We start from the raw sequence: 283456 nt of genomic DNA on the forward strand, positions 1-283456 counted from the left end.
TTTGTTTTTATTAGGGTGAAAACTACATACAGAAATATACTTATCACTTAGTTCTAGTACTTTGCCCTTGAAAAGTATGCAGTTTTCTTGTACTTAATTATTACAAAATTGCATCTCAAATACTGGGAAAAATTGGTTTAGTTCGCTATCGATAGCTTCATAAGTAGCCTTAGCTTCATAAATAGCCTTATCATAGAGTCAAATTGTTTTCTTATAGGTTTCACATACTAGTGGGGCAAAGTTAAAAGTGGCATGAACAACCTTGTGATCGCTTATTTCCCTTAAGTATGTTATAGATGTCATACAGTCGGGCTGGTTGGTTAATATCAAGTCTTGTATGTCTGAAGAGCTCTGTGTGACTGACACCTGTTCGTTCAGTTATCAACTGCGAGAGGTTGAAGTTGAGACACACATCGACAGTTAGTTGCTTTAGGGCTACTTGTTAAAGTTGTATGGTTATGCCAGTCAATGTGAGGGTAATTGAAATCGTCGAACAGCACGATGTTTGCGTTTGGGTGGACTCTTGTAAGAGTGTGGAATTTTGTTCACTTTGTGCGGGTAATCGGGGTTGCTTTGGAGCGGCCTATAGCAGACACCTAGAAGTACGGTTCGCCGTACTGTGCAGCCGATGACCCGTAATATTTCAATGTCTGAATTGATGTGCAATGCTGAAGATGGTAGTTGCTGATCTACCGCTACAAGGACTCCTCCATCCCACCTCCCCGTCCATCTTTGTGATAGAGATTAAAGTTGGGCAGGTCGACAAGAACTTCAGCGTCACTGATGTTGCTATGTAGCCATGTTTCAGTTAGTATGAGTACATTGCTGGTAGACGATAAGACAACGTTTGACCCAAGTTTTTCGCTTTGGCAAGAAGCTGCTAATATTGGTAAAGATTACAAAAATGTAAGGTTAGCTTGAAAAACATTGCTATGATGCATTTTTTTTCCATTACAAGCTGTTGATTGCTATTGTAATTCTTTGATTGTTTGTGAGACTTAATCATAAATATATTCTTTTGAACAGATAGAAAGTGTCTCGTAAGACAAAAAAAAGTGAGCAGATTTAGCATTGGCAAAAGCCACCAAATGCTTACGGGCGCTTCTGACAGAGGACGAAGTCCTGTGCAATACTATAATTAGTTTCCTTTAGTTTTCAAGCATTAGAAAGTACAGCTTTTTTCATCTTGTAAAAGGAAATTTTATGGATAATAGGGCGACCACGCTCGATAGAGTGACGGCCTAGGCGATGAACCCTTTCGATTTCTGTAATTTAGTGCAAGGCCAAGGTGGTCACGACAATGCTGTATGACCAGTCCTTGATTTTGGATATAAGTTTCAGATTTACTAGGCTCGGGCAGGCCATGAGATACGAAGTTATTTCGCCGTGATCCATTTTCGGCATCGTCAAAATATTCAAGTTTCAATATTTGACGGCCTGTCTGGTCAGTATTGGACTTAATGTTGTCTATTTCTGTGCAAAGAAATATTCCGCTGGCTCAAGTGGGCGATAGTTTCAGGTTACTCACTTCTGAAATTAGTTTTGACTGACCAGGTGATATATTATTTTTCGAGTTTAGTGGCTGAGTTGGGGCCTGGATATGAGTCAACGTTGCCAGATCGCAACAGCAAGGAGTGAATGTCGTCAATACACTCGACAGCAATCAAATAGCAGCACTGTGGGCTCGACAGCTGCAGCAAAAAATAGTTACTTGATTTCTTCGAGAACAGACCATATTGTTTACTAAACTGCATGGCAAATGTAAGCGAGTTACTTTTTTGCACTGTGGCACTGCTGTCGAGCCCACAAGGCGCCACAGTTGATCGCAGCTCTTTTGTAGGCGACGTGAAAGTTGATGTTTCAGGTAATGCGGCCTCCCACGGTGAAGTGAGGACCGACATTTTCAGAGTCGGTACCATCTGGTAGGTTAAGGTGCTGGCTTCCGATTGGGTAAGGGGTGTTGATCGGCAGAAGGCTTGAGTTTTCCAGCCACTTCTTTGGTAGTGGCATGTCGACGGTGTCGGTGGTGGCGAAGAATAAGGCAGGCAACAGCATGTGCGAGAAAACAAGCCAAACACCTTTCGGAAGTTAATTAAAGCTCGTGCTACCAATCAACTGGAATCAATGACTTTCTTAATAATGTGAGCAAATTTTAAAATTCCTGTTGAACATTTTTTTGTGAAGCTTGGCTGGCGAGGTTGAATTCGTCCAAGTAACTTGTTATTCTAAGGCAAATAATTTTTCTTGGACTCTACCGAAAAGCACCAAGACTGGTCTATAGTTTCCCAACCTCTCTCTTGCTTTTGTTTCTACAAAGGAGTAATTTTAGCACCTTTCATCTTATTGGGTATACACCAGTTATAAATACGGTATTTATCGTATGTGGTTAGCACTAGTGAAGTACTGTTTTTAACAAGTTTGGCATATTAGGCAGATTTATTATCCATAACACAAGCGGTTTCGTGTAATGCAGAGATAACCGAAGCTACTTTCATTTCATATACAGGATGTATAAAAAATGAGGACTCGGAACAAAAAATGTATGACGCACCAAAGCTTGTTTCTGTTGATTTCAAGTGTGAATAAGATTACTAAATGCTTCGCTGATATCGTTTAGTGAGCTATACAAAACATTAAAAATTCAAGTCATCTTTTGATCTCCAAGGCTACGTTTTCAGAAAATTGCTTAGATAAATTCTTTTATTAGAAAAAGGAAGCCCAGTCTTAGGGGCATGCTACTTTAAAGCGTTGTAATAAATTACACAGCTTACGCAAAGAGCTCAAATCGATTTGTAGATTACCCTTAGGACTCTGTATACCTGTCCAATGCGGTTGTACAAAATTGTCGGAACCATTTCAGGGTTCACCAGTGGAGGTTTAACAACACGCCAAAAGGTGCGCAGAAAAATCTTCTTTAAATTTTTTGCACGTTCCTAGTGAAGTCATTTATGCATCTACTAGTAAGCGACACACCACCATGTGCAAAAGATGGTCTGTTTGACTTGGTAGGCATTTTTAAAGTGCCCACGATTTGGCAGCACAGTTGCACCAGCTCGTTAGATGCAGAAAACACGACATATTCAGCATACTTGCTGCTTTGCTTATCAGTTTTAAGGGGCTATGAAAGTTGTTTATGTACCTTGTTTATGTTTGCAGTACATGTTACTTGTGCCCTTGACTGGAATGTTATTGAAATCTCTTTATTTGTGGATCATGCTCAGTGTAACCATATGTAACATACACATGGCCCTATATGGTGCTTTAAGCTCATTATTTGGCATGGGGAGTTTCTGTTTAATTAAACGTTCTTTTCCTATGTTTCTACTTTCTTTTTTTTTTGCTTTTGAACTACAATTTCACTGTTGCCTTAGTAAACGATAAACATTCTGGTTGTGATTCTTGTTTGCAATTTTTTATGCTTGCTGTGTATCTCTTGCACTGTATATATATATATATTTCTTTTTCCCACCTCTCGATGTAGTACCCTCCTTGTGAGGGCCTTTATGGGGTTTCTTGAAATCAGTAAATTTTGGCTTTGAGCATTCATTTCTCTCATTACCTTTTGTCTCAAGTGATGCTTAAAGCACATTTAGTGTGTCAAGTTCAGTACGTTGTTTCGTCATATATTCATGGTGGTTTCGCCTTGTTGGCATCAGCAGGTGGCTTTCTAAGCATGGATCAATGTCTAGAGACTATCCACATTGAGTTTGATTTTCTATACATGTGTATAAAGTGGGATATCATATGACAAATGTGTGTGGTAGTGTAAGTGTTTTTGCTGAATAGCTCACTTTGTATTCGGTGGTAAATTAGGATATCATTGAAGCAGCATGGCGACATTAATGGGAAATGTATAAACAGAGATAGTACAAGTAGAGAACCAATTTTCTGTGCGATCCACATAAATGTGCCATCAGTTAAACACCAAAAACTGTGATGCCAGTCGGTTCCTTGCAAATGAATTTCTTTTTCAAATTTTAGTTTTTTCTATATTGACTTGTTTCACTTATATTGTGCTTGTTATGCTTCATGTATTGAAATATAAACTGATTTTGTTGCTGTTCAGGAATATGCAAAAATAAGTACAATAAATACTTTAACATCATCATCATCATGATCAGCCTGACTACGTCCACTGCAGGACAAAGGCCTGTCCCATGTTCCACCAGTCAACTCGATCCTGTGCTTGCTGCGGCCAATTTATACCCGCAAACTTCTTAATCTAATTTGCCCATCTAACCTTCTGTCTCCCCCCAACCCACTTGCCTTCTCTGAGAATCCAGTCAGTTACCCTTAATGAACAGCGGTTATCTTGTCTACGCGCTACATGCCCGGCTCATGTCCATTTCCTCTTCTTGATTTCAACTAAGATATCCTCAACTCTGGCTTGTTCCCTGATCCACTCGGCTCATTTCTTGTCTCTTAAGGTTACACCGACCATTTTTCTTTCCATTGCTTGCTGCGTCGTCCTCAATTTAAGCTGAACCCTCTTTGTAAGTCACCAGGTTTCTGCTCCGTAGCTAAGTTCCGGCAAGATGCAGGTGTTATATACCTTTCTTTTAAGAGATAGTGGCAATCTACCAGTGATGATTTGAGGGTGCTTGCCGTATATGCTCGCCCCCATTCTTAATCTTCTAGTACTTCAATCTCGTGGTTCGGCTCTGCAGTTATTACCTGTCCTAAGTAGACATCGTCTTTTACAACTTCAAGTGCACTATTACCTATCTCAAAGCTCTGCCTCGTCCAAGGTGTTTATACATTACTTTTGTTTTCTGCAGATTATTTTATGAGCTACCTTCCTGCTCTCCTTGTGCTATTCAGTAATCGTGAGTTGCAATTCGTCCCATGAGTTACTCAGCAATGCAATGTCATCGGCGAAGTGCAGGTTACTAAAGTACTGTCCATTAACTTTTATCCCTAACTTTTTCTATTCTAGGCCTTTGAAAACCTCCTATAAGCATGCGGTAAGCAGCATTTTGTATATTTTATCCCCCTGTCTTATACCCTTCCTGATTGGTATTTTTTCGCTTTCTCCATCGAGCACTATGGTGGCTGTTGATCTTCTGTAGATTTCCTCCAGGATGTTTATATATGCTTCGTCGATGCCCTGATTTCGCAGTGTCTGCATGACAGCTGATATTTCTATTAAAATCAAATGTCTTCTCCTAATAAGTGAAGGCTATGCACAGTGGTTGACTGTATTCTGAGCCTTTCTCTATTATCTGATTGATAGTAAGAATGTGCCCCGCCGCGGTGGTCTAGTGGCTAAGGTACTCGGCTGCTGACCCGCAGGGCGCGGGTTCGAATCCCGGCTGCGGCGGCTGCATTTCCGATGGAAGCGGAAATGTTGTAGGCCCATGTGCTCAGATTTGGGTGCACGTTAAAGAACCCCAGGTGGTCTAAATTTCCGGAGCCCTCCACTACGGCGTCTCTCATAATCATATAGTGGTTTTGGGACGTTAAACCCCACATATCAATCAAATCCATCATATTAAGAATGTGATCGATTGTTGAGTAGCCTGTTCGAAATCCTGCTTGTTCTTTTGGTTGATTGAATTCTAATGTCTTAATTTTCTGAGTAATTACCTTTGTAAATATTTTATATACGATGAAGAGAAAACTGACTGGCTTGTAATTCTTAAAGTCATTGTCATCATCTTTCTTGTGTATTAAGATGATGTTAACATTCTTCCAAGATTCTGGTACTCTTTCCGCCAGGAGACACTTCGTAAACAGGGTGAAAGTTTTTTTAATCCTTCGTCATGCGGCAGATCTCATGTTACCTGATCCTCACCAGCAGCTTTGCCTCTTCGCCTTTCCTACAAGGCTTTTTTGACTTTTTCTATCTTTACTGGTGGGATGCAATCTGAAATACTGCTAGTTATTATAGCAAGGCCGTGGTTGTTCCGGCTACTGTACAGATCTCTGTAAAACTCCTTTGCTATTTTAACTCTTATCCATATTGGTAATTACTTTGTCTTCCTTATCCCTTAGTGCATACACCTAGTTTTTGCCTATCCCCAGTTTCCTCTTCACTGCTTTGAAGCTTTCTCCGTTCTTTAGAGCATGTTCAATTTTCTCCATGTTATACCTTCTTACATTGGTTACCTTACGCTGATTAATCAACTTCAAGAGCTCTGGGAATTCTATTTTGTCTATTGTATTCGAGGCTTTCATGCTTTGATGCTTTATAATAAAGTTTTGGTCTCCTGGGACAGCTTTCCAGTGTCCTGTATAGCTACAGTACCTTCAATTCCCACTGCACACTCTATAATGATACTCGTCAGATTATCATTAATTGCGTCAACGCTAAGGCTTGTTTTCTCGATAAGAGCTGTGTGACTGTTTTGAAGCAAGACTCTGAATTCCTGTATTTTCGCTCTCAGTGCTAGCTCATTGATTGGCTTCTTGCGAACCAGTTTATGTTGTTCCTTCTTCAAGTCTAGGTGAATTCCAGACTGTACCATTCTATGGTCACTGCATTGTACCTTGCCAAGCACTTCCACATCCTGCACAATGCTTGTGTGTGCACTCAGTATAAAGTCTATTTCCTTCTTACTTTCACCATTAAGGCTCCTTCATGTCCACTTACAGTTTCCTCGATTTTGGTAAAAGGTATCCAAGATCCGTAAATTATTTCATTCTGCAAATTTTACTGTGTTCTCTATGTGTCAGATGCGACGCACGGACAACACAGGGCACGGCGCTGAAGCGCCGGCTGACAAGAAGTACGCAGCAGCCGGTAGCTAAGAAAGAACTCATGTATATATACAAGCATCATGATATATACGTATGTACATAGTCCCCTTGGGGCCAGCCTACGGGTTCCAAAATCAGAACCGAAACCCCGATACCACATCATCCCCCCCTTTCGAAGTGAATGACATGCGGGATCTTAACATGTAACGAAGGCAATCTAAGAATGAAAATGTATCGTATACACAGAAAATTGCACAGCATACCAGCGTCAATAAATATAAGCAAAGTCAAGGGTCAAGGCACACGCCACACACCACACTATCATTCTTTCCACGAGAGAGGATGTCTGCATAGTGACTTTCTCGCTTAAGTCTACAGCGTCGACGCCTGTAGTGGTGCCATTTCCACGACGGGCACTGTGGCTGTGTACAGCAGTCTGGTGGTATGTAAGAATCGGCCCATTTGCTGTCCTTCCATTGTACTTCTGGCACAGTAGAGGCCAAAGCAAGCATAAAACGACGGTTTGATGGGACACGGCTTGACGTCACCAATGCAAGCGCCGTGCACAGAACAGGAACGAGCATGACCGGCGCAGACACGACCAGCGGAAGCACCGCTGTTGCGTGCTGAATCGGAACTGACTCTGGAATCTCGGCTGTCACACTCGGCAGGTGCACCTCCGGTGGACGGCAAACAGAAACAGTATCCTGGAGATCATCCTGAGTCGGAAGAAGTAGAGCCAGAGTGGAAGTAGCAGGCACAAGCGAAGTATGGACAGATGAGATGGAAGTGGGTAAAGTATGGTCAGCAGTAGAGGGCCCGACCGGAACAACCATCCTTGCAGTAGAAGTACTCCCAGTCGAAGCATGTATAGTCCGGATATGCCCAAGTGCAGGCAACACGGCAGGAGCAGGCACGTCAAGGACATGATCAGCTGGGACGCCAACAGTTGCAGCCCCAGTAAGCACACTCTCAGTCTGTGCCGGAATCGTCGTAGCCACTTGCAGGACAGTAACTGTACTGGTCACCGTCGATGTGCCTTGATGACTGGTCGACTCAGTAGTAGTGCGGCAGACCTGCACACAGTGTCCACGACGTCCGCACCGCAAACACGTCCGGCTCCTGGCAGTGCGTGTTTGGCCCAATGCCGTGTTCAGCTGGTAACAGGCACCCGCGCGAGCTGGCGGCGAAGCTGGAGAGGAGGTGTTCGCAGCAGCGGAGGGCAAGGAGGTGCACACAGGAGAAGTCTCACTGGCGCCATCTTTCACCGAAGCTTGGGGAGGACGGCTGCCATTTGACCTGGCATCTTGAATAATTCGGTGAGCTGAGCCGCCATCTTGAACCAGACGCTACGACACGGCGTCGACCAGTACTCTTGATAACTGTGTGATGACGTTTATTGAACCAGAGAAGTCGCAACGATGTCGCAACGAAAAATGGTCGTACGACAAGTCTGGCAAAGGCGGCCCAGGTTCTCGTGCAATCAGAGCACGGGGTTTTTCGTTCTCTTTGGAAGGCACATATGCGTTAGTGCGTATGCTCCACTACAATACCCCCCGGGGTGAAGAGTAGCCATCCTGGCGACTCAGGGAGTAGGCATGAGGGGGTCGTAGTAGGGCTTGAGACGGTCGACGTGTACGGTCTCGCATCCTCGACGGCGCAAATCTGGCGATTGTGTTAGCGGCTCGATGATGTAATTCACCGGCCAGGTTGCGTCAATGACACGGTATAGACCATGGTACCGGGCCAGAAGTTTAGAAGACAGGCCAGGAACGTGCGGGGGCATCCAAAGCCACACAACGGAGCCAGTACGAAACGTAGGCGCTATGTGATGACCGTCGTCATGTTGGGTTTTTTGTAGGTCTTGAGCCTCGCTTGTCATAGACCGAGCCAACTGACGGCAGTATTCAGCGTATCTGGCGACTTCTGAAAGCGGGGAGCATTCCGATGCATCAGGGCGGTACGGGAGTATAGTGTTGAGTGGGTGGGATGGTTCGCGGCCGTACAACAGAAAGAACCGGGAAAAACCGGTAGTCGCTTGCGTCGCGGTGTAGTAAGCGAAGGCAACAAAAGGTAATACAGCGTCCCAGTTAGTGTGGTCGGAGGAGGTGTACATCCTCAGCATGTCGCCAAGTGTGCAGTTGAACCGTTCCGTGAGACCATTCGTCTGTGGATGGTATGCGGTAGATTTCCGGTGGATGATGTTGCATTCAGCGAAAATAACTTGGATGACCTCCGACAGGAACACTCAACCCCTATCACTGAGTAATTCCCGTGGAGCCCCGTGGCGGAGAATGAACCTGCGCAGAATGAAGAGTGCAACTTCGTGGGCGGTCGCTGCCGGTAGAGCTGCAGTCTCAGTGTAGCGTGTCAGATGATCGACGCCGACAATAATCCACCGGTTTACTGAGCGACTATATGGGAGGGGGCCATAGAGATAGATACCCACGCGGTCGAATGGGCGAGCCGGGCATGGGAGTGGCTGTAACATGCCAGTAACGTGCCGCGGAGGTGTCTTGTTCTGTTGGCAAGTGGTGGAAGAGTGAACGTATTTCTGCAAAAAAAGCGATACATTCCTCGCCAGTAATATTGTTGGCGCAGCCTTTCGTAGGTTTTCAGGACACCTGCGTGAGCACTTTGGGGGTCTGCATGGAAATTCATGCATATGTCAGAGCGCATATGAGTTGGGACAGCAAGGAGCCACTTCCGACCACCACGCATGTAGCTGCCGCGGTACAGAATGCTGTCTCACAAGGAAAAGTGGGCTGTTTTTCGGCGTAGCGCTCTCGTGGAAGGGACAGCAGACGGATCGGTAAAGTAGTCGAGTAACAATGCAAAGTATAGATCTTTACGCTGCTCTGAAAGCATGTCAGTAGTGTCTATTGGTGACAAGGTGGTAAAAAGGGGTGACAGAGAAGCCACTTTTGGTGTTAATGGCGATCGCGAAAGTGCATCGACGTCCGCATGCTTGCGACCGGAACGCTAAACTACACGGATGTCGTATTCTTGCAATCGAAGTGCCCAACGTCCCAGGCGTCCGGATGGGTCTTTCAATGTGGACAGCCAGGCTGCGGCGGCTGCATTTCCGATGGAGGCGGAAGTGCTGTAGGCCCATGTACTCAGATTTGGGTGCATGTTAAAGAACCCCAGGTGGTCGAAATTTCCGGAGCCCTCCACTACGGCGTCTCTCATAATCATATGGTGGTTTTGGGACGTTAAACCCCACAAATCAAATCAATCAAATCAATGTGGACAGCCAACATAGAGCGTGGTGGTCTGTGACCACGCCGAAAGGACGGCCGTAAAGGTACGGGCGAAACTTCAAGGCCCAGATTATGGCCAAACACTCCTTCTCTGTCACGGAGCAATTCAATTCAGCCGTCTTGAGAGCGCAACTTGCATAGGCGACTACGTATTCGGCTTGGGTGCCTTTCCGTTGTGCCAAAACTGCACCAAGACCGATGCCTCTTGCATCGGTGTGAATTACTGTGGCAGCAGCGGAGTCGTAGTGATGAAGAATAGGTGGTGAGGTCAGCAGGCGGCGCAGCTGGCGAAATGCGTCGTCACATGCAGGTGACCATACAGATATACCTTTGCTGTTGGAAAGCAGACTCGTGAGAGGTGCGATGATGGACGCGAAGTTGCGCACGAAGCGACGAAAGTAGGAGCAGAGACCGACGAAACTTCTTAGGGCTTTCAGTGATGTGGGCAACGGGAAGTCAGCGACAGCTCGAAGCTTATTGGAATCCGGAAGAACACCGTCCCTTGTGATGACATGTCCCAAGATGGTTAGTTTCTGTGCTGCGAAGGGGCACTTCTTGGAGTTAAGTTGTAGGCCTGCAGAAGTTAGACATGTCAGGATCTCATGGAGGCGAACAAGATGTGTCGGGAAATCAGATGAAAAGACTACAATGTCGTCCAGGTAACACAAGCAAGTTTTCCACTTATGGGCACGCAAGATGGTATCGATCATGCGCTCAAATGTGGCAGATGTGTTTCAGAGCCCAAATGGCATGACTTTAAACTCGTATAGGCCATCCGGCGTTACAAAGGCTGTTTTAGGGCGATCACATTCAGCCATTGGCACCTGTCAATACCCAGAACGCAGATGCAAGGATGCAAAGTACTCGGCGCCTTGTAAACAGTCAAGAGCATCGTCTATTTGTGGTAGCGGGTAGACATATTTCTTCCTAATCTTGTTTAAGCGGCGATAGTCCACGCAAAATCGAACGGTACCATCTTTTTTTCTTACCAGAACCACAGGTGATGACCAAGCGCTTTGAGAAGGCTGTATGACTGCACGTTTAAGCATGTCGTCTACTTGCGCCGTAATGACGCGGTGCTCTTCAGTGGAAACGCGGTAAGGACGCTGTCGCAGAGGGGAATGCGAGCCGGTGTCAATAGTACGATTGATAGTCGTGGTGCGGCCCAATGCAGATTCTTGAAAGTCGAAAGAAGAGCGAAACTTCTTAAGGAGAGCAACAAGTTGGCGGCGGTGCGAAAGGGGAAGGTCTGCGTCTGCATTGTCAAAGGCTGACGAACTTGATGGCTCAGACGCATGATTGATTGTGGCAATGTGACATGGCGTTTCGTCGGGAAGAATAATATCATCGATATGGTCGACAGGTTGCACATATCCTAACGTTTCACCACGAAGTAAGCCAATGGGGTAGTTGCAGTGGTTGGTAACCAGCATCACGGTTAAACCAGACGCTATTGCAAGAACGGCAAATGGGAGAACGATGCCCTTGCGTTCAGTAAAAACCGGAGATGGCGTAAACACCACCGTGGCGTCAGGTTGCGCCACACATGAAAGGCTTATAGAGACCGAAGCTTCCGGAGGCAAGGTGATGTCGTCAGCGATGAGTTTGCAGAGACGAGGAGACCGGTCGGGTGGTGGAAATTCACATGTTGGCACAAGGGACATTTCGGCACGGGAACAATCGATGATAGCTTCATGACATGATAAGAAATCTCAACGGAGGATAAGGTAATGAGAGCAAGATAGCAGAACAAAAAACTGTACGACGTACAAAACGTCTTGGATGACGACGCGCGCCGTACACACAGCCGAGGGATGAATGCGTTGCGCGCTAGTCGTGGACAGCACCATGCCACAGAGAGATGTGGTCACTTTCTTCAGTTTCCGACAAAATTTGGCGTTCATCACAGAAACGGCGGCCCGGGTATCAATTAACGCTAATGTGGCGACTCCCTCAACATTGACATCAACAACATTTTGCGGCGAAAACGGAGGCCTTGGGGATTGCGCACAAGTTGCAGTTCTTGCCTCTGGAACTGCACTGATTATTTTCCCTCCTCAGGAGGTGGTCGACGACGCATAGGCGATGGCGATTGGCGACGAGGGGATGGGAAACGAGCAGTTGATAGGCGGCGATCCGAGTCTGAGTGCATCTGTTCATATGCAGACGTCGTGGCCTGCTGTGGCGCGTAGGTAGGAGTTCCGAAGTATGCGTTTGTAGGTGTGGGGCGACGGCGGCAGAAGCGTGTAATGTGGCCAGCGATGCCACATGCGAAGCAGATAGGACGATTATCTTGGGTGTGCCACTCATTAGATCGACGGAAAAAGCGAGGTGGGGGCCTGTAAACTGGAGGCGAGGCCGGAGGAGGTGGAGCCGATAAGGCGACTGGATGCGGTGGGGGCCGCGCGACCACAGCTACGTAGCTGAGAGGTGAAGGTGGTGCAGGTGGTGCGTAGCCGACAGCTGAGAGATTACGTGCTACTGAAGTGCATGGGTAAGGGGCCTGCACTGTAGGGAGGACATCGCAAATTTCAGTGCGTATGGCCTGCTGCAGTGTCGAAGGCAGGCTTTCGGTGGGCGCGTTGCAATGCGGCAGCAGGGAGAGCTGTCGGGCGACTTCCTCTCTGATGAAGTCTTTGATCTGGTGTGACAGACTTTCTTGGCGAACGTTGGCATTTGCGAGTGCGACGGCCGAGATCGAATCCGGCGATGAGACACTCTGCCGGGCGATGGAACGCTGATGGTGCAATTAATCAAAGCTCTGGCAGGAGCTTACGAGAATTGCCACCGTGGTCAGGCTTTTCGCTAGCAACATCTGGAATGCGCCATCCTCGATGCCCTTGAGAATCTGCCGAATTTTCTCTTATTCAGGCATAGATGGATTCACATGCCTGCAGAGGTCGAGCACGTCCTCTATGTAACTAGTAAACGTCTCGCCAGGCTGCTGGGCTCGGTGGCGCAGGCGCTGGTCAGCGCGGAGCTTGCGGACCTCTGGTCGGCCAAACGCTTCAGTAACGAGGGTCTTAAAGGAGGACCAGTTGGTGATGGCGGTTTCGCGGTTGGTAAACCAAAGCTTATCTACGTCTGCCAAGTAAAAGATAACGTAGGCGAGCTTAGAGTCGTTGTCCCACTTGTTGCTGGCGCTTACGCGTTCGTACAAGGAGAGCCAGTCTTCGACGTTTTGCTCACCACTGCCGCTGAAGGTTGGTGCGTCCCGTTGGTGAGTAGCGCCGGGGCAGGTAGACGGGACAGCAGATGGTGCTGGCTGGGCTGGGATGGGCTAGTTAGCGACTGCGTCAGTCATGTTTCGCGGTGGTCTCTCGGGCAACTTGCGAGAGCGGAGCTCCAGGTCTGCTTGGGGATTTCAGCAGCCTCCACCAAATGTGATGACATTTATTGAACCAGAGAAGTCGCAACGATGTCGTAACGAAAAATGGGAAAAATGGCCGTACGACAAGTCTGGCAAAGACGGCCCAGGTTCTCGTGCAATCAGAGCACGGGGTTTTTCGTTCTCTTTGGAAGGCGCATACACATTAGTGCGTATGCTCCAATACAACTGTAGCAACGCGCGGTCAACGCACTCCTCCTCTCTCACTACGTCGAGCGCCTTCTCTACAGTGAAGTCCTTGCTCATCTTGAAAAAGTTTTTTGGAGGTGTGGCGACGCGATGCCAGGGACAATATGGTCGAAGGCGAGGATATCGCCCGCCGGGCCCAATTCGCAAAGCTTGGCGAAGCTTGGCTACTCGGCGTACTTCCTGAATAAATTCTACCACTGACAGGTCTGGGCCCTGACGCAGGGCTTTGAAGTAGGTACGCAGACGCGCCACGTCCGGTTGAGGGTCAAAGAGTTCATTAAGCAGCGCAAGGGCTGCATCGAACACATCCAGGGTCGTCTCCTGAGTTGGCCGGTTTGCTTTCGGCTGCTGTTCATCCTCGGTGGCATGCAGGTAGGTGTTGAGGCCCGCAATGCCCAAGGCATTCAGGAGCAGTGCCTTCTTGTGGCGTCCCTGGCAGCGGCGTCAATGTTGACTTGTAACACAGGATGCCACTGCCTCCATGGAATAGGTGGCACACCGAGGCACTGAAGAAATGAAGGCAGAGCCATAGCCGCGTTCATGCTTGCCAAGGAGAGCGTTGAGAAGGCAGTTCAAGGAGGCGTGCACGTTGGTAGGCCTCATGACCGAACTGGCATGAAAAGTGTAGAAAAGTAGAATTGGATGCAGGAAATACAGTACCGGCGGGACAGCTTGCACGGGTGCCGAGTCGTCAGCACAAGAAAGAAGCCTGGATGCCACCTTATCGTCTGATGCTCGTGGATTGCAGATCCTCATCGCCAAAATGTAATATCGTGCGTCGGACGCGATGCAGAGAGAACACAGGGCACGGGGCTGAAGTTCCAACCGACAAGAAGTACGCAGCAGCCGGTAGCCAAGCAGGAACTCTTTTGTATACACAAGCATCACGATGGATGGATGAATTGATACCGCTCTACCCTTTAAATAGGGCGGTGGCTAACGACACCTAGCCGTAATGCCTAGCACATTTATGATATATACATATGTACAGTGCCTCCAAGGGGCCAGCCTACCGGTTCCAATACCAGAATCGAAACACCGATACCACACTTGGCATTCAAGTTGCCCATCAGTATAGTATACTGTGTTTTTACTTTACTCATTGCCGATTCCACGTTTTCATAGAAGCTTTCAACTAGCGTGCCATCATGGCTGGATGTAGGCGCGTAAGCCTTTACCGCCTTCATCTTGTCTCTCCTATTGAGTTTAATTGTGATACCTACCACCCTTTCAATAGTGCTGTAGTATTCCTCTATGTTACCACCTATATTTATGTGGATAAGGAACCCCATGCCCAGTTCTCTTCTGTCAGCAAGCCACAATAGCAAAAGATGTGCCCATTTTTGACACTGTGTAGGCCTCATCTGTCCTCTTAACCTCACTGAGATCTATCACATCTCATTTAACACCCTCTAGCTCCTCAAATAGTACAGCTAGACTTGCCTCACTAGGTAAGTTTCTAACATTAAACATTCCCAGGTTCTGGTTCCAATGGCGGCCTGTTCGGACCCATAGATTCTTAGCACCCTCTACTGCGTTGCAGATCTGACCACAGCCGTGGTCAGTTCTTTGCAGCCACTGGGCACTGAGGGCCGTGAGTCAATTGACGTATGCATGTGGGAAGTAGTGGCCAGGTACTGCACCAGTGTGGCCAATCCTTCTATGGTGAGGGAGTGCGTTACCAGCGGTGATTACCGGTGAGGCCGCACTCCAGGTCTCTTATTGCAATGCCATCACCACGCAGATTTTTTAAAATCTGGTTGGAAACAGTGCGGCACTGAGATTTGAACCATGGAACCACACACACACACACACACACACACACACACACACACACACACACACACACACACACACACACACACACACACACACACACACACACACACACACACACACACACACACACACACACACACACACACACACACACACACACACACACACACACACACACACACACACACACACACACACACACACACACACACACACACACACACACACACACACACACACACACACACACACACACACACACACACACACACACACACACACACACACACACACACACACACACACACACACACACACACACACACACACACACACACACACACACACACACACACACACACACACACACACACACACACACACACACATTATATATATATATATATATATATATATATATATATATATATATATATATATATATATAAGGGAAAGAAGTGTATACCTAAGGGCTCGTTTTTCCGTGTTTTTAACACAATAATAATGAGATATAACAGACAGTAATGCCAAAGAATGTACAGGGGAAGTTATTAACATTAATGGAATGTAAATAAGAAGAAAGGAAAGTGGATGAAAAAATTACCAACTGTAAGCAGGAATCGAACCCACGACCTTCGAATTACGCGTTCGATGCTCTCGCGTTCGAGCATCGAACGCGTAATTCGAAGGTCGTGGGTTCGATTCCTGCTTACAGTTGGTAATTTTTTCATCCACTTTCCTTTCTTCTTATTTACATTCCATTAATGTTAATAACTTCCCCTGTACATTCTTTGGCATTACTGTCTGTTATATCTCATTATATATATATATATATATATATATATATATATATATATATATTTATATATAATATTGTAAAGGGGTTTATTTGCAGTGCAGAACGCAGAAGGCAAAGCAGTCAGCAGCGTCCGGCCAAGCACAGCAAGCACGAGCTTATGCTGATGGCGATGCCCCTGAGGCACCGAGAAATGCCGCTGAGGCTTCTTTTCTTCACTACAATCACCCTCCGCAGAAAAAGGCACCATCTTGGCGGATTAGGGAGAAGAAACGACTAATGGGTCATAATAGGGCTTGAGGCGAGAGACATGGACAGTGTCGCGGCCGCGGTAGCGTAGGTCTGTGGATGGGATGATGGGCTCCACGATATAGTTGACGAGTGACGTTTGCTCTACAGCATGGTATGGCCCGATGTATTTGGGAAAAAGTTTTGTGGAGCGGCCAGGTGCGGTAGCAGGTGTTCGAAGCCACACCAATGAACCAGGTGGAAAGTTTGGAGCTGCATTCTTCAGCATGTCGAGCAGCTTCGGACAGAGTTGTACTTTCGGACTCATAAGGTTTATATGAAAGAATAGTGTCTAATGTATTTGAAGGTTCTCGTCTGTACAGAAGAAAGTATGGCGAAAACCCAGTATTAGCTTGTACGGCAGTATTATATGCGTAGGTGACGAACGGGAGAACTTTGTTCCAATTTGAATGATCAGAGGCGACGTACATCGACAGCATACTGCCAAGAGTACGGTTGAAGCGCTCCGTCATGCCATTCATTTGAGGGTGGTACGCTGTACTTGTGCGGTGCACGATTCGGCATTCGTTGAGTAATGCCTTCAAGGCGTCAAAAAGGAAGGCACGGCCTCTGTCACGTAAGAGCTCGCGAGGGGCACCATGACGCAGAATGAAACGTTGCAACAGAAACGTTCCAACGTCACGGGCTGTGGCAGTCGGCAGCACGCCTGTTTCGGCATAGCGTGTCAGATGGTCTATCGCAACAATAATCCAGCAATTACCAGCTAGAGTTGATGGTAGTGGTCCGTAAATGTCAATGCCGACATGATCAAAAAGACGACTAGGACAAGGAAGAGGTTGTGACGGGTAGACTTGCCCGGGAGGTAACTTTTGTCGTTGGCACTGAGCACACGAGCGAATGAATTTCCGCACGTAATTATACATGCCACGCCAATAAAATCTGAGTCGAAGCCTAGCGTATGTCTTGAAGAGGCCTGCGTGGGCGCACTGTGGGTCTGCGTGAAAAGCTTTGCAGATGGCGGGGTATCACAAGGAGACACTTGTGACCGTCAGAAAGGTAGTTGCGTCGATAAAGAAGATCATTCCTTAGGCAAAAGTTGCTAGCCTGGCCGCGGAGAGTGCGAAACGGCGAAGGAGTGAGAGGATTAGAAAGAATGCTTATGAGGCCACTGATCCAGGGATCCTTTCGTTGTTCCACCGTCATGTTGTGCAAGGCGGATGACGCAAGTGCATGCTCGAGGGAAGAGAGGCCAACACCTTCATCCGGTATGGGTGAGCAAGAAAGGGCACCACGTACGTGTGCTTACGACCGGAACTGTAAATAACGCGGATGTCATATTCCTGAAGTTCAAGCTCCCAGCGAGCAAGTCGTCCGGAAGGATCTTCAAGTGTGGATAGCCAACAAAGGGCGTGGTGTTCAGTGTCGACGTCGAATGCGTGACTATACAGGTAGGGGCGAAATTTTCCAAGGGCCCAAATAATAGCTAAACACTCTTTCTCGGTCACGGAGTAGTTAGCCTCGGCTTTCGTCAAAGTTCGGCTTGCGTAGGCGACGACATATTCATCAAACCCTGCCTTTCGTTGCGCGAGCACAGCGCCAAGTCCAACACCGCTGGCATCAGTATGAACCTCCGTGGGAGCGGCAGGATCGTAGTGGCGGAGGATAGGTGGTGAAGTTAGCAGGCGGCGTAATTTGGTGAACGCATCGTCGCATGCTGGTGACCTTATGGAAAGGTCCTTGCCGCCGCTAAGAAGGTCCCTAAGGGGCGCACATACGGAAGCAAAATTTCTAATGAAGCGTCGGAAGTATGACGACAAGCCGACAAAACTTCTAAGTTCCTTTAAGTTCTTTGGCTTCAGAAAATCTGCAATTGCTCGAAGCTTGGCGGGGTCGGGAAATATGCGGTCCCGCGATACGACGTGGCCAAGAATGATGAGCTGCCGGGCACCAAAACGACACTTCTTGAGGTTGAGTTGAAGGCCGGCATCAGTGAGGTGTGTGAGGACGTGATCGAGACGATTTCAATGGGTGTCGAAATCGGTGGAAAAGACAACTACGTCATCGAGGTAGCATAAACGTGTGTTCCACTTGAGGCCTCGTAAAATGGTGTCCATCATTCTTTCAAAAGTGGCTGTAGCGTTACAAAGGCCGAGAGGCATAACGGTAAATTCGTATAATCCATTAGGTGTGACAAATTTTGTTTTCGGTCGGTCAGATGCTTTCATAAGAACTTGCCAGTATCCAGACCGTAAATCCAGCGAAGAGAAGTATTTTGCTCCCTGCAAATAGTCAAGGGCGTCGTCTGTTCGCGATAACGGGTAAACGTCCTTACAGGTGATCTTGTTTAAACGTCGATAGTCCACACAGAACCGAATGGAGCCGTCCTTCTACTTAACAAAAATGACCGGTGACGCCCAGGGACTGTTAGAATGCTGTACAATACCCGCTGGAGCATGTCGGTAACCTGGTCGTCAATAACACGGCGCTCCGACGCTGAGACTCAGTAGGGGCGCTGCCGTAGAGGCGTATGGCTTCCTGTGTCAATCTGGCGAGATATGTTCGATGTGCGACTGAGGCAAGAAGCGTGGCTGTCAAAAGAAGTACGAAACTTTTGCAGCAGGTTCACCAACTGACTTCGTTCTGAAGAAGACGTTGCGACATCGATGGAGCAGTAGAAAGCGTCAAGGAGTGACTGGTCAACAACAGAGTCGGAAATTAGTGCGCTGAGGTCCGTAAAAAGTAAACTAGATGGAGCATCAAAAAATGTGATGGGCGTCGATCGGATGCACGTGACCAAGACATTCACCACAGAATAAAGGTAAAGGCCCTTCTAGAGTATTGTACACGAGCGTCTTCGTGACGCCATGGTAGAGAGTAAGAAGAGCAACGGGCAGTGGAGAACATTTGCGTTGAATGAACAGGGCAGAGGGCATAAATAGAACATCACGGTCGGAAATAGCGTCACACGACACAGTCACCAGCAGAGAAGAACGCGGTGGTACGGTGGTGTCATCGGAAACAGTTTATAATACGGCAGGGAGGCTTCGGCAGCGTCAACATCAAAAAGCGCAGATAACTCAAGTTCAGCGCGACAGCAGTCAATGACTGCATTATTATTCGCAAGGAAGTCCCAGCCGAGTGTAATGTCATGGGAACACGAGGGCAGCACTACGAATTCGACGAAATACACAATCCCTTCGATGACAACTCGTGTAGTACAGGCTGCGAGAGGTGTTACACTTTGTGCGTTAACCGTTCTAAGAGAGAGGCCAAATAATGGCATCAGAACTTAGCGGAATTTGCGGCCCAGGTTGATGGAAACGACGGATAGAGCGGCTCCGGTGTTGACAAGCGCCATGACGACGATACCGTCGACTGACACTTCTATGACGTTAGCTGGACAGGGGCAAGGACTTGTGCATGGCGACGGGGACGCAGTTCGTGTCCAATGTGTGTGTATATATATATATATATATATATATATATATATATATATATATATATATATATATATATATATATATATATATAATTCAAAAAAGAAGTTCTGTGGGTCCGGTGCAAATGTTAAGAAATAAAGGAGCACACTTACGAAAATTTGATAGTTGTTTACTCTACGTTTTGGCCGTGCCACGGCCAAAACGTAGAGTAAACAACTATCAAATTTTTGTAAGTGTGCTCCTTTATTTCTTAACTATATATATATATATATATATATATATATATATATACTGCACTTGTGTGCGCCTTTGCTGTCCGATATGTATTCCGAACTGTAAAAAACAATTCAAGTTGAGTGTATACCAACTAGCTCTTTGAACTGCCGGCAAACCAACTAAGCCTCCATAGTGCTAGAGCTAGAGTCCACTGCTTTATTCGTGGCCACTTAACAAGCTGTCCCCATGGCTCCAAGTCATCATAAGCAAGGCTGATCAAGTTTATCAGAGACTAAAGTGGAAACAATCAAAAACGATTTGTCACACTCATAGACTCGCAACAGCTTTGACAGAGCGGCGGTGATGCTATCTCCTTTTCCAAGAAAGAAAATATTGTTCTGGGAGCAGCAAATGCTTTGACCGGTTCATAAAAAGTTTGCTCATACCCTTCCGTAACTGCATCAACAAGTCACAGCAGAATAAAAGCATGAACAAGTGACACAATGTTGTAGCCTCTGTTCAGCGTTCGCCTGCTCCGCGATGCTACAGCACAAGGTGCGAAAGTGTCAAATAGATGACCTGCACTGCAAAGCGCCTACAAGAGAAATCTGTACAGGGCAATCGTTGGTGAAATTTCTCTACGTTGTGACATTTACTCATAACATTTTCATTCTCCCGTAAGAATATAATTGAGTGCTTACTCTCGTGATGAACAACTTTGCCCTAGTAGTCGGTTCCCCTAGCTTGCCACCAAAAGTGACCACTGTTGAAAGTGGGGGGGCTCAGCCCCCTCACTTTTCCCAGTGGGAGGGCGAGCCCATCTTGCCCCCCTGGCTGATACATCTATATTGCTGCTTAATGTCTTGGCATGTGATAAGTACTTTTGGCTGTTCAGGCATAGTATTGGAGAAACAACTAAATCGGGCTCTCTGCATTTGCAGGATTTGGCATGTTTTAAGTGGAGCATTTGTTTGCAGATAGATGGGAACTGTTGTAAAACGTGTGGTGTCATCACACGATTACTACTGCACTAACATACAGTTTGGTAGGCAAAGATAATCATGTATTTTGTTTACAAAGGGAGTAACGTTTCTTCATTATTTGATGCTGTAGTCCAGTTGCAGACAAATCTCTTTGCATGTTCACTGGTGCAGCTTTCTTTCAGGAATACCATTCACTCAGAACGTGGGATGCATTCCTGTCGCCTGTATACCTATGCGACCAACAGCAAGACAAACATGAAAAGACACTTTCACAAACACACAGGCAAGCGGCCCTTCCAGTGCCACTTGTGTCCAGCTGCAATCTCTCAAAGCAGTCACCTTCGTACGCACATGCGTACCCACACAGGAAACCGCCCCTTTTCCTGTGACTAGTGCAGTGCATCGTTTTCTCAGAAAACACACCTCACGAACCATATGATCTTCCACACAAGAGAGCACCCCTTTTCATGATACCTCTGTAATGCATCTTGTCTGCAGAAACAGCACCTCATGGACCACATGCGCACCCACGAGGACTTTTCACGTGACCACTGCAATACATCTTTTTCACTGAAACGCTTCCTCACGGACCACGTGTCTCGTCATGAAAACAAGAAGCCATGAAATGTGAGTGGTTTGCTGGCCTTCTGTGAGGGCGAAGACATATCAGGGTGAAGAGAGCTCGTTGATTAGAAGTCACAGTGAAAGAGCAGTTTGAGGTTTGGAAGTTATCTTAGTTTGGCAAGTGATAGCGGCATGCATTCATGGGACGAAGGACGAGGGGTAAAAAAAAGTGCAAAGAAGAGGCCACCTTCTTGAAAAGCGAGTATCCAGACTGCCGTGCACCTCTTTTAGGTAACAATTTCTTCATGAGAAAAACTAATAAGCAGCCACAGGCACTGGCTTTCGAACTTTGTGCCTTCGGAAAGGTGTGGACAAATAAATTTTCCCCACCCGTGAAACTAAAAGCTGTGATGATTTACTTGTGTGTCCGATAATCTACATATTCAGCTATGGTGGCAGTTCTTTTGCTTTTTTTTCACCTAGATTTGTTTGCCTTGATGTATTAATGCTACATAATAACTATAAAATACAAGTAAGGAATTATGAGGCACTTTGTTTGTAAGCCTTCTCCCACATTTGTCTTGTCAATCTTTTGAATGTCTCATAGCTTGAATTAGCTCGAGAACTAGAATAAAATGCTAAGTACTTTTATTCACTTATTTTAGACATACCGCAAAGCTCATTTAACTTTTTTTGGAAACAGCGAGACAATAATTTTAATTAAGTAAATATTGTCACAATGCAGAAACAGCAGCAGTCGAATACAGGAAACTCACTTTAATTGTACCAGAACACTGGCAAACTGAACGGAAGAGAACCTCGTCTTCTTCTCTCGCTGCTCGTGTTTTTCGTTGTTCTCTTGGTGCTGCATATTCAATGTGGCATTTGCCCCCCTCCAGAGAGCAGCGTCCGGATGCTCTTCTACAAAAGACGGTGTAGTATATGTATGGTGTAAATCAGTCCGAAAAGTAGGGCTTCATTTGCACAACGTGCACGATTTCTGGTTTTTGCTGGCGAGTTGTCGAGGGGCTGTCAGGAACGACCACATAATTAACGTCGCTCAGGCGTTCTAAAACCGTGTAGGGGCCAAAATACTTCTTCAGCAATTTTTCAGATAGTCCCCGGTGGCGGATAGGACTCCATACCCAGACTTTGTCGCCGGCCCGATAGAAGACATGTCGGTATTGGAGATTATAACGTTGGGCGTCGTAATTTTGCTGCTGGGTGATTCGGACGCGGGCAAGCTGCCTCGCTTCTTCTGCTCGTTGGGTAAAAGATACAGCGTCCAAATCGATGTCATTGCAGTCGTGCAGTAACATGGCGTCAAGCATCGTCGTCACTTCACGGCCATGAAGGAGACAGAACGGCGTTCTTCGTGTAGTTTCTTGCTGCGCTGTATTATAGGCGAACGTGATGTACGGTAGAATGTCGTCCGAGTTCTTGTGATCCACGCCAACGTACATACTCAACATGTCAGCAATAGTCTTGTTGAGGCGTTCTGTTAAGCCGTTGGTTTGTGGGTGATAGGAAGTGGTTTTCCGATAGGCTGTTCTACTGAGCTCAAGCACTGTCTTCAGGAGCGCGGCCGTGAAAGCGGCACCTCGATCCGTTATTATGATTGTCGGAGCACCGTGCCTTAGGACGATATTTTCTACGAAGAATCGTGCGGTTTCAACGGCAGTCCCACTTGACAAAGCCTTTATTTCCGTGTAGCGCGTAAGATAATCAGTGGCGACTATTACCCACTTGTTGCCAGCATGGGAAGTGGATATGGTCCAAGGAGATCCATTCCAATTTGGGCAAAAGGTACCGTGGGCACTTGAATTGGTTGTAATAGTCCAGCTGGTTTTAACGGTGGCGATTTTCATCGTTGGCAATCGAGGCACATGCGCACGTAATGCTTCACAACAGCTGGAAGTCTTGGCCAGTAGTATTTCTATTGGATTCTGGCCAATGTGCGTGTGTATCCAAGATGACCAGACGTTGGCTCATCATGGCAAGCACAAAGTATCTCCTCACGGAGTGACGTCGGAACGACAAGTAGGTGGGTGCTTTCTCTGGGAGAAAAGTTCTTCTTATAGAGAACACCACTACGTAAGCAGAATGACGGCAGGCTCCTTGCAAATCTTCTAGGGGCGGTTGTTGTCCGGTCATTCAAATATTCAATAAGGGAAAGCAACTCACTGTCTTCTTTCTGCTTGCACAAAATCGTAGTGGTGTCGACGACTCCTACAAACGCCATGCTGTCATCCTCTGTGTCATCGTCGCGCTTTATCGGTGACCTTGATAAGCAATCGGCGTCAGCGTGCTGCCGTCCGGACTTATACACGACCGTCATATCAAACTCTTGAAGGCATAAGCTCCACCGTGCGAGCCGACCAGACGAGTCTTTCAAGTTGGTTAGCCACCAGAGGGAATGATGGTCGCTGACTACGTCGAAGGAACGACCATAGAGGTACGGACGAAACTTCATAACCGCCCATACGACAGCAAGACACTTTTTTTCCGTTGTGGAGTAGCTGGACTCGGCGCGGGAAAGCGTCCTACTAGCATATGCGATCACGCGCTCGGCTGAGTCTTGCCACTGGACGAGCACAGCGCCTAAACCCACGTTGCTGGCATCTGTGTGGACCATGGTAGGAGCATCCTCATAAAAGTGAGCAAGCACAGGCGGAGTCTGCAGGCGTTGTCGGAGATCGTCAAATGCCACCTGTTGATCGTCGCCCCACGTGAACGAAACGTCTTTTCTTGTGAGTCGTGTTAACGGTGAGGCTATGTGGGAGAAATTGGCAATAAGCCTTCGGTAGTATGCGCATAGGCCAAGAAAACGCCTGACTGCTTTCTTGTCTTTTGGCACCGGAAATTTTCTGACGGCCGCAATCTTATCGGGATCAAGTCGAACACCTTCATGGCTCACTACATGGCCTAAAGATTGGAGCTCCTTGACACTGAAATGACACTTCTTGGGTTTCAGTGTCAGGCCGGCAGACCTTATTGCCCTGAATACCGATAGCAGCCTGCTCAGGTGTTCCTCATATGTTTTTGAAAAAACAATGACGTCGTCCAGATAGACCAGACATGTCTGCCACTTAAGGCCTGACAGAACGGTATCCCTCAGTCTCTGAAATGTTGCGGGGGCTGAGCACAATTCGAATGGCAAGACTTTAAATTCATAAAGCCCGTCAGGCATTACAAAAGCCGTTTTTTCTCTATCTCGCTCGTCGACCTCAATTTGCCAATACCCACTCTTGAGGTCCATTGACGAAAAGTAGCGTGCATATCTCAGCCTGTCGAGTGAATCATCGATGCGCGGTAATGGGTATACGTCTTTCTTTGTCACATGGTTCAGCTTGCGGTAGTCGACACAAAATCGCAAGCTTCCGTCTTTCTTTTTAACCAGCACTACCGGCGATGCCCAAGGACTTCTTGACGGCTGGATGACATCATCATCGAGCATTTTCTTCACTTGTTCCTGGATTGCTTCACGCTCTTTCAGTGCTACGCGGTATGGGTTCTGTCGTATTGGCCTTGCCGTCTCCTCCGTTATTATTCGACGCTTCGTCAGTGGCGTTTGACTGACCCTCGAGGTCGATGAAAAACAGTCTTTGAACTGGTGAAGAAGATCTACTAGATGCTGTCTCTGCGCTGGTGACAAATCCGTGCTTACGTCAATAGGTGGTGGGGCTGACATGGCTTGCGGCTCGTCCTGTTGTACTACACAGCAATCGCGGATTTCGGTCATCTCGTCGAAGTAGGCAACTGTAGTGCCTTGGGTAATGTGTCGTCGCTCGTTGGTAAAACTCAACAGAACCTCTGCTTCACCGCACACAACATTGACGATACTTCTGGCAATTGCAACACCGCGAGAAAGTAGAAGCCTCAGTACTTGTTCAGCGATTCCTTCTCTAGTACTCTGCTCGCTGCACGTGACTGAAACAAGGCGGCACGATAACGGAGGTACGGTCACATTGTCAATGACTCGCAGGGATTTTCGGTGTAGCACTGCACTTTGATCCGCTGAAAAGGTCAGTACACCGTCCGGAATATTGATGATGGCACCATATTCATGCAAGAAATCTATCCCCAAGATTGCCTGTTTGCAACACTCAGAAAGAATAACAAAAGTGGCGACGAAGGATGCATCCCCTATCTTCATTCTTGCGGTGCACTTTCCGGTAGGTGTGAGTAGCTGCCCTCCAGCTCCTCTAATCTGCGGTCCTGTTCATTCCATTCTAACCTTCCTGAGCGTGTCTGCCAGACTCTCACTCATTATTGAGAAGTCCGCACCAGTGTCGACCAATGCCATGACGTCATGTCCGTCAATCGTAATTGCAACATCGGCAGTAACAACCCCACCTTTCGTCGATTCATTGAAAATGTGTCTGTCTTCGCTCGGCAGTATTGGGGGATTTTCACCACTTCGACGATTCGCAACCTTCCCCCCTAAGGTCGCTGCTTTTAGTTTTCCCGACATGGACTAGGAGATCTCCCTCTTGGCATGTCAGTGGTGCTTCGTCTAGAGGATGGAGAATAACGCCCAGGAGAGGGTGAGCGCGACCGAAACCCAGCAGAAACATCCCGCGGGGTCATGACACTCGTGTCGACGTCAGGTGTTCCATTGAAATGGCGCTGAGGAACAGTGGAAGGAAACCCTTAGTAGCCTGCGACGCGATACGGGCAATACCGAACCATGTGGCCTGCTTCCCCAAAATGAAAGCACAGGGGCCTATGGTCAGGGGTACGCCAGATGGCAGTTTTGCGAAGTGGTGGCCGCCTTGGCGTCGAAGTTTCTCAGTAGTACCAAGGTGCTGTCGGCGGATGTTGCTGGAGGTACTGATGTGGTGTCAGCATGTTCGCTGGCTGTCGGCGGACTACGTCTGCATAGCTTGCCTTGGGAGTGCTCGTGTTCGGCTCGGGAAGCGAGAGCGCTTGCCTGATCTCCTGGCGTACAACTTCAGTTACTGAGGCGATCGCGCAGTCATTCGGTTTGGCGATGAGCTTCTTGACCTCTTCTTGTATGATTTCTCGTATTAGTTGGCGCAAAGAACCTTTGTCGGGTGTTGTTGCTGTGGTCGTGGCTGCCACGCTGATCGTCACCCGAGAGGTACTGGGATCGATACCCAGCACCTCCACCAGCGTCACAATGCAGAAACAGCAGCAGTTGAATACAGGAAACTCACTTTAATTGTACCAGAACACTGGCAAACTGAACGGAAGAGAACCTCGTCTTCTTCTCTCGCTGCGCGTGTTCTTCGTTGTTCTCTTGGTGCTGCATATTCAATGTGGCATTATTACATAAAGAACTTGTGCAGGTACTAGTAGACACCTTTTGAGTAGGAGTCTGAGGGTAAAAATTTACATTCATACATGTGAAACATCTATCCATAAGTGTGAACACTTAAGCATGCATGTACATTCATACAATCATATCATATGAAGAGCTATATTAGCCTCGGGGATGACCACTGGAGAGGTCAGCACTGCTGTCGCTGTGACAAAGTAAATGGCATCATGTGACTTGCCTTTGCCATCTTCAGTGCAGTGCACTTGTTTTTAACTCCGATACAGTTCATTGTCTAGCCTACATGTTTGGTGACCACTAGGTGCCACAGTGCCAGACACATTCGAGCGAGCCTAACATGAACTAGCCCTTCAAAAATATTGCGGAACTTGACTGATAAAAGTGAAATTGGCAAAGCAACTCAGCGTTCATTCTCAGCTGTGCAGCTCACTTGGCTACTTCTCTTTTCTCTCCCTCCCTTATTTTTCGAGCGTTCATGCATTCACAAAGATTTTGTGTCTGGAATCAAAGTTAAAATGGTAAGTAAGTACGACGGTGTTCTTTACGGATATACGTGCATAGGAATTTATTATCTTTATTTGCACCATGCCAAAAAGAACAATTCTCAAAGCTTGGGAATGCAGCAACCGTTCTGTTTGACCATTGTATAGTTACAGGAACGCATGATGCAGTCTCTACTTCTTGCCATGGTGCGAGTATCCATGCATACCTCGAAATGAAAAAAAAACCATCGGTATGCATGTTTAATGAAGCCAAAAATGGCGAAACAATCCAGCATTCATTATAGCTAATGCGTCAACTACTTTCCTGAAAAATATTTCATGTGCCGCGTTGAACCTAAATTTTCAGTAAGTACGATGGGGGACTGTCGGGAATGTACCCAGTAATTTGCTATGTTTGTACACGCCAGGCCGGTTGGCTTTTTTCTAGTGGTCTGCAGCACAAGGGCGGTGAGAAGGATTTTGTCTTGATGCCATTTTTTCACGTTGCATAATGAGACGTCTCTCCTGTTAGCAGCCTTGATGTGCTGAGCTGCTGGTACACAGATTGGTTTATGCCAGGGATTGGCAAAGTCACTGAATACAAGGTACGGTAGTTATAAATACTAATAGTCAAGCCAGCGATGCGTGCAGGTACATCATATCACTTCCGTTAATATACATTGGGCAGACGAGCACGTGTAGTGAAAGCAAATGTTAAGGAGACAAAAAATATATGCGGGTGAAGTTCCACTTATTTAAATATATTTATTATAAATAATCATCCCGTAATAAATCTGGTGAAAGTAGCATGCGGCACAAACCATGGTTGTTGTGAGCAGTATTGTTATTGCGGTAAGAGAGCCCATGGTTGCCCTTATGAAAGGTCACGCAAACTTTATAACCATTGTCAAAGCATCGTTCGCCTTTGGCCACTTGATACCGCTATGAGAATGGGGGCGAAATGTTGCCGTGAATCTTGCAGGGCAGTCCACGCAGATTGAAACGTTACCTCTCGGCCGTGCACTTTCCACTCAAAAACTAGAGAGAGGTGCACGTCATCACGCTTGCCTCAATAAACATAAATGTACACAGAGTGTCAGGACACTTCGATTTCCACATTACTAGATGAATTCCATAACTCACCTTTTTGCCAGAGCGCTTCTTTACATTGGGCGGCCCCGGGGCCATGTGCACGTTCTTCATCGAGTGTGCATGACGCAGCGAAGATGGCAAGTTGGCTCGCTAAACGTTTGTTGATAAACATTTTGAGTTGTTTCACAGCTAATGCAACACAAACAACCCTTGCAAAGTGAGAAAAGCCGAGGCTAAACAGCCTAAATTAGTGGCGTTGTAGAACACTTTGCACAGTTGGTATCACCGCATGATGCCATTTTACCTGTCTCAGAAAGATTCTGGCAGATGGCGCCATGATATGTCCTCGCCGCCAATAATTATACTATCATACTCGCACAAACATATTCAGGAGTTCTCAAAGAAGAATTTACTCATTCTAATAGTATTTTGTGAAACATGTATAGATGTTTTTCTTGCTGTACATGTCAGAAAACTCTAATGGCCTTCCTGGCCACATTGCTATGTTAACAAAGGTTATCCAATATAAGGCAGCCTCTGCATTTTTCCATTCAAGTTGGTAATCTGGAAGGATAGTTTGATAACCTCGTTGAAACCTTGATGTGCAAATATATGTTAAAACACACTCAAAAATACTAATATCCAATATCTTAGCTCTAAAGTCTAATCAGACACATATTTAATTTATTCATGCGCCAACCTGCCCAGCAATGTGTTGTATTTAATAGTCCAATGTATGATATTTCTCTCAAAAATTTAAAATAGTTGATTACATTATAAGGTATGTGGCCACCTTTTTGGAAATGTTATTAGATTTTGATCCTAAACTGATTGTTTAGTGTTTGCCTTAAAGAAGGCTGTTTAAAGAGACACTTCAAGTATGTTAGACTAGAAAAGTGCAACTAATCACAATTTAAGTGTGTATATCACCCAAAGTATGTCAATATAACTGTACATTAATACTGTGCAGTGAACTAGAATATTTGTGCTGTCGTTGATATTAAACATACTGTGGCCAACAACCAAAACTTTTGTGTTTTCAGACCACTGCCTTTCAGTTGCAATCTTATAACATCAAAAGTTATCAGTGGTTTTCAATTATTCTTGTTCATTGCGTAGATTGCTGTTTCAGAAACAAGCATGGGAAGTTTTATTTGAAAATATTGAATCATTTAAAAGAATAAAAAAACTACTGAAACTGAAGTTGTGGGAGAAACAAGAATTTAGTTTTCCAAACGTGTTTTATACACTATTGGAAGGTTGCGGGATGCTAAAAGCAGCCACTGTCATAGTTGGGTCCTTCCTTAGCTGTCTTTAGTTCCCCATTTCTAACTAATAACAATGCAGGGCATAAAAACTGAGATACAGAACATGGAAAGGGGCAAAGAGGAGTGCTCCTCTCTGTCCCTGCCCTTGTCCTGTGTCTCAGTTTTTATGTATTACCTTATTATTTGTTAAGTATTAGCAACACGCTTAACTATATACCCTTGCCCCGTTTCTAGTTTTTTTTTTTTTTTTGAAGCTCCTAGTTTTTCTGAAGCTTGTTTTTCGTCAGCTGTTGACTGGCAGCTGTCATTCTTCAAGTGAGTTTAGTTCATGCTGACATGAGCTACTGTGCTGCAGTAGCCAGGATATCGACAACACACAGCCTGCCTCAAGATGTTCATTGGGCGACTATTTTTACTGCTGAACTGATGTATACAATCCTACAGACAAAAAATATTCTCTAGATAGTATGCACATATCTATAAACACGCTACCAAAGCGTACCATTGAAACACTCATTCGCATTTTGGGTTTTCCTGTGAACATGCTTCTTCAAAACATGCTCTCTAAACAGAACTTTAGTCCAAAGCTTTGGCTCTTTACAGGCACAACAATTTTCACACTGTGTTTTGACTTTTGCTTTACTCGGAACTGCTGGTATACACTACTGATATGCCACAATGTCATTAATTCCTTGAAAAAATTGACAAAGAATGCACCATCAGGAAAAACATCCAATATAAATTGTCTGAAATATTATGAAATTTTACTTGATAACGATATTGTGAATATTGGCACTGTGAAGGCATAACAAACTAAGATGGGTCATTTGGGTATTTCTATACTCATACTTTATAATCCTCCTAAATTCTCTTTTATATATATTATAGTTTCTTTCGTACTATGTTCTTCAGACTCATTTTGTATCATATGCTTCATAGATTCAAATATCAAGTAATTCTTTTGCCGTACTGCTTTGTATTGATACTGTAAACACTTTACAATTAGCTCAGGATAGCATTTGTGAAAAGCTATGCTATCATGGGGCTAAACAAGGTGCTGCGCAAAGCTCACTTCTTCGTTCACTTTTGCGTCCGTGTTTCCTTTGCACAGCATCTTTTTTAATAATTATTTCAGCTCAGTTGTCATTTTCTTTACCTTGTGCACTACCTACCGCTTGTCACACCCATACATCTCCAAACCTACTGATGCTTTCTTCATGTCACCCATGTTGCTCTACCTCCAAGGTTGTCCCACCTGACTCAGTATTTATCTTAATAAAGAGTGTATTAATTACAGAATTCATATACAGATAGATAGAAACTTGCGTGAGACTCATACCGGGTCATTGAATTGTAAACACTTTTATATGGCACTTCAGTTTACTCAAAGTAATTGTGCACTTCATAAAATTGCAGGAATTTATGTGCATTGCCTGATGCTGAAGTCGGATTCCTTGTAGTGACAGTTTTCATTTCTTCTTGTTCTACTTTTTGCTTTGCAGGTACCTTGTCTACAAAAAAACAATGTTGAAATGGACGAAAAAATAAAATATTTGAAAATGTCTTACTATTTACAAATAAACAATGTTCTCGAGTATATTACTGGAGTCTAGTGTTAAAGACATTGTTGTACGTACCCCATCGCAGCCTTTGAATACTGGTGCAATATTTGCCATTTTTCAAGCATGTAGAATTTTTTTTTTTGCAGTGATGCACAATAGAGAACTAAATATACACAAAAGTGGGCCCGCATTTTTTACCATCACAACTTGTGATGCTCATGGAAGCCTTGGAAATGTTTTTCTTTCTTCTGTCTTCCAGTTTTCTTTTCAATTCAACTTCTTTCAATCACATTTTCTTTCATAACTTCATGTATTCAAGTGTCACACGATGCTTGCTATGTGCATCACCGATTGGGAACTTATGTGCAGCAAAAGTGTGATAATTAGCCTTATAGTCAGGTGCCTAATTTGTTGTCACTAATGAAGATAATTGTGTTTGGTTATGTATCATCTGTCTGAATTGCATCTTAGTCAGGCCTTTGTGTATTGGCAGCAGGCTTTTGCATGTAAGCATAGTATTAATGTAGCAAACAATAGGAATTCGTGTAAGACGTTTTGTGGATGAGCACACTGTTCTGGGTGCTATACTAACGTGAGGATACACTGAGGTTAGTTTTTACTTAAGTTAACTTTGCAGCAGTTCCTGATTGTTTTGTTTTTGTGGAGTCTGGTTTTATGCATAGAGCACAACACGTGGTTTACATGCCTCTCTATTTTTTTGTCTTGGTTGGTTCCCCATTCTTGGCATCATTAGAGCAGCATCGGTCAATCATGTTTGTACAAGGGGGGCTGCATTCCTGCCAGCAGTACAGATATGCTTGCAAGTACAAGACATGTGAAATCGCAGCGTTATTTCCTACCAGGCATGCGTCCCTTTGAGTGCCACCTGTGTCCCGCTGCAATCGATCAGCTCTGTGGTCTTATCAACCTCTTTTGCACCCTCACAGGGGAGCGTCCCTTTCCCTGTGTCTACTGCACTGCATCTCTTTTGTGCAAACAGAGCCTGAAGACACATTTGTGCCTGCACGGGAAGTTCCGCATTCCATAATATCCGCATTTTGTGCGCCTAGTGAGTATTCATAGACCAAATGTGCTTGAGAAGATAAACACACAAGTAAAAGGGGGGGGGGGGGGAGGGAAGGGAACTTTTGAGGGCTCGTTTCTATTTGTTTGACCCAACCCTAATGAAAACCAGCAGATAACGTTCAAATTGGCGACACTAGATTGCAATAAAATGTGGAAAGCTGCAAGTTTCGGTTCAATTGTATGTTTTGTTACCACCCCATTCAGTTTGAAAAGGTAATGTTATTGAAATTATTTCAAGACGCCTGCAGGCATGGTGAACGTGTTTCTGTGTTTCTTTATTGCCAAAGATGTCAGTAAAATGTACGCAAAGCAGGCTTCTCCACGATATGATGAAATGTGAGGAAAAGCCGAGCCGAACCATACAAATCTGTTATATGCGGGCTGGGATTATTCTGCTAGCTTATAAAAAGGTCTCATAAGTCATTACACCAGCACACAAAAATAAAAAAAGTGGTTCACATGTCATAATTCCCAGTGGTATTGACGAACACTCCTAGTTTTAAATGCACATATATACCAAATAATGTGGATAGGGGGATAATCACCAGAGTAGTTCGGGTGGTGGAGCAGTGGACGTATTATTAGAAGGTGGCAGGTTTAGTTCCTGCCAGCGGTAAGTTACAAGTTACCTTTTCCTCCACATTACTTTCTTGACATTTACATCATAATTAGTACTTTCTTGTTTGTTATAATTATTGTCAAGCCTAGCTTGAAAGACGAGCCCTTAGCAATCCCCTTCATTCGTTTATTGTGTATCTCAGCAGCCAGCAAGGTGAACATCTGAAAGATTTTTTCTGCACAGAAGGAACTTTAGAGCCTCGGAGCAATTAAGCTACAAATTTCCCACCTTTAAAGTGCAGTTTGTGATGCTCGGTGGTTTAATTGTTGACGTCGTATGTTGACATGCTCCCGATTGGTCGACATACAAAAAGTATCGGCCGTGAATCGTCTCCTACACCACTTTGCCATGCAGACACATGCCCTGTCCTGCCCTGTTTCTCATGACTATAGGGTGCAATCATGTGGCTTCACTCCAGCAGAGTGACTTGTTGGACGAGTTGGTTCATTTTTAACCTAACTTTTTGCGTGAAATAAACACGAAAGATGGACAAGCGCAAACTATCAACTGAATTCATTCAAAAAAGCACACACACATATATATATACATGTCAACAAAGTCAAGTCATGTTAGCAGAAAAATAAATTCTATTAGTGGCAAGCACTCAAATAATCTATCTCGGTGGCATGCAACATGACGGAGGGCTTCGCTACGCATGTCTTGTCCAATCTATCAGTAAATCTGTTATTTGAGTGCTTGCCACTAATAGGATTTATTTTTCTGCTAATATGACTTGTGAGCCCCGCCACAGTGGTCTATTGGCTAAGGTACTCGGCTGCTGACCCGCAGGTCGCCGGTTCGAATCCCGGCTGCGGCGGCTGCATTGCCTATGGAGGCGGAAATGTTGTAGGCTCGTGTGCTCAGGTTTGTGCGTGTATACATCTCTGGGAGCTCACACTTGCTGAGAGAAAGAGGAACAGAGAGAAATGAGTAGCGCTGCCCGTGTGTACTTCTTTGCTGTCCGAGATTTATTTTGAGCTGTAATAGACATTTCAAGTTCAGTGAAATCTAATTAGCCCGACTTGTATCTAAGCCTCCATAGTGCTAAAAACCACGGTCTTTCACCTTCTCCCTGGTCCGGTGGGTCAAGTTGTGGGGCAAGCTTAAAAGCTGAGCTTCCTACTGAGCTCCAGTCCACTGCTTTGTTCGTGGCCACTTTGCAAGCTACCACTATGGGTCCAAACTATCATAAGCAAGGCGGATCAGGTTTATCAGAGACTAAAGCGGAAGCAATTTTCGGCGTTTTAGTATGCAAAAACTTCATCAAAAACAATTCGTCACACTCATCGGCTCGGAACAGCTTGGTCGGAACAGCGGTGATGATATATCCTTTTCGAAGAAAACTATTTTCTAGAAGCAGCAAATGCTTTGACCAGTCTTCATAAGTTTGGTCGTTCCAATGCATAACTGCATCAACAAGTCACAGCAGAATGAAAGCATGCACAATTAATGTAATATTATAGGGCCCCTGTTCAGCGCTTGCCTGCTCAGCAATACTACAACACAAGACGCGAAATCGTCGCATAGGCGACCCGCACTTCAAAGAGCCTAGAAGGAAAATCATCACAGTGGAAATGTTGGCAAAATTTTACTATGTTGTAACATAGCCTCGTAACATTTTCATTATCTTGTAAGAACATAATTGTAACGAAAAACTTCGTCTTACTTGTTGGTTTCCCCAGCATGCAGACAAGAGTGACCACTGTCGAAAGTGGGCGGGGGGGGGGGGGGGAAGGATTAGCTCTTCCAACTTTTCTCAATGGGGGAGCTTGCACCCCCCTTACCCTCCCCACCACCTGATACATCTATGCACGCTCTCGTCTTCGAACACAGAGTAATTTAGGGGCCCTTTAAGTCTAAATATGTGGCAGGCATCGTACACCCCAACATCCACCTCCCCAAATCTTTGAGCACACACCTTTGGTCAAAGATATATAAAAATTAAGGACTATTTGCAGGGAAAAGAGGAGCACCGAATTGTTGTCATTTGAGATATTGCATAATTTGTTAAAATATGATAACGCTATATACTGCAGTTTAATGTTTCTTAAATGTAACTTTCATGAAAGCTTCGTTAATGAGCTTCTTCAGGCTGCATTGTCCACTAGCTGAAAACCTTCAATAAAGACGCTTTCATAAAAGTTATAATTATCTCTTCCTTGCAATTAATAAATTGGATTAAGCTTGAATGAAGTTCAACCAATCATCTACATACACATAGGGCACGTTTTTTTTTGTTGTTGTTGTAGGCGATACATATTATTACATAAAAATTCTCACAGTCTGGTCCCTGTCATCTTTATGGATGAACACTACGCCGAGGCGAAAAAACTTTGCCGGGCCTAAAGTTACAACCAGAGAGTTTCATACAACAAACTATATAAATATATAAACTTTAATCACTTTTGATTTTGGGTAGTTATCTGTATTGAAAAGCTTTAAGGCTTCATAGTTTGATACACCCAGATTTTCAAAATCTCTGAAAATGCACCTTATTAGAGAAAACAATCACCAAAGTTAATGGCCCCAATCGAGGAAAAACAGAAGCTGTGCACATTGAGCACGCAGAAAATTTGTCAGCCCTGTGGCGTCAGCTTATTTACATGACGCCGTAATTTCATTGGACTTCTTTCGAATTGAACCAAAAAAAAAAACTAAAAAAAACGGGTGACAACCACACAATAAGCACAAAAAAATAATCAGCGGTAACACTCGCAAGCATACGGAACCTTGAAAGCCTTACAAAAACAAAAAATAAACTGTCTGAAGCAGTATTGTTATTGTTTTTTTGACATATGCCACTCACAACGCGCGTTGCCCTTGTCGAACATCATGTTTAGGAAAAAATACGAGAACACTCTTCGCGGGACGTTCAGTGCTCAAAACGAAATAGAAAAAAAATGTTCAAAGAAATGACAACTAATTTGTGTCACACAATATTCTGCCTCAAAACGTATGCAACCACTCGCTTGCCGTATACATGCAATCAGTAAACACCTCTCTTGATTTATGACAAGAGAAATACACCAAAAAATTGTCCATGCGTCTAACTCGAATTCGAAACCGAACCTAATTGTGCTGCGAACAGCCTGCCACAAGACGGCGCCGAATGCGCGTTTTTTTTATTACTTTTTGACCGCGACTTCATGTGGTCATGGAGAAAAAACACGCATGTGGTGGTGGACGGACCCGCCACTTTCATTTTGTTGACTCGTCTGAGAACTTTCGTGCGCCGTTAATGAAGCGCCAATGTGGCTTTAACATTGCGGAGATTCGCCGAGTTCGCCGAACCACGGCAGCGGCCGTGGCTGAAGACACTCGCGATGGTGTCATCTGAGGCGTCAGTGACGAGAGGATTCGTCAATGGTGCGCGGAACGTCAAATGCACAGAGTGGACGGCACGAAGGAATGTGTGTGATTACCGTCAAGCAGCTAACATTCGCAGGTGACGTACTGCCGTTTACTTTTTTTTTTTTCATGATACCAAACAAAGTGATGCATGTTACTTGTTCCTTTCCTCTACAAAGTCAGCGGTTTTTTGGAGTGTGGTTTAATAGTTTCGTGTTTCGGGCCCCAAGAAACGTACGTGGGTAATTATCAAAAACGCTGGTATGTCATTGCAATTGGAAAGTATGTAATGCATTATTGCAGCACTAACTTATGACGCTCAACTTGGCCACAGCGGAAAGTGTTTTGAACACCCACTGTAGGGCCTAGAATGCACTAGGTCAAAATAATTAGCCCCGTATCTGCATGTTTCACTGCAAATGTCGCCGAAAGACGATATTGTTGCGTGTAGAAAGAGTGAACAAAACGTTTATATGATGTTCTGCGCGAGAAAGTTGGTGAATTGTATTCTGGAAGCGCTGCGCTAGAGAGTCTCGATGCGTCCAGCGAAGGCGAACGAGCGCATCGAGGATGGATGGATGAATTGGATGGATGGGTGGACGTGGCTGTACCCTTTAGATCGGGCGGCGGCTAGCGCCACCTAGCCGTAATACTTAGTAAACTAATCATTAGATTTATCTTTTTTTCCTTTAAATAATGAGGTTGAGGATTCGTACTTCGCAGTGAAGGGTTTAATTTTCACTCGTGCCTTGACTTTAGCCACCAATCAGATAACCTCCTTCTAGTTAAGTCTACCCGTTTAATGTCTATTTTGCCCTCCCTGTCCCTAAACCCCAGTGCTTTGAAAAACTCTGCGCCATCATCCTGAACTATAGGGTGAAGCCCTTTACAGATCACTATCAAGTGTTCGGCAGTTTCTTCTTCCTCTCCACACGCACTGCATACTGTGCCTACCCCTTCGTATTTGGCCCGATATGTCTTGGTTCGCAATACTCCCGTCCTGACCTCAAACAGTAGAGAACTACCCCGAGTATTCTCATAGATCCTTTCCTTGGCAATTTCTTCCTTAAAAGTTCGATAGATCTCTAGTGCAGACTTCTTAATCATGCCAATTCTCCACATGTCAGTCTCCGTTTTCTTCACTTTCTTCTTAACCGATAGTTCTTTTTGGTTTGGCCACCTGTTTTCTAAGTATTTACCAGTCAATTTCCTGGTTCGCTTCCTCCATTTTTGTATCGACATTCTTCATGTACAAGTAGCTGGATACCTTCCTAGCCCAACGCTACTCCCCCATTTCTCTCAATCGCTTCTCAAATTTTATCTTGCTGCTAGCTTCCCTGCCCTCAAATGATGTCCATCCCATATCACCTTGTACTCCCTGATTTGGTGTATTCCCGTGAGCTCCTAAAACAAGCCTACCTATTTCACGTTGCTTAATTTCTAATCTTGCTTGAACTTGTGATCTCATGCACAAGACCGCATTGCCGAACGTCAGCCCAGGAACCACGACCCCTTTCCATATTCCTCTCACAACATCACACCTATTGTAATTCCACAGTGCCCTCTTTTTCATCACAGCTGCATTCCTGTTACCTTTAGTCGTCACGTATATTTTGTGTTCCCTTAGGTACTCGGTCCCATTGCTTATCCATACGGCCAGATATTTGTATTTATCTGTTATCTATAGCGTGACCTCCTGTATTCTAAGCTCACTACCTTCGTTATCATTAAAAATCATGACTGCTGTTTTTTTCTTACTGAATCTAAAATCTCCCTCATTACCGCAGATGTCCATCAATCTCCAAAATCTTCCTTGTTGTCGGCCATTAGCACTATATGATCTGCGTACATTAATGCTGGTAGTGCCTGATCTATGAGTTTTCCTTGTTTGACTAAAGAGAGGTTGAAGCCAAGTCCACTTCCCTTTAATTTGGCCTCTAATCCTTGTAGGTACATCATGAATAACAAGGGTGACAGTGGACACCCCTGCCTAAGTCTCCGTTTCCACCTCTGTGGGCTTGGATACCTGTTTTTCCCACTTTATAACTACCTTGTTACTTTTTAGATTTGCTTTAAAAGATAGTGACTCCATCTTCCACACCCAGTGTGTCTAGTATTACCCACAGGTCCTCTTGAACCATGCTATCATACGCTCCCTTGATATCCAAAAATGCTAGCCACAGGAGCCTGAGTTCCTTTTCTGCTATTTCGATGCACGGCGTCAGTGAGAACAGATTGTCTTCCAACCTCCTGTGTTTCCGAAACCCATTCTGCAGTTCGCCCAGCACTCCCTCATCCTCTATCCATGCCTGCAGTCTTTCCTTTATAATCTGCATCGCCAGCCTGTAGACCACTGATGTCGCTGTTATTGGACAGTAGTTGTTTATGTCATCTTTGTCCCCCTTTCCTTTACAGATCATGCTTATCCTGCTAAGTTTCTATCCATCGGGAACTTCACCATCAATTATTATTTTGCTCACTGCCTCTCTCAAAGCCTGCTTAGACTTCGGACCTAATGTCTTTATCAGCATAATTGGAATGCCATCAGGGCCTGTTGATGTACTACTTAGAGCCCTCTTCTCAGCTTTTTACCACTATTGTTGTGAAATTGGAGCCATTGTACCACTTGATCCATCCCTGTCTATTGTGGTGCATAGGGCGCTTCTTTGTTGAAATTTTTATGTCACCCTTGTTCTTATATATTCAAAAGCTTCGTACCCTTCTAGCCTAGCACCTTGAGCTGTAGTTATAAACCTCCGCTCTAGGTTTGTTTCATTTCTTAGGGAGTTTAGATGGTTCCAGACTTTCGCAGCTGCCTTTCTGTCCTTTTTATGTACTTCTGCCAGCCACTGAGCACTCTTTCTTCTAATCTTTTCATTGATCAGGAGAGATTCTTCTCTTCTAGAGCTTAGAAAGATTTCCCATTTTCGTTCAATATCATCTGTCGGTTCACCCCGTTGCTTAGCATGTGTTCTCTAGAGGCTTCTTGACGTTTTGCTATGGCTCTCTTGACTTTCTCATCCCACCAACTCTTGGGCTTGTGTCTTCTTTTCCGGGGTGACTTTTCACGTGCCTTAGCAAGTTCTAGCCCAAACAGTCTAATTAGATTTGTGTATGTCCACACACTTTTATTATCCTCAGTGATTACTTTGTCAATTCGTTCAGTAGCAATTTATATTTGCCTTTCTGAATGAAAATTTTCCTGTAGTTGCTCATCTTCTCTCCTTCCCACTTTCGCTGCTCTTCCAAAACTTAGCTTGATACATTTCTGATCACAACCCAGTCTTCTGGAGCCACCTTCATCTATGTCCATTCCCCTGAGCTTATCATACATGCTATGTGACATCAGTGCGTAATCTATCGTTGACTGCAGCTTTCCGACCTCCCATGTTATTTGCCCTTCACACTTCTTGGTACTGTTGCAAATGATCAAATCATGCCTTTCACACATATCCATGATAATTTTGCCTGTTGAGTCAATATACCCATCTATATCTTCTATGTGCGCATTCATATCTCCTAGTATAATTATCTCGCACTCTCCTCCTAATTCCTCAATGTCCTTTGATATACACTCCACCGTTGCCTGGTTTTTCTCTCTGGCCTTTGCTCCCGTCCACAAGTACACTAAACCAATAAGTGTCATCTGTCCAGCTACTTTCCCTCTTAACCATAAATATTCCATGCATCTCTGCTTGACTCTTTGCCAACCCATGGTCTTATGTTAAATGCACCAATTCCACCCCCCTTTTTGCTGCCTTCTGTTCTATTGCGATATTCTCATACGTAGTCCGGATTGCAGGGTGGTTGCTCCATGTTCCGAAGATGTGTCTCCACAATCCGATATACCATCAGCTCTTCCTGCCTCAACTGCTCTTCTATCTCTTCACACTTTAACCTATTCCTGCCACCCTGCATGTTAATATAGCCTACATCTGACTTAGCTCGGCCCTTGTGCTTACGTCGATTTCTTCTCCCACGGACTTCGTGTGGCTTGGATAATTGTGCCCCTTTAGGTCCGTCTTTGGCTACACTGTTGGCCTCAGGGCTCTGGGTCCTCCTAAAAAAGCTATGGCTTGGCGACCCATTCTGTTACCGACCTTCCTGCTCGTCGCACCACTGTAGTGAATGCCATCCTGTGCAAAGGGGCGAGCTCCGGGATCGTACACGTCTTGGTTAACTGCCATTGCGCTGTATCGGAGTTGCCGGCTCAAACCCTTGATCACACAATTGGCCTCCACTACCCTCCTTTCAATCCTACGAGGCTGCCCCCAGACCTCTGGGACTATTCATATGGTCACATGCACACTCCCAGAGGCTTCTCTGAGCTTACGCATCCCATCCTCTAACTTTCTCTGAAGGTTCTGATGCTTGCCCTTCAACACATCATTGAGCCCAGCATGAATAATGACTAGATTTTTGCCTTCCATGCTGTTTTCTACAATCTCCTGAGCTTTGGCCAGTGCATCCACCATGCTCTTCCCTGACTGTGCCTCCACCCTGACTCTCCCATCTTCCTTCACTGTCTTGAAGACGCCATCCCTAACACTAGCCACGTTAGAGTCCCCCACCACTACGATCCTTCTACGCTCCGATCGCTGGCTTCCTGTTTGCTTCACCTGTTTCTCTCTCTGCCATCTGTCCTGTGTTTCTGCCCTGCTTGAAGACCGTTGCGCCACCGAGCTTTCTCTCTCTCTGCCGTCTGTCCTGTGTTTCTGCCCTGCTTGAAGACTGCTGCGCCACCGAGCTGTATGTTCTCGGAGCCTCCGTGCTGTGGCCAGACACTGCAGCCCCCTGACCTCCCTTCTCGCCTGTTCCTTCCCGCCTGTCGCCTTCTCCGCTACCCACGCCTTCTGTCTCACACCGCTCAGGGCCGGGGCAAAGCGCCATTAGCTCCTTTACCCGCTGCTCTAGCTCGGTTCGCCCTTCTTGTTCTTTTCGAAGTTCGCCCTTCATTTGCTCTAATAGGCTGGCGGTAGCCTCCTCCCGCTCACGCGACGCTTCGAGCTGTTTTTGGAGTTCTATCCTCTGCTCCCGTTTCGCCCTAAGCTCCCCCTGAAGCCCCTTGATGCTAGCCTCCATGTGCTGCACGGCCGCCTTCAGTGCCTCTCACAGCCCGCACAAGAAACCCGCCTTCTGCGCGTCAGCCAAACTCGTGAATGCTGTCTCATCTAAGTAGCACCAGCTCACTCTCGCTCGTGGTTTTCCTAGTCTCCTTAGCCATCGCCCGCCCGACCATCAGAGCGAGTGCCCGACAGGCCTATGTTCAACCCTAATCCCGCTATCCAGCCGCCTCCGTTAACTTTCCTACCTCAACAACTGTTTGAAGCTGCCGCCTACACCGCACGCATACGTGTTCAAGTTCGCTAGTAGCCTCTCACTAGGTCCCTTTCGTGTTCGTCTCTAGCTCTTTAACAACTAACTGAACGCCCCGACCTTCTTCAAAACAGCTGCCTAGCCTGTTCACGTGGTCAACGTCACTACAACGTTGCCCGTGTCCCACACCTACAGTACATGCAACGCTAATTATTGATTAGGAAAGAAAAAATTAATAATGGTATTCACAAACACAAGGAAATGAAGAGAAACTTCTCTCTCGTTGCACGCTGTTTCTGCACCAACTGACCTTGCACAACCTTGTACGACCTTGAATCCGCCGAACAGGCGGAGCGCGAAAACATGACCGCACAGCTCGGAAGCAGCTTGGAAACATAAATTGATATGGCTGTACCAGCGCCTCCTCTATTTTTATATGCCTGCTGCGTCGCCCACTCTCCCATTGTCCTTGCTTCGCCGCGACCGCTTCCCGGGTCCACCACAAGGCGGCGCGAGATTCTGACACTACCTGTTCAGTCAGGGTACTCCTTCGTGGCAGAGTAAAAAGCGCGGAAAGCCCGTACTTGCCAGCTTTCTTTTTAAAATTGTATCTGCGAGGTCACCTGCATAACTAAAGTTCATTGTCGGCTTGAAAATGCATAAAGTGGAGGATCCGAGAATGCAACAAACAAAAACATCAGGATGTAGGCAGAAAAGAGCCAGTATGATGAATTTATTTAATTCATTTCTTTATAAGTACTGGAATCTTCTACAAGATTTTGGAAGCATGGTACTATACATACATATAAGTGCATAAAACAGAAAAACAAGGGAAAAGAATCAATGTGTTTGCATATGAGTTTAAAAGATCAAAACAAACAAGCAAGCGACGTTATTTTAACATCCTTCATATTAGGCAGACAATGACTTAGCATCAATAAAAAAGGGATAAAATAAGAAATGCACGAAAAACATATCAGCTAGGCAAGAAAATGCTTCCTACTGAAAGACACGGTCTTGTATGAAGACATGGTCTTGAGTGGGCACGGTGGAGGCACGATGGACGCACATTTTTGTTCATTGTACAGACCGTGCTTGCCATCACCTTGATCCCCTCATCAGGCGACACGCGTGTCAACCGCGCTGGGCTAAATGCGACGGAACGTATCTTCGACTGGCACATCGATACACAGAGGGATAACGTAGCTGACCTGGACAAGCGCATCTGTACTGCACCATTAGGAAGACTACTGGTGCCACTCTCGTTGACGTCATCCTGTGCATCTGGTATAAGAACAGTCGCCGTAGCTGACTGGGCCAGTGGGCACGGTGTAGGCACGATAGACGCACATTCATCAAACCCCTTTTTGTTCTTTGCACAGACCGTGCTTGCCATCACCTTGATCCCCTCGTCAGGCGACACACGTGCCAACCGCACTGGGCTGGATGCGACGGAACGTATCTTCGACTGGCACATCGATACACAGAGGGATATCGCAGCTGACCTGGACATGCACATCTGTACTGCACCATTCGGAAGACTACTGGCTCCACTCTCGTCGACGCCATCGTGTGCATCTGGTATAAGAACAGTCGCCGTAGCTGACTAGGCCAGTGGGCACGGTGGAAGCACGATGGACGCACATTCATCAAACCCTTTTTTGTTCTTTGTACAGGGGAGAGACAACCGTTTAGTTTCCTGCTACAAAAGCAATAACGTGTGACTTTTGCTTCTACCGTGCCCACGGTCACTGCTTTCAAATATGCTTGCCGTATATCATTGTTTCGTTGAATTGTTGACCTGTTGTAGTAACGTAGAGGGAAAACCCGGGTCCTAACACGGAAGAAATGCTCAGGTCGTTAATGAAGGATATGAAGGAAATTAAAGCGACCATCAGTACTAGTAGCCTGAAGTTGAACGAAACAATGCAAAAGCTGACATCAATTGAAACGAAACTGGACGGCCTTTCGTCCTCTGTGTGTGATTACACATCTAGAGTTGACGACCTGCAGAAGACGGTTGATCAACTAATTTTGAAGGTAGACGATTTATAGAATAGAAGTAGAAGGAACAACCTTATTATATATGGTATTACGGAGCCTCGGGGAGAACAACTCAAGTTGTTGGAAGAAGTTACTCAAAAAATACTTCGTGATACCTTGAGTGTTCATGACGTGATACCTTGAGTGTTCATGACGTTAAAATTGAACGTATCCACCGACTGGGGAAGCCGAATCCGAGCAAGAACCGTCCGGTAATTTTCAAGTTAGTGGACGGGAGAGACAAGCCGAGAATACTGAAAAATTGCAGGAAACTTAAAGGTACCAACTATAGTATTTCCGAGGATTTTTCCCTTCGTATTAAGGCAATCCGAAAAAAAAAAAAACTATGGGAAGTTACGAAGGAAAATAGAGAGAGAGGTAAAAAGGTTGCTCTTTTGTTTGATAAAGTAAAAATCAACGCAAAACTGTTCAGATGGGATGAAGGAAGCAACATGATGGTTCCATTACACTCGGAATGACACGATTCTTCCCTGCGTAATGATCGGGCATCTAAAAAAAACGACACAACGCCACTGCCACCATGCGCCACCCAGAATACGTTTTCTATTATGAATATTAATGCAAGAAGCATTTTACCTAAGACTGCTGATTTGGAGGGCCTTCTTCTAGCGTATAACCCAGACATGACGGTAATAACTGAGACGTGGCTTCACGATAACGTTTCTGATGAGGACATCGTGCCAAGGTCGCATGAGATTATTCGCCACGACCGGGGGGCAAGGGGCGGTGGCGCCGCAGTTGTGCTGAAAAAAAAAAAAAAAACATTGAGTACACAGTGATATCTCACAATACCAACGTAGAAATGTTATGGATTCATGTTCGCCCGTGCCAACACAGTGTTTTCGTTGCTGCAATTCACAGACCGCCGGATGCAGATCTTTCAATTCTAGAAAAACTGCATGATTTCATGTATGAGCACTGTAAAAGCAATGCTAATGTCATCTTGTGCGGTGATCTCAACCTTCCAAAAATTAACTGGGACCTACTGTGTGTTCCGTCATCATGTCAGCATTCCGAGTTGATGCTTGATATTGCTTTCTCGTTTCGTCTGAAGCTGCTTGTGGATCAGCTTACGCGTGTATCAGCTACTTCTAGCACAGTTCTTGGTCTTTTTTTTCGTTTCGGAAAATATTAGTGCTGTAGGCTATGACATGTCGTATTTGCCGGGGCTGTCCGATTGCGACATTGTCCTTTTTGCTGGTCGTATGCAAGTCTCAAGGATAAAGGGCGAAAACGTCACTAAAAAATTCCCTGATTTTAACTGTGCTCAAGATGAGTGTACTAGACCTTCTGAAAGAAGATTTTGATATTTTTCAGCATATTTATGCTACTGGAAATTCTACTGTCCAAGATTTGTGGATTCATTTCAAGTCTGTTGTTAATAAATGCATTAGCAATTATGTCCCTACGAGGCAAAAAAAGCGTAGTCGGCGGAATCCCTGGGTCACTCGCGAAATATTACAGTTAAAACGCCGTGTCAAGCGATTACATCGCTCGGCTGGGAACAGAGGGGCAGTGTCCCTACAGTTACTCCGATATGAATTGCGCACAAAGATAAAGCTATCCAAGTTCCATTTCTTCAACGTCAAAGTGCATCATTTTTTGGCAAATGACCCAAGAAAGCTCTGGTTGCACCTAACGAATAAGAATGAGGCTATTAGCAAAATGAAACTTGATGACACTATCACCGATGACAATAACTGTATAGCCAATACATTTAATGACTACTTTTCGTCTGTGTTTTCTCGTGCCATCGTTCAGCCCTCGTCATATCCGAAAACTAGTTATGCTATCCCGGATATAGAAATCAACGAAAGTGGCATTTTTTCGGCACTACTCGAATTAGACACTAAAAAATCTATCAGCCCGGATGGTATACCAAATATGTTCTTGCGCAGATACGCCGAATGGTGCGCGAAGTATCCGAACATAATCTTTAAAGAAAGTATACGGACAGCGGAAATACCTTTAGAATGGAAAACTGGAAAGGTGGTGCCTATTTATAGGACTGGTGACAAACTTAAAGTAATCAACTACAGACCAGTTTTGCTACTGTGCACCTGTAGAAAGGTTTTGGAACATTTCATATTTAAGCATATCTGTTCTTTCTTAGAGGACAATTATTTTTTAAGTAGTCAGCATGGTTTTCGGCGCGGTTTGTCCACTACAACACAACTTATTCACACTGTAAGTGATCTAATTATAATGCTTGACAAGGGCGGACAGATTGACATGGTTTTTCTTGATTTTGAAAAAGCCTTCGACCGTGTGTCACACCGACATTTAATGTTAAAGATCCGATGCCTTTTTGACAATCCTCGGATAGTACAGTGGCTTGACTCGTATCCTACACAACGTAGGCAGTTTGTTCACATAGGCAATTCGGACTCAGGCTTCGCATCTGTTCTTTCAGGCGTTCTTCAGGGTTCGGTGCTCGGCCCGTTACTCTTTTTAATCTATATTAATGATTTACAGATTACGTCACCAGTATGTTGCCGTTTATTTGCAGACGACTGCATTGCATACATGCACATTCAGTCAGTGAAAGATCAACAAATACTAAACAACTTCTTAGCAGCTGTTAGCAACTGGTGCTCAACATGGTAGATGCACCTAAACATTTCCAAGTGTGTTCAGATGAGTGTTACACGCAAGAAGGAGCCGCTGGTTTGCACCTATAGCATCAATAATGTTCCATTAGCTTCAGTAGACCAACTTAAATACTTGGGTTTGCATATCAGTTCTACGCTAAGCTGGAGTGGTCATGTGCAATTCATTGTTTCCAAGGCTTTGAGAAAACTTTACATGCTAAGAAATCGCATGATGCATTGCACTCCTAAAACTAAGCTTGTGGCCTACACGACATTAGTTAGACCGCTATTAGAATATGCAGACGTAGTTTGGGACCCGCACACCAAATGTGACATCGATTGCATTGAACGCGTTTAAAAAAAGTGCTAAGATTCATCTTCAACTCTTACGGCAGGCACGTGTCCATTACTAACCTTAGACATTTAAGCAAACTTCCAACGCTAGAATCAAGCAGGAAACTGCATCGACTGCAAATGCTCTACAATATTGTAAACGGTAACATTAGAATGGGTTTTACTGCTTACATGCAGTATTACAGCGCAAGGCCAACAAGATGGAAGCACAGTAAGATGATTGTAAGGCCACGAGTTAAAACGAAGGTGTACCGATTTTCGTTTTTTCCTCGAACAATAGCAGAATGGAACGAGCTTCCATGTGACATAGTCGGCTTATCATCAGTTCATGCGTTCACAAATGCCGTGCAAGATTATCTGTGATGTTATGCGCAGTTCTTGTCATTCTTTCTCTTTTACAGCTTGAAATGTATGCGGGTAACCATTTATTTCGCGGTATTCTTCTGTTGACTTAAGCTGTCCTTCGGTTCACATGCTTATTTGTTTTGTTGGCCGTTTCACTCATGTTCTGAAATGTTGTATGCGTCTTTCGGGTGTTCAATCACTCGATCCTGTACGTGTTATTGCTCCTGTGTTCTACCTCAGTGTATTATTGCAGATGCTGTTGGGCTTGTTTTTTATGTTCGCGTCTTGAGTTCACATTCGGCCGCATGTGTTGTTATCATTAGACATATGTGCATTTGTTCTGTTTTTCTTTCTTTTTTTTATTTCGGTTGTCGACTGAAACGATGCAATATGTAACATTGTAATGTGATGTACCCGCTCCTGCCATGGCTCCCAAAAGGCAGCCGGCAGTATCTGATAAATAAATAAAATAATAAATAAATAAAAAATTAAACTCCACTCATAAAAAAAGTTAAAAAAGCAGAAGCACCACTTTCATACAATGAGCACTGAGCATAAAACAAACATAACAGCTTGTAGGGAAGGCAGTGTTGATGAAGCACATATGCACACATAAAAAAAAGCAAAGAGAAACCAGATGCATCACTCCATACAAACGATTCAAAGTTAAGCACTTGGCACAACAGTGGCTTTTTTTGATATAACGTGGCCACTGCATTTCGATCAGTGATGTCCAATGCGTAGTTAGAAAGCAATGGTTTCATAAATTTTTTGCATATCGATTCCACAAAACTTCTCCTGTGGCTTTCATCACATTGATCACATCACAACACAGGTAAATTTGTCACAATTTTGATGCTGTGCTTCATGCACTCCTCAAGAGGCTTTCGCAAAAATTTGTGGTCAGACAGCATAATGTCTACATACCGCTTAAGAGCATGCAATACTCTGATAACCTGCTGTGTAGGATAGAACAGGCCACCTCTGTCTTGGTGTGCGATCAGCCCATCCATACCTAAGTCCCCTTTCGTCTTGGACTAGAGATATGCAACTGTCACACACAGTTTTTTCGCTCGCTACACGAGATATGTACCGTATACACTCGCATAATGATCACACTTTTTTTTTTTTTTTCAGAAATATTGACTCCAACTTCGGGATGCGATCATTACGCGGGGTAAATTTTCCGTGAAAAAATATTCTGAGCACCGGAAATGCAAAAAATGTCGCTAATCAGAATTCTTACGATAGCTATCATGAACATAACCAAAAATTAAAGTAAATTAAGGCTTACCTTTGTGATAAAATGCAAGCATTACACAGGAGCTACCTGCATGGCACACTGCCCTTTTATTTTTTACCTCTCTGACCCCCTAACGTTCATTCAGACTCCGGAGCATCACTGGCGTCAGTGTTGTCGCCGCACGATTCCCTGTCAGAACCGGCAGTGTCTTCACTGTCCCACAGAGGGTCATCTTTCGTTCCGTCGAGTACGTTGGAAAAGCCAATGACGGTCCATTCCGTCGCATGAAGCGTGTCATCCAGCCGGAACTGGCGCGGAAGTCCTTTGTGGCAATTCCCAGCCTCCGGGAAACTGTGCACGTTTGCGTCCGTATCATGTCTAAAGACACTGCATAACCGTCCTTGCGCATGTCCTTCACGCATTTCAGGACTGCCTTTTCAGTGTCAGGGAACTTGCCAGATTTGGGTCCACGGAAAGCCCATCGCGTGCGGAAAGCCCATCGCATCCCCTATCCATGCCTGCAGTTTTTCCTTTATAATCTGCATTGCCAGCCTGTAGACCACTGATGTCACTGTTATAGGACGGTAGTTGTTTGTGTTAGGTTTGTCTTCCTTTCCTTTATAGATTATGCTCATCCTGCTAAGTTTCCATCCATCGGGGACTTCACCATCAATTATTGTTTTGCTCACTGTCTCTCTCAAAGTCTGCTTAGACTTCGGACCCAATGTCGTTATCAGCGTAATTGGAATGCCATCTGGGCCTGTTAATGTACTACTAGGAACTCTCTTCTCAGCCCTTTTTGACTCTCGTTAGGAAAATGGAGCCATTGCACCACTTGACCCATTCTTGTCTATTGTGGTGCATAAGGCACTTCTTTGTTGTTTTTCTGTCATCCTTGTTCTTATATATTCGATAGCTTCGTCCCCTTCTAGCCTAGCACCTTGAGCTGTAGTTATAAACCTCTGCTCTAGGCTTGTCTCATTTCTTAGGGAGTTTAGATGATTCAAAAATTTCGCAGCTGCCTTTCTATCCTTTTTATGTACTTCTGCCAGCCACTGAGCTCCCTTTCTTATAATCTTTTCATTGATCAGAAGGGTTGCTTCTCTTCTACAGCGTAGAAAGATGTCTCATTTTCTTTCAACATCATCTGTCGGTTCACCCCGCTGCTTAGCATGTCTGTGTTCCCTAGAGGCTTCCTGACCTTTTGCTATGGCTCTCTTAACTTCCTCATCCCAACAACTCTTGGCATGTTAGACACTAGCGCCATCTGGCAATTATCTTCGAAAACGATGGAAGGCCTGCGCCCGTGGAGAAAGATACGTGCCTGTCTCGGAGGCGATAGGTGTAGACATAGAGTTTCTCACAAATACTTATAGGGAAGTGTGGCCCCACCGTCTATGCGTATTTCTTAAAGGGCGATTCTGGAGCGCCGGAAATGACGGTATACGCGTCTCCGAGGCTTGTGTTGGCTGGTGTTGAGCGAGGCTTTGTCTCAGAAGCGAGTACGATTGTGTAAGTAAAGCTTCTCTAAAACAAAACATCTATAACCGGCTCTTATTCCCACGTATTATATTCTAAAATAAAAGTCCACTCACTTTGACGACACAGCCGAACGGCTTAGGAAAGATACAGACGGCATAAAAGTTCCGGAAACAACGCTCGCTTTGTTGTCTGCCTGCCAAGCTTAGCGGCCGTTAGTTACTTCTTACGCTTCGTAAAATAGTACATCGACGCAGAAGGTTCCAGTGTTAAACACAACACATTTTCGTTCAATGACAAAAATGAATAGCTTATTACGTGCTCTTTTAGTAAGAAATCGGTCATTTTAACGTGAAGCCAGATGCGTCTTTGAGCTATACAAACCCGAGTTAAGTTCGAAGCTCACATATCCCGTCATTCCCTTGCATCCAGCAGCTCACCAGCGCCAGATTTTCCTCTCGGTATGATTGTGAGAAACTCTATGGCTGTAGAACGCAAAGCGACGGGCAGATGCCACCACCATGTCGTCTTAGCTAAAGCCCCTAGAACTTCGTAAAGTAGCGACACTCTTCTCTTCCACTCTCGTTTGTCCTCGGTCTCCTCTCCTTCGCACTCTCGTTTCGAAAGTGGCATCACCTGCATTGCTCCTGCGTAGCAGAGGCCCTTTCGGGACAAGAGCGCTTGCTCATCAGGCAGCGCACTGAGGGCCCGCGACAGCTCTGTTTAGTGCCATGCACTACGGGTACATGTGATCACGCTTTGATAGAGTCACTTGGTGTTGCCGTGACCAGATTTTATCTTTGTGCACATTACCCATTAGTATCTATGTTTTTAATTGTAAAATTGTGATCGTTAGTGAGAACCACCGTTTTTCTCGGCCCATCGTTTAGGGCGTCTCCAAATAAGTTTTACTCTGTAAATAACATTGCTCAAACGTTCATGCGCGGCTGCTGTCACTTACCTTTCTGTTAGCTGGCGTGATAGCACCCGATGAGACAGTGCGACTTTCTTTCCTTACTCAGTGCATGGCTGGTGCAAGCTTCGCCGTATATAGGGTACACAATATGTGTACAGAACATTCAGTGACTGTCATGTAGTGAAAGCAACAACTCGCGTTGATGCTGTTAATGCGGGACAGCGATGTCGCCGACAGCCAATTTTAGTGTTTGGTGAGGCATCTAAGGCCTTAATAATGTGTCAGAAGGCTCACAATTGATAAACTCGAACAGCTGTTGTTGATTTTGAAGTGGAAGACGCACCATTCATATTTCATAAGTGCGCCTTGTGGACGTATCTCACATGGGAACTATATCGCTGAAAGAGTGAGCTAGCATATGAATGAACTAGCATGCAACCATATGCGATTACTGTGCGAGAGCTCCACTTGCGGATATAAACCTTCACACGAAACAGCAAATGAACTATTACGCAAAACGACACGTATGTATGAAATTCCTAAACGATGCACCCGATGACTTGAAAGCATGCACGCTTTGCATAGCTGCATGCCCTTGCATAGCCATTCCCCCGGCTGATCGGACAACGTAAAAGAGCCACAAAGAGCAATTGGTCCTGAAACATAAGAGCGCACAGCACAATCTAATGGAGAGTACCAGTCTTAATGTGAGTTGCTGCACTCCAGTTTTGTTTATTCCAAACAGCAACGCAAAATCTCTAAGTTTTGCAACCACAATTTCGAGAGTCTTTTCGCGTACATTCAAAGCGCACAAACCAGTATCGCGAACTCAAACTAGTCGGCATATAGCGACAAGCAGAACACGTAACCATGTATTGTTGACAAAAAAAAACAAACAAAAAACAGCCCTCGTGAAGAAAACCTGAGTGAAAGATTGCGATGTCCTGACTGTGACTTGTCTACAGCATTAGAGCAGGCATTGAAGCCGGCCTTCGCTACACTGACACAACCAGTTGCAATTGCTGGATACATGATAACACATTCCACAAGACACTACACTTTATACAGATAACCGGCCTAACGGCACACATTCAACAAACATACTCGCAAAAATATTATGCCCTAAAGGCAACTTTTTCTCGCAATAAAAAAAAAAAAGCTAACATGGAACCGTACTCATAATAAGAAGTGCGCAACTTACTTCGTAAAGTGGGCTAAAAAATGTCAGCCTGATTTTCTCATTTCCAATTCTACGTAACAATGTCTTTCATTGCAGCTCGTTGCGCTTAACAAGCGGTATCATAAAGAGCTTTCGCCCATCACTAGACTCGTTCTGGTAGCAGAAGGCGCAACAACCACTCACAGCAACGAACAGCGACGTCACTCTTGGATGAAAAGTATTTCACAGCCCAGCGGGCATGGAGGACAAGTTCGTATCCGTCAAAACAGATACGCTGCGCCCCAAGAAGTCCACGCCTCCAGAGCAAAGATGGCAGTCGCGAGCGATTGTAAACAAACGAACACGGTGAGCGATCCCACGGGACGGCATCTGGCCGATACCGACGTGGTGCCGGCCTCGGATAGGTCGGAGGAGGTGTGTGAATAACCACGTACATCGCTACTTCACGAAGTTTTAAGGGCTTTAGTCTTAGCAAAGCATTGAAGACACTTGCCTTTTTGAGCATCGTGTTGCACTATTAGCACAGTGTGATAAACGCTAAGGTCCTTAGAATTACTTGTGTGTGCTTTAGCTAGACACACATACAAAACATTGACGTGTTGTTATCCTGCCTCATATATGCCTAATAATTGCTTTTTAATTGACAATCACGCAATCATGAACGCTGAAACTTGAGCAATATTGGTGGGCGCTGCGGATGGGGTTGGCCGTTTGAGGTATCGTTTAAGGCTGTTTGGGGTATCGTTGCCGCAGACAAACAGATAAATGTACAGACAGAACAAAATTTTGGCGTCGAAGGTCCCCAAGAAAGTCTATTGTCTTTTTAACCAGGGAAACACCTCCATAGCAAGTGTCGCCGTGTGCCTTAGTGCTACATCCAGCATTTGCTGCTCTTATAGGCTATAAAAGGGAGTTACGATTACTTTTGGGTGTGTTTGTGATCCCGGTTGAACCGCTGCGTGTGTGTCTCCTTGTTTAATTTTACCGCAGGTCATCATAGTGTGTGACCAATACCCAAGGCATGCATGCTAGTAAGTGCCATTGCCAATCTTGCGTTGAATAATTACAATACGAGAATCATAGCGCCACAATGTGCCATAGAGTGCAATAAAAACTGTGGTAACATGTGAAAATAATGTACTCCGCATTGCCATTCCTCAAACAGTTCAGTGAGTACTTGATTTAAGAACTGATTTCTCGTCAAAGCTAATGTTTCAGCATAGCTGCTTTACATTTAAAAATTTCTCAGCTCTGGTGCTTCCAACAATGACTGTGTTATTTGAACATGCCCTTTGGCCGACTCAGTGACAACAATCATATTACATATTGAGTGATTGCTTAAGAGGATATATTTTTTGCAACTTTGTAGATTTTTTGTTGCTTGCCTGCTAAGCTAACACCACTTATGCAGTCTATGTGAATACCTGGAACTTCTTTGACAATTTTTTATGGAGACATTGCAGCATTTGTGCAAGTCGTCCAGATCACTAGCAGATTTAGTGCTGTGCGCAGTGTTTAGATTGTTATGAGGCTATAATCATGCACATAACTACCGGACACAGTGTATCGTTACAGCGTATTCTGCAGTGCAAGCTTTATCACATATATTTTTTTTTTGATCTCCACAGACCTAGCATTCAACACTTCGCATGTGCAACTGATAAGGTTAGATGTGGGATATGCGAATGCATGCAGGGATCGACAAAATGGGGGAGCATGCCAGCCACAGTTTATGGTTTGTTGGCTGATAATCGCAGAATATGCGGGTTAGCCTTGACCGCTCATCCGCGATGGTACTCATTAATTTTTAGTTACAGAAAGCTACCTTCATACAGAGGTGCTATCCTCAACTTTTTGTTCGAATTAGCTTCACTGATTTCAGCCGAGCCACTCAGTGACGTCTTTAAAAATGTTTTAGGATCATTTTAGACATTTTTATTTGATTTTTGTATAGGGACAATTTAAATTTCGTACCATTAACACAGGTGGCTTATGTACAGAGATATTCCTTCACTGTCTTTGACGTCTGCGTTTTGACTTTCCTGCAAAAAGAGTTTGCAAGGGCCAGAGGTGGCGGAAGTTAAGCACTAAGCTACATTTAAGGCAAATGAGTGCTGTGGAGACCCGCAAGGTGGCGGAAAAGTTAAAAAAGGTGAAATAGACTACCACCTGCTTGTGGCATGAAGCCACAAGAAAATTCATACGGATTTCACAGAAAGAAAAGCTTCTTAGTGGCTAAAAAATTCGTCCTCATTTGGGGATCGAAACCGGGACCTTTATGGGGCGGTCGCTCTACCAATTGAACTAATGAAGAAGCTGGAATTGTGAGGGCGAATTCATCGACAACTCAAAGCACATGTACCAAACTAATTAATACAAATTAGTTCTGCAAAACCCCACAAGGTGGCAAAAGGGTGAATAAAGGGAGCACAAAATGTTGTGCAGCTTCAGGCACCATGACAGACATTAGTGAATGGAGCCTTCCATTACGACGTCCCTTATAATCATATTGTGGTTTTCGGAAGTAAAACTCCGCATATTATTTTAATATTAATTCTAGCCCCATAGAGCATGGCATGTGGTGAGGATTTACCTGCACGGCTCTGACACTACATGGGAGGCAACTCGATAGCGTAGCAGTAAGTCAGTGACAGCGAAAGGGTTCCTGCAACGTGTTTTTGAGTTGTAATGAAATAGTGCATGTTGCTACAATTAGAGCATGCTTCTTTACGAATTGTATGTAGCAAAAGTTTTCTAATCCAGAAAATGTGAGGGAGGTCGTGGGGATTTCTCACATGTTTCAAGCGCATTCTCTCTCCTCTTGTAGTAGCGAGTGCACTGAAGAAGATGCGTCTCTTCATCAGCACTTTTTTTTTCCTTTGAAAATGTTGCTTACTTTCAGTTTGATTGTGTGCTTGGGCACGTTGCTGTATCTCGCCGCTGCTTGGTAATTGGCTGTAGAGATGGGTATGTGGATTTATTTGTAGAAAGAAGAGGGAGGGATTATTAGGAAAATTCTAAAATGAATTGTAGATTCCAGGCTGCACACAGCGCTACAGTATTTCGTTCAAGTCTTTTCTGGAGCCTCTACCATTGATTGGCAGCATTTTCTGACCGTGTTCAAAAAGAGTCCTTGCGAGTACCTCGTTGGTACCTGCAATGCCTATGTGTTGTTGAATAGAGAGGAGTGTTCGCTTGAAGTCTGTTGTCTTCATTTCTAATCCAACTCTGGGGGAAAAGCAGTGTACCTGGGATAGTCTCCCAGTTCATCATTTGGCACAATGAGAGTTTCTTGTTAAGTATAACTTCGGAGTTGCCTTAGTGAACACATATTTTTATTTAGGCATCTTCCCAAACTTTTCGTGGCCACATTCATAGGTCTGCAAACCCACTTATTGGCCAACTTATTCAGACTGGCTCAGGCTCTGATTGAGCTCTCAGTTTCAGTGAGCCTAGGTGAATGATACCTTGGTGAGATTGAGTGCGAGCGAGTCCTTTACTCAAAATATAATTCATGAGTTAGTTTGTGCGAGCTCCACATTTTAGTGCAGACCTCTGGTGATATGTGCTCAGGTTTATCTGTAGTATTAGTTTTATGTCGGCTGGCGTTAATAATGATGTCTACTCACGCATACTTCAATGCACGGGCAATCATACTCAAGGTGGATATTCATGGATCACAAGCATGAGTTACGGATGGCCGAGGTACGTTGGTCTCCTTCCCACAATCTCCTTCGCAGGATGTTCTTAATGCGGCTGTTTCGCTACTGCTATCTTGCCAATAGTTCAAAAGAAGACACCAGACGACTCATCATGTTGGCAAAAATGGAACAAATTGGGCGCGCAAGTACGGCTAGTGTGGCCTCGTGTGCCTCTTGCATGTAGCGCGAGTCGACAGACATCAGCTGATTAAAAGCCGGGAGCAAGAATGTGGATGGTGTCCTTCATCATTGATCAGCCAACGGTTGGCGTCGTTTTAACGGCACCATGAAAGATGCCCCGGTGATAGCTGGCGGACTGAAAGTGGCGTCGTTTCACTCAAGTGTAAACAGAGGCATACACACATACGCACACTCTCTCTCTCTTGCTCACTCACGTCCATGAAATAATGATTGAACATAACATCAGTCAAACGCTTTGAAGTCCTTGAGTACACTGGCATGGCCGCCAACCTTCATCTTGATGTAGAGGCTGTAGCGCTGGCTTGATATAGCGTCATGCGAGCACTTTTTTTTTCAGGGCATGAGGGTAATGCAGCGTATGACACATGATTTGCATTACCCTCATGCTATCCTTGTTGCTTTGCAGGTATTTGGCATTCCATCTGCAGTGCTATTCACTCGTGTCCATACCAGATGGACTGCATTCTTGCTGGCAGTGTACTTACAGGATCGAGGATAGGAGAACCATGAAAACGCACCTTTGCATTCACCTCGCCGAGCACCCATCCCAGTTTTGCGTGTGTCCAGTGGCATTTACTTGGAGCAACAGTCTCGAAGTGCATTCATATTCATACTGGAGTTTGCTACTTTTCCTGTATTCAGTGCACGTTTGAGACTAAGCATAGCAAAAACATGATTTGGCCTAGTACTAAAGTGTGCCCTATTTCATACTCTCCTGCAAGTTGTGATTTATTTCGCTAATCGACATGTGATGTTCTCATATCCCGACTTTTTGTAGTCTCTAAGAGAGCCATGTGGTCATGGTATAAGATGAAAACACCCGGCCTGCGCAGTAGGTGCAGCACAGTCACGGCGAAAGCTAGGAGAGCGGCCTTTTAGAGCCTTTTCAAAACACTCATTGGGCAACTACTGGAAGCAAACTTGCTTGGTACCCACTAGGGCAATAATAACAAACTTTTGGGTAGTAGGCTGGCATTTGCTATGCTATTTTTCTTCTTTCTTCTGAGAAGCGTGGTACCCACTAAACACTTGCAAGGAATTTTGTGCCGATTGCCCATTCAGTGGCTGACAACGATGAGGAATTAAGGCTGAAGTGCGTATGCGCCACAGTTAAGAGGGGAACAAGAACAAGCTTTTGTAATGGGTTGGAGCATTGGACGGCCCACTCGTTACGCTATTCCCATTGTGCGACGACTGGTTGTTCTTTCGCTATTGTAAAACGCCTTATAAGTCGTATTAAGGCGATTGCTTTCCCGACATCTAGCCGGCCTGAGGCAAGTTTGACAACAAGTCACAAGCACCGGTGTAGCTCAGTGGTAGAGTATTGGGCTGGCACCCAGCAGACCCAGATTGAAGCCCACTGTGTCATTGGTGCAAGGTATTTTTTTTTGCTAATTTCGCGCGATGTTGTTACGGACACCGGCAGCAGCGGTGGCAGCGGATAACATGCAACTGCGCGTGACTTACAAGTGATCTCGTAACAGCTTTCGCTGCAAAAGCTCGTGAGACCCATAGTTCGCAGGTTCGATCCCGTCCGTGGCGGTCACATTTCAGTGGAGGTGAAATGTTAAAGGCTGTGTACTGCGATATGTTGGTGCACGTTAATGAACACCAGGTGGTTGAAATTTCCGCAGCCTTCTACTACAGCGTCTCTCAATCATATCATGCTTTCGCGACATAAAACCCCCAGATATTGTCATTGTCTTTGAAAAAGAGAGGGGGAGAAATCCAAGAAAAAAAGTTCTCGTAAGGAGGGATTTGAACCAACATACATGTATTGCTGAGTTCTATTGGAAAGCTGATGGCTTTTTTTGTGAATATGTATATTTCATGTAATGATTTCTCAAAATTCTTTCTGTATGCAATGTTCTTTTATGTTGTGAATGTCTATTTAGCACTACCGCTGTTACACCCAGCACGAACAAGACCGTGTCGGGAGGCAAATCACTTTCTTTTGTCCTGACTGGGGGCAATGCAATTGTATTCTAAAAAAAATGAGATAAAAATACCACCATGGGCGAGTGGCTAAGTGAGCACAAATAGCAAGCTAGTTGGGGGAGTTAGAAAGCGGAGTAGGGAGGCTATGATAGAAGAGGAGGAAAAGGACGAGAGTGTAGAACATACTGTGGAAATGAATAGGAAGAGTGGTAACGCATTAAAGGCAAAAAGAAAAAAAAGAAATATGTAGAGAGAGAATCACAAAAAAAGAGTTAAAAATACAGAGCAAGATAAAGAAATAAAAAGTGATAGCGAGATGCAGAGATGGAAAGAGAGATAGGAAAAAAGATGTGGAAAGAGAGAGAAAGAAATAGAGGATGAAATTATGGAGGCATAGAAATCGACCAGCCCCTCCACTGCTACTAGAGTGGAGGTAGCAGTGGATTAGTGCGTCAGTGATGCAGAGCTGCGCTCTGCTGGTCCCCACCCCACCCCCCTTTTTTCTGATGTTCAAAAGTCAACACTCGTGGCAGGTGTACAAGAACAGATGTTGTACCATTACGACTACTTTTAAGCAAAAGAATTAGTCTTTTTTGGATGACGTACTTCTGCTTTTTCAGACAATTTATTTAATTCTAGTGCAGCAGCGTTTAGCATGCATAAAAAACTCCTGAATGGACTCTTTCATGCAGGTGCAGCCAAAGTATTTGCGCAGCTTTAATTGCCCTCTGAACAGTTTGGCCGCTTCAAACACTGCATGGACGTTCCCACAAGCCTTCTGCTCTCTCTCCGATCAGTTTTTATTTATTTATTTATTTATTTATTTATTTGCAATACTGTCGACTCCAATGTTGGAGTCATTACAGAGGGCACATTGCAGGTAGTATACATTCATGAAGAACAAACAATAACATTCCAACTGACATACATAGGCCTCACCCAGTACCTTCTGGCCTGCTACAGTGCGCCGTGCAAAAAGAAAAAGAAAAGAGGAAAATAGCAAAGGTATGTGAAGCATTGAAGCACTACTGTAGCTTACGCATGGTTTCTAACACTGCGGTGAATGTGGATAGTGTGTCGGCATTAGTAGCATTTGCATTCAGTTTATTCCATTCGCGTATTGTTAGTGGGAAAAACGATTTTCCAAAGACGTCACTGTTTGAGGAATATTCTTGCAGACTGTATTTGTGCTTATGACGAGTAGGGCGTGACTGTGAAAATGTGACGGACTTAGACACATCTACCTTGTAGTGGCCATGTAACAACTGGTACAAGAACCTCAGGCGTGCCTCTTTTGCCCTCGTAGCTAGTTTTTCAATGCCAGAAGAAGCCAGAAGGTTAGTGGGAGAATCTGTACGTTTGAACTTGTTGTGTACAAACCGTATGGCTTTGCGTTGTACTGCCTCTAATTTACTAATACCACTTAGCGTATAAGGAAACCAAACTACGTTGGCATATTCTAATACTGGTCTTACGAACATGTTATAAGAGAGTTTTGCGGGCGCTGGTGCAATTCTAAGTCGTCTTTTTAGGTAGAAAAGTTTACGCAGTGCGGCCGCAGTGACGTTAGCTATGTGTGTATCCCATCTCAGGTCAGACGTTAATGTAATGCCTAAGTACTTATGCTGCACAACATTAGTCAGTGGTGAACCATGAATGGTGTAAATGAATTGCGATGGATTCTGCTTACGTGTTACCGTCATAGCTGCGGATTTTTTCACATTGATTGATTCACATTTTTTAATGAAAGCTCCAGTCAAGGCTATAGCTATAGCTGTGTCCAGAAATCCTACAGCTTGCATGGCATATCCTGCCTTGCAAGCACCCTGCAAGACATAACTCGCTACCAAGACAGACATTTCTATGAAAGTGTACCCTACAAGCAGCAGCCCCAGCAACAGCCATGTGCACTCGTGGTCTCCAACTTCAGTCTTGGCAGCATCTTCAGTCTTGGCAGTCTGGATTGTGGTTTGTAATAGAGAGCTTAACAATGGGAAATTGAAGGGGAGCATGCAATATTTCCTCTTTAAATTGCATCGAAAAATCTGTTATGCATCACCAGCACTGTATATGAACAGCTTTAAATATTAGAATCTCTGCCACGATTCAGGTAAGGCTAGTCAGCTTGACAACATGGGCATGTTTGTCGTGGATGAATTCATGTGGAACTTAGCAGACCCATCAGACTTTCTGTATTCTATATTTATTTATTTGTCTTCTTCCAGTGCTTATCAGTTATGCTTGTCAGTCATCAGTCTTACATTTGCTTCATTTTGCTATGTGCTATACACAATATTAATGAGAACTAACACAGAGTGATGCCGAGCTAAGTACAGGGGTGGTTTGTGTAGTAATTGTAATGTAAAGGAAGAGAGGTGGATGAAAAGATTACTTTCTGCCGGCAGAGACCTTTGAATAACACTTCAAATGCTCTACAGCTGGGGTCGTCCGCCCATCATCTTAATATGGTATATATGTGCATTTAAACGTAAGAGTGTCAGCTTTTACTGTACCTTCTTTGTGATTGCAGTGCATATATTGGTTGTTTCTAGGACTGGAATGTTAACTCCTAATCGTTCCTTCATTTTTGATGGAACCACAGGTGACAGACCCACTGTCCTGAACACTCTTCTACCTCAAGATTAGGTGGAATCAACATCAAACACTGCGTTTAGAGTGCATCGTCGGGTCAGTTTTCTTGGATTTGTGAATAACACTTCAAAACGAGGCGCGCTCTGGGCGCCCGTCTCTGAGGCGATAAGTTGTAGATCGCAAGGCGACGCGTAGGTGCCACCACTGCATCATCTTAGCAAAGCGTTGGAAACACTTGCCGTCTTGTGCAAGCGTTGCATGGCCAGTGCAGCGTTATAAAGGCTACGATCCTCAGAATTACTTATGTGTGCCTTTTCTAGTAAAAAATACGCTTACATAATATTGACGTGTTGTTATGGTATCTCAGGTATGGGCAATAATTGCTTTTTATTTGACAGTCGCACAAGTATGAATGCTGAACCTTGAGCAATATCATTTTTTTTAAACCTGAACACACAAGCATGGACACCCTAGTTGATAAACGCCGCATAACGAAGCACAACGTCACAATGAGCTAGAAGTATGTGCATGCGCGTCGCAATGAACAGTAATGTGCAGCTTTCTTATCGTGCCATTCCAGAAGCCAGACACCGGGATGGCAGTAGGTTGTGCTTACTGACTCAGCAGTTGACACTCGTGCGTTTTGGTTTGAAAAATAGGTAGCCACACATACCGTCTTTCATCATGGTTGCTCTCAATCTACAATTTCAGAAGTGCCTTATTGAAAGACAAGTTTTTTTGTTGGGACTCACCAATAATGCATAAGGTAGATATGTCACTTATTTAAATATGTGCACCTTTTCCACATGAAATACTATTCATAGAGTAGAGTTTTTTTTTTTTTTTTTTTAAGTGCAGAGCACTTGAGGGGCGCAGGCTGTCGTCTACTGCTGTCGCAGCTTGGTGTAACGCAGGCAAAAACCACATGTAGCATAGCCAGCTGTTGCACATTGAGTGTGTGCACACACCAAAGATAAGTCATTTGTCTCTTGTTCTGTTGAGTGCTTCTTCTGTTGAGCGCTTCTTCTACACTGTACTGCACCTTTTGCACTCACTCATTTTGCACTCGTTTGCTATTTTTCTGTAGCTTTAGGCTCAGTGGCTAAAAGCCATTTTTTTTTAATATTTAGAAAGACAGTATCTATTTTAGTAATGTGAAGAAGAAAGAGCGTCGTTGGCAAGCAACATCACCACCGCTTGGGTACTGGGTGCTGGGCTTCGCTCGCTCGGCTCGTGCTGATCATCGCCGGCTTCTGCTTGACCGTTGCTCTCGCACGATCGTGTTTCTTCGTAGGACCACCGTCGCAACAGTCGTCAATAAACCCTTTTTCAGTAAGTACAATTTATGTAGGAATCATCTAGAGCAATGTTATGAATGTCTTGATTTTTACACCATGCTTGGGGGAAGCATTGCTTTATTTTTAAGTCTGTTACTACATTTAAGTAGTATCTCAAGTGGCTTTTCTAGTTTTGGTTTCACAGCATGCACCTAATGTACTGTCCTTTAATTCATCTTCGTGAGCTTAAGGGTTACAGGTTACCAGTGGATGATATCATAATTACGGAAATTCTGAGCACTCGCCTTTTTACGCGATTGTAGAGTACACTAGGTAGCTGCACCTGCAACATTCTGTGCTTCTTCACAAAGACTTGGCACCCACACTATTACTTTAACTGAAAAGGCATATGCAATTCTAAGGAGAGATGCTAGTCAAAAAGCACTATTAACGCGATAGTGCTAAAGAGCTCGTTTCGCAGAAATTTCTGTGTCTGTATTGGTGTCGTTGGTTGTGAGCAAAAAAGGATCTGAGTGACCAAAAGAAAACGAGAACAATGCAATTAAAGTAAATAATAAAAAATACTGGTCCAGAGTGGGGATCTCACCCAGTTAGTTTGGGTCCGAGTGGGGATTGAAACCGGGCGATCTGCGTGACATGCGGATGTTCTAACACACAACCCAGGGGTGCAACAGCTGCGCCGATTGCGACAATTTGATACAATTCCCCAATTTGCGCTCAGCTGCGCCAAAATGCCCGACTAGCCTCAAAACTTTTTAATTTATGCTGATTTGAGCGAGAAACGGAGGCCACATTGTCTATCTGCAATTTGAGTCATAAACCAATCCAAGCGTGCAGACCCTTAGCGTTAAACCAGGGTAGCCTAACCCCGCTAACCTTAATCCCATCAGGTCAAGGCACTCGCGGGACGTGATCGACCAGATAAAGTAACCAAGTTGTGCGCCCATCGGTCCACTCATCTCAACAGATACCTACCGGTGGGATGACGCAACTTCAAGACAAAAAATGCGTTGCCGTAGCCACAAATGCTTCGCGGGAAGCATGAACTTTCTAGTCGGCAAAAGCGGTTATGGAATGTTAGTAACTAGACTTGGAAGCGCATACTTCGCTTTCCGTACACGAACAGAGTCAACATGTTGCGAACGCTGGCATTGCCAGCGGCCACGTTGATCGCCTCAGCAACGGCACATAAAACATCTGTTCTGTCTTGAAGTTGCATTAGTTAAGTCGTCCAGGCGATATATATCCGATGCGGTCGCCGGACCAAAGGGCGTGCGCCGCTGTTACTTCATCTGGTAGAACACGCCTTGCAAGTGAGCCAAAATGTGTCCTAAACCTTACCCCTCATTGTAAAGAAAAAAAAAGAACACAAGGAGGGGGAGGAGGCGTAGCGGTGTTTGAAAATTTCTTGGCCTTGTTCTAACCCATGCAGAGCGCTGCTTAAAGGGAACTATCAATCAAAGGCAACTATTAGGCCGATGCTGATTGTTGAAATAGTTGTCCAGAAACCTCGTAGTGTTACTTTTGTGCCAAAGAAGGGCCTATTTAGAAATAAAATACATTTTAGTGGTTCACATCGTGTTAGCGCAACTCAAATTACCCGCCTCAAAAGCAGACCGACCGGACCGACTCCTGTCGGTATTGCCCGGCTTTACTGCGTTAGTTGCAGCAGACCGAAAGCAACAGGAGCCACAGCAGCAAAAACGGCCATTGATCGATTTCCTACCTTTGGGTTAGAGATTGCAGACGTTTTTTTATTCAACTGCGCCCCGCTAGATAGCACCACCTGTCCAATGTAACTACGCGGAAATTGAATTTTTAAATCAGTCGCGCCATTCCCCATAGTAATGTCCGTCGGTTCTTTTTTCCATGAATCAAACAGAAACGAACTGGCAGCATTTTATGGCATCTCTTGACGCACGGAATGTCCTTTATTTAGCACAGCTAGATCAATTACTAGTGATTTAATTGTAGGCGGTTCGTCTCATATCATCGGGATCATTTTGAGAATGTCCTACTGCGATGCATGTGTTCTTGTGCATTTACCTTATTTTCTCAGTAAGTAGGGCACTGTTGTTGATAATATTGTCGTTTTAGAAGTTGTCATACATTAAGCTTTCACTGTGACATAAATTGTTATTTGACTTTAGTGTCCTTTTAAACCACCTTTGCCGCAATACAATGGTGCCTTGCAGAAAAGTGCATTATGATTTGAAAGGGGCTGTTAGCACTACTCACGGGACAGCAAATTTTGTTCAATTACTCAAGCGTGTTTACTACCACATAATTGTGAGTACTAGTATGATCGCCGACATCTGAAAAAAGTTACTGGATATAAGTTGCAGTGTATGATCAACGCCTCCTAGAAAAACTATTTCAGGAACGTCGCTCTCTTTTCAATTGGCGGCTTCCTGCCCGCACAAAATCTTCGAGGCCATGCCTCCTGCCAAAACAAAATTCAGAAAAAAGACTCCGGCGCACGGAATCGAACGTAGGACCTCCGCGTCGTGAATGCGAGGCATTAACTACTGAGCTACTGAGGGGTACCTCCTTCAACGTTCAAACGGCAAGCTATCTATATCTACTACTTACTTTTGCTGGTGGGCATCTCGGAGGGGAGCTATCATGTTTTCAGCACTATCAGCAAGATGGCGCAATGCACGCGCGGTGGCTCTCATCTTTTATGCGTACATTGGCTCGTGGAGAAGAGGTGATTGGATGATCTCTCACGCACCCTAAGTTCCCGGTGGGGAGGATCATACATCTTGGCTGGCGTTCGCCTTGCACTGGAAGGATTCTGTTGTAGTTACAGGACGCACAGAGGTCACTGTAATCATTGCACAGCCTCTGTTTGCAAAAAGGGCACGCTTTTCAGACAGAGCAAAGTAACAACTGAGACGCTTATGCGCGTGCATCTGTACCTGTGAGTACGTTTCGTGTGTCATTTGCGCGTGAGATCCACTTGCCATTCTGTGTGTGATCTTCTAATTTGTTGCTATTGCGTTCATTGCGTCGCCTTTGTGGCAAAGCTGTGACTTTTTACTTCTTGTGTACTGTATCATCACTCATGATGGCATCTGTGTTACTACCAAATGAAGACAAGATTGATTTTTACACTAATATATCAAATAATTTTTGTCAGGGAGTTAAAGGGACACTAAAGCCAACTATTAAGTCGACGTTTATTGTTGAACTGGCGGTTTAGAAACCTCGTATGTTACTTTGTTTTGTAACATGACATTCTGTAAAATAACAATTTTTGATTAGACTTTTTTTACAACCAAGCTTTTTAGTTATAAGTAATGGCTCGTATTGCTATTCATAAGCTGTGGAATGCAAATAATTAATCAAGAAAGTTGTAGATTTTACACTTTCTTGCTGCTTTGCAGGCAATGTAGCTTTTACGCCAGTAAACCTTGCTACATGCTGAGAATAAAAACCTGTGGAATGTAGTGGATTGCCTTTGCAGCTTTTGTTGCCAAATCTTTGCATTTGAGCATTGAAAACTGTCTGGCGTGTCTCTCTCTGAATCCTTTGCAACCCTGCCTGTCTTGTTGCATGATCTTTTGCCTGACAGAAAAATGGATATACATGCAAATAAAAAATTCGGCAGATCCCACATATCTTGTAAGTCAACGTTATGCAAAGCATGCAGAGGAAAGGTGACCATGTTATAATTTTTAATGAGCAACATGTCGTGAAATTACGCTTACTATTTGTGTGAATGTTTCGCACACAGGCATATGTTGAAGAGTTGCAGATGTTTACATAACCAGTTGTTTGCTCTTGCGCTATGAGTTCGTCGTGGTAGTCTAGTGGCTAAGGCACGCAGCTGCTGACCCACAGGTCGAGAGATCTAGTCTCCGGCTACGGTGGCTGCATTTTCGATTAAGGCAAAAATGCTGTAGGCCTGTGTGCTCAGATTCAGGGGCACATTAAGGAATCCCAGGTGGTCGTAATTTCCGGAGCCCTCCACTATGGCGTCTTCATAATCATATCACAGTTTTGGGATGTTAAACACCTCATGTTATTGTTATCACTTGCCGAATGATACTAATGGGAACATCATTATTAGCAAATGCAGGAGTGATGAGCTGATATGGAGCGCCGGTGCCCACGAGGATAGCTCTGGACATTGCTACATGAATCAACTTCAGCGCATGGAACCTAACTACAATTGACGTTAATCCGACGTGATGGTTGTAGCATAGGAGCACAAATGTAATATTTATAAAATTGAATAGCCAGCCCTGCAACCACAATATATGTTTCACGATCGCTAAGGTCTATATGTATAGTAGTTTCGAGACTTGACATGGCTTTGAGGTAGAATACTTGATTACCCCACAGAATGCTAGGGTTTGTTTCCTGCTGGGACCTTGACATCTTATTCTTTGCATTTGTGTGGTCAACGCTGCCGATGTCAGCTTTTTCTTGATGCTCACGCATTAAAATTGCTCAAGTGGGTTCTCGCCATTACTTGGTAGATATTGTGTCAATCACCTGTGCCACATACCCGTGGGTATGTGCCACCATCTGGCGGGAAATGTTCAAAGGTGTGCAATGAGATGGCGACATTATTCATGTCTTGACCAGTGTGTCATATTTGTCAAACCATCCTACCCTTCTATCTAATATGAGCTTTGCTGCTTTTTCTGCACTGCCTGCAAACTTTCAATCTTACACTGCTTATGCGTGTTCTAGATAACGAACGTGTAGTCACTACAGAACGAATTAGCGATTGATATAAGAGGAGGTTTGTGTCTTTTGGGGATTTGGACAGAGTGCGGCATAGGTAGCAGAGTTTTTTTAATGCTTTGTTTCAATAATAGTCAATGTGCTTGGCCTATGAAAAGGACACGGAGATACTTATATTCGGAAACCCTACTGACAGGACTGTTATCAAAAGGGTAGTAAAAAATGGAGGGTGATTTATTACAAGGAGACACAAGCATGATTTTCTTAAAGTTAATATTCATTTGCTAAGTTTTGTACCAATTGCAATATCCAGCAGATGACTCCTGCAAACGGTAGTGGTCGCGGTGTGTTTTAATAATTTTCTATAAAGTGCAATCACTGACATAAAAATGAACGGGAGAGGAGGCATGAGCAGGCAAGTTGTTCCCGCAAAAAGTAAAGGCCCAACATCAGACTCTTGTGGCACACCCGATGTTACATTAATAACAGTAGAGTTAGTTAATAACAGCAGAGAAACAAACTGAGAGTGAGATGCCAAAGAGCTAGATGTACACTTATCGAATTGAGCATTGTTCAATATCACATGTTTAGCAAGGAGTTTAGAATGTAAAACTGTGTCAAAGAATGAATATACCATCAACATGGTCGCCATGATCAAGGCTAAGCAAAATATCATGCGTGAATTCAACTAATTGTGTTGTTGCGCTGAAACCATGTCTAAAACCATTTTGTCTCTGAGATAGTAATCTGTTTGATTCCCAAGAAAGCGTAATCTAGTAATCTGTTTGATTCCCAAGAAAGCGTAATCTGTTTATGAGTGATATGTTGTAACATTTTACATGATTGAGAAGTAAATGATATTATTCTGTAATTTAATAGAAACTGCTTATCACCAGATTTAAAGAGAGAGAGCCATTTTTCATGAAGAAAGAACAGTGCCAGAAAATAAAGATTTATTTAATATGATTGTTAAATATTTGGATGACCATAGCGAGTAGCGAACTAAGAATGCATTGTGCAACTCATCCGGGTTGATGCATTTCTTTGCTTCTAGTTTTAAGGTTAAGTATACATTCATTTGTTATTTCAATATCACTGATTTGTTCAGAACGAGGAATACCTCACTAAGAATAGTGTTGTTAGAAAAAAATGCAGACTGGAAATAGTTATTGAAAGTGTTATTACATGTGTAATTTAGGTATGTGTACCTGTGTAGCGGGGAACATGGTGGTGGCAGAAGAAGAGGACGTTCGGTTGGTGGCAAGAGCTCGCTGGTGCGCGTTCACTGCTGTATACCTTCGAGTCGACCGTTAAGTCGGCTCTGAATAAACCCCTCTCGTAGACGTAACAGAAAGCAATTAATTTAGCTGGTGGGTCTGTTATGATGTCATTATCTAATTCGAAAGAAGGAGGTGACGCAGCATGAGGCAAAATAGAACAACAGAGTTTGCGTGTATTAGTCTTCAACAGATCATGCAGCAGAATGCGATAAAATGAATCCTTCGCTGTTTTCATCATTGAGTTGAGTTGATAACTTGGCACTCTGAAACCTGTTTAGGGCAATGGGATAATTAGATCTTTGGGAGTGCCTAAGTCGACAGGCATGACAAGATAAATGCTAGAGATCACGAGTAATTCAAGTAATCCAAGGAATATCACCACTGCTTTTCTTTGTCTTAATTGGCACAAATCATTGGATGCACGACTTTACAAGATCTTCGAAGTAATTAACAAGACAAGATATATGTCATGACTGTCAGAAATCACAGAACATGTATCAAACTGGGGAGCTAAAATATCAGTTGTGGAAGTGTTGTCAGCACGAGTGAAATCGGGGAAGCTGGTGAATGTATAAGGTGATTCGGACATGGGATAGCAAAGTGTTGACAAGATAACTTTATCATCCGAGAATCCCTCAACTATTTTGCAAGAGAAGTTGCTGTCAGCTAGATCTGTACTTAAGGAAACTAGGTCTAGGATAGAATTGAGCCTAGTTGGACATGAGAAGACTTCAGTAAGCCTGAAGGATGGAGAAATATTTATTAATTCATGGCATATTGCAGCATCATGACCCGTTAGAGTCAGAGAAGGCCAATGGATGTCAGGAGTGTTAAAATTGTCCATAAAGATAAGTCTTGTTGAAGCAATATTTACATTGCACGTAAAATTGGCAAGGACATGAAGAACCTTAAGGGATGATCTGAGTGGGCGATACACAATGCTAACTACAGTACATCGATTATTTAGGTAGACCTTGCATCAAAAGGATTCTGTTTCAGCAGGCAAGGGCAGCACTGAGAACAGGATATCTGACCGGATAAGTTGTGCAATGCCGCCTCCAATGCCTTGTGTCCTGTCCTTAAGTACGGCAATGAAACGGGGTGGAGTGAACTCAAAATCGTAAATGTTACAATGAAGCCATCACTCTGTGATGCCAATGATATGAGGGGAGTAAGTTGCGACAAGAGACAATAGATCTGGAAGCTTTTTAGCAATACTACAAGCATGGACTTTCAGGACCGCGACGTTTTCATGAAGGCTATATTGAGATCATGCAGTGGATGAGGCAGGATTCGAAGATGCGGGTACTCAAAATCGAGAGCCAGGTGCCGAATCTGAGACTTTCACTAAAGTGTTCGAGGTGTCGTCTCAATTATAACTTATGTTGTCAGTGAACGCATGATCGTATCTTAACGTCACCTCAGAGCCGTTATTTCAAAAATAAAGTCAAGCTTCTCAAATTTTCATCTGTATGTGTCTAACATGTGCAAAAATATTTTCTGTAATAAACACGTTTGAGCCTTTCAGTTCTAAATGCATTTTTAAAAACAAGGGCTTTCTCCCCCGTAGTAGAAACCTTTAAAATGACAGGTCGTGTATAGTCACTACATACTTTTTCAAGCCTGTGGACACATTCGATTTTTGGGCAGGTAATTTTCAATGTATAGTTAAAACACAGAAGTTAATGCTGCACTACAGCTTACTAGCGTTTTCAACGTGATCTTCTAAAATGCTGTGTATGACCGTTAAGCGAACTGGGAGTGCGGGAGAATACACACAAGAAGCAACGAGGCACACAGCACGAGCGCTCATGCTGTGTGCCTTTTTGCTTGTTGTGTGTGTTCCCTTGAGCTCACAGTTCATGGAACGACAAAGTAACAGGTTGCCGTGAACACTGACTTGTGGTAGCTCGAAGGGTGATGCGCAGGTGTCGTCCCACATTGAAGTGATATGGCATGCCCATGGCAGACAGTTCATGACGTTCACATGTCGAGCCAGGAATGACTTGCCAGAACCATGTGCATCAGATACAGAGCATGTGACATCCCAGAAGTTCAGATTCGCCAAGTTGGCAAGGAACTGCAGAAATTGCAAGCAACGAGTAAACATTGGGCTGGTGCTGCTGCGACCTAGCTCACTTGAGACCATTTAGCGGGTGCACAGCAAGTTTGAACGTCCCGCAAGGTATAAAAGATACTGTCTACACATTTGATTGCCTGCCATCAACAGTTCATGCACTAATCTTTATTTAGCTAAAGGGCTTCTGTTTAATATAATCTACCGACATATTTTGTGCTATAATGAGGGAACACACACATAGCTCATTGGTTCGGTTCACAAAGCATTTGTTTCTTTCGTTTCGTATATGCTGCTACAATTCACTGCCTCAGTGTTCAATTTCTTATTATATTTTCTTCCAAATTCAAGTGCTCTAATTCAAGTGCCCTCTGTATAGAGGTTGTCTTTCCAAAAAATAAGTAGGCACCAAGTAGGTAATGAAAAGGTTTCACTCAATCTCAATTACAATAAAAAGAAAAGAAGGTTTGATGAAGCCCAGCTAATGCTGAGTGTACTGCGTTGTTTGTGCTTCTTTTAACAGTTGTTTGTGTACTTTTGCAGATGTGTCCATGTCTTTGTGAAGAAGCAAACAAGACTCATGCTTTGGATACTGCCAGAAAGGCATGGCTCCAGTGTCCTCTTGGAAATAATTCATTATTTCATGATAACATTGCTGCTTAATATTTTGTGAACGTGGGATTGCGGTGGGGATGTGGTCCATGTCCGTGGACTGCTCCATTAAATAGGCTTCATTGAAATAAGTGAAATTGACTATTGAATTTGGGCTCTCTCAATCGAAATTCGGAGGAAGTATATAATGAATTTCTTTGTGATGGTTATGTTTCATCAGTGTGAAGAAGTATTGCCTGTTTTGTAAATCGCTAGTTGATGTGAAGCTTTTATTGATGCACCTTTTTACACATCCGCATGTGCTGAAAAAGAAAAAAAAATTGTATCTAAGCAACGGCAACACTCGGTAGTGACTCTTTGATTTTACACTGTTGAATGTAAGCGTTTAGTAGTGGCAACCTGATGTTACCTTATTTGCATTGTGCCCTCTGAAACATTGGTGCATGTGTTCATGTGTGTTGTGCTTTCTTGTCAACAAAGTTTTTGATATGGACAAATAAACTGATTGTTTTGCAGTTCCACTTACTTAGCAATGACCATTGAAATTTGCCTAAATCTTTCTCATTTTATTCTATCATAAAAAATTGTACCATTCTTGATGCAATCATTCATATTTGCTTTTGCCTTTTTTCTCAGTGATGCTTAAAGTGCAAGTAGGGCATTGAATGGATTGCACTGTTTTGTAATGTATGAAAGTTTGTTTTCCCATTCTGGTATATGAGGACAGTCTTAGAAATGCAATAGTCATTGTCTGTATTCACTGTATAGTAATAGCTTGATAAATCGAACATGTTTAGTGCACGCCAGAATCTGCATTGCTTAATGGCGTGAAGCTCTGGTAATTTGGTCATATTTCGCCTGAACCTAAGTAACTCGTACAGTCATTGGAGAGTGCTGAGCACGAAATTCCAGCCATACAACGTTTGGAAAAATCGTGTGCCCGTAGAACTGGTTATGACAGTAGCTGTAGGTGAGGGTGCGGTGCAGAACACCTTTCAGGCTTATTAAAGATGGGAGTGTCTTGTAGCTTCGCCGCTTTGTGGACCAAGTTTCAGGAGGATCAGCAACGTAGCTTTCTGGGTGAGTTGATTCATAGTAATAGGGAAAAGGAACCATCGCAAAATCACTCGATGACAGCAAAGAACAACCACAGCAGGACAAGCACTGGACTTGCAACTGAATGTTCATTGAAGAATTGCTTACACCTCCACACATGAAACAATCAAGCATGTGTAAAAAAGGACCATCTGAGCCATGCCGACCTTAGGCACCTAACTGCCATGTCATAAAACGTGTGAAGCGATGATAAAATTTAACCCATGGCTTACCCACTATCTATAAATGCCAACTCTTTCTCTTTGAGGAAAACTGAGGGTTCGCTCACACATGAGAATTTGCCCCGATATCTGATTGCGAAGGCCTCACAGATCTCGCGTTCAATTTTTTTTCTACCTTGCCAATTATGATCGCCGATTTTGACAATTACGATCTGCACCGTGTAAGCTCTTCAGACTGCAATTGCATAGCAATGCAGAAAAATAGTTTTAGCAGCATTAGCGGAAAGCAAGCTAACGTCTTCACGAAATGGGCTGTTTCGGTAGTATACCTAATTCTCTTGTCATGCAACTGTGTCTATATCAGCCAGACGGGCTGATGTCTGAATGACAGGCTGCGTGAACACCGCTATCTCCTTCCCCCCCCCCCCTCCCCCCCATGGCGCTTGTGGAAACTTGCCTTTGCATTTCAAAAGCTGCGGCTACGTCCCAGATTTCAAATCAGCGATCGTAATTGGCGAAGGTAAAAACAAGATTGATCGTGACATCTGTGAGGCCTTTGAAATGAGGAACCGGGGCGAATCGTCATGTATGAGTGAGCCCTCGGTTTTGCACGCAGAGAAAGAGTTTGGGTTTTAGATAGCTGGTAAGCCAAGCCTTGAAGGGACTATAAAGTCAAATAACAATTTACCTCAGAGTGAAAGCTCAATATATGACATCTAAAACGACAATGTTATGAACAACAGTGCCCTACTTACAGAAAAATTAAGGTAAATGCACAAGAAGACTTACGCCTCAGTAGGACATTCTCAAAATTATCCCGATGACATCAGACGAACTGCCTACATTTAATCAATAGTAATCGATCTAGCCACACCAAATAAAAAAACCTTCCGTACATCAAGAGACGCAATAAATTGCCGCTTGATCGTTTGTTTGAATAATTGATTGATATGGGGGGTTTAACATCCCAAAACCACCATGTGATTATAGGAGACACCGTAGTGGAGGGCTCCGTAAATTTCGACCACCTGGGGTTCTTTAACGTGCACCCAAATCTGAGCACACAGGCCTACATTTCCGCGTCCATCGGAAATGCAGCCGCCACAGCCGAGATTCGATCCAGCGACCTGTGGGTCAGCAGCCGAGTACTTAAAACACTAGACCACCGCGGCGGGGTTTCTGTTTGAGTAATAAAAAAAAGAACCGCCGGACGTTACTAATAAGGAATGGCACAAGTGGTTCAAAAATTTAATTTCTGCTTGGTCAAGCTGGACAGGTCATGCCATCTAATGAGGCCCAGTTGTACAAATAAGTCTGTAATCTCTAAGCCAATGGTGGGAAATTGATCAATGGCTGTTGTTGCTGCTGTGGCTCCTGTTGCTTTCGGTCTGCTGCTACTAGAGCACTAAAGCCGGGCAACATTGTGCATGGCAATAGTGATGCGAGTCGTTCCAGCCGGTCCTCTCCTTGAGGCGGGTAATTTGAAGTGAGCTAACCCGATGCGGAACACCAAAACGTGATTTTATTCCAAAATAGGCCCTTCCTTGGCACAAAAGTACACTACGAGGTTTCTGGACCGCTATTTCAACAATCAGCATAGACTTATTAGTTGCCTTTAGTGTCCCTTTAAATTTTATCATTGCTTCACACGTTTCATGATATGGACAGTTAGGTGCCCAAGGTTGATATGACTCAGATGGTCCTTGTTTACGCATGCGTTCTTGTTTCATGTCTGGGTGTGTGCCCGATTCTCCATTAATCAATCAGTTGCAAGTCTAGGGCTTGTCCTGTGTAGTTGTTCTTTTTCGCTGTCTTTGTGAGGTTTTTCACTGGCTCTTTTTCTTTATTGCAGGATGATGAAAGTTTCGACTTTTAACTCCTCATATGCAAAATAAGTGGAGTATTTACTAATTGATAAAGAAAAAATTAATGTTTTGATATGATAAATATTAGCTTTTTAATATTTTCGGTAGTTTGGTAATTGGTCGATTCAGATATTTTGTCCAGTCTCTTGAAATCCGAGCTAACAAGCTTTTAACATAGTTATGGGAAAAAGTAGAATTTGTGCTTATATGTTTATTCGAGTATGTGCCAAGAACATTATATAATGCATAGCTTACTTATGTTCTATTCAATCATTATGCTCTCACTGAAGTAGTTTACAAACAATATTGGGAAATGTGTAAAAAGTGCGAGTATGCATAATTCATTTCTTTGGCATTTCTCATAAGTGTGCCAGCATTTCTAACCACCAAACTGTGAGATTTTTATCCTTTCTCAATGATTTGTTTCCCTTTTCATATTTTTTGGAGTTTGTTTCATATTAACCTTGCAAACTCATATTTTATGTCTTATGCTGCATCCGTTGAATGACGATTTTTTTTTTGGTTGCAGTGTAGTATTTTATAGGTGTTTATATGGGGGAAAAAAGTGCAATAAATGTTCTACTGGGCTGGTGCCTTATCAAGTAGCATATTATGAATAAATGTCATTTAGATATAGTACCAGAATTACATCGATATTGTATTGTACTTGTGCACATTTACTGGAGGTCTTTTCATGTGTTAGACATAGTATGTACAAAAAGAGAGGGAAACTGTTTGTAACCATGTTGTTGTGGCACGGTTATTGCTCCAGTAACATGTGGCTTGCTTATGCGAAGGTGATTATGTATTTCATCTACAAGTGCAGTAATCTTTCTTCATTGCCTAGTGCTCTTGTGTAGTTGCACACAATGCATGTAAGGTTTTCATTGCCTCTATTTTGTCTCTGTGGTTTTGCAGGTTCCTTGTCTTCGGCCTCCCGTGAGGCGTATCATTCACTTGTGTCCGTACGGGGCGGACTGCATTCGTGTCGTCAGTGCAGCTATGCGATCAAAAACAAGGCCCTCATGCAAAGACACCTCTGCAAACACACGGGCGAGCGCCCCTTCCAGTGCCACCTGTGCCCAGCTGCATTTTCTGTGAAAACGAACCTCAAAAGACACCTTCGTACGCACACAGGAGAACGTCCCTTCTCCTGTGAACACTGTAACAAATCTTTTTCACAAAGACACCACCTTGAAAAGCACGTGTATCGTTGTCATACAAGAAAGTCAACATAAAAAGTGAGTTGTGTGCGGGTACTTTCTTCATCGAAGATGGAGCTCAAGGTTTTTTTTAATCCACAGTACAGTTCTATGAAACTTTAACTATTTGCATAACTTCTTATGCTGATTTTAAATATGTAATCAGTTTTTTAGTGATTTCCATAGCTTTGTTTTGTACCATGACATTGTGTAAAATAACCATTTTTGATCGAACTTTTTCTGTAACGAAGCATTTTTATAATAAGTCAATAATGGCTCGTATTGCTCCGCATAAACTGTGGAATGCAAATAACTAATCAAGAAAGTTTGTGTAGATTTTGTATTATGTAACAAGAAAGTTTTGAAATGTGAGAAATATTAAAATTGTCAGTCTCTACTAATTGCTTCTTTTAACTTAATAATTAAGTAATTGATACATTTAAAAGAATATATTTGTATTCTGCACATGTTAAGGAATATGTGGGAAGGATTTCATCATTATCTGGCCATCAGTAGTACCAAAAGCATCATGTCCACAATCTCAAAAAGTTGCCTAAAATTGCATCATGAGAAAAATGCATTTTAAATATAGAAATGAAAGCTGATTTGTGTGATCTGTGTGATTTTTAGAATGATTTCTTTCATTATGAGAGCTTGGTAATTATTAATGATATCTGACAGGCAGTCATGCCAAGAGATATTCTGTCAGATCTCATTAATAATGTGTCTAACAATGAAAATGAGCCTTTGGTGTTGAAATGGTATTAATATTATCTTTGTTTTTTTGTGCAAACATTCTTGGTATATTCATGCTCATAGAACCGGATTATGATAGGACATGGATTGCTAATGTGCAAGAAAGACAGATATCAAACCTTTTATGTCAATATTGTAAATTTATTATTTTTATTTGTGTACGTTTTAGATGCAGCATCGTGTGCCCCTTTAGAACGACATTATATTTAGCTGCAGTGATTGATCGCGATTGTGCATATAGATTTTACACTTTCTTGCTGCTTTGCAGGCAGTGTAGCCTTTATGTCATTAAATTGCATTAAATGCTAAAAACAAAAACCAGTGGCATGTAGTGGATTGCCTTTGCCTTTGCAATTTTTATTGCCCCACCTTTGTATTTGAGCACCGAAAACTGTCTGGCATCTCTCTCTCTGAATCCTTTGCAACCCTGTTGGTCCTGTTAATTTTTAATGCGAAAAAGTTTTACAGTGATGTGAAAGCTGTGACAAACTGTGCCGAAAGACCGATCCTGCTGCATCCTGATACATTTTCACTATTCTGTGCTGAAGATACGCCAAACATTAGGTTTTCATATTCCGAAAACGAAACCACAATCTTTCAAGGTTGAAGCCCCTATCATGCGTCTATCCTCACGTGAACACTCCTGCACAATCCTCTGCAGCCCTGCTAGTCTTGTTTATTTTGACGCGATAGCGTTAAAGAGTTGTGTCACAGAAATTGTGGTGTCGGCATCATTGATTGTGAGCGAAAAATTGTCATCTTGTGCGTGACCGAAAAAATCTAGAATGATGCAAACGAAAAATTCGGCATATCCCACATTCCTTGTAAATCGACATTGTGCGAAGCATGTGGAGAAAAGGTGACCATGTTGTAAGTTTTTTATTGAGCGACATGTTGCTGAATAACACTAAATATATATATAAACGTTGCTCGCACACAGACATATGTTGAAAAGTTGTAGATGTTTACATAATCGGTTGTTTGATCTTGCACAACGAGCCCTGTTGTGGTAGTCTAGTGGCTAAGGCACACGGCTGCTGACCCACAGGTCGCGGGATCGAATCCCCAGCTGTGGTGACTGCAGTTTCGATGGAGGCAAAAATGCTCGGATTTGGGTGCAAGTTAAGGAACCCTAGGTGGTCGTGATTTTTGGAGCCCTCTACTACGGCATATTTCATAATCATATCGTGCTTATGGAGTGACAAACACGACATGTTATTATTATTACTTGCACAAGGATGACAACAGGAATATAAGCATTAGCAACACCAGAAGCGATAAGCTGATATGGAGTGCAGGTGCTCGTGAGGATGGCCCTGGACACTGCCACATCAATCAACTTGAGTGCATGAAACCTAACTACAACTGACGTTAACCTTACCGGATTGAAAGTTAACCTTACCGGATTGAAGGCAGGCACCAAAAGTGCTTGCAGTACACAAAAATTCTTTGCATTAAATAACCAAAAATTTTGGGTCAGCAAGGGAATCGAACCTAAGTCATTTGCGTGACAAGCGGTTGTTCTACTACGTAGCTATGTGTCTACTTGTGAATATAGTGAGAGTAACTTTCTCTGCTGGAAAATACCGTTAAAGTACCTTTTGTGGTTTAAAAATGCAAGCGTCCTGTATACTTGCTTCACAAGACAAGATGAAACATGAAATATACATGGCCATTGGGCATCAGAACATGTGCTTATCGTTACAACTTGATGGATTAAAGCCAGCCACTCACTAAAAAAGGCATGCAGATTACTGTGCCTATTTTCTTTATTTTATCTATTTATTTACACACTGTAGCACTAGGTGCACCATGGCAGGAGTGGTTATGCAAGGATACAAAGAAATATAAGTAAAGACAATGAGAAAAACACTAACAGGTAACATAATATTGTCGTGTCAACATAGAAGGTTGAAGTAATACAAAATATTGGGAACATGAAAAAAAAAATAGAACAAGGAAGTACCACTTGTATATATATACATCGGTGTATTTTACATACATGCGTTGTGGATTTCGGCTGCAAAACATTGCGGTGGGCATGAAAGAACAGAACCAGGTAACGAATTCCAGTCTTCGATGGAACGGTGGAAAAGACTGAACTTGAACATGTTAGTTCAAGCATAATAAGGCCTCAATTTTAGGTTGTGAGAGCTTCTCGTCGTTGACTGTAGAGCAAAGTTTATGCGGTTCTTGTTGTGTGACAGTTTAACTGTCGAGAGAACGATACTTTGCAAGAACTGCTATTCTATTCGGCGAATGGAATGGAGGTAATTGCATTGAAGGTAGAGTTAATGAGGGTGGGAAATCGCGGTCGAAACGATGACACTGGTTATGCGGGTTCCAGGCAACGGACGTGTAGTCACTACAGGACGAATTAGCGATTGATATAAAAGCAGGTTTGTGTCATTTGGGAATTTGGACGAAGTGCGACATAGATAGCAGAGTTTTTTAATGCTTTGTTTCAATAATAATCATTCTGCTTGGCCCATGCCATGTCCTGTGTGAAAAGGACACGAAGATACTTATATTTGGAAACCCTACTGACAGGACTGTTATCATAGAGTAGTAAAAAAACGGTGGGTGGTTTATTACAAAAGGACGCAAGCATGATTTTCTAGAGTTAATATTCGTTTGCTAAGTTTTGTACTAATTGCAAAACCCAGCAGATGACTCCTGCAAGCGGTAGTGGTCGCAGTGTGTTTTAATAATTTCATATAAAGTGCAATCATCGACATAAAAATGAACGGGAAATGAGGGGTGAGCAAGAAAATCGTTCACGTAAATGAAAAAAGAAAGGCCCAAGAACCGACCCTTGTGGCACACTCGAGGTTACATTAATAACAGCACATATGGTTCACCTGTAAGAAACAAACTGAGAGCGAGATGCCAAAGAGCTAGATGAGCTCTTAAAATTGAGCATTGTTTAGTATCACGTTGTGTTTAGCTAGGAGTTTAGAATGTAAAAATGTATAAAAGGATGAGTATACCTCAACATGGTTGCCATGATCAAGGCTAAGCAAAATATTGTGCGTGAATTCAACTAATTGTGTTCTTTTATTGAAACCACGTCAAAAAACCATTTTGTCTGTGAGATAGCAATCTGTTTGATTCCAAGAAAAGCGTAATCTGCTTATGAGTGATATGTTGTAGCATTTTACATGATTGAGAAGTAAATGATATTGGTCTATAATTTAATAGAGACTCCTTATCACCAGATTTAAAGAGACAGAGCCTTTTTCCATGAAGAGAGAACAGTGCTAAAAATAAGGATTTATTCAATATGATTGTTAAATATTTGGATGACCATAGAGTAGCGAACTAAGAATGCATTGTGCATCTCGTCCGGGCCGATGCATTTCTTTACTTCCAGTTTTAAGATAAAGCTAAGAATATGTTCATTTGTTATTTCAATATCACTGATTTGTTCAGAATGAGAAATACCTCACAAAGAATGGTGTTGTTGTTAGAAAGAAATGCAGAGTGGAAATAGTTATTGAAAGCATTAAATATAGCTGGTGGGTTTGTTATTATGTCATCATCTAATTTGAAAGAAGGAGGTGATGCAGCATGAGGCAAAATAGAACAACAGAGTTTGCGTGGATTAGTCTTTAACAGATCATGCAGCAGAATGCGATAAAATGAATCTTTCGCTGTTTTCATCATTGAGTTGAGTTGATAACTTGGCACACTGAAACCTGTTTAGGGCAATGGGATAATTAGATCTTTGGGAGTGCCTAAGTCGACAGGCTTGACAAGATAAATGCAAGAGGTCACGAGACATTGAAGTAATCCAAGGAAAATCAACATTGTTTTTATTTGTCCTAATTGGCAAAAATCATTAGATACACGTCTTTACAAGATCTTCAAAGTAATTAACAATACAATATATATGTCTTGACTGTCAGAAAGCACAGAACATGTATCAAACTGGGGAGCTAAATCAGCAGTTGTGAAAGTGTTGTCGGCACGAGTGAAATCGGGGAAGCTGGTGAATGTATAAGATGATTTGGACATGGGATAGCAAAGTGTTAACAAGATGACCTTATCATCCGAGAATCCCGCAAGTATTTTGCAAGAGAAGTTGCTGTCAGCTAGATCTGTTCTTAAGAAAACTAGATCTAGGATGGAATTGAGCCTAATTGGACATGAGACGAGATGAGTAAGCCTAAAAGATAGAAAAATATTTATTAATTCATGGCATATTGCGGTATCCTGATCCGTTACGGTCAAAGAAGGCCAATGGATGTCAGTAGCGTTAAAATCGCCCGTACAGATAAGTCTTGTTGAAGCAACATTTACATTGCACTTAAAATTGGCAAGGACATGTAGAACTTCAAGGGATGATCAATTGGCAAGGGCATGAAGAACTTCAAGGGATGATCTGGGTGGGCGATATATAATGCTAACTTCTGTACACCGATTATTTAGATCGACTGTACATTAAAGGAATGTAGTTTCAGTAGGCATGGGCAGCACTGAGAACAGGATATCTGACCGGATAAGTGATGCAACTCCACCGCCAATGCCTTGTGTCCTGTCCTTAAGTATGGCAATGAAACAGGGTGGAGTGAACTCAATATCGTAAATGTTACAATGAAGCCATGACTCTGTGATGCCAAGGATATGAGGGCAGAAAGTTGGAACAAGAGGCAATAGTTCTGGAAGCTTTTTAGCAATACTACAAGCAGTGACTTTCAGGACCACTATGTTTTCATGAAGGCTATATTGAAATTATGGAGTGGACGAGGTGGGGTTCGAAGATGTGGAGATGGAAAATATAGAGCCAGGTGCTCAATCTGAGACTTCACTAAGGATTTCGAGTTGTCTCAATTATAGCGTACGGTGTGAATGAGTGCATGATCGTATCTAAACTTCACCACAAAGCCACTGTTGTGAAAATTAAGTTAGGCCTCTCAAATTTTTTTTCTGTATGTGTCTAATACGTGCGAAAATGTGTTCTGTAATAAACACGGTTGAGCCTTTTAGTTTAAATGCATTTTTGAGAACAGGGGCTTCCTCCCTTGAGGTTGTCGTAAATAGCCACTAAGTACAAAATTTTCCAAACCTGTGGGCACGTTTGATTTGAGGGCAGGTAATTTTCAATGTATTGTTAAACAGGGAAGTTAACCCTGCATAACAGCGTACTAGCGTTATCTACGGGATCTTCTAAAATACTGTGTATGATCAGATTGTTTCTCCTTGAACAATTTTCGAGGTCATAATTTTTCAAGCCCAGTTCATTCATTTTAGAAGTTACACAATTAATTTTTTCATGTAAATTACTGGCATAACTGTGTTCATTAGAGCCAAGAAAACGTTCCAGTGCACAAATACGCGATTCTAAAACATCAAAACGACAGGCAACTGTTTGTTAAAATGACTTGACGTCAGCAATATTATTAGCTAACTTAGTTTGCCCATCCAAAAGTTAAAGAACATTTCAAAGACACATGAAGGAATACTAGTTTGCCCATCCAAAAGTTAAAGAACATTTCAAAGACACATGAAGGAATACTGTCGGCAAGCGCGTAATCGGAGTGTGCATAAGTACCCTCGTTGAGAGCATTAGAACCAACTGTGTTGCGGGTTGTCGGCCTATTATTGGAAGAAGTGGTTTTACTGGTATTGGCTGACTTAATCGGAAGCTCCGGATTTAGTTCCACATCACCGCTGAGAACGATGTGACTTTTGTAGTATAACACGTGTAAGCAGAAAAACGCAAACCTACGTGGTCAAGGAAGCAGCAGCAGAAAGCGATCATCAGAATGAATGCATTCAGCACTGTAAAGGTAACATACCTGCATAAATAGCAAGTAACGAGTCAACATCGTGCTGATGCTGCTGCGACCTAGCCCACTTAAGACCATGTAGTGGTCCATAGCAAGTTTGAAAAGATTTCATACACTAAGTGTACGCACTAGAAACAGGATATTGTTGTCGTGTTCATATCTCAAAGGCGAAGCTTCAGATACCCCAATTTTTTCACTGCCCTTTGTTTTTATAGATTCATTCTGATCATTTCTTCATTGAGCTGGGAAACCGCAATAATGACACAGAAAATTCATTCCATGTGTCATGGTAGAGAGACACACTGCTGTTCAAGGGAATAGAACATGCAGTTGTACTTACTCGCTGGCTCAAGTCTCGCGTGTGTGTTGTTTTTCATTATTGCTACGACTCAAGAAAGTCATATTCTAAACATCCCGCAATGTCTAAAAGAGAATGTGTACACATTCGATTGCCTGGCATCAACAGTTCATGCACCCATCTTTATTTAGCTACAGGGCCTGTGTTTAATTTAATCTACAGGCATATTTTGTGCTAAAATGAGGGAACACACACTTAGCTCGTTTCGGTTCACAAAGCATTTGTTTCTTTCATATCTAATATGCTGCTACAATTCACTGCTTCAATGTTCATTTTAAATTATATTTTGTTCCAAATTCAAGTGCCCTCTGTATAAAGGTTGCCTTTTCAAAAAATAAGTAGGCACCAACTAGGTAATGAAAAGGGTTTACTCAAATACAATAAAAAGAAAAAAAAAAGGTTTGATGAAGCTCAGCTAATGTGGAGTGTACTGCATTGTTTGTGCTTGTTTTAGCAGTTGTTTGTGTACTTTTGCAGATGTGTCCATGTCTATATAAAGAAATGAACAAGTCTCGTGCCTTAGATATTGCCAGAAAGGCATGGCTCCAGTGTCCTCTTGGAAATAATTACTTATTTCACAATACCATTGCGGCTTATTATTTTGTGAATGTGGGATTGTTCTGGTGATGTGGCCCATGTCCGTGAACTGCTCCATAGAATAGGCTTGATTGAAATAAGTGAAATTCACTATTCAGTTTTGACTCTGTTTGTCAATTGAAATTGGGAGAAAGTGTATGATGATTTTTTTTGTGATGGTTATGTTTCATCAGTGTGAAGAAGTATTGCCTGTTTTGTAAATCACTGGTTGATGTTAAGCATTTATTCATGCACTTCTTTACACATCCGCATGTGCCGAAAAGAAATAATTTGTATCTAAGCAACGGCAACACTCGGTGGTGACTTTGATTTTACGCTGTTGAATGTAAGCGTTTCGTAGTGGCAACCTGATGTTACTTTATTATGCATTTTGCCTCTTGCATGTGTTTGTGTGTGTTGTGCTTTTTTGTCAACTAAATTTTGGATATGGACAAAGAAACTTATTGTCTTGCAGTTCCACTTACTTAGCAACTACCATTTAAACTTGCCTAAATCTTTCTCAATTTCTTCTTTCATAAAATGTATTGCCATTTTTGATTCGATCATTCATATTTGTCTTTGCCTTTTCTTTCGGTGATGCTTAAAATGCAATTAGGGCATTGAGTTGATCTGACTGTTTTGTAATATATGCAAGGTTGTTTTACCGTTCTGGTGTATGAGGACAGTCTTAGACATGTAATTGTCATTGTCTGCATTCCCTGAACAGTAACAACTTGATAAATTGAACAGGTTTGTTGGTCGAGGCCGGAATCTGTATTGTGTAATGGCATGAAGCTCTTGTAATTTGGTCATGTTTGGCCTGAACCCGAATAACTCGTTGAGTCGTAGATTGCTGAGCACAAAGTGCCAGCCACCAGCCATTTTACTTGCGGAAAACACATGAGCACATAGTGCAGGTAATGGTTGTGGCTGTAGGTAAGGGTGTGGCGCAGAACATCTATCAGGCTTATTTAAATGGGTGTCTTGGAGATTGGCCGCTTTGTGAACCAAGTTGCAGGTTGATGAAAGTTGCGACTTTTTTGCTTCTATTATGCAAAAAAGGTAGACTATTTACAAATTGATGAACACAATGAAAATGTTTTCATCTTAGAAATATTATTTTTTTATGTTCTTGGTTAACTTGGCATTTGGTCGATTGAGATGTTTTGTCCAATCCCATGAAATTTGAGCTAACGAGATTTTAGCATAGTTATGCGATAAAGTAGAATTCGTGCTCGCTGACTGTTCGAGTAAGTGTCTGTAGCATTATATGGTGCATAGCTTACTTTTGTTTTATTCAATCATTATGCTGTCTCTGAAGTAGTTTAGAGACAATAATGGGAATCATGTAAACTGTGCAAGTACGCTAAAGAACTTATACTTTTTCCAGTCTGCATAATTGTGCGAGCATTTCTCTCCACCAAAAGTGTGATATAATTTCTATCTCTTCTTTATGATTTGTATTCCTTTTTTATATTTTGTAGTTCTTTTCATATTGACCTTGTCCACTCATATTTCATTTCTTATGTTTCGTGCATTGAATTGGTAAAGTGTTTGGTTACTGTGCAGCATTTTATGGATTGTCATACGGGAGAAAAAAGTGCAATAAATGTTTTACTGGGGTATGGCCTAATTTAATGGTGTATGTGAAATAAGCTTTGTCATTTAGGTATAGTACCAGCATTACATCAATATTGTACTCGTGCACATTCACTGGAGGTTTTTCTATGTGTTGGACATAGCATTTACAAGCAGAGAAAGAAACTCTAACCATGTCATCATGGCATGGTTATTGCTCAAGTAACATGTGGCTTGCTTATGCGAAGGTGATTATGTATTTCATCTACAAGTGCAGTAATCTTTCTTCATTGCCTAGTGCTTTTGTGTAGTTGAACACAATGCATGCAAGGTTTTCATTGCCTCTATTTTGTCTCTGTGGTTTTGCAGGTTCCTTGACTTCGGCACCCCATGAAGAATACCATTCACTTGTGTCCGTACGAGGCGGACTGCATTCGTGCCGTCAGTGCAGCTATGCAACTAAGAGAAAAGAGCTCATGCAAAGACACCTCTGCAAACACACGGGCGAGCGCCCCTTCCAGTGCCACCTGTGCCCTGCTGATTTTTGTCACAAAACGAACCTCACAAAGCACCTTCGTACGCACACAGGGGAGCGTCCCTATCTTTGTGACTGCTGTGGCGCGTCGTTCTCAGTGAGCAATACGCTGGTGGATCACATGCGCACACACACAGGAGATCGTCCGTTTTCCTGTGACCAGTGTAGTGCGTCATTTTCACAGAAGGCGACCCTCAATGCCCACATGCGCACCCACACAGGGGAGCGTCCCTTTTCCTGTGAGTGCTGCGGTGCATCGTTCTCACTGAGCAATACCCTCAGGGATCACATGCGCACACACACAGGAGATCGTCCGTTTTTTTGTGACCAGTGCAGTGTGTCATTTTCACAGAGGGGGATCCTCATTAGGCACATGCGCACCCACACAGGAGAACGTCCATTCACCTGTTGCCACTGCAATGCATCTTTTTCACGGAAACACCATCTTGTAAAACACGTGTACTGTCAGCATACAAGAAAGTCAACATAAAAAGTGAGTTGTCTGCATGCATTTTCTTTATGGAAGATGCAACTGAAGGTTTTTTTATCTGTAGAACAGTTCTACAAAATGTTAGTTATTTGCATAAGTTTTGATGGCTGATTTCAAATATCACATGCGCACACACTTTACGTTTTGCCGTTTGCTCCTTTACGTTTTGCCGTTTGCTTCCTTTACGTTTTGCCGTTTGCTTCCTTTACGTTTTGCCGTTTGCTGTATTATTTTGTATTGCCACTCCCCTCTGTAATGCCTTCGGGCCCTGAGGGTACCATAAATAAATAAATAAATAAATAAATAAATAAATAAATAAATAAATAAATAAAAATAAAAAAAATATGTAATCAATTTTATAGCGACTTGCACAGCTTTGTTTTGTACCATGACTGTGTAAAATATTGTTACAGTGGGTTCACTAGATTGAATCAACAGCAAACATCGACTGAAAGGGGGAATACAAGAAGGACGCGCAGTTACGGCACGTACTTGTCGTCCATTCCCTGTGAATAAACCTCTTTTCAACCTTGTTTACAAGTCACGTAACAGAATAGTCGAGGTGCCGGGTACCCCAAGTCTCTAACCACGAGTTTCCATCCCTTCACGCTCATCGGAGTCCTCGCTTTGCGAGACTGCCACCAACATCAACAGGAGAGATGCCTCTGAAACCGATTTCCCGAGGACGCTGGCTTCTTTCCATTCTTACAAGGAGCCGCCAAGATTTGGTTGGACTGGTGAGTAAGACGTGGACGGGTGGTTGAAGCAGTGCAAGCGGGTGAGTGAACTTAACAGCTGAGACTCCGTCGCTCAGCTATCGTATGTAGTGCTCTTTGTCACCAACACTGCCCTCCTGTTGTACAACAACCACGAGGATATGCTCAACACGTGGGATATGTTTGTCGACGCATTGAAGGAGTGCTTTGGAGACAACACAACGAGTAAGAAGCAGGCTGAAGACACCATCTCTCAAAGGGATTAACGGCCTGGTTCAACTTGCACCACTTACATCGAGGAGATTCTGAAGCTTTGTAAACTTGTTAACCTCGGTATGTCTGAAGAAGACAAAGTTGGCCATCTTCTTAATGGCATAGCACAGGATGTGTACCAGTTCTTGATCACCTAAGAGAACCTGTCATCTGTGGCCGACATTATAAAGCACTGCGATACCTTTGAAGCACTGAAGATGCGTCGTATAGCACCAAAATCGGGCCGATTGGCTAACGTGCCAACAGTAGCTAGCGTCGACGCCAACCCTCCATCTGACCTGTCATCGACAAAACGACAGATATTCCGGGAAGAGCTTCTCCGGTGCCGTGAAATAAGCCATTACAGCAGTGATGACTGCTACCGAGGCAACCAGCCTGGACTACCTCCTGCCTCATTCTCACCATCTATCAACGCAGCGAACATGGACAACTACCGAGCTGTGCTTCGGTCCGCACCGGCAAACCGACCTCCCTTCGCCAACAAGCAGCAGCCACGAAACACCTATGCCCTGCAGTGGTTCCACACTACTTACTCAGCTACAACGGGAGATAAGTATAGGCCACTATATCAAGCAGAGTCGCTGCCTGGCGGCAACTGTCCGAAGGGTGAAGTGAGGATTGCTCCTTGCGTAGTTTTCTTGCCAAGTCGTGTTTCTATGTGCGCGTATGTGATGTACGTTCTCAAAGTGTGGTTTGTCCGGTCAGTCAACGCTAGTGTAACTGTATGTACGTGTGCCTGAAACGACGTACGAAAGCATTCGGTCTTTCTTGGCTGCTAATGCATTGTAATAAGATCGGTGAGAGAAACTTTCCAGAGTGCTGTTTACATGTGTCATACCTGCCATTCAGAGTAGATGCCACTTTTTCTTTCAAGCACATCGCAAAATGCTCTTGGCATCCTCCAGTATATGAGCACTTATATTAAATGCTGTGTGAATGCAGCCTTTTATAGTGACTTGGTTGTAAAAAAATAAGCAGGCTTTAGGTCATGCACTTGCGCGCTGTTGGTAGGTGTACAACTACGGCACTGTAGTTTATCGATCATGTGACGATCCGTAGTTGTGTTTATATGACCGTGATAGCACTACATAGATATATTACTAATGTCATGACTGGGGACTAGCAGTGCAAGAGACTCCCATCAGCTCCTCAAGCGGTGCTCGTCGACAAGAACGCCGTCTGCATCCCACAAGAGCGCGGGAACACTCCCAAGCGCACTGCAAGGAACGCACACCGGTGTGCCAGTGACATGCAGTCCGCGTCGCACACGAACGTTGTGACACGCAGTCGGCGTTTCAGGAGAAGCGCGTGCACGAACCGAGAGGTGTAAAAAGCGCATCGCATGTGCGCAGGGGTGTTCTGTCTCGGTAGTTTCATTTACGGCCAGTCGTGTCTCATGTAAAGGTGCTTCTAGGCGCCTAGTGTTCTTCACACCTGTAAATATGTAATTAAATTGTGTGTTCGTGCTCTGAAGAAGCCTCGCAAGGGTTCTTAATTTCCCGGCATTTGAGTGGCTGCCTGTAGCCCAACTTCTCGGTCACATCACTGTCACATAAACTGTGAGACTTCGGTACTTTTACTTACACTGTACTCAAAACAGAGCTACCGTGCGTAACGATGTGCTCAGATTTAAGAACGCTTTAAGAAGCTAGACATCGAAAATTAATTCAGATGACATGCCTTATATATAATGTCGTATAATTTCACTGAAAATTTCATCACTTTTACATTGTTTTCAGTGTTTGTTTGTGTGGCATTGTTAGTGACCGACAGAAAGCATGCAGTGGTAATTTTTTGTCTGAAAAAAAAAAATTTGCTTGTCCTAATAACCAGGTCTTTGTTGTAGCACGGTCATGCATGTAATCCATCGCTGAAAGCTTTCTGCTGAACTCTTACATAAGATTTTTACTGTTGCAAGAACATGTGCGTACACGTGGTACTTGCAGTGTAGCGCAAAGTGCCCTCAGCCACTAAGCTTTCCGGGCTAGACTTATTCACTGTCCAACATTTCATTGTGAACGGAATGATAGAAAAGAAATTATATGCATATAAGGTGCGAACGGTGGTTCTGAAGGAATTGCACATTTATGCGGGCTTTCTACGATCTTTCTTTCTATTTTTTGTAGTATGCAGATGGCAAAGATGTAAATAAGTAGTTGAGTCACGTTACAGCAGTGCATAGCAGACGGAACACAAGCTAATCACGTACAAACAACACAGCAAAGGCGGGATTTAGTGCGTAAGTGTGAAGAGAGTCACCCAGGGCGAGCATCAGTATGAAAAGCAGAATGCGCTTTACCCGCAGCTAATGTTAACATTGCATAAGGGGCGTGCATGGATTCAGTGAAGAAGAGCATAGATATAAACAGTAAACATTAGTCAACACATTTTATCTGCCGACAATCGGTTCAGACCGCACGCAACGAAGCTCCGCAGCGTGTATTTGTATACCCGCTGCCAACCACCTATCCACACTTGTGCGGAGACGGTGCTGCCACGTATAGCCCAATCTCGCCAGGAATTGCAATGATCGGGGCAGATATCCCATGCCAACTAACGGAAATGAGGGGTTTGAGCAGCACCGTGCATTTCTGCCATCTCCTGTGTGCTATAGCTCCGGCGTCCTAGGCCAGGACTCAAGATTTTGTGACCGTCGACAGCAATTCCCAGGAGCGCCTTCACGAGCTTTCTACAGTTATAGCAATCGACCCTTTCCATCGTCATCGACCCTTTTCAACACCCAACTTCCAGTTGTCAATTTCGCCAAGGCAACTTCCGGAACTCGTCCCCAGCCTCTGATTACAACTTAACGCCATTGCCTGCTCCACGTGCTCCCCGGTCGTTATCGCCACGGCGTCGCTTCCCGTCACCACCACCAAAAAACTAGGCAGTGCCGGTGAGAGGGGTGAGGTTGCTGGATACTGTGCGCTGTCAATCATACCTCCGTCAGCCTTCATGCTGAAAAACAAAGTTCATGTGTGTGTCGACAATGTCCCTATGATAGATATTGTAGATACTGGGGCAACAATTACAGTGATGAGCCTTACTCTTAAAACTCTTCTGGGACAAAAAGTTATGTTTTTGTGGAACAAAGTTGTGGTTTTGTAGTGTAAGCGGTGACACATTGTGCCCGGTCGGCATTTGTACAGCAGATGTTTGTTCGTGTGGCAAAGTATTTACCACTTAATTCGCCGGGATTCCTTGATCTACGCTGGACGTTATTTTAGGCCTAGATTTCTTACGGGAGTGTGGCGCTACTGTTGACTGTTGAAGTAGAGAGCTTTCAGTACACCACGAGCTTATGACCGAACTCCTAGAGAACTCGCCGTGTCAAGAAAGTGCCTTCTGTGTTGCCGAGGATGTAGCGATTCCTGCGCTGTGTAGGGTGTGCATTCCGTTAACCTGCTCTGGTGCAGCTCCTACTACATTTGACGGCACAACAGAACCTCTACACTCAGCTTATGTGAAGAAGAACGTGTTGGTGCCACATTGCTTGCTATCGGTATTTGAAGGACGATCTCGATTATGGACGATGACTTACGTGGCCCAGCCCATACTTCTACCTTCTGGTATGAAGCTCGCACTTTTCAGGGAGGGAGCACAGACTTTAGTTGCTGTACTTCATGCCGATGCGAATGAATTCTTGCTCTCGAGCCTTTCGAATTTGAAGCTTCTACTGAGAGTGAGCTAGTCCCTCAGCACGAGTGAGCCCCACACGTTACTATCGGTTTGACTTTTTGCAAAACAATAAGACATCCTCGATTCCAGCCTCTTGAGTACGCTATCGTATAAACACCGTATCAGTGCACCCTGTACGACAAAAGCTGTACTGAGTGTCACCGAGAGAGTGTAAAGCAATTAGTGAGCAAGTTGAAGAAATGTTGCAAAAATGAGTCATTCAGGAGTCTGCAAGTACTTGGGCTCCACCTGTCATTCTCGTTCAAAAGAAGGACAGCAGTTGGAGATCTTGTGTTGATTACTGCCAGCTTAATAGCATTACAAAGAAAGATGTATAACCGCTTCCGCGCATAGACGATGCATTGAATTGTCTTCATTCAGCTTCCTACTTTTCTTTTGTTGACTTCTATTGGCAAATATCGGCTATAGCGAATATCGATGCACACTGATGATAAAAAAAGATGGCGTTCATAGCACCCGATGGACTTATTGAATTTAACATTATACTCATAAAAGACACATTCGAAATGTCCTGGAATGTGTAAAAAAGACTGTCTACACACTTGATTGCCTAGAATCAACAGTTGATGCACCCATCCCTATTTAGTCACAGGGCATCTGTTTATTATAGTTTACCCATATATTTCGTGCTAAAATTACGAAATGGACCCTTAGCTGATTGGTGTCGTTTAGAAAGCATTTATATATTTCATGTCTTATATGCTAATACAACATAGCACCACTAATGTTCAATTTCATATTTCCCTCCGAATTCAAGTGCTTAACTTCATATTGCCCTATGTAGTGAGCTTGTCTTTAAAAAGAAATAAGTCGGTACATCAAATAAGTTGTGAAAAAGTGCTCACTCAATTAATATACTAAAAAACCTTTGGTGAAGCCCAGGCAATCTTGTGTGTACTGTGTTGTTTGTGCTGGCTTTAACAGTTGTCTGTGTGCTTTTGCTGATGTGTCCATCCCTTTATGGAGAAACAAAGAAGTCTCATGCTTCGAATATTGTCAGAAAAGCATTGCTCCAGTATCTTCCTGGAAGTCATTCATCATTTCATGAAAAGGTTGCTGCTTAATATTTTGTGAGCATGAGATTGTGGTGGTGATGTGACCATGTTTGTGGACTGCTGCAAAGAATAGGTTTCATTAAACGAGTGAGATTGACTATTCAACTTCTGCCCCGTTTGCATACTGAAATCGGAAAGAATGTGATGGATTGCCTTGTGATTTTTATGTATCGTGAGCTTAAAGCAGTATTGCTTACAAAGCACTAAATAATGTTAGGTTAGGGTGGAGAGAGCTCGTTGATTACAGGTTACATTGAAAGAGTAGTTTGAGGATCGGAAGTTATGTTAGTTTGGTAGCTCACAATTCATAATGACATCAATTCTTGGGAGGAAAGGTGAATGGTAGAAGATAGTGCAAAGGAAGAGGCCGTCTTCTCAAGATAGTATCCACACTACCGTGCACTACTTTTGGGTAAGACTTCCTCCATGAGAAAATCTGTTGAGCGGGCACATGCTTTCAAACTGTGTGCCTCCCGATGGGAGCAGGAAAAAAAAAAAATCTTCTCACCTGTAAAACTATAAACCGCAATTTTCTACTTGCATGTCTGGTGATCTACATATTGAGGTATGGTGGCAGTGCTTTTACTTTTGCTCCCCTTAATTTGTTTGCCTTGACATCATAATACTGCATATTAATAAGAAAGCATCAGTAATGAATTATGGAGCATTTTTTTCGTCAGCCTTCTCCCACATTCATCCTGCAAATCATTCATATGTGTCGTAGATTCAAAGAACCTGAGGACAAGACTGTGTAGGTATTTTTATTTATTTATTTTAGACAGACTGCAATGCTCATATTGAAGTTTTGTCAGGAGGAAGAAACAATAAGTATATTAAGGTCAGTAATAAATAAACATACTAGAAGTAATTCAAAATACTAGTACAGGCTTTCCTAGTTGAAGTGTGAAAATTGTAAAGATCAACATTCATAAGTTAGAACATCTAAATATACATCACTTACACAGTCACTCATACAGTCATATCATACTTAGAGGTATAAGGATACAATCATATTCATACATATTCAAGAGTTACCAAAACAAAAGGTTACACATTCTAGTGCGATTTTGTGAAACCTATGCAGATTTTTTTTCTTTCTCAACGTGGCAGGAAACTGTCATGACCCTCTTGATGACATTTCTATGTTGAAGATGCCATAATATGACAGCCATTGTTAAGCACCATTTAATTCTGGAAGGAAAGATTCCATTGTCAAGCTCTTTGGTAATTTTGTTGAAAAAAACCTTGGTATATCGATTTATTGAAATACTCTCTCTGAATTCAGATATCTAATAAGATAGTTTTGAAATTCGATTTATATTTAATTTATCCATGCACCAATTAATCCATGCAACAACACACTTACACATTGGTTTGCACAAAGGTCTGCCAAAACGAGCAAGTTCAAAATTGATTCTGAAAATTCACTGGCTGGACTAGCAACTGGAAAGTGCTGGGTGCACGAGAAACAAATTTAATATGCCAAAATCGACCATCCAAAAGCGTCGATCACTGCTGATTGATTTGAATAGGTTTGGTAACAAAGGAGTTAAACTGCGAGTCCGAGTGAATGATACCTTGATAAGCTTGAGGCTGGATGAGATTTTAGTGAGTAGGAGTCCGAGGGAGGGCTAAGCGCAAATTATAACTCGTGACTGAGTTTGTGAGTTCCGCATTTCACTGTTGGCCTCTGGTGATAAGCACTCAGGTTTATCTGTAGTATGAGCCTTATGTCGGCTAGCATTTATAATTACGCCGACTCGCACATACTTGAGTGCACTAGCATTCATGCACCAGCTCAGTATTCATTGACCAGAAGCGTGAGTTACGGATGGCCGACGTACCTTGACCTTTCTCCCGCAATCTCCTTGGCAGGATGGTATTATCGTTGAGTGTAAATCATATTATTTAATGTATATGTCGTTACTGGATTGTAACCATAGACAACTTGTTTCTAAAGTTACAAGACCAAATCTGTCGTGTAAAATACCGATTATGCGAGGTAATCTTAAAGAGAATTGTCTCAGTTGAAAAACTTGTGTAAATTAATGAACTCACAAGTCGACACACTCATACTGAGCCGTGAGTCTGGGGTAGTATTGTTATGGTGAGCTTGATTCCGAGTGAGTTCGGTTGAAATGAAGAAGTTTTAAAATTTTGTGAGCCTGAGTCTGAAGGAGTCCTCAGGAGGAAAATTTTGGTGTGTCTGAGTGCAAATAAGACTTTAAAGCAAAATTTTAGAGGCTGATTTTGAGTCAGCTTTGCAGTTTTTGCCGATCTATGGCCACATTATCTAAATTTTTCAAAAGAGTTAGTGTGCAAGAATATCTTTCACTTACAATAGTCATAGCATAGAGGGTACTTTCCTTGTTCCTTAGAGTATGATAAGTTGCTTAAAGTAGCTGATGTGATGTAGTATTTATGGAGATGTTGATACTGTCTGGCATTGATGTTCAACCATACGTGCACCTCTTCTCCACCAAGTTTTTGACACAGTGTGTCTAGCCAACGAGACCTGTTCTTTCTCTTCCCTTCTGCTCGTGCCACAAGGGCTAGTGCAGGGAAGTATAAAGTGTGAAACCGTCCTTCTTCCAGTGCTGGCGGTTTAACGCTTTCGACGCTGCTTTGTCGTCTCTTCGTAGGTGTTCGGACACTTCATCACAGCTGACATATTTGAGTATCAGGAAAAAAGAAGTTGTGTTGGTATGGTCCAATGCACTGCAGCTTCTTGGTTTCATTTAACATCACATTCATTCCACTGACGGTTGGGCACTGTGTAATAATACATTTTTTTGCATTATGTGTTTCAGAGAAGACGCAATCATTCTAGAGGGGGCTGAGCTCTGCTGAAGAACTGCCTTTATTTGTATCTAAAGGAAGACTTTCGTTATCTGGCTTCACGTGTATTCCGTCTTTTCCATTCTATGTTACTTTACCTTTTCTGACTTCATTCTTCGAACTCTACATGTTTTTACGGAGCAGGTCTCTTGTAGATGTTCACCACTATTGCTGTAGTAGTTGGCAGAGTGCCTGGAAGTCCTTTTTTAAGTCTGGATTTACAAACCTACCTTGTCCTCACTTCTTGTTGTCCTTATTATTTCCGTGTTTGCCAGAGTGGTGTAGCAGTTAGGGTGCTCGGCTGCTGAGCCGAAGGTGGTTGGTTCGATCCCGGCCGTGGTGGTCGCATTTCAATGGAGGCTCAAGTCTAGAAGCCTGTATGCTATATGTTTAAGAGCACGAGATGGTTGAAATTTCTGGAGTCCTCCACTACGGCATCTCTCGTAATCATAATGTAGATTTGGGACATTAAACCGAAGGTATTATTATTATTATTAGTAGTAGTAGTAGTAGTATTATTATTATTACTACTTTTGTGCCCCTCGCATATTTCAAGAACAAATATGAAGCTAGTATTAAGAAATCATTCTCAGTTATCTATTCCCCTTCTTGTTTTTATTTTTTATGCACTGTAGCTTGAAAGTTGGTGCAGTGGGTGCGTTTGCAGCTTCTCAAACCTCTAGCAGTTTGTCTATTTCAATGCGAGAGAATTGCCGCAAAGCTGTCCCGCGGTTCAGTTTGAATGAAAGCTGCAGTCAAATATGAGCCAAGGTCACATCAAGAGTTTCTTAAGCCTGCATGGCACATCCTCCCATGAAAGCTTGCCCCTACGGACATTACTGCCACTCTGTACCTATAAGCAGTTTCTCCACAAGAAATATAAGATTCTCCAAGAAAAAAAAAAGAAAGAAAAAAAAAATCGTCAGGCCTGCGCAGCACAGTCACCAGTCACAGCCGCATGTCCAGAGCCTGTTTGTTTGTTTGTATCCTCTAATCCATGGCTCATACCCACTCTGGGGGATTGGCCAAGAGAACATATAGTCTCATATGGACGATAACTGCATTATTGCTTACAACGAAAAAAAAAAGGGGGGGGGGGGGGTTGGAGGAGTTGTATAGTGAAGACAGTATGTTAAAAAAAAAATAAACCAAAAATTTAGATAGTGAGAAAAAAGAATCAACAACAAAGTAGACACTAATAGCTACAACTTGATTTTAGGAGCCGACCAGACAGCTGGTTTTGCCAAACCAGATTAATTTGGCATGTCACGCATTTATCCAGAATTGAAAATTACTTTTCGACTCGTTTTTTTTTGGGGGGGGGGGGGTATCTGTTAACGTGGGCTTTATGTTGAAAAACGTTTAGAGTCTTGAATAAAATTACACACCGCATCGAATGCATCTCTGTGGCAATTTCTCAAAACAGAGGCACCAAAACTTAGAACATTTTCTGTGGTTAAATTTAAACCTAGCTTTGCAAATGGAATATCTAAAAGTCGTTTCCTAATTAATGCATAGTTACGACATGAGCCAAAATAATGTTCAATAGTTTCTGATTCTTCGCAGAACGGACAAAGGGGGGAAAGTGTCAGACCAGCTCTGTGTAAATAAATATTTAACGGGTGGACACGGCACCAGAATCTGGAGATTATAATTTCAAGTTTTTTTTGATGGACTCCACTGGGCTTTCCATGGAAATTTGAGGTGCTGATAATCTGTTCATTGTGTGATATTTTCTAAACTATCTGTAAAAATAGCGAATTTCCTATATCTAACCCCTGATAAGTATTCTAACTATGGAAGTACTGAAATTACTGGTCCATCGAGTGATGCTCGTGCCAAAGCATCTGCCAATTCATTTAATTTTAATCCGCAGTGACCTGGGACCCACACTAATTTGAGGAGTTTTAAATGCGGCGGTGCTAATGTGTGGAACGCTGCTAGGGCAGAATATTGTTCAGAGGTTGTCAGAGCTGCACACACCGAAAGTGAGTCGGTTAGGATGATAGCACTGGTCTCGGTCGTAGGAATTTTACGAAGAGCTAAAATAATAGCTACTAGCTCGGCTTCAAATATAGGAGTGAAATCTGGAAGCCTTACTGAAAAAGACCAGCCGAGGAAATCAGACGCAATTCCGACGCCTGCCTTTTCATTGTCGACAGAAGCATCTGTAGCTATTACATTTTTTGTTTCTGCATGTACCAAGTAATCGTTTAATGTAGTGGTCAAAAATCTAAGAGATTGCAACTTGGCTTGTGGGGGGAAGATTTCATCGTACTCTATTCTAATATTGATGGTTGAGGAATTAGTTTCAATTACTGTGCTAATGTCTACATTTATGCAATCCAGTTTCTGTTTAATGAAAATTATCTGAGGGGTATGAAATCCAGGCCAATGTGCAAGAAAGAAAGAGTCAGGGTCACTGATGAATGCGTACTCTGATCTTCGCGCCGGTAAACTGTAGAACTTTAAAAAGGTTTGAACCGTTAGAATGCGGAATCGACAGAGGAGCTGACGATGGTAGATCTCGAATGACTTTTGATGCTTCAGACAGCGTTACGTTTTTGAAGTCAGTGCTTATGCTAGACTTTTGCCAGTTGAAAGCCATAATCGAAGAAAATCTAATTTCTAGACCTCTGCCAATTAACTCTAAAGAGTTCTTCGTTTCTTCCTATGATAGTTTTTCATAATCAGTATTTAATGTAGACGGCAGGATTTTGCGAGATCGCATATATTGAAATAAAGCTTTCTTATTTTTGGATTTCGAGAGAAAATCGAAATGTCTTTTATCATAATCTTCTTTAGCTTGGGCCACCGTGTGTTTAAATACAGCGGCAAGAAATTTATAATCTGACCAGTTCTTAGGGGACTGATTATGTATTAGCTTCTTCCAAGCTGCCTGTCTTCGTCTGTGATCTCGTGAACAGTTGGAATTCCACCAGGGGCTATAGGATATTCTCTTCGCCGATTTAACAATAAATTCAGCATTTTTGTATGCCCTTTTAATTACTGCACTTATTTTCATAGCTTTAGTGTCATCTCCATCCTGAGAAGGAGCGTCTAAAGCAGTTTTTAGGTCGTGTTGAAATTTTGCATAATTTATATAGGCTCGGGCATGGAAGCATGATGGTTTGACGGGGCAAGCGATCTCGAACATTATTGGAAAGTGGTCACTGTTGGAGGCGCAATCAAGGGCTGTCCACGATGTACTAGCAATGGCCGAGCTTACAAAGCTTAAATCTAAGGCGGAGCGTGAATGACCTCGAAAAAATGTGGCAGCTCTAGTGTTAAGGCACAATAAGTTGTTGTCTACCGACCAGTCCCACAGCCGTTGTCCACACTGATCTGTTCTAAAACCCCAGCAGGTATGGTGAGAGTTGAAGTCACCAACTATATTTTTTTCTTTACAGCCTGAATTAGCAGCCATATCTAACAGTCTCGTGTCTTGATTGCCTACAGGAAAGTAGACGTTTATTAGCGAGAAAGGCAAGTATCCTGGCAAGGTAATATCTAACGCGAAAATTTCGCAGTCAGAAGACATACATTTGTATAAGTTTTTGACTTTTAAACTAATTTTATTGTTTATAACCTCCACCTTTGGATGGACGATCTAGACGAAAGGTTTGGAAGTTGGGTAGGTGAAATACATGATGTGTGGATAGCCAAGTTTTTTGTAATGCAATAATAGCTGGATCGAACTTGGAAGACAGGTATAACAGATCTGTTATGGCTGAGTGAAGAGATCGGCAATTCCAATGTATAATTTTAAAAGACCCTATGATTTCGTTAAAATGGTTTCGGCAATCACCTTATCTAAAATACTTTCTTTTAGAAAATCGGTTTTGGAAAGGTTGTCTTTCTGGTATTTCTTGCTTTTTACATGTTTCGGCGAGCTAGGTTTTTTCGATGCAGGGGATCTAGAAGGCTTTAGGCATTTCAGATCTATGTCCATATCTTGTGTGTCCTGAGAAGCTTCCTGTTCACCCTCGCTTTGCCTCTGAACGCCTTCTCCGGAGGGCTCTGCAGACTGTGCATCTGGTGGAGTTATCTCAGATTCTGCCTCACTTGTCGGGTGTGCAGACTCAGCATTTTTTACAGCCGTACTTATATCTATCTGTGCTCCATAGACTTGTGCGATTTGGTTATTCACAATGTGCGACAGCGACTCACATAGGGTGGTAGCAAGGCGTTGCATAGCCTTATCCACAGCTTTCTCGATCATGTCCGCAATTGATAGGGAAAAGGATGCTTCCACTGCTATGTTATGGCGGGCAGCTGTTCCGGCATATCCTTGAGTTCGGGCTTGGATTTCAGCAATGGCATCCTTTCGGGAGCATCGCCTTCTGTCTACAATTTCAAGTATTTGGATTTTACGTGCCTTGGCTGAGCAGTTTGGGTTATCAGTGCAGTGTGCTTCATGGCAAAGACGGCACTTTTCTTCATTAATTTTACAGTCGTTTGAGTTGTGCGTCTCACAACAAATTCTGCATCTAGGTACTGACCTGCACCCTTTCACTGTGTGCCCATAATGCCAACACTTAATACACTGTAGGGGACGAGGTGATAGTGGCTCCACTCTGTATATTAAAGACCACACTTTAATTTCGGTTGGGCGATTCGACCCGGCAAATGTAGCAATCACGAACTCCGTTGGGAGCTTGTTCTTGTCCACAACTCGACTACATCTATAGATAGCTATCACACCTGCTTCTGAAAACATATCTAATATCTCAGTTGGGGTCAAGTTGACATCGACACCCCGAACGAGGCCTTTGACACAAGCTAGGTGAGGGGGAATGAATGCGCTCACCGGGTTGGTAGCGAATACCGAGCATTTTAGTAGGTCTCGAACAAAGAGCTGGTCAGACGAGAAGCAAAGACTGCCACCCTTGCCGAACTGCCTGACCTCTCTGATGCTTTGGTAGTGAGTTGTAGCAGCTCTCAACTCCGTCTGAATCATTTTTGGATTCTTCATCCGTATGATACCATCGTTGCTTGGGACCAATGCCACAGGAACGGATGAGATGCCATTGCGTAAAAACAAGTCCACTGGCAATTCCTGCGAAGGAAGAGAAGCAGACCAGAGGAAAGCCCCTGGTCCAGGTAAGGAAAACGGCATCTGCCTGGTCGTACTATCTGAAAATACACTCGCTAATCAATAAGGACACTATAAAAACGCTAACGAAAAAAAAGAATAAATAAAATCAATCACAACTATTGAATTCTTGGCCAAACCCTCAGAGCAGGCAAACGTCAGTCGCTGTTGTCAGAGCCTGTTGTAGACTTTTCTTCTTCTTCTTCCCCTCTTTTCATGGCTCTTACTCAATGCCGCGGATTAGCCGAGTGTTAGGTGAATTTTTTTTTTCAGTGTTTCTTCAAAATACTTCTTGTTTAATTTGGAATAGTTAATAGAACAAACTTAGTTATAGCATGTTAGTTTCTTGGGGCAACTAATACAGGTACAAATGCAGGGCACCCACTATGCCAACGTTAGGGTCAGGAGGTAGGTAAGCACCCAATGTACCACAAGTTGCTATTATGAGGTTTAGCCAGGTACCCATTACACAAATGTAAGGCATAATGCATATTGGAACGCGACAGCAAACTTTTGTATACTTTTCTTGTGCTGTGGCTTACGACGGTGAAGAATTAGTGCCTAGTCTTTCATTATGGGTGCAAAGTGTTCAGTGTCTCACCCGGTGCGAAATTCGTGTTGTGTGATGCCTGGTTGCCATTTTCCTCTTTGAAAATGTTATATTACATAGGTTAAGGGGAAATGAGAGGCGGAAAACTGAAGTTTTTTCCAAAGTCACATATTTCTGTTATTTGCTTTCTTGAATTTAGCTTCTCTACTTTCTATACAAAAATAACTCAAAATTATAATTAAGCTCAAAGTAGGTTGAAATCATTTTGAAAGAGCCCAAGGGGGATTCTAGAAAACTAAGAAAGGCTCATTGTCTACAGTACCTGAAAGTTGTTACCTAGCTGTTTGCCATTACATTTGGATGAGGAGTTAACTAAAGCTGCATGCTCAAAATAACAATGATTGCCAAGCCCTCATGATGTAAAGCATCCTATTAAAATAATATTTTTCCCACATAGATGACCTTTCACTTACACCTTCAAAATGAATTTTTCTCAAACCTATTTTTGGACATTTACTTGAGTTTCGAAATCATGTTTCTGGCACTTCTGACAGCCCGACTAGGATGAAACTTGGCCTACGTATTTTGTAACATGTGAAGGACACAAGTACCTGCTTTAAAACTTCATATTGCCTGCAGAATTATTACAAACATTCATGGTGAGCGTATCATTCTCGCAGACTGGGTGCCTTCTGGTAGTATATGAGGGATTATTGGTCAGCTGCCATCTCGTATCAAGTTCGTGTGCGACGTGATGCCGAACAGGCTGATGAACAGTGTGCCACACTCGCCGCCGTGATTACTAACAGCGAGTGTGGCACATTTAATGGGCACATTTAATGGGCACATTTAATTCACATATATACCAAATGAAGTGAATGGGGGGATGGCCGCCGTTGTAGCTCATTTGGTAGAGCATCGGACACTTCATTTTGAAGGCGGCAGGTTTGGTTCCTTTCCACGGCAAGTTTCCTTTTCGTACACCTCTTTTTCTCACACCTATATTACGATTATTTCATATAATATTTCCTCCACTCTTCCTGGCATGATTGTCTGTTAGATCTGCTTAATATTGTATATAACAAAAAAATAAAAGGAACCTTTAATTGTATACTTCTTTTCTTCGAACCTTAAGTAATTTAGAATGAACTGAGGATTCTACCAATTCTCACATTACAATTTTTTTGTTCAGTAAAATTTTTATACGCATTTTCTTGATAATTATTTGAATTCTACAGCTAAGGTAAAGCAATATGAGCCATTAATGGCTCATAACCATAAAAGTTTATTAGCAGAAAATGTGTGTTCAAAAAAAGCTGAAATTTACACATTGTCATGGCTTAAAATAAATATTGTGAAACATATTGTACAACTTCTTACGTATCTTTAATTGGCATAAAAGTCTGTGTATACCGCAAAAATTTCATTGCCCTAGGCTACAAATTAATGCAATTTTTTTGTTCGAATCTTATCTACTCTTAACACAGGTTTCGTGCCCAATATGACACCTGTATAGTGTTGTGAAAAGTTTTAAGGACCGGCGTGTCTGGCATGTTCTGATTGAATGTATACAAATATAGATACAGTGTAAACCCCCACTTTGCCAATAGTTATAGAAGACACATCCCACTTCATCTATCACTTTTTATGTTATCTGACAGCTTCCTGTTTCATGGGGCCATTCTTAAGCAGCAGCCACTTTAGTGCCTGTTCTTGAGACACTAGTGTCAGCCTTACCCTTGTAGCTGAGGATAAGTAACGCTTGTATTTTCATGCTATCAACTTTTTAGTACCTAAAACCACGAGGCCACTTAATGAGTAGCCACATCGTTCTTTAGTAGCCCATGTTTTACTGTGGTTCTATATGCCTTCCTTCTTTTTAATTATGTATTCTACCATCACTGCTGATCACATGCCCACTGCCATTACATGAAAGCTTAGTTGATAGTAAGCATTAAGATAGCAAATAATTTCTATCAAGGTGTTCAAATGATCACTGTTTTTTATGAAAAACATTCTTGGTATCTGTGCTCATAGTAAATGTATCTTGATAGGACATGTTTGCCGTTCATGTTCACACAGGGATCAAGAATGGGCAAGAAAGACAGACATTGCACCATTTATTGCATCAATGCGATTTTATTATTTTTAGGTGTGCAGGTTTTACAGTCAGGATTTTACGCCCTTTTAAAGTCACATTACGTTTGGCCATAGTCATTGATCACACCAATGCATATACATTTTACTCTATCTTTGTGCTCTATTCACTTTGTTGCCTTTACTGAATACTAAGAAAAACCAGTGGAATGTCATAGATTGCCTTTATATTTTTTGTCGCTCAGCCTTTATATTTCAGCACTCAACACTATCTGACCTGTCTCTCTTTGGATCCTCTGCAACCCTGCTTGTCTTTTAAACTTCACTGATATTTGTTTTTCAACATTTCGGCTGATCATTCCTTCTTTCAGCGTGCAAACACCAGTAACGACACTGAATACTCATTTCATGTTTCTGTAGTAAAGAGGCACAGTGTTGTACGAAAATATAGTGCATGAAATTGCATTTACTCACTGGCTGAAGTCTCACATGTGTGTTTTTTTCAAAGTGCAGCACTTCATTATCACTACGACTCTAGTAAGACACATTCTAAATGCCCCACAATGTTTAAAAGTAACTCTCTACACGTTTGATTTTCTGGCATCAACATATAATGCACTGATCATTATTTAACCACAAACAAGGCCTCTGTTTATTATATTCTACCCACAATTTGTGCTATGATAAGGCAATGGACTCATAGCTCATTGGTTTGGTTTGCAGCACATTTAAATCTTCCATATTTTGTATGCACCTGCAACGCACCGCAGCTCTAGTTCAATATGACATTTACCTTCCAATTCAAGTGCTCAAATTTGTATTGCACTATGTATAGAGGTTGTCTTTTCAAAAAATAGGTAGCTAATCAAATAAGTACTGAAGAAGTAGTCACCAAATTACAATACTAAAAAAGTTTCATGAAGCCTAGCTGATATTGAATGTATTGTGTTGTTTGTGCTGGCTTTAACAGTTGTCTGTGTGCTTTTGCAGATGTGTCCATTCATTTATGAAGAAACGAAGTTTCATGCTTTGGATATTGCCAGCAAGGCATCGCATCAGTGTCCTCCTGGAAGTCATTTACCATTTCGCGATTGTGCTGCTGCTTAATATTCTGTGAACATGAGATTGTGGTATTGACGTGGCAATGTCTGTGGACTGCTCCAAAGAAGGATTTATTGAAACAAATGAAACCGACTATTGAGTTCCTTGCATTGTTTTGTCAGTTGATATTTAAAGAAGTGTATGACTGATTTTATTGCAGTGTTTATGTATCGTGAGCGTAAAGCAGTATTGCCTGTCTTTGAAAGCACTGGTTGATGTTAGGCATTTATTCATGCACTTATTTACACATCCACATGTGCCGAGAGAAAGAAATTTGCATCTTAATAAGGGCAACACTTAATAGTGACACTTTGATTTTACACTGTTGAATGTAAGCATACAGTGGGAACTAGGTGTTACATTATAATGCATTTTTCTCTCTCAAACATTTATGCATGTGTTTGTGTGTATTGTGTTTTCCTGTCAACAAAATGTTTGATATGGACACATAAACTAATTTTTTTACAGTTTCACTCACTGAGCTACAATCATTTATAATTGCTTAAACCTTTCTCATTCTCATCTATCATCAAACATTGCACCATTCCTGATTTGATCATTCATATGTTTCTTTGCCTTTTCTCTCAGCGATGCTTTAAATAGAAGCAGTGAACTGAGTTGATTGCACTGTTTTCTAACATATCCAAGGAAGTGTGACCATCCTGATATATAAGGACAGTCATAATTATAAGTGTAATAGTCATTGTCTGCATTCAGTGTACAGTAAAAGCTTGATAATTCGAACATGTTAGTTGTTCAAGGCCTGAATCTGTGTTGTTCTAAGGCACGAAGCTCTTGTAATTTGGTCATATTTGGTCTCAAGTCGGATAACTTTTTTGGTAATTGTAGAGTGCTGAACGCGAAGTGCCAGCCATTTTACCTCCAGAAAAGACGTGTGCACTTGGTATAAGTAATGACAGTGGCTGTAGGTATGGGTATGGTGCAGAACACCTTTCAGGCTTATTAAAGATGGGGGGTCGTTGAGCTTGGCCACATTGTGAACAAAGTTACAGGATTAAAAAACTTGCGACTCTTTCTCCTATTTTTTGCGAAATAAGTAGAGGGTCTACAAATTTATGAAGAAAAAGAATGTGTATATGTTAGAAGTATTAGGCTTTTTTTTTCATATTATTGGGAGTTTGCATTTGGTCAGCACAGATGTTTTGTCGGAGATAACGGAATTTTTACACGGTTGACTGATAAACAAGAATTTGTGCTGATATGTCTCTTCGGTTAAGTGTCTGAAACATTGCATAGCTTGCTTATGTCATATACAATCATTATGCGGTCACTAATGTACTAGTTTAGAGACAGTTATGGGAAATATGTAAACTGTTCGAGTATGCAGAACCTATTTATTGTGCATTCCACATAAATGTGCCAGCAGCATTTCTAACAACCAAAACTGTGATGCCATTTCTATCCCTTCTGAATGATTTGTTTTCCCTTCTTTCATATTTTTTGAAGTTTGTTTCATATAAACCTTGTACACTCATATTTTATTTCTTATGTTTGATGCATTTAATTATGAAGTTCTTTGATTGCTGTGCAGTATTTTATGGATATTTTTATGGGAAAAGAAAAGAAAATACAATAAATGTTTACTGGGCTGGGTGCATAATCTATTAGCATATTACAAATAAACTTTGTCATTGGGGTATAGTATCAAAATAAGATTGAAATTGCATTCCTGTGCATTCACTGGAGGTTTTTGCATGTATTAGACATATTATTTATATAGAGACAGAAAGTGCTTGTAACCATGTCATTGTAGCACGGTTATTGCTCCAGTCGCATGTAGCTCGCATATGCAAAGATGATTGTCTACTTCATCTACAAGTGCAAAAATCTTTCTTCATTTCCTCATGCCGTAGTGCAGTTGCAGAGAATGCTTGTCCATGGTTTTCATTGCCTTCCTCTTGTCTCTGTGCTTTTGCAGGTTCCTTGTCTTCAGCGTCCCGTGAGGCGTACCATTCATTCGTGTCCATACATGGCAGACTGCATTCATGTCGTCAGTGCAGCTATGTGACTAAGGACAAAGGAAACATGAAAAAGCACATTCACAGACACACAGGCGAGCGCCCCTTCCAGTGCCACCTGTGCCCAGCTGCATTTTTTCGGGACAGTGACCTCACAAGGCACCTTCGCACGCACACTGGAGAGCGTCCCTTTTCCTGTAACCAATGCGGTGCATCGTTCTCACAGCAAGGTGGCCTCAGGGGTCACATGCTCACACACACTGGGGAGCGTCCATTTTCCTGTGACCACTGCAGTGCGTCGTTTTCAAAGAAGGCGAACCTCATTAGGCACAAGCGTTGCCACACAGGAGAGCGTCCATTCCCCTGTGGTCACTGCAATGCATCCTTTTCGCAAAGAGACCACCTTGTAAACCACGTGCACCGTTATCATACAAGAAAGTTGACATAAAAAGTGAGTTGTCTACAGGCGCTTTCCTTCAAGGGGAGATTCAACTCACTATCTTTTTTAATCTGTTGAACAGTCCAATGAAATTTTCGCTCATTACATAATTTTTTATGCTGATTTCAAATATTTATTTGGTTTATAGTAATTTGCATAGCCTTGTTTTGTACCACGACTATGTTTAAGATACAAACATTGTAGTGCATACATATCCCGAAGGATTACGGCCAATAGCGTTGGTCCAGTCTTAGCCAGCCGCAGGGCACGCGTTAACCGTCGTCGTGGTGGAGAACACGATACTGCTCAAGGTTTCAACACTTTGTTGTCTGCGGCAACACCAAAACGCAGTACAGAGCCCATTGCAAATTTAGAAGTGTGGCAGCTTGGGCTGGTTGTTATGGCATGATGATAGTTATAGCGCGAGAACAAAACGTCGACACCGAGACAAGAAGGACACGAAGGACATGACCGTTTTGTTCTCGCGCTATAACTATCGTCATCCCATTGCAAAGGCGCGGCGGGAAAGCAAATAGGCTTATCCATGCCACGGGCGAGAAGTACTACACAGGGGTGCAACAAGCACGTCTCCGTTGTAAAAGTTATTCTTGGAGACACCGGGACAAAGGCTTGGTTGCTTGAGCAAGGGCAAAGGCGCTCGCGTTGGCTTCAGAGAGATACGGGTCGGCGCAACCTGGCCACGCACTGTGATACCGCACTGCTCTTCGGCCTAGCGTTCGGAAAGGGTGACAAAAGACAAGCGTTTACTGCGGGTGCAAGGTGCCGTTAGCGAAGTCGGAACGAGCCCCAAACAAAGGGAGCCTACAGACGGCAAAGAAATGCGTGCTTACACTCAGTCGTCCCGGAGAGATCTCTCTCTGAAAAAATTTGTGCACGACTCCACAGTCGACATCCGCTACCGGGTGAGAGCGGTTAAACGCCACTCCTAGCTCTCCCAGCGTAGCAGACCTGGGAGGAGGGGAGAGTCATGTCAGGACATGAGAACAGAGAAAGAGGTTGAAAAGTTTGTGCAAAGGCGGCAGGCTGGCCTCAATTCTCACATCCTCCTCTCCTAAATTTCCGCTTTACCTGTCTGCAAAGGCAGCCCGATGTCACCTATGCAGTCAAAATGATACTGCTATGAGCAACAGCTAACTTCAGTCCAGCCCTTAAACTGTTTTGTAAAAAATGATGATAAGGAAGAAAAATTAATAACAAAGTAAACACATGACACTATAAAAATATTTGTAAAAGGGAGCACAAGGACATAAGGCTAGTGTACGTCGTGCTAAGGCAGGATAGCGTCTACCGCACGAGGGGCGGAAGAGCGTGGTACTATTCGCTGGATGCGTTGCTCGAGTGCGAGGTCAGAGGAACAGAAGGGGGCTTTCTGATAGCTCGTGGCTGCTCTTGGTGATTAATAAGCGTGTCCTACAAATGCCGCTTCAGTGGTGATTCGGAGGCCCCGAAGTTTTCAACGAAGACAGGGGAACCTCGCTGGGAGGCCGGGCCTCTCCAGGGAGCAGGGAGGCTGAACCGAAATTGGCTGCGAGGCGCCCTGGCATTGGCCGGCAGCATATAGCTGCTGTCTGCTGGCCTCGCGCAGTAGCCATGGTGGAAAAGGCAGCATGGCTTCTCGGCGATGACTGAAAGCAGAGCACAGCTGGACTGTGTGACGTCAGCAGGTCAGGGCCCCAAGCACCTCTAGTGTGTACGCCAATGGGATGAAGCCACGACGCGCACTTTCCTGGGCACGCACCTACACACGCACAGAAGCATGCACGCATACACACACCAACGACGGCTGCGCGAGCAAAGGGGTAAAGCGTCTTTTGTCCCTCTCTCCACGCATACCGTAATTACTCGAATCTAACGCGCACCTTTTTTCCGGTTAAGCGAGTTTATAAATTGCATGCACGTTAGAATCGAGTACGAACAAAAAAATTACGGTCAATCTATTGCCATCGGCAAATACAAAATGGCCGCCCCCTACGTGCGTCGGCATGGCGCGTCGGCCATTTCTGCCTATGTGTTTCCCATGTGCGGCACTTCGTACGTGTGCTGAGGAGTTGAAGTCATTAAGGCAGTTGAGAAGCCAACTCAGCAGTCTTCTAGAATGGTCACTGTGCAGAAGCCTAATGGTGTGATGAGTAGTGGACTTTATGGACACCACATTTGAACTAGAGTGATGTGTTCCTTATGTCAGTGAAACTCATGAAACTTAAACCACATCAAGTTTATCCGAATGGGAAAAAAAGGAAGACCAGTTAAAGAAAATGTGTCGGATATGGCAAAGCAAGGAGAAAGAGAAAGAAGAAGGGGCTTGTTCTTGGAACTACCAAGGGAAGACGTACGTGCCGAGCTGCTTGGGGCAGTCTCAAGGCTGTTGGGGTTCCGAACCTGAGCCCGTAGACCTGGTGAGGACCTCGTCATCCCACAAGGACGACACCTGTTGTGCCACGTTGCTGTGGCAGTGGTTTCCAGTGTGCACTTGGCGAGTGACACCGCGACCCTGTCTCCTACAAGCGCCTGCCCTCCTCAAGGTCTTTGCCGATCTATCGATCTCGACATCACTGATGCTTTACCGCAGCATGACATCATAACCTCTGCCAAATTGGGAGGGGAACTTTTCTTTGTAGTTTTCCGTATGCCGACTCACTTAGCTTAATTAATCTGGACTCTTGGACAATCTGTTTGTGCAGTGATCGTTTTTCTTTTCTTTCTTGTCTGCTACTTTCTTATTTCATTTACTTTTCATAATGCATAATAACAAAGGATTATTTTTGCACCACACGGTTTCATTTATTCTACCACTGAAACAATTTCTCAGTGGCAGTGTTTAAGATCAAGAACCTAACACCTGACAAATGAAGGTGTGCGTATATACGTGGATCTGACAGAGCTAGACAAGTATGTAAGGCGGGAGTTGAAGCCTCTGTCTGTGAGTGAGCATGGGCTAGCGCAACTTGTCGGAGCTCATTAGTTTTCCAATTTCGACACCAATTGAGGATTCTGCCAGTTTGAGTTGCCGAAGGAGTATCAAATGTTTACCCCGTTCGTAATGCCAATTGGCAGGTACCTGTTAAAAGGACTATCTTTTGGAATCACTTCTGTGCCTGAGTTCTTCCCAAGGAAGATGCCACAGTTTCTGGGTACTTGGAAAGGCATTGTGTGTGATATAGATGACATCCTGATCTGTGGCGGGACACAAGCAGAGTTCAGGGCCCGTCTCGGAAACACTACAGTAACATGGTGTCACATTGAACTGCGATAAGTGTGAATTCAACGTACAAAAGGTGAAGTTCTTGGGACACAGCGTTGATAATAAACGAATTTAGGTTGGCCCTTCAAAAGTGCAGGCTATTATTGACATCAGACCCCGTTCAAACAATCGGGAGCTGAGAAGGTTTATGGGAATGGCAAATTACAAGATGAAGTTTGTCCCGAACATGCCGAAAATAGCCCATCCCCTGAACACTCTTCTAAAGGGAGAACACGAGTGAGTATGAACCTCAATCAAACAGAAACGTTTTAAGCAATTATAAAATCGCAGTTCTGTCAGAGTGCGAGCCGGAGAATCCAGTGATAGTTTCTGTGGATGGTCTCATCGTTTGGCTTCGGTGCTGTTCTGGGACAGTGGCAGAAAGATGAGGTCTCCAGATCTGTTGCGTGTGCCTCCCGTAGTCTGTCAGAAATGTAAAGGAAGTACACACAAATTGAGAAAGGTCTTGCAGAGACCTGGGCATGTGATAAGTTTCAGGAGTCTGCCACAAACTTAGTTACCAGAATCCACAGTAAACAAAGTTTAACCAATAGGACCAATAAGTAGGTTGGCATTATGCCACCAATCGGTATGTAGTAACCGAATGTCTGTTGTAAGCGGATCCATTGTAACAAGGTTTTACTGTAACCATTCTGCATTACCTGTTGTTAAAATCTGATTCCGTGTGGTGACAGTTTCCATTGGTTCCTGTTCTACTTGTTTCTTTGCAGGTTCCTTGTCTTAAGCCACCTTGGAGAAGTACAAGTCACTTGCATCTGTGCATGGCCAACAGCAATCTTGCCGCCAGTTCTTCGCGTGACCAAGACCAGTTCTTAGTGTGCCCAAGGTCAAGATGAAAATTCAGATACCTTTACATCATACAGGAGAGCACCCGTTCAACTGCCACTTGTGTACATCAGCATTCACTTATAAATTAAAGCTCGTTGCTTATGTGCGCAGCCACAACTGGAGAGCGTCTCTTTGCCTGTGTGTACTGTGACACATCTTTCGCACACGAAAGAGTACCTCATGTGTCACAGGCTCGTTCACACTGCAGTGTGTCCTTTTTCCTGTGTTCACTACTACGTATCCTTTTCTGGGAAAGACAACATGAATATCGATGTGTCTCGTAGTCATTGAGACTCTAAAGAGACCCCTAAAAATATAAACCCCTGACCATAAAGGCCCTTAAAGGACTAAAAAAAAAATACCCTTAATTGCCAGAGCATTTGTAGTTGCAGAAAAAGAGGGAGGGTTTTTGTTTACTTTTTTGTGATTCAAGTGATATCCGAGGTTCATGAAGCGGTTTTTACATGATTTAGCAGTTGAATTTTTTACAGCGTATAGCTTAATACTAACTCTGATTTTAATTAAAAGTTTTAAGTGCTTTTGCGTGATTTTACAGCTGTACCATGGAGACAGAGGTTTGACTTGTCTTAAATGTAGGTTACCTGAAAATGCATTCCTCCCATGCACCTGCGTGTGGTTGCACCTTACATACAGGATTAACAAGAAAATCAGACAGATGTGAAATTGAGGTCAGGCCTCTTCGGGATGTGCCACATTGTCTTTCCAGCAAGTTTATCACTTGATGCTGTGGTTTATTGTACATTTGATATGTTCTGTTAGGTATGTTTAAAGCAAGCTTTGTTGTAATCATATTTTCAATATAACAAATTGTTATTTTATGGCAATGTCTAGCGAGCATATTTTGACCTTCGCGAAAGGCAGCATGTTTTTTATTCGCTAGTTCAATAAAACAGTCCCTCTGCTTCCACAAAGGGCAATTGAAGCAGTAATATGAAGCTTGCTAATGCCAGTTCTCAAATGGTTGCCTGCCTTTCTTTCAGCTGACACATCTTTGATAATATTGTGTGCAGCATGACAGCGAGGAGCCATGGACGAAACGTCTTTCTTTACCTCTGTAAAGAATGACGTTTTTTCTGTGCTTCACAAGTTTATTCTAAAATCAGCTTAATCTTCGATGCAAGGTTCCCTCCAAATTCATTGATGCATTTTTGAAATTTCGTCAAAGTGTAGCTACTTGGAATTCTTGACAGCAATGTTATCAACGTGACAAGAATATGGTGCCAAGGTATTTGACATGATCAGTAGTTAATAATAAATTTGATTTCAGGACATGCACACTCCCTGTTGAATTTTTATTGTTGGTAAACTTAACATTGAAACACTCCTACGTTTAAGTTGATGTGCAGGTTATCGCTAACTGTCTCAAGGTTGGTCTGTATACAGCAGTGAAATAAACACATTTCAAGAGATGATGTAATACACAGCTATCAGGATAGAGGGTTGTAGTAGATGTAGGGGCATATGAACAATCACTTAAAAAAGTAAACATGGTAACGGACCAACCACAGAGCCCTCGGAAACAGCATATTGCACATGTCCAGATGACGAGGCCGTATCATTTATGATGACACATAGCTGGTGGTCCGTCAGATAGTTCTTCAGCCATTGTAGTAGTCTAAACCTCCCAGGAATAATAAGTTGAAAATAATAAAATTATGCAACACTACACCAAATGCCTTCCTAAAAAAATGGCATTAACTTTTACATTGTCAAAACATGTAGCTCTGTCATGTATGCACTTGGTTGGGTCGTACATAAAAACCCTGCATGAGAACCATGTTGAAATGGATGAAAAAAATTATGGGAAAATGCGTTACAATGCATGAATAAATGATGTGCTGAAGTATGTTACTGGAGAGTGATGTTAAATATATTGCTGCATGTACCCTATCACCGTCTTTGTGTACTGGTGCAGTATTTGCTATTGTTTAACAATGTGGAACATTTCTTTATTGTAGTGAGGCACAATAGAGAACTCAAGATACACAAAAGTGGTTCTGTATTTTTTTCCCATCATAATTGGTGAAGCTAATAAAAGCCCTATAAATGTGTTGCCCTCACAAGAGAGCATTTCTTTTCCTGTGTCCACTTCAATGTATCTTATTTTGTGCAAAGGGAGCCTGAAAACACATTTGCGCCTGCACAGGAAAATTCTGCTTTTTTATTTGATATCCATATTTTATGCGCCATGTGAGTATCATTGACTGCATGTGCTTGGGTAGATAAGCACTCAAGTAGAACAAGGGGAAAGAAGGGAACCTTTGGGGGCTAGTTTCTTTTTCTTTGACGCAACCTTATCCAAAACCTGTAGATAATCGCCAAAATGGTGGCAAAAAAATGCAGCAAAATGTTGAACGATGCAAGTTTCTTTTGTTCTGTAGGTTTTGTTACCACCTCGATAAATTTAAAAAGATGTTTTAGAAAAGATTTTTCAAAATGCCTGCAACAATGATGAACTTGTTTCTGTGTTTCTTATTTGCTGATGTTGCTGTAAAATGTACGTAAAGAAGGCTTCGGCACGATATGATAAATTGTGAGAAGAAGCCGACCTGAACTCTACAAATGTGTATATGCGTGCTGGGATTATTTATCAGCTGCCAGCTCATAAAAAGGGCTCATATGTCGTGATGCTAACATGCACAAAAAACCAGTGGCGCTGAACAACACTTCTTTTTGGGACGTTAAACCCCACATATCAATCCATCTGAACAACACCTCTATAGTCGGTTACAGCCTAAAAATAAATATGCGCTCCGCTTCCAGTACTGCAGCACGCTTGTCATTCATCTGTGCAACAGAGCAATGAGTGGCGTTTTTTGCTCTAACCGTAAGCACATTTTTGCTGGTAATTAAAGTACTATGCATATCATAAATGTTCGTCGTTTTTCGTTAGAACGTTACGTTTCGCAGAGTAGTGAATTCTAAACTTTTGATGAAATCTGCAGAAAAGTAAAAATTTTTCTACCGTAAGCTGATGAAAGAAACACGAGCCTGTATGGGAGAGTGATTTGACTGAAATCTGTGAAATCTGCCTGACGTCGCGAACATAAACGATTGCAATTTGGTAAGACATAGTATGTGTAAACTCTGCTTGAATGGGACGGTGACCACTGTGGGTGGAGCTTACATTTATTCTTATGCTGTAACTGACTATTGTTGCTTTAAAAGGGCCTATATACCCCATAATGTGGTTGGTGGGAACACCGCTGGAGTAGCTCAGGTGGTGGAGTACCGGACGTGTTATTAGTAGGTTTCAGGTTCAGTGCCTGCCTGCAATAAGTTCTTTTCAGCCACATTACTTTCTTTACATTTACATCATAATTAGTATTTTCTTGGCTGTAGTAAATAATGTCAAGCCTAACAATGAAAGACAATCGAGCCCTTAGGAATCTCCTTTTTTCGTTCATTGTGTATTTCAGCAGCCAGCAAAGTGAACATTCGGGAAGTTTTATTCTGCACAGAAAGAACTTTGGAAGCTTTGTAAAGCAATTAACCTACGAATTTCTCATCTTTTAAGCGCAATTTTTCACACCAGTGCTTTGTTGGCGTGACATGTTGACAGAAGCTCTCGATTGGTTACATTAGAAGAAAAATCGGCCGTAAATTGCTTTGCTATGCAGAAGCATGCCTGTACTATCATGTCTCACATGACTATTGGGTGCAATCATCCGGTTTCACTTGATTTGTGTGCTTTTGACTGGGTGAGCGGGGATGACAGCATGTATAGCAGATAAGCTTGAAATACAGATCGGCCTGACCCTTCGTGCTGACATATTGCTCATGTGCTTTAAGAAATAAGTTGCGAGGGTGAGGTAGTGCCTGTAGGAATAGAATTTCTTTTCAATGTTTATGCATAGTGAGCGTAAAGTGGTATTGCCTGTCTTACAAAGCACTGGTGGATGTGAGCCATTTATTTATGCACTTCTTTACACATCCACATGTGCCAAGACACAAATTTGCATCTAAGTAAGGGCAACACTTCGTAGTCTCATTTTGATTTTACACTGAAGAATGTAAGCGTATATCAGCAACCTGTAGTTACTTCATTATACATTTTTCCCTCTAAAACTTTTGTGCGTGTGTGTATTGCGTGTTCTAGTCAACAAAATGTTTGATATAAACAAATAAACTTTTTGTTTCGCAGTTCCGCTTACTGAGCAACAACCATTTAAACTCGCTTAAATTTTTCTCATTCTCTTCTATTATCAAACATTGCACCATTCCTGATTTGATAATTCATTTTTTTTTTCCTTTCTCTCAGTGATGCTTAAAATGCAAGTACTGCATTGAGTTGATTGCACTGTTTTGTAATATATGCAAGGCTGTTTTACCGCTTTCTTATAAGTGTACTAGTCATTGTCTTCATTCAGTGTGGAGTAAACGCTTCCTTATTCGAACATGTTTGTTGGTTGAGGCCAGAATCTGTGTCATTGCATTGCAGGAATATCTGGTTAATTCTGTCACAATTGGCCTCAACCCAGTTAACTCCTGCGGTGATTGGGGAGTGCTGAGCACGAAAGGCCAGCCATTTCGCCTGAGAAAAAAACTGTGCACGTAGTGCAGGTAATGGCAGTGGCTGTAGGTAAAAGTTTAGTGCAGAACACCTTCCAGGCCTATTAACTCTTTCGTTACCATGCCTATTCAAATTCATCACCGGTGATCGACGCCTTTGGATAATCTATTTTGGCATGTTAAATTTGTTTCTCCTGCACCCAGCACTTTCTAGTAGTTAGTTCAGGCACTCAACTTTCATAATCAATTTCAATTTGCCCGTTTCGGCAACATAGTGGTTTTCGACCGATCTTTGCGCAAGCCAATGTGTGTGTATCGTTTACAAAATACATTAGGCCGGCAAACTTGACAGAAGTGCATGCCCCTCGTAATTATGGTGCAGTAAAATCGAAGCTCTGTAATGAAAAGAACCTTTAAAAGCCGAATACAAAATGAAAGTGTCAGCTTTGCAATTTGACAATATTGAACTGTAATAATTGCCATAATAATATGCCAGATATACAATAGAGAGCTCTTTCTAGGAGTCGGAGAAAACATGTTGTACAAGAAATATTTGCAAAGGTCCGCTGCATGTTTAATGTGTCGAAGTGGCCTTCTATGACCGTTTACAGCAACTTTAGTTTTGCTTGCTTTGTTATATCAGACACACTGCAGGGTTGCATCTAGTGTCACTAGTCACTGCTATGACGCCGTCGTCACGACCTCATGGGAGCGCACCAGGACTGCAGAACTCATGCACTTGTCAAAACTTTCTTGTTACCCCCCCTGAATTGAGTGAGGACGAGCTTAGAGTTCGAAGATGACAGCAACTCAGCTTCGAGTTTTCTGGCGATGATGTGTTGCCGCAGACATCCGCAGCTGTTCATGGGTTTCTTTTGTATACATCCTCAAGTTGCCTCCCCCACCACAACTGCGTATAGCTTCTGACCTTTGTGCACAATCTCATAGCTACTCTGGTTACGTGCGTGGTCCACACTTCGCTGAAGCGCAGGGTGCTGGTGCTAACTGCAGAGCTTCTTCTAACTACAAGAAGGCTCCCGGAGCACATCTTGGGTCTGACTACAGAGGAGTGCGAAACCTTTTAGAACTGAACGCGATAATATCCTTTTTTTTATTACGATATGTGCAAAAATGAAAAGAAAATATGCTTTGATGCATATATGTGAACGCCAACCTATGCAGAGTGAGGTGGCCCACGAAAAGAGGTGACACTAGATGAAATGGAGAAGTTCATTGAACACTTCAGTTATAGAGGAATTATTCACACCACGGGTAGCCATCTATAATAGAACACCTGAAGACTCTTATCACAAGACAACAAAAATTTACTCAGAAAAGAGTGTGAGTACACTTGTGTCTCGCGAAACACTATGCAATGCTTCACTGCATGACATAAGCAATGGAGCAGCACCTCGGTTTTGATTTTCTTCATCTATGTGAAAAGTAACATTTTGTACAACATTCATTATTTTTTACACTATTCCTGGGTCATTTATCTACAAAATGTATATTCTAAATTTTCTTTGTCTTAAAAATTTTTGCATTTGCTATAGTGTTTTTTATTGCACTGTTTATTGTCTGGTAACCATAAATTCCACTCTTCACATTTTTATTCATTCAAAAATATTTTTTTTACTCTACACCATATATTTTTTGGAAAGAGTATTTCATTGTGCAAAGCCTGGTGTGCTGGAGTGCTTTTCAAACTGGCAAAAACGGTTCTTCCGGAGACATATGAAAAACAACCATTTTTGTGTGGTAACGAAAGATGGGGGTCTTGTAGCTTGGCCGCATTGTGAACAAAGTTGCAGGATTATGAAACTTGTGACTTTTTCTCTTATCTTTTGTGAAATAAGTAGAAGATTTGCAGATTCATAAACACATTTATACAAACACATAAAATGTGTTTATGTTAGAAGTATTAGGGGTTTTTTCTTATTATGTTTAACAATTGGTCAATACAGATGTTTCGTCCAGTCACGTAAAATCCGAGCTAACAAGATTTTTACACAGTTATGCGATAATGCAGAATTTGTGCTCATATGTCTCTTCGAGTGAGTGTCTGAAACATTGCATAGGTTACTTGTGTTGTATTCAATCATTATGCGATCACTGAAGTACTAGCTTAGAGCTAATAATGGGAAATGTGTAAACAGTGCAAGTACGCAGAATGTATTTTCGGGCATTTCTCATAAATGTGCCAGTATTTCTAACTACCAAACTGTGATATCATTTTTATCCTTACCGAATGATTTGTTTCCGTTGTTTTAAATATATTTTTAGAGTATGTTTCGTATTAACCTTTTACACATACGGTATTTTATTTCTTAGGCTGTATGCGTTCAAATATGAAGTTCTTCAGTTGCTGTGCAGTATTTTATGGATATTTTTATGGGAAAAAAGTGTAATAAATGTCTCACTGGGCCTAATCTATTAGGCATTACGAATAAACTTTGTCATTTAGGTATAGTGCCACATTTACATTGATATTCTATTCGTGCACATTCATGGGAGGTCTTTTTATGAGTAAAGAAATAGTATTTACAAACAGAGAGAGAAACTGTTTGTAACTATGTGTAGCATGGTTATTGCTCTAGTAACATGGCGCTCGCCTATGCCAAGGTGATTGTGTATTTCATTGACAAGTAATCTTTCTTCTTTGCCTAGTGCTCTTGTGTAGTTGCAGACAATGGGTGTAAGGTCTTCATTGCCTTCCCCTTATCTCTGTTGTTTTGCAGATTCCTTGTCTTTGGCGTCCCGTGAGGTGTACCATTCATTCGTGTCCATACATGGCAGACTGCATTTGTGTCGTCTGTGCAGATATGTGACCAGGAAGAAGACCAGCATGAAAAGACACCTTTGTAGACACACGGGCGAGCGCCTTTTTCAGTGCCACCTGTGCCCAGCTGCGTTTTTTCGGGACATTGACCTCACAAGGCACCTTCGCACACATACAGGAGAGCGTCCCTTTTCCTGTGACCAATGCGGTGCATCGTTCTCACAGCAAGGTACCCTCATTGGCCACATGCTCACACACACTGGAAAGCGTCCATTTTCCTGTGACCACTGCAGTGCATCGTTTTCAAAGAAGACGAATCTCATTAGGCACATACGCACCCACACGGGAGAGCGTCCATTCTCCTGTGGCCATGCAATGCATCTTTTTCGCAAAAATACCACCTTGTAAACCACGTGCACCGTCTTCATACAAGAACGTTGACATAAAAAGTGAGTTGTCTACCGGCACTTTCTTTCCAGGGGAGATTCAACTCAAGCTTTTTTTATCTGTAGAAAAGTCCAATGAAATTTTGTGCTCCTTTTATAACTTTTTGTGCTGATTTCAAATATGTAACCACTTAATAACAATTTGCATAGCTTTCTATTGTACCATGACTGTGTTTAAGCTATAACAATCTCTGAACAAACTTTTCCTGCCACTAAGCTTTTTAATTATGAGCCAATAATGGCTCATATTGCTCTACAATAGTTGTACAATGCAAATAAGTACCAAGAAAGTTTGCATAGAACATTCAGAAGAGCAAAAAAAGTTGTAGTAATGTGAGAAGACACAAATTGTTCAGTCCATATTAATTGTTTTCTTTAAGTTGGAAACAATTATGTAAATTACATACTTTAAAGAAGAGAATTTCTTTCTTGACATGTCAGGGAAATGGAAAACTTTTTTTCATAATCTGGCCCTCAGAAGTATAAAAAAAATTTCCAATTTCAAGAAGTTGCCCAAAATATCATCTTGAGGAAAATGCATTTTAAATGTAAAAATCAAAGTTCAACCTTTTGGTAAAAAGGTGCTTTTTAAAATGATTTTTTTTTTTATTATGAAATCTTGAGAATTGTGTCTGTTTTGGGCATGGGGCTTTTGTAAACTCCAAATGCAAAATGCGATGCCTAATAGACTGTTGACCTGGGTACTCAAGACAATGAGCTGTTTTTGTATCTTTATAGCCTCCTTGTACTCCCTAAAGATGATTTTTTTATTACTTCTAGTTTAACTAGAACCTTGACTTTTTAGTCATGAACGCATCTCCTGTCAAGGGAAACTAGCAAAAACTAGGCATTGTGAAACGCCTTGATCAAGTCTTCTGTCAGAAAAACGAAGATGTCTACCCTGAGGGTGAGTTTCTGGAACTCTTTACCGGTCTTGGTAAAATCAAGCTCAAACACAAGATCAAGCTTAGGAAAGATGTCACCGGTAGCGTTGACCACTCCTAGAAAGTTTCTTATACCGGTAATGTTGAAAGCCAAGGTAAAACTAAAACAGATAGTGAAGCTTAGAGCCTTTGAGGCAATTGAGCCCACACAGCGGTGTTCTAGAATGGTCATTGTGCAGAAGCCTAATAGTGTAATGAGTAGTGGACATTATTGACTCAACTGTTGGACAAGAGTGAAGTGTTTCCTAGGTCAGTGAAACATTTGAAAGCAAAACCACATGAAGTTCATCAGAACAGGAAAAAAAAATATCAGGTACAAAAATGCGCCGGACGTAGCAAGGCAAGGAGGAAGACGAAGGGGCTTGTTCTTGGAACTCCCGAAGGAAGACGTGCATGCCAGGCTGCTTGTGGCAGTGTCAAGGCTGTTGGGTTCCAGACCCAAGTGAGTAGACCTCGTGATGGCCTCATCATCCCGCAAGGATGACACCTGTTGTGTCACGTTGCTGTGGCAGTGGTTTCCAGTGTGCACTTGGCGAGTGACACAGTGACCCTGTCTCCTGCGAAAGCCTGCCCTCCTCAAGGTCTTTACCGATCTATCGAACCCGACATCACCGACGCTTCATCGCATAATGACATCATGACCTCTGTCAAACTGTGAGGGGAACTTTTCTTTGTAGTTTTTCGTACGCCAACTTACTTAGCTTAATTAATCTGGACTCTTGGACAATCTGTTTGTGCAGTGACCCTTTTTCTTTTCCTTCTTGTATGCAACTTTCTTTTTTCATTTACTTTTCATAATTCATAATAACAAAGGATTTTTTTTTTACTCCACGCAGTTTCATTTATTCTACCACTGAAACGATTTCTCAGTGGCAGTATTTAAGATCAAGAACCTAACACATGAGAAATGAAGGTGTGCTTATACGCGTGGATCTGACAGAGCTAGACAAGTATGTAGGGCGAGAGTTGAAGCCTCTGCCTGTGAGTGAGCTTGGGCTAGCGCAGCTTGTCGGAGCTCATTAGTTTTCTAATTTCGACACCAATTGAGGATTCTGCCAGCTTGATTTGCCGAAGGAGTATCAAATTTTTACCCCGTTTTTAATGCCAATTGGCAGGTACCTGTTAAAAGAACTATCTTTTGGAATCACTTCTATGCCTGAGTTCTTCCAAAGGAAGATGCCACAGTTTCTGGGTACTTGGAAAGGCGTTGTGTGTAATATGGATGACATCCTGATCTGTGGCGGGACGCAAGCAGAGTTCAGGGCCCGTCTCGGAAACACTACAGTAACATGGTGTCACATTGAACTGCGATAAGTGTGAATTCAACGTACAAAAGGTGAAGTTCTTGGGACACAGCGTTGATAATAAACGAATTCAGGTTGGCCCTTCAAAAGTGCAGGCTATTATTGACATGAGACCCCCTTCAAACAATCAGGAGCTGAGAAGGTTTATGGGAATGGCAAATGACAAGATGAAGTTTGTCCCGAACATGCGGGAAATAGCCCATGCCATGAACACTCTTCTAAATGGGGAACGTGGGTGAGTATGGACCTCAATCAAACAGAAAGGTTTTGAACAATTATGAAAGCTCAGTTCTGTCAGAGTGCGATCCGGAGAATCCAGTGATAGTTTCTGTGGATGGTCTCATTGTTTGGCTTCGGTGCTATTCTGGGACAGTGGCAGAAAGATAGAGTCCACAGATCTGTTGCGTACGCCTGCCTTAGTCTGTCAGAAACGTAAAGGAAGTACAGACAAATTGAGAAAGGTCTTGCATCCTGCAGAGACCTGGGCATGTGATAAGTTTCAGCAGTATGCCACAAGCTTACAGTTACCAGAATCCATAGTAAGCAAAGTTCAACCAATAGAACAAGTAAGGAGGTCGGCATTATGCCACCAATGGGTATGTAGTAACTGAATGTCTGTTGTAACCGTTCTGCATTGCCTGGTGCTGAAATCTGATTCTGTGTTTTGACTGTTTTCATCGGTTCCTGTTCTAACTGTTTTTTTGCAGGTTTCTTGTCTTAAGCCACCTTGGAAAAGTACAAGTCACTTGCGTCTGTACATGGCCAACAGCAGACTTGCCCGTAGTTTTGTGTGAACAAGGTCAAGATGTAAATGCAAACACCTTTATACAGTGGCATACCAACTCTTTCTCTCTCTCTCTCTCACACACACACATACGTGCACACACACACACACACACACACACACACACACACACACACACACACACACGTATCAGGAAAGAGAACTTTATCGACGTGCTCACACTTCAATATAAATTTGCATACAAAGATATGACACAATGCATTCTTAGATACCATGAAGTTCAATCACATTTTAACAGGCTGAGGAATGGCTCCCTTTGCCCAATTTCCCCGACAAATATGCGACGCTCATATTGCTATCATGCCTCGTTAGCAGATAATGCTTTGGCAGTGAACATCTACAGCTACCACAAATATTTAATACATTTAGCATGAATATTAGTCTTTGGCATGGAGATGTACCAAGCGTCAACGAGGATACACCTGCATTGAATGGGGCTATAGCTGCCGAGCACCGAAACATACATTAGGCAAACCCTCCTTTATCAATGTACAGTAAACATTTGATTATCCCTGTAAAGGAGCGTTTTACTTTAGTGTTATATGTCGATTCCTGTGATGGAGGAATCAACCATGTTTTTTTCAAGGAATGATTACTGTTATGTTTTTTTATAAGTATTACACTTTCTTACAGATATTCAGGCATGCGTGTATTATAATTTGACTCATTTGCTGTTAGTCTGATTAGTATACCTGGAATGTGCAATTATTCATAATATTGCTATTGTAATATTACTGTTATTAACCTATTATCAACTTCTGAACCATTTTCTTTAAAAATGTATCATTTGTGGTGTTAGGGACGTAGTACATTGTTTACATTCATTATATTTGTATCAAAAATTTTTTATCGGGCTTCCAGGCACCTTCGTAAATACACCAACACAAATGATGTAGACAAAAGTTTTTTGAAAGAACAGAATGTGGGCAAATATACTGTTATGCTAATCTTCAATTCTTCCTTTCAAAATGGTTGTTAGCTGTATATTGAGTTCAATCGAGTTTATTGCGCAACAAAATATGGTGGAGACCAGGCAAAAAGCTGCACTGAGCTTGAGGGGAACCTTGAGGGAATATTGGTGTAAATGGTCTTTGTCATGCACACTGCACCAGCTTGTTATGCGAGCCAATAAATGACGTGAAAATGACCCATCGCTTAATCACCAGCCCTGCACGACCATGTAAAATATAAGAGAATAAATTATTTTCGATACGGCATACTGTTTTACAATGGTTCTTCTGCATTTAACATTTTTCGTGTGCCACAAAATTGTCTGCTTGTTATATGGCGTCACGAAGCCGGAAAGCATCTCCTTGAATATGTAATTGAGTAGGCTAGCTGCCAATCGCATAAACAGCGGCCACATATAGCAGCTGGCGAGATGAATTATAAGTTCAATAAAATATTTTCACATGCGGCTTAACGGTGTTCAGTAGTTTTTGCACGTATACATCTCTGTGAGCTCATACTTGGTGAGAGAAAGAGAAATAGGGAGAAATGAGCAGCGCTGCACGTGTGTGCTTCTTTGCCGTCTGAGATGTATTTTGATTTATGAAGGACAATTCAGGTTGATTGAAAACCAACTAGCCCGATTCCTAACTAAGCTTCCATAGGCTTAGTTAGAAAAACGCCAAGCCTGCGCGGAAGGTGCAGCACAGTCACAGCTAATGCTAGGCGAGCAGTCCTTCAGAGCTTTTTCTAAACACTCATTGGGTAGCTGCTGCAAGCACACTTGCTTGATATCCACTACGTATATTACTACGGCATTAATAATAAAAATTTTTGGATAGCACGCCAGCATTCGCTATGCTATTTATGCCTGAAATGGGTAGGCCCCACAGTTATTATGTGAACAAGAAAAAGCTTTTCTAATGGGTTAGAGCATCGAACAACCCACTCATTACACTGTTCGCATTGTGCGACGACTGGTTGTTCTTTCGCTGTTTTAAAACGCTTTATAAGTTGTATTAACGCAATTGCTTTCCCGACATCAAGACTGCCTAAGGCAAGATTGCCAACAAGTCCCAAGAACTGGCGTGGCTCAGTGGTAGCATATTGGGTGTGACTCAAGTTTTGATCTCGTAACAGCTTTTGCTGTAAAACCGCGGCACTTAACCTTCTCCCTGGTCCAGTGGGTCAAGTTGTGGGGTAAGCTTAAAGGCTGAACTTCCTACTGAGCTCGAGTTCACTACTTTATTCGTAGCCACTTTACAAGCTGTCGGCAATGCTCCAAGTTACCATAAGCACGGCTGATCAGGCTTATCATAGACTAAAGCAGAAAAAAATTTTAGCCTTTCAGTACAGAAAAATTTAAACTTTAAAAACAATTCATCACACTCATTGGCTCGCAAAAGCTTCAACAGAGGAGCAGTGGTGGTATATTCTTTTCGAAAAAAATTATTTTCGGGAAGCAGCAAATGCTTTGACCGGTTCATAAACAGCTTGCTCGCTCCCATTGGCAACTGCATCAACAAGTCACAGCAGAATAAAAGCATGAACAAGTGATGTAATAATATAGGGCCCCTGTTCAGCGCTTGCCTGCTCTGCAATACTACACAAAAAGACATGAAAGCTTCGCAAATTCGACTCGCACCGCATAGAGCCTACAAGGACAATCATCACAGTGGAAATGTTGGCCGAGTTTCCCTCTGTTGTAACGTTGCCTCGTAACATTTTCATTCTTCCGTAAGAACAAAATTGAGTGGTTACTGTTGTGATGGAAAACTTCGCCTTACTTGTTAGCTTCCTTTGCGTGCAGCCAAGAGTGACCATTCATGGTGCACTGTCGAAAGTTGGGGGGCTCAGCCCCCCAACCTTACTCGGTTGGGCGGCTGGCGCCCCCTTTGTCACCCCAGCTGATACTCCTATGCCTTTACATCATACTGGAGAGCACCCCTTCAACTGCCACTTTTGTACAGCAGCATTCACTCATAAATTGAAGCCACACTGGAGAGCATCTTTTTGCCTGTGTGCACTGTGACACATCCTTCGCCCACGAAAGAGTACCTCATGTGTCACAGGCTCATTTACACTGCAGTGCACGTGTCCTTGTTCCTGTGTTCACTGCTACGCATCCTTTTCTGGGAAAGACAACATGAGTATCGATGTGTCTCGTAGTCATTCAGACTCTAAAAAGACTCCTAAAAACATAAACACCTGACCATAAAGGCCCTTAAATAACTAAAAAAAAAGAAACCCTTAAGTGCCAAAGCATTCGTAGTTGCAGAAGCACAGGGACGGTTTTTTTTTTTTCACATTTTTGTGATTGAAGTTCAATCCGAGGTGCATGAAACAGTTTTTATGTGATTTAGCGGTTGAGTTTTTTACAGCGTGTGGCTTAAAACCAACTCTGATTGTTAATAAAAAGTTTTTAAGTGCTTTTACGTGATCTTACAGCTGTACCATGGGGTCAGAGGTTTGACTTGTGATAAATGTAGATTACCTGAAAATGCACTCCTTCCATGCACCTGCACGTGGTAGCACCTTACATACGGGATTAATAATAAAATCAGACAGGTGTGAAATTGAGGTCAGGCCTCTGAGAAATGTGCCACTACGTCTTTCCTGGAAGTTTATAACTTGACGCAGTGGTTTATTGTACATTTGATATGTTCTGTTAGGTCTGTTTAAAGCAAGCTTTGTTGCAATGATATCTTCAATATAACGAATTGTTGTTTTATGGCAATGTCTAGCGAGCATATTTTGACCTTCGTGAAAGGAAGCATGTTTTTTATTCGCTAATTCAATAAAACAATCCCTCTGCTTCCACAAAGGGCAACTGAAGCAGTAATATGAAGCTTGCTAAAGCCAGTTTTCAAATGGTTGCCTGCCTTTTTTTCAGCTGACACATCTTTGATAATATTGTGTGCAGCATGACAGCGAGGAGCCATGAACAAAACGTCTTTCTTTGCCTCTGCAAAGAAAGACGTTTTTAGGGGCGAAACTCCTTAAAATGGCACCCTTTCATCCCTCGTCGTAGTGCGTAACCAGTCTTACGTTTCGACCTGCAAGGTGGTGCTAGTGGGAGATTTCTCCTGTGCGTTGTTGAACAATGAAAAATTCACAGCGTGATCGTTAACTAAAAGCTGAATTCTACTGTCTCTCATTTCCCATTAGAAGCCATTGGCATGTACATTGAGCACTGTCTGACAAGAAAGGGCTGCTAGGTTATACTCACTGGGCGTAACCTCCTTAGTTTTAAATAGGTTTAGCGAGCGTTGGGCCGCAGTGCCATGAATACAGGGAACTAGTATATACCATGATCTCGAGGTGGTTAAAGGTGAGAAGTAGACACGAAGTGCAAGCTGTGAAAAGTTTGCGTGCCAACTCTCGTTTAGTCCTTGGAATGTCCGCGAGATGGCGGTGCTTCTATATGCGGAATATATGATGAAAAGATGCGAGATGGTGGTACATGGAGTGTTGACTAGATGGACGAACGGACACAGAGACAGATGCATGGACGGACGCGCGGATAGGTGCAGGAACGGATGGACGCATGCACGGACGCAGGTGTGGATGCATGGACGAACGCAGGGACGGACGCACGAATGGACGTTTGAACGCATGAACAGATGCACGCACGGCCGGGCGGATGGACGCATGGACAGTCACACAGACGGACGCATGGACGGATGGAAGCAAGAACAAATGCACGGACGGATGCTTCGCCCCACTCTCCATAATTCACCCCGTGGATATGCTGCCATTTTTTTTTCTCTGCTTCACAAGTTTATTCTAAAATTAGCTTAATGTTCGATGCAAAGTTCTTTCCAAATTCATTCACGCATTTTTGAAATTTCGTCAAAGTGTAGCTACTTGGAAGTCTTGACAGCAATGTTATCAATGTGACAAAAATATAGTGTCAAGGTATTTCACATGATTAGTATAAGTAATAATTTTGATCTCAGGACATGCAACACTCTCTGTTGAATTTTTATTGTTGGCAAACTTAACATTGAAACACTCCTACGTTTAAGTTGATGTGCAGGTTATCGCACGTGAACGAAGCTTTCTCATGGTCGGCCTGTATAATACAGCAGCGAAATAAACACATTTCAAGAGGTGATGTTATACACAGCTATCAGCACAGAGAGTTGTAGTAGATGTAGGGGCATGTGAACAATCACTTAAAAAAGTAAATATGGCAACAAACTAACAACGGAGCCCTCGAGAACAGAAGATTGCACATGTCCAGATGACGAGGCCGTATCATTTATGATGACACATGGTGGTCCGTCAGATTGTTCTTCAGCCATTCTAGGAGTCTAAAACTCCGAGGAAGAATAACTTGAAAACAATTAGATTATGCGGCCCCACACCAAATGCCTTCCTAAAAAAATGTCATTAACTGCTGTATTGTCAAAACATGTAGCTTTGTCATGTACGCACTCGGTTGGGTCGTACATGAAAACCCTGAAAGAAAATCATGTTGAGATTTATGAAAAAAAAAATTATGGGAAAATGTTTTAAAATGCAGGAATAAATCATATGCTCAATAACTTTACCGGAGACTGATGTTAAAAACATTCTTACGTCAACCCTATCGCCGTCTTTGTGTACTGGTGCAATATTTTCCATTTTTCAATCAAGTTGGCCCTTTTTTTTTTGCAGTTATGCATAATAGAGAAAAAGGTACACTAAAGTTGTCCTGTATTTTTGCCATCTCAACTTGTGATGCTAATCAAAGTCTTGTAAATGTTATTTTTTCATCCGGTCCTCTCTTCCGATCAACTTTCTTCGCTTTTCACTCACAATTTCTTTCATAAGCTTCATGTATTCAAGTGTCACGTGATGCTCGCTATATGCATCACCATATAGGTACTTGATATGCGTAATAAAAGTGCAATATTTAGCCTAATAGTCAGGTGCCAAGTTTGTTGTCACATATGAAGATAAATTTGGGTGATTATGTATCGCCTGTCTGAATTGTTCCCAGGAGGATGTGCTTCTAGGCGTGACCAGGCTCGGAGAGCGCTTTTAACTTTCTTAACGAAACAGACTTGGCGTCATGATTCCAGACATTTTTCATGTGACTATTTATTTTTCGTGTGTGTGTGTGTGTGTGTTTGTGTTTTCCTTTTTCTTTTTAACTTTCCTTTTCTCTCTCCTTCTTTCTTCCCGTATTTCCTCTATGCCTCCCCTTCACGAAGGAGCAGACAGGCTTGGTGCCCCTATAGGTGGCAGTTCTCTGCCTGTTCCCTCCCTATTTCTTCTGTCTTTGTGTTTTTATGTACACAAACTAAATAATAATAATAAATAATCATTGTATCTTAGTCAAGCCTTTGTGTATTGGCAGCAGGCTTCTAGTGAAGTATTGATGGGGAGAGCAATGAGAACTCGCGTAAGACGTAGTGGATCAGCACACTGCATTGCCACTGCCACAACGTGAGGATAGACCGAGGTTAGCTTGTACCTAAGTGACCAGTGCAGCAGCTCTAGATTGGTTTGTGCTGGTGAATTCTCATTTTATGCATAGATCACAACACGTGGTGTGCATGCCTGTCTGTATTTCTTTGTCTCTGCTGGTTCATCATTCAATTGGCATCATTTGAGAAACATCGGTCTCTCATGTCCGTACAACGAGGGCTGCATTCCTGCCAGCAGTGAACATATGTTAGCAAGTAGAAGATTTGTGAAATTTCAGCTTTATTTCCCACTGGGTGTGTGTCCCTTTGAGTGCCACCTGTGTCCTGCTGCATTCACTCAGACCCTTTCAAAGGAGAGTGTCCCTTTCCCTGTGTCCACTGCAATGCATCTTTTTTTGTGCAAAGGGAGCGTGAAAACACGTTTGTGCCTACACAAGGAAATTCCCTTTTTCCTAGATATCCATATTTTGTAGGCCAAGTAAGCCTTATAGACCACATGTGCTTGGGAATATAAGCACATAAGTAAAAATGAGGGAAAGAAGGGAACTTTTGAGGGCTCGTTTCTTTTGTTTGACACAACCTTATCCAAAAGGATTAGATAATGCCCGAAATGGCGACAAAAAATGCAGTAAAGTGTTGAACGATGCAAGTTTCTGTTGTTTTGTAAGTTTTGTTACCACCTCAATAAATTTAAATAGATAATGTTTTAGAAATGACTTTTCAAGATGCCTGAAACCATGATGAACGTGTTTCTGTGTTTTTTATTCGCTAGAAATGCCTGTAAAATGTATGTAAAGCAGCCCTCTTCACGATATGATAAAATGTGAGAAGCCAACCTGAACTCTACAATTGTGTATATGCGTGCTGGGATTATTTATAAGTTGCCAGTTCATAAAAAGGGCTCATAAGTCGTGACGCTAACACGCACAAAAAAAGTTGTTCCACATCTCATAACTACCAGTGGCACTGACCAACACTCCTGATTGATTTGATTGATATGTGGGGTTTAACGTCCTAAAACCACTATATGATTATGAGAGACGCCGTAGTGGAGGGCTCCGGAAATTTAGACCACCTGGGGTTCTTTAACGTGCACCCAAATCTGAGTACACGGGCCTACAACATTTCCGCCTCCATCGGAAATGCTGACCAACACTCCTAGTTTTAAAAGGTTAAGGATAAGGATCTTGTAGGTAGCCGGTGGATCTAGCCTTGCATAATTTACAGGCAATTGCCCCGCCCAGTTTCCTCTTTGCTAATTGTAGCTAATGTCCTTTGTTTGTTTTTTAACGAAGCACGAGCAGGCTCTTAAAATAAAAATCGTGCATAGCGCGACCTAAGCCTGCATAAGACGGCTGCCTCTGTGCTATTCCACATGCAGTATTGTGCAGGTACTCTAGCTCACTGCACTATACCTCAAACATAATTGTCACTTATCACCAGTCACGTGCGAGATCTGTAGCATTCAAGAATTTCAAGAGAAGCCGGGACACCTGTTTCCTGAAGATCGAGAAACACACTCCTAGTTTTAAATGTAGATATATACCTCATAATGTACTCGGATGGTGAGAAGCTGAAGTAGCTCATGTGGTAGAGTACCGGGCGGGTTATTAGTCGGTTGCAGGTTCTATCTCTGCCTTCCATAAGTTCTTTTCGTCCACATTACTTTCTTCACATTTACATCATAATTAGTATTTTCTTGTCTGTACTAAATAATGTCGAGTGAAACAATGAAAGACAAGCCCTTGGAAATCTCCTTTCTTCGTTCTTTGTGAATCTCAGAAGCTATCAAGACGAACATCCGGGAAGCCTTTCTTCTCATAAAAAACTTTTGAAGCTTTGTAAAGCAATTAAGTTACAAATTCCCTATCTTTTAAGCGCTATTTGTGACCCCAGCAGTTTGTTGATGTTACATGTTGACGTATAAGCTCTCCATTGGTTGACATACAAGAAATATCAGGCATGAACTACTTTGTCATGCAAACACCCATCTGTCCTGCCATGTCTCGCATGACTATTGGGTGCAGTCATCCAGTTTTGCTTGATTTGTATGCTTTTCACTGTGCGAGCGAACATGAGAGCATGTATAGCCAATAAGTTCGAAATGCAGATGGTTTTAACCCTTCATGCTGACATTGTTCACGTGCTTTGAAAAACAATTAGGTAGCAAGGGTGAGGTAGCACTTGTACGAATGGTGGTGAAGGTGAGAAACTAACTACCCTGTTGTCTTGGAATTCGGAGTAATTTAGGGGCTTTTTAGGTCAAACTATGTGCAGACATTGCAAAACCCTCCTCCCACCCTGCTGCTCCTTAATTATTTAGCACACACCTTTGGTATAAAAAAAATGTTCAGGGCATTTCACAGAAAAGTGAGGAGTACTGAGTTAATTTCACCATTTGAGATATTGCATATAAGTTTTATTAAATATGATAGCACAGCTGTCATTTAGTGTCTTAAAAAGTTTTGTTTGTAAATGTGTTGCAGGTAACCGAGATAGAAGGGCCAGAGCAGGGTTGTACATAGTTGATACATGTGACGCACTGTATGAATACTAAAAAAATGAAAATGACAGAAATAATTCACACACATTCGTGACACGCTGTTTTGAACATAAAATATGTGTGAATTATTTCTGTCATTCTTGACTTCTTAGTATTCAAACAGTGCATCACAATTGTCAACTATGCTACAAACTATGCTACAAAAGCCTTATTTGCTGTGCGAAAAGGTTTTAGCTTCTCCAGTAGCTGTACCAGAGTGGTCTTGGTAAAACACGACAAGCACTCATATATCATCATCATCAGCACCATGACTACGTCCACTGCAGGACAAAGGCCTCTCCAATGTTCTGCCAGTTAACTCGGTCCTGTGCTTGCTGCTGCCAATTTATACCCGCAAACATCTTAATCTCATCTGCCCACCTAACTTTCTGTCTACCCCTAATCTGCTTGCCTTCTCTGGAAATCGAGTTGAGTAATCATCAGCACCATGACTACGTCCACTGCAGGACAAAGGCCTCTCCAATGTTCTGCCAGTTAACTCGGTCCTGTGCTTGCTGCTGCCAATTTATACCCGCAAACATCTTAATCTCATCTGCCCACCTAACTTTCTGTCCACCCCTAATCTGCTTGCCTTCTCTGGAAATCGAGTTAGTTACTCTTAATGAGCAGTGATTGTCCTGTTTACGGCAACATGCCCGGCCCAAGTCCATTTTCTCTTCTTGATTTCAACTATTATATCCTTAATCCCCGTTTGTGCCCCAATCCACTCTGCTCTCTTCTTGTCTCTTAAGGTTACACCTACCATTTTTTTTTTACATTGCTCGCTTTTTCGTCCTCAATTTAAGCTGAACCCTTTTTGTAAGTCTCCATGTTTCTGCTCTGTAGCTAAGTACTGACAGGATACAGCTGTTATATACCTTCTTCTTGAGGGATAGTGGCAATTTACCTGTCATAATACGAGAGTGCTTGCCAAATGTGCTCCACCCCATTCTTATTCTTCTAGTTACTTCAATCCCGTGGTTCGGCTCTGCGGTTATTACTACCCTAAGTAGATATAGTCTATTACAATTCAAGTGGACTATTACCTATCTCAAAGCGCTGCTCTCTTCCGAGGTTGTTGTACATTACTTTCATTTTCTGCAGATTAATTTTAAGACCCACCTTTCTGCTCTCTTTGTCTAACTCCGTAATCATGAGTTGCGATTCGTCCTCTGAGTTACTCAGCAATGCAATGTCATCGGCGAAGCGCAGGTTACTAAGGTACTCTCCATTGACTCTTATCCCTAACTGTTTCCAGTCTAAGCATCTGAAAACCTCCTGTAAGCACGCAGTAAATAGCATAGGGGAGATTGTGTCCCCCTGCCTTACACCCTTCTTGATTGGTGTTCTGTTGCTTTCTTTATGAAGCACTATGGTAGCAGTTGATCCTCTGTAGATTTCATCCAGGATGTTTATATGTGCTTCATCGACGCCCTGATTCCGTAGTGTCTGCATGACGTCTGGTATTTCTACTGAATCAAACACCTTGTAATCTATGAAGGCTATGTATAGTGGTTGGCTATATTCTGAGCATTTCTCTATTACCTGATTGATAGTATTAATCTGGTCAGTTGTTGAGTAGCCTGTTCGAAATCCTGCTTGTTTTTTTGGTTGATTGAATTCTAATGTTTTCTTAACTCTGTTAGCAATTACCTTTGTAAATAGCTTGTATTCTACAGAGAGCAAGCTGATCGGTCTGTAATTCTTCAAGTCCTTGTCATCTCCTTTCTTATGTATTAAGATGATGTTAGCTGTCTTCTAAGACCCTGGTACTCTTCCCGTCAGGAGACACCTCGTAAACAGGATGGCTAGTTTTTCTAACACAATCTGTCCTCCATCTTTCAGCAGATCTGATGTTACCTGATCCTCACCAGCAGCTTTGCCTTCTTTGTCCCTTAGTGCATATATATATATATATATATATATATATATATATATATATATATATATATATATATAATTTGCATGGAAGGGACGATGACACATTCATGAAAGCTCCTTTACTAAATATTTTCAGGATGCGCTGTCCACTAGCTGACAACGTTCAATAAGAACAACTTTATGAAGGTTTTGTTGTCCCATCGGGTTCAGCTTGAATGAAGTTCGACCATTGCCACACGCACATGCACACAAACAGGAACTGTTTGTTTACTTTGTTGTAGACTATACAGATGATTTCTTAAAACTTCTATGACAGTGAGGTCGCTGTTGTCCTCGCAAATGAATTACACCGAGGCGGAAAAACTTTGGCGCGCCCTAGGAGGATATATATATATTTTTTATATATATCCTCCTAGGGCGCGCCTAAGTCTGCGTTCTATTGAGCTATAAACAAAATCCCTTTCATAACTTTGATTACTTGTCGTTATCTGTATTGAAAATCTTGTAGGACGCCATATTTTGATCCACCCACATTTTAACAATCTCGGAAAACTCACTTTATTCGAGAAGATAATCGCCGAGGTTCATTGCCCCAATCGAGGTGAAACCGAAACCAGCAACGTCGATCACGCTGGAAGACTCGTTGCGCCGTAAAGTTTGCTGAATATTTAGGAAACTCTATGTATTTCACTTTCGATCTGAGCGAGAAAATAACGGGTCAGAAATTCACACTAAACGCAAAGAGTAATTAGCGGCAACTCTCGCAAACGTACGGAAGCCACCGACGCTTACGAAAACGAAGCAAAACCTGGCAAATCAGTTCGAAGCAGTATTTTTTTATTAACATGCTCCACTATAGACGTGTTGCGCTCATCAGAATGCGTGCTTAGTTCAGGCAGAATTACGTGAGCACTCTTCGCGGAACGTTTAGTGCTCAAAACGAAAAAGATAAATTTTCAAAGAAATGACATTTAATTCATAGCAAGCAATTTTGCCACATAACGTATACTACCAGTAGCTTGTCGTATACGTCCAATAAATAAAGAGGTCTATTGGTTTTTGAAAAAAAAAATGCATCAGAAAATTGCGTTCGTCTAACTTGAATTTGAAGCCGAACCTAATTGTGCTGCGAACAGTCCGCCACGAGACGGCGCCACAGAACACCTACCAGTGACGGCGCGCAATATGCGTTTTTTTTATTTAGTGTTTGCCATTCCATGTGGTGCCTGTGGTAGACGGACGCGGCACATTCATTCTGTAGACTCGTCTGAAAAGTTTTGTTCGCCTTTTTTTGTAGCGCCAACGTGGCTTTGACGTTGCGGAGATTCGTCCAGTTCGCCAAACATACTAGAAAACGGGGTCATCTGTGGTGTCAGTGACGAGTGGATTCGTGGTATCGACTGTACCAATGCAGAACGCCAAACGCACACAATGGACAGCACACGCACGACAAAATGTGTGTAATGCATTACCGTCAAGCAGCTGACATTCGCAGGTGATGTACTGACATCTATTTTATTAATTTTTGTCATGATTCCAAGCAAACTGATGTATGTTGCCTAATTCGGCAAACAGAATCTTGCCCTTATTGCTTTCTTTAACAAACGCAGCGGTTCTTCGGAGTGTAGTTGAATAGTTTCGAGCCCGAAAAATGTGAGCGGAAAATGTATATCATTGCGATATAGGAAAATTTGTGTTTGAAGCTCTTAACTTGTCTCTCTTGGAAACAGTGGAACGTGTTTTGAATACCGACTGCAGAGCTAAGAAGGCACTAGGTCACAATAACCAGAGACACACCTTAGTAAGAGTCGCCGTGTGCCTTAGATCTACATCCAGTCGTTGCTACTTTCGTTGACTTTATTCTGGGATTGCGATTATTTTTGTGTGTATTCGTGATCCCGGTTGGACGGCAGCGTTTGTCTCCTTGGTTATTTTTATGTGGGTCGTCTTAACTTTGTGACAAGTATCTAAGCCATGCATTGCCAGTGGACCCCATTGTCAGTCTTGCCTAGAATAACTATAACTCGAGAGTCATAACGCTACGATATGCCGTGTAATGCATTAAAAATGTTGCTAACATGTGCAAGTTAAGCATGGGCCATTTGCATTCCTCGAACAGTTCAGTCAGTACGCGATTTAATAAATCAACGATTTTTTTATCAAGGCTGATGTAGCAGCAAAGTTTGTTTACGTTTTTTTTTATATATCAGTACTGGTACTTTCAACAGTGATGGTGCAATTTTAATGCGTGTATTTGCTGACACAGAGTAAACAATCATTGAGTGATCGTTTAATGTGAAAAAAAAAATTTTTTTGCTGTTTTGTAGACTTGTTGCTTGCCTGCTAAGGTAACCTCCTGTGCAGGTCGTATAAACACCTGAAACTGTTTTGACAATTCTTTACCTCCGCCTTACCTCCACGATTCTTTACAAAGGCATTGTGGCATTTGTTCGAGTCGTTCTGATCACTAACAGATTAAATGCTCTGCACAGCGGGTAGATTGTTATAATGTATTAAACATGCGTATTACTACCGAACACGGCGTACCATTTTACACTTTTTTGCTGTGTAAGCGTTGGCGCATTTTTTAACTCCTCAGACTTAGCACTCAGCACGTCACATGTGCAACTAGTCAGGTTTGACTTTATTGGTGCGGTGTGTGGTGGCATGCACAGATTGACAATGTGGTGGAGCATGGCTTCCTTAGTTTATGGTTACATGGCTGAGGACCACGGAATACGTGGGTGAGCCCAGAGCGCTCATTCACGAAATGACTCTCTAGTTTCTAATCACAAGTGACTACTTTTACATATAGATGCTTTTCTTACCTTTTTGTTCAAATAAGCTTCATTGATTTCAGTCAAGCCACTCAGGGTTAAGCACAAAGCTACATTTAATGCAAATAAGTTCTGTGGAGACCCGCTTGTGGCATCAAGCCACAAGGAAATTGATACGGATTTCACAGGAAGAAAAGCCTCTTAGTGGCCGAAAAATTCATCCTGGTTCCAGGATCGAACCCGGTACCAACGCCTTACCGGGTCTGTTGCTCTACCAATTGAGCTATCCGGGAAGCTAGCAGTTGGCAGCGCAAGGGCGAATTCATCGACAACTCAAAGCGCATGCACACAAGTAATGCAGATGAGTTCTGCAAAGACGGGGAGGTGGCAAAATGGTTAAGAAGGGAGCACGAAATGCTATGCAGCTTCATGCACCATGACACTCCTCATATTCACATTGTGGTTTTGCAGTGTAAAACTGCATATTACTCTAATACTAATTCTAGCTCCGTATAGTGCAGCATGTGGGTACGGCTCTGACACTACGTAGGAGGAAATACGATAGCGTAGCAGTACGTCAATGACTGCGAAAGGTTTAGAGGAGTCCTGCAACACGTTTTGGAGTTATGATGAAATACTCCTATTATTTGCACATGCTGCTTTGGGAATCACATGTAGCAAGAATTGTTTAATCCGGCAAGCGTGAGAGGGGTTACGGGGATTTTTTGTTTGCTTCAATCGTTTTCTCTCTCCTCTTGTACTACAAGTGCGTTGAAAGGTACACCAAGAAAGAGGATGGTACGAGGGCATCAAGATGCATCCCTCCATCAGCACGCATCTTGACCTTGAGCACTTTTTTTCCTTTGAACATGTTGCTTACTTTCAGTGCGATTGTGTGCTTGGGCACGTTGCAGGATCCCGCGGTGACCCAGTAATTGGCCGCAGTGTTGGGTATGTGGAATCATTTCTAGAAAGAAGAGTGAGGGATTATTAGCAAAATTTTAGAATGAATTGTGAATGCCAGGCCACACAAAGTGCTGCAGTATTTTGGCTGACGGCAGCATTTTCTGACCGTGCTCAAAAAGTGTAGCAGTGCCCCTTTGAAATATATATATCTGCACCTTGTTGGTACCTGCAATGCCTATTTGTTGTTGAAGTGACTTGAATGCTTACTTGAACTTTGTCTTCACTGCTAATGCGACTCCGGGTGAAAAACAGTGTACCTGAGACAGCCTCCTAGCTTATCATTTGGCATAATGATAGTTCCTTGTTAATTATAACTTTGGAGTTACCTTAGCGAAGACAGATATTTTCGTTTTATGGTTTACAAGCAGCAAATGGCACTTCACAGACAAGTTCAGTCACCTAAATGCTGGCATGCTTTGGTTCTAACGAATGCTTACCAGTACTAGGCATCTTTCCAAAATTTTGGTGGCCTCATTCATAGGTCGGCAAACTCCCCTATGGGCCAACTTATTCAGACTGAGCCAGACTCTGAGCTGCGCGTCTGAGTTTGAGTGAGTCTAGGTGAATGATACCTCGCCGAGCTTGAGTCCAAGTGAGTTCGAGCGAGTTTTAAGCACGAAATAAAATTCATGAGTGAGTTTGTGTGAGCTCCACATTTTAGTGCCAATGTCTGGTGATATGTTCCCATGTTTATCAGTAATATGAGTCTTATGTTGACTAGCATTTATGATTGTCTACTCGCACATACTTCAACGCACAAGCATTCATACTCCAGCTCAATATTCATTGATAAGAAAAGTGAGTTACGGATAACCAAGGTGTCTTGGCTTCCCTCTCGCAATCTCCTTCACATGATATTCTTAATAAGAATATCTCTGAGTTATCCTATTGCTGCGACAGGTTGGCCACGTTCAAGTAGCCCGCCGCAATCATCGTGGCACGAGCACCAGCAAGACCCAGCTGGCATGCGCCATGCGTTTGTGCGCTTGGGCTACGAAGAAGAGGAAGATAGTTGAATCTGTGCAACTCGGCTACTTGGACTCGACGACCATAGTCATTAGACTCGTGGGCACAAGTTTGCCCTAATAAAGAGACTTGTTTTTTAGCCTGTCTGTCTCAGCATCGCTACATTTCTGCTGGAGGCGGTGGGTAATGTGTTGAAGCCCCGCGAGTTCATGACAGCGTATCCCCGACGACCAACGTCTCAACCCCGTGGAAGTGACTTTTGTACACCAGAGGGCAAGTTGCCGTCTTCTAGGTGACTCACCTGAGTTCAGTCCTCTTTACTTCACACCAAGGGGAATTCAAACAATGGACACCACCGCTATGACTAGCCAGGTAACACCGGCACAAGTGTTCATCAGCCAACCGCACCAGCCACCGGTATTCCACGGCGGCTCGTACGAGGACGTGGAAGATTGGTGTGACCTGTTCGAGAGACTGGCGAGCTTGAATGGATGGGACGAAAGAGAGAAGCTCTGTCACGTATACTTCGCCCTGGAAGACTTAGCAAGGACATGGTTTGAGAACCATGAAACCTCGTTGTCTACCTGGGAGGTATTTCGACGACAAGCGGTGGCTACGTTCGCGAACACAGACCAGAAAGAAAAGGCCGAAGCTGCTCTTCAATCGAGGAACCATCTCACAAACGAGAGTGCTGCCATGTACATTGAGGACATGGTCCGTCTGTTCAAACGTGCGGATTACAAAATGGCTGAGGATAAGAAGGTGCGCCATCTAATACGTGGAGTGAAGCAAGAGCTGTTTGCCGCTCTCGCCCACAACCCTCCAAGCACAGTTGCTGAGTTTTATTTGGAAGCGACGGCCATCGAAAAAACACTGGAACAGCGGGTTTGGCAGTACAACCGGAATCTTAACTGCGCATCTGCACAGGTATTTCTGGAGGCGTGCGAAACGACGTTGAAGCCCTGCAAGAGCTCATTAGATCAGTTATTAGAGAAGTACTAAGCAGACTGCAAATGCCCCAGACTTAATCTGCACTATCTGTTACAGACACTCGTGACGAACATAGGCAAGTCATACGAGAGCGTGAGCTGCTGCTGGTTCCACTTATCCTCGACAACATCGACAGCCCACGGTACACAGCAGTACAGCAGTTGTGATGGCCGCGACTCCTCTCTCGCCTGCAGCATGCAGCGCACCTCGTCCACGGGAACCATCAGCTACCTATCTGCCCCCAGGAGCACGTAGCACACATTGCTATGTGGAGCATAGGCTCAGGAAAAGTGACGTCTGGCGTGATCACAAGCGCAGGCCTCTGTGTTTTCATTGTGGCGAAGCGGGTCATCTGTACACATTCTGCCCTTACCGACAGGCTGGATTAAGAGGCTTCCCGTCGTGTGCACCGTGCCCCTGAAATGGCAAACGGCCAGCAGAGATTGAGGAGTACTTGTCCATGCACCAGAACTCGCCACCTCTACGCCAACATCGATCACGGTCACCACCGCCTATGCGCTACCGGTCGTTCAGCCCACGTGCACCTTCAAGCCTGGTCATCGCTCTTCAAGTCCACTCCCAGAAATCTGAAGCAAGCGACCTGTGGAGGTGTGGCCGCTGGTAACATCAGTTACGAAAATCCTCCAGTATTGTTTGAGGGCAACGACAGTGTATTTCCGATAAATGGGTGCAGCAACGAAAGCGTTACTTCAGATTTGCTGTTGAGAATGGAAGGATGGGAGCTGAATGCCTTAGTCGACACTGGTGCTGATTATTCAGTGATAAGTCACAAGATAGTGAAAAAGCTAAACAAAGTTGTAACACAGTGGAGTGGATCGCAGATACGCACGACAGGCAGTCACATTATTACGCCCTTTGGCAGATGCACTGCAAGACTTGAAATACGAGACTTTATTTACGTTGCCGATTTCATTGTGCTACCAGAATGTTCAAGGTAACTCATTATAGGAATGGATTTTTCACGAGCTAATTGCACAGTGATTAACCTGCGTAGGTCCAGCGTGTCGTTTTTGACTGAACGAGCTATACCTGTAGAGGAATGGAGGAACGACGCCTAACTGCTCTACGCGTTGTTCATGATGACGTAACTGTGCCGGCACGCTGCAGTATTTATTTTATTTTTATTTTACTTTGTTCATACTGTTAGCATACATGCCAAAACAGGAGTTGCTCATCTGGGCACACAAATTTCAAAAGTCAATGCAAAACTAGAACATCTCACAATTTGACACAAAGAAAGCAAAAGTAATGCAAAAAATTAAATAGAAAATCCAACATTCAATGTGCACCCTGCAGCATAACACGGCAGAACACAGGTGAGCAAGTGAGTGCCTTATTACAGCTCAGTTCAACATTTGAAACGCACATTCAAAATCTTTAACATTGTTACACAGTACAACGTCATTCCGTAACTTATTCCATGTGTCAATAGCGGATGCAATAAAAGAATTCTTGAACGATTTTGTGTTATGCTTTAGAGGTTTAATGTGTTTGGTGTGCTTTGTCCGCAAATGCGACGTGTCTAGAGTGAAAATTTTTGTTATCTCTGTTTTGTAGATACCGTGGAATATCTGAAAAAAGAATTTCATGCTGTTGATATTCATTCTTTCGTGCAATGTAACAATACGAGCCCTAGTTCTTGGACTTGTTACGGACTGCGTTCTACGGTAGGAATTAAAAATAAATCTCAAGGCTCTATTTTGAACCTGTTCACATTTAGCGATATTATTTTGCGTATATGGCTTCCATATCGGGCATGCATATTCCAGCAACGGAAGTACTGTGGTTTTATATGCTATAAGTTTTACTTCAGGTGTCGCGTCACCAAGCCTCCGACGAAGCATCCAAAGCTTTTTTTGCGTTTATCACAGATATAATCTATATGGCGGTTCCAGTTCAAGCTATCTGTGACTTAAACACCCAGGTATTTATATTCTGACACACGGCAGGGTGGTTCGTCATTTATGACGTAACTAAATAAGAGAGGCTTAGTTTTTCTAGTAATCGCCATAAAAACTGTTTTGCTTGGGTTCAACACCATTTGCCATTTTTTGCACCAAGAGCCTACCATGCCCAGATCTTCATTAAGCGTTTCCTGGTTGTAGTTCGATTCTACCTTTGAATAGATGACTGTGACATCAGCATAGTGCTTAATGGAAACATCGGGCGAGAAGCCGCTGTTCAAATCATTAATATATAGTAAGAGCAGCAGTGGCCCTATGACAGAGCCTTGCGGAACTTCTGAACCTACCGACTGCCTCGTGCTGTTTGTGCCCCTAATGCAAACCACTTGCTCATTGTTTATCAAATAAGCCGCTATCCAATTTATGAGCTCATCATTCTGCAGGATCGTGCCAAGTTTATGCAGCAATTTTGGATGTTGTATTTTGTCGAATGCTTTTCTGAAATCAAGAAAAATAATGTCAACTTGCCCTCTGTCATCTAAGATTTGACTAATGAAATGTGAAACCTCGGTGAGAATTGTCACTGTCGAGAAACCTCGCCTGAAACCATGTTGTTGTTCTGCCATTAGTTTGTGCTTTTCGAGAAATTCCGTTAAGTGCTTAGTAAGTACATGCTCCAGTGTTTTACAGCATGTGCTTGTCAAAGACACAGGCCTGTAGTTGTTTACACAGTCTTTAGCACCTCCTTTATGAATCGGTATTACCTTAGCACATTTCCAGTTATTAGGAACCTGTCCGTCACGCAAAGATTTGTTAAATATATCAGTGAGATAATAAGAGCACCATTCAGCATACCTTTTTAAAAAGACATTTGGAATGCCATCTAAGCCAGTTGATTTCTTTTCATCAAGGTTCAGAAGAAGGTTACAAATGCCTTCCTGTGTAACGACAATATCAGGGATTGGCGAGGCAGGACAACCTAGGCTGAATTCCGGCAGTATACCGTCATCGTCCGTAAAACTGATTTGAAATAATCATTAAAAGTACAGGCTAACTGAAAACTATCGGTAACAGTGCCGGTTTCTTTATTCAAATACACATTATTCGATTTTTCTTTCAATAAATATCACCAAAATTTCTGCGGTGCTGTTTTAATAAACTGCGTTAGAGATTCATTCATGTATCGCTTCTTTGCGTCAGCCGGCTCAGCTCTGAACGGCAAAGAGAGCGTTGTGACGTCAGCCGATCTGAGACTTTGTTTACTACTTTTTCGTTTTGCCTGCATGCGCCTTAGTTGTCGTTTCATGTGAATAATTTTTTGCGAAACCCATGGATTCATTCTTTGAACCATCTTTTTTTTCGGTCAGGTATGTAACGTTTTATTAGTGTGTGTACAGTTTCTTTAAAGCTTTTCCACGCATCATCAACCGTTGAACTATCACATACAGCAATGCGCTTAAAATCTTCATAATCAATGTCAAAAAAGTCCAAAATTGAAACATCATCAGCTCTAGAGTAATTGGGCACCAGTACAGACTTTGTGGCTTGCGTTTCGTGACGCATGCCCAATAGCTGAAGAATCACCATACTGTGATCTGAAATACCGTCTATCACTTCACAAGTGTACTTTTGTTCAGCCAGTGATGGACTCAAAAATACAAGATCAAGTAAAGAGCCACCCTTTTCGTGTACTCGTGTGCACTCCTGTACAACTTGAACCATACTGAGCGAGAACACCCCATCTAGGAGAGCTCTGCATGGTAATACTACATCAACCTGACCCGCTTTATACTCCACCCAGTTAATATGCGGAAGATGAAAATCACCGGCCATTACAACTTTTCTTTTTGAATTCTGAAATTCACTATGTAAGAAGTCATTGAAAGCTAGCATGTAGTCTTCCAAAGAATCAGGAGGACGATACACTGCAATGAATGTGAACGAACTGCCGTATAATGTCATGTCACATGCAATACATTCAATTTCAGGCGGTGAAGAACGTTCTGTGCACTCAGTTGATCTTTTACAGATAATCGCAACACCACCACCCCTAGATCCGCAATCTCTACGATAAGCTATATAGTTTGAAGGAAGAAACTCGCAGTTTTCTATGCATTCATTCAACCAAGCCTCAGTAACGATGAGTACATCTGGTTCATGCTCGAGCAAAACACTTTCAATGGCTGAAATTTTATTCAAGACGCTGCGCGCGTTCAGATTTATAACCGTCACTGCATCAGGAGTAGTGCCCACGTTCCTGGATTTTCATGTGGTTTGAAGATTATCAGCAACTAAGCATGGCTTTCGTGAAACGGTGTTTTCGTCCCAGAAATGTGCATCCTTGTTCATGTAAAGTTTGTCATGAACAAGGCGCACCCGCGCACCGCTTCGTTTTTCTTCTTTTGCACTCTCCCAAAGGCGCTTGCTACAATAAAGTACGCGCTTTGAAAAGTCTTCACGCACCGAAACACCTGTTCCTTTCGATTTTGAACACTTCATCAAGATATCACTCTTTTTTTTTGGAGTTGTATAAGCGAAATATTACAGGCCTGGAATGGTCTCGCATTTTTCCAAGTCGATGTATGCGTTCTACACTACACGGGCTTACACCTATTACAGAAAAAAGCTTTTGGTTTACAGTTTCAAACAGTTCATCGGCTGATTCATTTGGTCTCTCAGGAAGACCATAGACGATCAAATTATTTCTTCGTTGCCGATTTTCCAAATCGTCGACCCTCCGGGAAAGCACAGCCACTTGCTCAGTTAAAGTAGAAACCGCTTCTTTAGTTTCGATCAATTTTGGAAGGGATGACTCAATCATAGACAGTCGTTCTTCAAATTTTTTTATGACGCTGCCATTATCTTTTACTTCCTTCTGAAGCGCACGTTGATCACGTTTTATATCGGCAAGTGTCTTTGTCTGTTCTTTTAATGTTTGCAAAATTTGTTCAAATTTTTCTTCAAGTACAGCGGGACCGGGGTTTGTCTCAATATCACCGCTCCTAGCCAACTTCAGCAACACAGACCAGCAATCACAAGATAGAGACAACAGTGTGTTGGGGTATGGCACGACTATAAGAAATAGTTCATCGCTTCGAAAACATGAAAAGCACCTGTAAACAAGCAAAGACGAGCGTATTTGAGGTCATGCTTTGGTGAGTGCCGTGCCCGCTACTGAGTCCGTGTGGATCCGAGGTGTTCCTTAAGTACGGTTGAGGGGCGTGCACATCCATCTTTGATTGGGCCACGTAGTCACAGCATGGCTCATCGATGCCGTAGGGTGCTGGCTCCAGGTGAACCTAATGAATGCGTCCACTTGTTGAAAGATGTTCGACGGAGTAAAACACACTTGGCAAAGTCGTGCTGCTTGCAGAAGTGATAATCGGAATCTGTAAACAAGCCAAGACGAGCAATTTTGAGGTCATGCTTTGGTGAATGCCGTGCCCGCATGAAAAGGCCCTGCAGCACTAATCCAAGTAATTTTTCGTACAGCTTTATTGAAGAAATGTGTTGCATCAGAGAAGTTCATTGGGAAAGTTGTGCTTCCATCTAGAACTAATAAAGGCGTGACAGAAAGCGGGCACGCAAAGAGGATTGTTGCACTTTTATTTGTTCAATAAAGAAGCTTATTATTGCCTGTAGAATCTACTGCTTGCGCGAAATGAGGCTAGCCCGCCGCTTTTGTGCGGGCTTTGCCGCCTTTTCTGCTGTTCTCATGTCCCAACCTGGCTCCCCTCCTCCGCTGTCTGTCGCGCTGGGAGAGCGAGGAGTGACGTTTAACCCCGTTCACCCGGTAGCAGATGTCGACTGTGGCGTGGATAAGCTCATTTGCCTTCCCACCGCATCTTTGCAATGGGCCCTGTACTGCGTTTTTGGTGTTGCCGCTGGCAATAAAGTGTTGCGATTTTGAGCAGTACTGTGTTCTCGCCATGGCGACAGTTAATGCGTGCCCTGCGGCTCGCTAAGACCGGACCCACTCTAGTGGCCGTACTCCTTAAGGATACTAGCACACTACATGCTTTAAACATTCTCAGAATCCTTCAAATACGAGCAAAGTTGCAGGGATTTGTAGCATGCTGTAAGGATGATTTTTCTTCTCTCATCCTGATGAACCTTATTTGAAGCTAAGCAGGGGCAAATCACTCCGAGATTACAAGTTACTTCGCGTGCACACTTTGGCCTTGAGCACTTTTGAATGCAAAAACATTAAAAAATTTGTTTCTCAGTATTTCTGGTGTCGGTACCATTGCTTGCGAGAAAAAATTGATTATATTTATTTATTTGAAATACTGCAAGCCAACATTCTGGCTCAAGCAGGATGGGCTTCACATACACAGCGAAATTTAATATACAAACAATGCAATGGGCGAACACAAGAAACGAAAGATAGAACAATCATTGAAAGGTAGGTCAATCAAAACATGTGGTGGGAACAAAGAAAGTAGAAGCGATAAAAACGAAGAGTGCTAGACCTTCAAAACATCTTTCATAAGTATTACTGTCAAAGTCATCGAAGCTGAATATACTATTTGGCAACGAATTCCAATTCACGACTGTACAAGGGAAGATACTGTATTTAAATGCTTTTGTGCGAGCGAAGCTTGGTGCCAACAAATATTTGTGATAGCACCGCATGGTTCTTGTACTAAGACGCTTAGCAGATGATGGGAGTGTTAAATTGATTGTACCTGCAAACCAGCCGTGAAGGAATGAAAGGTGTTTAACTTTTCTCCAATCTTCCAGCGTGGTAATGTTAATGAGCTTCATTAAATTTGTAGGGGAATCCAGGCTTCTGTATATGCCAAATGTAAATTTCATGGCTTTAACGGAACATTTTCTAGTTGCAAAATATCTTTTTGATAATACAGATCCCACACAATTGATGCGTACTCCAATTTAGACCTCACACAGGCATTGCAAGATATACGTTTTACGCCACTGGGTGCTTTCCGAAGTTTTCTTTTAAGAAGCCACAGTTTCTGGAGACACGCTGCACAAATATCGGATTGTCCGTGACTGAAAAATAGAGAAGGATGCAAAGAAATAAGTGATAAAACACTTTGGCTTGATCGAGAATGGAACCCAGGCTACCTGCATGGCAAGCAGGCGTTCTACCACAGAGCCGTGCTTGCAACTTCGTGGGGGAAAACACTGTGTGAATGGAACGTAGTGGGAAGAGTCTTCTTGACGCGTGTAATGTTAGTTGGCAGAAGCATGGGGTCGCTCTCTGGTTCAGAAAGTGAAAAAGAATGGGTGTTTACAAAGACCACTTATTAAAAAGCATTCAGTCTAATTTAATCATCAGCTGTAAAAGTATCAACATAAGGATAAACTGCGTTGGTTCGCACGTTGCCTTACAAATGTGTAGTGTGCACTTATCTGATTTGCAAAGTGAATAATTGTGGCGTATCGGGCACTTGGCTGTACTTGCAGTATGCATTCGAAGATAGTTTGAAACGGCCAATTTTGTGTGCACAGTTGTTCGTTTTCTTGCAGCATGGTTGAGGCATGCACCAAGAAGCGTAGCCAGGGTAACAGTGGGGAAGGAATTGATTATAGGGTCCAATCACATTACTGCATTTTATTCTTGCAGGCGAAGCTCAAGTGTTTTTTTTTTTCTTTTTTTTTTGTTCGAACATGGGGTTTACAATCAGTGAAATTACAAGCGAGTGCATGGGTAGCCTCTTGCAGCAGCTGTTGTAACTATTTAGCTCGTAATACTCAAGTCATGCAATGGTCGAGGGATCTGGGCTTATGGCATTATTTGTTGAGAGAAGAGCGAGTGATTGCTGGCAGGCCTCCAGATGTAATTGTAAATTCCAGGTCACATGCTGCGCTCTAATGTCTGGTTGACATGTGTTTAGGAGCCTCAACTGTCGATCGACAGATAAGGCCAAGTAAATTATACGACATAATTTGTAATAATTGTGATATAAATGTAGAGAAAGTAAAGTGGGCAAAAAGATTACTTGCCAGCAGGAAGCAGACCTTCAACTTTCAGATTTAGCGTCACAAGTCCTACGAATTGAGCTTGAGTGCAGCAATCACCCCGCACTCGTCATCGCGCATATCCGTGCATTTATCCTTGGGAGTGTAACCGCACTTACCATTACAGCCATAATGGTAAGTGCGGAACACACTTTTTCTGCTTCCTAGTGCTTTATAGCATATGATCCTTTTTATGAGCTGGCAGCTGACCAATAATTCTGAAGGCATGCTACCTGAAGGCATCAAATCTGCCAAAACGAGACCCTTGCTTTGAAATTAAGAAATGAGGGAAATTTTAAGGCTTTGTTTTTTTTTTTGTTAGATATAGTATGATTGAGAACAGACAATAATTGCCAGTTCTCATTAATACTGGCAAAAAAAAAACAAGCCCCTGAAATTCTCATTGTTTTCTTCATTCACTGTAAAAAAAGGCATTTCAGTTTCAATGCATAACTTTTGTAAACTATTCAGAACAATCGCATAAATAATTTTCGGAGAAATAAAAGAATTTCTTGTATAGTACAATTTGAAACCCCAGACAATGTTCTTTGACTTTCCTTCTGTGTACATAGTGTGCACGTGCGCCACGCAATGCCCATTCGTCACTTCCGAAATGAGCCACCGACATGCCCGGGCACCTGCCAACTCCGTCGCCTACCGCTACCGTGTTGTCTCCTCAAGCTTGTGCCTATTTAGTTTTGCCTCACGATGCAAGTTTGAGGGCTGCTAGTGAGGCAAGTTAATTTAGTAGTCCCCGAAGAGAGAGCAGATCTTCGGTGTGTTTCTTCGCCGAAAGTTATGAGTCAAAGTTGAGAACGCACTTTGCGATTTTCCGAAAAGTATCGGCGTGTTTGGCTGGCGCGGATTAACAAAAAAACTACTTGACGAAACTCGGTGATATTTGCGTCTTCAGGTGTAACTTCATTCCTGGTAAGTGCCATAGCCAAGCACTTACCTGCAAACAGAAATAGCTTACCAAGATACTGTACATACAAACTTGTCTGCGACCACTGCGTGCACAATCAGCGTGTCAGGGAGGCGGTCAAAATCGTGATGGTGATCACGGAAGTTCGGGTATTGCTTGGAAATAAACTGTGAAAATGGATGCGAAATAATATTAGTTCATATTGAAGTATAGCCAACTGGTTCGAGTTGGGGGGTCAGGATTTTCAAAATTTGGTCAATTAATTTTCTAACACGGTCTCCATCATTTTCAGGGTCTCCACTGTACATTGGCGTACAAAAAAAAAAAGTGAAATACAAGGTGAAAAAGGTGTCAAAACATACGCGAAAAAAAAAGTGATGACCGGCATTACCGTGGCATGCACCACGCAAAGTCTCTATCTGCCTCGCATAATGTTTTCCTTGGCTGTTTCCACAAATTTCAATCAAACAGGCTCAACATAAGCCCTGTATAAAACAATTAGGGGAGGCGGGGGATGTTGCTGCTTTGGTGGCGTAGGCCGCAGCAATATATTAATATTATATCTCTTGTAAGCTTGCCTAGCTTTGCAGGACTCATTTTTGATAAGAGCTGCTGCGCTTCGCTCATCCGCTCTTAAAAGTGTGGCTCAAGAGACTTTGGGCTTTCACTTGTTCTTGGGCCACGCAATTTGTGGTGTTTGTAGTGAAAGCGAGATAATGGGTCCTCGTAGGTCGTGCCGGGCAGCCGGTGTATGCGGTGGCTGGTATACGTGTCGCACATCTTGATTTTCTGATCTTGTATCGAGTGAACAAACGAGGCTTTCCTGATCCGATGAGCTCGTTAAAGTACGACAACAAAAAAAACCACAATGCTTCCTTTCAACATTGTACACAGCAACAGATAACGAGCCCCCCACAAAATGCGCTGCAGCACGTGAACTGCCATAGGTACCCGGCTTGGCGGGAGAGGGCGACAACGGCGTAAGTGACATCACATGAACACTATGTATTCTTAAAGTCACAGCACATGCTGATTTCTCTCAAGACTTCATGTGTATCCAAGTCTCAAATGAAACTGAACCTGCAATAGTGTCAGTGTCAATAGTTGGCAGTCATCTGACAAAGCATAAGCCACATGACCTTTTTTTTTTGTTTCTTCACGTCGATGCACTACAATCAGTTTTTTAACACATTAAAGAGAACCGTTTTAGGCTGAAGCCGGGCAACATCATTCAAACAGGTTATAGATTTGCGTGCTTCGCCGGAATAGCTGCGAAGGATTCTTTAAAGAGTGGGCCACTATTAAAGCTGTGATAGTTTAAAAAATCAAATTAATATTGATTACTTTTGATTATAAACACAAACCATAATTGCTTACTTTTGGGTCATAATAATTATACAGGGGATATCAAGTTTTAAAGAAAAGTCTTGCACCCTTCACATGTTGAGGAATATGTAGGTGGCAAATTTTCATTCCGATTGGGCTACCAGAAAAACTAAAAATATTATGTCCAAATTAAAGAAGTTGGCCTAAAATGGATGGTGAGAAAAACACATTTTAAAGGTGTAAGTGGAAACTGATCTATGTGGAAAAGGTATGCTTTTTAAGGTGATTTGTTCTATCATGAGAGCTTGTCAATTATGGTTATTTTGAGCATGTGGTTTCAGTGAACTCCTTATGCAAAAACGCACTGGCAAGCAGCCAGGTGACAATATTCAGGGCGCTCGAGACAACGAGCTCTTTTTTGTTTCAATAGTAACCTTGTACTATTTGAAAGTGACTTTAACCTACTTCTATTTTAGTGATAATCTCCAGTTTTTTTTTTTTGTCATGAAAGTAGAGAAACTAAACTTTTCAAAGAAAGTTATTAAAAATGAAAAATATGTAATTTTGATATGAAAAAAAACTTGCATTTAAGGTCTTGGGCCATTTTTTCATAAGCTGGTGTGGGCATTGTTTAGTTCGATATTGAAAGAGTTTCAATTATTCAAAGATGCCAAGCGGGCTTTCTAAATGTTCCCTCAATGTGTAGCCGTTGTATTTGTTCAGTATAACCAGTTATGGAAGCCGATAATGTGTCATGTGTACATGTGTGGCGTCATGTAGGCTGCTGAAACATTGTAGTGAATAATTTACTTCTGATATTCCACTATATCTTCATGCTTTTACTCAAATTGCTTAAAATTATTGTCAAATACATGAAGTATGCTAATGTGTACAAAGCAATAATTCATTGTTTTATGTATAAAAATGTGCCAGTGCTTTTCACCACATAAAATGGCAGTGCTACTCTAGCCATTAAAAAACAGTAATACTATCTAGCAGTAGTACTATTTCACATACTTGATAAGTAGCAATATCAAATGAAGCTTTTGCTGCTTGGCATTGTACATATAATTTTATTAACTAAGTCCAATAATTTGTTGAAAGTGTTACAGTCTATTGTAACAAAGCAGATGTCTTATTTGTCACTGTTTAATTATAGTGTCTGCATATCATCCAAGTCGGATGTCTACGTAGTGGCAGCAGGCAGCTGCATTGACTAAGTATAGTACTTATGCATTGAAAGATGGCAGCTTGGGTGACACATGTTTTCGATTGTTGCACTGCTAGCACTACAGCAACATGTTTTTATTGGCAAACGTTGTCCAGAACGTTGCTTATGTACGCAGCAACACTCCTTGATTGCCTGGGTATTCCAGTCCTGTTACAGGCCGCGTGTGGCGTATGGTTTGCATTACCATCTTGTTCTCCTCGTTTCTTTGCAGGTTCTTCGCATTTGGTGTCCCGTGTGCAGTGCCATTTGCTCATGTCCGTACAAGGTGGACTGCATTCCTTCTGGCAGTGTGCCTACGTGATCAAGGACAGGAGAAACGTAAAAAGACACCTTTGCATTAACCTAATCAATCATCTCTTCCAGTACTGCATGGGCTCAACCATATTTACTCGGAGCAACAGTCTCAGTGTGTTCATATTTGCTCAAGATCGCTCCACTTTTTCTGTGTTCACTGAACCTATGTGACCCAAGGACAGCAGAAATGTATTTACCCACTTCTGATCAGCCAGAACCGTGACGTCAAACTTACTCCATTGAATTCAAAAAAATTTTTTTGCCAGTTTCATGGTAGCTTCGTCCAATCAAATTTTATCCCATATATTTCATGGGTTGAGTTTTTATGGAATATCTTTTGACTGGGCTGCATTTTAAGCAGGGGTGCAACAGATGCGCCAATCGCACCGATTTGATACCATTCCCCATTGTTGCACCGACCTCCGCCAAAACCATGAAATTTGCTGAAATTTCGCCGCACGTTAAAATGCTCGAACAGCCTCAAAATTATCTCAGGTGTGCTAATTTCAGCGAGAAATCAAAGTAAGCGTGCAGACCCTAAACTTAAACCACCGTGTAATTTAGATACTCGTTAAATGAGGACACTCGCGAGCTGGATTGACCAGTTAAAGTATAAGATGAAGTAACAACAATGCATGCCCATCGGTCCGCTGACCACAGCAGATACCTATAGGCGAGACGACTGAACTTCACGAGAAAAAAAAAAAAATGAAAATGCATTGCTGTAGCCACCAGTGCTACACGGAAAATATGAATTTTCTAGTTGGCAAACGCGGTTATGGCATGCTAGGAACGTATGTTGCGTTTTTCGCATGTGAACGAGGTCGACAAGCTGCAAACGTCGTCGTTGCCAACCACTGTGTTGGTTTCCATAGCAGTAGCACTTCACACAATTTGCTGGCTTGAAGTTGCGTCGTTGCGGTGATAGATATCCGTCGTCGGGCCAACAGGTGCGCATCGTTGTTACTTTATCTCTTGAATGCACCTTGCAATCGAACCGAGAAGTTGTCTCCATCATGAAAGAAAAAAAAAACAATCGGGTGAGTGGGGGGGGGGGGGTTAGCACTTCGACATATGCTTGGCCTTGTTCTAACCAGCGCAGGATGGTTTATAAGGATCCTCCGCTGCAGTACACCAGTGCCCCGCTAAAAAGTGTACATGATTTGGAAGGGGCTGTTGGCGCTAGTCATGGGACACAGCACATTTTATTCAATACCAATGTGTGTATGTTCCGCATAATTGAGTACTAGTATGATTGCTGACGTCTAAAAAAGGCACTGGCAATCATTTGGAGCAGCCTTTGAGATATTGTGTGTCAGTTTTTTCTTTCATTTTTTTTTTTGCCACCCCTACTCCTTGCTTTTACAAATCTCCCGAATTTTAAGGTCGCCAGCTTGGCAGACACAATTGCATTCGCAGAGTCTGTCAAAGGACTCAGCAGATGTGGCACATACTAACGTGAACTTTATCATTGTTTGCTCAGTGAGATAATTCAGAATACTACTTTTATTGAAAAAGCAGTTCTCATGTTTACTCTGCAGCACTATTTAAGTGGGTTGAATGTGTTGTACATATATTTTGTTTCTAAATGTTAGCATTCTTTTTTACAGTGCTCCAAATTTCATCTTTCATGATAAAAATTCAGTTTTTTTCTCGTAACCTGCTTCGAATTTGGATTTTACTGTTCCAAAATTAACATTTTGCTGCTCCAAACATTTCACCAAATTTTGTTTTCGCTGTTGTACCCCTGTTATAGATAATTCTGTCGCAAAAAGGAATGCAGAAAGAGCTTACAGAGCATCTATTCATCTAATGCTGACTATTGCTTATGCAAAATGCTATCCTGTTAACAAGACAACCGTAATTTTTTCTGACAATCGTAGGTAACCGCAGTGTTCTCTTTCCCACTCCTGAATATGACCATTGGTTTTCATTGTTAAAGCTTTGTAGGTGAAGTGTTCACAGCTGATTCACTTTTAATTTATCACTTGCATCACTTATGCACCTTTTTGTTTTGAATTCATCTTTGCGCTGATTTAATTCACTTAGTGGACTAAATATTATTTGTTGTATTTTTACTTTTCATTTTTTTTTTCAAGTGCCTTAGGAATGGAGTTTGCTATACTGTGGGGCCTAGAAAGAAATGCCTTATTGTGAATACAGCTCGGATTTACCCATTTCTTGCATTGAAAACAGTTAATTGCTCGAATCTTGCAGAGAAAAAATTTGTTTGTCACTTGAGAGCCTTCAAAATTTTGCAGAATGTTGTAAGAGTGGCAGTGGTGTTGGGGCGTATGTAAATACACACAAACTCGTCTAGCCATCAGATTTAGTGCAATACATTGCTACTTCCAATCGTGCCCGCACAATCGCGAAGGTTCGTTAGCCTCCCGTGCGAATGGGAGATTTTACATGTGTGCGTGCCTCAAACAGTCATGCATGTTGACGTCTTCGGGCCTGGCTCCTTGACCAAGTCCTGTCTCTGTCTAGTGCACCTTTCTTAGGATGTCTCTTGTGAAGATATGGCTTGCATGACGTGGCAGGTGCATGTGAACACAGTATAGCAATGGTTGGAAGAAAAAAAATGTTACGAAAAGCCATGTGAAATTTAAACGTCATTGCACACGAAGGGGTATTAATGCCTCAGAGGGTCATGCATATAATCTCGTAGGCTATCATGTGCTGCTGATGGTCAACTTGCGGTGAGGCACAGACGTCTGCTCTTGGGTTCTCACGTGAACGCGTGATTGCCACATCTTGCGCGATAGCATTGCTAGCATGCGTTTCTATCAAACATCATGGGTTTCGGGATATGAAACCCCAGATATTAGTTCATGTACTGCATGTCACTTCACATTTGTCAACTTCATTCATCCTACTGCATGTTATACAGATTGCACTTCTCTAGCATTCATTCATCATCATTAGTGTAGTTTTGTGCAGAGTGGCTCAAAGTACTTCTTCTTTGTTATCCTTAGAAAAGAAGTATTCATTTTGGCACAATTTGCCTAGAAATGTCCTAGAAGAACGTCATCCATGTCTAAAATTGGTTATTATGCTGGCAGAAATCATAAACTTCATTCCTGCATCTGTGTTACAATATTTAAGTAGTCTTTTGAATAGGATTTTCTTATTTGTTTTCTGCAGCATACTCTGACTGCATTTTCGTTTAATCTGTTTTTGTTAGCTTAGAAATTACAGGTTTTCAGTAGAAGAGTTCCAGGTCAAGAAGATTATAACCTTCTCCCTCCCCTTTTTGCACCATTGTACAGTACAGTACACTGTTGAAGAGAACAGTTTAATGAGCACTTTTAGTATTGTGACCACTTAATTCCAAGCAGATGTGGAAACATTTTTTGTACACAGCACTGGTCAGTCACAAAGAAGTCTACTCTTTGTGACTGAGTTGTGTTGTCAAAATCATAGTGATTCTGTAATCCTTTAGCACATTTATGGCTCTCATAAGTAGTGATGCATGTCACTTCTCCAGCTTTTAATAGCAAATGCTCAGTTCATGAGTCACTATGAATTATGGAGCATTCGCCCGGATATACTAAAAGGGAAGATGCAAACTTACTCAATGTTCTGGGAGTTCTGACAAATGGTGTCAGCTGATTCCTTGGGAATCTTTCAGCGAGTTGCTGCACATGTGGCGCTTAGAGCCAAACCTGATGACGGTGATAGACTTCGCCGTGTATTCTGAGCCTGCTGAACGATGGCACTCACAGTTCACTATGTCATTCAGCCTCAAAAATAGTTCATATGTTGGACCATGTATAAAGCTTAGGTATCAGTAAATCATCTACAACCCTGCAGGTGCTGGTCATCACTCCTCCGAATTCTTTTAGAAATATATGTGCTGATAGATTCTTTCAGCATGAAAAGCTCAATAACATCACTGGTAATCACTCTCTGTTTCCTTTGCAACCCTGCTGGTCCTGTTGCGGGAGCTTGTGCGTGACCGAAAAATGGATATACTTGCAAATAAAAAATTCGGCAGATCCCACATTTCTTGTAAGTCAACGTTATGCAAAGCATGCAGAGGAAAGGTGACCATGTTATAATTTTTTAATGATCAACATGTCGTGAAATTACGCTTACTATTTGTGTGAATGTTGCGCACACAGGCACATGTTGAAGAGTTGCAGATGTTTACATAACCAGTTGTGTCCTCTTGCGCAATGAGCCCCGTCGTGGTGGTCTAGTGGCTAAGGCACGCAGCTGCTGACCTACAGGTCGCGAGATCGAGTCTCCGGCTACGGTGGCTGCATTTTCGATTAAGGCAAAAATGCTGTAGGCCTGTGTGTTCAGATTTAGGTGCACGTTAACGAATTCCAGGTGGTCGTAATTTCCGGAGCCCTCCACTATGGCGTCTTCATAATCATATCACAGTTTTGGGATGTTAAACTCATTTTGTTATCACTTGCCCAATGATCCTAACGGGAACATGATTATTAGCAAATGCGGGAGTGATGAGCTGATATGGAGCGCTGGTGCCAGCGAGGATAGCTCTGGACATTGCTACATGAATCAACTTCAGCGCATGGAACCTAACTACAATTGACGTTAACCCGACGTGATGGTTGTATCATAAAAGCACAAATGTAATATTTATAGAATTGAATAGCCAGCCCTGCAACTACAACATATGTTTCACGATCGCTAAGGTCTATTTGAATAGTAGTTTCGAGACTTGCCAAGGCTTTGAGGTAGAATACTTGATTACCCCACGTAATGCTAGGGTTTGTTTCCTGCTGGGACTTTGACACTTATTCTCTGCATTCATGTGGTCAACGCTGCCGATGTCAACTTTTTCTTAATGCTCGCACATTAAAATTGCCCAAGTGGGTTCTTGCCATTACTTGGTAGATATTGTGTCAGTCACCTGTGCCGCATACCCGTGGGTATGTGCCACCAATTGGTGGGAAATGTTCTACGAGGTATGCAATGAGATGGTGACATTATTCATGTCTTGACCAGTGTGTCATATTCGTCAAACAATCCTACCCTCCCATCTAAAATGAATCTTGCTGCTTTTTCTGCACTGCCTCTAAACTTTCAATCTTACACTCCTTATGCGGGTTCTAGATAACGGACGTGTAGTCACTATAGGACAAATTAGCGATTGATATAAGAGGAGGTTTGTGTCTTTTGGGGATTTGGACAGAGTGCGGCGTAGGTAGCTGATTTTTTTTAATGCTTTGTTTCAATAATAGTCAATGTGCTTGGCCTATGAAAAGGACACGGAGATACTTATATTCGGAAACCCTACTGACAGGACTGTTATCAAAAGGGTAGTAAAAAATGGAGGGTGATTTATTACAAGGAGACACAAGCATGATTTTCTTAAAGTTAATATTCATTTGCTAAGTTTTGTACCAATTGCAATATCCAGCAGATGACTCCTGCAAACGGTAGTGGTCGCGGTGTGTTTTAATAATTTTCTATAAAGTGCAATCACTGACATAAAAATGAACGGGAGAGGAGGCATGAGCAGGCAAGTTGTTCCCGCAAAAAGTAAAGGCCCAACATCAGACTCTTGTGGCACACCCGATGTTACATTAATAACAGTAGAGTTAGTTAATAACAGCAGAGAAACAAACTGAGAGTGAGATGCCAAAGAGCTAGATGTACACTTATCGAATTGAGCATTGTTCAATATCACATGTTTAGCAAGGAGTTCAGAATGTAAAACTGTGTCAAAGAATGAATATACCATCAACATGGTCGCCATGATCAAGGCTAAGCAAAATATCATGCGTGAATTCAACTAATTGTGTTGTTGCGCTGAAACCATGTCTAAAACCATTTTGTCTCTGAGATAGTAATCTGTTTGATTCCCAAGAAAGCGTAATCTAGTAATCTGTTTGATTCCCAAGAAAGCGTAATCTGTTTATGAGTGATATGTTGTAACATTTTACATGATTGAGAAGTAAATGATATTATTCTGTAATTTAATAGAAACTGCTTATCACCAGATTTAAAGAGAGAGAGCCATTTTTCATGAAGAAAGAACAGTGCCAGAAAATAAAGATTTATTTAATATGATTGTTAAATATTTGGATGACCATAGCGAGTAGCGAACTAAGAATGCATTGTGCAACTCATCCGGGTTGATGCATTTCTTTGCTTCTAGTTTTAAGGTTAAGTATACATTCATTTGTTATTTCAATATCACTGATTTGTTCAGAACGAGGAATACCTCACTAAGAATAGTGTTGTTAGAAAAAAATGCAGACTGGAAATAGTTATTGAAAGTGTTATTACATGTGTAATTTAGGTATGTGTACCTGTGTAGCGGGGAACATGGTGGTGGCAGAAGAAGAGGACGTTCGGTTGGTGGCAAGAGCTCGCTGGTGCGCGTTCACTGCTGTATACCTTCGAGTCGACCGTTAAGTCGGCTCTGAATAAACCCCTCTCGTAGACGTAACAGAAAGCAATTAATTTAGCTGGTGGGTCTGTTATGATGTCATTATCTAATTCGAAAGAAGGAGGTGACGCAGCATGAGGCAAAATAGAACAACAGAGTTTGCGTGTATTAGTCTTCAACAGATCATGCAGCAGAATGCGATAAAATGAATCCTTCGCTGTTTTCATCATTGAGTTGAGTTGATAACTTGGCACTCTGAAACCTGTTTAGGGCAATGGGATAATTAGATCTTTGGGAGTGCCTAAGTCGACAGGCATGACAAGATAAATGCTAGAGATCACGAGTAATTCAAGTAATCCAAGGAAGATCACCACTGCTTTTCTTTGTCTTAATTGGCACAAATCATTGGATGCACGACTTTACAAGATCTTCGAAGTAATTAACAAGACAAGATATATGTCATGACTGTCAGAAATCACAGAACATGTATCAAACTGGGGAGCTAAAATATCAGTTGTGGAAGTGTTGTCAGCACGAGTGAAATCGGGGAAGCTGGTGAATGTATAAGGTGATTCGGACATGGGATAGCAAAGTGTTGACAAGATAACTTTATCATCCGAGAATCCCTCAACTATTTTGCAAGAGAAGTTGCTGTCAGCTAGATCTGTACTTAAGGAAACTAGGTCTAGGATAGAATTGAGCCTAGTTGGACATGAGAAGGCTTCAGTAAGCCTGAAGGATGGAGAAATATTTATTAATTCATGGCATATTGCAGCATCATGACCCGTTAGAGTCAGAGAAGGCCAATGGATGTCAGGAGGGTTAAAATTGTCCATAAAGATAAGTCTTGTTGAAGCAATATTTACATTGCACGTAAAATTGGCAAGGACATGAAGAACCTTAAGGGATGATCTGAGTGGGCGATACACAATGCTAACTACAGTACATCGATTATTTAGGTAGACCTTGCATCAAAAGGATTCTGTTTCAGCAGGCAAGGGCAGCACTGAGAACAGGATATCTGACCGGATAAGTTGTGCAATGCCGCCTCCAATGCCTTGTGTCCTGTCCTTAAGTACGGCAATGAAACGGGGTGGAGTGAACTCAAAATCGTAAATGTTACAATGAAGCCATCACTCTGTGATGCCAATGATATGAGGGGAGTAAGTTGCGACAAGAGACAATAGATCTGGAAGCTTTTTAGCAATACTACAAGCATGGACTTTCAGGACCGCGACGTTTTCATGAAGGCTATATTGAGATCATGCAGTGGATGAGGCAGGATTCGAAGATGCGGGTACTCAAAATCGAGAGCCAGGTGCCGAATCTGAGACTTTCACTAAAGTGTTCGAGGTGTCGTCTCAATTATAACTTATGTTGTCAGTGAACGCATGATCGTATCTTAACGTCACCTCAGAGCCGTTATTTCAAAAATAAAGTCAAGCTTCTCAAATTTTCATCTGTATGTGTCTAACATGTGCAAAAATATTTTCTGTAATAAACACGTTTGAGCCTTTCAGTTCTAAATGCATTTTTAAAAACAAGGGCTTTCTCCCCCGTAGTAGAAACCTTTAAAATGACAGGTCGTGTATAGTCACTACATACTTTTTCAAGCCTGTGGACACATTCGATTTTTGGGCAGGTAATTTTCAATGTATAGTTAAAACACAGAAGTTAATGCTGCACTACAGCTTACTAGCGTTTTCAACGTGATCTTCTAAAATGCTGTGTATGACCGTTAAGCGAACTGGGAGTGCGGGAGAATACACACAAGAAGCAACGAGGCACACAGCACGAGCGCTCATGCTGTGTGCCTTTTTGCTTGTTGTGTGTGTTCCCTTGAGCTCACAGTTCACGGAACGACAAAGTAACAGGTTGCCGTGAACACTGACTTGTGGTAGCTCGAAGGGTGATGCGCAGGTGTCGTCCCACATTGAAGTGATATGGCATGCCCATGGCAGACAGTTCATGACGTTCACATGTCGAGCCAGGAATGACTTGCCAGAACCATGTGCATCAGATACAGAGCATGTGACATCCCAGAAGTTCAGATTCGCCAAGTTGGCAAGGAACTGCAGAAATTGCAAGCAACGAGTAAACATTGGGCTGGTGCTGCTGCGACCTAGCTCACTTGAGACCATTTAGCGGGTGCACAGCAAGTTTGAACGTCCCGCAAGGTATAAAAGATACTGTCTACACATTTGATTGCCTGCCATCAACAGTTCATGCACTAATCTTTATTTAGCTAAAGGGCTTCTGTTTAATATAATCTACCGACATATTTTGTGCTATAATGAGGGAACACACACATAGCTCATTGGTTCGGTTCACAAAGCATTTGTTTCTTTCGTTTCGTATATGCTGCTACAATTCACTGCCTCAGTGTTCAATTTCTTATTATATTTTCTTCCAAATTCAAGTGCTCTAATTCAAGTGCCCTCTGTATAGAGGTTGTCTTTCCAAAAAATAAGTAGGCACCAAGTAGGTAATGAAAAGGTTTCACTCAATCTCAATTACAATAAAAAGAAAAGAAGGTTTGATGAAGATTAGCTAATATTGAGTGTACTGCATTGTTTGTGCTTGTTTTGACAGTTGTCTGTGTACTTTTGCAGATGTGACCATGCCTTTATGAAGAAATGTACAAGTCTCGTGCTTTGGATATTGCCAGAAAGCCATGGCTCCAGTGTCCTCTTGGAAATAATTCATTATTTCATGATAACATTGCTGCTTAATATTTTGTGAACGTGGGATTGCGGTGGGGATGTGGTCCATGTCCGTGGACTGCTCCATTAAATAGGCTTCATTGAAATAAGTGAAATTGACTATTGAATTTGGGCTCTCTCAATCGAAATTCGGAGGAAGTATATAATGAATTTCTTTGTGATGGTTATGTTTCATCAGTGTGAAGAAGTATTGCCTGTTTTGTAAATCGCTAGTTGATGTGAAGCTTTTATTGATGCACCTTTTTACACATCCGCATGTGCTGGAAAAGAAGAAATTTGTATCTAAGCAACGGCAACACTCGGTAGAGACTCTTTGATTTTACACTGTTGAATGTAAGCGTTTAGTAGTGGCAACCTGATGTTACCTTATTTGCATTGTGCCCTCTGAAACATTGGTGCATGTGTTCATGTGTGTTGTGCTTTCTTGTCAACAAAGTTTTTGATATGGACAAATAAACTGATTGTTTTGCAGTTCCACTTACTTAGCAATGATCATTGAAATTTGCCTAAATCTTTCTCATTTTATTCTATCATAAAAAATTGTACCATTCTTGATGCAATCATTCATATTTGCTTTTGCCTTTTTTCTCAGTGATGCTTAAAGTGCAAGTAGGGCATTGAATGGATTGCACTGTTTTGTAATGTATGAAAGTTTGTTTTCCCATTCTGGTATATGAGGACAGTCTTAGAAATGCAATAGTCATTGTCTGTATTCACTGTATAGTAATAGCTTGATAAATCGAACATGTTTAGTGCACGCCAGAATCTGCATTGCTTAATGGCGTGAAGCTCTGGTAATTTGGTCATATTTCGCCTGAACCTAAGTAACTCGTACAGTCATTGGAGAGTGCTGAGCACGAAATTCCAGCCATACAACGTTTGGAAAAATCGTGTGCCCGTAGAACTGGTTATGACAGTAGCTGTAGGTGAGGGTGCGGTGCAGAACACCTTTCAGGCTTATTAAAGATGGGAGTGTCTTGTAGCTTCGCCGCTTTGTGGACCAAGTTTCAGGAGGATCAGCAACGTAGCTTTCTGGGTGAGTTGATTCATAGTAATAGGGAAAAGGAACCATCGCAAAATCACTCGATGACAGCAAAGAACAACCACAGCAGGACAAGCACTGGACTTGCAACAGAATGTTCATTGAAGAATTGCTTACACCTCCACACATGAAACAATCAAGCATGTGTAAAAAAGGACCATCTGAGCCATGCCGACCTTAGGCACCTAACTGCCATGTCATAAAACGTGTGAAGCGATGATAAAATTTAACCCATGGCTTACCCACTATCTATAAATGCCAACTCTTTCTCTTTGAGGAAAACTGAGGGTTCGCTCACACATGAGAATTTGCCCCGATATCTGATTGCGAAGGCCTCACAGATCTCGCGTTCAATTTTTTTTCTACCTTGCCAATTATGATCGCCGATTTTGACAATTACGATCTGCACCGTGTAAGCTCTTCAGACTGCAATTGCATAGCAATGCAGAAAAATAGTTTTAGCAGCATTAGCGGAAAGCAAGCTAACGTCTTCACGAAATGGGCTGTTTCGGTAGTATACCTAATTCTCTTGTCATGCAACTGTGTCTATATCAGCCAGACGGGCTGATGTCTGAATGACAGGCTACGTGAACACCGCTATCTCCTTCCCCCCCCCCCTCCCCCCCATGGCGCTTGTGGAAACTTGCCTTTGCATTTCAAAAGCTGCGGCTACGTCCCAGATTTCAAATCAGCGATCGTAATTGGCGAAGGTAAAAACAAGATTGATCGTGACATCTGTGAGGCCTTTGAAATGAGGAACCGGGGCGAATCGTATGAGTGAGCCCTCGGTTTTGCACGCAGAGAAAGAGTTTGGGTTTTAGATAGCTGGTAAGCCAAGCCTTGAAGGGACTATAAAGTCAAATAACAATTTACCTCAGAGTGAAAGCTCAATATATGACATCTAAAACGACAATGTTATGAACAACAGTGCCCTACTTACAGAAAAATTAAGGTAAATGCACAAGAAGACATACGCCTCAGTAGGACATTCTCAAAATTATCCCGATGACATCAGACGAACTGCCTACATTTAATCAATAGTAATCGATCTAGCCACACCAAATAAAAAAACCTTCCGTACATCAAGAGACGCAATAAATTGCCGCTTGATCGTTTGTTTGAATAATTGATTGATATGGGGGGTTTAACATCCCAAAACCACCATGTGATTATAGGAGACACCGTAGTGGAGGGCTCCGTAAATTTCGACCACCTGGGGTTCTTTAACGTGCACCCAAATCTGAGCACACAGGCCTACATTTCCGCGTCCATCGGAAATGCAGCCGCCACAGCCGAGATTCGATCCAGCGACCTGTGGGTCAGCAGCCGAGTACTTAAAACACTAGACCACCGCGGCGGGGTTTCTGTTTGAGTAATAAAAAAAAGAACCGCCGGACGTTACTAATAAGGAATGGCACAAGTGGTTCAAAAATTTAATTTCTGCTTGGTCAAGCTGGACAGGTCATGCCATCTAATGAGGCCCAGTTGTACCAAAATAAGTCTGTAATCTCTAAGCCAATGGTGGGAAATTGATCAATGGCTGTTGTTGCTGCTGTGGCTCCTGTTGCTTTCGGTCTGCTGCTACTAGAGCACTAAAGCCGGGCAACATTGTGCATGGCAATAGTGATGCGAGTCGTTCCAGCCGGTCCTCTCCTTGAGGCGGGTAACTTAAAGTGAGCTAACCCGATGCGGAACACCAATACGTGATTTTATTTCAAAATAGGCCCTTCCTTGGCACAAAAGTACACTACGAGGTTTCTGGACCGCTATTTCAACAATCAGCATAGACTTATTAGTTGCCTTTAGTGTCCCTTTAAATTTTATCATTGCTTCACACGTTTCATGGTATGCACAGTTAGGTGCCCAAGGTTGATATGACTCAGATGGTCCTTGTTTACGCATGCGTTCTTGTTTCATGTCTGGGTGTGTGCCCGATTCTCCATTAATCAATCAGTTGCAAGTCTAGGGCTTGTCCTGTGTAGTTGTTCTTTTTCGCTGTCTTTGTGAGGTTTTTCACTGGCTCTTTTTCTTTATTGCAGGATGATGAAAGTTTCGACTTTTAACTCCTTATATGCAAAATAAGTGGAGTATTTACTAATTGATAAAGAAAAAATTAATGTTTTGATATGATAAATATTAGCTTTTTAATATTTTCGGTAGTTTGGTAATTGGTCGATTCAGATATTTTGTCCAGTCTCTTGAAATCCGAGCTAACAAGCTTTTAACATAGTTATGGGAAAAAGTAGAATTTGTGCTTATATGTTTATTCGAGTATGTGCCAAGAACATTATATAATGCATAGCTTACTTATGTTCTATTCAATCATTATGCTGTCACTGAAGTAGTTTACAAACAATATTGGGAAATGTGTAAAAAGCGTGAGTATGCATAATTCATTTCTTTGGCATTTCTCATAAGTGTGCCAGCATTTCTAACCACCAAACTGTGAGATTTTTATCCTTTCTCAATGATTTGTTTCCCTTTTCATATTTTTTGGAGTTTGTTTCATATTAACCTTGCAAACTCATATTTTATGTCTTATGCTGCATCCGTTGAATGACGATTTTTTTTTTGTTGCAGTGTAGTATTTTATAGGTGTTTATATGGGGGAAAAAAGTGCAATAAATGTTCTACTGGGCTGGTGCCTTATCAAGTAGCATATTATGAATAAATGTCATTTAGATATAGTACCAGAATTACATCGATATTGTATTGTATTTGTGCACATTTACTGGAGGTCTTTTCATGTGTTAGACATAGTATGTACAAAAAGAGAGGGAAACTGTTTGTAACCATGTTGTTGTGGCACGGTTATTGCTCCAGTAACATGTGGCTTGCTTATGCGAAGGTGATTATGTATTTCATCTACAAGTGCAGTAATCTTTCTTCATTGCCTAGTGCTCTTGTGTAGTTGCACACAATGCATGTAAGGTTTTCATTGCCTCTATTTTGTCTCTGTGGTTTTGCAGGTTCCTTGTCTTCGGCCTCCCGTGAGGCGTATCATTCACTTGTGTCCGTACGGGGCGGACTGCATTCGTGTCGTCAGTGCAGCTATGCGATCAAAAACAAGGCCCTCATGCAAAGACACCTCTGCAAACACACGGGCGAGCGCCCCTTCCGGTGCCACCTGTGCTCAGCTGCATTTTCTGTGAAAACGAACCTCAAAAGACACCTTCGTACGCACACAGGGGAGCGTCCCTTCTCCTGTGAACACTGTAACAAATCTTTTTCACAAAGACACCACCTTGAAAAGCACGTGTATCGTTGTCATACAAGAAAGTCAACATAAAAAGTGAGTTGTGTGCGGGTACTTTCTTCATCGAAGATGGAGCTCAAGGTTTTTTTTAATCCACAGTACAGTTCTATGAAACTTTAACTATTTGCATAACTTCTTATGCTGATTTTAAATATGTAATCAGTTTTTTAGTGATTTCCATAGCTTTGTTTTGTACCATGACATTGTGTAAAATAACCATTTTTGATCGAACTTTTTCTGTAACGAAGCATTTTTATAATAAGTCATTAATGGCTCGTATTGCTCCGCATAAACTGTGGAATCCAAATAACTAATCAAGAAAGTTTGTGTAGATTTTGTATCATGTAACAAGAAAGTTTTGAAATGTGAGAAATATTAAAATTGTCAGTCTCTACTAATTGCTTCTTTTAACTTAATAATTAAGTAATTGATACATTTAAAAGAATATATTTGTATTCTGCACATGTTAAGGAATATGTGGGAAGGATTTCATCATTATCTGGCCATCAGTAGTACCAAAAGCATCATGTCCACAATCTCAAAAAGTTGCCTAAAATTGCATCATGAGAAAAATGCATTTTAAATATAGAAATGAAAGCTGATTTGTGTGATCTGTGTGATTTTTAGAATGATTTCTTTCATTATGAGAGCTTGGTAATTATTAATATCTGACAGGCAGTCATGCCAAGAGATATTCTGTCAGATCTCATTAATAATGTGTCTAACAATGAAAATGAGCCTTTGGTGTTGAAATGGTATTAATATTATCTTTGTTTTTTTGTGCAAACATTCTTGGTATATTCATGCTCATAGAACCGGATTATGATAGGACATGGATTGCTAATGTGCAAGAAAGACAGATATCAAACCTTTTATGTCAATATTGTAAATTTATTATTTTTATTTGTGTACGTTTTAGATGCAGCATCGTGTGCCCCTTTAGAACGACATTATATTTAGCTGCAGTGATTGATCGCGATTGTGCATATAGATTTTACACTTTCTTGCTGCTTTGCAGGCAGTGTAGCCTTTATGTCATTAAATTGCATTAAATGCTAAAAACAAAAACCAGTGGCATGTAGTGGATTGCCTTTGCCTTTGCAATTTTTATTGCCCCAACTTTGTATTTGAGCACCGAAAACTGTCTGGCATCTCTCTCTCTGAATCCTTTGCAACCCTGTTGGTCCTGTTAATTTTTAATGCGAAAAAGTTTTACAGTGATGTGAAAGCTGTGACAAACTGTGCCGAAAGACCGATCCTGCTGCATCCTGATACATTTTCACTATTCTGTGCTGAAGATACGCCAAACATTAGGTTTTCATATTCCGAAAACGAAACCACAATCTTTCAAGGTTGAAGCCCCTATCATGCGTCTATCCTCACGTGAACACTCCTGCACAATCCTCTGCAGCCCTGCTAGTCTTGTTTATTTTGACGCGATAGCGTTAAAGAGTTGTGTCACAGAAATTGTGGTGTCGGCATCATTGATTGTGAGCGAAAAATTGTCATCTTGTGCGTGACCGAAAAAATCTAGAATGATGCAAACGAAAAATTCGGCATATCCCACATTCCTTGTAAATCGACATTGTGCGAAGCATGTGGAGAAAAGGTGACCATGTTGTAAGTTTTTTATTGAGCGACATGTTGCTGAATAACACTAAATATATATATAAACGTTGCTCGCACACAGACATATGTTGAAAAGCTGTAGATGTTTACATAATCGGTTGTTTGATCTTGCACAACGAGCCCTGTTGTGGTAGTCTAGTGGCTAAGGCACACGGCTGCTGACCCACAGGTCGCGGGATCGAATCCCCAGCTGTGGTGACTGCAGTTTCGATGGAGGCAAAAATGCTCGGATTTGGGTGCAAGTTAAGGAACCCTAGGTGGTCGTGATTTTTGGAGCCCTCTACTACGGCATATTTCATAATCATATCGTGCTTATGGAGTGACAAACACGACATGTTATTATTATTACTGGCACAAGGATGACAACAAGAATATAAGCATTAGCAACACCAGAAGCGATAAGCTGATATGGAGTGCAGGTGCTCGTGAGGATGGCCCTGGACACTGCCACATCAATCAACTTGTGTGCATGAAACCTAACTACAACTGACGTTAACCTTACCGGATTGAAAGTTAACCTTACCGGATTGAAGGCAGGCACCAAAAGTGCTTGCAGTACACAAAAATTCTTTGCATTAAATAACCAAAAATTTTGGGTCAGCAAGGGAATCGAACCTAAGTCATTTGCGTGACAAGCGGTTGTTCTACTACGTAGCTATGTGTCTACTTGTGAATATAGTGAGAGTAACTTTCTCTGCTGGAAAATACCGTTAAAGTACCTTTTGTGGTTTAAAAATGCAAGCGTCCTGTATACTTGCTTCACAAGAAAAGATGAAACATGAAATATACATGGCCATTGGGCATCAGAACATGTGCTTATCGTTACAACTTGATGGATTAAAGCCAGCCACTCACTAAAAAAGGCATGCAGATTACTGTGCCTATTTTCTTTATTTTATCTATTTATTTACACACTGTAGCACTAGGTGCACCATGGCAGGAGTGGTTATGCAAGGATACAAAGAAATATAAGTAAAGACAATGAGAAAAACACTAACAGGTAACATAATATTGTCGTGTCAACATAGAAGGTTGAAGTAATACAAAATATTGGGAACATGAAAAAAAAAAATAGAACAAGCAAGTACCACTTGTATATATATACATCGGTGTATTTTACATACATGCGTTGTGGATTTCGGCTGCAAAACATTGCGGTGGGCATGAAAGAACAGAACCAGGTAACGAATTCCAGTCTTCGATGGAACGGTGGAAAAGACTGAACTTGAACATGTTAGTTCAAGCATAATAAGGCCTCAATTTTAGGTTGTGAGAGCTTCTCGTCGTTGACTGTAGAGCAAAGTTTATGCGGTTCTTGTTGTGTGACAGTTTAACTGTCGAGAGAACGATACTTTGCAAGAACTGCTATTCTATTCGGCGAATGGAATGGAGGTAATTGCATTGAAGGTAGAGTTAATGAGGGTGAGAAATCGCGGTCGAAACGATGACACTGCTTATGCGGGTTCCAGGCAACGGACGTGTAGTCACTACAGGACGAATTAGCGATTGATATAAAAGCAGGTTTGTGTCATTTGGGAATTTGGACGAAGTGCGACATAGATAGCAGAGTTTTTTAATGCTTTGTTTCAATAATAATCATTCTGCTTGGCCCATGCCATGTCCTGTGTGAAAAGGACACGAAGATACTTATATTTGGAAACCCTACTGACAGGACTGTTATCTTAGAGTAGTAAAAAAACGGTGGGTGGTTTATTACAAAAGGACGCAAGCATGATTTTCTAGAGTTAATATTCGTTTGCTAAGTTTTGTACTAATTGCAAAACCCAGCAGATGACTCCTGCAAGCGGTAGTGGTCGCAGTGTGTTTTAATAATTTCATATAAAGTGCAATCATCGACATAAAAATGAACGGGAAATGAGGGGTGAGCAAGAAAATCGTTCACGTAAATGAAAAAAGAAAGGCCCAAGAACCGACCCTTGTGGCACACTCGAGGTTACATTAATAACAGCACATATGGTTCACCTGTAAGAAACAAACTGAGAGCGAGATGCCAAAGAGCTAGATGAGCTCTTAAAATTGAGCATTGTTTAGTATCACGTTGTGTTTAGCTAGGAGTTTAGAATGTAAAAATGTATAAAAGGATGAGTATACCTCAACATGGTTGCCATGATCAAGGCTAAGCAAAATATTGTGCGTGAATTCAACTAATTGTGTTCTTTTATTGAAACCACGTCAAAAAACCATTTTGTCTGTGAGATAGCAATCTGTTTGATTCCAAGAAAAGCGTAATCTGCTTATGAGTGATATGTTGTAGCATTTTACATGATTGAGAAGTAAATGATATTGGTCTATAATTTAATAGAGACTCCTTATCACCAGATATTAAGAGACAGAGCCTTTTTCCATGAAGAGAGAACAGTGCTAAAAATAAGGATTTATTCAATATGATTGTTAAATATTTGGATGACCATAGAGTAGCGAACTAAGAATGCATTGTGCATCTCGTCCGGGCCGATGCATTTCTTTACTTCCAGTTTTAAGATAAAGCTAAGAATATGTTCATTTGTTATTTCAATATCACTGATTTGTTCAGAATGAGAAATACCTCACAAAGAATGGTGTTGTTGTTAGAAAGAAATGCAGAGTGGAAATAGTTATTGAAAGCATTAAATATAGCTGGTGGGTTTGTTATTATGTCATCATCTAATTTGAAAGAAGGAGGTGATGCAGCATGAGGCAAAATAGAACAACAGAGTTTGCGTGGATTAGTCTTTAACAGATCATGCAGCAGAATGCGATAAAATGAATCTTTCGCTGTTTTCATCATTGAGTTGAGTTGATAACTTGGCACACTGAAACCTGTTTAGGGCAATGGGATAATTAGATCTTTGGGAGTGCCTAAGTCGACAGGCTTGACAAGATAAATGCAAGAGGTCACGAGACATTGAAGTAATCCAAGGAAAATCAACATTGTTTTTATTTGTCCTAATTGGCAAAAATCATTAGATACACGTCTTTACAAGATCTTCAAAGTAATTAACAATACAATATATATGTCTTGACTGTCAGAAAGCACAGAACATGTATCAAACTGGGGAGCTAAATCAGCAGTTGTGAAAGTGTTGTCAGCACGAGTGAAATCGGGGAAGCTGGTGAATGTATAAGATGATTTGGACATGGGATAGCAAAGTGTTAACAAGATGACCTTATCATCCGAGAATCCCGCAAGTATTTTGCAAGAGAAGTTGCTGTCAGCTAGATCTGTTCTTAAGAAAACTAGATCTAGGATGGAATTGAGCCTAATTGGACATGAGACGAGATGAGTAAGCCTAAAAGATAGAAAAATATTTATTAATTCATGGCATATTGCGGTATCCTGATCCGTTACGGTCAAAGAAGGCCAATGGATGTCAGTAGCGTTAAAATCGCCCGTACAGATAAGTCTTGTTGAAGCAACATTTACATTGCACTTAAAATTGGCAAGGACATGTAGAACTTCAAGGGATGATCAATTGGCAAGGGCATGAAGAACTTCAAGGGATGATCTGGGTGGGCGATATATAATGCTAACTTCTGTACACCGATTATTTAGATCGACTGTACATTAAAGGAATGTAGTTTCAGTAGGCAAGGGCAGCACTGAGAACAGGATATCTAACCGGATAAGTGATGCAACGCCACCGCCAATGCCTTGTGTCCTGTCCTTAAGTATGGCAATGAAACAGGGTGGAGTGAACTCAATATCGTAAATGTTACAATGAAGCCATGACTCTGTGATGCCAAGGATATGAGGGCAGAAAGTTGGAACAAGAGGCAATAGTTCTGGAAGCTTTTTAGCAATACTACAAGCAGTGACTTTCAGGACCACTATGTTTTCATGAAGGCTATATTGAAATTATGGAGTGGACGAGGTGGGGTTTGAAGATGTGGAGATGGAAAATATAGAGCCAGGTGCTCAATCTGAGACTTCACTAAGGATTTCGAGTTGTCTCAATTATAGCGTACGGTGTGAATGAGTGCATGATCGTATCTAAACTTCACCACAAAGCCACTGTTGTGAAAATTAAGTTAGGCCTCTCAAATTTTTTTTCTGTATGTGTCTAATACGTGCGAAAATGTGTTCTGTAATAAACACGGTTGAGCCTTTTAGTTTAAATGCATTTTTGAGAACAGGGGCTTCCTCCCTTGAGGTTGTCGTAAATAGCCACTAAGTACAAAATTTTCCAAACCTGTGGGCACGTTTGATTTGAGGGCAGGTAATTTTCAATGTATTGTTAAACAGGGAAGTTAACCCTGCATAACAGCGTACTAGCGTTATCTACGGGATCTTCTAAAATACTGTGTATGATCAGATTGTTTCTCCTTGAACAATTTTCGAGGTCATAATTTTTCAAGCCCAGTTCATTCATTTTAGAAGTTACACAATTAATTTTTTCATGTAAATTACTGGCATAACTGTGTTCATTAGAGCCAAGAAAACGTTCCAGTGCACAAATACGCGATTCTAAAACATCAAAACGACAGGCAACTGTTTGTTAAAATGACTTGACGTCAGCAATATTATTAGCTAACTTAGTTTGCCCATCCAAAAGTTAAAGAACATTTCAAAGACACATGAAGGAATACTAGTTTGCCCATCCAAAAGTTAAAGAACATTTCAAAGACACATGAAGGAATACTGTCGGCAAGCGCGTAATCGGAGTGTGCATAAGTACCCTCGTTGAGAGCATTAGAACCAACTGTGTTGCGGGTTGTCGGCCTATTATTGGAAGAAGTGGTTTTACTGGTATTGGCTGACTTAATCGGAAGCTCCGGATTTAGTTCCACATCACCGCTGAGAACGATGTGACTTTTGTAGTATAACACGTGTAAGCAGAAAAACGCAAACCTACATGGTCAAGGAAGCAGCAGCAGAAAGCGATCATCAGAATGAATGCATTCAGCACTGTAAAGGTAACATACCTGCATAAATAGCAAGTAACGAGTCAACATCGTGCTGATGCTGCTGCGACCTAGCCCACTTAAGACCATGTAGTGGTCCATAGCAAGTTTGAAAAGATTTCATACACTAAGTGTTTGAAGTACGCACTAGAAACAGGATATTGTTGTCGTGTTCATATCTCAAAGGCGAAGCTTCAGATACCCCAATTTTTTCACTGCCCTTTGTTTTTATAGATTCATTCTGATCATTTCTTCATTGAGCTGGGAAACCGCAATAATGACACAGAAAATTCATTCCATGTGTCATGGTAGAGAGACACACTGCTGTTCAAGGGCATAGAACATGCAGTTGTACTTACTCGCTGGCTCAAGTCTCGCGTGTGTGTTGTTTTTCATTATTGCTACGACTCAAGAAAGTCATATTCTAAACATCCCGCAATGTCTAAAAGAGAATGTGTACACATTCGATTGCCTGGCATCAACAGTTCATGCACCCATCTTTATTTAGCTACAGGGCCTGTGTTTAATTTAATCTACAGGCATATTTTGTGCTAAAATGAGGGAACACACACTTAGCTCGTTTCGGTTCACAAAGCATTTGTTTCTTTCATATCTAATATGCTGCTACAATTCACTGCTTCAATGTTCATTTTAAATTATATTTTGTTCCAAATTCAAGTGCCCTCTGTATAAAGGTTGCCTTTTCAAAAAATAAGTAGGCACCAACTAGGTAATGAAAAGGGTTTACTCAAATACAATAAAAAGAAAAAAAAAAGGTTTGATGAAGCTCAGCTAATGTGGAGTGTACTGCATTGTTTGTGCTTGTTTTAGCAGTTGTTTGTGTACTTTTGCAGATGTGTCCATGTCTATATAAAGAAATGAACAAGTCTCGTGCCTTAGATATTGCCAGAAAGGCATGGCTCCAGTGTCCTCTTGGAAATAATTACTTATTTCACAATACCATTGCGGCTTATTATTTTGTGAATGTGGGATTGTTCTGGTGATGTGGCCCATGTCCGTGAACTGCTCCATAGAATAGGCTTGATTGAAATAAGTGAAATTCACTATTCAGTTTTGACTCTGTTTGTCAATTGAAATTGGGAGAAAGTGTATAATGATTTTTTTTGTGATGGTTATGTTTCATCAGTGTGAAGAAGTATTGCCTGTTTTGTAAATCACTGGTTGATGTTAAGCATTTATTCATGCACTTCTTTACACATCCGCATGTGCCGAAAAGAAATAATTTGTATCTAAGCAACGGCAACACTCGGTGGTGACTTTGATTTTACGCTGTTGAATGTAAGCGTTTCGTAGTGGCAACCTGATGTTACTTTATTATGCATTTTGCCTCTTGCATGTGTTTGTGTGTGTTGTGCTTTTTTGTCAACTAAATTTTGGATATGGACAAAGAAACTTATTGTCTTGCAGTTCCACTTACTTAGCAACTACCATTTAAACTTGCCTAAATCTTTCTCAATTTCTTCTTTCATAAAATGTATTGCCATTTTTGATTCGATCATTCATATTTGTCTTTGCCTTTTCTTTCGGTGATGCTTAAAATGCAATTAGGGCATTGAGTTGATCTGACTGTTTTGTAATATATGCAAGGTTGTTTTACCGTTCTGGTGTATGAGGACAGTCTTAGACATGTAATTGTCATTGTCTGCATTCCCTGAACAGTAACAACTTGATAAATTGAACAGGTTTGTTGGTCGAGGCCGGAATCTGTATTGTGTAATGGCATGAAGCTCTTGTAATTTGGTCATGTTTGGCCTGAACCCGAATAACTCGTTGAGTCGTAGATTGCTGAGCACAAAGTGCCAGCCACCAGCCATTTTACTTGCGGAAAACACATGAGCACATAGTGCAGGTAATGGTTGTGGCTGTAGGTAAGGGTGTGGCGCAGAACATCTATCAGGCTTATTTAAATGGGTGTCTTGGAGATTGGCCGCTTTGTGAACCAAGTTGCAGGTTGATGAAAGTTGCGACTTTTTTGCTTCTATTATGCAAAAAAAGGTAGACTATTTACAAATTGATGAACACAATGAAAATGTTTTCATCTTAGAAATATTATTTTTTTATGTTCTTGGTTAACTTGGTATTTGGTCGATTGAGATGTTTTGTCCAATCCCATGAAATTTGAGCTAACGAGATTTTAGCATAGTTATGCGATAAAGTAGAATTCGTGCTCGCTGACTGTTCGAGTAAGTGTCTGTAGCATTATATGGTGCATAGCTTACTTTTGTTTTATTCAATCATTATGCTGTCTCTGAAGTAGTTTAGAGACAATAATGGGAATCGTGTAAACTGTGCAAGTACGCTAAAGAACTTATACTTTTTCCAGTCTGCATAATTGTGCGAGCATTTCTCTCCACCAAAAGTGTGATATAATTTCTATCTCTTCTTTATGATTTGTATTCCTTTTTTATATTTTGTAGTTCTTTTCATATTGACCTTGTCCACTCATATTTCATTTCTTATGTTTCGTGCATTGAATTGGTAAAGTGTTTGGTTACTGTGCAGCATTTTATGGATTGTCATACGGGAGAAAAAAGTGCAATAAATGTTTTACTGGGGTATGGCCTAATTTAATGGTGTATGTGAAATAAGCTTTGTCATTTAGGTATAGTACCAGCATTACATCAATATTGTACTCGTGCACATTCACTGGAGGTTTTTCTATGTCTTGGACATAGCATTTACAAACAGAGAAAGAAACTGTAACCATGTCATCATGGCATGGTTATTGCTCAAGTAACATGTGGCTTGCTTATGCGAAGGTGATTATGTATTTCATCTACAAGTGCAGTAATCTTGCTTCATTGCCTAGTGCTTTTGTGTAGTTGAACACAATGCATGCAAGGTTTTCATTGCCTCTATTTTGTCTCTGGTTTTGCAGGTTCCTTGACTTCGGCACCCCATGAGGAATACCATTCACTTGTGTCCGTACGAGGCGGACTGCATTCGTGCCGTCAGTGCAGCTATGCAACTAAGAGAAAAGAGCTCATGCAAAGACACCTCTGCAAACACACGGGCGAGCGCCCCTTCCAGTGCCACCTGTGCCCTGCTGATTTTTGTCACAAAACGAACCTCACAAAGCACCTTCGTACGCACACAGGGGAGCGTCCCTATCTTTGTGACTGCTGTGGCGCGTCGTTTTCAGTGAGCAATAAGCTGGTGGATCACATGCGCACACACACAGGAGATCGTCCGTTTTCCTGTGACCAGTGTAGTGCGTCATTTTCACAGAAGGCGACCCTCAATGCCCACATGCGCACCCACACAGGGGAGCGTCCCTTTTCCTGTGAGTGCTGCGGTGCATCGTTCTCACTGAGCAATACCCTCAGGGATCACATGCACACACACACAGGAGATCGTCCGTTTTTTTGTGACCAGTGCAGTGTGTCATTTTCACAGAGGGGGATCCTCATTAGGCACATGCGCACCCACACAGGAGAACGTCCATTCACCTGTTGCCACTGCAATGCATCTTTTTCACGGAAACACCATCTTGTAAAACACGTGTACTGTCAGCATACAAGAAAGTCAACATAAAAAGTGAGTTGTCTGCATGCATTTTCTTTATGGAAGATGCAACTGAAGGTTTTTTTATCTGTAGAACAGTTCTACAAAATGTTAGTTATTTGCATAAGTTTTGATGGCTGATTTCAAATATGTAATCAATTTTATAGCGACTTGCACAGCTTTGTTTTGTACCATGACTGTGTAAAATATTGTTACAGTGGGTTCACTAGATTGAATCAACAGCAAACATCGACTGAAAGGGGGAATACAAGAAGGACGCGCAGTTACGGCACGTGCTTGTCGTCCGTTCCCTGTGAATAAACCTCTTTTCAACCTTGTTTACAAGTCACGTAACAGAATAGTCGAGGTGCCGGGTACCCCAAGTCTCTAACCACGAGTTTCCATCCCTTCACGCTCATCAGAGTCCTCGCTTTGCGAGACTACCACCAACATCAACAGGAGAGATGCCTCTGAAACCGATTTCCCGAGGACGCTGGCTTCTTTCCATTCTTACAAGGAGCCGCCAAGATTTGGTTGGACTGGTGAGTAAGACGTGGACGGGTGGTTGAAGCAGTGCAAGCGGGTGAGCGAACTTAACAGCTGAGACTCCGTCGCTCAGCTATCGTATGTAGTGCTCTTTGTCACCAACACTGCCCTCCTGTTGTACAACAACCACGAGGATATGCTCAACACGTGGGATATGTTTCTCGACGCATTGAAGGAGTGCTTTGGAGACAACACAACGAGTAAGAAGCAGGCTGAACACACCATCTCTCAAAGGGATTAACGGCCTGGTTCAACTTGCACCACTTACATCGAGGAGATTCTGAAGCTTTGTAAACTTGTTAACCTCGGTATGTCTGAAGAAGACAAAGTTGGCCATCTTCTTAATGGCATAGCAGAGGATGTGTACCAGTTCTTGATCACCTAAGAGAACCTGTCATCTGTGGCCGACATTATAAAGCACTGCGATACCTTTGAAGCACTGAAGATGCGTCGTATAGCACCAAAATCGGGCTGATTGGCTAATGTGCCAACAGTAGCTAGCGTCGACGCCAACCCTCCATCTGACCTGTCATCGACAAAACGACAGATATTCCGGGAAGAGCTTCTCCGGTGCCGTGAAATAAGCCATTACAGCAGTGATGACTGCTACCGAGGCAACCAGCCTGGACTACCTCCTGCCTCATTCTCACCATCTATCAATGCAGCGAACATGGACAACTACCGAGCTGTGCTTCGGTCCGCACCGGCAAACCGACCTCCTTTCGCCAACAAGCAGCAGCCACGAAACACCTATGCCCTGCAGTGGTTCCACACTACTTACTCAGCTACAACGGGAGATAAGTATAGGCCACTACATCAAGCAGAGTCGCTGCCTGGCGGCAACTGTCCGAAAGGTGAAGTGAGGATTGCTCCTTGCGTAGTTTTCTTGCCAAGTCGTGTTTCTATGTGCGCGTATGTGATGTACGTTCTCAAAGTGTGGTTTGTCCGGTCAGTCAACGCTAGTGTAACTGTATGTACGTGTGCCTGAAACGACGTACGAAAGCATTCGGTCTTTCTTGGCTGCTAATGCATTGTAATAAGATCGGTGAGATAAACTTTCCAGAGTGCTGTTTACATGTGTCATACCTGCCATTCAGAGTAGATGCCGCTTTTTCTTTCAAGCACATCGCAAAATGCTCTTGGCATCCTTCAGTATATGAGCACTTATATTAAATGCTGTGTGAATGCAGCCTTTTATAGTGACTTGGTTGTAAAAAAATAAGCAGGCTTTAGGTCATGCACTTGCGCGCTGTTGGTAGGTGTACAACTACGGCACTGTAGTTTATCGATCATGTGACGATCCGTAGTTGTGTTTATATGACCGTGATAGCACTACATAGATATATTACTAATGTCATGACTGGGGACTAGCAGCGCAAGAGACTCCCATCAGCTCCTCAAGCGGTGCTCGTCGACAAGAACGCCGTCTGCATCCCACAAGAGCGCGGGAACACTCCCAAGCGCACTGCAAGGAACGCACACCGGTGTGCCAGTGACATGCAGTCCGCGTCGCACACGAACGTTGTAACACGCAGTCGGCGTTTCAGGAGAAGCGCGTGCACGAACCGAGAGGTGTAAAAAGCGCATCGCATGTGCGCAGGGGTGTTCTGTCTCGGTGGTCTCATTTACGGCCAGTTGTGTCTCATGTAAAGGTGCTTCTAGGCGCCTAGTGTTCTTCACACCTGTAAATATGTAATTAAATTGTGTGTTCGTGCTGTGAAGAAGCCTCGCAAGGGTTCTTAATTTCCCGGCATTTGAGTGGCTGCCTGTAGCCCAACTTCTCGGTCACATCACTGTCACATAAACTGTGAGACTTCGGTACTTACTTACACTGTACTCAAAACAGAGCTACCGTGTGTAACGATGTGCTCAGATTTAAGAACGCTTTAAGAAGCTAGACATCGAAAATTAATTCAGATGACATGCCTTATATATAATGTCATATAATTTCACTGAAAATTTCATCACTTTTACATTGTTTTCAGTGTTTGTTTGTGTGGCATTGTTAGTGACCGACAGAAAGCATGCAGTGGTAATTTTTTGTCTGAAAAAAAAAAATTTGCTTGTCCTAATAACCAGGTCTTTGTTGTAGCACGGTCATGCATGTAATCGATCGCTGAAAGCTTTCTGCTGAACTCTTACATAAGATTTTTACTGTTGCAAGAACATGTGCGTACACGTGGTACTTGCAGTGTAGCGCAAAGTGCTCTCAGCCACTAAGCTTTCCGGACTAGACTTATTCACTGTCCAACATTTCATTGTGAACGGAATGATAGAAAAGAAATTATATGCATATAAGGTGCGAACGGTGGTTCTGAAGGAATTGCACATTTATGCGGGCTTTCTACGATCTTTCTTTCTATTTTTTCTAGTATGCAGATGGCAAAGATGTAAATAAGTAGTTGAGTCACGTTACAGCAGTGCATAGCAGACGGAACACAAGCTAATCACGTACAAACAACACAGCAAAGGCGGGATTTAGTGCGTAAGTGTGAAGAGAGTCACCCAGGGCGAGCATCAGTATGAAAAGCAGAATGCGCTTTACCCGCAGCTAATGTTAACATTGCATAAGGGGCGTGCACGGATTCAGTGAAGAAGAGCATAGATATAAACAGTAAACATTAGTCAACGCATTTTATCTGCCGACAATTGGTTCAGACCGCACGCAACGAAGCTCCGCAGCGTGTATTTGTATACCCGCTGCCAACCACCTATCCACACTTGTGCGGAGACGGTGCTGCCACCTATAGCCCAATCTCGCTAGGAATTGCAATGATCGGGGCAGATATCCCATGCCAGCTAACGGAAATGAGGGGTTTGAGCAGCACCGTGCATTTCTGCCATCTCCTGTGTGCTATAGCTCCGGCGTCCTAGGCCAGGACTCAAGATTTTGTGACCGTCGACAGCAATTCCCAGGAGCGCCTTCACGAGCTTTCTACAGTTATAGCAATCGACCCTTTCCATCGTCATCGACCCTTTTCAACACCCAACTTCCAGTTGTCAATTTCGCCAAGGCAACTTCCGGAACTCGTCCCCACCCTCTGATTACAACTTAACGCCATTGCCTGCTCCACGTGCTCCCCGGTTGTTATCGCCACGGCGTCGCTTCCCGTCACCACCACCAAAAAACTAGGCAGTGCCGGTGAGAGGGGTGAGGTTGCTGGATACTGTGCGCTGTCAATCATACCTCCGTCAGCCTTCATGCTGAAAAACAAAGTTCATGTGTGTGTCGACAATGTCCCTATTATAGATATTGTAGATACTGGGGCAACAATTACAGTGATGAGCCTTACTCTTAAAGCTCTTCTGGGACAAAAAGTTATGTTTTTGTGGAACAAAGTTGTGGTTTTGTAGTGTAAGCGGTGACACATTGTGCTCGGTCGGCATTTGTACAGCAGATGTTTGTTCGTGTGGCAAAGTATTCACCACTTAATTCGCCGGGATTCCTTGATCTACGCTGGACGTTATTTTAGGCCTAGATTTCTTACGGGAGTGTGGCGCTACAGTTGACTGTCGAAGTGGAGAGCTTTCAGTACACCACGAGCTTATGACCGAACTCCTAGAGAACTCGCCGTGTCAAGAAAGTGCCTTCTGTGTTGCCGAGGATGTAGCGATTCCTGCGCAGTGTAGGGTGTGCATTCCGGTAACCTGCTCTGGTGCAGCTCCTACTACATTTGACGGCACAACAGAACCTCTACACTCAGCTTATGTGAAGAAGAACGTGTTGGTGCCACATTGCTTGTTATCGGTATTTGAAGGACGATCTCGATTATGGACGATGACTTACGTGGCCCAGCCCATACTTCTACCTTCTGGTATGAAGCTCGCACTTTTCAGGGAGGGAGCACAGACTTTAGTTGCTGTACTTCATGCCGATGCGAATGAATTCTTGCTCTCGAGCCTTTCGAATTTGAAGCTTCTACTGAGAGTGAGCTAGTCCCTCAGCACGAGTGAGCCCCACACGTTACTATCGGTTTGACTTTTTGCAAAACAATAAGACATCCTCGATTCCAGCCTCTTGAGTACGCTATCGTATAAACACCGTATCAGTGCACCCTGTACGACAAAAGCTGTACCGAGTGTCACCGAGAGAGTGTAAAGCAATTAGTGAGCAAGTTGAAGAAATGTTGCAAAAATGAGTCATTCAGGAGTCTGCAAGTACTTGGGCTCCACCTGTCATTCTCGTTCAAAAGAAGGACAGCAGTTGGAGATCTTGTGTTGATTACTGCCAGCTTAATAGGATTACAAAGAAAGATGTATAACCGCTTCCGCGCATAGACGATGCATTGAATTGTCTTCATTCAGTTTCCTACTTTTCTTTTGTTGACTTCTATTGGCAAATATCGGCTATAGCGAATATCGATGCACACTGATGATAAAAAAAGATGGCGTTCATAGCACCCGATGGACTTATTGAATTTAACAATATACTCATGAAAGACACATTCGAAATGTCCTGGAATGTGTAAAAAAGACTGTCTACACACTTGATTGCCTAGAATCAACAGTTGATGCACCCATCCCTATTTAGTCACAGGGCATCTGTTTATTATAGTTTACCCATATATTTCGTGCTAAAATTACGAAATGGACCCTTAGCTGATTGGTGTCGTTTAGAAAGCATTTATATATTTCATGTCTTATATGCTAATACAACATAGCACCACTAATGTTCAATTTCATATTTCCCTCCGAATTCAAGTGCTTAACTTCATATTGCCCTATGTAGTGAGCTTGTCTTTAAAAAGAAATAAGTCGGTACATCAAATAAGTTGTGAAAAAGTGCTCACTCAATTAATATACTAAAAAACCTTTGGTGAAGCCCAGGCAATCTTGTGTGTACTGTGTTGTTTGTGCTGGCTTTAACAGTTGTCTGTGTGCTTTTGCTGATGTGTACATCCCTTTATGGAGAAACGAAGAAGTCTCATGCTTCGAATATTGTCAGAAAAGCATTGCTCCAGTGTCTTCCTGGAAGTCATTCATCATTTCATGAAAAGGTTGCTGCTTAATATTTTGTGAGCATGAGATTGTGGTGGTGATGTGACCATGTTTGTGGACTGCTGCAAAGAATAGGTTTCATTAAACGAGTGAGATTGACTATTCAACTTCCACCCCGTTTGCAAATTGAAATTGGAAAGAATGTGATGGATTGCCTTGTGATTTTTATGTATCGCGAGCTTAAAGCAGTATTGCTTACAAAGCACTAAATAATGTTAGGTTAGGGTGGAGAGAGCTCGTTGATTACAGGTTACGTTGAAAGAGTAGTTTGAGGATCGGAAGTTATGTTAGTTTCGTAGCTCACAATTCATAATGACATCAATTCTTGGGAGGAAAGGTGAAAGGTAGAAGATAATGCAAAGGAAGAGGCCGTCTTCTCAAGATAGTATCCACACTACCGTGCACTACTTTTGGGTAAGACTTCCTCCATGAGAAAATCTGTTGAGCGGGCACATGCTTTCAAACTGTGTGCCTCCCGATGGGAGCAGGAAAAAAAAAAAATCTTCTCACCTGTAAAACTATAAACCGCAATTTTCTACTTGCATGTCTGGTGATCTACATATTGAGGTATGGTGGCAGTGCTTTTACTTTTGCTCCCCTTGATTTGTTTGCCTTGACGTCATAATACTGCATATTAATAAGAAAGCATCAGTAATGAATTATGGAGCATTTTTTTCGTTAGCCTTCTCCCACATTCATCCTGCAAATCATTCATATGTGTCGTAGATTCAAAGAACCTGAGGACAAGACTGTGTAGGTATTTTTATTTATTTTAGACAGACTGCAATGCTCATATTGAAGTTTTGTCAGGAGGAAGAAACAATAAGTATATTAAGGTCAGTAATAAATAAACATACTAGAAGTAATTCAAAATACTAGTACAGGCTTTCCTAGTTGAAGTGTGAAAATTGTAAAGATCAACATTCATAAGTTAGAACATCTAAATATACATCACTTACACAGTCACTCATACAGTCATATCATACTTAGAGGTATAAGGATACAATCATATTCATACATATTCAAGAGTTACCAAAACAAAAGGTTACACATTCTAGTGCGATTTTGTGAAGCCTATGCAGATTTTTTTTCTTTCTCAACGTGGCAGGAAACTGTCATGACCCTCTTGATGACATTGCTATGTTGAAGATGCCATAATATGACAGCCATTGTTAAGCACCATTTAATTCTGGAAGAAAAGATTCCATTGTCAAGCTCTTTGGTAATTTTGTTGAAAAAAACCTTGGTATATCGATTTATTGAAATACCCTCTTTGAATTCAGATATCTAATAAGATAGTTTTGAAATTCGATTTATATTTAATTTATCCATGCACCAATTAATCCATGCAACAACACACTTACACATTGGTTTGCACAAAGGTCTGCCAAAACGAGCAAGTTCAAAATTGATTCTGAAAATTCACTGGCTGGACTAGCAACTGGAAAGTGCTGGGTGCACGAGAAACAAATTTAATATGCCAAAATCGACCATCCAAAAGCGTCGATCACTGCTGATTGACTTGAATAGGTGTGGTAACAAAAGAGTTAAACTGCGAGTCCGAGTGAATGATATTTTGATAAGCTTGAGGCTGGCTGAGATTTTGGCGAGTCGGAGTCCAAGGGAGGGCTAAGCGCAATTTATAACTCGTGACTGAGTTTGTGAGTTCCGCATTTCACTGTTGTAGTATGAGCCTTATGTCGGCTAGCATTTATAATTACGCCGACTCGCACATACTTGAGTGCACTATCATTCATGCACCAGCTCAGTATTCATTCACCAGAAGCGTGAGTTACGGATGGCCGACGTACCTTGACCTTTCTCCCGCAATCTCCTTGGCAGGATGGTATTATCGTTGAGTGTAAATCATATTATTTATTGTATATGTCGTTACTGGATTGTAACCATAGACAACTTGTTTCTAAAGTTACAAGACCAAATCTGTCGTGTAAAATACCGATTATGCGAGGTAATCTTAAAGAGAATTGTCTCAGTTGAAAAACTTGTGTAAATTAATGAACTCACAAGTCGACACACTCATACTCAGATTGAGCCATGAGTCTTGGGTAGTATTGTTATGGTGAGCTTGATTCCGAGTGAGTTCGGTTGAAATGAAGAAGTTTTAAAATTTTGTGAGCCTGAGTCTGAAGGAGTCTTCAGGAGAAAAATTTTGGTGTGTCTGAGTGCAAATGAGACTTTAAAGCAAAATTTTAGAGGCTGATTTTGAGTCAGCTTTGCAGTTTTTGCCGATCTATGGCCACATTATCTAAATTTTTCAAAAGAGTTAGTGTGCAAGAATATCTTTCACTTACAATAGTCATAGCATAGAGGGTACTTTCCTTGTTCCTTAGAGTATGATAAGTTGCTTAAAGTAGCTGATGTGATGTAGTATTTATGGAGATGTTGATACTGTCTGGCATTGATGTTCAACCATACGTGCACCTCTTCTCCACCAAGTTTCTGACACAGTGCGTCTAGCCAACGAGACCTGTTCTTTCTCTTCCCTTCTGCTCGTGCCACAAGCGCTAGTGCAGGGAAGTATAAAGTGTGCGAAACCGTCCTTCTTCCAGTGCTGGCGGTTTAACGCTTTCGACGCTGCTTTGTCGTCTCTTCGTAGGTGTTCGGACACTTCATCACAGCTGACATATTTGAGTATCAGGAAAAAAGAAGTTGTGTTGGTATGGTCCAATGCACTGCAGCTTCTTGGTTTCATTTAACATCACATTCATTCCACTGACACTTGGGCACTGTGTAATAATACATTTTTTTGCATTATGTGTTTCAGAGAAGACGCAATCATTCTAGAGGGGGCTGAGTTCTGCTGAAGAACTGCCTTTATTTGTATCTAAAGGAAGACTTTCGTTATCTGGCTTCACGTGTATTCCGTCTTTTCCATTCTATGTTACTTTACCTTTTCTGACTTCATTCTTCGAACTCTACATGTTTTTACGGAGCAGGTCTCTTGTAGATGTTCACCACTATTGCTGTAGTAGTTGGCAGAGTGCCTGGAAGTCCTTTTTTAAGTCTGGATTTACAAACCTACCTTGTCCTCACTTCTTGTTGTCCTTATTATTTCCGTGTTTGCCAGAGTGGTGTAGCAGTTAGGGTGCTCGGCTGCTGAGCCGAAGGTGGTTGGTTCGATCCCGGCCGTGGTGGTCGCATTTCAATGGAGGCTCAAGTCTAGAAGCCTGTATGCTATATGTTTAAGAGCACGAGATGGTTGAAATTTCTGGAGTCCTCCACTACGGCATCTCTCGTAATCATAATGTAGATTTGTGACATTAAACCGAAGGTATTATTATTATTATCATTATTATTATTATTATTATTAGTAGTAGTAGTAGTAGTAGTAGTAGTAGTAGTAGTAGTAGTAGTAGTAGTATTACTACTTTTGTGCCCCTCGCATATTTCAAGAACAAATATGAAGCTAGTATCAAGAAATCATTCTCAGTTATCTATTCCCCTTCTTGTTTTTATTTTTTATGCACTGTAGCTTGAAAGTTGGTGCAGTGGGTGCGTTTGCAGCTTCTCAAACCTCTAGCAGTTTGTCTATTTCAATGCGAGAGAATTGCCGCAAAGCTGTCCCGCGGTTCAGTTTGAATGAAAGCTGCAGTCAAATATGAGCCAAGGTCACATCAAGAGTTTCTTAAGCCTGCATGGCACATCCTCCCATGAAAGCTTGCCCCTACGGACATTACTGCCACTCTGTACCTATAAGCAGTTTCTCCACAAGAAATATAAGATTCTCCAAGAAAAAAAAAAGAAAGAAAAAAAAATCGTCAGGCCTGCGCAGCACAGTCACCAGTCACAGCCGCATGTCCAGAGCCTGTTTGTTTGTTTGTATCCTCTAATCCATGGCTCATACCCACTCTGGGGGATTGGCCAAGAGAACATATAGTCTCATTATAGTCTCATATGGACGATAACTGCATTATTGCTTACAACGAAAAAAAAAAGGGGGGGGGGGAGGGGGTTGGAGGAGTTGTATAGTGAAGACAGTATGTTAAAAAAAAAAAAAGAAACCAAAAATTTAGATAGTGAGAAAAAAGAATCAACAACAAAGTAGACACTAATAGCTACAACTTGATTTTAGGAGCCGACCAGACAGCTGGTTTTGCCAAACGAGATTAATTTGGCATGTCACGGATTTATCCAGAATTGAAAATTACTTTTCGACCCGTTTTTTTTTGGGGGGGGGGGGGGGGGTATCTGTTAACGTGGGCTTTATGTTGAAAAACGTTTAGAGTCTTGAATAAAATTACACACCGCATCGAATGCATCTCTGTGGCAATTTCTCAAAACAGAGGCACCAAAACTTAGAACATTTTCTGTGGTTAAATTTAAACCTAGCTTCGCAAATGGAATATCTAAAAGTCATTTCCTAATTAATGCATAGTTACGACATGAGCCAAAATAATGTTCAATAGTTTCTGATTCTTCGCAGAAAGGACAAAGGGGGGAAAGTGTCAGACCAGCTCTGTGTAAATAAATATTTAACGGGTGGACACGGCACCAGAATCTGGAGATTATAATTTCAAGTTTTTTTTGATGGACTCCACTGGGCTTTCCATGGAAATTTGAGGTGCTGATAATCTGTTCATTGTGTGATATTTTCTAAACTATCTGTAAAAATAGCGAATTTCCTATATCTAACCCCTGATAAGTATTCTAACTATGGAAGTACTGAAATTACTGGTCCATCGAGTGATGCTCGTGCCAAAGCATCTGCCAATTCATTTAATTTTAATCCGCAGTGACCTGGGACCCACACTAATTTGAGGAGTTTTAAATGCGGCGGTGCTAATGTGTGGAACGCTGCTAGGGCAGAATATTGTTCAGAGGTTGTCAGAGCTGCACACACCGAAAGTGAGTCGGTTAGGATGATTGCACTGGTCTCGGTCGTAGGAATTTTACGAAGAGCTAAAATAATAGCTACTAGCTCGGCTTCAAATATAGGAGTGAAATCTGGAAGCCTTACTGAAAAAGACCAGCCGAGGAAATCAGACGCAATTCCGACGCCTGCCTTTTCATTGTCGACAGAAGCATCTGTAGCTATTACATTTTTTGTTTCTGCATGTACCAAGTAATCGTTTAATGTAGTGGTCAAAAATCTAAGAGATTGCAACTTGGCTTGTGGGGGGAAGATTTCATCGTACTCTATTCTAATATTGATGGTTGAGGAATTAGTTTCAATTACTGTGCTAATGTCTACATTTATGCAATCCAGTTTCTTTTTAATGAAAATTATCTGAGGGGTATGAAATCCAGGCCAATGTGCAAGAAAGAAAGAGTCAGGGTCACTGATGAATGCGTACTCTGATCTTCGCGCCGGTAAACTGTAGAACTTTAAAAAGGTTTGAACCGTTAGAATGCGGAATCGACAGAGGAGCTGACGATGGTAGATCTCGAATGACTTTTGATGCTTCAGACAGCGTTACGTTTTTGAAGTCAGTGCTTATGCTAGACTTTTGCCAGTTGAAAGCCATAATCGAAGAAAATCTAATTTCTAGACCTCTGCCAATTAACTCTAAAAAGTTCTTCGTTTCTTCCTATGATAGTTTTTCATAATCAGTATTTAATGTAGACGGCAGGATTTTGCGAGATCGCATATATTGAAATAAAGCTTTCTTATTTTTGGATTTCGAGAGAAAATCGAAATGTCTTTTATCATAATCTTCTTTAGCTTGGGCCACCGTGTGTTTAAATACAGCGGCAAGAAATTTATAATCTGACCAGTTCTTAGGGGACTGATTATGTATTAGCTTCTTCCAAGCTGCCTGTCTTCGTCTGTGATCTCGTGAACAGTTGGAATTCCACCAGGGGCTATAGGATATTCTCTCCGCCGATTTAACAATAAATACAGCATTTTTGTATGCCCTTTTAATTACTGCGCTTATTTTCATAGCTTTAGTGTCATCTCCATCCTGAGAAGGAGCGTCTAAAGCAGTTTTTAGGTCGTGTTGAAATTTTGCATAATTTATATAGGCTCAGGCATGGAAGCATGATGGTTTGACGGGACAAGCGATCTCGAACATTATTGGAAAGTGGTCACTGTTGGAGGCGCAATCAAGGGCTGTCCACGATGTACTAGCAATGGCCGAGCTTACAAAGCTTAAATCTAAGGCGGAGCGTGAATGACCTCGAAAAAATGTGGCAGCTCTAGCGTTAAGGCACAATAAGTTGTTGTCTACCGACCAGTCCCACAACCGTTGTCCACACTGATCTGTTCTAAAACCCCAGCAGGTATGGTGAGAGTTGAAGTCACCAACTATAATTTTTTCTTTACAGCCTGAATTAGCAGCCATATCTAACAGTCTCGTGTCTTGAATGCCTACAGGAAAGTAGACGTTTATTAGCGAGAAAGGCAAGTATCCTGGCAAGGTAATATCTAACGCGAAAATTTCGCAGTCAGAAGACATACATTTGTATAAGTTTTTGACTTTTAAACTAATTTTATTGTTTATAACCTCCACCTTTGGATCGACGATCTAGACGAAAGGTTTGGAAGTTGGGTAGGTGAAATACATGATGTGTGGATAGCCAAGTTTTTTGTAATGCAATAATAGCTGGATCGAATTTGGAAGACAGGTATAACAGATCTGTTATGGCTGAGTGAAGAGATCGGCAATTCCAATGTATAATTTTAAAAGACCCTATGATTTCGTTAAAATGGTTTCGGCAATCACCTTATCTAAAATACTTTCTTTTAGAAAATCGGTTTTGGAAAGGTTGTCTTTCTGGTATTTCTTGCTTTTTACAAGTTTCGGCGAGCTAGGTTTTTTCGATGCAGGGGATCTAGAACGCTTTAGGCATTTCAGATCTATGTCCATATCTTGTGTGTCCTGAGAAGCTTCCTGTTCACCCTCGCTTTGCCTCTGAACGCCTTCTCCGGAGGGCTCTGCAGACTGTGCATCTGGTGGAGTTATCTCAGATTCTGCCTCACTTGTCGGGTGTGCAGACTCAGCATTTTTTACAGCTGTACTTATATCTATCTGTGCTCCATAGACTTGTGCGATTTGGTTATTCACAATGTGCGACAGCGACTCACATAGGGTGGTAGCAAGGCGTTGCATAGCCTTATCCACAGCTTTCTCGATCATGTCCGCAATTGATAGGGAAAAGGATGCTTCCACTGCTATGTTATGGCGGGCAGCTGTTCCGGCAAATCCTTGAGTTCGGGCTTGGATTTCAGCAATGGCATCCTTTCGGGAGCATCGCCTTCTGTCTACAATTTCAAGTATTTGGATTTTACGTGCCTTGGCTGAGCAGTTTGGGTTATCAGTGCAGTGCGCTTCATGGCAAAGACAGCACTTTTCTTCATTAATTTTACAGTCGTTTGAGTTGTGCGTCTCACAACAAATTCTGCATCTAGGTACTGACCTGCACCCTTTCACTGTGTGCCCATAATGCCAACACTTAATACACTGTAGGGGACGAGGTGATAGTGGCTCCACTCTGTATATTAAAGACCACACTTTAATTTCGGTTGGGCGATTCGACCCGGCAAATGTAGCAATCACGAACTCCGTTGGGAGCTTGTTCTTGTCCACAACTCGACTACATCTATAGATAGCTATCACACCTGCTTCTGAAAACATATCTAATATCTCAGTAGGGGTCAAGTTGACATCGACACCCCGAACGAGGCCTTTGACACAAGCTAGGTGAGGGGGAATGAATGCGCTCACCGGGTTGGTAGCGAATACCGAGCATTTTAGTAGGTCTCGAACACAGAGCTGGTCAGACGAGAAGCAAAGAATGCAACCCTTGCCGAACTGCCTGACCTCTCTGATGCTTTGGTAGTGAGTTGTAGCAGCTCTCAACTCCGTCTGAATCATTTTTGGATTCTTCATCCGTATGATACCATCGTTGCTTGGGACCAATGCCACAGGAACGGATGAGATGCCATTGCGTAAAAACAAGTCCACTGGCAATTCCTGCGAAGGAAGAGAAGCAGACCAGAGGAAAGCCCCTGGTCCAGGTAAGGAAAACGGCATCTGCCTGGTCGTACTATCTGAAAATACACTCGCTAATCAATAAGGACACTATAAAAACGCTAACGAAAAAAAAAAAAATAAAATCAATCACAACTATTGAATTCTTGGCCAAACCCTCAAAGCAGGCAAACGTCAGTCGCTGTTGTCAGAGCCTGTTGTAGACTTTTCTTCTTCTTCTTCACCTCTTTTCATGGCTCTTACTCAATGCCGCGGATTAGCCGAGTGTTAGGTGAATTTTTTTTTTTCAGTGTTTCTTCAAAATACTTCTTGTTTAATTTGGAATAGTTAATAGAACAAACTTAGTTATAGCATGTTAGTTTCTTGGGGCAACTAATACAGGTACACATGCAGGGCACCCACTATGCCAACGTTAGGGTCAGGAGGTAGGTAAGCACCCAATGTACCACAAGTTGCTATTATGAGGTTTAGCCAGGTACCCATTACACAAATGTAAGGCATAATGCATATTGGAACGCGACAGCAAACTTTTGTATACTTTTCTTGTGCTGTGGCTTACGACGATGAAGAATTAGTGCCTAGTCTTTCATTATGGGTGCAAAGTGTTCAGTGTCTCACCCGGTGCGAAATTCGTGTTGTGTGATGCCTGGTTGCCATTTTCCTCTTTGAAAATGTTATATTACATAGGTTAAGGGGAAATGAGAGGCGGAAAACTGAAGTTTTTTCCAAAGTCACATATTTCTGTTATTTGCTTTCTTGAATTTAGCTTCTCTACTTTCTATACAAAAATAACTCAAAATTATAATTAAGCTCAAAGTAGGTTGAAATCATTTTGAAAGAGCCCAAGGGGGATTCTAGAAAACTAAGAAGGGCTCATTGTCTACAGTACCTGAAAGTTGTTACCTAGCTGTTTGCCATTACATTTGGATGAGGAGTTAACTAAAGCTGCATGCTCAAAATAACAATGATTGCCAAGCCCTCATGATGTAAAGCATCCTATTAAAATAATATTTTTCCCACATAGATGACCTTTCACTTACACCTTCAAAATGAATTTTTCTCAAACCTATTTTTGGACAATTACTTGAGTTTCGAAATCATGTTTCTGGCACTTCTGACAGCCCGACTAGGATGAAACTTGGCCTACGTATTTTGTAACATGTGAAGGACACAAGTACCTGCTTTAAAACTTCATATTGCCTGTAGAATTATTACAAACATTCATGGTGAGCGTATCATTCTCGCAGACTGGGTGCCTTCTGGTAGTATATGAGGGATTATTGGTCAGCTGCCATCTCGTATCAAGTTCGTGTGCGACGTGATGCCGAACAGGCTGATAAACAGTGTGCCACACTCGCCGCCGTGACTACTAACAGCGAGTGTGGCACATTTAATGGGCACAATTAATGGGCACATTTAATTCACATATATACCAAATGAAGTGAATGGGGGGATGGCCGCCGTTGTAGCTCATTTGGTAGAGCATCGGACACTTCATTTGAAGGCGGCAGGTTTGGTTCCTTTCCACGGCAAGTTTCCTTTTCGTACACCTCTTTTTCTCACACCTATATTACGATTATTTCATATAATACTTCCTCCACTCTTCCTGGCATGATTGTCTGTTAGATCTGCTTAATATTGTATATAACAAAAAAATAAAAGGAACCTTTGATTGTATACTTCTTTTCTTTGAACCTTAAGTAATTTAGAATGAACTGAGGATTCTACCAATTCTCACATTACAATTTTTTTGTTCAGTAAAATTTTTATACGCACTTTCTTGATAATTATTTGAATTCTACAGCTAAGGTAAAGCAATATGAGCCATTAATGGCTCATAACCATAAAAGTTTATTAGCAGAAAATGTGTGTTCAAAAAAAGCTGAAATTTACACATTGTCATGGCTTAAAATAAATATTGTGAAACATATTGTACAACTTCTTACGTATCTTTAATTGGCATAAAAATCTGTGTATACCGCAAAAATTTCATTGCCCTAGGCTACAAATTAATGCAATTTTTTTGTTCGAATCTTATCTACTCTTAACATAGGTTTCGTGCCCAATATGACACCTGTATAGTGTTGTGAAAAGTTTTAAGGACCAGCGTGTCTGGCATGTTCTGATTGAATGTATACAAATATAGATACAGTGTAAACCCCCACTTTGCCAATAGTTATAGAAGACACATCCCACTTCATCTATCACTTTTTATGTTATCTGACAGCTTCCTGTTTCATGGGGCCATTCTTAAGCAGCAGCCACTTTAGTGCGTGTTCTTGAGACACTAGTGTCAGCCTTACCCTTGTAGCTGAGGATAAGTAACGCTTGTATTTTCATGCTATCAACTTTTTAGTACCTAAAACCACGAGGCCACTTAATGAGTAGCCACATCGTTCTTTAGTAGCCCATGTTTTACTGTGGTTCTATATGCCTTCCTTCTTTTTAATTATGTATTCTACCATCACTGCTGACCACATGCCCACTGCCATTACATGAAAGCTTAGTTGATAGTAAGCATTAAGATAGCAAATAATTTCTATCAAGGTGTTCAAATGATCACTGTTTTTTATGAAAACATTCTTGGTATCTGTGCTCATAGTAAATGTATCTTGATAGGACATGTTTGCCGTTCATGTTCACACAGGGATCAAGAATGGGCAAGAAAGACAGACATTGCACCATTTATTGCATCAATGCGATTTTATTATTTTTAGGTGTGCAGGTTTTACAGTCAGGATTTTACGCCCTTTTAAAGTCACATTACGTTTGGCCATAGTCATTGATCACACCAATGCATATACATTTTACTCTATCTTTGTGCTCTATTCACTTTGTTGCCTTTACTCCATTAAACCTGAATACTAAGAAAAACCAGTGGAATGTCATAGATTGCCTTTATATTTTTTGTCGCTCAACTTTTATATTTCAGCACTCAACACTATCTGGCCTGTCTCTCTTTGGATCCTCTGCAACCCTGCTTGTCTTTTAAACTTCACTGATATTTGTTTTTCAACATTTCGGCTGATCATTCCTTCTTTCAGCGTGCAAAAAACACCAGTAACGACACTGAATACTCATTTCATGTTTCTGTAGTAAAGAGGCACAGTGTTGTACGAAAATATAGTGCATGAAATTGCATTTACTCACTGGCTGAAGTCTCACATGTGTGTTTTTTTCAAAGTGCAGCACTTCATTATCACTACGACTCTAGTAAGACACATTCTAAATGCCCCACAATGTTTAAAAGTAACTCTCTACACGTTTGATTTTCTGGCATCAACATATAATGCACTGATCATTGTTTAACCACAAACAAGGCCTCTGTTTATTATATTCTACCCACAATTTGTGCTATGATAAGGCAATGGACTCATAGCTCATTGGTTTGGTTTGCAGCACATTTAAATCTTCCATATCTTGTATGCACCTGCAACGCACCGCAGCTCTAGTTCAATATGACATTTACCTTCCAATTCAAGTGCTCAAATTTGTATTGCACTATGTATAGAGGTTGTCTTTTCAAAAAATAGGTAGCTAATCAAATAAGTACTGAAGAAGTAGTCACCAAATTACAATACTAAAAAAGTTTCATGAAGCCTAGCTGATATTGAATGTATTGTGTTGTTTGTGCTGGCTTTAACAGTTGTCTGTGTGCTTTTGCAGATGTGTCCATTCATTTATGAAGAAACGAAGTTTCATCCATTGGATATTGCCAGCAAGGCATCGCATCAGTGTCCTCCTGGAAGTCATTTACCATTTCGCGATTGTGCTGCTGCTTAATATTCTGTGAACATGAGATTGTGGTATTGACGTGGCAATGTCTGTGGACTGCTCCAAAGAAGGAATTATTGAAACAAATGAAACCGACTATTGAGTTCCTTGCATTGTTTTGTCAGTTGATATTTAAAGAAGTGTATGACTGATTTTATTGCAGTGTTTATGTATCGTGAGCGTAAAGCAGTATTGCCTGTCTTTGAAAGCACTGGTTGATGTTAGGCATTTATTCATGCACTTATTTACACATCCGCATGTGCCGAGAGAAAGAAATTTGCATCTTAATAAGGGCAACACTTAATAGTGACACTTTGATTTTACACTGTTGAATGTAAGCATACAGTGGGAACTAGGTGTTACATTATAATGCATTTTTCTCTCTCAAACATTTATGCATGTGTTTGTGTGTATTGTGTTTTCCTGTCAACAAAATGTTTGATATGGACACATAAACTAATTTTTTTACAGTTTCACTCACTGAGCTACAATCATTTATATTTGCTTAAACCTTTCTCATTCTCATCTATCATCAAACATCGCACCATTCCTGATTTGATCATTCATATGTTTTTTTGCCTTTTCTCTCAGCGATGCTTTAAATAGAAGCAGTGAACTGAGTTGATTGCACTGTTTTCTAACATATCCAAGGAAGTGTGACCATCCTGATATATAAGGACAGTCATAATTATAAGTGTAATAGTCATTGTCTGCATTCAGTGTACAGTAAAAGCTTGATAATTCGAACATGTTAGTTGTTCAAGGCCTGAATCTGTGTTGTTCTAAGGCACGAAGCTCTTGTAATTTGGTCATATTTGGTCTCAAGTCGGGTAACTTTTTTGGTAATTGTAGAGTGCTGAACGCGAAGTGCCAGCCATTTTACCTCCAGAAAAGACGTGTGCACTTGGTATAAGTAATTACAGTGGCTGTAGGTATGGGTATGGTGCAGAACACCTTTCAGGCTTATTAAAGATGGGGGGTCGTTGAGCTTGGCCACATTGTGAACAAAGTTACAGGATTAAAAAACTTGCGACTCTTTCTCCTATTTTTTGCGAAATGAGTAGAGGGTCTACAAATTTATGAAGAAAAAGAATGTGTATATGTTAGAAGTATTAGGCTTTTTTTTTCATATTATTGGGAGTTTGCATTTGGTCAACACAGATGTTTTGTCGGAGATAACGGAATTTTTACACGGTTGACTGATAAACAAGAATTTGTGCTGATATGTCTCTTCGGTTAAGTGTCTGAAACATTTCATAGCTTGCTTATGTCATATACAATCATTATGCGGTCACTAATGTACTAGTTTAGAGACAGTTATGGGAAGTATGTAAACTGTTCGAGTATGCAGAACCTATTTATTGTGCATTCCACATAAATGTGCCAGCAGCACTTCTAACAACCAAAACTGTGAAGCCATTTCTATCCCTTCTGAATGATTTGTTTTCCCTTCTTTCATATTTTTTGAAGTTTGTTTCATATAAACCTTGTACACTCATATTTTATTTCTTATGTTTGATGCATTGAATTAGGAAGTTCTTTGATTGCTGTGCAGTATTTTATGGATATTTTTATGGGAAAAGAAAAGAAAATACAATAAATGTTTACTGGGCTGGGTGCATAATCTATTAGCATATTACAAATAAACTTTGTCATTGGGGTATAGTATCAAAATAAGATTGAAATTGCATTCCTGTGCATTCACTGGAGGTTTTTGCATGTATTAGACATATTATTTATATAGAGACAGAAAGTGCTTGTAACCATGTCATTGTAGCACGGTTATTGCTCCAGTCGCATGTAGCTCGCATATGCAAAGATGATTGTCTACTTCATCTACAAGTGCAAAAATCTTTCTTCATTTCCTCATGCCGTAGTGCAGTTGCAGAGAATGCTTGTCCATGGTTTTCATTGCCTTCCTCTTGTCTCTGTGCTTTTGCAGGTTCCTTGTCTTCAGCATCCCGTGAGGCGTACCATTCATTCGTGTCCATACATGGCAGACTGCATTCATGTCGTCAGTGCAGCTATGTGACGAAGGACAAAGGAAACATGAAAAAGCACATTCACAGACACACAGGCGAGCGCCCCTTCCAGTGCCACCTGTGCCCAGCTGCATTTTTTCGGGACAGTGACCTCACAAGGCACCTTCGCACGCACACAGGAGAGCGACCCTTTTCCTGTAACCAATGCGGTGCATCGTTCTCACAGCAAGGTGGCCTCAGGGGTCACATGCTCACACACACTGGGGAGCGTCCATTTTCCTGTGACCACTGCAGTGCGTCGTTTTCAAAGAAGGCGAACCTCATTAGGCACAAGCGTTGCCACACAGGAGAGCGTCCATTCCCCTGTGGTCACTGCAATGCATCCTTTTCGCAAAGAGACCACCTTGTAAACCACGTGCACCGTTATCATACAAGAAAGTTGACATAAAAAGTGAGTTGTCTACAGGCGCTTTCCTTCAAGGGGAGATTCAACTCACTATCTTTTTTAATCTGTTGAACAGTCCAATGAAATTTTCGCTCATTACATAATTTTTTATGCTGATTTCAAATATTTATTTGGTTTATAGTAATTTGCATAGCCTTGTTTTGTACCACGACTATGTTTAAGATACAAACATTGTAGTGCATACATATCCCGAAGGATTACGGCCAATAGCGTTGGTCCAGTCTTAGCCAGCCGCAGGGCACGCGTTAACCGTCGTCGTGGTGGAGAACACGATACTGCTCAAGGTTTCAACACTTTGTTGTCTGCGGCAACACCAAAACGCAGTACAGAGCCCATTGCAAATTTAGAAGTGTGGCAGCTTGGGCTGGTTGTTATGGCATGATGATAGTTATAGCGCGAGAACAAAACGTCGACACCGAGACAAGAAGGACACGAAGGACACGACCGTTTTGTTCTCGCGCTATAACTATCGTCATCCCATTGCAAAGGCGCGGCGGGAAAGCAAATAGGCTTATCCATGCCACGGGCGAGAAGTACTACACAGGGGTGCAACAAGCACGTCTCCGTTGTAAAAGTTATTCTTGGAGACACCGGGACAAAGGCTTGGTTGCTTGAGCAAGGGCAAAGGCGCTCGCGTTGGCTTTAGAGAGATACGGGTCGGCGCAACCTGGCCACGCACTGTGACACCGCACTGCTCTTCGGCCTAGCGTTCGGAAAGGGTGACAAAAGACAAGCGTTTACTGCGGGTGCAAGGTGCCGTTAGCGAAGTCGGAACGAGCCCCAAACAAAAGGAGCCTACAGACGGCAAATAAATGCGTGCTTACACTCAGTCGTCCCGGAGAGATCTCTCTCTGAAAAAATTTGTGCACGACTCCACAGTCGACATCCGCTACCGGGTGAGAGCGGTTAAACGCCACTCCTAGCTCTCCCAGCGTAGCAGACCTGGGAGGAGGGGAGAGTCATGTCAGGACATGAGAACAGAGAAAGAGGTTGAAATGTTTGTGCAAAGGCGGCAGGCTGGCCTCAATTCTCACATTCTCCTCTCCTAAATTTCCGCTTTACCTGTCTGCAGAGGCAGCCCGATGTCACCTATGCAGTTAAAATGATACTGCTATGAGCAACAGCTAACTTCAGTCCAGCCCTTAAACTGTTGTTAAAAAATGATGATAAGGAAGAAAAATTAATAACAAAGTAAACACATGACACTATAAAAATATTTGTAAAAGGGAGCACAAGGACATAAGGCTAGTGTACGTCGTGCTAAGGCAGGATAGCGTCTACCGCACGAGGGGCGGAAGAGCGTGGTACTATTCGCTGGATCCGTTGCTCGAGTGCGAGGTCAGAGGAACAGAAGGGGGCTTTCTGATAGCTCGTGGCTGCTCTTGGTGATTAATAAGCGTGTCCTACAAATGCCGCTTCAGTGGTGATTCGGAGGCCCCGAAGTTTTCAACGAAGACAGGGGAACCTCGCTGGGAGGCCGGGCCTCTCCAGGGAGCAGGGAGGCTGAACCGGAATTGGCTGCGAGGCGCCCTGGCATTGGCCGGCAGCATATAGCTGCTGTCTGCTGGCCTCGCGCAGTAGCCATGGTGGAAAAGGCAGCATGGCTTCTCGGCGATGGCTGAAAGCAGAGCACAGCTGGACTGTGTGACGTCAGCAGGTCAGGGCCCCAAGCACCTCTAGTGTGTACGCCAATGGGATGAAGCCACGACGCGCACTTTCCTGGGCAGGCACCTACACACGCACAGAAGCATGCACGCATACACACACCAACGACGGCTGCGCGAGCAAAGGGGTAAAGCGTCTTTTGTCCCTCTCTCCACGCATACCGTAATTACTCGAATCTAACGCGCACCTTTTTTCCGGTTAAGCGAGTTTATAAATTGCATGCGCGTTAGAATCGAGTACGAACAAAAAAAATTACGGTCAATCTATTGCCATCGGCAAATCCAAAATGGCCGCCCCCTACGTGCGTCGGCATGGCGCGTCGGCCATTTCTGCCTATGTGTTTCCCATGTGCGGCACTTCGTACGTGTGCTGAGGAGTTGAAGTCATTAAGGCAGTTGAGAAGCCAACTCAGCAGTCTTCTAGAATGGTCACTGTGCAGAAGCCTAATGGTGTGATGAGTAGTGGACTTCATAGACACCACATTTGAACTAGAGTGATGTGTTCCTTATGTCAGTGAAACTTATGAAACTTAAACCACATGAAGTTTATCCGAATGGGAAAAAAAGGAAGACCAGTTAAAGAAAATGTGTCGGATATGGCAAAGCAAGGAGAAAGAGAAAGAAGAAGGGGCTTGTTCTTGGAACTCCCAAGGGAAGACGTACGTGCCGAGCTGCTTGGGGCAGTGTCAAGGCTGCTGGGGTTCCGAACCTGAGCCCGTAGACCTGGTGAGGACCTCGTCATCCCACAAGGACGACACCTGTTGTGCCACGTTGCTGTGGCAGTGGTTTCCAGTGTGCACTTGGCGAGTGACACCGCGACCCTGTCTCCTACAAGCGCCTGCCCTCCTCAAGGTCTTTGCCGATCTATCGATCTCAACATCACTGATGCTTTACCGCAGCATGACATCATGACCTCTGTCAAATTGGGAGGGGAACTTTTCTTTGTAGTTCTCCGTATGCCAACTCACTTAGCTTAATTAATCTGGACTCTTGGACAATCTGTTTGTGTAGTGATCGTTTTTCTTTTCTTTCTTGTCTGCTACTTTCTTATTTCATTTACTTTTCATAATGCATAATAACAAAGGATTATTTTTGCACCACACGGTTTCATTTATTCTACCACTGAAACGATTTCTCAGTGGCAGTGTTTAAGATTAAGAACCTAACACCTGACAAATGAAGGTGTACGTATATGCGTGGATCTGACAGAGCTAGACAAGTATGTAAGGCGGGAGTTGAAGCCTCTGTCTGTGAGTGAGCATGGGCTAGCGCAACTTGTCGGAGCTCATTAGTTTTCCAATTTCGACACCAATTGAGGATTCTGCCAGTTTGAGTTGCCGAAGGAGTATCAAATGTTTACCCCGTTCGTAATGCCAATTGGCAGGTACCTGTTAAAAGGACTATCTTTTGGAATCATTTCTGTGCCTGAGTTCTTCCCAAGGAAGATGCCACAGTTTCTGGGTACTTGGAAAGGCGTTGTGTGTGATATAGATGACATCCTGATCTGTGGCGGGACACAAGCAGAGTTCAGTGCCTGTCTCGGAAACATTACAGAAACATGGTGTCACAATGAACTGCGAGAAGTGTGAATTCAATGTACAAAGGGTGAAGTTCTTGGGGCACACTGTTGATAATAAACGAATTCAGGCTGGCCCTTGAAAAGTGCAAGCTATTATTGACATCAGACCCCCTTCAAACAATCGGGAGCTGAGAAGGTTTATGGGAATGGCAAATTACAAGATGAAGTTTGTCCCGAACATGCCGAAAATAGCCCATCCCCTGAACACTCTTCTAAATGGAGAACACGAGTGAGTATGAACCTCAATCAAACAGAAACGTTTTAAGCAATTATAAAATCGCAGTTCTGTCAGAGTGCGAGCCGGAGAATCCAGTGATAGTTTCTGTGGATGGTCTCATCGTTTGGCTTCGGTGCTGTTCTGGGACAGTGGCAGAAAGATGGGGTCTCCAGATCTGTTGCGTGTGCCTCCCGTAGTCTGTCAGAAATGTAAAGGAAGTACACACAAATTGAGAAAGGTCTTGCAGAGACCTGGGCATGTGATAAGTTTCAGGAGTCTGCCACAAACTTAGTTACCAGAATCCACAGTAAACAAAGTTTAACCAATAGGACAAATAAGTAGGTTGGCATTATGCCACCAATCGGTATGTAGTAACCGAATGTCTGTTGTAAGCGGATCCATTGTAACAAGGTTTTACTGTAACCATTCTGCATTACCTGTTGTTAAAATCTGATTCCGTGTGGTGACAGTTTCCATTGGTTCCTGTTCTACTTGTTTCTTTGCAGGTTCCTTGTCTTAAGCCACCTTGGAGAAGTACAAGTCACTTGCATCTGTGCATGGCCAACAGCAATCTTGCCACCAGTTCTTCGCGTGACCAAGACCAGTTCTTAGTGTGCCCAAGGTCAAGATGAAAATTCAGATACCTTTACATCATACAGGAGAGCACCCGTTCAACTGCCACTTGTGTACATCAGCATTCACTTATAAATTAAAGCTCGTTGCTTATGTGCGCAGCCACAACTGGAGAGCGTCTCTTTGCCTGTGTGTACTGTGACACATCTTTCGCACACGAAAGAGTACCTCATGTGTCACAGGCTCGTTCACACTGCAGTGTGTCCTTTTTCCTGTGTTCACTACTACGTATCCTTTTCTGGGAAAGACAACATGAATATCGATGTGTCTCGTAGTCATTGAGACTCTAAAGAGACCCCTAAAAATATAAACCCTTGACCATAAAGGCCCTTAAAGGACTTAAAAAAAAAAATACCCTTAATTGCCAGAGCATTCGTAGTCAGAAAAAGAGGGAGGGTTTTTGTTTACTTTTTTGTGATTCAAGTGATATCCGAGGTTCATGAAGCGGTTTTTACATGATTTAGCAGTTGAATTTTTTACAGCGTATAGCTTAATACTAACTCTGATTTTAATTAAAAGTTTTAAGTGCTTTTGCGTGATTTTACAGCTGTACCATGGAGACAGAGGTTTGACTTGTCTTAAATGTAGGTTACCTGAAAATGCATTCCTCCCATGCACCTGCATGTGGTTGCACCTTACATACAGGATTAACAAGAAAATCAGACAGATGTGAAATTGAGGTCAGGCCTCTGCGGAATGTGCCACATTGTCTTTCCAGCAAGTTTATCACTTGATGCTGTGGTTTACTGTACATTTGATATGTTCTGTTAGGTATGTTTAAAGCAAGCTTTGTTGTAATCATATTCTCAATATAACAAATTGTTATTTTATGGCAATGTCTAGCGAGCATATTTTGACCTTCGCGAAAGGCAGCATGTTTTTTATTCGCTAGTTCAATAAAACAGTCCCTCTGCTTCCACAAAGGGCAATTGAAGCAGTAATATGAAGCTTGCTAATGCCAGTTCTCAAATGGTTGCCTGCCTTTCTTTCAGCTGACACATCTTTGATAATATTGTGTGCAGCATGACAGCGAGGAGCCATGGACGAAACGTCTTTCTTTACCTCTGTAAAGAATGACGTTTTTTCTGTGCTTCACAAGTTTATTCTAAAATCAGCTTAATCTTCGATGCAAGGTTCCCTCCAATTCATTGATGCATTTTTGAAATTTCGTCAAAGTGTAGCTACTTGGGAGTCTTGACAGCAATGTTATCAATGTGACAAAAATATAGTGTCAAGGTATTTCACATGATTAGTATAAATATAATTTTGATCTCGGGACATGCACACTCTCTGTTGAGTTTTTACTGTTGGTAAGCTTAACATTGAAACACTCCTACGTTTAAGTTGATGTGCAGGTTATCGCACGTGAACGAAACTGCCTCAAGGTTAGTCTGTAATAGAGCAGTGAAATAAACACATTTCAAGAGATGATGTAATACACAGCTATCAGGATAGAGTGTTGTAGTAGATGTAGGGGCATATGAACAATCACTTAAAAAAGTAAACATGGTAACGGACCAACCACAGAGCCCTCGGAAACAGCATATTGCACATGTCCAGATGACGAGGCCGTATCATTTATGATGACACATAGCTGGTGGTCCGTCAGATAGTTCTTCAGCCATTGTAGGAGTCTAAACCTCCCAGGAATAATAAGTTGAAAATAATAAAATTATGCAACACTACACCAAATGCCTTCCTAAAAAAATGGCATTAACTTTTACATTGTCAAAACATGTAGCTCTGTCATGTATGCACTTGGTTGGGTCGTACATAAAAACCCTGCATGAGAACCATGTTGAAATGGATGAAAAAAATTATGGGAAAATGCGTTACAATGCATGAATAAATGATGTGCTGAAGTATGTTACTGGAGAGTGATGTTAAATATATTGCTACATGTACCCTATCACCGTCTTTGTGTACTGGTGCAGTATTTGCTATTGTTTAACAATGTGGAACATTTCTTTATTGTAGTGAGGCACAATAGAGAACTCAAGATACACAAAAGTGGTTCTGTATTTTTTTCCCATCATAACTGGTGAAGCTAATAAAAGCCCTATAAATGTTGTGCCCTCACAAGAGAGCATTTCTTTTCCTGTGTCCACTTCAATGTAGCTTATTTTGTGCAAAGGGAGCCTGAAAACACATTTGCGCCTGCACAGGAAAATTCTGCTTTTTTATTTGATATCCATATTTTATGCGCCATGTGAGTATCATTGACTGCATGTGCTTGGGTAGATAAGCACTCAAGTAGAACAAGGGGAAAGAAGGGAACCTTTGGGGGCTAGTTTCTTTTTCTTTGACGCAACCTTATCCAAAACCTGTAGATAATCGCCAAAATGGTGGCAAAAAAATGCAGCAAAATGTTGAACGATGCAAGTTTCTTTTGTTCTGTAGGTTTTGTTACCACCTCGATAAATTTAAAAAGATGTTTTAGAAAAGATTTTTCAAAATGCCTGCAACAATGATGAACTTGTTTCTGTGTTTCTTATTTGCTGATATTGCTGTAAAATGTACGTAAAGAAGGCTTCGGCACGATATGATAAAATGTGAGAAGAAGCCGACCTGAACTCTACAAATGTGTATATGCGTGCTGGGATTATTTATCAGCTGCCAGCTCAAAAAAAGGGCTCATATGTCGTGATGCTAACATGCACAAAAAAAACAGTGGCGCTGAACAACACTTCTTTTTGGGACGTTAAACCCCACATATCAATCCATCTGAACAACACCTCTATAGTCGGTTACAGCCTAAGAATAAATATGCGCTCCGCTTCCAGTACTGCAGCACGCTTGTCATTCATCTGTGCAACAGAGCAATGAGTGGCGTTTTTCGCTCTAACCGTAAGCACATTTTTGCTGGTAATTAAAGTACTATGCATATCATAAATGTTCGTCGTTTTTTTGTTAGAACGTTACGTTTCACAGAGCAGTGAATTCTAAACTTTTGATGAAATTTGCAGAAAAGTAAAATTTTTCTACCGTAAGCTGATGAAAGAAACACGAGCCTGTATGGGCAAGTGATTTGACTGAAATCTGTGAAATCTGCCTGACGTCGCAAACATAAACGATTGCAATTCGGTAAGACATAGTATGTGCAAACTTTGCTTGGAGGGGACGGTGACCACTGTTGGTGGAGCTTACATTTATTCTTATGCTGTAACCGACGATTGTTGTTTTAAAAGGGCCTATATACTCCATAATGTGGTTGGTGGGAACACCGCTGGAGTAGCTCAGGTGGTAGAGTACCGGACGTGTTATTAGCAGGTTTCAGGTTTAATCCCTGCCTGCAATAAGTTCTTTTCAGCCACATTACTTTCTTTACATTTACATCATAATTAGTATTTTCTTGGCTGTAGTAAATAATGTCAAGCCTAACAATGAAAGACAATCGAGCCCTTAGGGGTCTCCTTTTTTCGTTCATTGTGTATTTCAGAGGCCAGCAAAGTGAACATTCGTGAAGTTTTATTCTGCACAGAAAGAACTTTAGAAGCTTTGTAAAGCAATTAACCCACGAATTTCTCATCTTTTAAGCGCAATTTTTCACGCCAGCGGTTTGTTGACGTGACATGTTGACAGAAGCTCTCGATTGGTCACATTAGAAGAAAAATCGGCCGTGAATTGCTTTGCTATGCAGAAGCATGCCTGTACTATCATGTCTCACATGACTATTGGGTGCAATCATCCGGTTTCACTTGATTTGTGTGCTTTTGACTGGGTGAGCGGGAATGACAGCATGTATAGCAGATAAGCTTGAAATACAGATCGGCCTGACCCTTCGTGCTGACATATTGCTCATGTGCTTTAAGAAAGAAGTTGCGAGGGTGAGGTAGTGCCTGTAGGAATAGAATTTCTTTTCAATGTTTATGTATCGTGAGCGTGAAGTGGTATTGCCTGTCTTACAAAGCACTGGTGGATGTTAGCCATTTATTCATGCACTTCTTTACACATCCACATGTGCCAAGACACAAATTTGCATCTAAGTAAGGGCAACACTTCGTAGTCTCATTTTGATTTTACACTGAAGAATGTAAGCGTATATCAGCAACCTGTAGTTACTTTATTATACATTTTTCCCTCTAAAACTTTTGTGCGTGTGTGTATTACGTGTTCTAGTCAACAAAATGTTTGACATAAACAAATAAACTTTTAGTTTCGCAGTTCCGCTTACTGAGCAACAACCATTTAAACTCGCTTAAATTTTTCTCATTCTCTTCTATTATCAAACATTGCACCATTCCTGATTTGATAATTTGTATTTTTTTTTCCTTTCTCTCAGTGATGCTTAAAATGCAAGTACTGCATTGAGTTGATTGCACTGTTTTGTAATATATGCAAGGCTGTTTTACCGCTTTGGTGAATGAGGACAGTCTTATAAGTGTACTAGTCATTGTCTTCATTCAGTGTGGAGTAAACGCTTCCTTATTCGAACATGTTTGTTGGTTGAGGCCAGAATCTGTGTCATTGCATTGCATGAATATCTTGTTAATTCTGTCATAATTGGCCTCAACCCAGTTAACTCGTGCGGTGATTGGGGAGTGCTGAGCACGAAAGGCCAGCCATTTCGCCTGAGAAAAAAACTGTGCACGTAGTGCAGGTAATGGCATTGGCTGTAGGTAAAAGTTTAGTGCAGAACACCTTCCAGGCCTATTAACTCTTTCGTTACCATGCCTATTCAAATTCATCACCGGTGATCGACGCCTTTGGATAATCTATTTTGGCATGTTAAATTTGTTTCTCCTGCACCAGCACTTTCTAGTAGTTAGTTCAGGCACTCAACTTTCATAATCAATTTCAATTCGCCCGTTTTGGCAACATAGTGGTTTTTGACCGATCTTTGCGCAAGCCAATGTGTGTGTATCGTTTACAAAATACATTAGGCCGGCAAACTTGACAGAAGTGCATGCCCCTTGTAATTATGGTGCAGTAAAATCAAAGTTCTGTAATGAAAAGAACCTTTAAAAGCCGAATATAAAATGAAAGTGTCAGCTTTGCAATTTGACAATATTGAACTGTAATAATTGTCATAATAATATGCCAGATATACAATAGAGAGCTCTTTCTAGGAGTCGGAGAAAACATGTTGTACAAGAAATATTTGCAAAGGTCCGCTGCGTGTTTAAAGTGTCGAAGTGGCCTTCTATGACCGTTTACAGCAACTTTAGTTTTCCTTGCTTTGTTATATCAGACATACTGCAGGGTTGCATCTAGTGTCACTAGTCACTGCTATGACGCCGTCGTCACGCCCTCATGGGAGCGCACCAGGACTGCAGAACTCATGCACTTGTCAAAACTTTCTTGTTACCCCACCTGAATTGAGTGAGGACGAGCTTAGAGTTCGCAGATGACAGCAACTCAGCTTCGAGTTTTCTGGCGATGATGTGTTGCCGCAGACATCCGCAGCTGTTCATGGGTTTCTTTTGTATACATCCTCAAGTTGCCTCCCCCACCACAACTGTGTATAGCTTCTGACCTTTGTGCACAATCTCATAGCTACTCTGGTTACGTGCGTGGTCCACACTTCGCTGAAGCGCAGGGTGCTGGTGCTAACTGCAGAGCTTCTTCTAACTACAAGAAGGCTCCCGGAGCACATCTTGGGTCTGACTACAGAGGAGTGCGAAACCTTTTAGAACTGAACGCGATAATATCCTTTTTTTTTATTACGATATGTGCAAAAATGAAAAGAAAATATGCTTGGATGCATATATGTGATCGCCAACCTATGAAGAGTGAGGTGGCCCACGAAAAGAGGTGACACTAGATGAAATGGAGAAGTTCATTGAACACTTCAGTTATAGAGGAATTATTCACACCACGGGTAGCCATCTATATTAGAACACCTGAAGACTCTTATCACAAGACAACAAAAATTTACTCAGAAAAGAGTGTGAGTACACTTGTGTCTCGCGAAACACTATGCAATGCTTCACTGCATGACATAAGCAATGGAGCAGCACCTCGGTTTTGATTTTCTTCATCTATGTGAAAAGGAACATTTTGTACAACATTTATTATTTTTTACACTATTCCTGGGTCATTTATCTACAAAATGTATATTCTAAATTTTCTCTGTCCTAAAAATTTTTGCATTTACTATAGTGTTTTTATTGCACTGTTTATTGTCTGGCAATCATAAATTCCACTCTTCACATTTTTATTCATTCAAAAATATTTTTGTTACTCTACAACATATATTTTTGGAAAGAGCATTTCATTGTGCAAAGCCTGGTGTGCTGGAGTGCTTTTCAAACTGGCAAAAACGGTTCTTCCGGAGACATATGAAAAACAACCATTTTTGTGCGGTAACGAAAGATGGGGGTCTTGTAGCTTGGCCGCATTGTGAACAAAGTTGCAGGATTATGAAACTTGTGACTTTTTCTCTTATCTTTTGTGAAATAAGTAGAAGATTTGCAGATTCATAAACACATTTATATAAACACATAAAATGTGTTTATGTTAGAAGTATTAGGGGTTTTTTTCTTATTATGTTTAACAATTGGTCAATACAGATGTTTCGTCCAGTCACGTAAAATCCGAGCTAACAAGATTTTTACACAGTTACGCGATAATGCAGAATTTGTGCTCATATGTCTCTTCGAGTGAGTGTCTGAAACATTGCATAGGTTACTTGTGTTGTATTCAATCATTATGCGATCACTGAAGTACTAGCTTATAGCTAATAATGGGAAATGTGTAAACAGTGCGAGTACGCAGAATGTATTTTTGGGCATTTCTCATAAATGTGCCAGCATTTCTAACTACCAAACTGTGATATAATTTTTATCCTTTCCGAATGATTTGTTTCCGTTGTTTTAAATATATTTTTAGAGTATGTTTCGTATTAACTTTCTCATATTTTATTTCTTATGCTGTATGCGTTCAATTATGAAGTTCTTCAGTTGCTGTGCAGTATTTTATAGATATTTTTATGGGAAAAAAGTGTAATAAATGTCTCACTGGGCCTAATCTATTCGGTATTACGAATAAACTTTGTCATTTTGGTATAGTGCCACATTTACATTGATATTCTATTCGTGCACATTCACGGGAGGTGTTTTTATGAGTTAAGAAATAGTATTTACAAACAGAGAGAGAAACTGTTTGTAACTATGTGTAGCATGGTTATTGCTCTAGTAACATGGCGCTCGCTTATGCCAAGGTGATTGTGTATTTCATCGACAAGTAATCTTTCTTCTTTGCCTAGTGCTCTTGTGTAGTTGCAGACAATGGGCGTAAGGTTTTCATTGCCTTCCCCTTATCTCTGTTGTTTTGCAGATTCCTTGTCTTTGGTGTCCCGTGAGGTGTACTATTCACTCGTGTCCATACATGGCAGACTGCATTCGTGTCGTCTGTGCAGCTATGTGACCAGGAAGAAGACCAGCATGAAAAGACACCTTTGTAGACACACGGGCGAGCGCCTTTTTCAGGGCCACCTGTGCCCAGCTGCGTTTTTTCGGGACATTGACCTCACAAGGCACCTTCGCACACATACAGGAGAGCGTCCCTTTTCCTGTGACCAATGCGGTGCATCGTTCTCACAGCAAGGTACCCTCATTGGCCACATGCTCACACACACTGGAAAGCGTCCATTTTCCTGTGACCACTGCAGTGCATCGTTTTCAAAGAAGACGAATCTCATTAGGCACATACGCACCCACACGGGAGAGCGTCCATTCTCCTGTGGCCACTGCAATGCATCTTTTTCGCAAAAATACCACCTTGTAGACCACGTGCACCGTCTTCATACAAAAACGTTGACATAAAAAGTGAGTTGTCTACTGGCGCTTTCTTTCCAGTGGAGATTCAACTCAAGCTTTTTTTATCTGTAGAATAGTCCAATGAAATTTTTGCTCCTTACATAACTTTTTATGCTGATTTCAAATATGTAACCACTTAATAACAATTTGCATAGCTTTCTATTGTACCATGACTATGTATGTTTAAGATATAACAATCTCTGAAGAAACTTTTCCTGCCACTAAGCTTTTTAATTATGAGCCAATAATGGCTCATATTGCTCTACAATAGTTGTACAATGCAAATAAGTATCAAGAAATTTTGCGTAGAACATTCAGAAGAGCAAGAAAAGTTGTAGTAATGTGAGAAGACACAAATTGTTCAGTCCATACTAATTGTTTTCTTTAAGTTGGAAACAATTATGTAAATTATATACTTTAAAGAAGAGAATTTCTTTCTTGACATGTCAGGGAAATGGAAAATTTTTTTTCATAATCTGGCCCTCAGAAGTATAAAAAAAATTTCCAATTTCAAAAAGTTGCCCAAAATATCATCTTGAGAAAAATGCATTTTAAATGTAAAAATCAAAGTTCAACCTTTTGGTAAAAAGGTGCTTTTTAAAATGATTTTTTTTTTATTATGAAATCTTGAGAATTGTGTCTGTTTTGGGCTTGGGGCTTTTGTAAACTCCTAATGCAAAATGCGATGCCTAACAGACTGTTGACCTGGGTACTCAAGACAATGAGCTGTTTTTATATCTTTATAGCCACCTTGTACTCCCTAAAGATTATTCTTTATTACTTCTAGTTTAACTAGAACCTTGACTTTTTAGTCATGAACGCATCTCCTGTGAAGGGCAACTAGCAAAAACTAGGCATTGTGAAACGCCTTGATCAATTCTTCTGTCAGAAAAACGAAGATGTCTACCCTGAGGGTGAGTTTCCGGAACTCTTTACCGGTCTTGGTAAAATCAAGCTCGTGCACAAGATCAAGCTTAGGAAAGATGTCACCGGTAGCGTTGACCACTCCTAGAAAGTTTCTTATACCGGTAATGTTGAAAGCCAAGGTAAAACTAAAAGAGATAGTGAAGCTTAGAGCCTTTGAGGCAATTCAGGAGCCAACACAGCGGTGTTCTAGAATGGTCATTGTGCAGAAGCCTAATGGTGTACTGAGTAGTAGACATTACTGACACAACTGTTGGACAAGAGTGAAGTGTTTCCTAGGTCAGTGAAACACTTGAAAGCAAAACCACATGAAGTTCATCGGAACAGGAAAAAAAATGTCAGGTAAAAAAATGCGTCGGTCATAGCAACGCAAGGAGGAAAACGAAGGGGCTTATTCTTGGAGCTCCCGAAGGAAGACGTGCACGCCAGGCTGTTTGTGGCAGTGTCAAGGCTGTTGGGTTCCAGACTCAAGTGAGTAGACCTCATGATGGCCTCGTCATCCCGCAAGGACGACACCTGTTGTGTCACGTTGCTGTGGCAGTGGTTTCCAGTGTGCACTTGGCGAGTGACACAGTGACCCTGTCTCCTGCAAGAGCCTGTCCTCCTCTAGGTCTTTACCGATCTATCGAACCCGACATCACCGACGCTTCATCGCATAATGACATCATGACCTCTGTCAAACTGTTAGGGCAACTTTTCTTTGTAGTTTTTCGTACGCCAACTTACTTAGCTTAATTAATCTGGACTCTTGGACAATCTGTTTATGCAGTGACCCTTTTTCTTTTCCTTCTTGTATGCAACTTTCTTTTTTCATTTACTTTTCATAATTCATAATAACAAAGGATTTTTTTTTTACTCCACGCAGTTTCATTTATTCTACCACTGAAACGATTTCTCAGTGGCAGTATTTAAGATCAAGAACCTAACACATGAGAAATGAAGGTGTGCTTATACGCGTGGATCTGACAGAGCTAGACAAGTATGTAAGGCGAGAGTTGAAGCCTCTACCTGTGAGTGAGCTTGGGCTAGCGCAGCTTGTCGGAGCTCATTAGTTTTCCAATTTCGACACCAATTGAGGATTCTGCCAGCTTGATTTGCCGAAGGAGTATCAAATTTTTACCCCGTTCTTAATGCCAATTGGCAGGTACCTGTTAAAAGGACTATCTTTTGGAATCACTTCTATGCCTGAGTTCTTCCAAAGGAAGATGCCACAGTTTCTGGGTACTTGGAAAGGCGTTGTGTGTAATATGGATGACATCCTGATCTGTGGCGGGACGCAAGCAGAGTTCAGGGCCCGTCTCGGAAACACTACAGTAACATGGTGTCACATTGAACTGCGATAAGTGTGAATTCAACGTACAAAAGGTGAAGTTCTTGGGACACAGCGTTGATAATAAACGAATTCAGGTTGGCCCTTCAAAAGTGCAGGCTATTATTGACATGAGACCCCCTTCAAACAATCAGGAGCTGAGAAGGTTTATGGGAATGGCAAATGACAAGATGAAGTTTGTCCCGAACATGCGGGAAATAGCCCATGCCATGAACACTCTTCTAAATGGGGAACGTGGGTGAGTATGGACCTCAATCAAACAGAAAGGTTTTGAACAATTATAAAAGCTCAGTTCTGTCAGAGTGCGATCCGGAGAATCCAGTGATAGTTTCTGTGGATGGTCTCATTGTTTGGCTTCGGCGCTATTCTGGGACAGTGGCAGAAAGATAGAGTCCACAGATCTGTTGCGTACCCCTGCCATAGTCTGTCAGAAACGTAAAGGAAGTACAGACAAATTGAGAAAGGTCTTGCATCTTGCAGAGACCTGGGCATGTGATAAGTTTCAGCAGTATGCCACAAGCTTACAGTTACCAGAATCCATAGTAAGCAAAGTTCAACCAATAGAACAAATAAGGAGGTCGGCATTATGCCACCAATGGGTATGTAGTAACTGAATGTCTGTTGTAACCGTTCTGCATTGCCTGGTGCTGATATCTGATTCTGTGTTTTGACTGTTTTCATCGGTTCCTGTTCTAACTGTTTTTTTGCAGGTTTCTTGTCTTAAGCCACCTTGGAAAAGTACAAGTCACTTGCGTCTGTACATGGCCAACAGCAGACTTGCCAGTAGTTTTGTGTGAACAAGGTCAAGATGTAAATGCAAACACCTTTATACAGTGGCATACCAACTCTTTCTCTCTCTCTCTCTCTCACGCACACACATACGTGCACACACACACACACACACGTATCAGGAAAAAGAACTTTATCGACGTGCTCACACTTCAATATAAATTTGCATACAAAGATATGACACAATGCATTCTTAGATACCATGAAGTTCAATCACACTTTAACAGGCTGAGGAATGGCTCCCTTTGCCCAATTTCCCCGACAAATATGCGACGCTCATATTGCTATCATGCCTCGTTAGCAGATAATGCTTTGGCAGTTAACATCTACAGCTACCACAAAAGTTTAATAAATTTATCATGAATATTAGTCTTTGGCATGGAGATGTACCAAGCGTCAACGAGGATACACCTGCATTGAATGGGGCTATAGCTGCGGAGCACCGAAACATACATTAGGCAAACCCTCCTTTATCAATGTACAGTAAACATTTGATTACCCCTGTAAAGGAGCGTTTTACTTTAGTGTTATATGTCGATTCCTGTGATGGAGGAATCAATGATGTTTTTTTCAAGGAATGATTACTGTTATATTTTTTTATAAGTATTACACTTTCTTGCAGATATTCAGGCATGCGTGTATTATAATTTGACTCATTTGCTGTTAGTCTGATTAGTATACCTTGAATGTGCAATTATTCATAATATTGCTATTGTAGTACTACTGTTATTAAGCTATTATCAACTTCTGAACCATTTTCTTTAAAAATGTATCATTTGTGGTGTTAGGGACGTAGTACATTGTTTACATTCATTATATTTGTATCAAAAATTTTTTATCGGGCTTCCAGGCACCTTCGTAAATACACCAACACAAATGATGTAGACAAAATTTTTTTGAAAGAACAGAATGTGGGCAAATATAACATTAAGCTAATCTTCATTGCTTCCTTTCAACATGGTTGTTAGCTGTATATTGAGTTCAATTGAGTTTATTGCGCAACAAAATATGGTGGAGACCAGGCAAAAAGCTGCACTGAGCTTGAGGGGAACCTAGAGGGAATATTGGTGTAAATGGTCTTTTTCATGCACACTGCACCAGCTTGTTATGCGAGCCAATAAATGACGTGAAAATGACCCATCGCTTAATGACCAGCCCTGCACGACCATGTAAAATATAAGAGAATAAATTATTTTCGATACGGCATACTGTTTTACAATGGTTCTTCTGCATTTAACATTTTTTGTGTGCCACAAAATTGTCTGCTTGTTATATGGCGTCACGAAGCCGGAAAGCATCTCCTTGAAAATGTAATTGAGTAGGCTAGCTGCCAATCGCATAAACAGCGGTCACATATAGTAGCTGGCGAGATGAATTATAAGTTCAATAAAATATTTTCACATGCGGCGTAACGGTGTTCAGTAGTTTTTGCACGTATACATCTCTGTGAGCTCATACTTGGTGAGAGAAAGAGAAATAGGGAGAAATGAGCAGCGCTGCACGTGTGTGCTTCTTTGCCGTCTGAGATGTATTTTGATTTATGAAGGACAATTCAGGTTGATTGAAAACCAACTAGCCCGATTCCTAACTCAGCCTCCATAGGCTTAGTTAGAAAAACACCAAGCCTGCGCGGAAGGTGCAGCACAGTCACAGCCAATGCTAGGCGAGCAATCTTTCAGAGCTTTTTCTAAACACTCATTGGGTAGCTGCTGCAAGCACACTTACTTGATATCCACTACGAATATTACTACGGCATTAATAATAAAAATTTTTGGATAGCATGCCAGCATTCGCTATGCTATTTATGCCTGAAATGGGTATGCGCCACAGTTATTACGTGAACATGAACAAGCTTTTGTAATGGGTTAGAGCATCGGACAACCCCCTCATAATGCTGTTCGCATTGTGCGACGTCTGGTTGCTCTTTCACTGTTTCAAAACGCTTTATAAGTTGTATTAACGCAATTGCTTTCCCGACATCAAGAGTGCCTAATGCAAGATTGCCAACAAGTCCCAAGAACTGGCATGGCTCAGTGGTAGCATATTGGGTGTGACTCAAGTTTTGATCTTGTGACAGCTTTTGCTGTAAAACCGCGGCACTTAATCTTCTCCCTGGTCCAGTGGGTCAAGTTGTGGGGCAAGCTTAAAGGCTGAACTTCCTACTGAGCTCGAGTTCAGTACTACTTTATAAGCTGTCGCCAATGCTCCAAGTTACCATAAGCACGGCTGATCAGGCTTATCATAGACTAAAGCGGAAAAAAATTTTAGCCTTTCAGTACAGAAAATTTAAACATTAAAAACAATTCATCACACTCATTGGCTCGCAAAAGCTTCAACAGAGCAGCAGTGGTGGTGTATTCTTTTCGAAAAAAATTATTTTCGGGAAGCAGCAAATGTTTTGACCGGTTCATAAACAGTTTGCTCGCTCCCATTGTCAACTGCATCAACAAGTCACAGCAGAATAAAAGCATGAACAAGTGATGTAATAATATAGGGCCCCTGTTCAGCGCTTGCCTGCTCTGCAATACTACACAAAAAGATACGAAAGCTTCGCAAATTCGACTCGCACCGCATAGAGCCTACAAGGACAATCATCACAGTGGAAATGTTGGCCGAGTTTCTCTCTGTTGTAACATTGCCTCGTAACATTTTCATTCTTCCGTAAGAACAAAATTGAGTGGTTACTGTTGTGATGGAAAACTTCGCCTTACTTGTTAATTTCCTTCGCGTGCAGCCAAGAGTGACCATTCATGGTGCACTGTCGAAAGTTAGGGGGCTCAGCCCCCCAACCTTACTCGGTTTTTAGCTGGCGCTCCCTTTGCCACCCCACCTGGTACTCCTATGCTTTTACATCATACTGGAGAGCACCACTTCAACTGCCACTTTTGTACAGCAGCATTCACTGATAAATTGAAGCCACACTGGAGAGCATCTTTTTGCCTGTGTGCACTGTGACACATCCTTCGCCCACGAAAGAATACCTCATGTGTCACAGGCTCATTTACACTGCAGTGCACGTGTCCTCGTTCCTGCGTTCACTGCTACGCATCCTTTTCTGGGAAAGACAGCATGAGTATCGATGTGTCTCGTAGTCATTCAGACTCTAAAAAGACTCCTAAAAACATAAACACCTGACCATAAAGGCCCTTAAATAACTAAAAAAAAGAAACCCTTAAGTGCCAAAGCATTCGTAGTTGCAGAAGCACAGGGACAGTTTTTTTTTTCCACATTTTTGTGATTGAAGTTTAATCCGAGGTGCATGAAACAGTTTTTATGTGATTTAGCGGTTGAATTTTTTACAGCGTGTGGCTTAAAACCAACTCTGATTGTTAATAAAAAGTTTTTAAGTGCTTTTACGTGATCTTACAGCTGTACCATGGGGACAGAGGTTTGACTTGTGATAAATGTAGATTACCTGAAAATGCACTCCTCCCATGCACCTGCATGTGGTAGCACCTTACATACGGGATTAATAATAAAATCAGACAGGTGTGAAATTGAGGTCAGGCCTCTGAGAAATGTGCCCCTTCGTCTTTCCTGGAAGTTTATAACTCGACGCAGTGGTTTATTGTACATTTGATATGTTCTGTTAGGTCTGTTTAAAGCAAGCTTTGTTGCAATGATATTCTCAATATAACGAATTGTTGTTTTATGGCAATGTCTAGCGAGCATATTTTGACCTTCGTGAAAGAAGCATGTTTTTTATTCGCTAATTCAATAAAACAATCCCTCTGCTTCCACAAAGGGCAACTGAAGCAGTAATATGAAGCTTGCTAAGGCCAGTTTTCAAATGGTTGCCTGCCTTTTTTTCAGCTGACACATCTTTGATAATATTGTGTGCAGCATGACAGCGAGGAGCCATGAACAAAACGTCTTTCTTTGCCTCTGCAAAGAAAGACGTTTTTAGGGGCGAAACTTCTTAAAATGGCACCCTTTCATCCCTCGTCGTAGTGCGTAACCAGTCTTACGTTTCGACCTGCAAGGTGGTGCTAGTGGGAGATTTCTCCTGTGCGTTGTTGAACAATGAAAAATTCACAGCGTGATCGTTAACTAAAAGCTGAATTCTACTGTCTCTCATTTCCCATTAGAAGCCATTGACATGTACATTGAGCACTGTCTGACAAGAAAGGGCTGCTAGGTTATACTCACTGAGCGTAACCTCCTTAGTTTTAAATAGGTTTAGCGAGCGTTGGGCCGCAGTGCCATGAATACAGGGAACTAGTATATACCATGATCTCGAGGTGGTTAAAGGTGGGAAGTAGACACGAAGCGCAAGCCGTAGAAAGTGTGCGTGCCAACTCTCGTTTAGTCCTTAGAATGTCCGGGAGATGGCGGTGCTTCTATATGCGGAATATATGATGAAAAGATGCGAGATGGTTGTACTTGGAGTGTTGACTAGATGGACGAACGGACACAGAGACAGATGCATGAACAGACACGCGGATGGGTGCACGGACGGATGGACGTATGCACGGACGCAGGGGTGGATGCATGGACGAACGCAGGGACGGATGCACGAATGGACGTGTGGACGCATGAACAGATGCACGTACGGCCGGGCGGATAGACGCATGGACAGTCACACAGACGGACGCATGGACGGACGGAAGCAAGAACAAATGCACGGACGGATGCTTCGCCCCACTCTCCATCATTCACCCCGTGGATATGCTGCCATTTTTTTTTCTCTACTTCACAAGTTTATTCTAAAATCAGCTTAATGTTCGATGCAAAGTTCTTTCCAAATTCATTCACACATTTTTGAAATTTCGTCAAAGTGTAGCTACTTGGAAGTCTTGACAGCAATGTAATCAATGTGGCAAAAATATATTGTGAAGGTATTTCACGTGATTAATATAAGTAATAATTTTGATCTCGGGACACGGCACTCTCTGTTGAATATTTATTGTTGGTAAACTTAACATTGAAACACTCCTACATTTAAGTTGATGTGCAGGTTATCGCATGTGAACGAAGCTTTCTCATGGTCGGCCTGTAATACAGCAGTGAAATAAACACATTTCAAGAGGTGATGTTATACACAGCTATCAGCACAGAGTGTTGTAGTAGATGTAGGGGCATGTGAACAATCACTTAAAAAAGTAAATATGGCAACAAACTAACAACGGAGCCCTCGAGAACAGCAGATTGCACATGTCCAGATGACGGGGCCGTGCCATTTATGATGACACATGGTGGTCCGTCAGATTGTTCTTCAGCCATTCTAGGAGTCTAAAACTCCGAGGAAGAATAACTTGAAAACAATTAGATTATGCGGCCCCACACCAAATGCCTTCCTAAAAAAATGTCATTAACTGTTATATTGTCAAAACATGTAGCTTTGTCATGTACGCACTCGGTTGGGTCGTACATGAAAACCCTGAAAGAAAACCATGAAGAGATTTATGAAAAACAATTATGGGCAAATGTTTTAAAATGCAGGAATAAATCATATGCTCAATAAATTTACTGGAGACTGATGTTAAAAACATTCTTACGTCTACCCTATCGCCGTCTTTGTGTACTGGTGCAATATTTTCCATTTTTCAATCAAGTTGACCCTTTTTTTTTTGCAGTTATGCATAATAGAGAAAAAGGTACACTAAAGTTGTCCTGTATTTTTGCCATCTCAACTTGTGATGCTAATCAAAGTCTTGTAAATGTTATTTTTTCATCCGGTCCTCTCTTCCGATCAACTTTCTTCACTTTTCACTCGCAATTTCTTTCATAAGCTTCATGTATTCAAGTGTCACGTGATGCTCGCTATATGCATCACCATATAGGTACTTGATATGCGTAATAAAAGTGCAATATTTAGCCTAATAGTCAGGTGCCAAGTTTGTTGTCACATATGAAGATAAATTTGGGTGATTATGTATCGCCTGTCTGAATTGTTCCCAGGAGGATGTGCTTCTAGGCGTGACCAGGCTCGGAGAGCGCTTTTAACTTTCTTAACGAAACAGACTTGGCGTCATGATTCCAGACATTTTTCATGTGACTATTTATTTTTCGTGTGTGTGTGTGTGTTTGTGTTTTCCTCTTTCTTTTTAACTTTCCTCTTCTCTCTCCTTCTTTCTTCCCGTATTTCCTCTATGCGTCCCCTTCCCGAAGGAGCAGACAGGCTTGGTGCCCCTATAGGTGGCAGTTGTCAGCCTGTTCCCTCCCTATTTCTTCTGTCTTTGTGTTTTTATGTACTCAAACTAAATAATAATAAATAATAATTGTATCTTAGTCAAGCCTTTGTGTATTGGCAGCAGGCTTCTAGTGTAGTATTGATGGGGAGAGCAATGAGAACTCGCGTAAGACGTAGTGGATCAGCACACTGCATTGCCACTGCCACAACGTGAGGATAGACCGAGGTTAGCTTGTACCTAAGTGACCAGTGCAGCAGCTCTAGATTGGTTTGTGCTGGTGAATTCTCATTTTATGCATAGATCACAACACGTGGTGTGCATGCCTGTCTGTATTTCTTTGTCTCTGCTGGTTCCTCATTCAATTGGCATCGTTTGAGAAACATCAGTCTCTCATGTCCGTACAACGAGGGCTGCATTCCTGCCAGCAGTGAACATATGTTAGCAAGTAGAAGATTTGTGAAATTTCAGCTTTATTTCCCACCGGGCGTGTGTCCCTTTGAGTGCCACCTGTGTCCTGCTGCATTCACTCAGACCCTTTCAAAGGAGAGTGTCCCTTTCCCTGTGTCCACTGCAATGCATCTTTTTTTGTGCAAAGGGAGCTTGAAAACACGTTTGTGCCTACACAAGAAAATTCCTTTTTTCCTTGATATCCATATTTTGTAGGCCAAGTAAGCCTTATAGACCACATGTGCTTGGGAATATAAGCACATAAGTAAAAATGAGGGAAAGAAGGGAACTTTTGAGGGCTCGTTTCTTTTGTTTGACACAACCTTATCCAAAAGGATTAGATAATGCCCGAAATGGCGACAAAAAATGCAGTAAAGTGTTGAACGATGCAAGTTTCTGTTGTTTTGTAGGTTTTGTTACCACCTCAATAAATTTAAATAGATAATGTTTTAGAAATGACTTTTCAAGATGCCTGCAACTATGATGAACGTGTTTCTGTGTTTTTTATTTGCTAGAAATGCCTGTAAATTGTACGTAAAGCAGCTTTCTTCACGATATGATAAAATGTGAGAAGAAGCCAACCTGAACTCTACAGTTGTGTATATGCGTGCTGGGATTATTTTTAAGTTGCCAGTTCATAAAAAGGGCTCATAAGTCGTGATGCTAACGCGCACAAAAAAAGTTGTTCTACATGTCATAACTACTAGTAGCGCTGACCAACGCTCCTAGTTTCAAAAGGATAAGGATTTTGTAGGTAGCCAGTGGATCTAGCCTTGAATAATTTGCAGGCAATTGCCTCACCCGGTTTCCTCTTTGCTAATTGTAGCTAATGTCCTTTGTTTGTTTTTTAACGAAGCACGAGCAGGCTCTTAAAATAAAAATCGTGCATAGCGCGACCTAAGCCTGCATAAGACGGCTGCCTCTGTGCTATTCCACATGCAGTATTGTGCAGGTACTCTAGCTCACTGCACTATACCTCAAACATAATTGTCACTTATCACCAGTCACGTGCGAGATCTGTAGCATTCAAGAATTTCAAGAGAAGCCGGGACACCTGTTTCCTGAAGATCGAGAAACACACTCCTAGTTTTAAATGTAGATATATACCTCATAATGTACTCGTATGGTGAGAAGCTGAAGTAGCTCATGTGGTAGAGTACCGGGCGGGTTATTAGTCGGTTGCAGGTTTCATCTCTGCCTGCCATAAGTTCTTTTCGTCCACATTACTTTCTTCACATTTACATCATAATTAGTATTTTCTTGTCTGTACTAAATAATGTCGAGTGAAACAATGAAAGACAAGCCCTTGGAAATCTCCTTTCTTCGTTCATTGTGAATCTCAGAAGCTATCAAGACGAACATCCGGGAAGCCTTTCTTCTCATAAAAAACTTTTGAAGCTTTGTAAAGCAATTAAGTTACAAATTTCCTATCTTTTAAGCGCTATTTGTGACCCCAGCAGTTTGTTGATGTTACATGTTGACGTATAAGCTCTCGATTGGTTGACATACAAGAAATATCAGCCATGAACTACTTTGTCATGCAAACACGCGTCTGTCCTGCCATGTCTCGCATGACTATTGGGTGCAGTCATCTAGTTTTGCTTGATTTGTATGCTTTTCACTGTGCGAGCGAACATGAGAGCATGTATAGCCGATAAGTTCGAAATGCAGATGGTTTTAACCCTTCATGCTGACATTGTTCACGTGCTTTGAAAAACAATTAGGTAGCAAGGGTGAGGTAGCACTTGTACGAATGGTGGTGAAGGTGAGAAACTAACTACCCTGTTGTCTTGAAATTCGGAGTAATTTAGGGGCTTTTTAGGTCGAACTATGTGCAGACATTGCAAAACCCTCCTCCCACCCTGCTGCTCCTTAATTATTTAGCACATACCTTTGGTATGAAAAAAATGTTCAGGGCATTTCACAGAAAAGTGAGGAGTACTGAGTTAATTTCACCATTTGAGATACTGCATATAAGTTTTAATAAATATGATAGCACAGCTGTGACTTAGTGTCTTGAAAAGTTTTGTTTGTAAATGTGGTGCAGGTAACCGAGATAGAAGGGCCAGAGCAGGGTTGTACATAGTTGATACATGTGATGCACTGTATGAATACTAAGAAAATGACAGAAATAATTCACACACATTCGTGACACGCTGTTTTGAACATAAAATATGTGTGAATTATTTCTGTCATTCTTGACTTCTTAGTATTCAAACAGTGCATCACAAGTGTCAACTATGCTACAAACTATGCTACAAAAGCGTTATTTGCTGTGCGAAAAGGTTTTAGCTTCTCTAGTAGCTGTACCAAAGTGGTCTTGGTAAAACACGACAAACACTCATATATCATCATCATCATCAGCTTGACTACGTCCACTGCAGGACAAAGGCCTCTCCCATGTTCTGCCAGTTAACTCGGTCCTGTGCTTACTGCTGCCAATTTATACCCGCAAACTTCTTAATCTCATCTGCCCAGCTAACCTTCTGTCTACCCCTAACCTGCTTGCCTTCTCTGGAAATCGAGTTAGTTACCCTTAATGAGCAGTGATTGTCCTGTTTACGGGCTACATGCCCGGCCCATGTCCATTTTCTCTTCTTGATTTCAACTATTATATCCTTAATCCCCGTTTGTGCCCCAATCCACTCTGCTCTCTTCTTGTCTCTTAAGGTTACACCTACCATTTTTTTTTTCCATTGCTCGCTTTTTCGTCCTCAATTTAAGCTGAACTCTCTTTGTAAGTCTCCATGTTTCTGCTCCGTAGCTAAGTACTGACAGGATATAGTTGTTGTATACCTTCCTCTTGAGGGATAGTGGCAATTTACCTGTCATAATACGAGAGTACTTGCCAAATGTGCTCCACCCCATTCTTATTCTTCTAGTTACTTCAATTTCGTGGTTCGGCTCTGCGGTTATCTGCCCTAAGTAGACATAGTCTTTTACAACTTCAAGTGGACTATTACCTATCTCAAAGCGCTGCTCTCTTCCGAGCTTGTTGTACATTACTTTCATTTTCTGCAGATTAATTTTAAGACCCACTTTTCTGCTCTCTTTGTCTAACTCCGTAATCATGAGTTGCGATTCGTCCTCTGAGTTACTCAGCAATGCAATGTCATCGGCGAAGCTCAGGTTACTAAGGTACTCTCCATTGACTCTTATCCCTAACTGTTTCCAGTCTAAGCATCTGAAAACCTCCTGTAAGCACGTAGTAAATAGCATTGGGGAGATTGTGTCCCCCTGCCTTACACCCTTCTTGATTGGTGTTCTGTTGCTTTCTTTATGAAGCACTATGGTAGCAGTTGATCCTCTGTAGATTTGTTCCAGGATGTTTATATGTGCTTTATCGACGCCCTGATTCCGTAGTGTCTGCATGACGTCTGGTATTTCTACTGAATCAAACACCTTCTTGTAAACTATGAAGGCTATGTATAGTGGTTGGCTATATTCTGAGCATTTCTCTATTACCTGATTGATAGTATTAATCTGGTCAGTTGTTGAGTAGCCTGTTCGAAATCCTGCTTGTTCTTTTGGTTGATTGAATTCTAATGTTTTCTTAACTCTGTTAGCAATTACCTTTGTAAATAGCTTGTATTCTACAGAGAGCAAGCTGATCGGTCTGTAATTCTTCAAGTCCTTGTCATCTCCTTTCTTATGTATTAAGATGATGTTAGCTGTCTTCTAAGACTCTGGTACTCTTCCCGTCAGGAGACACCTCGTAAACAGGATGGCTAGTTTTTCTAACACAATCTGTCCTCCATCTTTCAGCAGATCTGATGTTACCTGATCCTCACCAGCAGCTTTGCCTTCTTTGTCCCTTAGTGCATATATATATATATATATATATATATATATATATATATATATATATATATATATATATATATATATATATATATATATTTGCATGGAAGGGACGATGAAACATTCATGAAAGCTCCTTTGCTAAATGTTTTCAGGATGCGCTGTCCACCAGCTGACAACGTTCAATAAGAACAACTTTATGAAGTTTTTGTTGTCCAATCGGGTCCAGCTTGAACGAAGTTCGACCATTGCCACACGCACACAAACAGTAGCTGTTTGTTTACTTTGTTGCAGACAATACAGATGATTTCTTAAAACTTCTATGGCAGTGAGGTCGCTGTTGTCTTCGCAAATGAATTACACCGAGGCGGAAAAACTTTGGCGCGCCTAAGTCTGCGTTCTATTGAGCTATAAACAAAATCCCTTTTATAACTTTGATTACTTGTCGTTATCTGTATTGAAAATCTTGTAGGACGCCATATTTTGATCCACCCACATTTTAAAAATCTCGGAAAACTCACTTTATTCGAGAAGATAATCGCCGAGGTTCATTGCCCCAATCGAGGTGAAACCGAAACCAGCAACGTCGATCACGCTGGAAGACTCGTTGCGCCGTAAAGTTTGCTGAATATTTAGGAAACTCTATGTATTTCACTTTCGAGCTGAGCGAGAAAATAACGGGTCAGAAATTCGCACTAAACGCAAAGAGTAATTAGCGGCAACTCTCGCAAACGTACGGAAGCCACCGACGCTTACGAAAAAGAAGCAAAACCTGGCAAATCAGTTCGAAGCAGTATTTTTTCTATTAACATGCTCCCCTATAGACGTGTTGCGCTCATCAGAATGCGTGCTTAGTTCAGGCAGAATTACGTGAGCACTCTTCGCGGAACGTTTAGTGCTCAAAACGAAAAAGATAAATTTTCAAAGAAATGACATTTAATTCATAGCAAGCAATTTTGCCACATAACGTATACTACCAGTAGCTTGTCGTATACGTCCAATAAATAAAGAGGTCTATTGGTTTTTGAAAAAAAAAATGCATCAGAAAATTGCGTGCGTCTAACTTGAATTTGAAGCCGAACCTAATTGTGCTGCGAACAGTCCGCCACGAGACGGCGCCACAGAACACCTACCAGTGACGGCGCGCAATATGCGTTTTTTTTTTTTTTTATTTAGTGTGTGCCATTCCGTGTGGTGCCTGTGGTAGACGGATGCGCCACATTTATTTTGTATACTCGTCTGAAAAGTTTTGTTCGCCTTTTCTGTAGCGCCAACGTGGCTTTGACGTTGCGGAGATTCGTCCAGTTCGCCAAACATACTAGAAAACGGGGTCATCTGAGGTGTCAGTGACGAGTGGATTCGTGGTATCGACTGTACCAATGCAGAACGCCAAACGCACACAATGGACAGCACACGCACGACAAAATGTGTGTAATGCATTACCGTCAAGCAGCTGACATTCGCAGGTGATGTACTGGCATCTATTTTATTAATTTTTGTCATGATTCCAAGCAAACTGATGTATGTTGCCTAATTCGGCAAACAGAATCTTGCCCTTATTGCTTTCTTTAATAAACTCAGCGGTTCTTTGGAGTGTAGTTGAATAGTTTCGAGCCCGAATAATGTGAGCGGAAAATGTAGTATGTCATTGCGATATAGGAAAATTTGTGTTTGAAGCTCTTAACTTGTCTCTCTTGGAAACAGTGGAACGTGTTTTGAATACCGACTGTAGAGCTAAGAAGGCACTAGGTCACAATAACCAGAGACACACCTTAGTAAGAGTCGCCGTGTGCCTTAGATCTACATCCAGTATTTGCTACTTTCGTTGACTTTATTCTGGGATTGCGATTATTTTTGTGTGTATTCGTGATCCCGGTTGGACGGCAGCGTTTGTCTCCTTGGTTATTTTTATGTGGGTCGTCTTAACTTTGTGACAAGTATCCAAGCCATGCATTGCCAGTGGACCCCATTGTCAGTCTTGCCTAGAATAACTATAACTCGAGAGTCAAAACGCTACGATATGCCGTGTAATGCATTAAAAATGTTGCTAACATGTGCAAGTAAAGCATGGGCCATTTGCATTCCTCGAACAGTTCAGTCAGTACGCGATTTAATAAATCAACGATTTTTTTATCAAGGCTGATGTAGCAGCAAAGTTTGTTTACGTTTTTTTTTATATATCAGTACTGGTACTTTCAACAGTGATGGTGCAATTTTAATGCGTGTATTTGCTGACACAGAGTAAACAATCACTGAGTGATCGTTTAATGTGAAAAAAAAAATTTTTTTTGCTGTTTTGTAGACTTGTTGCTTGCCTGCTAAGGTAACCTCCTGTGCAGGTCGTATAAACACCTGAAACTGTTTTGACAATTCTTTACCTCCGCCTTACCTCCACGATTCTTTACAAAGGCATTGTGGCATTTGTTCGAGTCGTTCTGATCACTAACAGATTAAGTGCTCTGCACAGCGGGTAGATTGTTATAATGTATTAAACATGCGTATTACTACCGAACACGGCGTACCATTTTACACTTTTTTGCTGTGCGAGCGTTGGCGCATTTTTTAACTCCTCAGACTTAGCACTCAGCACGTCACATGTGCAACTAGTCAGGTTTGACTTTATTGGTGCGGTGTGTGGTGGCATGCACAGATTGACAATGTGGTGGAGCATGGCTTCCTTAGTTTATGGTTACATGGCTGAGGACCACGGAATACGTGGGTGAGCCCAGAGCGCTCATTCACGAAATGACTCTCTAGTTTCTAATCACAAGTGACTACTTTTACATATAGATGCTTTTCTTACCTTTTTGTTCAAATAAGCTTCATTGATTTCAGTCAAGCCACTCAGGGTTAAGCACAAAGCTACATTTAATGCAAATAAGTTCTGTGGAGACCCGCTTGTGGCATCAAGCCACAAGGAAATTGATAGGAATTTCACAGGAAGAACAGCCTCTTAGTGGCCGAAAAATTCATCCTGGTTCCAGGATCGAACCCGGTACCAACGCCTTACCGGGTCTGTTGCTCTACCAATTGAGCTATCTGGGAAGCTAGCAGTTGGCAGCGCAAGGGCGAATTCATCGACAACTCAAAGCGCATGCACACAAGTAATGCCGATGAGTTCTGCGAAGACGGGCAAAGTGGCAAAAGGGTTAAGAAAGGGAGCACGAAATGCTATGCAGCTTCATGCACCATGACACTCCTCATATTCACATTGTGGTTCTGCATTGTAAAACTGAATATTATTTTAATACTAATTCTAGCTCCGTAGAGTGCAGCATGTGGGTACGGCTCTGACACTACGTAGGAGGAAATACGATAGCGTAGCAGTACGTCAATGACTGCGAAAGGTTTAGAGGAGTCCTGCAACACGTTTCTGAGTTATGATGAAATACTCCTATTATTAGCACATGCTGCTGTGGGAATCACATGTAGAAAGAATTTTTTAATCCGGCAAGCGTGAGAGGGGTTACGGGGATTTTTTGTTTGCTTCAATCGTTTTCTCTCTCCTCTTGTACTACAAGTGCGTTGAAAGGTACACCAAGAAAGAGGATGGTACGAGGGCATCAAGATGCATTCCTCCGTCAGCACGCATCTTGACCTTGAGCAATTTTTTTTCCTTTGAACATGTTGCTTACTTTCAGTGCGATTGTGTGCTCGGGCACGTTGCAGGATCCCGCGGTGGCCCAGTAATTGGCCGCAGTGTTGGGTATGTGGAATCATTTCTAGAAAGAAGAGTGAGGGATTATTAGCAAAGTTTTAGAATGAATTGTGAATGCCAGGCCACACAAAGTGCTGCAGTATTTTGGCTGACAGCAGCATTTTCTGACCGTGCTCAAAAAGTGTAGCAGTGCCCCTTTGAAATATATATATCTGCACCTTGTTGGTACCTGCAATGCCTATTTGTTGTTGAAGTGACTTGAATGCTTACTTGAACGTTGTCTTCACTGCTAATGCAACTCTGGGTGAAAAACAGTGTACCTGAGACAGCCTCCTAGCTTATCATTTGGCATAATGATAGTTCCTTGTTAATTATAACTTTGGAGTTACCTTAGTGAAGACAGATATTTTCGTTTTGTGGTTTACAAGCAGCAAATGGCACTTCACAGACAAGTTCAGTCACCTAAATGCTGGCATGCTTTGATTCTAACAAATGCTTACCAGAACTAGGCATCTTTCCAAAATTTTGGTGGCCTCATTCATAGGTCGGCAAACTCCCTTATGGGCCAACTTATTCAGACTCTGAGCTGCGCGTCTGGGTTTGAGTGAGTCTAGGTGAATGACACCTCGGCGAGCTTGAGTCTGAGTCCGAGCGAGTTTTAACCACGAAATAAAATTCATGAGTGAGTGCCGATGTTTATCAGTAATATGAGTCTTATGTTGACTAGCATTTATAATTGTCTACTCGCACATACTTCAACGCACAAGCATTCATACTCCAGCTCAATATTCATTGATAAGAAAAGTGAGTTACGGATAACCAAGGTGTCTTGGCTTCCCTCTCGCAATCTCCTTCACATGATATTCTTAATAAGAATATCTCTGAGTTATCCTATTGCTGCGACAGGTTGGCCACGTTCAAGTAGCCCGCCGCAATCATCGTGGCACGAGCACCAGCGAGACCCAGCTGGCATGCGTTTGTGCGCTCGGGCTACGAAGAAGAGGAAGATAGTTGAATCTGTGCAACTCGGCTACTTGGACTCGACGACCATAGTCATTAGACTCGTGGGCACAAGTTTGCCCTAATAAAGAGACTTGTTTTTTAGCCTGTCTGTCTCAGCATCGCTACATTTCTGCTGGAGGCGGTGGGTAATGTATTGAAGCTCGCGAGTTCAAGACAGCGTAGCCCCGATGACCAACGTGTCAACCCCGTGGAAGTGACTTTTGTACACCAGAGGGCAAGTTGCCGTCTTCTAGGTGACTCACCTGAGTTCAGTCCTCTTTACTTTACACCAAGGGGAATTCAAACAATGGACGCCACCGCTATGACTAGCCAGGTAACACCGGCATAAGTGTTCATCAGCCAACCGCACCAGCCACCGGTATTCCACGGCGGCTCGTACGAGGACGTGGAAGATTGGTGTGACCTGTTCGAGAGACTGGCGAGCTTGAATGGATGGGACGAAAGAGAGAAGCTCTGTCACGTATACTTCGCCCTGGAAGACTTAGCAAGGACATGGTTTGAGAACCATGAAACCTCGTTGTCTACCTGGGAGGTATTTCGACGACAAGCGGTGGCTACGTTCGCGAACACAGACCAGAAAGAAAAGGCCGAAGCTGCTCTTCAATCGAGGACCCATCTCACAAACGAGAGTGCTGCCATGTACATGGAGGACATGGTCCGTCTGTTCAAACGTGCGGATTACAAAATGGCTGAGGATAAGAAGGTGCGCCATCTAATACGTGGAGTGAAGCAAGAGCTGTTTGCCGCTCTCGCCCACAACCCTCCAAGCACAGTTGCCGAGTTTTATTTGGAAGCGACGGCCATCGAAAAAACACTGGAACAGCGGGTTTGGCAGTACAACCGGAATCTTAACTGCGCATCTGCACAGGTATTTCTGGAGGCGTGCGAAACGACGTTGAAGCCCTGCAAGAGCTCATTAGATCAGTTATTAGAGAAGTACTAAGCAGACTGCAAATGCCCCAGACTTAATCTGCACTATCTGTTACAGACGCTCGTGACGAACTGAGGCAAGTCATACGAGAGCGTGAGCTGCTGCTGGTTCCACTTATCCTCGACAACATCGACAGCCCACGGTACACAGCAGTACAGCAGTTGTGATGGCCGCGACTCCTCTCTCGCCTGCAGCATGCAGCGCACCTCGTCCACGGGAACCATCAGCTACCTATCTGCCCCCAGGAGCACGTAGCACACATTGCTATGTGGAGCATAGGCTCAGGAAAAGTGACGTCTGGCGTGATCACAAGCGCAGGCCTCTGTGTTTTCATTGTGGCGAAGCGGGTCATCTGTACACATTCTGCCCTTACCGACAGGCTGGATTAAGAGGCTTCCCGTCGTGTGCACCGTGCCCCTGAAACGGCCAGCGGAGATTGAGGAGTACTTGTCCACGCGCCAGAACTCGCCACCTCTACGCCAACATCGATCACGGTCACCACCGCCATGCGCTACCGGTCATTCAGCCCACGTGCACCTTCAAGCCTGGTCATCGCTCTCCAAGTCCACTCCCAGAAATCTGAAGCAAGCGACCTGTGGAGGTGTGGCCGCTGGTAACATCAGTTACGAAAATCCTCCAGTATTGTTTGAGGGCAACGACAGTGTATTTCCGGTAAATGGGTGCAGCAACGAAAGCGTTACTTCAGATTTGCTGTTGAGAATGGAAGGATGGGAGCTGAATGCCTTAGTCGACACTGGTGCTGATTATTCAGTGATAAGTCACAAGATAGTGAAGAAGCTAAACAAAGTTGTAACACAGTGGAGTGGATCGCAGATACGCAGGGCAAGCAGTCACATTATTACGCCCTTTGGCAGATGCACTGCAAGACTTGAAATACAAGACTTTATTTACGTTGCCGATTTCATTGTACTACCAGAATGTTCAAGGTAACTCATTATAGGAATGGATTTTTCACGAGCTAATTGCACAGTGATTAACCTGCGTAGGTCCAGCGTGTCGTTTTTGACTGAACGAGCTATACCTGTAGAGGAATGGAGGAACGACGCCTAACTGCTCTACGCGTTGTTCATGATGACGTAACTGTGCCGGCACGCTGCAGTATTTATTTTATTTTTATTTTACTTTGTTCATACTGTTAGCATACATGCCAAAACAGGAGTTGCTCATCTGGGCACACAAATTTCAAAAGTCAATGCAAAACTAGAACATCTCACAATTTGACACAAAGAAAGCAAAAGTAATGCAAAAAATTAAATAGAAAATCCAACATTCAATGTGCACCCTGCAGCATAACACGGCAGAACACAGGTGAGCAAGTGAGTGCCTTATTACAGTTCAGTTCAACATTTGAAACGCACATTCAAAATCTTTAACATTGTTACACAGTACAACGTCATTCCGTAACTTATTCCATGTGGATGCAATAAAAGAATTCTTGAACGATTTTGTGTTATGCTTTAGAGGTTTAATGTGCTTGGTGTGCTTTGTCCGTGAATGCGACGTGTCTAGAGTGAAAATTTTTGTTATCTCTGTTTTGTAGATACCGTGGAATATCTGAAAAAAGAATTTCATGCTGTTGATATTCATTCTTTCGTGCAATGTAACAATACGAGTCCTAGTTCTTAGACTTGTTACGGACTGCGTTCTACGGTAGGACTTAAAAATAAATCTTAAGGCTCTATTTTGAACCTGTTCACATTTAGCGATATTATTTTGCGTATATGGCTTCCATATCAGGCATGCATATTCCAGCAACGGAAGTACTGTGGTTTTATATGCTATAAGTTTTACTTCAGGTGTCGCGTCACCAAGCCTCCAACGAAGCATCCAAAGCTTTTTTTGCAATTTATCACAGATATAATCTTTATGGCGGTTCCAGTTCAAGCTATCTGTGACCTAAACACCCAGGTATTTATATTCTGACACACGGCAGAGTGGTTCGTCATTTATGACATAACGAAATAAGAGAGGCTTAGTTTTTCTTGTAATCGGCATAAAAACTGTTTTGCTTGGGTTCAACACCATTTGCCATTTTTTGCACCAAGAGCCTATCATGCCCAGGTGTTCATTAAGTGTTTCCTGGTTGTAGTTCGATTCTGCCTTTGAATAGATGACTGTGACATCGGCATAGTGCTTAATGGAAACATCGGGCGAGAAGCCGCTGTTCAAATCATTAATATATAGTAAGAACAGCAGTGGCCCTATGACAGAGCCCTGCGGAACTCCTGAACCTACCGACTGCCTCGAGCTGTTTGTGCCCCTAATGCAAACCACTTGCTCATTGTTTATCAAATAAGCCGCTATCCAATTTATGAGCTCATCATTCTGCAGGATCGTGCCAAGTTTATGCAGCAATTTCGGATGTTGTATTTTGTCGAATGCTTTTCTGAAATCAAGAAAAATAATGTCAACTTGCCCTCTGTCATCTAAGATTTGACTAATGAAATGTGAAACCTCGGTGAGAATTGTCACTGTCGAGAAACCTCGCCTGAAACCATGTTGTTGTTCTGCCATTAGTTTGTGCTTTTCGAGAAATTCCGTTAAGTGCTTAGTAAGTACATGCTCCAGTGTTTTACAGCACGTGCTTGTCAAAGACACAGGCCTGTAGTTGTTTACACAGTCTTTAGCACCTCCTTTATGAATCGGTATTACCTTAGCACATTTCCAGTTATTAGGAACCTGTCCGTCACGCAAAGATTTGTTAAATATATCAGTGAGATAATAAGAGCACCATTCAGCATACCTTTTTAAAAAGACATTCGGAATGCCATCTAAGCCAGTTGATTTCTTTTCATCAAGGTTCAGAAGAAGGTTACAAATGCCTTCCTGTGTAACGACAATATCAGGGATTGGCGAGGCAGGACAACCTAGGCTGAATTCCGGCAGTATACCGTCATCGTCCGTAAAACTGATTTGAAATAATCATTAAAAGTACAGGCTAACTGAAAACTATCGGTAACAGTGCCGGTTTCTTTATTCAAATACACATTATTCGATTTTTCTTTCAATAAATATCACCAAAATTTCTGCGGTGCTGTTTTAATAAACTGCGTTAAAGATTCATTCATGTATCGCTTCTTTGCGTCAGCCAGCTCAGCTCTGAACGGCAAAGAGAGCGTTGTGACGTCAGCTGATCTGAGACTTTGTTTACTACTTTTTCGTTTTGCCTGCATGCGCCTTAGTTGTCTTTTCATGTGAATAATTTTTCGCGAAACCCATGGATTCATTCTTTGAACCATCTTTTTTTTCGGTCAGGTATGTAACGTTTTATTAGTGTGTGTACAGTTTCTTTAAAGCTTTTCCACGCATCATCAACCGTTGAACTATCACATACAGCAATGCGCTTAAAATCTTCATAATCAATGTCAAAAAAGTCCAAAATTGAAACATCATCAGCTCTAGAGTAATTGGGCACCAGTACAGACTTTGTGGCTTGCGTTTCGTGACGCATGCCCAATAGCTGAAGAATCGCCATACTGTGATCTGAAATACCGTCCATCACTTCACAAGTGTACTTTTGTTCAGCCAGTGATGGACTCAAAAATACAAGATCAAGTAAAGAGCCACCCTTTTTGTATACTCGTGTGCACTCCTGTACAACTTGAACCATACTGAGCGAGAACACCCCATCTAGGAGAGCTCTGGATGGTAATACTACATCAACCTGACCCGCTTTATTTTCGACCCAGTTAATATGCGGAAGATCAAAATCACCGGCCTTTACAACTTTTCTTTTTGAATTCTGAAATTCACTATGTAAGAAGTCATTGAAAGCTAGCGTGTAGTCTTCCAAAGAATCTGGAGGACGATACACTGCAATGAATGTGAACGAACTGCCGTATAAAGTCATGTCACATGCAATACATTCAATTTCAGGTGGTGAAGAACGTTCTGTGCACTCAGTTGATCTTTTACAGATAATCGCAACCCCTAGATCCGCGATCTCTACGATAAGCTATATAGTTTGGAGGAAGAAACTCGCAGTTTTCTATGCATTCATTCAACCAAGCCTCAGTAACGATGAGTACATCTGGTTCATGCTCGAGCAAAACACTTTCAATGGCTGAAATTTTATTCAAGACGCTGCGCGCGTTCAGATTTATAACCGTCACTGCATCAGGAGTAGTGCCCACGTTCCTGGATTTTCATGTGGTTTGAAGATTATCAGCAACTAAGCATGGCTTCCGTGAAACGGTGTTTTCGTCCCAGAATTATGCATCCTTGTTTACGTAAAGTTTGTCATGAACAAGGCGCACGCGCGCACCGCTTCGTTTTTCTTCTTTTGCACTCTCCCAAAGGCGCTTGCTACAATGAAGTACGCGCTTTGAAAAGTCTTCACGCACCGAAACACCTGTTCCTTTCAATTTTGAACACTTCATCAAGATATCGCTCTTTTTTTTTTTGGAGTTGTATAAGCGAAATATTACAGGCCTGGAATGGTCTCGCATTTTTCCAAGTCGATGTATGCGTTCTACACTACACGGGCTTACACCTATTACAGAAAAAAGCTTTTGGTTTACAGTTTCAAACAGTTCATCGGCTGATTCATTTGGTCTCTCGGGAAGACCATAGACGATCAAATTATTTCTTCGTTGCCGATTTTCCAAATCGTCGACCCTCCGGGAAAGCACAGCCACTTGCTCAGTTAAAGTAGAAACCGCTTCTTTAGTTTCGATCAATTTTGGAAGGGATGACTCAATCATAGACAGTCGTTCTTCAAATTTTTTTATGACGCTGCCATTATCTTTTACTTCCTTCTGAAGCGCACGTTGATCACGTTTTATATCGGCAAGTGTCTTTGTCTGTTCTTTCAATGTTTGCAAAATTTGTTCAAATTTTTCTTCAAGTACAGCGGGACCGGGGTTTGTCTCAATATCACCGCTCCTAGCCAACTTCAGCAACACAGACCAGCAATCACAAGATAGAGACAACAGTGTGTTGGGGTATGGCACGACTATAAGAAATAGTTCATCGCTTCGAAAACATGAAAAGCACCTGTAAATAAGCAAAGACGAGCGTATTTGAGGTCATGCTTTGGTGAGTGCCGTGCCCGCTACTGAGTCCGTGTGGATCCGAGGTGCTCCTTAAGTACGGTTGAGGGGCGTGCACATCCATCTTTGATTGGGCCACGTAGTCACAGCATGGCTCATCGATGACGTAGGGTGCTGGCTCCAGGTGAACCTAATGAATGCGTCCACTTGTTGAAAGATGTTCGACGGAGTAAGACACACTTGGCAAGGTCGTACTGCTTGCAGAAGTGATAATCGGAATCTGTAAACAAGCCAAGACGAGCAATTTTGAGGTCATGCTTTGGTGAATGCCGTGCCCGCATGAAAAGGCCCTGCAGCACTAATCCAAGTAATTTTTCGTACAGCTTTATTGAAGAAATGTGTTGCATCAGAGAAGTTCATTGGGAAAGTTGTGCTTCCATCTAGAACTAATAAAGGCGTGACAGAAAGCGGGCACGCAAAGAGGATTGTTGCACTTTTATTAGTTCAATAAAGAAGCTTATTATTGCCTGTAGAATCTACTGCTTGCGCGAAATGAGGCTAGCCCGCCGCTTTTGTGCGGGCTTTGCCGCCTTTTCTGCTGTTCTCATGTCCCAACCTGGCTCCCCTCCTCCGCTGTCTGTCGCGCTGGGAGAGCGAGGAGTGACGTTTAACCCCGTTCACCCGGTAGCAGATGTCGACTGTGGCGTGGATAAGCTCATTTGCCTTCCCACCGCATCTTTGCAATGGGCCCTGTACTGCGTTTTTGGTGTTGCCGCTGGCAATAAAGTGTTGCGATTTTGAGCAGTACTGTGTTCTCGCCATGGCGACAGTTAATGCGTGCCCTGCGGCTCGCTAAGACCGGACCCACTCTAGTGGCCGTACTCCTTAAGAATACTAGCACACTACATGCTTTAAACATTCTCGGAATCCTTCAAATACGAGCAAAGTTGCAGGGATTTGTAGCATGCTGTAAGGATGATTTTTCTTCTCTCATCCTGATGAACCTTATTTGAAGCTAAGCAGGGGCAAATCACTCCGAGATTACAAGTTACTTCGCGTGCACACTTTGGCCTTGAGCACTTTTGAATGCAAAAACATTAAAAAATTTGTTTCTCAGTATTTCTGGTGTCGGTACCATTGCTTGCGAGAAAAAATTGATTATATTTATTTATTTGAAATACTGCAAGCCAACATTCTGGCTCAAGCAGGATGGGCTTCACATACACAGCGAAATTTAATATACAAACAATGCAATGGGCGAACACAAGAAACGAAAGATAGAACAATCATTGAAAGGTAGGTCAATCAAAACATGTGGTGGGAACAAAGAAAGTAGAAGCGATAAAAACGAAGAGTGCTAGACCTTCAAAACATCTTTCATAAGTATTACTGTCAAAGTCATCGAAGCTGAATATACTATTTGGCAACGAATTCCAATTCACGACTGTACAAGGGAAGATACTGTATTTAAATGCTTTTGTGCGAGCGAAGCTTGGTGCCAACAAATATTTGTGATAGCACCGCATGGTTCTTGTACTAAGACGCTTAGCAGATGATGGGAGTGTTAAATTGATTGTACCTGCAAACCAGCCGTGAAGGAATGAAAGGTGTTTAACTTTTCTCCAATCTTCCAGCGTGGTAATGTTAATGAGCTTCATTAAATTTGTAGGGGAATCCAGGCTTCTGTATATGCCAAATGTAAATTTCATGGCTTTAACGGAACATTTTCTAGTTGCAAAATATCTTTTTGATAATACAGATCCCACACAATTGATGCGTACTCCAATTTAGACCTCACACAGGCATTGCAAGATATACGTTTTACGCCACTGGGTGCTTTCCGAAGTTTTCTTTTAAGAAGCCACAGTTTCTGGAGACACGCTGCACAAATATCGGATTGTCCGTGACTGAAAAATAGAGAAGGATGCAAAGAAATAAGTGATAAAACACTTTGGCTTGATCGAGAATGGAACCCAGGCTACCTGCATGGCAAGCAGGCGTTCTACCACAGAGCCGTGCTTGCAACTTCGTGGGGGAAAAACACTGTGTGAATGGAACGTAGTGGGAGGAGTCTTCTTGACGCGTGTAATGTTAGTTGGCAGAAGCATGGGGTCGCTCTCTGGTTCAGAAAGTGAAAAAGAATGGGTGTTTACAAAGACCACTTATTAAAAAGCATTCAGTCTTATTTAATCATCAGCTGTAAAAGTATCAACATAAGGATAAACAGCGTTGGTTCGCACAATGCCTTACAAATCTGTAGTGTGCACTTATCTGATCTGCAATGTGAATAATTGTGGCGTATCGGGCACTTGGCTGTACTTGCAGTATGCATTCGAAGATAGTTTGAAACGGCCAATTTTGTGTGCACAGTTGTTCGTTTTCTTGCAGCATGGTTGAGGCATGCACCAAGAAGCGAAGCCAGGTTAACAGTGGGGAAGGAATTGATTATAGGGTCCAATCACATTACTGCATTTTATTCTTGCAGGCGAAGCTCAAGTGTTTTTTGTTTTTTTTTTGTTCGAACATGGGGTTTACATTCAGTGAAATTGCAAGCGAGTGCATGGGTTGCCTCTCCCAGCAGCTGTTGTAACTATTTAGCTCGTAATACTCAAGTCATGCAATGGTCGAGGGATCTGGGCTTATGGCATTATTTGTTGAGAGAAGAGCGAGTGATTGCTGGCAGGCCTCCAGATGTAATTGTAAATTCCAGGTCACATGCTGCGCTCTAATGTCTGGTTGACATGCGTTTAGGAGCCTCAACTGTCGATCGACAGGTAAGGCCAAGTAAATTATACGACATAATTTGTAATAATTGTGATATAAATGTAGAGAAAGTAAAGTGGGCAAAAAGATTACCTTCCAGCAGGAAGCAGACCTTCAACTTTCAGATTTAGCGTCACAAGTCCTACGAATTGAGCTTGAGTGCAGCCATCACCCCGCACTCGTCATCGCGCATATCCGTGCATTTAACCTTGGGAGTGTAACCACACTTACCATTACAGCCATAATGGTAAGTGCGGAACACACTTTTTCTGCTTCCTAGTGCTTTATAGCATATGATCCTTTTTATGAGCTGGCAGCTGACCAATAATTCTGAAGGCATGCTACCTGAAGGCATCAAATCTGCCAAAACGAGACCCTTGCTTTGAAATTAAGAAATGAGGGAAATTTTAAGGGCTTGTTTTTTTTTTGTTAGATATAGTATGATTGAGAACAGACAATAATTGCCAGTTCTCATTAATACTGGCAAAAAAAAAACAAGCCCCTGAAATTCTCATTGTTTTCTTCATTCACTGTAAAAAAAGGCATTTCAGTTTCAATGCATAACTTTTGTAAACTATTCAGAACGATCGCATAAATAATTTTCGGAGAAATAAAAGAATTTCTTGTATAGTACAATTTGAAACCCCAGACAATGTTCTTTGACTTTCCTTCTGTGTACATAGTGTGCACGTGCGCCACGCAACGCCCATTCGTCACTTCCGAAATGAGCCACCGACATGCCCGGGCACCTGCCAACTCCGTCGCCTACCGCTACCGTGTTGTCTCCTCAAGCTTGTGCCTATTTAGTTTTGCCTCACGATGCAAGTTTGAGGGCTGTTAGTGAGGCAAGTTAATTTAGTAGTCCCCCGAATAGAGAGCAGAGCTTCGGTGTGTTTCTTCGCCGAAAGTGATTACTCAAAGTTGAGAACGCACTTTGCGATTTTCCGAAAAGTATCGGCGTGTTTGGCTGGCGCGGATTAACAAAAAAACTACTTGACGAAACTCGGTGATATTTGCGTCTTCAGGTGTAACTTCATTCCTGGTAAGTGCCATAGCCAAGCACTTACCTGCAAACAGAAATAGCTTACCAAGATACTGTACATACAAACTTGTCTGCGACCACTGCGTGCACAATCAGCGTGTCAGGGAGGCGGTCAAAATCGTGATGGTGATCACGGAAGTTCGGGTATTGCTTGGAAATAAACTGTGAAAATGGATGCGAAATAATATTAGTTCATATTGAAGTATAGCCAACTGGTTCGAGTTGGGGGGTCAGGATTTTCAAAATTTGGTCAATTAATTTTCTAACACGGTCTCCATCATTTTCAGGGTCTCCACTGTACATTGGCGTACAAAAAAAAAAGTGAAATACAAGGTGAAAAAGGTGTCAAAACATACGCGAAAAAAAAAGTGATGACCGGCATTACCGTGGCATGCACCACGCAAAGTCTCTATCTGCCTCGCATAATGTTTTCCTTGGCTGTTTCCACAAATTTCAATCAAACAGGCTCAACATAAGCCCTGTATAAAACAATTAGGGGAGGCGGGGGATGTTGCTGCTTTGGTGGCGTAGGCCGCAGCAATATATTAATATTATATCTCTTGTAAGCTTGCCTAGCTTTGCAGGACTCATTTTTGATAAGAGCTGCTGCGCTTTGCTCATCCGCTCTTAAAAGTGTGGCTCAAGAGACTTTGGGCTTTCACTTGTTCTTGGGCCACGCAATTTGTGGTGTTTGTAGTGAAAGCGAGATAATGGGCCCCCGTAGGTCGTGGCGGGCAGCCGGTGTATGCGGTGGCTGGTATACGTGTCGCACATCTTGATTTTCTGATCTTGTATCGAGTGAACAAACGAGGCCTTCCTGATCCGATGAGCTCGTTAAGGTACGACAACAAAAAAAACCACAATGCTTCCTTTCAACATTGTACACAGCAACAGATAACGAGCCCCCCACAAAATGCGCTGCAGCACGTGAACTGCCATAGGTACCCGGCTTGGCGGGAGAGGGCGACAACGGCGTAAGTGACATCACATGAACACTATGTATTCTTAAAGTCACAGCACATGCTGATTTCTCTCAAGACTTCATGTGTATCCAAGTCTCAAATGAAACTGAACCTGCAATAGTGTCAGTGTCAATAGTTGGCAGTCATCTGACAAAGCATAAGCCACATGACCTTTTTTTTTTTGTTTCCTCACGTCGATGCACTACAATCAGTTTTTTAACAGATTAAAGAGAACCGTTTTAGGCTGAAGCCGGGCAACATCATTCAAACAGGTTATAGATTTGCGTGCTTCGTCGGAATAGCTGCGAAGGATTCTTTAAAGAGTGGGCCACTATTAAAGCTGTGATAGTTTAAAAAATCAAATTAATATTGATTACTTTTGATTATAAACACAAACCATAATTGCTTACTTTTGGGTCATAATAATTATACAGGGGATATCAAGTTTTAAAGAAAAGTCTTGCACCCTTCACATGTTGAGGAATATGTAGGTGGCAAATTTTCATTCCGATTGGGCTACCAGAAAAACTAAAAATATTATGTCCAAATTAAAGAAGTTGGCCTAAAATGGATGTTGAGAAAAACACATTTTAAAGGTGTAAGTGTAAACTGATCTATGTGGAAAAGGTATGCTTTTTAAGGTGATTTGTTCTATCATGAGAGCTTGTCAATTATGGTTATTTTGAGCATGTGGTTTCAGTGAACTCCTTATGCAAAAACGCACTGGCAAGCAGCCAGGTGACAATATTCAGGGCGCTCGAGACAACGAGCTCTTTTTTGTTTCAATAGTAACCTTGTACTATTTGAAAGTGACTTTAACCTACTTCTATTTTAGTGATAATCTCCAGTTTTTTTTTGTCATGAAAGTAGAGAAACTAAACTTTTCAAAGAAAGTTATTAAAAATGGAAAATATGTAATTTTGATATGAAAAAAAACTTGCATTTAAGGTCTTGGGCCATTTTTTCATAAGCTGGTGTGGGCATTGTTTAGTTCGATATTGAAAGAGTTTCAATTATTCAAAGATGCCAAGCGGGCCTTCTAAATGTTCCCTCAATGTGTAGCCGTTGTATTTGTTCAGTATAACCAATTATGGAAGCCGATAATGTGTCATGTGTACATGTGTGGCGTCATGTAGGCTGCTGAAACATTGTAGTGAATAATTTACTTCTGATATTCCACTATATCTTCATGCTTTTACTCAAATTGCTTAAAATTATTGTCAAATACATGAAGTATGCTAATGTGTACAAAGCAATAATTCATTGTTTTATGTATAAAAATGTGCCAGTGCTTTTCACCACATAAAATGGCAGTGCTACTCTAGCCATTAAAAAACAGTAATACTATCTAGCAGTAGTACTATTTCACATACTTGATAAGTAGCAATATCAAATGAAGCTTTTGCTGCTTGGCATTGTACATATAATTTTATTAACTAAGTCCAATAATTTGTTGAAAGTGTTACAGTCTATTGTAACAAAGCAGATGTCTTATTTGTCACTGTTTAATTATAGTGTCTGCATATCATCCAAGTCGGATGTCTACGTAGTGGCAGCAGGCAGCTGCATTGACTAAGTATAGTACTTATGCATTGAAAGATGGCAGCTTGGGTGACACATGTTTTCGATTGTTGCACTGCTAGCACTACAGCAACATGTTTTTATTGGCAAACGTTGTCCAGAACGTTGCTTATGTACGCAGCAACACTCCTTGATTGCCTGGGTATTCCAGTCCTGTTACAGGCCGCGTGTGGCGTATGGTTTGCATTACCATCTTGTTCTCCTCGTTTCTTTGCAGGTTCTTTGCATTTGGTGTCCCGTGTGCAGTGCCATTTGCTCATGTCCGTACAAGGTGGACTGCATTCCTTCTGGCAGTGCGCCTACGTGATCAAGGACAGGAGAAACGTGAAAAGACACCTTTGCATTAACCTAATCAATCATCTCTTCCAGTACTGCATGGGCTCAACCATATTTACTCGGAGCAACAGTCTCAGTGTGTTCATATTTGCTCAAGATCGCTCCACTTTTTCTGTGTTCACTGAACCTATGTGACCCAAGGACAGCAGAAATGTATTTACCCACTTCTGATCAGCCAGAACCGTGACGTCAAACTTACTCCATTGAATTCAAAAAAATTTTTTTGCCAGTTTCATGGTAGCTTCGTCCAATCAAATTTTATCCCATATATTTCATGGGTTGAGTTTTTATGGAATATCTTTTGTCTGGGCTGCATTTTAAGCAGGGGTGCAACAGATGCGCCAATCGCACCGATTTGATACCATTCCCCATTGTTGCACCGACCTCCGCCAAAACCATGAAATTTGCTGAAATTTCGCCGCACGCTAAAATGCTCGAACAGCCTCAAAATTATCTCAGGTGTGCTAATTTCAGCGAGAAATCAAAGTAAGCGTGCAGACCCTAAACTTAAACCACCGTGTAATTTAGATACTCGTTAAATGAGGACACTCGCGAGCTGGATTGACCAGTTAAAGTATAAGATGAAGTAACAACAATGCATGCCCATCGGTCCGCTGACCACAGCAGATACCTATAGGCGAGACGACTGAACTTCACGAAAAAAAAAAAATGAAAATGCATTGCTGTAGCCACCAGTGCTACACGGAAAATATGAATTTTCTAGTTGGCAAACGCGGTTATGGCATGCTAGGAACGTATGTTGCGTTTTTCGCATGTGAACGAGGTCGACAAGCTGCAAACGTCGTCGTTGCCAACCACTGTGTTGGTTTCCATAGCAGTAGCACTTCACACAATTTGCTGGCTTGAAGTTGCGTCGTTGCGGTGATAGATATCCGTCGTCGGGCCAACAGGTGCGCATCGTTGTTACTTTATCTCTTGAATGCACCTTGCAATCGAACCGAGAAGTTGTCTCCATCATGAAAGAAGAAAAAAAACAATCGGGTGGGGGGGGGGGTTAGCACTTCGACATATGCTTGGCCTTGTTCTAACCAGCGCAGGATGGTTTATAAGGATCCTCCGCTGCAGTACACCAGTGCCCCGCTAAAAAGTGTACATAATTTGGAAGGGGCTGTTGGCGCTAGTCATGGGACACAGCACATTTTATTCAATACCAATGTGTGTATGTTCCGCATAATTGAGTACTAGTATGATTGCTGACGTCTAAAAAAGGCACTGGCAATCATTTGGAGCAGCCTTTGAGATATTGTGTGTCAGTTTTTTCTTTCATTTTTTTTTGCCACCCCTACTCCTTGCTTTTACAAATCTCCCGAATTTTAAGGTCGCCAGCTTGGCAGACACAATTGCATTCGCAGAGTCTGTCAAAGGACTCAGCAGATGTGGCACATACTAACGTGAACTTTATCATTGTTTGCTCAGTGAGATAATTCAGAATACTACTTTTATTGAAAAAGCAGTTCTCATATTTACTCTGCAGCACTATTTAAGTGGGTTGAATGTGTTGTACATATATTTTGTTTCTAAATGTTAGCATTCTTTTTTACAGTGCTCCAAATTTCATCTTTCATGATAAAAATTCAGTTTTTTTCTCGTAACCTGCTTCGAATTTGGATTTTACTGTTCCAAAATTAACATTTTGCTGCTCCAAACATTTCACCAAATTTTGTTTTCGCTGTTGTACCCCTGTTATAGATAATTCTGTCGCAAAAAGGAATGCAGAAAGAGCTTACAGAGCATCTATTCATCTAATGCTGACTATTGCATATGCAAAATGCTATCCTGTTAACAAGACAACCGTAATTTTTTCTGACAATCGTAAGTAACCGCAGTGTTCTCTTTCCCACTCCTGAATATGACCATTGGTTTTCATTGTTAAAGCTTTGTAGGTGAAGTGTTCACAGCTGATTCACTTTTAATTTATCACTTGAATCACTTATGCACCTTTTTGTTTTGAATTCATCTTTGTGCTGATTTAATTCACTTAGTGCACTAAATATTATTTGTTGTATTTTTACTTTTCATTTTTTTTTTCAAGTGCCTTAGGAATGGAGTTTGCTATACTGTGGGGCCTAGAAAGAAATGCCTTATTGTGAATACAGCTCGGATTTACCCATTTCTTGCATTGAAAACAGTTAATTGCTCGAATCTTGCAGAGAAAAAATTTGTTTGTCACTTGAGAGCCTTCAAAATTTTGCAGAATGTTGTAAGAGTGGCAGTGGTGTTGGGGCGTATGTAAATACACACAAACTCGTCTAGCCATCAGATTTAGTGCAATACATTGCTACTTCCAATCGTGCCCGCACAATCGCGAAGGTTCGTTAGCCTCCCGTGCGAATGGGAGATTTTACATGTGTGCGTGCCTCAAACAGTCATGCATGTTGACGTCTTCGGGCCTGGCTCCTTGACCAAGTCCTGTCTCTGTCTAGTGCACCTTTCTTAGAATGTCTCTTGTGAAGATATGGCTTGCATGACGTGGCAGGTGCATGTGAACACAGTATAGCAACGGTTGGAAGAAAAAAAATGTTACGAAAAGCCATGTGAAATTTAAACGTCATTGCACACGAAGGGGCATTAATGCCTCAGAGGGTCATGCATATAATCTCGTAGGCTATCATGTGCTGCTGATGGTCAACTTGCGGTGAGGCACAGACGTCTGCTCTTGGGTTCTCACGTGAACGCGTGATTGCCACATCTTGCGCGATAGCATTGCTAGCATGCGTTTCTATCAAACATCATGGGTTTCGGGATATGAAACCCCAGATATTAGTTCATGTACTGCATGTCACTTCACATTTGTCAACTTCATTCATCCTACTGCATGTTATACAGATTGCACTTCTCTAGCATTCATTCATCATCATTAGTGTAGTTTTGTGCAGAGTGGCTCAAAGTACTTCTTCTTTGTTATCCTTAGAAAAGAAGTATTCATTTTGGCACAATTTGCCTAGAAATGTCCTAGAAGAACGTCATCCATGTCTAAAATTGGTTATTATGCTGGCAGAAATCATAAACTTCATTCCTGCATCTGTGTTACAATATTTAAGTAGTCTTTTGAATAGGATTTTCTTATTTGTTTTCTGCAGCATACTCTGACTGCATTTTCGTTTAATCTGTTTTTGTTAGCTTAGAAATTACAGGTTTTCAGTAGAAGAGTTCCAGGTCAAGAAAATTATAACCTTCTCCCTCCCCTTTTTGCACCATTGTACAGTACAGTACACTGTTGAAGAGAACAGTTTAATGAGCACTTTTAGTATTGTGACCACTTAATTCCAAGCAGATGTGGAAACATTTTTTGTACACAGCACTGGTCAGTCACAAAGAAGTCTACTCTTTGTGACTGAGTTGTGTTGTCAAAATCATAGTGATTCTGTAATCCTTTAGCACATTTATGGCTCTCATAAGTAGTGATGCATGTCACTTCTCCAGCTTTTAATAGCAAATGCTCAGTTCATGAGTCACTATGAATTATGGAGCATTCGCCCGGATATACTAAAAGGGAAGATGCAAACTTACTCAATGTTCTGGGAGTTCTGACAAATGGTGTCAGCTGATTCCTTGGGAATCTTTCAGCGAGTTGCTGCACATGTGGCGCTTAGAGCCAAACCTGATGACAGTGATAGACTTCGCCGTGTATTCTGAGCCTGCTGAACGATGGCACTCACAGTTCACTATGTCATTCAGCCTCAAAAATAGTTCATATGTTGGACCATGTATAAAGCTTAGGTATCAGTAAATCATCTACAACCCTGCAGGTGCTGGTCATCACTCCTCCGAATTCTTTTAGAAATATATGTGCTGATAGATTCTTTCAGCATGAAAAGCTCAATAACATCACTGGTAATCACTCTCTGAATCCTTTGCAACCCTGCTGGTCCTGTTGCGGGAGCTTGTGCGTGACCGAAAAATGGATATACTTGCAAATAAAAAATTCGGCAGATCCCACATTTCTTGTAAGTCAACGTTATGCAAAGCATGCAGAGGAAAGGTGACCATGTTATAATTTTTTAATGATCAACATGTCGTGAAATTACGCTTACTATTTGTGTGAATGTTGCGCACACAGGCACATGTTGAAGAGTTGCAGATGTTTACATAACCAGTTGTGTCCTCTTGTGCAATGAGCCCCGTCGTGGTGGTCTAGTGGCTAAGGCATGCAGCTGCTAACCTACAGGTCGCGAGATCGAGTCTCCGGCTACGGTGGCTGCATTTTCGATGAAGGCAAAAATGCTGTAGGCCTGTGTGTTCAGATTTAGGTGCACGTTAACGAATTCCAGGTGGTCGTAATTTCCGGAGCCCTCCACTATGGCGTCTTCATAATCATATCACAGTTTTGGGATGTTAAACTCATTTTGTTATCACTTGCCCAATGATCCTAACGGGAACATGATTATTAGCAAATGCAGGAGTGATGAGCTGATATGGAGCGCTGGTGCCAGCGAGGATAGCTCTGGACATTGCTACATGAATCAACTTCAGCGCATGGAACCTAACTACAATTGACGTTAACCCGACGTGATGGTTGTATCATAAAAGCACAAATGTAATATTTATAGAATTGAATAGCCAGCCCTGCAACTACAACATATGTTTCACGATCGCTAAGGTCTATTTGAATAGTAGTTTCGAGACTTGCCAAGGCTTTGAGGTAGAATACTTGATTACCCCACGTAATGCTAGGGTTTGTTTCCTGCTGGGACTTTGACACTTACTCTCTGCATTCATGTGGTCAACGCTGCCGATGTCAACTTTTTCTTAATGCTCGCACATTAAAATTGCCCAAGTGGGTTCTTGCCATTACTTGGTAGATATTGTGTCAGTCACCTGTGCCGCATACCCGTGGGTATGTGCCACCAATTGGTGGGAAATGTTCTACGAGGTATGCAATGAGATGGTGACATTATTCATGTCTTGACCAGTGTGTCATATTCGTCAAACAATCCTACCCTCCCATCTAAAATGAATCTTGCTGCTTTTTCTGCACTGCCTCTAAACTTTCAATCTTACACTCCTTATGCGGGTTCTAGATAACGGACGTGTAGTCACTATAGGACAAATTAGCGATTGATATAAGAGGAGGTTTGTGTCTTTTGGGGATTTGGACAGAGTGCGGCGTAGGTAGCTGATTTTTTTTAATGCTTTGTTTCAATAATAGTCAATGTGCTTAGCCCAAGACATGTCATGTTTGAAAAGGACACGGCGATACTTATATTCACAAACTCTACTGACAGGATTGTTATCAAAAGGGTAGTAAAAAACGTAGGGTGATTTATTACAAAAAGATGCAAGCATGAATTTCTTAGAGTTAATACTCGTTTGCTAAGTTTTGTACCAATTGCAAAACCCAGCAAATGACTCCTGCAAGCGGTAGTGGTCACGAAGTGTTTTAATAATTTCATATAAAGTGCAATCATTGACATAAAAACGAACGGTAGAGGAGGTGTGAGCAGGCAAGTCGTTCACGCAAAAGCTAAAGGCCCAAGAGCAGACTCTTGTGGCACACCCGACGTTACATTAATAACAGCAGAGTTGGTTCACCTTTAATAAACAAAGTGAAAGCGAGATGACAAAAAGCTAAATGGACACTTAACTAATTGAGCATTGTTTAATATCACGTGTTTAGCAAGGAGTTTAGAATGTAAAACTGTGTCAAAGAAAGAATATACCATCAATATGGTCGCCATGATCAAGGCTAAGCAAAATATCGTGTGTGAATTCAACTAATTGTGTTGTTGTACTGAAACCATGTCTAAAACCATGTTGTCTGTGAGATAGTATTCTGTTTGATTCCAAGAAAAGCGTAATCTGTTTATGAGTGATATGTTGTAACATTTTACATGATTGAGAAGTAAATGATATTGGTCTATAATTTAATAGAGACTCCTTATCGCCAGATTTAAAGAGACAGAGCCTTTTTCCATGAAGAGAGAACAGTGCTAGAAAATAAGGATTTATTCAATATGATTGTTAAATATTTTGATGACCATAGAGTAGCGAACTAAGAATGCATTGTGCATCTCGTCCGGGCCGATGCATTTCTTTATTTCCAGTTTTAAGATAAAGCTAAGAATGCGTTCATTTGTTATTTTAATATCACTGATTTGTTCAGAATGAGGAATACCTCACAAAGAATGGTGTTGTTGTTAGAGAGAATTGCAGAGTGGAAATAGTTATTGAAAGCATTAAATATAGCTGGTGGGTTTGTTATTATGTCATCATCTAATTTGAAAAAAGGAGGTGATGCAGCATGAGGCAAAATAGAACAACAGAGTTTTCGTGGATTAGTCTTTAACAGATCATGCAGCAGAATGCGATAAAATGAATCTTTCGCTGTTTTCATCATTGAGTTGAGTTGATAACTTGGCACTCTGAAACCTGTTTAGGGCAATGGGATAATTAGATCTTTGGGAGTGCCTAAGTCGACAGGCTTGATAAGATAAATGCAAGAGGTCACGAGACATTGAAGTAATCCAAGGAAGATCAACATTGTTTTTATTTGTCCTAATTGGCAAAAATCATTAGGTACACGTCTTTACAAGATCTTCAAAGTAATTAACAAGACAAGATATATGTCTTGACTGTCAGAAAGCACAGAACATGTATTAAACTGGGGAGCTAAAATAGCAGCTGTGGAAGTGTTGTCATCACGAGTGAAATCGGGGAAGCTGGTGAATGTATAAGATGATTTGGACATGGGCAAAGTGTTAACAAGATGACCTTATCATCAGAGAATCCCGCAACTATTTTGCAAGAGAAGTTGCTGTCAGCAAGATCTGTACTTAAGGAAACTAGGTCTAGGATAGAATTGAGCCTAGTTTGACATGAGAAGACTTGAGTAAGCCTGAAGGATCGAGAAATATTTAATAATTCATGGCATATTGCAGCATCATCACCTGTAAAGTCAGAGAAGGCCAATGGATATTGGGAGCGTTGAAATCGTCCGTACAGATAAGTCTTCTTAAAGCAATATTTACATTGCACGTAAAATTGGCAAGGACATGAAGAACTTCAAGGGATGATCGGGGTGAGCGATACACAAGGCTAACAACAGTACACTGATTATTTAGGTAGACCTTACACCAGAGCGACTCTGTTTCAGTAGGCAAGGGCAGCACTGAGAACAGGATATCTGAACGGATAAGTAGTGCAACGCCGCCGCCAATGCCTTGTGTCCTGTTCTTAAGTACGGCAATGAAATGGGGTGGAGTGAACTCAAAATCGTAAATGTTACAATGAAGCCATGACTCTGTGATGCCAATGATATGAGGGGAGTAAGTTGCAACAAGAGACAATAGATCTGGAAGCTTTTTAGCAATACTACAAGCATGGACTTTCAGGACCGCGACGTTTTCATGAAGGCTATATTCAGCTCATGCAGTGGTTGAGGCAGGATTCGAAGATGAGGGTACTCAAAATCCAGAGCCAGGTGCCGAATCTGAGACTTTCACTAAAGTGTTCGAGGTGTCGTCTCAATTATAACTTATGTTGTCAGTGAACGCATGGTCGTATCTTAACGTCACTTCAGAGCCGTTATTTCAAAAATAAAGTCAAGTTTCTCAAATTTTCATCTGTATGCGTCTAATATGTGCAAAAATATTTTCTGTAATAAACATGTTTGAGCCTTTCAGTTTAAATGCATTTTTAAAAACAAGGGCTTCCTCCCCCGTGGTAGAAACCTTTAGGATGACAGGTCGTGTATAGTCACTACATACTTTTTCAAGCCTGTGGACGCATTCGATTTGTAGGCAGGTAATTTTCAATGTATTGTTAAACGCAGAAGTTAATGCTGCACTACAGCGTACTAGGGTTTTCAGCGGGATCTTCTAAAATGCTGTGTATGATCGTTCAGCAAACTGGTAGCGCGGTAGAACACACACAAGAAGCAACGAGGCACACAGCACGAGCGCTCATGCTGTGTGCCTTTTTGCTTGTTGTGTGTGTTTCCTTGCGCTCACAGTTCACAGAACGACAAAGTAACGGGTTGCCGTGAACATTGACTCTTGGTGGCTCAAAGGGTGATGCGCAGGTGTTGTCCCACATCGAAGTGATATGGAATGCCCATGGCAGACAGTCCATGAGGTCCACGTGCCGAGCCAGGAATGACTGGGCAGAACCATGTGCATCAGAGACAGAGCATGTGACATCCCAGAAGTTCAGATTCTCCAAGTCGGCGAGGAACTGCGGAAATTGCAAGCAACGAGTAAACATCGAGCTGGTGCTGCTGCGGCGTAGCCCACTTGAGACCATTTAGCCGGTGCACAGCAAGTTTGAAAAGATTTCATACACTAAGTGTTCGAAGTACGCACCCGAGACGGGATATTGTTGTCGTGTTCAACTCTCAAAGGCGAAGCTTCAGATACCCCAATTTTTTCACGGCCCTTTGTTTTTATAGATTCATTCTGATCATTCCTTATTGAGCTGGGAAACCTCAATAATGACACTGAAAATTTATTCCATTTGTTGTAGTAGAGAGAGACACTGCTATTCAAGCGCATAGAACATGAAGTTGTACTTACTCGCTGGCTCAAGTCTCACATGTGTGTTGTCTTTCATTATTGCTACGACTCAAGAAAGTCATATTCTAAACGTCCCGCAATGTCTAAAAGAGAATGTCTACACATTTGATTGCCTGGCATCAACAGTTGATGCATCCATCTTTATTTAGCTACAGGGCCTCTGTTTAATATAATCTACCGACATATCTTGTGCTAAAATGGGGGAACACACACATAGCTCATTGGTTTGGTTCACAAAGCATTTGTTTCTTTCATATCTAATATGCTGCGACAATTCACTGCCTCAACGTTCAATTTCTTATTATATTTTCTTCCAAATTCAAGTGCTAAAATTCAAGTGCCCTCTGTATAGAGGTTGTCTTTTCAAAAAATAAGTAAGCACCAACTTGGTAATGAAAGGGGTCACTCAATTACAGTACTAAGAAAAAAAAGGTTTGATGAAGCTTAGCTAATGTTGAAAGTACTGCATTGTTTGTGCTTGTTTTAACAGTTGTCTGTGTACTTTTGCAGATGTGACCATGCCTTTATGAAGAAATGTACAAGTCTCATGCTTTGGATATTGCCAGAAAGCCATGGCTACAGTGTCCTCTTGGAAATAATTATTTCATGATAACATTGCTGCTTAATATTTTGTCAACGTGGGATTGCGGTGGGGATGTGGTCCATGTCCGTGGACTGCTCCATTAAATAGGCTTCATTGAAATAAGTGAAATTGACTATTGAATTTGGGCTCTCTCAATCAAAATTCGGAGGAGGTATATAATGAATTTCTTTGTGATGGTTATGTTTCATCAGTGTGAAGAAGTATTGCCTGTTTTGTAAATCGCTAGTTGATGTGAAGCTTTTATTGATGCACCTTCTTACACATCCGCATGTGCTGGAAAAGAAGAAATTTTTATCTAAGCAACGGCAACACTCGGTAGTGACTCTTTGATTTTACACTGTTGAATGTAAGCGTTTAGTAGTGGCAACCTGATGTTACCTTATTTGCATTGTGCCCTCTCAAACATTGGTGCATGTGTTCATGTGTGTTGTGCTTTCTTGTCAACAAAGTTTTTGATATAGACAAATAAACTGATTGTTTTGCAGTTCCACTTACTTAGCAATGACCATTGAAATTTGCCTAAATCTTTCTCATTTTATTCTATCATAAAAAATTTTACCATTCTTGATGCAATCATTCATATTTGCTTTTGCCTTTTTTCTCAGTGATGCTTAAAGTGCAAGTAGGGCATTGAATTGATTGCACTGTTTTGTAATGTATGAAAGTTTGTTTTCCCATTCTGGTATATGAGGACAGTCTTAGAAATGCAATAGTCATTGTCTGTATTCACTGTATAGTAATAGCTTGATAAATCGAACATGTTTAGTGCACGCCAGAATCTGCATTGCTTAATGGCGTGAAGCTCTGGTAATTTGGTCATATTTCGCCTGAACCTAAGTAACTCGTACAGTCATTGGAGAGTGCTGAGCACGAAATTCCAGCCATACAACGTTTGGAAAAATCGTGTGCCCGTAGAACTGGTTATGACAGTAGCTGTAGGTGAGGGTGCAGTGCAGAACACCTTTCAGGCTCATTAAGATGGGGGTCTTGTAGCTTCGCCGCTTTGTGGACAAAGTTTCAGGAGGATCAGCAACGTAGCTTTCTGGGCAAGTTGATTCATAGTAATAGGGAAAAAGAACCATCGCAAAACCACACGATCACAGCGAAGAACAACCACAACAGGACAAGCGCTGGACTTGTGGCTGAATGTTCATTGAAGAATTGCACACACCTCCACACATGAAACAATAGAGCATCTGTAAAAAAGTACCATCTGAGCCATGTCAACCTTGGGCACCTAACTGCCATGTCATAAAATGTGTGAAGCAATGATAAAATTTAACGCTTGGCTTACCGACTATCTATGAACGCCAACTCTTTCTCTTTGAGGAAAACTGAGGGTTTGCTCACACATGAGAATTTGCCCCGCTATCTAATTGCGAAGGCCTCACAGGTGTCACATTCAATTCTTTTCTACCTTTGCCTATTACGATCGCTGATTTTGACAATTACGATCTGCACCGTGTCAGCTCTCCAGACTGCAATCGCATAGCAATACAGAAAAATAGTTTGAGCAGCATTTGCGGAAAGAAGCGAGCTAACGTCTTCACGAAATTGGCTGTTTTGCTAGTATACCTAATTCTCTTGTCATGCAACTGTGTCTATATCACCCAGACGGGCCGATGTCTGTATGACAGGCTGCGTGAACACCGCTATCTCCACCCCCCCCCCTGGCACTTGTGGAAACTTTCCTTTGCATTTCAAAAGCTGCGACTGCATTCCAGATTTCAAATCAGCGAACGTAATTGGCGAAGGTAGAAACAAGATTGATCGTAAGATCTGTAAGGCCTTTGAAATGAGGAACCGGGGCGAATCGTCATGTATGAGTGAGCCCTCGGTTTTACTCACAGAAAAACAGTGTGGGTTTTAGATAGCTGGTAAACCAAGCCTTAAAGGGACTATAAAGTCAAATAACAATTCACCTCAGAGTGAAAGCTCAATATATGACAACATCTAAAATGACAATATTATCAACAACAGTGCCCTACTTAAAGAAAAATTAAGGTGAATGCACAAGAACACATACGCCTCAGTAAGACATTTTCAAAACTTTCCCAATCACATCAGACGAACCACCTACATTTAATTAATAGTAATCGATCTAGCCGCACTAAATAGAAAAATCTTCCGTACATCAAGAGACGCAATAAAATGCCGCTTGATCGTTTCTGTTTGAATAATGGATTGATATGTGGGGTTTAACGTCCCAAAACCACCATGTGATTATAAGAGACACCGTAGTGGAGGGCTCCGGAAATTTCGGACACCTGGGGTTCTTTAAAGTGCACCCAAATCTGAGCACACAGGCCTACAACATTTCCGCCTCTATCGGAAATGCAGCCGCTGCAGCCGAGATTCGATCCCGCGACCTGTGGGTCAGCAGCCGAGTACCTTAGCACCTAGACCACTGCAGCAAGGTATCTGTTTGAATAATGCAAAGAAGAACCGCCGGACGCTACTAATGGGGAACGGCACAAGCGGTTCAAAAATTTATTTCTGCTTGGTCAAGCTGGACAGGTCGTGCTATCTAGCGAGTTCCAGCTGTACCAAAATAAGTCTGTAATTTCTGAGCCAATGGTGGGAAATCGATCAATGGCTGTTGTTGCTGCTGTGGCTCTCGTTGCTTTCGGTCTGCTGCTACTAGCGCAGTAAAGCTGGACAACATTGTGCATGGCAATAGTGATGTGAGTCATTCCGGTCGGTCCTCTTCTTGAGGCAGGTAATTTGAAGTGCGCTAACCCGATGCGGAACACCAATACGTGATTTTATTTCCAAATAGGCCCTTCCTTGGCACAAAAGTACACTACAAGGTTTCTGGACTGCTATTTCAACAATCAGCGTAGACTTACTAGTTTCCTTTAGTGTCCCTTTAAATTTCATCATTGCTTCACACGTTTCATGATATAGACAGTTTAGTGCTCAAAGTTGATATGGCTCAGAAGGTCCTTGTTTGAGCATGCGCTGTCGTTTCATGTCTGAGGGTGTGCCGAATTCCCCAATAATGAATCAGTTGCAAGTCTAGTGCTTGTCTTGTTTAATTGTTGTTTTTCGCTGTCTTTGTGAGGTTTTTCGCTGGCTCTTTTTCTATTGGAGGATGATAAAAGTTGCGACTTTTAACTCCTCTTATGCAAAATAAGTGGATATTTACTAACTGGTAAAGAAATATTAAATGATTTGATATGAGAAATATTAGCATTTTAATATTTTTAGTATTTGGTTGATTCAGATATTTTGGCCAGTCTCGTGAAATCCGAGCAAACGAGCTTTTAACATAGTTATGCGTAAAAGTAGAATTTGTGCTCGTATGTTTGTTAGAGTAAGTGCTTGGAACATTATAGAATGAATAGCTTACTTATGTTTTATTTAATCATTATGCTGTCACTGAAGTAGTTTACAAACAATATTGGAAAATGTGTAAAAAGCGCGAGTACTCAGAGTTTATTTCTTCGGCATTTCTCATAAATGTGCCAGCATTTCTAACTACCAAAGTGTGATATTTTTATCCTTTGTCAATGATTTGTTTCCCTTTTTCCATAATTTTTTTAGTTTGTTTCATAATAACCTTGCAAACTCGTATTTTATTTCTTATGCTGCATGCATTGAGTGCCAAATATTTTTTTTTGATTAAAGTGTAGTATTTCATAGATGTTTCTATGGGGGGAAAAAGTGCAATAAATGTTCCACTGAGCTGGTGCTTAATCTATTAGCTTATTATGAATAAATATTGTTATTAGGTATAGTACCAGAATTACATCGATATTGTATTCGTGCACATTTACTGGAGGTCTTTTCATGTGTTAGACATAGTATGTACAAAGAGAGAGGGAAACTTTGTAACCACGTCGTCCTGGCGCAGTTATTGCTCAAGTAACATGTAACTTGCTTATGCGAAGGTGATTATGTATTTCATCTACTAGTGCAGTAATCTTTCCTCATTGCCTAGTGCTCTTGTGTAGTTGCACATAATGCATGTAAGGTTTTCATTGCCTCTATTTTGTCTCTGTGGTTTTGCAGGTTCCTTGTCTTCAGCCTCCCGTGAGGCGTACCATTCACTTGTGTCCGTACGAGGAGGACAGCATTCGTGTCGTCAGTGCAGCTATGCGACCAAGTACAAGGCCATCATGCAAAGACACCTCTTCAAACACACGGGCGAGCGCCCCTTCCAGTGTCACTTGTGCCCAGCTGCATTTTCTCTGAAAGGGGTCCTCAAAAGACACCTTCGTACGCACACAGGGGAGCGTCCCTTTTCCTGTGACCAGTGTAATGCGTCATTTTCACAGAATGCGAGCCTCACTGGCCACATGCGCACCCACACAGGGGAGCGTCCCTTTTCCTGTGACTGCTGTAGTGCATCGTTCTCCCGGCGAAATAACCTCGTGGATCACATGCGCACACACACAGGAGATCGTCCGTTTTCTTGTGATCAGTGCAGTCTGTCATTTTCACAGAGGGGGACTCTCATTAGGCACATGCGCACCCACACAGGAGAACGTCCCTTCTCCTGTGGACACTGTAACAAATCTTTTTCACAAAGACACCACCTTGAAAAGCACATGTATCGTTGTCATACAAGAAAGTCAACATAAAAAGCGAGTTGTGTGCGGGTACTTTCTTCATCGAAGATGGAACTCAAGGTTTTTTTAATCCACAGTACAGTTTTATGAAATTCTAACTATTTGCATAACTTCTTATGCTGATTTGAAATATGTAATCAGTTTTTTAGTGATTTGCATAGCTTTGTTTTGTACCAGGACATTGTGTAAAATAACTATTTATGCTTGAACTTTTTCTATAACGAAGCATCTTTATAATAAGCCATTAATGGCTCGTATTGCTCTGCATAAACGGTGCAATGCAAATAACTAATCAAGAAAGTTTGTATAGATATTGTATAATGTAACAAAAAAGTTTTGAAATGTGAGAATCTTGAAATTGTCACTCCATAATGATTGCTTCTTTTTAAATTATACATTTAAAATGATACATTTAAAAGAATATATTTGTATTCTTCAGATGTTAAGGAATATGTGCGAAGGATTTTATCCTTATCTGGCCATCAGTAGTACCAAAAGCATTATGTCCACAATCTCAAAAAGATGTCTAAACTTGCATCATGAGAAAAATGCATTTTAAATATAGAGAGGAAAGCTGATCTGTGTGATTTTTATAATGATTTCTTATATTATAAGAGCTTCGGAATTAATTATGATATCTGACAGGCAGTCATGCCAAGTGATATTCTCTCAGATCTCATTAATATTTTGTCTAAAAATGAAAGAATCCTTTGGTATTGAAATGGTATTAATATTGTTGCTGTTTTTTTGTAAACATTCTTGGTATATTCATGCTCATAGCAAACCTATTATGGTAGGACACTGATCGCTAATGTGCAAGAAAGACAGGTATCAATCCTTTTATGTCAATATTGTAACTTTATTATTTTTAATTGTGTATGTTTTAGATGCAACATTATGTACCCCTTTAGAACGACATTACATTTAGGTGCAGTGATTGATCGCGATAATGCTTATAAATTTCACATTTTCTTGCTGCGTTGTAGCCAATGCAGCCTTTACGCAATTAAACTTTGCTACATGATAAAATAAAAAACCAGTGGAATGTAGTGTATTGCCTTTGCAATTTTTGTTTCCCAACCTTTGCATTTGAGCACCAAAAACTGTTTGGCCTTTCTCTCTGTGAATCCTTTGCAACCCTGTTGATCCTGTTCATTTTTAATGCGAAAGAGTTTTACAGTGATGTGAAAGCTGTGACAAACTGTGCCGAAAGACCGATCCTGCTGCATCCTGATACATTTCCACTATTCTGTGCTGAAGATGCGCCAATTATTGGGTTTTCATATTACGAAAACGAAACCACAATCTTTCAAGGTTGAAGCCCTTATCCTGCGTCTTCCCTCACGTAAACACTCGTGCAAAATCCTCTGCATCCTGCTAGTCCTGTTTATTTTGACGCGATAGCATTAAAGAGTTGTGTCACAGAATTAGTGGTGTCGGTATCGTTGATTGTGAGCGAAAAATCATCATGTGCGTGACCGAAAAATCCAGAAAGATGCAAAAAAAAAATTCGGCATATCCCACATTCCTTGTAAATCGATATGCGGAGAAAAGGTGACCATATTTTAAGTTTTTTATTGAGTGACGTGTTGTGAAATAACACTAAATATATATATAAATGTTGCACGCACACAGACATATGTTGAAGAGTTACAGATGTTTACATAACCGGTTGTTTGTTCCCACACGACGAGCCCCATTGTGGCGGTCTAGTGGCTAAAGCATGCAATGCGGCTGCTGACCCACAGGTCGCGGGATCGAATCCCCGGCTGTAGCGACTGCATTTTCGATGGTGGCAAAAATGCTGTAAGCCTGTGTGCTCAGGTTTGGGTGCAATTTAAGGAACCCTAGGTGGTTGTAATTTTCAGAGCCCTCCACTACGACATCTTTCATAATCATATCGTGGATTTGGAATGATGAAGGCCACATGTTATTATTATTACTTGCACAAGGATGACAACGTGAACATAAGCATTAGCAACACCAGAAGCGATAAGCTGATATGGAGTGCTGGTGCTCGTGAGGATGGCCCTGGACAGTGCCACATCAATCAACTTGAGTGCATGGGACCTAACTACAATTGACGTTAACCTGACAGGATTGCAAGTGGGCGGGCAGGTGCCATAAGTGCTTGCAGTACACAACAGTTCTTCGCATTAAATAACCGAAAATTCTGGGTCAGCAAGGGTATTGAACCTGAGTCATTTGCGTGGCAAGCGGTTGTTCTACCACATAGCTACGTGTCTGCTTGTTAATATAGTGAGAATAACTTTCTCTGCTGGAAAATGCCGTTAAACCACCTTTCGTGGTTTAAAAGTGCAAGCGTCCTGTATACATGCTTCACAATACAAGATGGAACATTACAGTGATAATGAGTGGCACAAGCGTACATGGCCATTGGGCATCAAAACATGTGTTTATCATTACAACTTGATGGATTAAAACCAGCCACTCACTACAAAAGGTATGCACATTACTGTGCCTATTTTCTTTATTTTATCTATTTATTTACACATACTGCAGCGCTAGGCCCACCATGGCAGGAGTAGTTATGCAAGGATGCGGAGAAATATATGTAAAGAGAATGATAAAAACACTAACAGGTAACATAGTATTGTCGTGTAAACGTAGAAGGCTAAATTAATACAAAATATTTGGAACATGAAGAAAAAATAAAACAATCAAGTACCACTTGTATATAAATCAGTGTATTTTACATACATGCGTTGTGGATTTCGGCTGTGAAACATTGCGATGGGCTTGAAATAACAGAACCAGGTAACGAATTCCAGTCTTCGATGGAACGGCGCAAAAGTCTGAACTTGAAGATGTTTGTTCAAGCACAATAAGGCCTCAAATTTAGGTTGTGAGAGCTTTTCGTCGTTGACTGTGGAGCGAAGTTTATGCGTTTCTCGTTGTGTGACAGTTTTACTGCCGAGGGAACGATACTTTGCAAGAACTGCTATTTTATTCGGCGAATGGAATGGAGGTAATTGCATTGAAGGTAGAGTTAAAGAAGGCGAGAAATGACGGTCGTAACGATGACACTGCTAATGCGGGTTCCAGACAACGGACGTGTAGTCACTACAGGACAAAATAGCGATTGATATAAGAGGAGGTTTGTGTCTTTTCGAAATTTGGACACAGTGCGGCATAGGTGGCAGAGGTTTTTTAATGCTTTGTTTCAATAATAGTCAATGTGCTTAGCCCGTGACATGTCATGTGCGAAAAGGACACTGAGATACTTGTATTCGAAAACCCTACTGACAGGACTGTTATCATAGGGTAGTAAAAAACAGTGGGTGGTTTGTTACAAAAAGACCCAAGCATGATTTTCTATAGAGTTAATATTCGTTTGCTAAGTTTTGTACCAATTGCAAAACCCAGCAGATGACTCCTGTAAACGGTAGTGGTCGCGGTGTGTTTTAATAATTTCATATAAAGTGCAATCGTTTACATAAAAATGAACGGGAAAGGAGGGGTGAGCAAGCAAATTGTTCGCGTAAATGAAAAAAAGAAAAAAAAAGGCCCAAAAACCGACCCTTGTGGCACACCCGATGTTACATTAATAACAGCACAGATTATTCATGTGTAAGAAACAAACTGAGAGCGAGAAGTCAAAAAGCTAGATGTGCACTTACAATTGAGCAATATTTAATATCATGTTGTGTTTAGCAAGGAGTTTAGAATGCAAAACTGTGTCAAAGGATGAATTAGAGTGTACTAGAAGCTTTTGAGTGGCGCGAACAGCTGCCTGAGAGAGGCCGTTTGGGCGTGGAATGATGCGGTGGCGCTGGCGTCGACCAATGTTCCCGGGCGGATGGCTGGCAGGCGTGCCGCGTACGTGTTGGTACCTCTCTGTCGCGCCTAGTGTGATGATGATCTCCCTCTTTTTTTTTTCTTATTCACATACTTCCCCTTTCTCGCGCAAGTAAAGGTTATTTGACATTATTGTTATTGGAGTTGCTGCTGACCGCACTGCAGCCCGAAGCAGCATAGCACATTATACAATATAACGAGCGCGTTTTTTTTTTTTTTAATTTTTAAAGTGTACACATTTCAGACGAGAAACCAGCTGGCCGGTAAACACCGGAAGCGCCCCTCCTCCCCCAAAAAAGGAATATGGTGCACACAAAACGAAGAACTCTTGGTCCATTCCACGTAAAACACCAAAGGTGGACTCAAATAAAGGCTCATTGCTTGTGGCTGCGTGCACACACCACAAAAAAGTAGGCTTTATTGATATTATTTAAAGAACAGCAGAGTTTTTCCAAACCTCCCTTTGGTTTTTAAATATGGGAATAGATTCATTGTTGTAGGAGCCACAGAAATGCAAATACGTAATACTGCAAAAGAATGTCTTAGGTGAAACATAGTAGTGGAAGATTTTGAAAGTTTAAAAAACGCAACAACACTGCAAAGCAGAGTCGTAACTAATGTTAATCATAATTGATAACATATGCAAGGTTTACATATTCATAAAACAATACATTTGCAATTAGGTAAATTGTAAAAAACGTAAAATATAGAGCCAGGATACAAAAGATAACATATAGCAAGGAAGGAAGGAAGTATGTTTATTTACAGAAAGGCAGAGAGTACGGCCTGAGCGATAGTTTGCTCTAGCCTGCTACTCTACACTGGGGGAAGGGAAAAGGGAAAAGAAAGATTAATGGATGACGATGGTGAGATAGAGAGGTGAGTATGTAGTATTCTTTCTAGCTGAGACACATTTTAGAGCCGCGCACATAGTCCAGTTGTTTCTAAAAAGGTAATAACTGCTCTTGTGACCGCAGTTGCACTGATGGTGTCTGGCCAAGGGCCCAACATGGTCTCATCAGTTGATGACCTACTGCGATATTGTTCAGTAGAAGAAATCAGTGTTTGTCGTTCACGTGCGTATGCTGGGCAGACACAAAATATGTGCTCAAGTGTTTCTGGCACATCATCACAGTGTTCACAATTAAGACCGGTGTCACTACGACCGATGATATGTGCGTAACGTCTAGTGTACGCTACACCAAGACGAATGCGGTGGATCATACAGTTGCCGTTTCAATTTAGGAGGCATGCGGAACCTCATTTCCGGGTCCCATTTGTGAAGTTGCTGGTGTCGCCGTTCCGGTTTGGTCCAGTGCTGAAGTGTGTAGCTACGCATCACGCAGCGAAGCAGGGCGTTCGTGTCAGCTCGTGAAAACGCAATGCGTACTTCAGGGGCACTGCTTAAGGCATTTTTAGCTTGAGCGTCTGCCTCTTCCTTTCCCATCACGCCGCAATGAGCGGGAATCCACTGGAAAGTTATAAGATGGCCATTTGTTGAAGCAACCTGAATAAGTTCTGTGATTTCTATTGCCAAGCTGTAATATGGACCTTGCTTCATGATGCAATTAATGGTTTGCAAAGCGGGTTTGGCGTCACAGAAAATCGTCCAGGCTCGAGGTCGCTCTCCGGAAATAAACCTTAGTGCCTCTCGGATAGCGACAACCTCTGCGGCAGTTGATGTGGTTTTATGGTCCACTTTGAATCGTCGAGCGATATCCATGTCTGGGATGACAAAGGCTGCGGCGGAGGTGTTTAGCGTGGTGGATCCGTCAGTGTACACGTGCAGAGAATCTCTGTACGTTGTATAAATGTGATATAGGGTCAGTTGTCTGAGGCCAACAGAAGAAATGAGCGACTTCTTCGTAATTCCAGGTATCGTAAAAGAGATAGGTGGTTTAGGCAGAACCCATGGTGGCACTGCAGGGGCATTTGGCGGAGAAAACCTTGATGGTATAATATTTTCATGCCGCAATATTACTTTTGAGAAACTGCAATCTGGGTGAGTGGCGGGTAGTACTGACAGTGGGTGCTGTCTCTGTCTGCTCAGTAATCGTAGGTGAACTCTAAGTGGCTCGCAGAGCATGTATACACTGATGAAACAAGCCCGAGCCTCTGCGATTGTCCCATTTGTTGAAGTGCAGTGTGGTAGACCCAAGCATCTTCGTAAGCATTGAGCTTGAACACTCTCGAGTGTCTTCACACAACTAGGTCTCATATTGGAAAGCACCGGCATGCTGTATCGAATGTATCCCACAAATAGAGCATTGTATAATTGAAGTAGCGATGATTCTAATGGGCCCCATCTTGCTCCTGCTACGTGGCGAAGAATGAGAGCAAAGCTCTTCAATTTAGATTTAAGTACGGCGACATGCCTCGTCCACGATAGATCTCTGTGTACGACAACCCCAAGGAACTTGTGGTGCGTTACAGCAGGTATCGCTGTCCCATTAATAAATATCAAGTATTGCGACATATGCTTGCGCGTGAACGCAAGCACTGCGCATTTGTCGATTGAAAGAGTGAGCCCCTGACGTCGTAGATATTTGTATGTGATCGTCACTGCACGCTGTAGTCGAGCTCGCAATTGTGGACGAGTAGTTCCGGATGCCCATATGCATATGTCATCAGCGTATGCAGTGATCTTCACCGTGCTGGGAAGTTCTGCTGCTAGGCCGATCATTGTGACATTGAATAGGATCGGGCTGAGAACTCCTCCTTGGGGAACATCACGATGAACCTTATATCGATCGGTGTCTCCGTTACTTGTCGTCATGTAAATGGTGCGGTCCCTAAGGTAGCTACAAATCCAAGCGTACGGTCGTCCACCGATGTCGAAATCTTCCAGTGCGTCAAGGATCGCATAATGCAGCACATTATCGTAGGCACCCTTAATGTCTAAGAAGACCGCCGCCACTAGTCTCCGTCGGCTTCTTTCCTCTTCAACGCTGGTGATCAAGTCGACCACACCATCAATGGCAGATCGGCCTCTTCTGAAGCCGTTCATAAATGCAGGAAAGGAGTTGTTGCTCTCTAGAAGCCACTCTAATCGTGCCAGTACCATTCTTTCCATCACTTTTCCGACGCAGCTGGCTAACGCGATTGGTCTGTAGGAGGAAAGTGCATAAGGACACTTCCCCGGCTTGAGCAATGCAATAATGCGACTGCATTTCCAGTTAGCTGGGACTTCTCCTGACTACCATGAGGTGTTGTAATGAGATAACAGGATACGTCGTGCTTCTGTATCAAGATGGTTGAGTGCAGCATACGTGATTCCGTCAGGTCCTGGTGCCGATGATCGGCGGGAGGCAGAAATCGCAGCGTCAAGCTCATGTATTGTAAAACGTACATCAAGGCGTTCGTCAGACGATGGAGGCGCAATGGTAGTAAAAAGCTCATTAATGGCAAGATCATCAGTGGTGTCAACGATGAGGCTACAGGAGTCACTGGCTACCTCAACTTCTGTCCGTCCCTGATGTAGAGCAACAGCTTGAAATGGTTGATGTTGTTGGGGAGTTGTCTGCAAACTTCGTACCACCCGCCAGATCTTAGATAGAGGTTGCCTGGGGTCCAGAGATCCACAGAAATTTCTCCAACGTCACCTGTCCATCTTGTCAAGATGCCGAAGAACATGTCGTTGAGCTCGACGACAGGCGGAAAGGTCTGAAGGTGACTTCGTTCGTCTGTATCGGCGTTCGGCACGGCGACGGATTGCACGAAGGGCCTCGTATTGGGAGTCAACTGCTGATCTCTGCATCGGTAGGTTAACCTGTTTGGTTGTGTCACGCAGTGAAGAAGCAATAATGTTTTCTACCTCGGATGGATCAGTCGTGTGCTCACAGCCAGACTTGACAGTTGCCTTGAACAGTGTCCAGTCGGTTTGACGGATGTAGCGTGTGTGCGTGCGGCGAAACCACCTGAACTGAACATAGGTTGGGAGGTGGTCACTGCCGCGAGTGTCCAAATCTGTGCACCAACATGCGGAAGACAGAAGGTTTCTGGAAACGAAACAGAGGTCGAGGCAGCTGCTGTAGGACGTGCCACGAACAAATGTAGGTGATCCGTCGTTGAGTACGCTTAGTCCATAGTTGTATATAAAATTGGCCAAATCCTTTCCGCGATAATTCGTTGTAGTGCTACCCCAGAGAGGATGATGTGCATTGAAATCGCCGATCACAATGTGTGGCATTTGTGCTGCTTGAAGAATGGTCCCCAGGTGGAAGCAGTCCATCTGTGCGCTTGGGTGTATGTATCCTCCTATTACGGAGAATGTTCGCTTTTTATGTGTTATAGTCAGGCTCACGTAATAATTGCTGGTATGCGACGCGACTTCGTGTCTCAAGAATGTCAAATCACGGCGTATACAAACGAGAACTTTGCTCGTACGTTGATCACTGCGGGACCAAATCTGGATATATCCAGATATACGAAAAGGTGAAACCATATTCGGTTCACATATAACGATAACAGGAAATTTATATTTAAAAACCCATTGTCTGAAGTCTGACAGACGACCACGTAGGCCACGAGCATTCCATTGCATAACAAGCGACTGGCGCATGCGTTCTTCGAACATCAGTGCCATGTTCACTTACTGAAGAACCAGTAGAAGAGGCTCCAAAACCTCAAGTAGCTGCACAGCCGCCTTAGCAGCGGGAGTGTTTAGGCTGCTGAGAATCTTACGCATCGAACCCATCAAATTTTTAAGCATAGCCTTGACATCTGTGTTGTCCATCTTCTTGTTTTCTTCATTGGAGGTAGGGGCACTATGTGATGATGGCGCTACCGTAGCTCTTGACGGTAGTGAAGGCCACTGAGTCTCCGACGTGGGGAGAGCCAATGACTGGTTGCATTGTACTTGCGTGGACTGTATTGGCATTTGAGCATCTGTATCCTCCTTTCTGGCCGACAAAAGTAGGCTAGGAGGTGGTGAGGGCACGGTTTTGTGTGTCGAATTCGATAAGCTATGAGCACTGCTGCTTCGTTTGCGTCGATGTCGCGAACGATGTTTACGGCGCCATACAGCCCTCGCAGCTTCTCTGTGAGTGGAGTGGTCTCGAACCATCTTCTTCAGGATACTAATTTCATTCCTCATTTTGGGACATTCCTTTGATGTTGCGTCGTGGGCGCCTGAGCAGTTTGGGCATTTGGCCACAGCATTGCAGTTATCACCATCACGAGGGCCACCGCAATGCTTGCAGGTTACTGCACCCTTGCAAACTGAACTAACGTGCCCAAATTTGATGCATTTATGACATTGCAGAGGTTTTGGTACGTAAGGACGTACCGAGTGCCTCACGTATCCAACTTTTACATGTGTGGGTAACGTCTTCGACTGAAACACTAACACATCGCGTGCGTCCAAAGCGGTGGAAGCCAAGCACGGGAGCCGACGATGACAGCAGTTTCTCGAGACTCGAGTCTGTTATCTCCTCATCCACATCGTATATAACTCCTGTTGTCGTTTCTTCGTCGTACGCGGAGAATGCGCGAACCGGAATGTTTCCTGATCAAACAATCGCTTTCAGCGTGTCCATTAAGGCCTTCGTAGTGACCTCCACGGACAGTATGTTCTTTCGGGTATTTATGCGTACTTCTACGACTTTTCCTGGAGCGATGAGCTCAAAGTACTCTGTCAGGCTCTGCCTATTTAAAGAGTTCAAGATGTCTGTCTTCGATGTCGGCACATACGAAATGGTGTACGACCGCATGCTACTCGCCTTTGCCTGTGCTTGCCGGCTAGTGGGCGATGTCCGGCTGATTTTCCTCTTCAGGCGTCGGCTTGGTACGACCACGTAGTCGCTGTCCGAAGCCATATCTTCAACGGAGGAGTGATCAGAATTGTCATCGTGGGCTCCGCTTGGGCCGGGGTGAGAACTTGCATCAGACGCACTGTGATGTGGTCGGTCCGGTCCCGGTTGCTGGATGGGGTTTTGATCCCCAATTATAAGGGGGAACGCCCCTTCGAGGTGTGTCGATTATTGAAAAAACTTGGCAAAAGAATTAGGAAACTCACAGAGCTCGAAGCAGAGGCTGTTCTCTGTGACAACTTCTTCTTCCTTCAACATATAGCAAAGTAAACAGAACGACAGAGTTAAGGTTGTCTTTACAAAATGCATTAAAAAAAAGATGTTATGGTCGAAAGATCGTTTGAAGGGACACTGAAGTGCAAGAATGAATTGGCTTAGATCGATGAATCATGCACCGAGATCTCTAATGCTGCTGAATTTACCATCACAGGTTTAATACAAAAAGATTCAAGATCAAAGATTTATTTTGAGATATCGCGTCATTATTTGCACGTTCTCCCGCTTACAAGCCTCTTCTAGGAAAAATTGTTTTCCTTCATGGTGTACCGTCAAAAAATTAAGAGTGTAAGAAAATATGCACGAAAAATGACACCCTTTTTACGCCACTGTAGCAATTTATAGCCTACTCAATTTTAGGTGCTTCTGTGCGCTTTTGACACTGTAGAAGATTTCTCATCTTGACTTCATTTGCGCGTGTAGACCGTGGGTAAGGTCTGATGGTGGCAAAAATGAAGTTTCTGCTGCTCCACAACAGAGTGGGACGCTCGCAACAAGCTGCAGAGCATCTGAGGCTTCTCAAACAGTTACTAAACTGGACTTGCTGATTAGTTTCTCTTGCACGAATGCTTCACATTGCACGATTCCATTGTCTGCACAGGTGAAGTATACGGCTCATTGAATGCAAAGATCACGAGTGCTAGGATTCAGTGAGCATGCTACGTACAACATGCCGGCAAATCCAGGAAACTCGTGCAGCGCCCATGACTTTGATGGTAGGACAAGACCACGAAAATCACCGAGAGTGACAACCGCGTCAGACGAGGGACTTGAGCTTGCCTCGTCAGCTTCGTCGCAACCGGAGCTTCGTCGCAATCCACAACCGGAGCTGTGCAGGAGTGCTAATGCGTCACCGTTTTCTGTTGTCATTCGCAGCCGGCACACGCTGATGACGCCGCTTTGTTTGGGTCCGCGGAGCCGGAGTTTCGAGCGTCAAATATGCAGGCAGGTTGGGCAAGATCGTCGGGACTGCATCAGGGGCAAGTGTCGGCGTTCCCCTAGGAATTCGGACTTGAACACCATTGATAACATGAACGTAGTCTTTCACAATGGCCCCGCCATGGTGGTCTAGTGGCTAAGGTACTCGGCTGCTGACCCGCAGGTCGCGGGATCATATCCCGGCTGTGGCGGCTGCGTTTCCGATGGAGGCCGAAATTTTGTGGGCCCGTGTACTCAGATTTGGGTGCACGTTAAAGAACCCCAGGTAGTCCAAATTTCCGGAGCCCTCCACTACGGCGTCTCTCAAAATCAAATGGTGGTTTTGGGACGTTAAACCCCACAAATCAATCAGTCTCTCACAATGAAATGCGGTTTGAAATGTAACTCGCACATAGCACAATCGGCGTCAAGCGGCTTGTCAAGTCGATGAAGGTTCCGCTCCCAAAGAAGTCGTCGTTCTTCGTCTTTCGGGGCCTTAAAAAATGATAACTTCCGACTTTGTTGCACACGCGGATATCCAGTTGTGGAACCTAGCGTGTAATAATGGTTTAGACGCTACTTCTTTGTCAATTCGTGACTAAAACCGAGATGCCGGCCATGCCGCCGAGCCAGCCGAGTAAACCAAGTGGGAATATTGGGCGATGGCAGCGCCGCCGCTACTTTCGCCACAAGTTGGGGATGAAGAAAGCAAGGGGAAAGCGTTTCGGTCGCGCCACTCAAAAGTTCTAGTACACTCTAGATGAATATACCTCAACATGGTCGTCATGATCAAAGCAAAGCAAAATTGTTGGGTTTGGGTTTTCGGTTTCGAAATGACATGTGAGGATGCCAGGGGGCGCCGCTCTGGCATCTAGGATTAAGGTCCATAGATGAAACAAGTTTCCAAGGTAGCGACACCTTCAAATGTTTCATAAAAAAACAAAAGATTGGCTTCAGCTGCTATGGTGAATAGGTGTAAATGAAACAATTTGGAACGAAATGAGTCGTACAATAAAGGTTAACCTTATGAACATAAATGGTACAACTCAAGAGCAAGCAGGATGTGCGTTACTCATCTGGCAACGTTGTGCAGTTCTATATTTTACACCACTAGTCATGGCATCTCGCATCGTTCATAGAGGTGTGCGCCGACTGGTCGGCGCGCCGCCGCCGAGAGTTGTCGCCACGCCGTCGCCGCCGACGCGAACTGATCGGCGCGCCGCCGCCGCCGCCGACGACGTTTTTCATCGGCGCAATCGGCGCGCCATTTATGCGCCAGTACTGACTTTTCACAGATTTGTCTTCTTTTTCATCTTGATTCATAGCTTCGTTTCACATTTTATGTAGCCAGTAAAAATCAGGCTTCTTAGTTATCTTCATCCAGCTTCAGAAACCGAAAGTACCACTATGAACAGCGGCACAAGTTCGGCGGCCGCTGCATGAAATGACATATTGAACAAATTGACAAAAAAATAAATATAACAGTTACAGTAAAGCATAGACACTGCCTTCTTAAGCTTAAAAGCAATTTTTGCTGTTTTTTGTGTGGTAATTAGCTATGATTATGGTCATACGACGTTGAATGTAATGACCCAGCGTTTTGATGCGTGCGAGTTCACCATAGCACTATTCGAATATTCATACGGATGCAAAACGGCATCATTATCAGTCCAAGATGGCAGCCTGTAATTGTGCCCGAAACAGTTAGTATATACAGAAGAAATGAAGTGGTAGCAGTGCAGCACGAATGCAGCGCGTTAGATGAAGAACTACATAAAGCCCCGAAGTATGAAATCGAAAGGGAGAAGTTTAATGAAGATTAAAAGCGTCGAGTCTAAATACATGCTCGAAGCTACTCAGGGTACATCAGCACCTGTCCGCGGTGTTAAAGTTGATAATTTTCGAGGATGACCACTTATATGCAGCGTCTGAACATGCGGAAAATATTCACCATCTGTTTTATTCTTTAATTTATCTATTTGTACCGGTATTTTAAGACATTGGATATCCGGGATGAAGATGACAAGGCAGTAAGATGGCAAGAGAGAGAAAGGAAGGCTGGGGGATTAACCATATCTTGGCATCTGGTTTGCTGCCCAGCACTGGGGGTGGAGAAATAGGGGCAAGAAAGGGCGTGTAGAGAGACAGAAAGGAAAACGCATGTGCACTCAGGAGTAAGACGGCAAACTTAACAGAGTATTTGTTACATTCTGTACAGACAGGGCGAGAGATCTCTTGCGAATGAGCTGGGTGGCTCATTATAAAGTGTGCGTTTTGACTAAATCAGGGAAGGGGTCCAGAATTCGCTGTTGAGTCACGGGGGACACACACCATTTCTGACGGCGCCGCTCACACTCGCTCAAGTCAAGATCTTTGATTGGGGCGTGACTACCACACTGCACCTGTGACACCAAAAAACAATTGTGATCGTCTCGTCGAACGTATTATGTTGTCGGAATGCCACCTCACTTCCCGGCTAAGATGGACGATACACGGCGGACAGCAGGCTGGCAGCCCTTTGGTGACTTGTTTGATGAACAAAGAACGCGGCCCTCCCCCGTCGGCCCAGGCGCCGTGCGTAACAACGGCTATCCAGTGGTGAGAAGTGGCGTAATAAGCTTGTCTGAGGCCACCAGTTTTAAAAATAACAAAACAAAATTAAAAGAAAAAACTTGCCAGTAGAGACTTTACAAAAGACGGCTGGATTCATCAAAAATGCATGAGACCGAAATTTGAGCGACATGTCTTATATGACATAGTCCAGCAAACTGGTTTTCATCACGTAACTTGAACGAACCTACTGGCACTGGGAGAGGTTAAGAATGATTGTCGCTGACAGATGTACTTCTGTTGCGAAGGTAATGCTCAAAATCAACCAAATAAAACTTAACATTATATTCAAGTCTGCCCAAGTGTCTGGGGCAATTTGTGTTTGGTCCTCCCTTCACCATCCCCTGATGAAGGGAGGACCCCCCCCCGAAACTGTTGGGAAATAATTATATTAATCCTTGTTGACAACGCTCCCGTTGTGCCATATGCCATACGTTCACGAAGACTGACTGGCCCATTGAATTATTACTCCCACTATATATATATATATATATATATATATATATATATATATATATATATATATATATATATATATATATATATATATATATATATATATATATATATATTCTTTCAACAGATAAAAACAAGTTATTTCCCGTGCCTCTACATATTAATATTAAAGAGAAACCTAACATAACATGCAATTTCTGCGACAGGCACATGCGCGCTGATAGCACTATATACAATGAGTACCACATGAATTGGCTGCTGTAAATACCTGTGCTATTTTGAAATTTGGTGATACTATGCTGGTCAATACATTCGCCTACGCTTGTAATTTGGTAATTGTGCGGAATGGTGTAATATAAAATTTTTGCAGCATAAAATCTGAGAACCATGACTTGACAGGGTCGCGTTCTTTAAAAAGTCTGTTACCTGTCCCGAGTTTCAAATTAGGTAAGGTGCATTCATGGTTCATCATTCATCAAGTCTTCCTGTAAAACACTGCAAGAAAACTTGTCTTCATTGTATGCTCTGGTGTTAGTGCGCATGTACGTGTTATCTTACATAAGCTGAGTCTTTCGACGATACCTCATCAGTTGCAATACAATGCCTGTGTTTGCGTCTTTTTAGGAGGGCATGATTGTGTTGTATTGTATGCTGCTTCCTCAAAAATAAAATAATGATTAGGTCGTTAGCTACCTGGTGCAGAAAAAAACAAACAAACGAAGATGTAACATTTTTTTCGTCAGTACTCCTCTCTCTACCCCCCCTCCCCCGCACACACACGCACACGAGTGCTATAAGCGCCCAAGAAGGAAGAGGGGCTGCTTATGGTTGCGCACCTGTCACTCCTTCTCTAAATGTCTCCGTGTGAGGGGGTTTGTGGGAGCAGCGAGGATATAATGTACGACTGGAATCAAAGGTAAACATTCGACATAAGTCTGCCTGTTTTGAATAGAAACTGAAGGAATGAGAACTCGAACCAATATATATTTAAGGGAAAAAAACCCGATGTTTCGAAGCTGGTCCGGCTTCTTCCTCAGGGGTGAGAGATTGGCTTAAAAACGTCGCTTCTTTTAAATATGTTTTGGTTGGAGTTTTCTCGTTACTTCAATGTACGACTAGAAGTGGAGATGGTTTTAAAGAAAAGGGTTTCCCCACGGGCTTTCGCAATAATCCATTAGGCAAAGTATCTTCTCTTTTCATCTTGCTGTGTAATCTCCTTGCCTTCTCAAGGCCCTCGGCTAAGCTTTGTTTTGTGCTCGGCAGCTCAGGGTGAGGTGACTTTCCACGAACCTTACCTTCTTTCCAAACCAGTTACTAGACGCAAGCTTCCCTGAATGGATGAATGTGTGGTTGAAGAAAAGGAAAAAAAGACACTATCTTTCCTTGCGAGACCACCGCTCAGTCCCTTGAAGGGAAAGGGGAGAGTGGTGAAAAGAGTTTAGAAGTAGGTTGGAGGAGAAGGTTTGGAAGAACGTGACGGCCATGGCTGCTAGAGAAGAAAGAGAATAGGGGCCGTCGGCAGGGCAGTCCGAGTCGTACGATTTGGAAATGTGGAGCTGCAACCACATACGCACATACCTATGATCATTCCCACGAGAAAAAAATGTTCTGAATCACCTTTCTTGGGCAAGAATACAGAAAACTAGCTAAACGAGAAAACTAAAATAAATAAAGAAATAACCGATAATCTAACCACCAATTGTCACCACACCTGCGGAAGGAAAGAAGGAAAAGCGTAATCCGTGACCTTGGCACCAGCGGCTAAACAGAGGCATTTATTCGCAGAACACTGTGTATAAGAAAAGACATGGGAAACACGACACCAATGGCCCGCAACGACGCCGCGTGTCGATCCAACTTGAGCTCTGGGAACAGCGAACGGAGCGCAATGGCAGAACACTGCGAGACCACTGGCAACATGTTTGCGCCATGCATACCAGTCCCGACGGCATGGTGTACAGCCCGTTGGGCTGTATTGTAGTCTTTCTGAATTCCTTGAAGTGCACAAAGAGCGCGGAAGGTTGGGTACGAGGAACTTGAGCGTGGATAACGACTTTGCCATCAAGCATTTTACAGTGCGTACTGGACGAACGCAGGGTGACGAACGACAGGAATTCAGTTCTTATGTGCTTCAGAAATGACTATGAATAGAAACATTTTTGAATGGGAATGAAAAAAAAATCTTCAAAAACATGGGTGTTGCTATGTCGGTACAACAGAACTGCAGGCCTGTTGGAAAAAGATGGCAGCAATATCTCATAAAGAGACTGGAGAATTAAAAGCCTCTCTGATTGCCGAGAAGTAACAGAATTCTTCAATCACGTTACAGCTTGAATAAATTTATTTCCACGAGTGATGAAGGATCACGTATGGCATGAACGGTGCGTTTCTGCCTCCTTCCTTCTTGAAATATGACCGCGACAATTTTCATGGTACCCTAAATTACGCCACCGCTGTTTAAATGGTAGTAAATGACATGACAAAAGCCCATGGTCTGTGCCATCGCCACATTTTAACAAAACTTGAAATCCAGCCAGATGGCGCATTGCTATCGGGAAATTTTGAGCGCAAACTAATGGTTCCACACGACGTTCACAAGCATCCGTCCTGTCTCTCTCGTTCTTGTTTACATCTTGTTTGGCGCTCACAACTTTCCCAATCGCCTTAATTATTCAAGAAAAAAACTGAAGTGGCATCTGAGGGCACAAGCAGTTCAACGCAATAGAAAAACAGAACGGGTGCTCGATTGCTTGCGAATCGTGCTGCTTTCTCGTCTTTGAAGCCACATTAATAATGAAACCGGAGCTTAGCACTCATTCTCCGTTGATTAGGTACATAATCATAGATCAAGCTCAGTGTGGATTCCAATGTCACGTAATAAAGGTGACCTGAAGTTGCACTATGCGTCACAACATGCTGCAGAACCCAATTCCACGCCTTCATACCGTCATGCTCGTTTAATACGAACGTTTGTAGATTGGACTACAGAAACAACATTAAAGACCGAGAATTATTTAATTCTTCCGTTCGTTAGTAACGCCCTTCGTTATGCATTCTTCTGTTCTTAGCAGGTCACGTGAGTTTTGTAGCATGAATTAACATAAATTGCTGTTTCTATTTTACCACAGTCACCGAACGGTGTACTCTATAAACACATCACCTGCATTAAACTTCGTGCCAGCACAATGTATACAATCCTAAATTACGTCAAAAAAAAAAATACGGGTTTCACGCAAAGAATTTCCTAATGCTTCGTTAGATATTCAACCGTTAAATTTAAAAATAGCTCCACCGTGAACGGGATTAACTCCATGACCGAATTTCACTGCAAAAAGCGCTCGAATAACTGCCCCTTGCAGGTATGCAATATACATTGCATGAGGTTTTAGATGTCTGGTGACATCATTAGTTCAGGTTACATTGGTTTTGTAGAATTAGCTTTTTAGTCACGTTCACTGTGCTTTTTAATGTTAATATTTCACCTCATCAGTCATTTAGTGATGGCCATTCATTTCCACATCTTCAATGAGAGTTATAAATAGTTGATATCCAAGCATTTTTTTTTAAGATATAAGACTGGTTTTTATCAAAGGACCAACCCTAGAACGAGTTCCGGGGAGGGGGGAGATATGAACAGTCTTATAATTTGAAAAATAAAATTTTCGGCTTCACAAGCCGGAACGTCAATGCGACTACAAGGCACGCCATCGTGTGAGATTTTAAATATTCGGAACCATAGGTCGGCAAAATAAATGGAGCCCACATAGACTCACTCCGTAAATGCTCTTTTATCTTAGGACTCGTTATAGGGCCCAGCCTATTGCCGGAATTTCGGTCACATATAGGTGACCAAAACATTTTTCTCTGCAAAACATTTTCGCAATAGACTGCTTTCAATAGAGTAAATCAGCCCAAAATTTTTCAAATACACCTGAGATAGTCGCCAAAACGCCTTGGACGTTTGGCGTGGAATGACCGATCAAACTTTACGTCAATACCTATCACTTTTCGTCTCCACTGTCTCTTTCCAAGTTCGTGTTCTTCCTTTCTTGACATTCAACGTCACAGTAATTTAACAGATCCGCAGCATATTGGTTCTATAGAAGAAAATAGCTTGTGGTATACGCATCTCAAATCAAACTTGGGCGTGCACTTACGCCCCATCTCACTTTTGTATCGATGATTTCAGCGTTCTCATTCACTTACGATATTTCACTTACGGTTCTCATTTCACTCACGTGGTTGCGACGTCAAAGAAGATGGTACATGGGTTGCTCAAGACGACACTTTTTATTGAGTGAACATGTGCATAGGAAAGTGCAAAGTACTAGAAATTCGTGCTTTACACAGATAGCGGTAATCAGAGCACTGGTCGTTGGTAATATGATCTGCGCGAAGGTACGTCGCCATTTATACACGTAGCATCCATATCGTAGGTGTCTCAAGCTTATCAGATGATTCCAAAATAATCTAGAGTTTTCGCAGACAGCCAAGCGTCCTTTGCGCAAGGCAATTGATTAATATGTAGTGTTTAACGTTTCAAAACCACCACATGATTATGAGAGATGCCGTATAGTGAAGGACTCCAGAAATTTTGGCAACCTGGGGTTCTTTAACATGCATCCAAATCGCAGCACACGGAGCTACAGCATTTTCGCCTCTATCGAAAATAAAGCAGCTGCAGGTGGGACTTGATCCCGCGACCTGTGGGTCAGCAGCCGAGTACCTTAGCTACTGAACCACTACGGCAGTGCCTTTGCGCAAGACAGTGACATAAAAATACAAGCGAGCGTGGCAGTATAATATTGTTGCGATAAAATTTCAGCAGATGCGACATGTTTCACTGTGGATGTCATTTTCATACAGAACCGTCAGCGGGTGGCCACGCGTTGGAAGGTGGATCGACGTCTTTGGGTATTTTGAGTAGGCTAAATTTCTACCTAAAACATACGGCGTGACGACAGCACACACGCTGACTGTAAACTTTAACGAAACGAAGTGCACGCTTCGGTGGGATGTTATGCATATCATTAAGAAGCTGTTGTGTATTTCTCAAAGGTCGAGATCCTCAATGGTCAAGCAACCCTTCCCTTTCACGTGCTGGGTGAAAGGAATATATTCATGTAATGTTTACAGCCAGCCTATAGACCGCAGCAACAACTAACGGTGCGGGCCGACATCACTCGTGTAAGTCGATTTAGTGATGTATCCGTTACAGTAAAAAGTAACTAAATACCTCACTCGTTACTCCAATAAGAAAAAGGGGAACGTTTCACGGCTCCACGTTATATGAATACATAAAAAAGGTAACGCATTACCGTTACCGTAACCGAAAAAAAAACATAACGAATGTTACCTCTGCCGTAGCTCCGAAGTCATCAGTTTTAATCAATGTGTCTTTGCTGCAGAAACCCACAAGGAGAATTTTTAAAACTTAACTTTTTGTTTCACACATACTAACCCAAGCAAGGATTATACTCAAAATGTTCAATTAACGAGAATTATTTGTACAAATGTACTGAATATTTGCAATGTTATATATAAGCTTATTGATGCCTGCACATGTGATGGCTTCTGACTCTGCAGTGACACAGGATGAAACCATTTTTTTTTTCATTTGGAGCATTACACTCAAAGTGAAGTTAAATAATCCACGGTATTCAAGAAGAAACTATCACTGTACTCTCAAGAAATTTACAAATATCGGCCTTTTCTTGATCCTTCAGCACCTGCAATAAAGCAAGTCGAAATCGGCACTGTTGGATCTAGCCACCGGAATGGCCCGCCACGCACCAGTAGGCAATCACGGAGGCCTACGGAGGCCTACATTGGTGACTTTTTATTAGAGAGGTGGGGGGTGGGGGGTTCGGGAAATGTCGTAGGGAAAAGGGGGGGCACTTGCAAGTTTGTGACACCAGATGTGCCTTGCAGAGATGTAAGTCTAGAAAAATCACGTCTTGCAACACACATCTTGCAATAGCAGCCTCTTTTTAATATGTTGCAGGTTTTATTTTTGTTAATATAAGAATTTAAATCATGCCTAAAAATCAAATATACAAACAAACATAGGTCCCAGCACTCGTAATTGCATTCTTCTATTGAGTCTTTTCCGGAACAAGTCGAGAGTAGCTGTTGCTATTTCGATTGTCTCACACATCTTATGGGTATTGAGCACGTGTACACGCTATAAAAAGAAAGCATTGGAAAGTTGAATGTTTTATACATACTTATCAAGCATTTTTATTTGTGACGTTTTTAAGAGAAATTTTGATGGGGCCCACTTGCAAGGGGTGTCCCCCTCCCCTGACCGAGCACAAAGGGGTCAGGGAGTCAACGTTCTCTGCAGGCGTGGTCAACGGACACCGAGCTCGTGACCAGTATGGGCTGTGTACCTGAGCAAATATTGCATTTTCTCTCATCTGCACATATGACCATCCACAGGTTTTTGTCTTGGGGGATGCAAACCCTTCTTTCAACTTGCATCACGACTGAGGGAGCGGGTCGTGTTGGTGTCGCTAGAGTGGGTAGCAAGTGCTGATGGAGCTTGAAGGGGTCAAGTGTTCATGTTGCACCACCCGCTTCGCCCACGCCCATGTCTACACTTCATTCATTGAACACCGCGCTGAGAACTAGTTGAATAAATGCGCAGATTTGTTTCCTTCCGCATCCTATACCACTGCATAAAAGATTCTCACATTGTGAAAAGAAGGTATTTTGATTCGTTTGAAAGAAAGTTACATTAAAAGCATGACAGATACTCAGAAAAGCGGTTTCATGCAATCGCAACAAGAAAACTTGAAGCAGATGTGCTTCTTTATTGTGCAGCGTACAGTGTAAAAGTAAGATCGGATTCGGAAAAAGCGAAATGAGTGACGTGCGTCACTGCTTGCTCATTGTTCAATGAAAGAAGGTTTCATAAAGTATGACGTAGCCAACAGCAGCAACAAACTGCTGCATCTTAAATTTAAAAAAAAAGCAAAGTGCTGCACATTTACGGTAGAACATGGACATATATTGAAATGCGCGTTATTTTTTATGAAGGCAAAATGAGTCCACACATTGTTCTTGGTTGCTTAAATGACTGTATTTCAGTTGTAAGCCTGTTACTGAAGTTGTCCGGTGACATAGAGGAAAATCCTGGGCCCGAGGTTGAAAAAATGCTGGAGGAAATATTAAGTAACCAGAGTAAACTACTAGCAAAAGTTAATGAAATTCAGGCCAAGCAGACATCTACGGATGCCAGCATTTCCGACATGCGTGTTAGGCTCCAGACTATTGAAAAACAACTTGAAGGGTTGGGTGAAACACAGAACCGGCTTACTATGATAGAATCAAGTGTTGGTCGCCATGACAGTGAATTGACGGCTCTTGCCAGGCAGATCGATGACTTAGATAATCGTTCTAGACGCAACAACCTTATTGTACGCGGAGTGGAAGAAGAAGAATCTGAGGATGAGGCAGTACTCTTAAGTAAGGTGAATGACGATATCTTTGACAAGTTACTTGGCTCAAAGTGTAGATCCATTGAGAGAATTTACCGTCTAGGAAAGAAAATACCTGAAAGAAGCCGTCCGGTCATCTCGAAAGTAGGAGACTTCAGGGACAAAACCAAAATACTGAAAAACTGCCGCAAGCTCAAGGGGACACAATTCAGTATCAGCGAAGATTACTCTAAACGAGTAGTTGAAATCAGAAAACAACTATGGATTTCATCAGCGGATGAAAGAGCAAAGGGAGCAAAGGTTAAACTAATCATCGATAAACTGAAAGTAAACAACGTTCTCTATGGCTGGAATGAGGCTACCAACGAGCGATTCAGGTATGCTAGCCAAGGTCTCACCAGCTCTGACTGACGCAAATCGAGACCAACAGCATCTGTTAAGGTTATTAATGTAAACGCCAGAAGTTTGCTGAATAAAGCTGATGCAGTTGAAGCCGCAATCCTGGAGCATGAACCGGATATAATGGTCGTAACAGAGACTTGGTTACATACGGATGTAGCAGATTTCGAAGTAACACCTACAGGTTACATAATTGTTAGAAAAGACCGGCAAGGAAGAGGTGGTGGTGTTGCGTTTCTTATTAAAGACAACATTAGGTTTTCAGTGTTGGATGATAATTGTGACATAGAAATGTTGTGGATTAGGTGTGGGTTCAGCGAGCGAACTGTGTATTTTGGAGGGATTTATAGAGCGCCGAATTCCTCTCTGGATATAATCGCAAAGCTAAGAAATTTTATGGATTCTGATTTTAGCCTCCAAGATAACGTATTATTATTAGGGGACTTCAATCTTCCGGATATTAATTGGCTATCCCAGTCTCCTGGATCGGAACAGGTTGCAAGTGCTGAGCAACTACTGGAGTTGGCATTCTGCTACGGGCTAACGCAAAGTGTCACTGAATTTACTCGGATAGGGACTACAAGGTCATCTATCCTTGATTTGGTTTTTGTGTCCCCAAAGCTGTTGCCGTTACTCAGCCGTTGTGGAGTTGTAGAAGGCCTGTCCGACCACAGAATGGTAGTAACGCACCTAGCATTGTCCCCAGACACCTTGGGTAAACCCACACTTAGCACTGTATTGAATTTTATGGCGGCTGATGATGTGTCTATTTTGGACTATCTTGAAAGGTCCTTTGATGAATTTCAGGTCCTTTACAACACTGACTGCAGCACTGATAGGCTATGGCATTTCTTTTCAATTGTTGTAGGAAAGTGCATAGACAGCTATGTACCCAGGATTAGAAAACGCATTTGTAAAACCAATCCCTGGATTACCAGAGAAATCATTCACACAAAAAGAAAACTAAAACGGAAACAAAAATCTTGTGCAAAAAATTGTACCCCTGAAGGAACAGCTTCCATTTCTTCAATGAGACAAAAACTGAAACGTCTGATCAAGCAATCCAGGGATCGGTTTTTCAATGTGACATTGACGAAATACTTGAAGGAAGCCCCCTCAAGGTTTTGGCGCTTTATAACTCCCCCAGCAAGCTCCCCGAGGCCACCTGAAATTACTCAACAACGTGTTGATAATTTCAATTCTTTTTTTGCTTCTGTGTTTACTCATGATAATGGCATTTTGCCTTAGTTTTCTACGTCATCATTGCAGCGGCCGATCGATGATGTGGTAATTAGCGAAGAGGGTGTCCTAAATCTTTTACTTAATATAAATACAAGAAAAACCCCCGGCCCTGATGGTATACCAAACGAATTTCTGTACAGATACGCTGAATGGGCGGCTCGCTTCCTTACAAAAATATTTCAGTCGTCCCTGCGCAGTGGCTCTTTCCCACTAGCGTGGAAGCGGGCTAAAATTACCCCTGTTCACAAAAATGGCTCCTCACGGGACGAGCGCAACTACCGTCCTATTTCGCTTATCAGTACATGTTCAAAGATACTCGAGCACATTGTTAACAAACACCTGATGTCCTATCTTGATACGCACAATCTATTATTTTCGAAGCAGCATGGCTTCCGCCGAGGCTTATCTACAACTACACAGTTAATCGAATTTGTTCATGATCTTTCAAAAACAATCAATTTGCGTGGTCAAACTGATGTGGTATATTTGGATTTCGCAAAGGCATTTGATAAAGTGTCGCACTCAAAGCTCCTGTTTAAAATTGACAAAACGTTTCAAAATAATCACTTGACAAAATGGTTTTCATCCTATCTCAGCTGCCGTCAGCAGTTTGTTCAAATAAAAAATAAACAGTCTAGAGCAGTTGCAGTTAATTCCGGAGTTCCCCAGGGGAGCGTGCTGGGTCCCCTTTTATTTTTGTTATATATAAATGACCTACCAAACCGGGTTACGGTCCCGATAAGGTTGTTTGCCGATGACTGTGTTGTTTATAGCAGAATCGAGACTGAACATGACCAAGTTAATCTAAACAACAATCTTCAAAGAATAAAGGATTGGTGCGAAGAATGGCAAATGAGTTTGAACACAGAAAAAACAGTCTTTATGACTATAACTAGAAAGAAAGCACCTCTAGATTACAACTACCAGATTGGCAATGCTTTCCTTAAGCGTGTACAAAACTATAAATATCTTGGGTTATGGTTCACGCCCGAACTCCGGTGGAACACTCATATTGATAATGTATGCTCCAGGGCTACCAAGGCACTGTATAGCCTTAGACGTAACCTTTATACCACCCCATCTGATATAAAGTGTCTTGCTTACAAAACCCTTGTCAGACCTATTATCGAATATTCTATAATTGTCTGGGACCCTTACACAAAGACAAACTGCAATAAAATAGCAAAAATACAGCGACTTGGTGCGAGATTTATTTTTAATAAATATCGCCGACATCATTCACCTACTGAACTTTGTAAAAAAGCTGGACTGGATAGTCCTGAACTTAGGACAAGGATTGAGCGTCTGAAATTCCTCTACCAGTTAATTCATAATCATTTTAAACTAAACTATTCAGATTACTTCCAGGTCAACACACAAGAACACTCCAGACATCGCCATAATATGTACATACCACCCCTAGTCCCACGTAACGATTGCTTTAAGTTTAGTTACTTTCCACGTGCTATTGAAGATTGGAATATGCTGCCAGAGTCTATAATTGATTGTTCCTCACTTACATCATTTGAAGAGAATCTCAAACGTTTATTTCCTGAATAACAGTGATGTGCGTCTGTACTTTTTGTTGGTTGCATGAGACTGCAGTAGTTGTGTTTCAAATCTTCAGCGCGGTGCAAAAGTGCCGCCTCAAATGCGTCATGTGCTGTTCTGCGCGTATGTATTGCATTGCATGTGTGTTCCATTTCTTGTTATGTATAACTTCGAGTTGCTGCTCACAATAATACCGAGAAATTATCTCGAGACCTGTACGGTACTTCTTTTTCGCGAATAATTTTTTGTACTTCCACCCTGTAACGGCCCACTTCTGGGCTAACAGTATAAATAAATGAATGAATGAATGAATGAATGAAAAACTACTTTACAAAACGCTTTGCATTCATCGGGATGTCGACACATCTGTGTAGTGTCATTTATGCTATTTGGATGAAAATCCCTGAATTTCAACGAATTCAGTAACCTGTGGCAGAAGAGCCTTTTGAATTTTCAGTTTCGGTTTCTGCGCCGCCGACGCCGCCGCCGCCGACGAAAATTGGCCGCACGCCGCCGCCGAAGAAAAAACCGGCGTGCGCCGACAACGCCGCCGCCGCCGACTCTGGACGACCCCCACGCCGCCGCCGGTCGAAATCGCCTCGGCGCACACCTCTAATCGTTCATCGTAGTTCGTCCAGTTCTCCGAGTGCTGTGACACAATGAACGCGCTTCTTGCTCGATCCTGTCAGTGACGCTGCGGCGAGCGATTACAGCCGGCTTGTGCACACGCAAGAAAAAACTACGGCCAGACTGAAACGAACACTTGACTACGAGCACTGCGCTGACGGTTTTTCTTTAATGTGCCCATTGGGACAATCATGATGCCAGGTGATACTGATGGGGTGCTCGGAACTTCCTGAAAAGTGAGACTTCTACTGGTGAGGTGTCTCGAAGCAGCGTGTTTCGGCTCATGCGTGAACTGGTCAAGCGTGAAATGTTTCTGAAGGCGCGTTGATTACACCCTCCAGCTGCTCTGTATACGAGCATACACACAAGTATTTGTACAAACTGGCGTGCACTAGACGCGCATTAGACGCGCGCCTGGCGTTTCAATAAAAACCGACAAATAAACTCACTTCGCAGATCCGCGTCGACGTACATTGACGGAGTTGCACGAAAGCGTTCGCGTGAAATGCTTCATAGCTATACTTCACGGCATGCTTAATTTCGGATGGCACAATGTAAGTTGAAGAGAGCGAAAGCGTTTTCCGTTGTTTTACGGCAACGCAGCATTGTTGAAAAACGCGGATATTACATATAACGAGCACTACGAAACAATCTCGGTCGACTTGGAGCACACTGAAACGCTCCTCCTGTTCTGTTTATGTCCTGGCTACGATTTCGTCTTTGGTGACGGCAAGAATCCAGCTGGAGTTGTATGCGCATGCGCACTCGTTTCGAACCTTTTGCATAACGATAAATAACACCACCAGCCATTTGCAAGATCACGTGCGAGCAATGCACCAATTACAGACCCGGATGGCAGAGAAAAAGAGGAGTAATTGAGAGAGTGAGGAGGACGGCTCGACAACAATGAGTGACGCTACCGTTTGTTTCATCTAGGGACCTTAATCTAGGATTAAGGTGCCTAGATGAAACAAGTTTCCTTTATCTAGGATTTCAAGGCGACTGTAAAATAAAAGGAGTGTGCGTTGGGTAAACATGGAGTGCGGTTGTTGTTCCTTTCTTCAACGCTTCGCGCCAACCCGCGTGTTCGGGCTGGTCGGCGTCCCCGCCGGTCGCGTACGCCTCCGTCGGCCGTCTTCTTCTTCGTCGGGACCAGCCAGCCCCCAACACAGCAAAAATGTCGTGCGTGAATTCAACTAATTGTGTTGTTGTACAGAAACCACGTCTAAAACCATTTTGTTTGTGAGATAGTCATCTGTTTGATTCCAAGGAGAGTGTAATGTGTTAATGAGTGATATTGCCTCAGGAATTACCATTGCTCCGCGCAACACGGACGTCGTGAACCAGAGAAACTCTAACGGCACGACTACGAGCGACGAAGCCAGCCGCAATGCACGAGCCAGCCCTGCATGCGCCCGGTACTCCGCCGAACAGCCAACGCGCGTGAAGAAGAGAACGAGGGTGCTCGAGGCAGAGGCTCACGAGGACTACCGCCCTTAGATCTTCTTAGATCTGCTGGAAAGAGAAGCGTTGCGTTTGTGTCTGGGTCTACCAAAGTTTGTTGCAAATAACGTGTTGTATATGGAAGCTCGCCTACCTTCTCTGCTAAATAGGTTTAAAATTCTTACTGCGCAAGCATTCTTAAAGATATACAGTTCACACCAAAGACTCTCATTTTACGCTTTCATTCAAGAACCGACTTTATTTTTCGAAACCCATTGGTCGCGACTACACACCCCGCAAATAGTATTTGCACAAGCGCTACTAAAGCAACTGAATGTAAAAATTAGACATATTGGTCCAATACACAACCTAAAGTCAATGCTTAGCATACAATTCGATGATATATTTCCTCATAACGCGAAACAATTGGCATATAGGTATTTAAATGACCAGTTAGCAGATTATCTAGCCCACCTAGAGATAAGCAAAATCATAGCGACTGATGCATCTGTGTCAAAAGAAAAGGCTGGGGTTGGCATCTTCTCTCCTTCTTTGGACTGGTCTTTTTCGATTCGACTCCCAGATTATACCCCGGTATTCATGGCAGAATTATTGGCCATTGTTCTTGCCCTACGCAAACTACCCTCAAGCGAATCATTAGCAGTTATCATTACAGATTCGTTATCAGTTTGTAATGCACTTTCGACGGCAGTAAATTCAGAGCTGATGAATACGTTTCGTCATTTAGTACCGAATAACGTAAAAAAACTGCATTTGCTATGGGTACCAGGCCACCGCGGATTATATTTGAACGAAATGGCGGACTCTTTAGCAGCAGTATCCCTGGGTGGGCCCACCATCCCAGTTTTGCCAGATACGGCTTACGTAACCGCGCTAAGGTTCCGAAATGCTTGCCTGCAATGGGGAAAAGGTAATTTGGATAAATTTGAAGATTTCGAGCATTTGAGCTATTGCTGGAATAAACAGTGGTGTGTATCTCGCCAGTTAGAGGTCACTTATACCAGATTGCGCTGTGCAGTTCCACAACTAAATTATTACCTTAATAAAGCTAAGCTCAAGGCGTCACCGCTATGCATTTGGTGCAACGAAATTGAAACGATTGAACATTTCTTTTTATTCTGTCATCATTATTCTTATTAGAGAAAAAGATTTTTAGTAGCACCATTACAAAAGCTAGGAATACAAGTAACTTTACCAGTAATTTTATCACTTGGCGGAATTTTATTTGGTTACTGCCACAGGGATGTATGCTGCGCTGTGTTTGATTACATCAACACAACTAAAAGATTACTATGCTAGTGAACCACTACCTTTTCAGATCTTTAGTTTATAATTCGTAGTTATGTCTTTCAAAACAAAAGATGGTTTGACCGCTTGCTCAGCACACATTTTTGTTTTTTGGTAGTATTATTTTAAGCTACTTTTTCAGATTGGCTTCATTTTCAGTTTAGTTTCTTTTAAGTATCCTGCCGCCCGGTTCTTGGTCCATCCCCCTTTGTGAGTAAGCGCCATCCACCAAAGGTCATCAGCATCTTCTTGATTGCTGTGCGTCGTTCACTTTGGGCACAAGTTCGCCCTTAATAAACCTTGTAAATAGAACATCCTTGTTGTGAGGCTGCTACATTCGTTACATTTCCTGGTGGAGGTGCTGGGTAGATGATTCGAAACCCCACGAGAGAGCGAAGTCCAAGCCCTGACCATCCGTGAGCCGTGGAGCTTACACCGGTGCACCAACGGATCAGTCACCGTATTCGAGGGGATTCACCAGAATTTGGACCACTTCCCTTTGTCCCAAAGGCATCAGCGACGAAAACAAGAAACGTCACCACCATGACTAGCCAAGTTGCACCATCACAGCTCATTGTCAGCCAACTTGTCATACCGAAGGTGTTCCATGGTTACCCGTTCGAGGACGCCGAAAACTGGCTGCATCATTTCGAGAGGGTGGCGAACATAAACCAATGAAACGAAGCAGGCAAGTTGCGCAACGTATACGTCTTTTTGGAAGACGCAGCGCGAGTGTGGTACGAAAACCACGACGCATCTTTCACGTCCTGGGAAGAGTTCCGGCGGCAGCTACTGTGTACGTTTGGCAACAATGATCGCCGGGAAAAGGCAGAAGCAGCTCTTCGTGCACCGAATCAACGTACAAATGAGACTGTCGCTATGTACATAGAAGACATGTCCCGCCTGCTCAAGCGAGCTGATCCCAACATGACTGAAGACAAGAAGGTGCGTCATCTCATGCATGGGGTAAAACAATAGCTGTTCGCGGGACTTGTTCGCAATCCGCCGCGCACTCTTGCTGAGTTTCGGTCGGAAGCAACAACAATAGAAACGACACTGCAGCAGAGAGCCGGGCAATACAAACGTGACGTAGCCTGTTCATCAGCAGGGGTCTTCTCAGCAAACGTTGTCGATAATCTTCACACTCTGCGGGAGCTCGTCCGGTCAGTTGTCGGGGAGGAACTACGCAAACTGCAGCCACCCGCTTCACCGGAACTGTCTATGGTGGATGTTGTCCGAGAAGAAATTCGGCAGGCCATACGGGAGCCACAAAGGGATGCACCACCGACACAACGCGCGGTAACTCATTCTGAGGTGCTCAGGCGGCCTGCTGTTCACTGTGCGCCTATCAAGACACCTGGTACTTACGCACCGACAACACGTAGCCCGCGCGATATCGTAGAGGCAACTCGCAGCGTACCTCTTCCGACAGAGACAAGACCTCGGAAAAGCCATGTATGGCAAGATGCGGAACGTAGGCCCCTCTGCTTCCACTGTGGAAAGGCTGGCCATCTGTACTGGTTTTGCCGATATCGTCAAGCTGGTCTTCGAGGATTTGCGGTCAACGCACCGTGTCCGCGAAATGGCAAAAGGCCGTCCGACATCGAGGAATACCTGTGCTCACGTCAGAGCTTCGACCTGCATCGTCGTCATCAACCACGGTCACCACCCCCTCTCCGTCAGCGCTCGCCAAGCCCACGTTCCTTTCTAAACGCACCTAGGCATCGTTCGCCTAGTCCAAACCCAGGAAACTGAAGCGGGCGACCTGTGGAGGCGAGGCCGCTGGTGATTCGAAATACAAAGATCCTCCACTGCGACACCAGCGTGACGACGACGATGACTGTCTTCAGGTAAAAAAGTGCAGTAATGAGAAGATAACTTCAGACTTGCCGTTGGTAATTGACGGGCTAGAGCTCGTGGCTTTAATCGATACCGGTGCGGATTACTCTGTGATAAGCTGCGATTTAGCGAAGTGCCTCAGGAAAGTTCTGACCGAATGGAGTGGACCTCAAGTACGTACGGCAGGCGGTCACCTTATTACGCCTCTCGGCAGATGCGCCGCAAGAGTTGAGATACGAGGTTTCACTTACGTTGGGGACTTTGTTGTCCTGCCCGTATGTTCAAGAGAAGTTATACTCGGAATGGATTTTCTGCAAGCAAATGGTGCCATTATTAATTTGCAGAGGTCCAGCGTATCTTTTCGACGGAACAAGCTATAAAGGTAGCTCGAGCAGACGAGCAATACACCACTCCACTGCGATCGTCGATAATGATGTGACTGTACAGCCGCAGAGCAGTGTAATGGTTCTAGTCAGAAATGATACGTTTGGTGACTACGAAGGTGTGGCAGAAAGCAACATAGATGTTTTCCTGAAAGGAGGTGTTTGTGTGGCACGGGGGATCATCCAGCTACGAAACGGGTACGCAGACATCCTCCTGACAAATTTCGGGAACGAATTCACGCACATCGCAAAGAGGACAGCCATAGCCTTTCTTCATGAGGTTTGTGAAGCCACAGAAATATGCAGCCTTGAAACAACGTCAACGGATATGAAACCAACATCTGATGTCTGCGAGGTAATATCCGTAAGTTCTAATCTTTCAGTGACCCAACGTAAACAGCTATACGACCTTGTATGAAAATTTGGCAGCTGTTTTTCCAATAGTTCAAAGGTACGACGCACGACCATTGCAAAACACAGAATCGTAACAGACGAGACAACCAGGCTGGTACGCCAGCACCCGTACCGCGTTTCACCAAAAGAAAGGGAAGTCATCAAGAATCAAGTACAGGAGATGCTTGAAGATGATGTTAATCATTGTTCTAGCAGTCCTTGAGCATCTCCTGTAGTACTTGTCAAGAAGGATGACACGCTAAGGTTTTGCGTCGACACCGGAATTTAAATGCTGTGACTAAACGGGATGTATATCCCCTCCCGCGTATTGACGACACATTAGACAGACTTCGGTGTGCCAAGTTTTTCTCATCACTAGATCTGAAAAGTGGATACTGGCAGATCGAAGTTGAACGTGATCGCGAGAAGACAGCTTTTTTTACCCCGGACGGACTCTATGAATTCGAGGCTCTCCCTTTTGGTCTCTGTTGTGCGCCGGCAACGTTACAACGCATGATGGACGCTGTACTTTCCGGATTTAAGTGGCAGTGTGGTTTCGTGTACCTTGACGACGTGGTCATCTTCGCCGCTACATTCGAGGAGCATATCAAGCACCTGCGAACAGTGTTAGAAGCAATCCGTTCGGCAGATTTAACCGTCAAGCCAGAGAAGTGCCAGTTCGGTTTCGAAGAGCTTCAATTCCTTGGGCACGTTGTCAGCGCCCACGGGGTGCGTCCTGATCCCGAAAAGACAGCCGCCGTTGCAAGGTTCCCGGTGCCAGCAGACAAAAAGTCAGTACGGAGATTCCTAGGTCTCTGTGCTTACTATAGACAATTTGTCAGAAATTTTTCGCAGATTGCAGAACTCTTGATGAAACTTACGAGAGAAGATGTATCTTTCCAGTGGGAAACCGAGCAACAAAGCGCCTTCAACGAATTAGGAAAACGGTTGCAAGAGCCCCCAATCCCTTCTCATTTCGATGAAACAGCTGACACGGAAATACACACGGACGCCAGCAACATCGGCCTAGGATTCATACTAATACAGTGGCAGAATGGCAAAGAAAAGGTGATAGCATACGCCAGCCGGACTCTAACAAAGGCGGAGACCAATTATTCGACCACAGAGAAAGAATGCCTAGCCGCCGTCTGGGCCATCAGTAAGTTTCAGCCTTACTTGTATGGTAGACCATTCAATCCAGTCAGCGATCACCATGCCCTTTGCTGGCTCGTCAACCTCAAGGACCCGTCCGGACGACTAGGAAGGTGGAGCCTTAGACTGCAAGAATTCGACATAACTGTGGTACTCCGATCTGGCGGGAAGCATACCGACGCCGACTGTTTGTCACGGGCACCTGCAGACACAGCACCATCAGATGAATAGGACTTTCCATTTGTGGTTGTTGTCGAGACTTCTCAGATAGCCGAATTTCAACATGCGGACGAAGAATTGCTCCCGCTCATCAAACACCTGAAAGCAGCTGACGTACAAGTACCTCGTATATTTTCTCGAAGCCTCGCATCGTTCTGCTTTGAGGAAATCTCCTCTACAAGAGAAACTTTACGCCCAACCGTGAAAAGTTTTTGCTTGTCGTTCCCGCAACTATGCGGCAAGAAATATTACAAGCGTGCCATGATGAGCCTACGTCTGCACATTTGGGGGTCACTCGAACGCTTGCACGAATCAGTCAGCACTATTATTGGCCCAAGCTATTGTCTTCAGTACAGCGCTATGTTAGAACATGCCGCAAGTGCCAAAGACGGAAAGCGCCTCGTGCTCAGCCAGCGGGCCTTCTGCACCCGATAGACCCACCAAAAGCACCTTTCCAACAAGTTGGAATGGACATCCTTGGACCATTCCCGACATCTTGAAGTGGCAAGAAGTGGATCGTTGTAGTGACTGATTATTTAACGAGATACGCGGAAACAGACTCCTTGCATCGAGGAACGGCCGCTGAGGTCGGCAAATTCTTTGTACAGAGCCTAGTGCTACGGCATGGCGCTCCAACTGTTGTAATCACCGATCGCGGACCGGCTTTCAAGGAAGAACTCATGAAATGCCTGCTGAACATGACCCATACTGTTCACAGGAAAACTACCGCATCATCATCATCATCATCATCAGCCTGACTACGTCCACTGCAGGACAAAGGCCTCTGCAATGTCATCGGCCTCTGCAATGCCATGTCATCGGCGAAGCGCAGGTTACTAAGGTACTCTCCATTAACTCTTATCCCTAACTGTTCCCATTCTAGGCTTCTGAAAACCTCCTGTAAGCACGCGGTAAATAGCTTTGGAGAGATTGTGTCCTCCTGGCTTACATCCTTCTTGATTGGTAGTCTGTTGCTTTTTTTATGAAGCACTATGGTAGCAGTTGATCCCCTGTAGATTTCCTCCAAAATGTTCATATATATGCTTCATCGACACCCTGATTTCGCAGTGTCTGCATGACGACTGATATTTCTACTGAATCAAACGCCTTTTCGTAATCCATGAAGGCTATGTATAGTGGCTGGTTATAGTCTGAGCATTTCTCTATTACCTGATTGATAGTATGAATGTGGTCAATTGTTGAGTAGCCTGTTCGAAATCCTGCTTGTTCCTTTGGTTGATTGAATTCTAATGTTTTCTTTACTCTGTTAGCAATTACCTTTGTAAATAGCTTGTATACTACAGAGAGCAAGCTGATCGGCCTGTAATTCTTCAAGTCCTTGTCATCTCCTTTCTTATGTATTAAGATGATGTTAGCGTTCTTCCAAGACTCTGGTACTCTTCTCGTCAGGAGACACCTCGTAAACAGGGTGGCTAGTTTTTCTAACACAATCTGTCCTCCATATTTTAGCAGATCTGATGTTACCTGATCCTCACCAGCAGCTTTGTCTCTTTGCATGCTCTCCAAAGCTTTTCTGACTTCTTCTATCTCAAGTCACTGGTGGGGTGTCATCTGGGTTACTGCTAGTTCTCATAGTATTACAGTCGTGGTTGTCCCGGCTACTGTACAGATCTCTGTAGAACTCCTCCGCTATTTTAACTATCCTATCCATATTGGTAGTTATTTTGCCTTCTTTGTCCCTTAGTGCATACATCCGATTTTTGTCTATCCGAAGTTTCCTCTTAACTGCTTTGACGGTTCCGTTTTTCAGAGCGTATATCACCGCATATCACCCTCAAAGCAACGGCCTGACTGAACGCCTTAACAGAACTCTAGCTGACATGCTATCTATGTATGTGGACGTCGAACACAAAAAGTGGGACGAAATTTTACCGTACGTCACCTTCGCCTATAACACCGGCGTACAAGAGACTACCAAGATTACCCCGTTTCAACTAGTTTATGGTCGTGTAGTTACCACAACACTGGACGCTATGTTACTTGTAGATCAAGATGACTACCCTTCTGATCTGGATGACTATATAGAGAGAGCGGAGGAGGCCCGCCAATTAGCAAGGTACCGAATATGTCACCAACAACGAATCGATGCCGACCGCTACAACCGAGGAAGACGTGAAACACGGTATGAAGTTGGTGACAAAGTGTGGATATGGACCCCTGTACGACGACGAGGCCTGTATGAAAAACTCATTTGTCGATATTTCGTTCCTTACGAGGTAGTACAGCGACTCAGCGACCTCGTTTATGAAGTCAAGCCTATAGGACATGGGCATTCCAAACGGCGCAACCTCACCGAGCATGTAGACATTGTGTGCATGAAACCGTACTACGACCGGTACGAAGACTAGCCACCCCACTTGCTTGCTGTACAACCATTTTACTCTTACAAACCTTCCGAGACGGAAACGCTGCATACATTATCATCGAAAGCATCGGGGCGATGCCTCTTGAGAGGGGGGATAATGCCACAGGAAATTACCATTGCTCCGCGCAACGCGGACGTCGGGAACCAGAAAAACACTAACGGCACGACCGCAATGCACGAGCCGGCCCTGCATGCGCACGGTACTCCGCCGAACAGCCAACGCGCGTGAGGAAGAAGAGAACGGTGCACGTTAAAGAACCCCAGGTGGTCAAAATTTCCGGAGCCCTCCACTACGGCTTCTCTCATAATCAAATAGTAGTTTTGGGACGTTAAACCCCACAAATCAATCAATGAGGAAGAAGAGAACGAGGGTGCTCGAGGCAGAGGCTACGGTGTAAATCTTATCAGAACCGAGAGTGATTCATCGAACACCTTTTCGGGACCAAGCAAGTCAAACACGATGTCTTTACAATGACATTAAAAGTGAGGTGACGGCGCAAATTCTATATGTATGTTACCGGTAAAACACGCATTTGCTGCGGCAGTCATTTCTTCTCGGAGCTGTCGACAAACTACCACCATGCTTCCGTGGGCATTTTTATATAGCGTTCGGCTTTCGATTGCTTGGTCGCCAAGTTTGTCACGTGGCTTTCGATTTATTAGGAGGTCAGTGTGAAGAGACTAACCTTCATATTCACAAACACTCCTCGACTCGACTTTCACCCTTCACTTGACAGAGTGAAGCACTGCGTCACAGCTCGGCTGAAAATGACGGTGCGCTGCTTGAGAATCGCACCACATTATTGCTAATACGCAGTGACTTGCCGTGCCTAGAGAGGGCGCTTCCATCGGCTTTTTCAAGTGAAGGTGAAGCGTTGAGTGAAGAGATGTTCTAGAATACGGGGGTAAACTTATGTCTGCCCTGTTCAGTTCTGGCACCACCTAGACTTAATCTAGGTGGTGTTGTTCAGTCCCTGGCACCATTTCAATGCGGTGTGTTCAGTTTCACAAGAGTTTCACTTTTGCCGAGGTTTTCATTAGATACGTTAAGAAGGGCGCTTCGTAAGCTCAATGACATCTTTGATTTTTCGCAGCTCTTTTGAAAGTACAATGATGCGCACAAAAAAAAAGGTATTTTATGTCCACTTCTTTCATGCATGTTTCTTGCAGAGAATGTTTCATTTCGGATAATATCCACGCCTTATTACGCAGCGTGTGCATAGATTCGAATGTCGATTTGAAACTGTGAATTCGACGCTTCGCTTGGTCGTCATCGCATCACACAATACCAACTAGCATCGAGCATGTTTCAGTTACACCAAGATTCGCTCCTGATAACCGCGTCAAATTTCGCGATACCATTGAAAATTTAATATCTGCTTTGGTTCTTTTTTCAACTCGTTTTCATAGCGGCACCTGTATATCACCCGTGGCTCGGGTGCAAGCAAGGACATAATATTTTACGTGTCAAAACCATCACATCTTTGGGAGGCACGCCGTGGTTTAAGACCCCAGATTGATTCCGGCCACGCGAGGTTTTTTTTTTTTACGTTAACGTGTACCCAAGTCTATTTGAAATGTATACGGTGTGATGACAATGGAAAGAGGGTGCACACACACCGAGCATCACTTCTGTTAACATGGTGCGCCATACCACTGGACGCATGAAATGTGCAACACTATATGCAACACCATGAAATATACAACACCATTCTTGCAATAAAAGCTGAGCGCACTGTTACTGCGTTTCGCTCCTCACAATGCAGCAGTAGTGTGTGCCTGCTTTCCATAATGACGAAGGATCTGGTTATGTAAACATCTGCAACTCTTCAACATATACCTTTGTGTGCAACATTTGTAGATATATTTAGCCTCATTTCATGACGTGTCGCTCGATAAAAAAATTCAACGCGGCCACCTTCCCTACGCATGCTTCGCATAATGTTGATTCCCAGATACGTGGGTTCTGCCGTTTTTTTTTTTAGTTTACCAATGCGTTTTCTTTCTATCTGTCTAGGATAGACGGTCTATCCGTCTACCCTAGACGGATAGAAAGTCCGTCTATGCGTCTGTCTATGCGTCCGTCTATGCGTCTGTCCGTCCATCCGTCCGACTATGGATAGATGGACAGACGAATAGAT

General features: G+C 42.5%; 4 protein-coding genes and 1 long non-coding RNA gene across 15 annotated transcripts; all 5 read left to right on the forward strand.

The window, feature by feature from the left end:
* Positions 1-35806: 35806 nt before the first annotated feature.
* On the forward strand, positions 35807-116000 carry LOC142772207 (uncharacterized). Of its 4 annotated transcripts, none has more exons than XM_075874402.1 (3): positions 35807-36422; positions 83984-84642; positions 115864-116000. In XM_075874402.1, exons 1-2 carry the CDS (start codon positions 36341-36343, stop codon positions 84637-84639), a joined length of 738 nt encoding a protein of 245 aa, XP_075730517.1. In that variant the 5' UTR covers positions 35807-36340; the 3' UTR covers positions 84640-84642; positions 115864-116000. The 4 variants fall into 4 exon arrangements, with proteins under 4 accessions (XP_075730517.1, XP_075730518.1, XP_075730515.1 ...); XM_075874403.1 differs by lacking the exon at positions 115864-116000 and adding an exon at positions 101953-102807; XM_075874400.1 differs by lacking the exon at positions 115864-116000 and adding an exon at positions 104003-104140 and having other exon boundaries at positions 35808-36422.
* On the forward strand, positions 104500-110464 carry LOC142772213 (uncharacterized). The gene is made up of 2 exons (XM_075874406.1): positions 104500-107024; positions 108475-110464. The coding sequence occupies exons 1-2, from the start codon at positions 106758-106760 to the stop codon at positions 108598-108600; spliced, it is 393 nt and encodes a 130-aa protein (XP_075730521.1). The 5' UTR covers positions 104500-106757; the 3' UTR covers positions 108601-110464.
* A 312-nt stretch (positions 116001-116312) lies between the features above and the next one.
* On the forward strand, positions 116313-120620 carry LOC119185554 (uncharacterized). The gene is made up of 2 exons (XR_005111575.2): positions 116313-117257; positions 119306-120620. It is a non-coding gene; the product is annotated as an uncharacterized LOC119185554 (long non-coding RNA).
* Positions 120621-131385: 10765 nt separating this feature from the next.
* LOC142772205 (uncharacterized) lies at positions 131386-206849 on the forward strand. 8 transcript variants are annotated; one of them, XR_012886311.1, is made up of 4 exons: positions 141394-143045; positions 143792-144733; positions 147497-147603; positions 156562-157153. XR_012886311.1 is itself a non-coding variant. In XM_075874391.1 (4 exons), exons 2-3 carry the CDS (start codon positions 144430-144432, stop codon positions 147584-147586), a joined length of 198 nt encoding a protein of 65 aa, XP_075730506.1. In that variant the 5' UTR covers positions 141396-143045; positions 143792-144429; the 3' UTR covers positions 147587-147603; positions 156562-157153. The 8 variants fall into 8 exon arrangements, 6 of the variants coding, with proteins under 6 accessions (XP_075730507.1, XP_075730506.1, XP_075730504.1 ...); XM_075874391.1 differs by having other exon boundaries at positions 141396-143045; positions 143792-144537; XM_075874389.1 differs by lacking the exons at positions 141394-143045; positions 143792-144733; positions 156562-157153 and adding exons at positions 144740-145708; positions 190242-190732; positions 205565-206849.
* Positions 206850-217466: 10617 nt separating this feature from the next.
* LOC119163805 (uncharacterized) lies at positions 217467-242958 on the forward strand. Its single transcript, XM_075874407.1, has 3 exons — positions 217467-217491; positions 233215-233321; positions 241363-242958. Exons 2-3 carry the CDS (start codon positions 233256-233258, stop codon positions 241597-241599), a joined length of 303 nt encoding a protein of 100 aa, XP_075730522.1. The 5' UTR covers positions 217467-217491; positions 233215-233255; the 3' UTR covers positions 241600-242958.
* Positions 242959-283456: the final 40498 nt, after the last annotated feature.

Source organism: Rhipicephalus microplus, chromosome 9, assembly GCF_043290135.1.
Source record: "Rhipicephalus microplus isolate Deutch F79 chromosome 9, USDA_Rmic, whole genome shotgun sequence".
Taxonomy (NCBI): Eukaryota; Metazoa; Arthropoda; class Arachnida; order Ixodida; family Ixodidae; genus Rhipicephalus; species Rhipicephalus microplus.

Excerpts from the sequence above, each read along its gene's own strand:
- LOC119163805 (XM_075874407.1), top strand. The coding sequence starts at position 233,256 with ATGTCCGTACAAGGTGGACTGCATTCCTTCTGGCAGTGCGCCTACGTG. Across the intron at positions 233,322-241,362 it reads TGATCAAGGACAGGAGAAAC|GGTGATGCGCAGGTGTTGTC; the intron begins GTGAAAAGACAC and ends GGTGGCTCAAAG.
- LOC142772205 (XM_075874387.1), top strand. The coding sequence starts at position 145,560 with ATGAGCTCGTTAAAGTACGACAACAAAAAAAACCACAATGCTTCCTTT. Across the intron at positions 145,709-147,496 it reads CGGGAGAGGGCGACAACGGC|GTTCTTCGCATTTGGTGTCC; the intron begins GTAAGTGACATC and ends GTTTCTTTGCAG. Across the intron at positions 147,604-170,400 it reads TGATCAAGGACAGGAGAAAC|GTTCCTTGACTTCGGCACCC; the intron begins GTAAAAAGACAC and ends CTGGTTTTGCAG.
- LOC142772207 (XM_075874402.1), top strand. The coding sequence starts at position 36,341 with ATGGTGCGCGGAACGTCAAATGCACAGAGTGGACGGCACGAAGGAATG. Across the intron at positions 36,423-83,983 it reads CAAGCAGCTAACATTCGCAG|GTTCCTTGACTTCGGCACCC; the intron begins GTGACGTACTGC and ends GTGGTTTTGCAG.
- LOC142772213 (XM_075874406.1), top strand. The coding sequence starts at position 106,758 with ATGTGTCGGATATGGCAAAGCAAGGAGAAAGAGAAAGAAGAAGGGGCT. Across the intron at positions 107,025-108,474 it reads AAGCGCCTGCCCTCCTCAAG|GTTCCTTGTCTTAAGCCACC; the intron begins GTCTTTGCCGAT and ends GTTTCTTTGCAG.